Below are 269186 nucleotides of genomic sequence, written 5' to 3'. Positions count from 1 at the left end.
CTGGCAGGCCCTTGGCAGCCAGGGCGTCGGACCAGGCAATTCCTACTGCCCAGCATCACCTCCTCCAGGCAGCCCCTCGGATGCCTCTGTTGGTACAGCTGAGTTCCTCTTCAAAGACTCAACTTCCTGGTCATAAGCTGTAAACAGATTCTACCCCGCTTTTTCTTCTTTTTCGCAAATAGTCTACCCTATTTGGGAAAGTTAAACCTTAGTCAATCGGGATCAGCTCAGATTGTGCGGTCCAACCCCCCAGCCAATGGAGAAAGGACACAGAAACAGGAACTGCGTTAGGGTTAAAAACCACTTCCCTCCTCTGTTCAGGAGGTGGGAGGGGTGCTCTTGAGATTACAACCAGTGCAAGCAGCACCCTTCTGCAGAAGTAAAGATGCCTTGCTGGGAAGTCTTTTGTCTCAGTGCTGGTTCTTATTGACTACACTGAGCGCTTGTTTTCAACAAATTTGGGGGTCTTCCAGGATCCCATTATCCTTTGGGAGGGGTAGCGATTACTTTTCCTCGTGAGATGCGTCCCACTGCCTTGTTGCCGTGGCCCTGGGAGGGGAGGATTGGGTCCACCCGAAGTGACAAATAAATCCGGACTCTCAGCAACATGGGCAGGAAGGATCCTTAAAATTCCCAGGCGAGTGGGTAACTCTACACAGACCAAGATAAGAAAAGTTGCTACTGGGGTGACAAAGTATTTCCTTGGTGGTCGGGGTCACTTGGAGGTTTTAAATGTGTGGTTGAGACACGTCAGTGGACACGAATCGAGTGTGGAGTCCAGACTTGGTTCCATGGTCACCTCATATGGCTTAGGGCGGTCTTCCAGTCAGGGGGATTATACTGACCCACTATTGCTAAGAGGGGCCTAAAATTGCCATGAGGGAAGCGGCCAAAAAGGACGAAGGGAGTATTCACACGAGTGCAAGAAACCTCCAGTGGGAAAAGGGAGAGGTTAAGCCCCTAGGAAACGGGCACCAACCTCCAGAATGGAAATACCCCAAGTAAGACAGGGAGTACAAAAGGCCAAGTGGACGATAAAATTCCCCCAACAGTCCTCTAGGCCTTATGTTAGAGTACTGGAGAGAGAATGAAAACCAAACACAAGGAAAGACAGCGAACGATAAAATATTGCTGTTTTATTTGGACCAAGGAACCTATCCTCAGACTGTCGGTCTTTTGGCCAAAGTTTGGATCAGATGAGGATTGGATATGCCAACTCTTAATCCAGTATGTTAATGAAAAAAGTCCAGTCTCGCAAGAGGAAATAGGTTATGCTCTGTGTTGGAGACAGGAACTTGTCCTTCCCTTTCCCTTAAAGGATGATGTAAAAGAGAAACCAAACTTAATACTCCCCCAGGACAACCCAGTTAAGTCAGATTCTACATCTAAAGATGCCAATGTATAGGATCCCCTAGACCATCTTCCCCCACCTACCCCACCCCAGGCTAATCACTCAGTCCCTCTTCCACATAACCCTGTCCCATGGGCCTTGTGGCCCTACATCCCCATTGAGTAGCCACTGGCACATGTCCTTTCCTCAGGAAAACTTCAGCACAAGATGGAAACTGCCAGAGGGATATTCAAAACTTTCCTTTTCCCTCTTCCTCAAAGGAGTCTGCCCCAACCCCTTTTCCCTTAAGAGAAGTAGCACAGGGAGGAGGGGGTATTGGTTTCGTAAATGCCCCCTTAACTAGTTCAGAGGTTAGAAATCTGAAAAAGGAACTCAAACTGTTATCAGATGATCCCTTTGGAGTCACAGATCAAATTTACCAATTTTTAGGGCCACAATTGTATACTTGGGCTGAATTAACGTCCACCTGAGGTATTCTCTTCGCAGGGGGGGAAAGAACCATGATCCACAGGGCCGCTATGACAGTCTGGGAATGTGAACACCCTGCTGGTCAAAACATCCCGGCAGCAGAGCAGAAACTCCCAGCCCGGGACCCTCAGTGGGATAGGAGCAATGCAGCCCACTGAGAAAACATGAAAGACCTCAGGGATATGATAATTAAAGGGATTCGGGAATTGGTGCCTGGAACCCAAAATATTTCCTGAGCATTTAATGTACACCAAGAGAAAGATGAAGGGCCCATGGAATTTTTAAACAGACCTAAGGAGCAAATAAGAAAATATTCAGGCTTAGACATAGAGGACCCACTTGGACAAGGGATGTTAAAGCTCTATTTTATCACCAACAGCTGGCCGGACATTAGAAAGAAATTACAAAAGATAGGAAATTGGCAAGACTGCTCCATAGAGAAACTTTTAATTAAGAGATGCCTAGGCTGGGCGCGGTGGCTCATGCCTGTAATCCCAGCACTTTGGGAAGCCGAGGGGGGCGGATTACGAGGTCAGGAGATGGAGACCATCCTGGCTAACACAGTGAAACGCCATCTCTACTAAAAATACAAAAAAAATTAGCCGGGCGTGGTGGCGGGCGCCTGTAGTCCCAGCTACTAGGGAGGCTGAGGCAGGAGAATGGCATGAACTTGGGAGGCGGAGCTTGCAATGAGCCAAGATTGCGCCACTGCACTCCAGCCTGGGCAACAGATCGAGACTCCATCTCAAAAAAAAAAAAAAAAAAAAAAAAAAGAGATGCACAAAGGCCGGGCATGGTGGCTCACTCCTGTAATCCCAGCACTTTGGGAGGCTGAGGTGGGCAGATCACGAGGTCAGGAGATCAAGACCATCCTGGCTAACATGGTGAAACCCCGTCTCTACTAAAAAAATACAAAAAAATTAGGCAAACGTGGTGGCGGGCGCCTGTAGTCCCAGGTACTCAGGAGGCTGAGGCAGGAGAATGGCATGCACCCGGCAGGCAGAGCTTGCAGTGAGCCAAGATCGCGCCACTGTACTCCAGCCTGGGAGACAGAGCGAGACTCTGTCTCAAAAAAAAAAAAAAGAAAAAAAAAAAAAAAAAGAAAAAAGAGAGAGAAGCTCCAAAATTATATGTATGAATGGATGAAATGGATAAAAAAAAGCAGAAACAAAAGGCAAAAACTATGCTATCCACTTTACAACAGGGAACTCTACAACAGGAAACCCAGGAAAATAGAACTTATAAACCCTCTAAGCAACGGGCTAGGAGACCCCACATAGGAAGTAAAAGGATGAAACCTGAGAGTCACAGAGCAGGCCAGGGAAGAGGGGAAGACAGATGTTTCAGGTGTGGAAAACCAGGACATTTTAAAAGGGAGTGCCCGAAAGGGAGAGGAAAAAGGAAGGTCTTCCACTCATGGCATTTGAAGAAGAATAGGGGGATCAAGGGCTCTGCATCTTTCATCTCGAGTCCCACCAGGAGCCCTTGATAAATCTGATGGTGGAACCTAAATCAGAGTTCATCACTTTCTTTTTTTTTTTTTTTTTTTTTTTTTGAGACAGAGTCTCGCCCTGTCGCCCAGACTGGAGTGCAGTGGCGCGATCAAGGCTCACTGCAAGCTCCCTCTCCTGGGTTCACGCCATTCTCCTGCCTCAGCCTGGCGAGTAACTGGGACTACAGGCGCCCGCCACCACGCCCAGCTATTTTTTTGTATTTTTAGTAGAGACAAGGTTTCACTGTGTTAGCCAGGATGGTCTCGATCTCCTGATCTTGTGATCCACCTGCTGTGCTGGGATTACAGGCGTGAGCCACTGCGCCCAGCCCAGAGTTCATCATTTTCGTAGTCAATTCGGGAGTGGCTCACTCCTCCCTATGTTTTCTCCCTTCAAGTTTAGCATGTTCAACAGAAGAGCTTACTGTCTCAGGGGTTAAAGGGGAGGGATTCAGGGCAAAAATTTTAGAGGAAACAGGTTAAATATGAGAACAGGCTGGCCACCACAAAGTTCTTGTTAATCCCCAAAGTGGGAACTAATTTGTTAGGAAGAGACTTAATGTTACGATTAGGTATAGGCCTATATGTTAATCGGGGAAAACTCACTTCCTTAAACCTACTTACTGCCCCAGAAGAAAGCCGAATGCATCCTGACATATGGTTAAAGAAAGGAAATTGAGGGAAACTACAGGTCCAATCCATGTCAAAATAAAAATTCCCTTGGGTGGATGTGGTGGCTCACGCCTGTAATCCCAGCACTTTGGGAGGCTGAGGCAGGTGGATCACCTGAGGTCAGGAATTTGAGACCAGCCTGGCCAACATGGTGAAACTCCATCTCTACTAAAAATATTTAAAAACTTAGCCAGGTGTGGTGGCATGTACCTGTAGTCCCAGCTACTCAGGAGGCTGAGGCAGAAGAATTGCTTGAACCCTGGAGGCGGAGGTTGCAGTGAGCTAAGTTCACACCATTGCACTCCAGCCTGGGTGACAGAGTGAGACTCCGTCTCAAAAAAAAGAAAAAAAAAAAAAATTCCCGGGGAAATGGTAAGAAGAAAACAATACCCTATTCCCTTAGAAGCTAGAATGTCTCTAAAACCTATAATTGAGGGCCTCCTCCGTGACGGACTCCTTGAACCCTGTATGTCCCCTTATAACACTCCAATATTGTCTGTAAGAAAGTCACATGGGTCATACCGGCTAGTAGAAGACCTCTGGGTTATTAATCAAACAGCTCAAACTACCCCACCGCCCCACTGCTGTTCCCAACCCTTACACCATTATCAGCAAAATCCCACACGATCACCAATGGTTCACAATGATAGATTTGAAAGATGCTGGCTGGGCGCAGTGGCTCACACCTGTAATCCTAGCACTTGGGGAGACTGAGGCGGGCAGATTGCCTGAGCTCAGGAGTTTGCGAGCAGCCTGGGCAACATGGTGAAACCCCGTAGGAATACCCACCTTCCCTCGGAGCTTTCCTTAGCTCCTATTCTTTTTAACTTTTCTTGGTCTGAGTTGGAGAAGATGGGGATTGCGACTGGAGGGGAAGGCAAGGGGTCAGATGGAAAATGGGCGCCTCTCGGGAAGAGGCAGCTTGCTTGGCTACTTGATCTGCAAGGTTGCCTAGTGTGCAAAAAAACTAATAAACCCGAAGGAAACAGCCTCCACTTTATCAAGGGAACCACCCCTATAATTGCCAATCCAACCAGTGCAACCCAGTACTTACCTCTATTACTACCCCTACCTCCACCGACCCTAACTCCACTCTAGGTTGCTTCTATGGCTTAGGAGCTGATGTTACTGGAAGGGACCCTATAGGCTTCTTTGAAATATGTTTTGTTCACCCTTCTCTACCTCCTACCGTTTCCCCTTCCCCAAGCCCACCAAATCAAACCATTCCTCACCTCTTACCCAATGACAAAACCAAAGTAGCTATAGTAGAAGTCAAGGACTTAAAGCAAACCCTAGCCACTGAGACCGGGTATCAAGATGCAAATGCCTGGCTGGAATGGATTAAATATTCTGTTCACACCCTGAATAAAAGCGACTGTTACGCTTGTGCAGCAGGCAGGCCAGAGACCCAGATTGTCCCCTTTCCACTCAGATGGGCCAACCAACCAGGCATGGACTGTATGGTAGCTCTCTTCCAGCACCACGGCCTGGGGAAACAAGATGTGCACCACTCTTTCACTACATTTCCCAAAGATCAGGAGCCCTGTGGGTCAGCCCCCAAGGACCATTCGACTTTCAGCTCTCAATGCCAATTTTACCTTGTGTCTCTCACGACAGGGGGACAAATTGACACTCCTTGGAAATCTAATGGGAGTCTGAACCTTTTCAAGAGCTAACCAATCAGTCGGCCCTTGTCTATCCCTGAGCAGACGTATGGTGGTTTTGTGGAGGACTATTACCGGGTACACTGCCAGGCAACTGGACTGGCACTTTTGCTCTAATCCAATTGGCCATCCCTTTCACCGTGGCATTTCATCAACCAGACAGGAAGCAAGTAACCCGAAGAAAAAGAGAAACCCCTCACGGGTCCTTTGACCCCCACGTTTACATAGACAGTAGCAGGGTCCCACGGGAGTTACCAAGTGAATTTAAAGCTGGAAACCAAATAGCTGCTGGGTGCGAGTCTGTTTTGTTCTGGTGGTCTGCTATAAATAAAAATGTGGACTGGATATATACTACCATGAGTAGCGATTCATCAATTATACCAGGGGTGTCATCAAGGGAATAGCTGAACAATTAGGCCCCACCAGCCAGATGGCGTGGGAAAATAGGCTAGCCCTTGACACGATATTGGCAGAAAAAGGCAGAGTCTGTGTCATGATCTAAGTCCAATGTTGTACTTTTATCCCTAATAATACAGCTGCCTATGGGACCATCACAAAAGCTTTACGAGGCCTTACCACCCTGGCAAATGAATTAGCCAAAAATTCTGGGATAACCCTTTTATGGGTCTCATGGAAAAGTGGTTTGGAAAATGGAAAGGACTCCTGGCTTCAATCTTTACCTCTCTTGCAGTTGTTACTTGTGGGCTGTCGCATCATACCTTGTATGGTGGGTTAACTCAAAGGTTCATAGAAACAGCCCTCACTAAAGCCCCCCTTGCTTCTCTCCCTTCATACTCAGACAAGCTCTTTCTCCTAGATAATCAAGAACGAGGCCAAATCCTGTTAAAATTTTTTGAAGAGGAAGAAGTATCAAACAGAAGAGAGGAAATTGTTGGGACAGCTAAGCTCTTCAAAGACTCAACTTCCTGGTCATAAGCTGTAAACAGATTCTCCGTGTTTTTCTTCTTTTTCGCCAGTCTACCCTGTTTGGGAAAGTTTAAACCTTAGCCAGGCAGGATGGGCTCAGATTGTGCGGTCCATCCCAAGCCAATGGGGAAAGGACACAGAAAAACAGGAACTGCGTTAGAGTTAAAAACCCCTTCTCTGCTTTGTTTAGGGTGCTCTTGGGATTACAAGTAATGCAGGCGGCACCATTCTGAAGTAAAGATGCCTTGCTGGGAAATCTTCTGTCTCAGTGCTGGTTTTTCTTGACTACACGGAGCACTTGTTTCCGACACCCCTGTGCTCCAGGCTGGGTTAGGTCTGATCTCGGGGCATGTCTGTTTCAACACGTGTCTGCAGTTCTTAAGCTTGTGTTGCTCACTGCAGTGGGCCTGGCCTGGTCTAGAGGAGGCGCTCAGTAAGTATCTGTGAAATGTGAATGTGTGGTTCATTCAGTGAATATGGCCCTGGGGCTGGAAATGGCAGAGGTGTTCTGGGAGCTTCTGGAGAAGGAGACCTGGGAGGAGAAGGTTGGAATGGCAGAGGCAGCAGAGGGGCTGGGTGAACGCACCTGTCCCACCCAGGACCATCCTCTGCAGCCCGAGGAGGAAGCTCACAGGGCAAGGCATGAAAGAGGTAAGTCCCCTGCCCTGTGCCTGGGCTGTTGATGGCCTCAGGAAAATGGAACCATTATCTGTCGCTGTCAAGTGGCTGGGGGCCAGGACACCTGGGTTGGCCGTGAGGGGACATTCCTGAGGAGAGTGGAGGCCAGGCTGGGGCAGGGTGTGGCAGGACAGAGAGGAATGTAGTGGAACCAGTGGGTCAGGCTTCTGAGGGCCCCAGGCTCCAGTCTCAGGGCTGGCCTGTTCCCTCCTAAGCTGCCATCTTCACATCTTCAGGATCCACTCCTCTACTCCCCACCCTCAGCACAACGATGTGATGTGATCAAAAGGCAAATCTTTATTTTTCAGGAAGAGAAACAGGAGAGCGTGAGGCCTCTGGACTTAGGAGGTCTGGGCGGCCAGTCCACGGTTGTCCAGGTAGTGCCGCAGGGCTGTGGGATAATCCGTCATGACACCAGTGGCTCCCACGCCGAAGGCTGCTTCAAAATCCGACTCTTCATTAAGGCACCAAAAGACCACCTGAGCAGGGAGGGATCAACTAAGGTCAGGAGCTTGTAGATTCTGAACAATTTTACATCCAGACAGTGAGGACCCACCTCCTCCTCTATGGAGACTCCCCAGCAGCAGTAGGCTGGAGCTGATTGTTAAATTCTCAGGAATTTTGCAAAGTAGTTATTAAACCCAGCCATTATTAAAAATTAAATCATAGCCTAGATACAGTGGCTCATGTTTCTAATCTCAACACTTTGGGACGCTGAGGCAGGAGTTGAGGCCAGGTGTTTAAGATCAGCAAGTGAGACCTCATCTCTACAAAATACTTTTTAAAAATTAGCCCGGTGTGGTGGTGTGTGCCTGTGCTACCAGCTACTTGGAAGACTGAGGCGAAAGAATTGCTTGAGCCCAGGACTCTGAGGCTACAGTGAGCTATGGTTGCACCACTGTACTCTAGCCTGGGTGACAGAACAAGACCTCGTCTCAAAAACATAAATAAATAAATTATATAAACTGACAATTAAATAGTAGTTTTTTTTTTTTTTTTTTTTTTTTTTTGAGAAGGAGTCTTACTCTGTCACCCAAGCTGGAGTGCAGTGGCTCGAACTTGGCTCACTGCAAGCTCCGCCTCCCGGGTTCATGCCATTCTTCTGTCTCAGCCTCCCAAATAGCTGGGACTACAGACGCCCACCACCACACCCGGCTAATTTTTGTATTTTTAGTAGAGATGGGGTTTCACCGTGTTAGCCAGGATGGTCTCGATCTCCTGACCTCGTCATCCACCTGCCTCAGCCTCTCAAAGTGCTGGGATTACAGGCGTGAGCCACCGTGCCTGGCCCTAAATAAATTATTAAAACAACAGCGGCCAGGCACGGTGGCTCATGCCTGTAATCCTAGCACTTTGGGAGGCTGAGGCAGGCAGATCAACTAAGGTCAGGAGTTCGAGACCAGCCTGGCCAACATGGTGAAACCCCATCTCTACTAAAAATATAAAAATTAGCTGGGCGTGGTGGTGGACGCCTGTAATCTCAGCTACTCAGGAGGCCAGGGTAGGAGAATCGCTTGAACTCAGGAGGTGGAGGTTGGAGTGAGCTGAGATCACGGCATTGCACTCTAGCCTGGGCAACAGAAGATTCTGTCTCAAAACAAACAAACAAACAAAAAAACCAACAACAAAAAAACCCCCCAAACAAACAAAAAACCAGCAATAAATACTCAAAGCATATTTCTTCCTAATCAATTTCCTATTACTGTGTCCTTGAAGTGATTAAGTCTGTTGAGGCTGCGAGATGGAACTACATGATGGGGTGCCAACAGGCATCTCTTCCCATTCTGCATTTGGTGGCTTCACGTCGGCAGCCTGAAACTGGCCAAGGTAGGAGTATTTAAACCAGGAAAATTAATGTTCAAATCAGGGCTTTCATTTGTTCCTCTCTGAGAGCTGGTTGTTGACCACGTACCAGCACCACCCTCTCCCAGCGCCCCCGTTCCACCACCACCTGCCCCAGCTCCTGCAGCTCTGCTGCTTCCCTGCTTGTTCTAGTGGGCACTGAGGTAGGTGGAGATGGGAATTTTTTATTTTATTAAAAATACAGACCAGACGAGGTCTCTCTGTATTGCCAACACTGGAGTGCAGCAGTGTAATCACAGCCCACTGCAGCCTTGACCTCCTGGGCTCAAGCGATCCTCCCACCTCAGCCTCCTAACTAGCTGGGACTATAGGCATGTACCACCATGCCCAGTTAATATTTTATTTATTTATTTATTTTTGAGACAGTTTTGCTCTGTCGCCTAGGCTGGAGTGCAGTGGCATGATCTCGGTTGACTGCAACCTCCAGCTCCTGGGTTCAAGCAATTCTCGTGCTTCAGCCTCTGAAGTAGAGCTGGGATTACAGGTTCCCGCCATCATACCTGGCTAACATTTACGTTTTTAGTAGAGATGAGGTTTCACCATGTTGGCCAGGGTGGTCTCGAACTCCTGACCTTAGTTGATCCGCTGGCCTCGGCCTCCCAAAGTGCTGGGATTGCAGGCATGAGCCACCGCACCCGGCCTCTGCATTTTTCTTTCATTTCCCGTTTCCTTTCCTTTTTCCCTCCCTCTCCTTCTCTCCCTCCCTCTCTCTGGCTCTTTGCACTCTCTCCTCTCTGTCTTTTGAGACAGTCTGGCTATCTCTCCCAGGCTGGAGTGTGGAGTGCAGTGGCATGATTCTGATTATAGCTCACTGCAGCCTCAAAACCCTGTGCTCAGGTGATCCTCCCATCTCAGCCTCCTGAGTGGCTGGGACTACAGGTGCAAACAACTGTGCTTGGCTAATTTTTATTTTTATTTTTATTTTTATTTTTTTTGAGACGGAGTCTTGCTTTGTCGCCCAGGCTGAAGTGCAGTGGCCAGAGCTCAGCTCACTGCAAGCTCCGCCTCCCGGGTTCACGCCATTCTCCTGCCTCAGCCTCCCGAGTAGCTGGGACTACAGGCGCCCGCCACCTCGCCCGGCTAGTTTTTTTGTATTTTTTTAGTAGAGATGGGGTTTCACCGTGTTAGCCAGGATGGTCTCGATCTCCTGACCTCGTGATCCGCCTGTCTCGGCCTCCCAAAGTGCTGGGATTACAGGCTTGAGCCACCGCGCCTGGCCCTTGGCTAATTTTTAAATTTTTTGTAGAGACGAGGGTCTCGGTATGTTGCCGAGGCTGGTCTTAAACTCCTGGACTCAAGTGATCCTCCCACCTTGGCCTCTCAAAGTGATGGGATTACAGGCGGGAGCCACTGTGCCCAGCCTCTGCCTACGGCATTTCTTCCCTGTACCCTTGATGGGAAGCTCCCACCCCTAGTACCACAGTGCCTGGAACATTCTCAAGGATCGTTTACTAATTAAATGATCTGGTTGAAGCCAATGCTCAGGGGAGAGAGGTCAGACTGGGCCTGGTTTCTCCCATCTCTCATCTTTCCCCAGCCCCTCTCATCAGGGATCATGATACATCATTGTTGTCATCATAATGGCTAACATTTATCAAGCCCTTAATAAGTACTAGTTACATATCCATATGTTGGCAATGTCAGGTTAGGAAAATATGTGTGTAGCCAGGAGCGGTGGCTCACACCTCTAATCCCAGCACTTTGGGAGGCTGAGGCAGGCGGCTCACTTGAGGCCAGGAGCTCTAGACCAGCCTGGTCAACATGGTGAAACCCCATCTCTACTAAAAACACAAAAATTAGCCAAGCGTGGTGGCAGGCGCCTGTAGTCCCAGCTACTCGGGAGGCTGAAGCAGGAGTATCGCTTGAACTCGGGAGGCAGAGGTTGCAGTGAGCTGAGATTGCATCACTGCACTCCAGCCTGGGTGACACAGTGAGACTCTTGTCCCAAAAAAAAAAAAAAGGAAGAAGAAAATTGCGTGTGTGTGTGTATCCAGAGAGTTAAATATGCCATTTTCCCATTTTAGGGATGAAGAAACTGAGACTCAGGTGAGGTCACCTGCCAGAACAATGCAGCTAGTTGGCAGCAGAGTGGGACCGGAACCCTGCTGCCAAGTCCGTATACAGTGGGAGTGGTGGTCAAGGCCTCACCTGCACCCCTCGCTTCTCCAAGTGTCGGATCAGACTCTTCCTCATGATCAGCCTGGGGATGGGGTGGGGACATGGGAGGCGATGATGAGAGGGGACCCGGGAGATGGGCAGCAGTAGGTCTCTATGGGGACACTCCACCCAGCTGTCTTGCCCACCTCACCATTTCGAAACCACAGCCGACAGCTGGTTCAGGCAAGAGCAGGAAAATGGGAAATAGGTCCTGCAGAGAGAAGGAAGTGGGGGTTAGCCCCTAGGGTCTCCCCTGTCCCAGAGGTGGGGCAGGGTGATAGTACCCCCCCCAACCAGGGTAGTGCTGCCCTCCAACCCTGCAGAATCCCCCAGAATAACCTTTGTAGTTGCCCCAGTGAACAATTCACTGATTGTTCAGAGAGCCTACTCTGACCACCACGCTTTGAAGGTGTGGCCCTCCAGCCACCATTCAACAGATAAGGAGTCTGGGCCTTAGAGAACTGAAAGGACTTGCCAGGCCCAAAGCAGAGCAGTGGTGGGGCTGGGGCCAGGACCTGGTTTGGTTCCAAAGCTGGACACCCAGGCTGGAGGTCCTCCTGGTTGGGCCTGGCCAGTTTCTTATTTATTTATCTTGTTATTAATGTAAATAAAATTTTTTTGTAGAGACATGTCTCACTATGTTGCCCAGACTGGTCTTGAACTCCTGGACTCAAGCAATCCTCCCGCTTTAGCCTCCCAAAGTGCCAGGATAATAAGCGTGAGCCGGCCAAGTGCAGTGGCTCACACCTGTAATCCAAGCACTTTGAGAGGCTGAGGCGGGAGGAGACCAGCGTGGCCAACATGGCGAAACCCCATCTCTACTAAAAATACAAAAACTAGCCGGGTGTGGTGGCACGCCTGTAATCCCAGCCACTTGGGAGGCTGAGGCAGGAGATTTGCTTGAACCCAGGAGGTGGAGGTTTCAGTGAGCCGAGATCGCGCTACTGCACTCCAGCCTGGGCCACAGAGCGAGACTCCTTCTCAAAAACAAAAACAAAAACCTTGTGAGCCGCTGTGCCCACTGGCCAGCTTCTTGAGACCAGATAGCACTTAGTGGGACGGCCCCTAATTATCCCTCTCCAGGGGTGACTTTAGAGGCCCTTTAATAGTGTCCTAGGGCAGGCTTTGGAGTCAGACCCAGGGAAAACCTAAGCTCTGGACTTCCAGCTGTGTGTCCTTGGGCAAATCACAGAACCTCTCTGGGCCTCAGATTCTCCAGGGTACCATGGAAGTCATGATTCCTATACCTCCTGGGGGTGCTGCAAGGTAAAAGTCAACCCAAAAGATGTGAAAACACTTTATAAATCTTGTATAAGGCCGGGCGTGGTGGCTCATGCCTGTAATCCCAGCACTTTGGGAGCCTGAGGCAGGCAGATCACGAGGTCAGGAGATTGAGACCATCCTGGCTAATATGGTGAAACCCCGTCTCTACTAAAAATACAAACAAATTATCCGGGCGTGGTGGCAGGTGCCTGTATCCCAGCTACTCTGGAGGCTGAGGCAGAAGAATGGCATGAACCCGGGAGGTGGAGCTTGCAGTGAGCCAAGATCGTGCCATTGCACTGCAGCCTCGGTGACAGAACGAGACTCCTTCTCAAAAAAAAAAAAAAAAAAAAAAAAAAAAAAAATTCCTGTATAAAAAGGTGGTACACAAATATCATTGGATGATCTCTTTGTAGCAAGGGATTGTGGGGGCTGAGTGGGACTTCCTTTTGGACAACAGAGGGGAGCAGAGAGCTCTGGGACTACCACAGAGAAGCTGTCAGAAAGCAAAGGGAGACCGGGCCCGGGGGCTCAGGTCTATAATCGCAGCACTTTGGGAGACCAAGGCGGGAGGCTCGCTTGAGCTAAGGAGTTCAAGAGCAGCCTGGGCAACATAGTGAGACCTTGTCTCTACAAATAATTTAACAATTAGCCAGGTGCAGTGATGCAAGCCTATACTCCCAGCTACTCAGGAGGCTGAGGCAGGAGGATCTCCTGAGCCCAGGAGATCGAGGCTGCAGTGAGTCCTGATCTGGCCACTGCATTCCAGCCTGAGCAAGACTGTCTCAAAAAAAAAAAAAAAAAAAAAAAAAAAAAATTAAAGCAAAGGGAGGGACCAGGCTTAAGTGCCAGGGAAGTATCCAAATTCGTGATCCTTTCCCCAGATGTTACTTTGTTAACCCCTGCCTTCCTGCAGAACACTGACTTGCCTTTTCCTGCTGAGGGTCTGAGACAGCCGTGCTTTAATTAATGAACAAATGTCTTCCCAGCCAGACTGTAAGCTCACCGAGGACCTCCCCCCACCCTCATTGGTCTTATTTACACATTATAACTGCATCTGGGACAGAGTAGACGTTCAATAAAATATGCTAGATGGACTGAGATGGATAAATGAGCCCTCCTAAAACTCCACATTTGCACAGAATTTCAGGGTGTTCACAGTTCCCTTAGTATTCATGAATGCTGGGTAAGAACCACTGTCCTTAAAGGACCTTGGGGGGTTATCTCTGAGGGGAGCCGGGGAGCTGGGAAGATCCGGGCTCCTTCTCCACGGGGACCCTAAGCAGTGGAGCGTTTTTCTGAGGTCCGCCCCCCACTGGTACCTGTTGATGATGTTGGGCAGGAAGCAGAAGAAGAACTTCTCAGGGATTGGGATGAAGGGCAGCAGCCCCAGGTAGTAGGAAAGCAGCACCCAGAATCCTCGGCTTATCGTGAAGGACAAGGGCATCTCAGGGTTCTGGGGAGGCAAGGAGAGATGAGAGAAAGAATCTGTCTGCTCTGGGGAAGCAGAGAGGAGGCATGAGCTGCAGGGGAGCTGTGGTGGGCATTCCAGAGGCCCTACTACCTGCAGGATCCAAGTCACATCCTGGGGCTGGGAGTGGTGACTCACGCCTGTAACCTCAGCACTTTGGGAGGTTGAGGCGGGTGGATCACATTAGATCAGGAGTTCAAGACCAGCCTGGCTAACATGGTGAAACCCCATCTCTACTAAAAATACAAAAATTAGCTGGGTGTGGTGGTGAGTGCCTGTAATCCCAGCTACTTGGGAGGCTGAGGCACGAGAATCGCTTGAACCCGGGAGGCAGAGGTTGTAGTGAGCCAAAGTCGCACCACTGCACTCCAGGCTGGGCGACAGAGAGAGACTATGTCTCAAAAAAGAAAAAAACGAATGTCACGTCTTGGCCCTGTGTTTGAGGCCTGAGTTCACACCCTTTTCATTGCCACCACCACACCACTGGAAACTCTCCCAGACCCCTCTAGCTTGGGTCCCCATGCTGGGTGGGCTCCAGCTCCCAGGAGGAGGGGCCCCTGGAGGACGAAGGGGATCGGGTGCGGGGGAACTCACGGCAGCCTTGCATTTCTTCATGACCGAGCGGTTCTCCGAGGCCCAGATGGTGATTTCATTGCGGTCATAGCGTCTCACCAAGTCTGCTATCTGGGAGGAGGAGGAGGAGGTGATAGGAGAACCAGGCCTCTCTCCTGACCCCGGTGGCCGCCCTAGCCCTGCCTGCAGCACCACCTCACGGATGAGCTCTTCATTATTCCCTTTGATCTCCACACTCATGGGTGTCCTTGGAAACCTCTGGAACAGGTCCTCCAGACGAACCATGCGCCGGTCTGACCCATGAGCAAAGTGGCCTGGGGGTGGTGTGGGAAGAGGGGTCAGAGAGGAAAGCCAAAGCGGGGGTCCAGGGAAGGCGGACATGGCCCAGGCAGGGCTTGAAGCCCTTGCTCTCACCTGGAGAGAAGTAAACCTCCAGCTCCTCCTTGTAGAGGGGCAGGTCCTGGGGAGGACAGGAAGGATGTCACTAGAGGCCTGCATTGGGCATGGCGACTCTCAGGGTGGGGGTTGGGGTGTCAGGGCAGGGCCCACCTCGAAGTCCAGGCTGCCCACATCCCTGTTCAGGCCCGACTGGCGGTACAGGTTCTCATCATGTGACACCACCACCACTTTGTCTCGTGTCAGCTGACAGTCGAGCTCCAGGAGGTCTGAGCGCTGGGCCATGGAGCTGTGGGGGCGAAGGTTAGCTGCGGGGCGGTGGGGTGTTGGGGGGCAGGGGACTGGGATGATGGACATGGTGGTGGGGAGGTGGTGGGGAATGTGAGAGCAGAGTTCACAGCGGGATGTGCAGGCCACCTCCAGGGGGCGCCAGTCACCCGGTTAGGAAGTGAATGGTGTCCCTTGCTGTGATGCAGTGCACGACCTGCACACCCTCACATGGCAGCCTGGGCAGGGGCAGATACACTCACTTCTCCATGGCCTCCATGGTGCTTTCCAGCAGCTCTCCAGATCCTGTGGGGGACACTGGAGTGGGCCCCTGGGGCTTGGGGTCTAGGGGCCTGGCCCGACCTCATCACCCACGTTCCTTCTCTGGGCTCCATCCTCCCTCTGGCCCTACCTCCCCAGCCAGCCCAGGCTGCACCAGCCTCTTCTTCCTTGTCCACACCCTGCCCTGCCACCTTGCTCTCCTTCTCTCTTGGTCCCTGCCCTGCCACCTTGCTCTCCTTCTCTCTTGGTCCCTGCCCTGTTTCTAGCACGAGCCCTTGGACCTACCCTTCTCTGCTGTCCACTTTGGCACCTGTTCTCACCCCCACCCGGCTCACCTCCTCGGTGGGCCGCCAGGCGGACGCGGAAGGTGGGAGCCCGGGGCGTGTGCAGCAGGTGAGGCCAGCGCAGGAAGAAGATGGAGAGCATGGCATAGCTGCCCAGGGCGGGAAGGGCATAGTACAGCGAAAGGCTCATGTCTGTACTCCCACAGAAGCTCCTGCAGCCGCACACTCAGCCGTCCGTGGGACTGTGCTGCCTGCCTAGCCGGTGTGGGCCGGCTCTACTACTGGCCACTGCCACGCCCGTGGGACCTGCTGAGCCTGCCGCTGGGCTGGCTTGGAGCCAAGCTGCAGGGTTCGGCTGAAGCCAGGGTAGTATCAGATGAAGCCGGGGTAGTATCAGATGAGGCAAGCAGCCCTGGCCCTCACATCCCCAAGCCCTTCCCAGACCCCAGCAGCCCCCTGTCCTGGGCCACATCGGGGGAGTAAAAACCACCCAGGACTATTAGGACCTCTCCTTCCCACTGGTGCTTGTAGCCAGCGCATCCAACATGCCTACCCCTTGCAGTTTCAGAGGATCCAGGGATGTGCAGGGTGCTCCTGAATTACCCCCAACCAGTTAGACAGGAAGCCATTAGCGAGGGGACAGGACAGTGACTAAGGGGAAATTTGACCCCCTTCTTTCTAGGGGTCTGGAGCTCTCCAGAGCCCCGTCCCCAACCCTGGGCAGCTGGGAGTGAAGGGCACCAGGACCCAGAAAGCCCAAGTCAAGCAGCAGCTGGGCTGCAGGAGTCCGTCCTCAGAGCTGCACGGGGCAGGGCGGAGGCGTCGCAAACACAGACAGAGCCAGGGTCAGCCATAGACACATCTCTATATTTATATATTAGATGGGTCAGGGAGGTGGCAGGGGCGCTGGGCTCTCCACGCCCCCCAGCTCCACTTCCGCTCACCACACACAGAAGCAGCGAGGGCACTCGAAGTGACAGCTTTGACGGGGAGGGGATTCAGCCCAGTCCGGCTCCTCGGGGATGCTAGCCCTTGAGACTAAGGAATGTTCCTTCAGGGAAGATAGGGTGGGGTTTAAATGAGATGAGGGGGGCAGGCCTGGCCCTGAGTCCCTACTCAGCGCCCCCCACCCTCCACCCCTGCCCCTCAGCAGGTCAGGGCAGCCAGAGCCCCTCCATTCTAGAACTGCCAGAGACTGGGACACTGGGGAAGGTAAGGGTGCAGCAGCAGCAGTGGGAGATTGAACTGGGGCCACCTGAGCCCCCGAGGTCCTGTGGGAAGGGCGGCTGGGGAGGAGGCCTTGGCCTGCCTAAAGCTGGAGGCCTCAGCAAAGGAGAGAGGTGGCCAGGCCCATGCTCCACCCTGGTCTGGGCTGCCAAGGTCTGGGCTCGGCACAGTGTCCATTTTCTAACAGTCCGGCGGGAGAGGGGCAGGCAGGAGGCAGGTCCTAAAGAGGGAAGCAGACAGAAAAGGAGTCATTAGCATACCCCAGGCAGACCCGCGGGAGCCCTGACCTGAACGTCTCTCACCCTCACAGCTGGATAGGCTGGGTCTCAGTTTCCTTATCTGTAAATGGAGATAATAATAGTACCTAGCTGGAGGTACTGCTGTAAGATTAAAGGAATTAAGACATGTAAACCTCTTAGAACAATGCTTAGGGTTTTATGCTTTCATTATTAGAACAGTCTCAGCTGGGCACAGTGGCTCATGCCTGTAATCCCAGCACTTTGAGAAGTCGAAGTGGGTGGGTCACTTGAGCCCAGGAGTTTGAGACTGGCCTGGGCAATATAGCAAGACCCCAACTCTACAAAAAAAAAAAAAATTAGCCAGTTGCAATGGCTCGTCCAGCCAGCTGGGAGGATCCCTTGCGCCCCAGGAATTTGAGGCTGCAGTGAGCTATGATTGCACCACTACACTCCAGCCTGGGCGACAGAGTGAGACACTGTCTCAAAAAAACGAAAACAAAAAAAAAGATAAATAGAACTGACTCCAGGAAACTGAGGTGCAGAGAGGTGAGGTGTCTTGCCCAATATCACACAGCACTTACTAAGTGGCACAGCTGGAGTTTGAGCCCAGGTATGCACGCCTTCTTCCTATTAGGCCACACCTGGCTGAAGACAGGAAGAGACCAGAGGAGGCAAGGAGGCAGTGTGGGTGGGGGCAGGCCCAGCAGGGTCCCCACAGCTATGTGAACTGCTGATCTGGCAGCAGGTGTGAGGAGGCCTGGCAATCTGGGTCAGGCTGGGTGCTGCTGGGCCCCTCCCAAAGCAATCATGGCCCCACCTGCTTCTGCCACACCCAGAGCCGAAGCCTGGCTCGGGTCCTCACCCGGGTGACAGGGGCCCTCAGTGACCTCTTGCCTCTTTACCAGTTCTGTTCCCAGAAGGAGATTAGAATGGCTGCTGGGGCTGGAGGATGCAGGGTGTTGACAGGTGGAGACATTTGGGGCTGGAGGACTGGGTGGGCCATGAGTCTGGGCAGCACTTGGGCATTTTTTTTTTTTTTTTTTTTTTGAGATGGAGTCTTGCTCTGTAGTCCAGGCTGGAGTACAGTGGTGCGATCTCAACTCACTGCAACCTCTACCTCCTGGGTTCAAGCAATTCTCCTGCCTCAGCCTCCCAAGTAGCTGAGATTACAGGCACACGCCACCACACCTGGCTAATTTTTGTATTCTTAGTGGAGATGGGGTTTCACCATGTTGGCCAGGCTGGTCTCGAACTCTTGACCTCGTGATCCACCACCTTGGCCTCCCAAAGTGCTGGGCTTACAGATGTGAGCCACTGTGCCTGGCCCCCCCCTTTTTTTTTTTTGAGATACAGTCTCACTGTTGCCCAGGCTGGAGTACAGTGGTGCAACCTCCGCCTCCTGGGTTCAAGCAATCCTCCCACCACAGCCTCCTGAGTAGCTGGGACTAGAAGCGCATGCCTACACAACCGGCTAATTTTAGTATTTTTAGTAGAGACAGGGTTTCACCACGTTGGCCAGGCTGGTCTCGAACCCCTGACTTCAGGTGATCAGCCTCCCAAAATGCTGGGATTACCGGAGTGACCCACTGTGCCCGGCTAATTTTTGTATTTTTAGTATAGATGGGATTTCGCCATGCTGGCCAGGCTGGTCTCAAACTCCTGACCCTCAGGTGATCCACTCATCTCAGTCTCAGTCTCCCAAAGTGCTGGGATTCCAGGCATGAGCCACTGCACCCAGCCCCCAGGCACTTCTGTTGTCACAAGACATACCGAGCATGGGTGCAGGGTAAGCTTGCTGCTATATGGAGGCACATACAGATACAGATATAGATATCGATATAGATACAGATACAGATAGAGATATAGATAGATATAGATACAGGTATTTAGTATCAGCGTATCTGTGTGCCAGCCATGGGGACACTCACCAGGCCCCAGGGTACAGGGATGTCTGTCTGGGTTAGGGGGCCTCTAGCGCCCCAGGCTGGAAGCGTGCTGTCTCCTGGAAGATGAGCTCCTTCAGCCGCTCCTTAGGTAGGTCATCCAGCTCCATGGCGAAGGTGAAAGGCTCCTCGGCCACTGGCTGGGGTGGCAGAGACAGCAAGGCTCAGGCCTGGTATGGGGGATGCCTACTTACCCCCTGCCCCTGGCCCTACTGCTGCTGGGGACTGGCCCACCTCATCCGTCGGGTCATAGTACTGCTCCAGGTAGGGGTGAGCCAGCGCTTCCTCCACTGTGATCCGTTTATTGGGGTTAAAGGTTAACATCCGGTCCAGCAGGTCAAGGGCTATGGAAGGGCAGGAGTCAGGGGTCACAGGGAAGACTGGAGAAGCTCCCAGAAGCATCACTTTGCCTGTCTCCTCCAGCCGCTGCTGGGCTCCCGTACCCTCTATGGCACCCAGGGTTTATCCCACACCCGCCCTCATGTCTCTCAAACCTTTGGAGTCTGACTTGGGGAAAAGCTTGGCCCAAGCCACCTTGGTCTTGGAGGGCAGAGACTGTAGGTAGTTTCGGGCCTTCATGTTGATGATACAATTCAGGTCCTCCTGGGATGGGGAGCCCAGGATGCCTGTGGATAAGGAGGTGACTTGGTAAATGATCACCTCCTTCTTTCTGGGAACAGAACAGGCAACAAGGCAAGAACAAGACCCCCGGCCCAGCAACCCATGCCAATCCCTCAGTTACCTCCTAGTCATTAGCATGGTGGTGCAGAGCAAGGGGGCTGGATTCAGGCAGACCGAGGCTCAAATCCTAGGTCTGATGCCTCGTTAGGTGTGGGACTTAGACTTGCTTTTCCCATCTATCCAATGGGGATAATATCTATACCTCATTGAGATACCATGAGATGCTGGAGGCGCCCCACACGTGGTGGTATCCCTGACTTGGACTCTTGAGAAATCTCACCTTGGAAAAGGTAATCATCCCCCACTCAGCCAGCTGGGCCTCCCTCACCCAGAATGTGGTTGAGCTGATCCAGGTAGTGCTTGCCAGGGAAGATGGGCCGGTTAGAGAGCATCTCAGCCAGAATGCAGCCCACAGACCAGATGTCGATGGACTTGGTATAGCCCTGGGAGAGAGGAGGAAGTGGTGGGCTCCTGGGCCAGCCTCAACAGGGTCCTGTTTCTACACCAAGCCACCATCTCCAAGTTAGATCCAACACCAGGCAGAAGGCAGAGGCCTGGAGGGCTCAGTGCTCAGCTTCCTTGCAGAGCCCAAGGCCCAGAGGGTGGAATTCCTGTGTCATGGGGGTCGGTAGCTGGCTCGGAGGTAGCTCCAGGACTTCCTGGGACCTGGTCCCTTCCCTTCAGGAATGGGCAGCCCCTCCTACCTTGGAGTTCAGCATGATCTCTGGGGCCCGGTACCAGCGTGTAGCCACATACTCCGTCAGGAAGCCGGTGTGGTCATGCTCAGGATCAGCAATCCGGGCCAGGCCGAAATCGCAAATCTGGAATCAGACCAAGCTGCTAAGCTCGGTGCTCAAGGCCTCTGCAGCTTAAGCAGTCACGCCCCCTTGTCTTTGCCTCCACTGTTCCCCTTGCTTGCAATGTTCTCCTGCCCAAGGCTTCTACTGGTCACCTGGAAGCCCCAGACCCTGGGGGAGGAGGGGACAGGTGCCCAACCCTCTGACCTTAAGGTCGCAGGTGGTGTTGATGAGCAGGTTGGAGGGCTTTAGATCCCGGTGGAGCACATTAGCAGAGTGGATGTACTTGAGGCCCCGCAGGATCTGGTAGAGGAAGTAGCAGATGTGGTCATTGCTCAGCTGCTGGCTTTTCAGCAACTTGTACAGGTCAGTCTCCATCAGGTCCTGCACAATGTAGCTGAGGATGGTTCCAGAGACCCCCGGGGAGGGGGCAGCGGGAGGCACTTGGTTAAGGAAAACAGGCTCTGAAGGCGAGGCTACACATCTCCTCCAGCCAGGGCCCTTGGGACTCAATAGATCTGCCAACCTGCACCACCAGCTGGGCAAGCTGATGCCGTTACCCAGCGGCAGGGCTCTGAGCCTCTGTCGCGTCACAGTTGCTGATCCTGAGCAAGGGGCTTCACTTCTGTGGCCTCAGTTTCCCTACCGGGGAAACAGGGATAATAATAAACTGTGGGAGGCCGGAGAACTTCACAGTTAAGAGCAGCAACTTGGGCCAGGAGTGGTGGGTCACGCCTGTAATCCCAGCACTTTGGGAGGCTGAGGTGGGAGGATCGCTTGAGGCCAGGAGTTTGAGACCACCAGCCTGGGCAACATGGCAAAACCCTGTCTCTACTGGTAATACCAAAATTAACTGGGCACAGTGGCATGTGCCTGTAATCCCAGCTACTCAGGAGGCTGCAACACGAGAATCACTTGAACCCAGGAGGCAGATGTAGTGAACCAAGATCATGTCACTGTACTCCAGCCTGGATGACAGAGTGAGACTCTGTTTCAAAAATAAATAAATGAATTAATTAAAAAAAGAAAACTACAAAAAGAGCAGCAACTCTGGACTTAACCCATGGAAGTCTGAAATCTCCTCTCTACTACTTACTGGCTTTAGGATCTCAACCTGTCTGTGCCTCAACTTTCTCATCTGGTATGTAGGGGAAATAATGTGTTTTTTGTTTGTTTGTTTTCTTTTTGTGGAGACGGGCTCTTGCTATGTTGCCCAGGCAGGTCTTGAACTCATGGGTTCAAGTGTTCCTTCCACCTCGCCCTCCCAAAGTGCTGGAAATTACAGGTGTGAGCCATGAAATAATGGTTCTTTTGAGGGTGGTTGTGAAGACTAGATGAGATGGCGCATGTAAAACTGTCAGCCCAGTGCTAGGCAAGTTGTGAGTGCTAGGCAAACATGAACTATTATTACTAATATCAATACCTGAGTCACATGGCTGTTGAGGGAGTTAAATGAGATAATGTATGAACACCATCTGGCATGCAATAAATGTTTGCTTAAAAATAAATGCCTGCCTTATGGGAATGGTTTGTGCAAGAAAAATGAGGAGACACTCCCAATAGCACACTCCCACTCAAAGAAGAGTGCTTGGCCATACCTCAGAAGATGGAGGAGTAAAATGTCTTTTTCTATTTGAAGATAAAACAAAGCTTATGCGTAAATAAATAAATAAATCCACAAATGTTGTTTGGCTTGTCTCTGGAAAAATAAGTTAGGGCTGTCTTTTAGAATCTGCCTTGAGGCCAGGTGCAGTGGCTCACACCTGTAATCCCAGCACTTTGGGAGGCCGAGGTGGGTTGAAGACCTGAGGTCAGGAGTTCGAGGCCAGCCTGGCCAACAGGGCGAAACCCCGTCTCTACTGAAAATGCAAAAATTATCTGGGCGTGGTGGCGGGCGCCTGTAGTCCCAGCTACTTGGAAGGCTGAGGCAGGAGAATAGCTTGAACCTGGGAGGTGGAGGTTGTCGTGAGCTGAGATCCAGCCACTGCACTCCAGCCTGGGTGACAGAGGGAGACTCCATCTCAAAAAAGAAAAAAAAGAAAACAAGAATCTGCCTTGAAAGGGTTTTCCAGAATATGTGGACCAGCCCTGCTGTTTTAGAGCTGGGGAGGCCCAGCAAGACGCAGTGACTTGCTTCAGACCACACAGCGAGATGGGGGTAAGCACAGAGATTTCCTGTCCACAGTTTGTGGTGGGGGCTGCAGACACCGCAATACAAATCCCCGCTCTTGGGTGGAGGGCTGGGACCGAGAGTGGGTGGGTGGGGCAGGGAAGAGGTGACAGGTGTCACAAGTTGCTAAGGAGAGCCAGACAGGAAGTGGACAGCAAACTAGGAAAGCAGTATCAGGGGAGGACAACAAAGGCTAGGCTGTCCCTCCCTGGGCAAGGTGCAAGTCCACAGGTGATTAGGGTGTGGCTCTGAGTGAGAAGTCCTAAGAAGGACAAGTTCCCATCTGGGGGAGGGGAGGAGGAGACAGCAACAGAAACACTTGATTTTAGGTTTTCTGGGCCTCAGCTTCTTCATTTTTTTTTTTTTTTTTTTGAGACAGGGTCGCGTTCTGTCCCCCAGGCTGGAGTGCAGTAGCACAATCATAGCTCATTGCAGCCTTGAACTCCTGTGCTCAAGCCATCCTCCTGCCTCAGCATCCCAAGTAGCTGGGACTACAGTCATGCACCACCAAAGCTGGATAATTTTTAAATTTTTTGTAGAGATGGGGTCTCACTATGCTGCCCAGGCTGGTCTTGAACTCCCAGCCTCTACTGATCCTCTGGTCTTGGCCTCTAAAGTGTTGGAACTACAGACGTAAACCATTGCACCCTGCCCTCATCTTTGAAATGAAGCTGAAAAGCCCATCTCATAGGGTAGTTGGGAGGTGTAATAGGAAAAAAAAAAAAAAAGCATTGGGCATGTATAGTACCTGACACGCAGTAGGACCTCAAGAAAGGCAGTTTTTTGTTTTTGTTTTGTTTTGAGACAGAGTCTCACGCTGTCACCCAGGCTGGAGGGCAGTGGCACGATCTTGGCTCACTGCAACCTCCGCCTCCTGGGTTCAAGCGATTCTTGCCTCTGCCTCCCAAGTAGCTGGGATCACAGGCATGCGCCACCACGCCCTGCTAATTGTTTTGTACTTTTAGTAGAGATAGGGTTTAACCATGTTGGCCAGGCTGGTCTCCAACTCCTGGCCTCAGGTAATCTGCCCACCTCAGCCTCCCAAAGTGCTGGGATTACAGGCATAAGCCACCATGCCCAGCTGACAGTCTGCTTTCTCCCTGTCTCCCTTCCAGTCTGGGGAAGGAGGAAAGAGAGGAAAGAATCATCCATTTGTTAGCAAGAAGTGACTGTGGGCAGAAGCTGGGTCATGTCTCAGAACTGCCGATGTCAGAAGACAACACTCCCATAGAGACCATCCTGCCTAGCCCTCCCCCTTGGGGCACAGAGCAGAGAACTGACTTGCTCAAGGCCATACTGCCCGGCTGCCGCAGGCCTGGGTTCATCAGAGGCCTCCAAGTCCTGTTACACTGTGGCTTCTCCTCTGCAGGAAAGTTTATTTTACTGGGTTTGTTTTGGAGGGTGGTGGGTAAGATGGAAACAGAAAGCAAGCAACGGGTCCCCAGCCCGGCTCCGAGGCTGTGTATGACCAGCCGACTGGGCAAGGTGAAGGATACACATCCCTCATGGCTTCCAGGGTGGACGCACGCAGAATGTCTCGGATGCCGATGACATTCTCATGGCGGAAGCGCAGCAGGATCTGGATCTCCCGGAGCGTGCGCTGGCAGTAGGTCTGATGCTCGAAGGGGCTGATCTTCTTGATGGCCACGCGAGTCTTGCGCACGTGGTCATAGGCCGAGCTGAGGGGACCGGAGAGAGGCTGCTGCTGTGGCCTTACAAAGGGGGAGTCCAGGCCTGGTGGCCCCACCCAGGCCTTGGCAGGGAGGGGAGAGAGTAGGAGCTGGCTCTGGTCAAATCATAAACAATGCTGGTTCCTTCCTGCTGTGTAGGGCTGGGATCTCCAGAGAGAAAGCTGGGGACCAGCCAGGCGGCCCTTCGGTGACTTTACAAACAGAGGAAGAGACTGACCGCTCACTGACTTCCCCTCTCCTCAATCCCCTTCCATTCTACTGGCCCTGAACCCTTCGCCCCCATTCCCAGGAAAGGTTCCTTAACCCGAGACAGGTCCGGGGGTGCAGATGCTGGGGGCACACCATGGAGCAAATACTGGGAAAACGGCAGCCAGGGGAGGGGCAGGAGAGAATGGACAGGGCAGGGGCGGGTCCTAGGGTGAGGGAAGCGGGCAGCAGGGCTGTCCCAGAGCTCACGGTGGGGCCGGGGGCACTCACAGACCCCTCCCAAAACATGCAGGTGGCACTCCTGGCCCCCTCATCTCTCTTTGGGCACCTGGTGGTGGTGGTAGTGGTGGTGGTGGGGGGGGGGGCCAAAGCCCTGCCCCACCCTGATCTCGGCTCGTCTACCCCAGGCTCCCTGGCACTGCCTCACAGGGGGAATCCAAGACACCCTTTCCCCCAAAACGGGCCCTCCACTGCCTCTTCACTAAGGATGTCGCCTCCCCGAGAGTACTCATCCTCTGGGCCTCGCCCCGTGTCACTAGGGTCCCCGCGGGCCCCCACATGCACTCAGATGCCCCTCCCGTCATTACAGAAGGGTGGACTCAAAGCCTCCAAGCCCCCTCCCCTGAGGACGCCGGCAGCGCCCTCTCCCCTAGAAAGCACTCAGGGGTCCCCTCCCTGGGACGCTCCGGATCATCCCGAGTCCCCTGCCTCCTCGGGACGCTCCGCGTCTCCACGTCCCGGAAAGCGCTCGGCGCCTCCCCCTCCTCTCCTGTGAAGCCCCCTCCCCTGAGGGCGCCCCCTCCCCCGGAACGCCCCCTCACCTGACCATGCCGTACGCGCCCTCGCCGATGTACTGCAGCTGCGTGTAGCGCGGGCCCACGTCGAACGGCTGCCCCTTCACCATCTCCACCTCCCCCGGGACCCCCGGGCCGACCCCCTCGGCTCTCCGGGGCTCCCCACCCCCGCCCCCCTGAGCCGCCGCCGCCGCCATCTCCACTCCTCCCCTCCCGCCGCCCTCCTCCCCCCGGCGGCCCCGCCCGAGGCCCCGCCCCTTCCCGCCCGCCTGTCACCCGCAGGGCCGCGCGCTCCAGGCCCCGCCCCTGCCCCGGCCCCGCGCGCCCCCGGCCCCGCGCGCCCCCGGCCCCGCGCGCCCCCGGCCCCGCGCGGGCCTGGAGCCGTCACGTGACCCACCCCGGGCGCGCGCCCGCCCTTCTAGCCCTAGGTGCCGGAGCCCTGGGTCTCTGCTGGCTCCGCGATCACCAAGTCACGGGGAGGCTCGGCAGCGCCGCCTCGGAGACTGTCCTCACCCTCCTCTCGAAGGCGAAGCGGCCAGGGCGTGACCTACCAGAGCCACCCAGCCAATGTGTGCGGCAGCCCACCAGAACCTGGGCCCGAGATCACCCTAGGTTAAAAAAACTGTTCTAATAAAGGAATCAAATTTTACAGATGGGGAATCTGAGAGTTGGGCTAACTAACTTGAGTAAGGTCACTAGTAATGACAGAGCTGAGACTCAAAATGATGTCTTCTGACAGAAGCTCTTTTTAATTCCATGCCTCTCAGAATCCTAGACTGTTTTTATTTTATTTTAGAGACAGGGTCTCACTCTGTCGTCCAGGCTGCAGTGCAGTGGTGCAATATTTACTGACTGCATTCTCAACCTCCTTGGGGTCAAGTGATCCTCCCACCTCAGCCTCCCAAAGAGCTGGGACTATGAGTGCGCGTCACCACGCCCTGCTAATTAAAAAAAAAAAAATTGGGGGACTGGGCACTACGGCTCACGCCTGTAATCCCAGCACTTCTGGAGGCTGAGGAGGGCGGATCACTTGAGGACACGAGTTGGAGACCAGCCTGACCAACATGGTGAAGCCCTGTCACTCCTAAAAATACAAAACTTAGCTGGGCATGGTGGTGGGCGCCTGTAATCCCAGCTCTTCAGGAGGCTGAGGCAGGAGAATTGCTTGGTACCCAGGAGGTGGAGGTTGCAGTGAGCCAAGATTGCACCACTGCATTCCAGCCTGGGTGACAGAGCGAGACTCCATCTCAAAAAAAGAAAATACAATTTTTTTTTGGTAGATACTGGGTCTTGCTATGTTGTCCAGGCTGGTCTGAAACTACCGACTTCACAGGATCCTCCCACCTCAGCCTCCCAAAGCTCTGGGATCACACCTGTCCATCTCAGACTGTTACAACTGAAGAAAGGGCCCTCGGAGATCATCCAGTCCATCCCCCTCATTTCACAGCAAAGATGTGAGCTGGAAGCTTCACAAAAACACACAGCTCCCAACCTTCAGTAAGTAATCATGTAGTGGGTTTTTGTTTTTTTTTTTTTTTCCCTGAGAAGCTGGGAGTAGGTCCTTGGATGCATTACAGATCAAGAGACAAAATGGAACAGTAATTATGATTCTGAAATTGCTCATAATTAGATCCACAGCCAGGCAGTCTCACTCAGATTAATGAGACTGAGTTTCTGATTCCCAGTGGCCCATAGGTCAGTGAAGGTTCAAGAGGTGCTAATTAGATCAATGAGTTTTTTTAGTTATTCATTTGATAAAGCATTGCATGGCACTGTGTGCAAAGCTCTGAGCTAGGTACTGTGGCTGATAAAGGATTACTATATAGTATGAATCTGTATTTAAGAGAAAGAACTCCCCAGAGCCTGATTGCCTGGGATAGAATCTGATATTTGTTCAAGTTTAATGATGAAGAATAAGAAAAAGAAGAAAAAAAGAATTCCATACTTGTCACTTATGTACCCTGTGTTACCTTGGGCAAATTACCTACTGGCTTCTGGGTGGAGGCCTCCAATCTATTGAAGAGATAAAATACACACTCCAAGCTATTGAAGAGACAAAATATATAAATCAATTTAGGCCCCAGTGCAGTGACTCACTCCCAGTGCTTTGTTTGGGAGGCTGAGGCGGGAGGATCACTTGAGCCCAGGAATTTGAGGCTTCAGTGAGCTATGATTGCACCACTGCACTCCAGCCAGGGTGAAGAGTGAGACCCTGTCTCTATTTTTTTTTTCCTCTCTCTCTTTTAATAATATTGATACCCTATCTCTAAAACAATAAATAAACAGGCCGGCCGGGCGCAGTGGCTCAAGCTTGTAATGCCAGCACTTTGGGAGGCCGAGACGGGCGGATCACGAGGTCAGGAGATCGAGACCATCCTGGCTAACACGGTGAAACCCTGTCTCTACTAAAAAATACAAAAAACTAGCTGGGCGAGGTGGCGGGTGCCTGTAGTCACAGCTACTCGAGAGGCTGAGGCAGGAGAATGGCGTAAACCCGGGAGGCGGAGCTTGCAGTGAGCTGAGATCCGGCCACTGCACTCCAGCCTGGGTGACAGAGCGAGACTCCGTCCCAAAAAAAATAAAAGAATAAATAAATAAATAAGCAGGCCAAGTGTGGGGGCTCACACTGGTAATCCTAGCACTTTGAGAGGCCAAGGCAGGAGGATCCCTTGAGACCAAGAGTTTGAGACCACCCTGGGCAACGTAGGAAGACTCCATCTCTACAAAAAGAAAAAACTAGCTGTGCGTGGTGGCGCATGCCTGTGGTCCTGGCTACTCCAGAGGTGGGGGAGTTGCTTGAGCCCCAGGAGGTCAAGGCTGCTGTGAGCTATGATTGTGACACGGCACTCCAGCCTGGGCAACAGAGGGAGACACTGTCTCTACAATAAATTTTCTTTTCTTTTTTTTTTTTTACACAGTTTCACTCTTGTTGCCCAGGCTGGAGTGCAATGGTGCCGACCTCAGCTCACTGCAACCTCTGCCTCCCGGGTTCAAATGATTCTCCTGCCTCAGCCTCCCAAGTAGCTGGGATTACAGGCACCCACCACCACGCCCAGTTACTTTTTGTATTTTTAGTAGAGATGGGGTTTCACCATGGCCAGGCTGGTCTCAAACTCCTGACCTCGTGATCTGCCCGCCTTGACCTCTCAAAGTGTTGAAATTACAGGTGTGAGCCACCACAACCAGCCAAAAAATTTAAAAAAAAAATAAAAAAAAAAAATAAAGCAGGCCGAGCTTGCTGGCTCACACTTGTAATCCTAGCACTTTGAGATGCCAAGGCAGGCAGGTCACCTGAGGTCAAGAGTTCATGACCAGCCTGACCAACATGATGAAACCCCGTCTCTACTAAAAATACAAAAATTAGCTGGATTTGGTGGCACGTGCCTGTAATCCAAGCTACTTGGGAGGCTGAGGCAGGAGAATCACTTGAACCCGAGAGGCAGAGGTTGCAGTGAGCTGAGATTGCACCACTTCACTCCAGCCTGGGCCATAGAGCAAAACTCCATCTCAAAAACAAAAAACAAAAAGAAGAGAAAAAGTAGGGTTGCAGAAGGTCAGGACTGAAGAAAGGCATGAAGGAGAAGGATCAGGGTGAGCTGAGGCATAGAGGCAGAAGCATAGCTTGTCCAGCGTGGCTGCAGTAAAAAAAATGACGGGGTTTCAGCCTGGAGAGGTAGGTTGGGGCCAGATTGAGGAAGGCTCTGGATTCTGGCAAGGAGTTTGGATGTTACTCAGTAAGCAGTAAAAACCCTAGAGGGACTTTTGCCATATCATTTTGCAACTGCAGGAGAAAATAGTGACTCAGAGAAAACACCATAGAGTTCAGCATGGAGCCAGGTTTGCTGAGTGGGAGTGAGTTTCCCGGCATAGGAAAGGCTGGTGTATCAGAGCGGCAAGCTGCCACCTCCTGCTGCTGGAAGCTCAGTTAGAGTGTGACTGAGATTCCCCTCTAGTGACTGAGGTTGGCATTTCCTTGGAGGACTGGACTGGGATTTGTTCTGGTTCATAGATGCATATTCAACTAATGTAGACTTGCCATCTCTTCTGTGCCAGGCACTTTTTTTTTTTTTTTTTTGAGACGGAGTCTTGCTCTGTCGCCCAGGTTGGAGTGCAAGCTCACTGCAACCCCTACCTCCTGGGTTCAAGTGATTCTCCTGCCTCAGCCTCCCAAGTAGCTGGGATTATAGTCACCAACCACCATGCCCGGCTAATTTTTGTATTTTTAGTAGAGACGAGGTTTCACCATGTTGGCCAGGCTGGTCTCAAACTCTTGACCCTAGGTGATCCACCCGCATTGGCCTCCCAAAGTGCTGGAATTACAGGCATGAGCCACCGCACCTGGCTTGCCAGACACTTTTATGTACACTACCTCCTATAATCCTCACAGCAGCCATATGAAGTAGATACTATTAACATTTAACTGGAAAATGATGCTGGCTGGGCGTCGTGGCTCACCTCTGTGATTCCAGCACTTTGGGAGGCTAAGGCAGGCTGATTGCTTGAGCCCAGCAGTTGGAAACCAGCCTGGGCAACATAGTGAGATCCCATCTCTACCAAAAATACAAAAATGAGCTGGGTGTGGTGGCATGTGTCCATAATCCCAGCTACTTGGGAGGCTGAGGCGGGAGGATCAATTGAGCCCAGGAGGTTGAGGCTGCAGTGAGCAATCACTGAGTGCCACTGCACTCAGGCCTGGGTGACAGAGTGAAGGACCCTGCCAAAGAAAAAAAAAAAAAAAGAGGCCGGGCGCGGTGGCTCAAGCCTGTAATCCCAGCACTTTGGGAGGCCGAGACGGGTGGATCACAAGGTCAGGAGATCGAGACCATCCTGGCTAACCCGGTGAAACCCCGTCTCTGCTAAAAAATACAAAAAACTAGCCGGGCGCAGTGGCGAGCGCCTGTAGTCCCAGCTACTCGGGAGGCTGAGGCAGGAGAATGGCGTGAACCTGGGAGGCGGAGCTTGCAGTGAGCTGAGATCCGGCCACTGCACTCCAGCCTGGGCGACAGAGCGAGACTCCGCCTCAAATTAAAAAAAAAAAAAAAAAAAAGGGAGAGAGAGAAAATTATGTGGAAGCTTACTGAACTACAGAGGTGGGAAGGGTCTAGGAATAATTTGCCCCACCAGGTAGCTCATTACCTATCTCACAGCTCACTGCATTCTTAGAATTATTTTTCTTTTTTTTCCCTTTGAAATGGAGTCTCTCTCTGTCACCCAGGCTGGAGTACAGTGGCGCAATCTCGGCTCACTGCAAGCCCCGCCTCCCAGGTTCACGCCATTCTCCTGCCTCAGTCTCCCGAGTAGTTGGGATTACAGGTGCCCACCACCACGCCTGGCAGATTTTTTGTATTTTTAGTAGAGACGGGGTTTCACCGTGTTAGCCAGGATGGTCTCAATCTCCTGACCTCGTGATCCACCTGCCTCAGCCTCCCAAAGTGCTGGGATTACAGGCATGAGCCACCGTGACTGGCAGAATTATTTTTCTAGCACAGGGTCTTGCTCTGTTGCCCAGGCTGGAGTGGAGTGCGGTGGCAAGATCATAGGTCACTGCAGGCTCGAACTATTAGGCTCAACTGATCCTGCCACCACGCCCTAGCACACACCACGCCTAGCTAATCCTTTTTTTTTTTTTGAAACGGAGTCTCGCTCTGTTGCCCAGGCTGGAGTGCAATGGCACAATCTTGGTTCACTGCAACCTCTGCCTCCCGGGTCTCCTGCCTCAGCCTCCCAAGTAGCTGGGACTACATGCGCATGCCACCACGCTTGGCTGATTTTTTGTATTTTTAGTAGGAGGGGGTTTTGCCGTGTTAGCCAGGATGGTCTGTATCTCCTGACCTCATGATCCACCCGCCTCAGTCTCCCAAAGTGCTGAGATTACAGGCATGAGCCACTGCGCCCAGTGTTTTTTGTTTGTTTGTTTGTTTGTTTTTTGAGATGGAGTCTCCTTCTGTCGCCCAGGCTGGAGTGAAGTGGCGCAATCTTGGCTCACCTTGACCTCTACCTCCCAGGTTCAAGCGATTCTCCTGCCTCAGCCTTCCAAGTAGCTGGGATTACTGGCACACGCCACCATGCCTGGCTAATTTTTGTATGTTTAGTAGAGATGGGGTTTCACCATGTTGGCCATGCAGGTTTCGAACTCCTGACCTCAAGTTATGTGCCCGCTTTGGCCTCCCGAAGTGCTGGGATTACAGGTGTGAGCCACGGCGCCCGGCTTGGCTAAGTTTTAGAATGTTTGTAGAGAAGGGGTCTAGCCGATGTTGCCCAGTCTGGTCTCAAATTTCTAGACTCAAGTGAGCCTCTCACCCTGGCCTTTCAGGGTGCTAGGATTACAGGCATGAGCCGTTTCGGCTGGCTCCAGATTAAATCTTAAACCAGTTCTTAGCTTTTTGTGATTTTCAAGGTCTGGCACTTTTTTTTTTTTTTTTTTTTTTTGAAACATTGTCATGCTGTGTTGCCCAGGCTGGAGTGCAGTGGTGCGGTCATGGCTCACTGCAACCTTTGCCTCCCGGGCTCAAATGATCCTCCCACCTCAACCTCCTGAGTAGCTGGGACCACAAGTGTGTGTCACCACGCCCAGCTAATTTTAATATTTTTGGTAGAGATGGGGTTTCACCGTGTTGCCCAGGCTGGTCCCAAGTGATCCACCCACCTTGGCCTCCCAAAGTGCTGGGATTACAAGCATGAGCCACCATGCCTGACCTGAAATAGTTATTTAGTCTTAGTAGTAGTAGTAGTAGTATTTTGGTCTTTCATGGCCTTGGACTTTTGAAGATTACAGGTCAGTTATTTTGTAGAATGTCCCTCAGTTTGAGTTTGTCTGATATTTCCTTGTGATTCTCATGTTACTTTGCCTTTACTATTGTATTGTATCATTACCATTGTATTAACTCGTCTTTCTTTCTCTTTCTCCCTTCCCTCCCTCCCTTCCTCCCTTCCTCTCTTCCTCCTTTCTTTCCTTCCCTCTTTCCCTCTCTCCTGCCTTCCTGCCTTCTTTCTCTTTCTTTCTTTCTTCTTCTTTTTTTTTTTTTTTGTTTTTGAGACAGGGTCTTGCTCTGTCACCAAAGCTGGAGTGCAGTGGCACAGTCACGGCTCACTGCAACCTCTGCCTCCTGGGTTCAAGAAATCCTCCCACCTCAGCCTCCCAAGTAGCTTACACTACAGGTATGTAACACCACACCTGGCTAATTCTTTTTGTATTTTTATTAGAGATGGGTTTCACCATGTTGGCTAGTCTGGTGTCAAACTCCTGACCTCAAGTGATCCCCCTGCCTTGGCCTCCCAAAGTGCTAGGATTACAGGTGTGAGCCACTGCGCCCAGCCTGATTTTTTAAATTTTTTGTAGACACGACAGTCTGGCTATGTTGCCCAGGCTGGTTCTTTTTTTTTTTTTTTTCCTGAGATGGAGTCTTGCCCTGTCGCCCAGGCTTGAGAGCAGTGGCTCGATCTCAACTCACTGCAACCTCCGCCTCCCGGGTTCAAGCAATTCTCTTGCCTCAGCCTCTCAAGTAGCTGGGATTATAGGCGCCCGCCACTACATCCGGCTAATTTTTGTATTTTTAGTAGAGATGGGGTTTCACCGTGTTGGCCAGGCTGGTCTCGAACTCCTGACATCGGGATCCGCCCACCTCGGCCTCCCAAAGTGCTGGGATTACAGGCGTGAGCCACTGCGCCTGGCCCCAGGCTGGTCTTAACTGGGTTCCTTTCTGTCCGTCTCCTTCCTCCTCAGATATGCCTAAAACATAGCCCCGATGAGGTTGTAGTAAGCAGGAATCTTTCAGTAACAAGTCTTCAAAGACCCAACTCAAAAGGACTCAAGCACGAAAGGAGGTGCACTGGCTTACTGACTGTGAAGACACAGTTGGCTCCACGGACTCAAACAGTATCATTAGGACTTTGATCCCTCCCTTAGCTCAACTTTCTTCTGAGTTGGTTCCATTCTCAGCCACCCTCTCCTTTCAGAGTAGCCAGATGGCAGCTAGTACTTGCAGATTCATGTCTGACATTTTCAGTAACTCCAGCAAGAGAAAGCTCTTCTCTCTCTGTCTCTCTTTCTCCCTGTCTCTGTCCTTTGTAATGCAAGGCCCAGATTTGACTCTCATTGGTTACTAGTTTTTTTGAGACAGAGCCTCCCTCTGTCACCCAGGCTGGAGTGCAGGGGTGCGATCTCAGTTCACTGCAACCTCCACCTTCTGGGTTCAAGCGATTCTCCTGCCTCAGCCTCCCGAGTAGCTGGGATTACAGGCGCCTGCCACCATGCTTGGCTAATTTTTGTATTTTTAGTAGAGATGGGGTTTTGCCATGTGGGCCATGCTGGTCTCAAATTCCTAGCCTCAAGCGATCCACTCACCTCAGCCTCCTAAAGTGCTCTGATAACAGGCATGAGCCACCATGCCTGGCCAGTTACTAGATTTGTTTGAAGCCTGTGCAAATCCTTCAACCTGAATCAGTGTGGAATTGGGGGTTTAGTTATCTCTACTGGCATGACATGAAGTAGGCTGGGGAAGGGATGGTTTTCCCGAGGAAAACTGGGGCACCATCCCCACAAAGTGCTAAGCAGATAGTTACAGCAGTGTCTACTACAATATATATATTTTTAATTCCTCCCCCAACGTTTTTTTTTTTTTTTTTTTTTTGAGCAAGATCTCGCTTTGTCCCCCAGGCTGGAGTGCAGTGGCACCATCATGGCTCACTGCAGTGTTGACCACCCAAGCTCAGGCAGTCCTCCAGCTTCAACCTCCCAAGTAGCTAGAACTACAGGCACACAACACCATGTCCAGCTAATTTTTGTATATGTGTGTGTGTGTGTGTGTGTGTGTGTGTGTGTGTGTGTGTATATATATTTTTTTTTTTTTTTGTAGAGATGGGGTTTTGGCATGTTGCCCAGGCTGGTCTCAAGCTCCTGGGCTTGAGACCAGTCCTCCCCTTCAGCCTCCCAAAGTGCTGGGATTACAGGTGTGAGCCACTGCTCCTGGCCTAATTCCTCCCATTAACTACTACATGAAGTCCATCACCCCTGGCTAATTTTAAAAAATTATTTAGGAGATAGGGGTCTCTCTATGTTGCTCAGGCTGGTCTTGAACTCCTGGCCTCAAGCAATCCTCTTGTTTCACCCTCCCAAGTAGCTGGGATTATAGATGCAAGCCACCATGTTCAGTTTAGATTGTACAATTTCTTTTCTTTTCTTTTTGAGACAGAGTTTCGCTCTTGTTGTTCAGGCTGGGGTATAATGGCACGATCTCGGCTCACTGCAACCTCCGGCTCCCGGGTTCAAGTAATTCTCCTGCTTCAGCCTCCCTAGTAGCTGGGATTACAGGTATGCACCACCACGCCCGGCTAATTTTTTGTATTTTGTTTTAGTAGAGACAGGGTTTCTTCATGTTGGTCAGGCTGGTCTTGAACCCCCAACCTCAGGTGATCTGCCTGCCTTGGCTGCCCAAAGTGCTGGGATTACAGGCGTGAGCCACTGCACCTGGCTAGGTTGTACAGTTTCTTGAAGACCTTTATGCTGATGTCTTCCCTTTGAAGCCCTCTTATATTTTGTTGGAGCAAAAGTAATTGTGGAGTGGGCATGGTGGCTCACACCTGTAATCCCAGCACTTTGGGAGGCCAAAGGGAGTGGATTACCTGAAGTCGGGAGTTCAAGACCAGCCTTACCAACATGGTGAAACCCTGTCTCTACTAAAAACACAAAATTAGCTGGCAGACTAGTTTCCTAGATGGGGTTTCACCATATTGGCCAGTCTGATCTCGAACTCCTGACCTCGTGATCCACCCATCTCGGCCTCCCAAAGTGCTGGGATTATAGCCAGCCACTGTGAGCCACTGTGAGCCACTGTGCCTGGCCTTATTTTTTATTTTATCTTTTTTAGAGACAGGATCTTGTTCCGTCACCCAGGCTGGAGTGCAGTGGCCTGATCGTAGCTCACTGCAGCCTCAAACTCTTGGGCTTAAGGGATTCTCCTGCCTCAGCCTCCTGAGTAGCTGGGACCACAGGCACACACCACCACCCCTGGCTGGGAAACTAGTCTGAAAAGATAGATTTGGGGGCCAGGCGCACTGGTGATGCACACCTGTAGTCCCAGCTACTCGGGAGCCTGAGGCAGGAGGATTGCTTGAGCCTAGGAGTTCAAGGCTGCAGTGAGCTCTGATGGTGCCACTGCACTTCAGCCTGTGCAATAGAGCAAGGCCTACAAAAACAAACAAAACTCAAAACAGAATCACATGAACACACAGCTGTGGACTGATTGGTTGACAAAGTGTGGCGATCAGAGGCTGGCAGGAACTTCACCGTGTGTTTCCGCTAGGAACAGTGTTGGGTATTCTCTAATTCATTGTTTGTGGTGACTTTGTGGAATACAACCACCATAGAGACAAGAATCAACTGTACTTTGAATGTGTAATCCCACCACCTGCTTGCTTCTGTTGTTTCTGATGAGAAATCAACTGTCAATCTCACTGGAGTTTCCTTGTACGCGATGAGTTGTTTTTCTCTTGCTGCTTCCAAGAGTCTCTTTTTGTCTTGTTTGTTTATTTATTTAATTAATTTATTTATTTTGAGATGGAATTTCACTTTTGTTGCCCAGGCTGGAGTGCAATGGCACAATCTCAGCTCACTGCAACCTCTGCCTCCCAGGTTCAAGCAGTTCTCCTGCCTCAACCTCCTGAGTAGCCAGGACTACAGGTGTGCACCACCATGTCCAGCTAATATTTGTATTTTTTGTTTGTTTGTTTGTTTTGAGACAGAGTCTCACTGTCACCCAGGCTAGAGCGCAGTGGCACGATCTTGGCTCACTGCAACCTCTGCCTCCCTGGTTCAAGTGATTCTCCTGCCTCAGTAGCTGGGATTACAGCTGCCTGCCACCACACCCAGCTAATTTTTTATTTTTAGTAGAGATGGGGTTTCACCATGTTGACCAGGCTGGTCACAAACTCCTGACCTCAGGTGATCCACCGGCCTTGGCCTCCCAAAGTGCTGGGATTACAGTGTGAGCCACCATGCCTGGCCCTCAGGTCTCTTTTCTTATGAACTGTCTGTCCCACTGGGCAAAGCATCTGAGCCCCTGTTTTGGACACTGGTGGAGCAGTAGCCTCTGGTCTTCATGGCTTGCCCCTCCCGGTGTGGGATCTCTGTTCCATGAGCAAGCTGGGAGGAGTGTGATTATGGTCCCCGTATTCTCAGACTGTCGCCGATGGTAGAGCCTTCATTCTATGGTATGGGCAAGTGCTGGGTGGAGGAGTGCCCTGCTTCTTTACCACATTCACCAGAAACGTAGCCTCTTTAATTTGGAGTTGGAGGGGATGAAAAATGGTGGCAGCATGCTCCTCCTGGTAAGATATGGTAAACCTTGGTTGGCAGCTGAGGGGAGAGGGAGCCTGTCTTCTTGGCCACATCTACTCAGAGAGCAGTTTCCTTCCAGCTGAACTGTGAGGGGAGGGCAGTCAGAAGATAGTTGGTCCGCCTGGCTTAAATGTCACAGATGGCCTGACATAGTGGCTCATAATGTTACAGGTAGTTAAACAGGCATGAGCAGGTCTGGAGAGGGCTCTTCCCCACCCACCAGGAATGTTAAATACTGGTTCAACAATGATCACATTGCCTCTCTAAATGTTATTAATAATTTGGCAGCCAGCGCCAGGGAGAGACAATCTCCTGACGGTCCAGAACCGTTATGTTAGAGTGTTAATTGAATGCAGACACTAGGGAGAAGCAACTTCCTGGACATGTGCATTAAGAGACAAAATGGGCCGGGCGTGGTGGCTCACACCTGTAATCCCAGCAATTTGGGAGGCCGAGGCGGGAGGATCACCTGAGGTCAGGAGTTCAAGACCAGTCTGGCCAACATGGTGAAACCCCCGTCTCTACTAAAAATACAAAATTAGCCAGGCGTGGTGGTGGGCGCCTGTAATCCCAGCACTCAGGAGACTGAAGGAGGAGAATTGCTTGAACCCGGGAGGTGGAGGTTGCAGTGAGCTGAGATCAGGCCACTGCACTCCAGCCTGGGAAATAAGAGTGAAACTCTGTCTCAAAACAAACAAACAAACAACAACAACAAAAGAAAGAGACAAAATGATGGAGCATGACCTTCCGGGGTAAGACCACTGGAAAAGGGCAGAAAACCTCAGATAGGCATGCATGCAACTTCCTACACACACTGTGCATGCTCACCTTCCCAGGGTAAGGGGGGCACTGTGCGTGCAGGCAGCCCATCCTCAGGGAAGAATCATGGGAAAGGGGCCAGCCTATAAAATCCTAGGATCAAGTTTGAACACCACACTTGACCTTGATGCCCACTTGAGTCTCTTCCAAATGTACTTACCTTTCTTTCCCGTTCTAAAGCCATTTAAAATAAACTTCCACTTCTGCTCTGAAACTTGCCTCGTTCTCTTTTTCTGCCTTATGCCCTACAGTTCTTTCTTCTGTGGAGGCAAGAATTGAGGTTGCTGCAGACCCATACAGATTTGTCACCAGTTACTTGGATACCTTTCACCGATAACAATGCTTGTAATCCCAGCACTTGGAGGCCGAGGTGGCAGGATCACTTGAACCCAGGAATTTGAGACCAGCCTGTGCAACATAGTGAGACCCCATCTCTACAAAGTAATAATAATAATAAAAGTAATAAAGGGTCAATGCCACAGATTCTCCCTGTTCTTACTAGGTTTTAGTAGATTTTCTTGAATAAGAAAGTGAGCCAAGATTGTGCCACTGCACTCCAGCCTGGGCGACAGAGGAAGACTCCATCTCAATAAAAAATAAAATTAAATGTTTATTCATCTGTTACATGACATTAGGATAATTCTCAGACACTTTAAGTATTTATTTATTTATGTATTTATTTATTTTTAAATGGTTTTCACCAGCTTTGCTTGTTTTGCTGGGGGAATAGGTCCACAGAGCTCTGGCCCTGTCATCGTAGAACTTTGATGTCCCCCAGTGTATTAATCCATTCTTGTATTGCTATAAATACCTAAGCCTGGATAATTTATAAAGGAAAGCGATTTAATTGGCTGATCATTCTGCAGGTTGTACAGGGAACATGATGCTGGCATCTGCTTGACTTCTGGGGAGGCCTCAGGAAACTTACAATCATGGCGGAAGGTGAAGGGAGAACAGGCATGTCACATGGCAAGAGCAGGAGCAAGGGAGTGAGGGAAGAGGCGCTACACACTTTATTTATTTTATTTTTATTCATTAATTTTGAGATGCGATCTCACTTTGTCATCCAGGCTGGAGTGCAGTGGCACTATCTCGGCTCACTGCAACTTCCATCTCTTGGATTCAAGTGATTGTCTTGCCTCAACCTCCTGAGTAGTTGGGACTACAGGCACGAGCCACCACGACTGGCTTATTTTTTTTTAGACAGAGTTTCGCTCTTGTTGCCCAGGCTGGAGTGCAATGGCACTATCTTGGCTCACCACAACCTCCACCTCCCAGGTTCAAGCGATTCTCCTGCCTCAGCTGCTGAGTAGCTGGGATTACAGGCATGTGCCACCACACCCGGCTAATTTTGTATTTTTAGTAGAGATGGGGTTTCTCCATGTTGGTCAGGCTGGTCTCAAACTCCTGACCTCAGGTGATGCACACACCTCAGCCTCCCAAAGTGCTGGGATTACAGGCATGAGCCACTGTGTTTGGCCAATTTTTTTTTTTTTTTTTTAGATGGAGTTTCGCTCTTGTTGCCCAGGCTGGAGTGCAATGGCACCATCTCAGCTCACTGCAACCTCCACCTCCCGGGTTCAAGCAATTCTCCTGCCTCAACCTCCTGAGTAGCTGGGATTACAGGCGTGCACCACCTCTCCTGGCTAATTTTGTATTTTTAGTAGAGACGGGGTTTCTCCATGTTGGTCAGGCTGGTCTCAAACTCCTGACCTCAGGTGATCCACCCACCTCAGCCTCCCAGAGTGCTGGGATTACAGGCGTGAGCCACCGTGCTTGGCCTAATTTTTGTATTTTTAGTAGAGACGGGGGTTTCACCATGTTGTCCAGGCTGGTCTTGAACTCCTGACCTCAAGTGATTCACCCACTTTGGCCTCCCAAAGTGCTGGGATTACAGGCGTGAGCCACTGTGCCATGCCTTCACACACTTTTTTTTTTTTTTTTTTTTTTTTTTGAGACGGAGTCTCACTCTGTTGCCCAGGCTGGAGTGCAATGGCGTGATCTCAGCTCTCTGCAAGCTCCGCCTCCCGGGTTCACGCCATTCTCCTGCCTCAGCCTCCTGAGTAGCTGGGACTACAGGCGTCCGCCACATCGCCCGGCTAATTTTTTGTATATTTAGTAGAGACGAGGTTTCACTGTGTTAGCCAGGATGGTCTCAATCTCCTGACCTCGTGATCCACCTGCCACGGCCTCCCAAAGTGCTGGGATTACAGGCGTGAGCCACCGTGCCCGGCCCTTCACACACTTTTAAACAACCAGATCTCGTGAGCACTCACTCACTATCACGAGAACAGCACCAAAGAGATGGTGCTAAACCATTCATGAGAAACCCACCCCCATGATCCAATCACCTCCCACCAGGCCCCACCTCCAACACTGGGGATTGCAATGCGACATGAGATTTGGGTGGGGACACAGTTCTAAACCACATCCCTCAGCTTTTCCTTTCAGGCTTTTGGGTTAGTGTGTTGTTTGCTCCAACACCTGTCTACTACTTTAGGCAGCCTCAAAGTTAAAAATCCTACCTGTTATCCAATGATGTCTCCCTGAAAAAAAAAAAATCTTGCCTGTAAATGTTTCTGAAGAATGCCTCCTGGGGAGAAGGTCTTTTGCACTGGGCCAGCTCCAGTGAGGTCAAATACAGATGGACTTGTAAGTAGAGTCTTCTAGGGAACCTCAAGACATCTCCAGTAATGACAGTTCTTTGGAAATACAACTTTGAAAGAACTCCAGCTCCATTTTACTCCCTCAGAGGGCTGCCAGGTTGCACTGAGAATGTGAGCTGTTATTTTTCAAGGTTGCAACAGAGCTGGAGGGTGTGGGCTGGGACTAGGGCAATTTTTATTTATTTATGTTAACTTTATTTTTTGAGACAGGGTCTCGCTCTGTCACCCAGGCTGGAGTGCAGTGGCACGATCTCTTCTCACTGCAACCTCCACCTCCCGGGTTCAAGCGGTTCTTCTGCCTCTGCCTCCCAAGTAGCTGGGATTATAAGTACACGCCACCACGCCTGGCTAACTTTTGTATTTTTTGGTAGAGATGGGGTTTCACCATGTTGGCCAGGCTGCTTTTGAACTCCTGACCTCAAGTGATCCACCTGCTTCGGCCTCCCAGGGTGCTGGGATTACAGGCGTTCGAGCCACCTTTCCCTGCCACTTTTTAAAATTTCTTGAAAGCCACAACAAGACTTGCCTATCCCCGGTATTTTCTCCATTTTCTAAAATTTCTCAAAGGTGGTCTTCAGTGGTTCCAAAACTTTATCTATAGAGACTTTCAGCATTTTGAGGGGTGGACTGCATCCAAATCTGGGGTCTTGAACATTTCAGTTGAGTTAGTGTCCTATTATCATTCTTCACTTCTTTGGGGCTTCAATTTCCCCTTAAGTATGGACCTTAAAGCGTTTTAATCTTGAGTGTCATTCTCTTTATAGAAAACACAGACCAGGTGCCGTGGCTCACGCCTGTAATCCCAGTACTTTGGGAGGCCGAGGCAGGCAGATCACGAAGTCAAGAGATTAAGACCGTCCTGAACAACATGGTGAAACCCTGTCTCTACTAAAAATACAAAAATTAGCTGGGCATGGTGGCATGTGCCTGTAGTCCCAGCTACTCGGGAGGCTAAAGCAGGAGAATTGCTTGAACCCAGGAGGCAGAGAGGCTGCAGTGAGCCGAGATCATGCCACTGCACTCCAGCCTGGCGACAGAGGGAAAATCTATCTTAAAAAAAAAAAAAAGAGAGAGAGAGAGAGAGAAAACACAAACCAGGCTAGGCACAGTGGCTCATTCCTGTAATCCCAGGACTTTGGGAGGCTGAGACAGGTGAATCCTTGAGCCCAGGAGTTTTTTCTTTTTTTTTCTTTTCTTTTTTTTTTTTTGAGATGGAGTCTCACTCTGTCGCCCAGGCTGGAGTGCAGTGGCACGATCTCGGCTCACTGCAACCTCTGCCTCCCAGGTTCAAGCGATTCTCCTTCCTCAGCCTCCCAAGTAGCTGGGACTACAAGTGCATGCCACCATGCCTGGCTAATTTTTTGTATTTTCAGTAGAGATGGGGTTTCACTGTGTTAGCCAGGATGATCTTGATCTCACCTCATGATCCGCCCACCTCTGCCTCCCAAAGTGTTGGGATTACAGGCGTGAGCCACCACACCCAGCCAAGTCTCCTCTCCTCCCCTCCCCTCCCCCCACTCTCCTCCCCTCCCCTCCCCTCCCCTCCCCTCCCCTCTCCTCTCCTCTCCTCTTGACAGTCTCATTCTGTCGCCCAGGCTGGAGTGTAATGGTGGGAACTCAGCTCACTGCGGCCTCTATCTCCTAAGTTCAAGCAATTCTCGTGCTTCAGCCGCCGGAGGAGCTAGGATTATAGGCATGTGCCACCACGCCCAGCTAATTTTTGTATGTTTAGTAGAGACAGGGTTTCACCATGTTGGCCAAGCTGGTTGAACTCCTGACCTCAAGTGATTCGCTCACTTCAGCCTCCGAAAGTGCTGGGATTACAGGCGTTGAGCCACTGTGCCAGGCCAAGCCAAGAGTTCAAAACTAGCCTGGGCAACATAGGGAGACTACAGCTCTATAAATAAATACATAAGCTGAGCATGGCAGTGCGTGCCTGTAGTCCCAACTACTTGGGAGGCTGAAGTGGGAGGATCCCTGGAGACTGGAAGATGGAGGCTGCAAGTGAGCTATGATTGTACCACTGCACTGCAGCCTGGGGAACAGAGCAAGAGAGTCTGTCTCAAAAAAAAAAAAAAAAAAAAAAAAAAGAAGAGAAACCAAATGAAAGTGGAGAGCTTCTGCTTCCTCTTGGTCATCTGTTCATATTACAACATCTACCCTAAGCAATGGGCCTATTTCTTCCTTTTTCTTGCTCCAGATATAGCTATCAAAACCCTTTTTGTTGTCTATAGCATATTTTGTAATCTCAGCTCATTCCGAGTTACAGCCATCCCAACACTGTTCTCATAGGTTTATGCCCAGCTTTTGTGTTTATCCCTAGGTTACGCGGCTCTTCTTACATCTTCTTTTATTACAGAACTTTCTGTGTAGCCGCTTTGGCGCCTATAAATGCTATTCCGATTGCCTCTGCATCAGGACCCGAAAGGGTTGGAGTGGCTGGTTTTTTGGGGAGGCGGGAGGAGGTTGGATATTCTTGAAATGATAAATAATGATACATATTAGTTCAGTATTGGAACACAGATAAATATTTAGCACATGCAGTGAGATAATTGTTCATTAATTTAGCATCCTATGATTAATTTAGCATCCTAATAGTCACAGGCATTGTCTTGTTCACCTCAAGTACATTAATACACCATTACATACTGCTTTTTCCCTTAGCTTTCATTTCAGTTATTTACAACTGTGTGGTAAACGATCCTAAAATTTAGTGGCATGAAACAGCCACCTTTAAATTTTTTTTTCAAATGTTCATTGATTCTGTGGGTGGAGTTTGGGAAGGGCAAAGTGGGAAAAACTATACGCTGCTCTGTGATGTCTGAGCCTCAGCCTCAGATGGGGCGACCCGAACAGCCAACGGTAACTCTAATGGATGGAGAGGGAACAGCCGGGACTGGGGATCGCTTTGCAGATGGCTGCTTTAGTCACATGCCTGTCGTCTACGCTGCAGTGGCAGGAGAGTAGGCTCAGGCCCAGAGGGGACTGAAAACCACACAGCCTGTGTGTAAGGGGGCAACCTGTAGGTGAAAACGCAGTTGGCCTTTTTTTTTTTTTTTTTGAGACAAGAGTCTCACTCTGTCACCCAGGCTGGAGTGCAGTGGTATAATCTTGACTCACTGCAACCTCTGCCTCCTGGGTTCAAGTGATTCTCCTGCCTCAGCCTCCGAGTAGCTGGCATTACAGGTGCCCATCACCACACCTGGCTAATTTCTGTATTTTTAGTAGAGATGGGGTTTCACCATGTTGGCCAGGATGGTCTCAAACTCCTGCCTTCAGGGGATCCGCCTGCCAAAGTGCTGGGATTATAGGTGTGAGCCACCACACCATGCCTTTTCTTTTCTTTTCTTTCTTTCTGAGGCAGGCTCTCAGTCTGTCACCCAGGCTGGAGGGCAGTGGTGCAATCTCAGCTCACTGCAGCCTCTACCTCCTGGGCTCAAGCGATCCTCCCATCTTAGCCTCTCAACTACAGATGTGCGCCACCATGCCTCTCTAACTTTTTTTTTTTTTTTTTTTTTTTGAGGAGGAGTTTCGCTTTCCTTGCCTAGGTTGGAGTGCAATGGTGCAATCTCAGCTCACTGTAACCTCTGCCTCCCAGGTTCAAGCGATTCTCCTGCCTCAGCTTCCGAGTAGCTGGGATTACAAGCATGCACCACCATGCCTGGCTATTTTTGTATTTTTAGTAGGGACGGGGTTTCTCCATACTGGCCAGGCTAGTCTCAAACTCCTGACCTCAGGTGATCCGCCTGCCTCGGCCTCCTGGCTAATTTTTTACAAATTTTTTGTAGAGACTCAGTACATTGCCCAGGCTGGTCTGGAACTTGTGGGCTCAAGTCATCCTCCCACTTATGCCTCCCAAAGTTCTGGGTTACAGATGTCAGCCAGTGCACCTGGCCGGCCTTCCTTCTTCTTTCCTTTTTTCCTTCCTTCCTTTCCTTTCTTTTTTTTTTGAGATGGAGTCTCACTCTGTCTCCCAGGCCAGAGTGTAGTGGTGCAATCTCAGCTCACTCTCTGCCTCCTAGGTTCAAGCGATTTTCCTGCCTCAGCCTCCCAAGTAGCTGGGATTACAGGCGTGCGCCACTACGCCGGCTAATTTTTGTATTTTCAGTAGAGACAGAGTTTCACCATGTTGGCCAGGCTGGTCTTGAACTCCTGACCTCAAGTGATCTGCCTGCCTCGGCCTCCAAGGTGCTGGGATTACAGGTGAGAGCCATGGCAGATGGCCTCCTGGCATTTTTTTTTCTTTGAGACAAGGTCTCACTCTGTCTCCCAGGCTGGAGTGCAGTGGTGTGATCATAGCTCACTGCAGCCTTGAACTCCTGGGTTGAAGCAGTCCTCCCATTTCAGCCCCTTTTCAAGTGGCTAGGAGTACAGGTGCATGCTACCACTTCCAGCTAACTTTTTCAGTTTTTTTGTAGAGATGGAGTCTCATCATGTCACCCAGGCTTGTCTTGAACTCCTGGTCTCAAGCGATCCTCCCGCCTCAGCCTCCCAAAGTGCTGTGATTACAGGCATGAACCACCGAGGCTGGGCTCTATAGGCTTATTATGAAAAACCGGGCTCCTTCATCACCCATTTCCTGTTCCCCAGAGGCAAGAATGTTCTACCGCTTTGGCTGAGCCATTGGTACTGACTTCCATGTCTCTAAACAGCATGTTCATATTGCACTTGCTGATTTCTCTGTTATCGTTTTGAAGGTTGAGGCTTTCCAATTCTTCCACCTCTCCCCAACAGCCCACATCTCTATTCCTACGTATGCACGTGTGCACTTCCTGTTTTCATTCTTCCATGTCACCGTGCCTCGGTTCTGGGTATACAGATATTCAGAGTCTATATCCTGTAGCTATATAAACACTGTTCACAGCTGAACCATGCCCTTACCACAATCACTTCTTCCCTGCACTGTTCTTCCTTCTTTCCTCTCCACCACACTGAGTTCATTATGTTGCATTTTAGCTGCTGTTTGCTTGCTATGTAATACGAGTTCAATCCTGAATGCTACCTTCACATGTCAATCCTTTATCACATTCTAACATATTCCGTTTTCTATTGGTTTTATTTTGTTTTGTTTTGTTTTGTTTTATTTTGAGATAGGGTCTTGCTCTGTACTGGAGGCTGGAGTGCAGTGGTGCAATCATAGCTCACTGCAGCCTCAGCTTCCTGGGCTCCAAGCAGTCCTCCCATCTCAGCCTCCAGAATAGCTGGGACTACACATGCATGCCACTACAGCCGACTAATCTTTAAATTTTTTTGTAGAGACAGTGTCTTGCTATGTTGCCCAGGCTGGTCTTGAACTCTTGAGCTCAAGTGATCCTCCTGCCTCAGCCTCCCAGTGTGCTGGGATTACTGGCATGAGCCACCGTGCCCAACTGCACCATGTATGCATTTCTAAACAGCCTTAGTTCTGCCTGTTTGGGGCTTTATAAGAATGCACTCATGGCCGGGCGCGGTGGCTCATGCCTGTAATCCCAGCACTTTTGGAGGCTAAGGTGCGTGGATCACGAGGTCAGAAGTTCGAGACCAGTCTGGACAACATAGTGAAACCCTGTCTCTACTAAAAATACAAAAATTAGCTGGACATGGTGTTGCATGCCTGTAGTCCCAGCTACTCGGGAGGCTGAAGCAGGAGAATCGCTTGAACCCGGGAGGCAGAGGTTGTGGTGAGCCGAGATTGTGCCACTGCACTCCAGCCTGGGCAACAGAACTATACTCTGTCTCAAAACAACAAAAAAAAGAATGCACTCATTGTATGCTGGGTGCAGTAGCTCGCGCCTGCACGCCTGTAATCCCAGCACTTTGGGAGGTTGAAGTGGGTGGATCACCTGAGATCAGGAGTTGGAGACTAGACTGGCCAACATGGTAAAATCCCATCTCTACTAAAAATACAAAAATTGGCCAGGCGCACATCTGTAATCCCAGCACTTTGGGAGGCCAAGGCAGGCGGATCACCTGAGGTCAGGAGTTCAAAACCAGCCTGACCAACATGGAGAAACACTGTCTCTACTAAAAATACAAAAAATTAGCCAGGTGTGGTGGCACATGGCTGTAATCCCAGCTACTCGGGAGGCTGAGGCAGGAGAATTGCTTGAACTCAGAAGGTGGAGGTTGCGGTGAGCAGAGATTGTGCCATTGCACTCTAGTCTGGGCAACAAGAGCAAAACTCCGTCTCAAAAAAACAAACAAAAAAACAAAAATTAGCTGGGCGTGGTGATGGGCACCTGTAATCCTAGCTACTAGGGAGGCTGAGGGAGGATAATTGCTTGAACCCAGAAGGTGGAGGGAGGCTGAGGTGGGTGGATCACCTGAGGTCAGGAGTTCGAGACCAGACTGGCCAACATAGTGAAACCCTGTCTCTACTAAAAATACAAAAATTAGCCTGGCGTGGTGGTAGGCGCTTGTAAGTAATCACAGCTACTTGGGAGGCTGAGGCAGGAGAATCGCTTGAACCTGGGAGGCAGAGGTTGCAGTGAGCTGAGACCGGCTGCTGCACTCCAGCCTGGGTGACAGAGCGAGACTCCATCTCAAAAAAAAAAAAGTTAATTGTTATTGTGGTAGAATACACACAACATAAATATGCCATCTTTTTTTTTTTTGAGACAGAATCTCGCTCTGTTGGCCAGGCTGGAGTGCAATGGCACGATCACCACTCACTGCAGCCTTCATCTCCCAGGCTTAAGCAGTTCTCCTGCCTCAGCCTCCCGAGGAGCTGGGATTACAGGTGTGTGCCAACACGCCCGGCTAATTTTTGTATTTGTAGTAGAGACGGGGTTTCACTATGTTGGCCAGGCTGGTCTTGAACTCCTGACCTCAGGTGATCCACCCACTTTGGCGTCCCAAAGTACTGGAATTACAGGTGTGAGCCACTGCATCCGCCCAAATGTACCATCTGAACCATTTTTTAGCCTTCAGTTCAGTGGTGTTGAGTACACTCACACTGAGAATGTATTCCAGAACTCTTCATCTTGCAAAACTGAAACTCTGAACTCTTTCAACAACAACTCCCCTCTCTCCCCTCCCCTCAGCCCCTGGCAACCATCACTCTACTTTCTATCTCTGTGACTCTGACTCCAGGTACCTCACATAAGTGGAATCATGCAGTATTTGTCTTTTGGGGACAGGCTCATTTCACATAGTATAATGTCCTCAAAGTTCATCCATGTTGTAGCATGTATCAAAATTTCCTTTAAAAAAAAAAAACCCTGAATAATATTCCACTGTATGTAGGTACCACAATTTGTTTATCCATTCATCCTTTCAGCTTCTGTCATTATTATTATTATTATTATCATTATTATTATTATTATTATTTTGAGACAGACTCTTGCTCTGTTGCCCAGACTGGAGTGTAGTGGCACTATCTTGGCTCACTGCAACCTCTGCCTCCAGGGTTCAAGTGATTCTCCTGCCTTAGCCTCCGGAGTAGCTGGGATTACAGGTGCCTGTCACCACATTCCTGGCTAATTTTTGTATTTTTAGTAGAGACAGGGTTTCACCATGTTGACCAGGCTGGTCTCGAACTCCTGACCTCAAGTGATCTGCCCACCCTGGCCTCCCAAAGTGCTGGGATTACAGGTGTGAGCCACCATGCCCAGCCCTCTGTCTTCTATATTGGATGCCTTCCTCAAACATGCGGTGAATTTTGGGTGTCTGTGCATACTAAAGCTGGAGCTATTAAAAGCCTTTTAAAAGTTCCCCAGGCTGGGGGCACAGTGGCTCATGCCTGCAGTCCCAGCACATTGGGAGGCCAAGACAAGTGGATATCTTGAGTCCAGGAGTTCAAGACCAGCCTGGGTAACATAACAAGACCTCGTCGCTACAAAAAATAAAAAAATAAAGCCGGCTGTGGTGGCTCACGCCTGTAATCCCAGCACTTTGGGAGGCCAAGGCAGGCGGATCATGAGGTCAGGAGTTCAAGACCAGCCTGGTCAACATGGTGAAACCCCGTCTCCATTAAATATACAAAAATTAGCTGGGCATGGTGGTGGATGCCTGTAGTCCCAACTACTCAGGAGGCTGAGTCAGGAGAATCACTTGAACTGGGAGGCAGAGGTTGCAGTGAGCTGAGATCATGCCTCTGCACTTCAGCCTGGGCGACAGAGCAAGACTCCGTCTCAAAAATAAATAAATTAAATAAATAAATAAATCAGGGATATCAGGGATGGTGGTGCACACCTGTAGTCCCAGATACCAGGAAGGCTGAGGTGGGAGGATGACTGAGCCCAGGAGTCTGAGGTTGCAGTAAGCTGTAATTGTGCCACTGCACTGCAGCCTGGGTGACAGAGTGAGACCTAATCTCAAAAAAAAAAAAAAAAACCTCTCTCCACTGTGTGGCACTGTGTGCTAGGGGGTGACCTTGCTGGTGGCTTCCCAGGGAGCTCCCGATGTCACTGTCTTCAGGTCTTACCTCTTGGCTTGATCACAGTCCCTTCAGAAGATTCTTCCAATTCCTGCCTGAAGATGCCAATTTCTATGTCTTTTGTGGCTCCTGCAAAGAAAACCTGGCAATTTCTCATTTTTTCCAATGCCAGCTCGATTCCACTTCCTTGATTCTAGTAAATTGGTTACCATGAGTCCGTCTATTAGTGCCTGGCTTAAACAGTTTTGTTCCTGTTGTCTTCTTTCCCATTCTTACTCTTCCTGTGGGTGGGTGGCATTAGAAAGATTCTCTTACTGCCATTTTATTATGGTTGGGGCAAGAACAGAAGTAAATACACGTGTTTAGTCTACTATCTTTAGCCTGATGCCTTTTAACTTTTTTTTTTTTTTTTTTTTTTGAGGTGGAGTTTTGCTCTTGTCACCCAGGCTGAAGTGCAACGGTGTGATCTTGGCTCACTGCAACCTCCGCCTCCTGGGTTCAAGTGATTCTTCTGCCTCAGCCTCCCGAGTAGCTGGGATTACAGGCACCTGCCACCATGCCTGGCTAATTTTTTTTTTTTTTTTTTTTTAGTAGACACAGGGTTTCACCATGTTGGCCAGGCAGGTCTCGAACTCCTGGCCTCAGGTGATTTACCCACCTTGGCCTCCCAAGGTGCTGGGATTATAAGCGTGAGCCACCATGCCCGGCCCATTCTAACTTTTAAAAAGTAAACCTTGTCTTGGTTAGGCATGGTGACTCATGCCTGTAATCACAAAATTTTGGAGGCTAAGTCAGGAGAATTGCTTGAGGCCAGGAGTTTGAGACCAGCCTAGGCAACAGGGTGAGACTGTCTCTATATAAAATTAAAAAACATAGCCAGGTGTGGTGGTACCTGCCTATAGTCCCAGTGCTTTGGGAGGCCAAGGCAGGAGGATCGCTTGAACCTAGGAATTCAAGGCCACAGTGAGCTGTGATTGCACCACTGCACTCCAGCCTGGGTAACAGAGCAAGACCCTGTCTTGAAGGAAAAAAAGAGCTGTCATGTTCTTATCACATCATCATCCACAAAGCAAAGATATGGAATCAACCTAAGTATCTATCAATAGAGGAGTGGATAAATCAACTATGGTATGTATACAGAATGGAATACTATTTGACTATAAAACAGAATTAGGCTGGGCACAGTGGCCCACACCTGTAATCCCAGCACTTTGGGAGGCCAACACAGGTAGATTGCTTCAGCCCAGGAGTTTGAGACCAGCGTGGCCAACATGGCAAAACCCCATCTATACTGGAAAAAAAAAAAAAAAATTAGCTAGGCACGGTGGCAGGTGCCTGTAATCCCAGCTACTTCAGAGGCTGAGGCAAGAGAATTGCTTGAACCTGGGGAGCAGAGGTTGCAGTGAGCCGAGGTCACTGCACTCCAGCCTGGGCCACAGAGCAACACTCAGTCTCAAAAAAAAAAAAAAAAGTTTTAATATCTGATAGCAGAGTAGGGTGATCATAGTTGGCAGCAATGAATTGTATATTTCAAAGTAACTAGAAGAGAACTTGAATTACTCCCAACCCCAAGGAGAAATACTCAAGGTGATGAGTACCCCAGATAACCCTGGCTTGATCATTACACATTCTATGCACGGAACAAATACTCGCATGGACCCCATAAGTATGGTGTATATATATCATATATGATATATATGATATATGATGTAATATATATGATATATATTATATATATATATTTCTTTTTTAGACAGCGTCTTGTTCTGTTGCCCAGACTGGAGTGCAATTGCACAGTCTTGGCTCACTGCAACCTCCTGGTTTCAAGCGATTCTCCTGCCTCAGCCTCCTGAGTAGCTGGGATTATAGGCACCCGCCACCACACCTGGCTAATTTTAGTATTTTTAGTAGAGATGGGGTTTCACCATATTGGTCAGGCTGGTTTTGAATCCCTGATGTTAGGTGATCCACCCGCCTTGGTCTCTCAAAGTGCTGGGATTACAGGTGTGAGCCACTGTGCCTGGCCTGGAATATATTATGTATCAATTTAAAAAAATAGGAGTTGTGTGGAGAACAATTGGAGCAGCAGATGGCAAAGAAGTCCTGAGGGCTGGGATAAGAAGACTGGAGTTTCTGCTAGAAGGAATGAGAGCATTTTATCCTGTTACTCAGCTTCAGAGCCTTGCAGTAAAAACATTTGCACATTTGAATGTTGATGAAGACATTTACAAATATAGACAGGATGTGATAATTTGTACTGTTCCCTCATCCCCGGTTGGTGTGAGTGATGTCATTGATTGCACCAGTTAACAGGTGAAAAAATAGAAGTTTGGGATGTCAGGATTGTACCTGATGCTTGAGCATCATAGGTGGATGTGAAGGAAAAGGAAAACATGATCAAGGGCTGAGCAATGTGGGCCACAGGAGTATCAAACTCGTTTACCAATGTGTGTAGCCACCCTTAGGCTGCATGACAGATTGAGGACAGAGCTTATCTGGGCACTCATTAATTGAAAGGAGGAGATCAGTGAGAAGAAGTATAGAAAACAAACTACTTGTCAGTTCAAACTTAATTATTATTATTATTATTATTTTGGCATGATGTCGGCTCACTGCAACCTCTGCCTCTGGGGTTCAAGTGATTCTCCTGCCTCAGCCTCCCAAGTAGCTGGGATTATAGGCGCCCGCCATCACGCCCGGCTAATTTTTGTATTTTTAGTAGGGACAGGGTTTCACCATCTTGGCCAGGCCACCTGCCTCAGCCTCCCAAAGTGCTGGGATTACAGGTGTGAGCCACCACGCCCGGCCTTTTTTTTTTTTTTTTTTGAGACGTAGTCTTGCTCTGTCACCCAGGCTGGAGTACAGTGGCTCAATCTAGGTTCACTGCAACCTCCACCTCCTAGGTTCAAGTGATTCTCCTGCCACAACCTCCTGAGTAGCTGGGATTACAGGTGTGCGACACCACGCCCAGCTAATTTTTGTATTTTTAGTAGAGACAGAGTTTTACCATGTTGGCCTGGTCTCAGGTGATCCACCCGGCTCGGGCTCCCAAAAGGCTGGGAATCCAGGTGTGAGCCACTGTGCCCGGCCCGGTTTATATTTTAGAAGGGTAATACAATAAGTTGACTGTAAGAGAGCCCTTATCTCTTTTCTTTTCCTTTTTTGTTCTCCTTTCATCTTGTATCATTGAAAGGTAGGAACATACAGCATAACTTAAAATTAGGAACAGAGCTCACATATAACTTTTATTTTTTGAGATGGCATCTTGCTTTGTCACCAGGCTGGAGTGCAGTGGCACGATCTTGGTTCACTGCAACCTCTGCCTCCCAGGTTCAAGTGATTCTTCTGCCTCAGCCTCCCGCGTAGCTGGGACTATAGGCATGTGCCACCACGCCCAGCTAATTTTTTTTGTATTTTTAGTAGAGATGGGGTTTTACCATATTGGTCAGGCTGGACTCAATCTCCTGACCTTGGGATCCACCCGCCTTGGCCTCCCAAAATTCTGGGATTACAGGCGTGAGCCACCACGCCCAGCCACCTTTTTTTTTTTTTTTTTGGAGATGAAACCTTGCTCTGTTGCCCAGGCTGGAGTGCAGTGGCTTGATCTTGGCTCACTGTAGCCCCCACCTCCTGGGTTCAAGTGATTCTCCTGCCTCAGGCTCCCAAGCAACTGGTATTACAGGCATCCGCCACCACACCCAGCTAATTTTTGTATTTTTAGTAGAGATGAGGTTTCACCATGTTGGCCAGGCTGGTCTCGATCTCCTGACCTCGAGTGATCCACCCGCCAAAGCCTCTCAAAGTGCTAGGATTGCAGGTGTGAGCCACTGCACCTGGCCCATATAATTTAAAAAAACAAAACAAAACAGCTTTATTGGAATATAAAACATATACCATTAAGTTTACCCTTTCAAAGTGTACAGTTTGGTGGGTTTGGTTTTTAGTAGATTCACAAAGTTCATCTGTCACCGCTATGTAATTCCAAAATATTTTCACCCCAAGAAGAAACTCTATATTAATTGGCAGCCACTCCCTGTCCCCTCCCTACTCCCCAAGTCCCTGGCAACCACTAATCTAATTATTGTCTCCATGGATTTGCCTGTCTCTGGACAGACCATAGGTAAAGTTTTTGCTTAATCTTATTAATTTATAGGTTCCATTTTTACAGATAGATAGCTTTTCATGTCAGCAAAAATGAAAGATTTAATATATAGCACTAGGTTGGTCACAGTGGCTCACACCTGTAATCCTAACACTTTGGGAGGCTGAGCTAGGTGGATCACTTGAGCTCAGGTATTCAAGACCAGCTAGAGCAACATGACAAAACCCTGTCTCTACAAAAAAATACAAAAAATTAGCCAGGTGCGGTGGTGCGTGCCTGTGGTCTCAGCTCCAAGCTATTTGGGAGGCTGAGGTGGGAGGATCACTTGACCCTGGGAGGCAGAGCTTGCAGTGAGCGGAGATCACACTACTGCATTCCAGCCAGGGCAACAGAGTAAGACTCCATCTCAAAAAGTATAAATATGTGTGTGTGTGTGTGTGTGTGTGTGTGTGTTTGTGTGTGTATAGTACCTGACCTCCCCTAAAGTGATTTGAGGTTCAAATGATTTATTTCAGCCTCCACTTAACTAAAGCTGATCTCTTATTAGACACCTTGGGGACATTACTATGAGCCTTAAAGAAATAAAAAGTATTATAAAGGAATACAATAAATAGTTGTATGCCGATTAATTAGACAACTTAGAAAATGGACAAAGTCCTAGAAAAACAAAAAAATCTACCAAATTTCAGGAAGAAATGGAAATTCTGAATAGGCATATAACAAGTAAATAGATTGAAGTAGTAATAAAAATCTTCCCACGAGCCAGGCATGGTGGCTCATGCCTGTAATCCCAGCACTTTGGGAGGCTGAGGTGGGTGAACCACAAGATAAGGAGATCAAGACCATCCTGGCTAACATGGTGAAACCCTGTCTCTACTAAAAAAAAAATTAGCTGGGCATCGTGGTGGGTGCCTATAGTCCCAGCTACTCAGGAGGCTGAGGCAGGAGAATGACATGAACCCAGGAGGCAGAGCTTGCAGTGAACCCAGATCACACCACTGCACTCCAGCCTGGGCAACAGAGCGAGACTCCCTCTCAAGAAAAAAACAAAACAAAGCAAAAAAACAAACTTCCCACAAAGAAAGGCTCAGGCCCACATGGGTCCACTGCTGTATTTAACTAAACATTTAGAGAAAAATTAATACCAGTTTTTCATAAACTCTTTCAAAAAATAGAAGAGGCAACATTTCCCAACTCTTTTTATGAGGCCAGCATTACCCTGATGCCAAAGCCAGACAAAGACACCATAAGAAAGAAAACCATAGATCAGTATTTCTTATTAATATAGAGGCAAAAATATTCCAATAGTAGCAAACAGAATCCAGCACCACATCAAAAGGACAGTACACCACGATCAAGTGCGAATGATCCCAGGAATGCAAAGTTGGTTCAATATCTGAAAATACATTAACCTAATACATTGTAATATTAGAATAAATGGAAAAAAGCAATTAATCATCTCAATAAATGCAGAAAAAAACCTTTGACAAAATTCAACATTCTTTCGTAATAAAAAAACCACACAACAAACTAGAAGTAGAAGACAACTTCCTCTACCTGATAAAGAGCAATACAGAAAGATAGGGGAAGGTTCCTACCTTGGAAAGAAAAATAAGCAGATGAAAGGAGGACAGGACAAGGTCAAACAGAGAGAGAGGGAGAGATTCTTTTTTTTTGAGACGGATTCTTGCTTTGTGGCTCAGGCTAGAGTGCAGCGATCTCTGCTCACTGCAAATTCCACCTCCCGGGTTCAAGCGATTCTCCTCCTTCAGCCTCCTGAGTAACTGAGATTACAGGTGCCCGCCATCATGCCTGGCTAATTTTTGTATTTGTAGTAAAGATGGGGTTTCACTATCTTTGGCCAGGCTGGTCTCAAACTCCTGACCTCGTGATTCACCCACCTCAGCTTCCCAAAGTGCTGGAATTACAGGCATGAGCCACCATGCCTGGCCAAGGGATTCTTTTTTTAATGAGGCCTACTTCAGAGGATTGCAGCACTCCAGCATTCTAGCAAGAGCTATGGGAGCTGTGAGCCAGGAACTGTGGACAAAACCTAGATGTGTATATATATCACCAAATCACATTGAGGTGCTGCCTCATACCTGTTAGGATGACCACTATAAAAAACAAAAACAAAAATTCCCAAAACCAGAAAATATGTATGGCAAGAATGTGAGCAAATTGGAAACCCTGTGCACTGTTGGTGGGAATGTAAAATGGCAGAGCTAATGTGGAAAATTGTGTGAAAGTCCCTCAAAATATTAAAAATAGAACTACCATATGATCCAGCAATCCCACTTCTCGGTATTTATTTATTTATTTTTGAGATGTAGCTTTGCTCTTGTCACCCAGAATGGAGTACAATGGTGCAATCTTGGTTCACTGGAACCTCCACCTCCTGGGTTTATGTGATTCTTGTGCCTTGGTCTCTCAAGTAGCTGGGACTACAGGGGTCTGCTATCACATTCAGCTAATTTTTATGTGTGTGTGTGTGTGAATTTTTTTTGAGATGGAGTGTCACTCTATCACCCAGGATGGAGTGCAGTGGCTGGAGTGCAGTGGTGTGATCTTGGCTCACTGCAACCTCCACCTTCCAGGTTCAAGTGATTCTCCTGCCTCAGCCTCCTGAGTAGCTGGGATTACAGGCATCTGCCACCATGCCAGGCTAATTTTTGTATTTTTAGTAGAGACGGGGTTTCACCATGTTGGCCAAACTGGTCTCGAACTCCTGACCTCAGGTGATCCACCCATCTCAGCCTCCCAAAGTGCTGGGATTGCAGGCATGAGCCACTGTGCCTGGCCACTTCTGGGTATTTATCCAAAAGAATTGAAATCAGAATCTCAGAGATATCTGCATTCCCATGTTCATTTCAGTATTATTTACAATAATCAAGAGGTGTACACAACCTAAATGTCCATTAACACATGAATGGATAAAGAAAATGTGAGGCTGAGGCGGGCAGATCACTAGGTCAGGAGGTCAGACCATCCTGGCTAATGCGGTGAAACCCTGTCTCTACTAAAAATACAAAAAATTAGCTGGGCGTGGTGGCAGGCGCCTGTAGTCCCAGCTACTCAGGAGGCTGAGGCAGGAGAATGGTGTGAACCCGGGAGGTGGAGCTTGCAGTGAGCCAAGATTATGCCACTGCACTCCAGCCTGGGTGACAGAGCAAGATTCTGCCTCAAAAAGAAAAAGAAAATGTGGCACAGATGTACAATGGAGTATTATTCAGCTGTAAAAAGGAGGAAATATTGTCATATGCTACAACAGGGATGAACCCTGAAGACTGATACATTTTCGATGTGTGTCCTTGCCTAATTCTCTTGTAGAAATGCAATCCCCAATGTTGGAGGTGGGGCCTGCGGGGAAGTGTTTGGATCACAGTGGCAGATCCCTCATGAATGGCTTGAGCCATCCCCTTAGCAATAAGTGAGCTCTCACTCTGAGTTCACACGAGATCTGACTCTTTAAAAGTTAGTGGCAGGCCGGGCACGGTGGCTCAAGCCTATAATCTCAGCACTTTGGGAGGCCGAGACGGTTGGATCATGAGGTCAGGAGATCGAGATCATCCTGGCTAACACGGTGAAACCCTGTCTCTACTAAAAAATACAAAAAACTAACTGGGCGAGGTGGTGGGCGCCTGTAGTCCCAGCTACTCGGAAGGCTGAGGCAGGAGAATGGCGTAAACCCGGGAGGCGGAGCTTGCAGTGAGCTGAGATCCAGCCACTGCACTCCAGCCTGGGCTACAGAGCCAGACTCTGTCTTCAAAAAAAAAAAAAAACAGTTAGTGGCACCTCCACCCACCCTCTCGCTGTCTTGCTCCTGCTTTCACCATGTGACATGCCTGCTCCCCATTAGCCTTCTGCCATGATTTTAAGTTTCCTGGGGCCTCTCCAGAAGCCAAGCAGATGCCAGCACCATGCTTCCTGTACAGCCTGCAGAACTGTGAGCCAATTAAACCTCTTTTCACTGTAAATTACCCAGTCTCTCGCATTTCTTTATAGCAAAGTAACAACGGCTTAACACAAAGACATTATGCTAAGTGAAATAAACCAGTTATAGACGGACAAAAACTGCATGATTCCACTCATATGAGGTATCTAAAGTAGTCAAACTTACCAAAACAGAAATTAGAAAGGTGGTGTTCAGAGGCTGGGGAAGGGGGAGAGGAGGAGTTGCTGTTTATTAAGTATTGAGTTTCAATTATGCAAAATGAAAAATTTTAGAATCTGCTGCATTACGTTGTGATCATACTTTAAAGTACTGTACACTTAAAAACTTGCTAGTGGCTGGGCGCGGTGGCTCACGCCTGTAATCCCAGCAGTTTGGGAGGCCAAGACAGGCTGATCACGAGGTCAGGAGATCGAGACCATCCTGGCTAACATGGTGAAACCCCATCTCTACTAAAACACAGAAGAAGTTAGCTGGGTGTGGTAGCACCTATAGTCCCAGCTGTTCGGGAGGCTGAGGCATGAGAATGGCATGAACCCAGGAGGCAGAGCTTGCAGTGAGCCGAGATCATGCCACTGCACTCCAGCCTGGGGGACACGGCAAGACTCTGCCTCAAAAAAAAAAAAAAAAAAAAAAAAAAAAATTTGAAACGAAAAAGTGAAACTTCTGTGATTCAAACAACACCATCAAGAAAGTGAAAAAACAGGCCAGGCACGGTGGCTCATGCCTATAATCTCAGCACTTTGGGAGGCTGAGGCGGGCAGATCACGAGGTCAGGAGATGGAGATCATCCTGGCTAACACGGCGAAACCCCGTTTCTACTAAAAATTAGCCAGGCATGGTGGCGGGCTCCTGTAGTCCCAGGTACCCTTGAGGCTGAGGCAGGAGAATGGCGGGAACCCGGGAGGTGGAGCTTGCAGTGAGCCGAGATCACGCCATTGCACTCCAGCCTGGGCATCAGTGCGAGACTCTTGTCTCAAAAAAAAAAAAAAAAAGTGAAAAAACAGCCCACTGAATAAGAAAAAAATATTTGCAAGTCATATATCTGATATAAGTCTTGTATCCAAAATATATAAAGACCTCTTACATTTCAATAATAAAAAGACAACTCAATTAAAAATGGGAAAAGGATCTGAATAGACAGTTCTACAAAAATGTATAAGTGGCTATTAAGCACAAGAAAAGATACTCAACATCTTTAGTCATTAAGTAAACGCAAATAAAAAGTACAAAGAGGCTGGGCGCGGTGGCTCATGCCTGTAATCCCAGCACTTTGGGAGGCTGAGGTGGGCGGATCACAAGGTCAGGAGTTTGAGACCAGCCTGGTCAATATGGTGAAACTCCATCTCTACTAAAAATACAAAAATTAGCTGGGTGTGGCCGCGGGTGCCTGTTGTCCCAGCTTCTCGGGAGGCTGAGGCAGGAGAATCACTTTAACTTGGGAGGCGGAGGTTGCCAAGAGCCGAGATCAGGCCACTGAACTCCAGCCTGGGCGACAAAGCGAGACTCAAAAAAAAAAAAAAAGAAAAAAAAGTACAAAGAGATAGCAATTCACATCCACCAGCACTTTGGAGGCCAAGGTGGACAGATCACCCGAGGTCAGGAGTTCAAGACCAGTCTGGCTAATGTGGTAAACCCTGTCTCTACTAAAAATACAAAAATTAGCCAGGCATGGTGGTGCATGTCTATAATTCCAGCTACTCAGGAGGCTGAGGCAGGAGAATTGCTTGAACCCGGAAGGCAGAGGTTGCAATGAACTGAGATCATACCACTGCATTCCAGCCTGGGTGACAGAGTAAGACTCCATCTTAAAAAAAAAAAAAGAAAAGAAAAAAAGAAATGTAAAATAGTAAACAGAAATATCTCCCAGCTCTTAAAATTAGGCAATTCTGTTGGAAGGGACTTAATTCTGAATAGAGGTTATAAGAAAGAGTTTGGATTTAACAGGAGAGTGCCAGGAAGCTCTTCCAGTTTACAAAGCAGGAGAGTAGCATTAAGGCTATGTTTTAGAAAGATGACTGCATTCTGTGATTCTGAAATAGCTATATATAGGTTGCTTGTGAAATCTGTGCCGCTAGTCTTCTTTTTGCTTTTGAGACAGAGTCTTGCTCTGTCACCCAGGCTAGAGTGCAGTGGCACGATCTCAGCTCACTGCAACCTCCGCCTCCTGGGTTCAAGCAATTCTCCTGTCTCAGCCTCCTGAGTAGCTGGGATTACAAGCGTGTACCACCACACCCAGCTAATTTTTGTATTTTTAGTAGAGAAAGGATTTCCCTATGTTGGCCAGGCTGGTCTGAAACTCCTGACCTCAGGTAATCTGCCTGCCTCGGCCTTCCAAACTGCCGGGATTACAGGTGTGAGCTATTGTGCCCGGCATCGCTAGTCTTCTCTTACTGAAGCGAAACTCCCCTCTATTCTTTTTTTTTCTTTTTCTGATTTTTTTCTTTTTCTTTTTCTCTTTTTTTTGAGACAGAGTCTTGGTCTGTTACCCAGGCTGGAGTGCAGTAGCTCGATCTCAGCTTACTGCAGCCTCCACCTCCTGGGTTCAAGTGATTCTTCTGCCTCAGCCTCCCAAGTAGCTGGGATTATAGGAGTGCACCACCATGCCCAGATAATTTTCTTTGTATTTTTAGTAGAGATGGAGTTTCACCATGTTGGCCAGGCTGGTTTTGAACTTCTGACCTCAAGTGATCCACCCGCTTTAGCCTCCCAAAGTGCTGGGATTACAGGCGTGAGCCATAGATAAAGCCAGAAATAAATTTGATTGATGTAAATGAAAATTCCTGTATATAACTGGCTTCAGGAAAGCCCGAATGGGTGTTCAAATAATGTCATCAGGAACTTGTCTCACCAATCCCTTACCTGTGTTAGCTTCAATTAAAAAAACATATTTCTGGGCCAGGTGCAGTGCCTCACACCTGTAATCCCAGCACTTTAGGAGGCCAAGGTGAGTGGATCACCTGAGGTCAGGAGTTCGAACCAGCCTGGCCAACATGGTGAAACCCCGTCTCTACTAAAAATATAAAAATTATCCGGGCATAGTGGTGCATGCCTGTAATCCCAGCTACTTGGGAAGCCGAGGGAGGAGAATTGCTTGAATCTGGGAGGCAGAGGTTGCAGTGAGCCAAGATCACACCATTGCACTCCAGCCTGGGCAGCAAGAGTGAGATTCCATCTCAAAAAAAAAAACAAAAAACCAAAACAAAAAACATTTTTTTGAGACAGAATTTCACTCTGTTGCCCAGAGCTGGGTGCAACACAGTTCACTCTAACCTCAAAGTCCTGGACTCAGGCATTCCTCCTGCCCCAGCCTCCCAAGTCACTGACACTGCAGGCAAGCACCACCACGCCTGGTGAATTTTTTTTTTTTTGAAACAGGGTCTCCTTCTGTTGCCTACGGTGGTATGCAGTGGTGCAGTCATGGTTCATTACAGCCTCAATCTCCCAGGCTCAAGCAATTTTCCTGTGTCAGCCTCCAAAGTAGTTGGGACTACAGGTGCATGCCACAATGTCTAGCTAATTTTTTTTTTTTTTTTTTGAGACAGAGTCTCGCTCTGTTGCCCAGGCTGGAGTGCAGTGGCGCGATCTTGGCTGCAACCTCTGCCTCCCAGGTTCAAGCGATTCTCCTGCCTCAGCCTCCAGAGTAGCTGGGACTACATGCGCGTGCCACCATGCCCAGCTCATTTTTTGTATTTTTTTTTTTTTTTTTTTGAGACAGAGTCTCACTCTGTCACCCAGGCTGGAGTGCAGCGGCTGGATCTCGGCTCACTGCAAGCTCCGCTTCCCGGGTTTACACCATTCTCCTGCCTCAGCTTCCCGAGTAACTGGGACTACAGGCGCCCGCCACCTCACCCAGCTAGTTTTTTGTATTTTTTTTTTAGTAGAGACGGGGTTTCACCGTGTTAGCCAGGATGGTCTCGATCTCTTGACCTCGTGATCCGCCCATCTAAGCCACCCAAAGTGCTGGGATTACAGGCTTGAGCCACCGCACCAGGCCAATTTTTTGTATTTTTATTAGAGACAAGGTTTCACTGTGTTAGCCAGGTTGGTCTCGATCTCCTGACCTCATGATCCACCTGCCTCGGACCCCCAAAGTGCTGGGATTACAGGCATGAGCCACCGTGCCCAGCCTGTCCAGCTAATTTTTAAATTTTTTTTAAGGATGGGGTCTTGCTATGTTGCCCAGGCTGGTCTTGAAATCCTGGCCTCAAGTGATTCTCCATTGGCCTTCCAAAGTGCTGCGATTACAGATGTGAACCATCACGCCCAGCTGTTAGCTTCATTTTCAGGTAGCCTCTTCCTTCTGCCATTTTGTCGACCAGAGTCAAAAGAAATCTCATCCCCAAAAGTTCCTGCAATAGCGCTTGGGAAGAATTTCACTGGTCTACGGTGGGTCATAAATTCTTCTGTAAACCAATCACCATGGGGAAGAGGAGGTAAGGTATGCTCTGCTTGGCCAGGGTAGTGGGCAGTGGGGACAGAGGATGGACTGGCCAGGAAATAACATAGTGGAGGCAGAGTATGCAAGAGCTGGTTGCTTAGCAGTGTTGCAAAAGAAAGAGGATTTTATCTATTGAATGCCAGCCGTGTGTTGGCCCCTGTGCTGGGCAAATACAACTCATTTTGAGGGCCAGACACGGTGGCTCATGCCTGTAACCCCAGCATTCTGGGAGGCTGAGGCAGGAGGCTCACTTGAGGTCAGGAGTTTAAGACCATCCTGGGCGACACAGTGAGATCTCATCTACAAAAAAATGAAAAATTAGCCAGCTCCGGTGGCACGTGCCTGTGGGCCCACCTCCTGGGGAGACTGAGGCAGGAGGAGGATTGCTTGAGCATGGGATGTCAAGGCTGCAATGAACCATAATCACACCACTGCACCCCAGCCAAGGTGATAGAGCAAAATCCTGTCTCAGAGAAACAGACAACAACTCAGTCTGTGGAAGAGGTGGACATATAAACAATGACTGTCCAATGTACGAGTTACAATGATTGAGGGATACAGCAAGGGCCACTAACACAAAACAGAAGGGAAAGCATTGGGCAGTGGTAGTGGGTCAGGGGAGAGGCAGTTCCCAGAGAAGGAAATCTTGACTTGAGTTTTATTTATTTATTTTAATTTTTATATTTTTGAGATGGAGTCTCACTCTGTCACCCAGGCTGGAGTACAGTGGTGTGATCACGGCTCACCGAGCCACCACACCTCTTCAAGTTTTAAGGGATAAGTAGGGTACATGAAAATTTGGTAGCAAACAAACAGTAAGAGATTTCAGGTCCAGGCTGGGCACGGTGGCTCACACCTGTAATCCCAGCTCTTTGGGAGGCTGAGGCAGATAGCTTGAGCTCAGGAGCTCGAGACAAGCCTGGGCAACATGGCGAGACCCTGTCTCTAAAATATATATAAATTAAAAATAAATTTAGGCTAGGCGCAGTGACTCACGTCTGTAATCCCAGCAATTAGGGAGGCCTAGGTGGATGGATCATTTGAGGTCAGGAGGTTGAGACGAGCCTGGCCAACATGATGAAATTCCATCTCTACCAAAAAATACAAAAATTAACCAGGCATGGTGGTGCACATCTGTAGTCCCAGGTACTCGGATGGGTGAGGCAGGAGAATCACTTGAACTAGGGAGATGGAGGTTGCAGTGAGCTGAGATGGTGCCACTGCACTCCAGCCTGGGTGACAGAGCAAGACTCTGTCTCAAAAATAAATAAATTAATTTTAAAAAAGAGATTTCAGGCCCATGTCAAGGGCAAAAATCAGAGTCAAAAAAGAAAAATTGCTGGCCAGGGCAGGGCCCGGTGGCTCATGCCTATAATCTTAGCACTTTGGTAGGCTGAGGTGGGAGCATCACTTGAGATCAGGAGTTTCAAACCAACCTGGGCAACATAGCAAATCCCTGTCTCTAGTTCTTTAAAAAAAAAAAAAAAAAAAAAAAAAAAAAAAAAAAACTCTGGCCAGAAAAACCACATCCAAACCAAAGACATATTTAGTTTTGCTCACACAACATTTTTAGAAATTTTTGAATTAGTTGCCAACATTGAAAGATCTAGAGCTTTCACATAAAAATCCATATTTCCACTTTATCTTGAAAAGCAAGTTTGGCTACACAGGGCCAGCATTTCTCCATGGTGACAAGTGGCTGGCACCACCATGGCCCCTCCACTCCCTGTTCTGGTTCACCCGCCCTGCCTCAGATGCTCACGTTACCTGCACAGTCCTCTCTAGTGGATGAAAAACGGTTGCCAATCCTTTGCAAATTTCCACATCAAAAGGAGTTGGCTGGGTGTGGTGGCTCACACTTGTAATCTCAGCACTTTGGGAGGCAAAGGCGGATGGATCACGTGAGCTCAGGGGTTTGAGACCAGCCTGGCCAACATGGCGAAACCCCATCTGTCGCCAAAAAGAGTGGTTTGTTTGTTTGTTTGTTTGTTTATCTGTGTATAGACAGGGTCTCACTCTATCGCCCAGCCTGGAGTGCAGTAGTGTGATCATAGCTCACTGCAGACTTGACCTCTTGGGCTCAAGTGATCCTCCCACCTCAGCCTCCCAAGCAGCTGGAACTACAGGCACATGCCACCTATAGTCTGGCTAATTTTTAATTTCTTTTTAGAGACAAGGGTCTTACTTTGTGGCCCAGGCTGGTCTTGAACTCCTGGCCCTAAGTGAGCCACCACACTCAGCTTCCATGACTGCTTAACTGATAGAATGTAGTAGAAGTTATTCCGTGACAATTACAGGCCTATCCTTTCAGTAGACTAAATGCTTTTGCTTCCTTTCTCGGGATGCTTCCTCTTAAAATCCTAGAATAATGAGAAATAACAAAACGGTTGTCAATTTGGCCAGGTGCAGTGGGTCACACCTATAATCATAGCACTTTGGGAGGCCAAGGCGGGTGGATCACTTGAGTTCAGGAGTGCAAGAACTGCCTGGGCAATATGGTGCAACCTTGTGTCTACAAAAAATATAAAAAATTAGCTGGCCATGCGCCTGTGGTCCCAGCTACTCAAGAGGTTGAGCTGGGAGGATTGCTTGAACTGGAGAGGCAGAGCTTGCAGTGAGCCGATATCACACTGTTGCACTCCAACCTGGGCAACCAAGTGTGACCCTGTTTCAAAACAAACAAACAAAATAATAATAAATAATGGCCCCAGTGTGGCGGCTCATGCCTGTAATCCTAGCACTTTGGGGGGCCAAGGCAGGAGGATTTCTTGAGCCCAGGAGTTCAAGACCAGCCTGGGCAACACAGGGAGATCCTAAGTCAACAAATAATATAAAAAATTAGTGGGCCGGGTGCAGTGGCTCATGCCTGTAATCCCAGTACTTTGGGAGGCCAAGGCGGGTGGATCATGAGGTCAAGAGATCGAGGCCATCCTGGCCAACATGGTGAAACCCTGTCTTTACTAAAAATACAAAAATTAGCTGGGCATGGTGGTGCACGTCTGTAGTCCCAGCTACCTGGGAAGCTGAGGCAGGAGAATTGCTTGTACCTGGGAGGCGGAGGTTGCAATGAGCCGAGATCATGCCATTGCACTCCAGTCTGGGCAACAAGAGCAAAATTCTGTCTCAAAAAAACCAAAAAGGGGCCGGGCTCGGTGGCTCAAGCCTGTAATCCCAGCACTTTGGGAGGCTGAGACGGGCAGATCACGAGGTCAGGAGATCGAGACCATCCTGGCTAACACAGTGAACCCCGTCTCTACTAAAAAATACATAAAACTAGCCGGGCGTGGTGGTGGGTGCCTGTAGTTCCAGCTACTCGGGAGGCTGAGGCAGGAGAATGGCGTAAACCCGGGAGGTGGAGCTTGCAGTGAGCCGAGATCTGGCCACTGCACTCCAGCCTGGGCGACAGAGCGAGACTCTGCCTCAAAAAAAAAAAAAAAAAGGAAAAAAAGAAAATTAGCCAGGCATGGTAGTGCACGCCTGTAGTCCCAGCAACTCTGAAGACTGAGGCGGGAGGATTGCTCGAGGCCAGGAGTTAGAGGCTGCAGTGAGCTATGATTGCACCACTGCACTCTAGCTTGGGCGACAGAGCAAGACCTCATCTCAAAAAAAAAAAAAAAAAAAAAAAGCTGGGCGCGGTGGCTCATGCCTGTAATCCCAGCACTTTGGGAGGCCGAGGTGGGTGGATCATGAGGTCAGGAGATCAAGACCATCCTTGGCTAACACAGTGAAACCCCATCTCTACTAAAAATACAAAAAATTAACCGGGCATGGTGATAGGTGCCTGTAGTCCCAGCTACTCGGGCGACTGAGGCAGGAGAATGGCGTGAACCTGGGAGGTGGAGCTTTCAGTGAGCTGAGATCGCACCATCGCACTCCAGCCTGGGTGACAAAGTGAGACTCCATCTCAAAAAAAAAAAAAAAAAATTAAGTCATACAGTTTTGAGATAATTTGTTACTCTACAACAAGTACTCAGAGCAGAACACCCACCTCCACCCCTTCCCTTGTGGACATTTGAGGGCTCAGCCTCTGCACCAGAGGAATGAGGATGAGCTTGGGTAGTGACGAGCAGGCGGGGCAGGTGTGTGGGGAGGATGGTGAAAGGCTTTGTATGCCATGCTGGGGAGTTATGGCTTTTTCTAGAGGTGCAGAGTTGCCAGTGGGTGTTTTCAGGTAGGCATATTATGATGATGTTTGCTTTTTAGGCAAGTGATGCTAGCAAGGTAATAAAAGATGGATAAGGCCGGGCACAGTGGTTCATGCCTGTAATCCCAGCACGTTGGGAAGCTGAGGTGGGCAGATCGCCTGAGGTCAGGAGTTTCAGACCAGCATGGCCAACATGGTGAAAACCCGTCTCCACTAAAAATACAAAAATTAGTCAGGCGTGGTGGCACGTGCCTGTAACCCCAGCTACTCGGGAGGCTGAGGCACGAGAATCGCTTGAACCCAGGAGGTGGAGGTTGCAGTGACCTGAGATTGTGCCACTGCACTCCAGCCTGAGTGACAGAACGAGACTCTGTCTCAAATAAGTAAGTAAGTAAGTAAATAAATAAATAAAAGATGGATCAGAGGAAGGTGAGATGGCCTGCAGATTACTTAGGGGGTTCCTGCAATGGTAGAAGCAACTCAACTCAGGTAGTGTCGGTGGTGATGGAGAGAAAGAGGGAGATTCAAGGTCAAGACTCCTCACTCCAGGAGGCCCTCCGTGGGGTTCTAATGGGACATGCAGGTCGGAACCAGGAAACACAGAGTTAGGTTTGTACCTCAGAGACAGGCTGGGAGTCATCAGAGTTTGCAATCGAAGCTGCCTATGTGGATAAGATAGTGTGGGGAGTTTGAGTGGAATAAGAAGAGATGGAGGCAGGGACTCACGCCTGTAATCCCAGCACTTTGGGAGGCTGAGATGGGTGGATTGCTTAGGGCCAGGAGTTTAAGACCAGCCTGGGCAACATTGTGGGACCCCCCCGCCCCGCCTCTCCAAAAACCACAAATATTAGCCAGGCATGGTGTTGCATGCCTTTAGTCCCAGCACTTTGGGAGGCTGAGGCAGGAGGATCACCTGAGCCCAGGACTTTGAGGCTGCAGTGAGCTGTACTTACGTCCCTGCACTCCAGCCTGGGTGACAGAACAAGACCCTGAATCTAAATAAGTAACTAAGAGGTGGAGTCCTGGGAGGACTCTGGGTATAATGAGTAAAGCAGAGGAACAGACACCCCACAGGGGATTGACAGAGAAAGCTACAGAGGAAAGGTGAGAACAAGGGGAGGGTGCATCGCAGATGTGAAAGGAACATGTTCATGAGGGAGGCGTAGTCAGTAACATCGGACGATCACCAAAAAGTGTTTGTCTGATTTGATGACCAGGAGGTTACTAGTGACCCTGGTGAGGGCAAATCTTTTTTTTTTTTTTTTTGATGGAGTCTTGCTCTGTCACCCAGGCTGGAGTGCAATGGCATAATCTCAGCTCACTGCAACCTCTGTCTCCCGGGTTCAAGTGATTTTCCTGCCTCAACCTCCCCAGTAGCTGGGATTACAGGTGTGCACCACCATCCCTAGCTAATTTTTGTATTTTTAGTAGAGACGAGGTTTCACCATGTTGGCCAGAGTGATGTTGAACTCCTGACCTCAGGTGATCTGCTCCACCTCAGCCTCCCAAAGTGTTGGGATAACAGGCATGAGCCACCGGACCTGGCTGGCGAGGGCAAATCTACATGGAATGGCGGGGGCAGAAGCCAGACTCAAGTAGGTGGAAAAGTAGGAAATGAGGAAGTGGAGACAGTGAGTGTCCACCGCTCTCTCAAGAAACTCATGTGTGTGTGGCCGGGCGTGGTGGCTCAAGCCTGTAATCCCAGCACTTTGGGAGGCCGAGATGGGCGGATCACGAGGTCAGGAGATCAAGACCATCCTGGCTAACACGGTGAAAACCCGTCTCTACTAAAAATACAAAAAACTAGCCGGGCGAGGTGGCGGGCCCCTGTAGTCCCAGCTACTCGGGGAGGCTGAGGCAGGAGAATGGTGTGAACCCGGGAGGCGGAGCTTGCAGTGAGCTGAGATCCGGCCACTGCACTCCAGCCCGGGCGACAGAGCCAGACTCCGTCTCAAAAAAAAAAAAAAAAAGAAAAAGAAACTCATGTGTGAACCATAGGAGTGAAATAAGGAAGTGGTTTGAGGTTGCCGAGTTGAGAGAGGTTCCCCCTGACACAGGAACCTGGGTGTGTTTTATATCCTGAAAAGAGAGGGTCTGCAGAGAGAGGCCTGGCAGTAGAGGAGAAAAGGGTGAAACGATGGGGTGAGGTCACTGAAGAAATGGGAGGAATGTGTCCCAAGAGGGATCGGTCTTGGGCCCAGTGAGAACCATTACTTTAAAAACATTTTTTTAGAGACAGGGTCTCCCTCTGTCATCCAGGCTGGAATGCAGTGGCGTGATCATAGCTCACTGAAGCCTCCAATTCCTGGGCTCAAGGGATCCTCCTGTTTCAGCCTCCCGAGTAGTTAGGATTACAGGCACATGCCATCACACCTGGCTAATATTTAATTTTATTTATTTATTTATTTGAGATAGAGTTTTACTCTTGTTGCCCAGGCTGGAGTGCAATGGTACAATCTCGGCTCACTGCAACTTCTGCATCCCAGGTTCAAGCGATTCTCCTGCCTCAGTCTCCCAAGTAGCTGGGATTACAGGCGTATGCCACCACGCCTGGCTAATTTTTTGTATTTAGTAGAGACAGAGTTTCACCATGTTGGTCAGGCTGATTTCAAACTCCTGACCTCAGGTGATTCGCCTGCCTCGGCCTCCCAAAGTGCTGGGATTACAGGCGTGAACCACTGCGCCTGGCCCATATTTTATATTTTGTAGAAATGGAGTGTCACTATGTTGTTCAGGCTTTTCTCAATCTCCTGGCCTTAAATGATCCTCCTGCCTTGGCCTCCTGAAGTGCTGGGATTCCAGGCATGAGCCACTGTGCCTGGGCAGGAGCGCTTTCGGAATGTGAGTCAGTGCTGACCCTGCAGGTAGATGGAAGATCAGGGCCACATGAGGAGGTGCCGCTACGAGAGCAACCACTTGCCAATGAGACTCTGTTACTTCTTTACTTGGAGACTGGTGGGGGCTCCTTGCTACCCAGCAAAGAAAACGCCTTGAGAAGGCCCTGTTTGAGGTCCCCTATGCTCTGCCCCTATGGACCTTCCCAGCGTTCTGACCTTTCCTATCACCCCAAGCACCTGAGGCCCCAGCCTTGGGGGACAGCTCTCCATTCCCTAAAACGTCATGATCTTTTCTTACCTTCCTCTGAATGGCTATTCTCCATCTTGCCTCTCTTTTTTTTTTTTTTTTTTTTTTTTTTGAGACGGAGTCTCGCTCTGTGCCCCAGGCTGGAGTGCAGTGGCGCGATCTCGGCTCACTGCAAGCTCCGCCCCCCCGGGTTCACGCCATTCTCCTGCCTCAGCCTCCCGAGTAACTGGGACTACAGGCGCCCGCCACCTCGCCCGGCTAATTTTCTTGTATTTTTAGTAGAGACGGGGTTTCACCGTGTTAGCCAGGATGGTCTCGATCTCCTGACCTTGTGATCCGCCCGTCTCGGCCTCCCAAAGTGCTGGGATTACAGGCTTGAGCCACCGCGCCCGGCCTTGCCTCTCTTCTTTGCTTGGCAAACTCCTGTTCAAGACCTAGTTCAGGCCGGGCGCAGTGGCTCACGCCTGTAATCCCAGCAATCTGGGAGGCAAGGCAGGCGGATCACCTGAGGTCAGGAGTTTGAGACCAGCCTGGGCAGTATAGCAAGACCCTATCTCTAAAAAAATAGAAAAATTAGACAGGTGTGGTGGCTCATGCCTGGAATCCCAGCACTTTGGGGGACCAAGGCAAGTGAATCACCTGAGGTACAGAGTTCAAGACCAGCTTGGCCAACGTGGTGAAACCCCATCTCTACTAAAAACACAAAAATTAGCTGGGCATGGTGGCAGGCACCTATAATCCCAGCTACTCCAGAGGTGGAGGCAGGAGAATTGCTGGAACCTGGGGGGCGGAGGTTGCAGTAAGCTGAGATCGTTCCACTGCACTCCAGCCTGGACGAAACAGCAAAACCCCATCTCAAAAAAAAAAGAAATAATGTCTGCTATGGCAGGCCCACAGTCGGCTGCAGCTCTGAGCCAAGTGCAGGATGAAGAACGGTTGCCTAATTGGAAAGTGTCAGCATCCGAGAATTCAAAAAAGAAATCTGATGAGCCTTCTCCTGCTTTATATATTATGTGGAGAATTTAGATCTTATGTTGGTTTGCACAAGTTCCCTGCAGAAAAAAAAAAATTGCTCTGCGTATATCTCTTGGAAAATAAGACAATAGTATTTTTCCTTTGCAAAGGCAGCTATAACAGATGTGAAAATAAGTACATTCAACTCTAATATGATTATACAGAAGAGCATGGATGCATTTCAAATGTTAGATGTTGCTAGTATTATCAAATGATTTCTTTTTCTTTTTTTTTTTTTGAGACAGAGTCTCACTCTCTTGCCCAGGCTGGAGTACAGTAGCACAATCTCGACTCACTGCAGCCTCCACCTCCCAAGTTCAAGTGATTCTCTTGCCTCAGCCTCCTGAGTAGCTGGGACTACAGGTGCGTGCCACCATGTCTGGCTAATTTTTGTATTTTTAGTAGTGATGGGGTTTCGCCATGTTGGCCAGGCTCATCTCGAACTCCTGACCTCAGGCGATCTGCCCACCTTGGCTTCCCAAAGTGCTAGGATTACAGGCATGAGCCACTGCGCCTGGCCTATTATCAAATGATTTCTTTCCTTCTTTCTTTCATTCTCTCTCTTTTTTTTTTTTTTTTCTTTTCCTTTTTCTTTTTTTTTTTTTTTGAGACAAGGTCTCTCTGTCACTGAGGCTGGGGTGCAGTGACACAATCATGGCCTACTGCAACCTCGACCTGCTGGGCTTAAGCAGTCCTGCCACCTCAGCTGCCCCCCGAGTAGCTGGGACTGCAGGCATGTGTTATTTATTTTTTCCATGCCCAGTTATTTATTTTTTCCTTTTAAATTTTTTGTAGAGACAAGGTCCTACTATGTTGCCCAGGCTGGTCTCGAACTCCTGGACTCAAGCAATTCTCCCACCTTGGCCTTCCGAAGTGCTAGGATTACAGGCATGAGTCACCACCCTCAGCCTCAAATGATTTCATATTGACCTTTTAATCATGACTCCTCTCTGCCAAGCACTGAAAAGTTGAATCATTATACTCTATATCTGCAATTATATAGATTATGAAACTTCCTTTCAAATTCATTGCAGCGGATAACTTTTTTGAGTCATTGACTTCATTTTATATTTTAAAAAATTATGAAATATCGTCTGTCATTGCATTCTAATTAAAATCTGTGCAAAATGCTTTGGGAAAATGGATCTTTTATAGAAAAAAACTGGGACAAATTTCTTTTTTTCTTTCTTTCTTTTTTTTTTTTTTTGAGATAGAGTCTCGTTCTGCCATCCAGGCTGGAGTGCAATGGCATGATCTCGGCTCACTGCAACCTCCGACTCCCGGGTTCAAGCAATTCTCTGCTTCAACCTCCAGAGTAGCTAGGACTACAGGCGCCCACCACCAGGCCCGGCTAATTTTTGTATTTTTAGTAGAGATGGGGTTTCACCATATTGGCCAAGCTGGCCTTGAACTCCTGACCTTGTGATCTGCCCACCTCAGTCTCCCAGAGTGCTGGGATTACAGGCCTGAGGCACTGTGCTCGGCCTGGGACAAATTATTTCTATGGCTTTCAAAGATAAAATATATAATATACTAAACCAGGGTGTCCCATCTTTTGGCTTCCCTGGACCACATTGGAAGAAGAAGAATTGTCTTGGGCCACACATAAAATACACTAACGATAGCTGATGGGCAAAAAAAAAAAAAAAAAAAAAAAAAAAAAAAAAATCACAAAAAAATCTCATAATGTTTTAAGTTTACAAATTTGTGTTGGTCTGCATTCAAAGCCATCCTGGGCCATCCTGGGGTTGCACAAGCTTGCACTAAACCAACTCTAACATAACTTATTCTGTTTTACTGTTAAATTATATCTCTCGGCTGGGTGCGGTGGCTCATGCCTGTAATTCCAGAACTTTGGGGGGCCGAGGCAGGTAGACCACTTGAGGCCAGGAGTTCAAGACCAGCCTGGCCAACATGGTGAAACCACATCTCTACTAAAAATACAAAAATCGGCTGGGCACAGTCGCCTATGCCTGTAATCCCAGCACTTTGGGAGGCTGAGGCAGGCGGATCACGAGGTCAGGAGTTCAAGACCAGCCTGGCCAACATGGTGAAACCCCGTCTCTACTAAAAATACAAAAAATTAGCTGGGTGTGATGGCACATGCCTGTAATCCCAGCTACTCAGGAGGCTGAAGCAGGAGAATTGTTTGAACCCAGAAGGCGGAGGTTGCAGTTAGCCAAGATCATGTCATTGTACTCCAGACTGGGCGATAGAACAAGACTCCACCTCGGAAAAAAAAAAAAAAAAAGCCAGGAGGGGTGGAGCACTCCTATAGTCCCTGCTACTTGGGAGGCTGAGGAATGAGAATTGCTTGAACCCAGGAAGTGGAGGCTGTAGTGAACTGAGATTGTGCCACTGCACTCCAGCCTGGGCAACAGAGTGAGAGCCCATCTGGGAAAAAAAAAAGAAAGCTTTTACGGATAATTAAATTTTAGTACATTTCCAAAAAAAATTATTGCTAGTTTTTTTAGGTGTAATTACGTATTACGTAATGGTACTGTGGTTAGGTAAAATAATCTTTATCTGACATACAATAATATGATGAATCTCAAAACATGAAAAGTGAAAAAAAGCAGATCCATACTGCATATTTCATTTGTGTGGAACATTCTAGAACAGGCAAAATTAATCTATAATGACAGCAAACAGATCAGTGATTGTCTGGGGCTGAGGTTGGGGATGGATTGTGGAAGGAACTGTTTTTTTGCTGTTTTTTTTTTGAGATGGAGTCTCATTCTGTTGCCTAGGCTGGAATGCAGTGGCGCAATCTCGGCTCATTGCAACCTCGGCCTCCTGGGTTCAAGCAATTCTCCCGCCTCAGCCTCCTGAGTAGCTGGAACCACAGGCACGTGCCACCATGCCTGGCTAATTTTTTGTATTTTTAGTAGAGACAGGGTTTCACCATGTTAGCCAGGATGGTCTGCATCTCCTGACCTCGTGATCCACCCCCCTCTGCCTCCCGAAGTGCTGGGATTACAGGCGTGAGCCACTGCGCCTGACCAATGGAAGGAACTTTTACAGGTGATGGGAGTATTTCATGTTTTGATTATGGTAGTAATTACATGGGTATGTATATTTGTCAAAACTAACTGAATGATGCACTTAAAATGAATGTGCTTTATTGTATGAAAATTAAAGTGGGCTGGGCATAGTGGCTCACGCCTGTAATCCTAGCCCTTTGGGAGCCTGAGGTGGGTGGATCACGAGATCAGGAGTTCGAGACCAGACTGGCCAACATAGTGAAACCCTGTCTCAACTAAAAATACAAAAAATTAGCCAGGTGTGGTGGTGTGCACCTGTAATCCTAGCTACCTGGGAGACTGAGGCAGGAGAATTGCGTGAACCTGGGAGGTGGAGGTTTCAGTGAACTGAGATTGCGCCACTGCACTCCAACCTGGGTGACAGTGTGAGACTCCATCTCAAAAAAAAAAGATAAAAAAAGAAAATTAAAGTGTGTTTTGTTGTATGTAATTAAAGTTGGTTTTAAAAAGAAGGAAAATAACGTTACAACTAGAATAAAAAGAATCCACCAGGCATGGTGGTGCACACCTGTAATCCTAGCACTTTGGGAGGCTGAGGTGGGAAGATTGCTTGAGCCCAGGAATTCAAGACCAGCCTCGGCAAAATGGTGAAACCCTGTCTCTACAGAAAATGCAAAAATTAGCCAGGCGTGGTGGTGTGTACCTGTCCCAGCTACTCGGGAGGCTGAGGCAGGAGACTCGCTTGAACCCAGGAGGCAGAGGTTGCAGTGAGCTGAGATCTCGCCACCACACTGGAATTACAGGCACACACCACGATGCCAGGCTAATTTTTGTATTTTTGTAGAGGCGGGTTTTTGTGATGTTGGCCAGGCTGGTCTCGAACTTCTGACCTCAGGTGATCTGCTCACCTTGACCTCCCAAAGTGCTGGGATTACAGCTTTGAGTCATTGCATCTTTGAGATGGAGTCTCACTGTGTTGCCAGGCTGGAGTGCAGTGGCGTGATCTCAGCTCACTGCAACCTCCACCTCCTGGGTTCAGGCGATTCTCCTGCCTCAGCCTCCTGAGTAGCTGGGACTACAGGATCACACCACCATGCCCAGGTAATTTTTGTATTTTTAGTAGAGACGGGATTTCACCATGTTGGCCAGGATGGTCTCAGTCTCTTGACCTAGTGATCCACCCACCTCAGCCTCCCAAAGTGCTGGGATTACAGGCGTGAGCCACCGTGCCTGGCTAATACTGAAGTATTTCAGTTGAAATGCTATGATGTCTGAGATTTGTGGAATATATTCTTTTTTTTTTTTTTAGATGAAGTCTCACTCTGCTGCCCAGGCTGGAGTGCAGTGGCACAATCTCAGCTCACTGCAAGCTCCGCCTCCCGGGTTCACGCCATTCTCCTGCCTCAGCCTCCTGAGTAGCTGGGACTACAGGCGCCCGCCACCACGCCCAGCTAATTTTTATATTTTTAGTAGAGACGGGGTTTCACCGTGTTAGCCAGGATGGTCTTGATCTCCTGACCTTGTGATCCGTACGCCTTGGCCTCCCAAAGTGCTGGGATTACAGGCGTGAGCCACCGCACCCAGCCTGTTTTAATATATTCTAAGAAAATAGTGTGAAAGAAGAAATGAGTCAATGTTTGCTAATATTACCATGTTTGAATCAAATATTGACAATATATGTTGACCATTGTTAAAGCTGGATGATGGGTACAAAGAGTTTATTATATAATTATTCCCCTTTTCTGTATTTGAAAATGTCTACAGGCCAGGCGTGATGGCACATGCCTGTAATCCCAGCACTTTGGGAGCCTGAGGCGAGAGGATCACTTGAGGTCAGCAGTTGGAGACCAGCCTGGCCAACATGGTGAAACCCTGTCACTACTACAAATGCAGAATTAGCTGGGCATGGTGGTGCATGCCTGTAATTCCAGCTACTCAGGAGGCTGAGGCAGGAGAATTGCTTGAACCCAGGAGGTGAAGGTTGCAGTAAGCTGAGATTGCAGCACTGCACTCCAGCTTGGGCAACAGAATGAAACTCTGTGTCAAAAAAAATCAGCTGCATGAGGTGACTCATGCCAGTAGTCCCAGCACTTTAGGAGGCCAAGGTAGAGGTTTGCTTGAGCCTAGGAGGCTGAGTCCACAGTGAGCACTAATCGAGCCACTGCACTCCAGCCTGGGTGATAGAGTGAGACCTTCATTTAAAAAAAAAAAAAAAAAAATTAACAAATTCTTTTTTTTTGAGATGGAGTTTCACTCTTGTTGCCCAGTCTGGAGTGCAATGGCACGATCTCAGCTCACTGCAACCTCTGCCTCCCAGTTTCAAGTGATTCTCCTGCCTCAGCCTCCCTAGTAGCTGGGATTACAGGCATGTGCCACAATGCCCGGCTAATTTTGTATTTTTAGTAGAGACAGGATTTCTCCATGTTGGTCAGGCTGGTCTCGAACTCTCAACCTCAGGTGATCCGCCTGCCTCAGCCTCCCAAAGTGCTGGGATTACAGGTATGAGCCACTGTGCCCGGTCACAAATTCTTAAAAAGAGATAAAATAGGCTGGGCACAGTGTCTCATGCCTGTAATTCTAGCATTTTGGGAGGCCAAGGCAGGCAGATCACCTGAGGTCAGGAGTTTGAGACCAGCCTGGCCAACATGGTGAAACCCCATCTCTACTAAAAATACACACAAATTAGCTGGGCATGGTGGTGAACATCTGTAATCCCAGCTACTCAGGAGGCTGAGGCAGAAGAATTGCCTCAACCTGGGAGGCAGAGGTTGGAGTGAACCAAGATTGTACCATTGCACTCCTGCCTGAACAACAGAGTGAAACTCCATCTCAAAATAATAATAATAATAATAATAATGAGATAAAATGAAACTTTATTACCATCAAAAGTTAAAAAAGAAGAAAGAAGGGCCAGGCACGGTGGTTCACGCCTGCCTGTAATCCCAGCATTTTGGGAGGCCAAGGCGGGCAGATCACAAGGTCAGGAGATCAAGACCATCCTGGCTAACATGGTGAAACCCTGTCTCTACTAAAAATACAAAAAAATTGGCTGGGTGTGGTGGTGGGCGCCTGTAGTCAGTCCCAGCTACTTGGGAGGTTGAGGCAGGAGAATAGCGTGAACCTGGGAGGTGGAGCTTGCAGTGAGCTGAGATTGTGCCACTGCACTCCAGCCTGGGCGATAGAGTGAGACTCCGTCTCAAAAAAAAAAAGAAGAAAGAAACCTAGTTCAAATTTGATTAAAAAAAAAAAAAAAAGAGAGAGAGAGAATGTGTTGCTTTACATAATGGAAAGATCTAGCTTCAAGTGCGGCTGGACCCAGGGCTCTGGGAAAGAAAGGGCTCTCTCCCTTTCTTGACCCTACTGTCCTCTAGGTTGGTTCTGTTCTCAGGCAGTTTTGCTTCAGATGAAGGTGAGATGACTACTAGCATTTCTTAGACTTCTATCCTATAATGTGAGTCATCCAACAGAAAGTTCCAATTAAAGGCCTGGAATTAGCACTTTGGGAGGCCAAGGTGGGCAGATCACCTGAGGGCAGGAGTTCCAAACCAGCCTGACCATCATGGTGAAACCCTGTCTCTACTAAAAAAATACAGAAGTAGCCGGACGTGGTGGCGCATGCCTGTAATCCCAGCTCCTCAGGAGGGTGAGGCAAGGAGAATCGCTTGAACCTGGGAGGCAGAAGTTGCAGTGAGCCAAGATTGCACCATTGCACTCCAGCCTGGGCAAGAAGAGCGAAACTCTGTCTCAAAAAAAGAAAAGAAAGAAAGAAAGGAAAGAAAGGAAAGAAAGGAAAGAAAGAAAGAAAGAAAGGAAGAAAGGAAGAAAGGAAGAAAGGAAGAAAGGAAGAAAGGAAGAAAGGAAGAAAGGAAGAAAGGAAGAAAGGAAGAAAGGAAGAAAGGAAGAAAGAAAAAAGGCCTGGAATTAGTTCATAGGGCACTGTTGGCCTGGCCTGAGTTGCCAGCGCAAAGCACCCTGCCTGGGACACAAGTAGGTGGTGGGTGGATGGATGGACAGGTAGGTGAGGAAAAGCATGGAAAATAAGCAACACAGTGAGACCATGTCTCTGAAAAAATTAAAAGAGGGCTGGGTGAGGTGGCTCACACGTATAATTCCAGCACTTTGGGAAAAGCTGAAGCGGGAGGATTGCTTGCATTCAGGAGTTCAAGACCAGCCTGGGCAATATAGCAAAACCCCCATCTCTACAAAAAATTTAAAAATTAGCTAGGTATTATGGCACGTGCCTGTAGTCTTGAGAGTGACTTGAGAGGCTGAGGCGGGAGGAGAAGTCTCAGTGACTTGAGAGGCTGAGGCAGGAGGATCGCTCACTTGAGCCTGGGAGGTGAAGGCTGCAGTGAGCTGTGATTGTACCACTGCACTCCAACCTGGGTGACAGAGTAAGACACTGTCTCAAAAATAAATTAATTAAATTAAATAAAAAATAAGAAAAAGGGCTGGGCACGGTGGCTCACGCCCGTAATTTCAGCACTTTAGGAGGCCAAGATGGGCAGATCGCCTGAGGTCAAGAATTTGAGATCAGCCTGGACAACACAGTGAAATCCCATGTCTACTAAAAATTCAAAAAATTAGCTGGGCATGGTGGTGGGCACCTGTAATCCCTGCTACTTGGGAGGCTGAGGCAGGAAAATCGCTTGAACCTGGGAGGTGGAGGTTGTAGTGAGCCAAGATCAGGTTACTGCACTCCAGCCTGGGCGACAGAGTAAGACTCTGTCTCAAAAAAAAAAAAAAAAAAAGAAAGAAAAGAAAAGAAGGAAAAAGAAAAATGAGAAAAAGAGTCCCTTTCATATGTTTACAAAGCATGCTACCATGCAAAGGGCAGAAACTCCAAGTGGAAGTGACTTCCCAAAGACAGCATGTTACTTGTGTCTTTCTAGAGCCACACTTTCTCCATGGAGAAGGCAGGGGGGGTGGGGAAATTTGCCAGCACACTCCAGTCTGGTTCCTGGCACTGTGCCCAGCATTTATAGACAGTTTCCATTAGTCCTCATCCTCTATAAAGTGAGGGCCACCATGCAGCTGTCCTATATGAGGAAACCGCACCTGGCCAGGGACAGCAAGGAGATGCTGAAACCAGGGTTCTCCGGGGTGCCTGACCCCATCATGCTCCACAGCCTCCTTTGGGCAAGACAGACCAGGGAAGCTCTGTGAACCTTGCTAAAGACTTGGGACTTTGGCCGGGTACAGTGGTTTACGCCTGTAATCCCAGCACTTTGGGAGGCCGAGGTGGGTGGATCACCTGAGTTCAGGAGTTCAAGACCAGCCTGACCAACATGGTGAAACCCCCTCTCTACTAAAAATACAAAAATTTGCCAGGCAAGGTGGCATGCACCGTAATCCTAGCTAGTCGGGAGGCTGAGTCAGGAGAATCGCTTGAACCTGGGAGGCGCAGGTCACAGTGAGCAGAGATCGTACTACTGTACTCAAGCCTGAGTAACAGAGTGAGACTCTGTCTCAAAAAAAAAAATAAATAAATAAATAATAAAAATAAAAAGAGGAGGATGGACTTGATCCCAACACTTCAGTCCACCTCTAATGTAGGTATCTGGCTCCTAGGAAGGGCCTCTGGTCCTGTCTACCTGCAGGGTAGGTGTAATCAGAATTTTTTCAGCTGCAAGTGCCAAAAATCCAAGTCATACTTATTGGCTTATGTGAAAAAGAAGTGCATTGCCTTATATAACAGAAAAGTTAAGGATTTCAGGCACAGCTTGATCCAGGTACTAAAATGATCTCAAGAATATGTCTCTTCGTATCTCGCCTCTGCAGGCCTCTGTATAGATGACTCATCCTAGCCAGCTTTTTTGTTCTTTTTTTTTTTTTTTTCAGACGAAGTCTTGCTCTGTTGTCCAGGCTGGAGTGCAGTGGCGTGATCTTGGGTTACCAAAACTTCTACCCCCCGGGTTTGAGCGATTCTCCTGCCTCAGCTTCCCAAGCAACTGGGACTACAGGTACATGCCACCATGCCTGGCTAATTTTCATATTTTTAGTGGAGACAGGTTTTGCCATGTTGGCCAGGCTGTTCTCAAACTCCTGGCCTCAGGTGATCTGCTCCCCTCGGCCTCCCAAAGTGCTGGGATTACAGGCGTGAGCCACCGAGCCTTGCTCTGACCAGCTTTTCCTGCATGCCAATAAGATGTCACCAGCAGTGCTGGGCATACATCCTATCAGCTTCCTAACCCCCAGTGGAAAGAGGACATCTTTTTCACAGCAGCTCCAAGATGAGTCTTGGGCACAAGTTGAATCAAGTGAACCAATGAATACAGTTGCTTTGGCTGGGAAGCACAGGTCATGTGACTATGCCAGGTCCCTTCCTGAACCTCATGGACTGCCTGTAAGGAAGGGTTGGTTCCCCAAAAGAAAATCCAATAAAGAGGCAACGGGGCCAGTCACGGTGGCTCATGCCTGTAATTGCAGCACTTTGAGAGGCTGAGGCAGGAGGACTGCTTGAGCCCAGGAGGTCAAGACCCACCTAGGCCACATAGCGAGATCCCATCTCTACCAAAAATTTAAAAAATTAGCTAGGTGTGGTGGGCATGTGTCTCTGGTCCCGGGTACTCGGGAGGCTCTGAGGATGGATGGGAGGATCGCTTGAGCCTGGGAGTCTGAGGCTGCAGTGAGCTGTGATCGTGCCATTGCACCCCAGCCTGAGCAACAGAGCGAGACCCTGTCTCAAAAAAAAAAAAAAAAAAAAGAGGCAATGGTAAGAGGCTAGACCAGCAGGAACAACAGAGGCAAAGGTCCCCCTTTTTCTTTTAATTGAAACTGGGTCTGCCTCTCACCCAGGCTGGAGTGCAGTGGTACAATCACAGCTCACTGTTTAGTCTGGAATTCCTGGGCTCAAGCAATCCTCCCACTTCAGCCTCCTAAGCAGCTGAGAACACAGGCGCATGCCACCACAGCTGGCTAATTTCAATTTTTTTTTTTTTTAGAGATGGGGTCTTGCTATGTTGCCCACACTGGTCTCAAACTCCTAGGCTCAAGTTAACTTTCACTGCTCCTGGGCAAATGCCCTCTGACACCCCTTATAAGGAAACCCTTTGAGAAGGCTGGCCCCCTCTCAAACATGGAGAGCCTTGCCAGGGCCTTCCCCACTCACTGCTGTAACTAATTCTTATGCTGCATGGACATCTGCTTCCCAGAACCTCCACCCACCGGCCTTGCCCCTGTCCTTTGTGGCAGCCCCAAGCCTGCTCACCCCTTCCCATGCTGCGGCCTGCTTGGCCTCTGGAAGCAGCACTGTCTGCCTGCACCTTGCCCTCTCCAGGGCCGTCAGGCTCACCACCTTCAGGGGCCTGGTTTTCAGGTCCTTCACCAATGCACTTGTCCTGTGTGTGGACATGAGGCCCTCCCGAGCTGAAGTCAGCGTGTGCTTCAGTTTCTGCATCTGTAAAATTGAGATAGTATTTGCTACCCAGGGGTGCTATGAGGATTACGTGAACATAGTATAGTCTCTAGAACAGTGCACAGCACACAGTAGGCACTCAATAAATGCCAGTTATTATTCCTGTCACTTCTGTTGGAGACTGCACATCAGAGTACCCACCTCACCTTGGTCTAGTCCCGTCCAGTTGCAGGCCTTTGAGTACAGTACAACCCTAAGGTTTTTACAATTGCATAATCTATAGAACATTTACAGATTTATTGTCTCGTTTGAGTTTAGTAACTTTTTTGTTGTTGTTGAGATGGAGTCTTACTCTGTTGCCCAGGCTGGAGTGCAGTGGTGCAATCTTAGCTCACTGCAACCTCTGCCTCCTGGGTTAAGGCGATTCTTCTGCTTCAGCCTCCTGAGTAGCTGGAACTACAGGCGCCCACCACCACGCCCAGCTAATTTTTTTTTTTTTTTTTTTTTGAAATGGAGTCTTGCTCTGTCACCCAGGCTGGAGTGCAGTGCTGCGATCTCGGCTCACTGCAAGCTCCGCCTTCCGGGTTCACGCCATTTTCCAGCCTCAGCCTCCAGAGTAGCTGGGACTACAGGCTCCCGCCACCACACTCAGCTCATTTTTTGTATTTTTAGTAGAGACAGGGTTTCACCATGTTAGCCAGGATGGTCTCGATCTCCTGACCTCGTGATCTGCGCACCTTGGCCTCCCAAAATGCCGGGATTATAGGCGTGAGCCACCGCGCCCGGCCAGAGCCTCATAACTTTGTGAGGTGGGCAGGACAAATCTTATTAATTCCCCATTTACCAATGAGAAAACGAGGTTCAGAGAGATCAGCCCTCTTGCCCAAGATCGCACAGCCAGTCAGTGGCAGAGGTGGCACTTGAACCCATCCCTTGCTGTTCCTTGAACCTCTCCACATGACAGGGCTGTCCCTCAGCCTACAGGTCACCCCTCTAGCCTTGCCTGTTGGCTCTTCCTCATCCTTTTGGGCCCAGCCCAGATACTTTGTAAACAAGAATGACAAGAGCTAACTTTTTTTTTTTTTTAATGAGACAGAGTCTTGCTCTTTCACCCAGGGAAGACTGGGTGATGCAGTGGCTCAGTCTTGGCTCACTGCAGCCTCTGCCTCCCGGGTTCAACCTATTCTCATGCCTTAGCTTCCTGAGTAGCTGGGATTACAGGTATGCATCACTACACCACGCTAAGTTTTGTATTTTTAGTGGAGATGCGGTTTTACTATGTTGGCCAGGCTGGTCTCAAACTCCTGACCTCAGGTGATCCGCCAGCCTTGGCCTCCCAAAGTGCTAGGATTACAGGCGTGAGTCACCGCGCATGGCCGAGAGCTAACGTTTATTGAGCACCCGCCATTTTCTAGATGAGGTCCTTACTGACTTTCTTGGGTTATTTTAGGTAATCATACCCATACCTCTTACGTGGCAGGTATGACTGTTACAGAGGGAGAAACCGAGGCTGAGAAAGGCTAAGTAGCGGCCACACGTCACTCAGCAGGTGACAGGCTGCGGTCGCACTCATGACATAGTCTGACTCTAGAGCAGGCCTTTCCTGCCCGCTGTTGCTGTCTCCAGAAGCCTCTCTGAATCTAAGGGTGGGAACTACTCCTCCTTGCCTTCCAGCCTTCCAGCCTTCGCCCCCCAGGCTGGGCTCTTCACGGGCGGGAGCCTGTCTGGCTCGCCTGCCTCGCTCGACCCTGTAGCCTCTGGCACGAAGTAGGTGCCCGTGATGCCGAATTATTTCAGCAGGAGGGCAGGGGTGTTCCCGATGAAGACACGAGACCAGGGAGGAGAAGCGACTCCCGGGGCCACCCATGTGTAGATCTCGGAGCCAGGCAAGAGCCAGGTCCCTTGGGTCCGGGAGCGCGCTCGGGGCTCCTCCTCGTCCGTGCCCCCCGCGCCCCCCGCGCTCGCGTCTGCGGGGTCGGGAGGAGGGGGCGGCGCCGCCGGGCCGGGGCGGGCACCAAGGCCTGGCGGGCGGGCCTGGAGCGCTTTCGTGCCTGCCAGGGAAAGGCTGGAGAGGAGGCTAGGGGCGGACGCAGGGAGAAAAGAAGCAACGGGGTGTTTTTGCCTTTTGACATTTTAAAAAGAAGTGCAGATTCGCTTCCCGGAGCCGGGCTGGCAGCCTGCGCTATGGTTAGGAACCAACGTGGGGCGCGGGCTGGGGCAGGGGAGGGAGGCGGCCGTAGCGGGGACCCGGGAGCGCAGGGCGGGCCTGGAAGAGCTCCGCCCCAAGGGGCGCGGCCACCCCGGAGGCGGGCGCACCGCTGCTTCTCATTCATTGTCTTGACAAGAGCATCCTCAGCGGGCGAGTCCCCGGCTCCTCCAGCGCCTTCCTCCTCTTCCTCCTCCTCCTCCACCTCCGGCTTTTGGGGGGTCACTGTCCTCTCTCTGCAGCAGGTGAGGCTGGGCCCAGGAGGCGCGGGTGGACCGGGGCGAGGGCCACCTGTGGGGCGGCGCGCGTGTGGGAGCCGCGGGTTGCGGGGGCGCGCGGCTGTCACCGCGACCCAGCCGGGGCCAGGGAGCGGGCGCAGCAGCCCGTGGGGGGACGCTGCCTGGAGTGGGGGCCGCCGGGGCCCCAGAGCGCTCTGCGGAGGCGAGGGCGAGGGACCACCGCGGCCAAGATGGAGGTGGGCGGCCGGGGGTCAGCACAGTGTCAAGGGCCCGACTCCCCCCGGAATTAAGTCTCTGGGAGGGTGGGGACGGGGGCAGGGTGGGGTGAGTGGGGCAGCTGCCCTGGGCTTGGAGACAGGAAGGGGTTGAGAGCAAAACAAGAAAAGACCAAGTTCCCCTTTCCGTGGTTTCCGGGCCTGGTACCTGCGGCGGGGGAGGAGGCAGGGTGGGGCGATGGCTTCCTGTCCCCCACCTCTGGTCTGGGGCTCCTCTCTCTCCAGACCCTGGCTGCTCCTCAAGACTGGGGCTCTTCACGTACGCTCCTCACCGCTCTTTGGGCAGGCCGACCTAGCAGCCTCTTTGGGAGTCCTGGGGTGGCCGGGGGTGCTGGAGCCCCCAGTGAGTAGGCGAGGCTGAGGCTAGGGGCAGAGGCTCTGGGCACGGTACCCTCTGAGCGGCAGCACAGGCCCCTTCCCTGAGCAGGAGGGTGATGCGGTGGCACAAGGTCGTCCCTGGAGTTCCTTGCTCCCCACCAGACACTGGGGGAAACCATCCTAGCTGGACATCAGAGCAGTTGGAGTGGCTTCTCCCTTCCTGTGTGCAGTTCACATGGGGGTGGAGATGGCTCTTAAGGGCACCTGCTTTTCTGAGCGAAGGCGAGAGGCAGAGGTATGGGGAGGAGAAGATACTGGGACCTGAGCCAGAGACCTGCTGGGGAAGCCATCCTGCCGCCTCACTCCCCTCGGGCAGCCCCCACACCACTTCCTCCTGTGTCCAGCCCCGCACCGGCAGGGGAAGGAGGCCAGCCCCTGTCCCTGCCTTTAGGAAGCGCTGTGTGGGTGTGAGGGAGGTGGGCTCTGGACACTGTAACTAAGAGAGAACCCACCCTCAGAGCCATCTGGGCTGATGACGCCTGAGTCTGAACCATTAGGAAGGACGGGCTCTGCATCCATCAGCCAGTCAGTCAACAAACATGCAGTGGGGGCAACACCACACCAGGCTCTGTTGCAGAGGCTGAGGGTACAGATTGAGAGTGTGACTCAGAGTGGCCTGGGGCCAGGGAGAAGGGGGCTTGCAGGTTAGATGGAAGGAGAGGCTGGGGAAGGCGAGCAGGCATAAGCCACAGAGGAAAGGATAGGGAGCCCCTGGAGATGATGCTGGGACCTCAAAAGCCAGACTGAGGGGTATCCTGGGGGAGGTGGGGACCACTGGAAGATCAGAGTTGACCCGAAGGGAGAAATGCTCTTATCCTGTGTGCCCCTAGAATGAGCCGGCAGGTGGTCCGCTCCAGCAAGTTCCGCCACGTGTTTGGACAGCCGGCCAAGGCCGACCAGTGCTATGAAGATGTGCGCGTCTCACAGACCACCTGGGACAGTGGCTTCTGTGCTGTCAACCCTAAGTTTGTGGCCCTGATCTGTGAGGCCAGTGGGGGAGGGGCCTTCCTGGTGCTGCCCCTGGGCAAGGTGAGCCCCTGGGGCCCTGGGGGTAGCAGCTTCTCCACCCGACCCATGGCTCTGTGGAGGTCCTGATTAGGTGACTGTCACCAGGCCTTCCAGGGCCTGTGTTGCCATCTGGAAAACTGAGCTAGGCCCCATGAGCCTTACACTTCCTCTAGCTCCTCTGTGCTGTGGCTGTGTGGAAACTGATGCTCAGAAGGAGCCAACACAAGATGGGTCACACCAGTGACCAGGACTACAGACAGTCCTGCAGGCCCATGACCAGCCCTTCTGAGCCTCAGCCTGGGGCTGGAAACAGAGAGGGCTGTGATGGGGTCTGGGGGCCCCCGACTGCAGACAGTCCTGCAGACCCATGACCAGCCCTCCCCAGCCTCAGCCTGGGGCTTTCTCCCCATGGAAACACAGAGAGGGTTGGGATGGGGTCTGGGGGCCCTGGCAGCATTCTCAGGGTTGGGAGGGACTCTGGCTCTGGGCCTGTCTTAGGACCTAGCAACTCTGGCCCCCAGCTCACAGGCAGGGATGATGCAAGAGGCGCTGTCCCCGACCCCAGCCCTGCCCTCCCCGGGAGCCTGCTGCCCTCTCCGCTGGCTATCTGCTGCCCCACACCCCCAGCACACTCCTGTGCTCTTTGAGGGGTAAGACAGGAAGGGGAGATGGGCCCCAAGTTGTTACCTTAAAAGGGCCGATGGAAGCAAAGAGAAGAGGAAGTGGTTGTCAGGCTGAGAGATGGGCCCGCACCCCGCACGGCTGTCACACAGGAAGCCCTGCTGAAGCAGCTGTCCCCGGAAGAAGCCATTTCCAAACCTCTGCTCCTGCCTGGGGCCAGTTACGACAGGCTCCCCGGCCCCTCTCCTTTTGGGAGGACCCACGTCTGCAGCCCCACCTCTCACACTCACTCTCTGGGGAGCCGCCCCTACCCCCCCAGCCCTCATACACCTGTCCTGACTCCAGGGCCAGTTGTGCCCATGGAAGCCTCACTCGGGAAAGCTGGGGTGGGGGTGCCAACCCTAAGGGCAGAGACAGACTGAGACAGAGACGGGCGGGAACTCCGCCAGGGTTTCGCACGGGCCCCATCCTCTGCTATGCGTGGCCAGCCCTCCTGGGGTTTGCCCACGCCATTTGGGGACTGGAACAAGAGAAGAAGAACCCCCCCCCCCACCCCAGGCCCTGGTCCAGCCCCCAGGGACCCCACAGCTTTCTTTCCTCTCTGGGCCTCTCTGAAGGAGGTGTGGGGAGGTTGGATTGGGTTTGGGGGGCAAAAGCACCTCCATCCAAGGCCCTGCTGTGCCTTTAGACTGGACGTGTGGACAAGAATGCGCCCACGGTCTGTGGCCACACAGCCCCTGTGCTAGACATCGCCTGGTGCCCGCACAATGACAACGTCATTGCCAGTGGCTCCGAGGACTGCACAGTCATGGTGAGTGGTGGTGGGGACCCATGGGCTGGGAGAGGGGCTCTAGGATGGGATCTGACATTTGGAGTCCTGAAGACTCACTGGCCCCTTCTCTGCAGGTGTGGGAGATCCCGGATGGGGGCCTGGTGCTGCCCCTGCGGGAGCCTGTCGTCACCCTGGAGGGCCACACCAAGCGTGTGGGCATTGTGGCCTGGCACCCCACAGCCCAGAATGTGCTGCTCAGTGCAGGTGCTGCGGGAGGAGGGGCCTGGGGGTGGCTGGTGGCCTGCAGTGGATGAGGGCAGGAGGCTCATGGCTACTGACACTGTGGGGAATGTACAGGTTGTGACAACGTGATCATGGTGTGGGACGTGGGCACTGGGGCAGCCGTGCTGACGCTGGGCCCAGAGGTGCACCCAGACACGATCTACAGTGTGGACTGGAGCCGAGACGGAGGCCTCATTTGTACCTCCTGCCGCGACAAGCGCGTGCGCATCATTGAACCCCGCAAATGCACCGTCGTAGCTGTGAGTCACCATCCACCCTGACCCTTGACCCTACAGACTTTGTCCTTCTTATCCACCATCAACCAGGCTCTTGGATGCTGCCCTCCCTTGCCTCCACGTGGGACTGGCCCCGTAGGGTGTGTATGGGTGCCTGACTTACCACCTCCCTTTCCTTGCAGGAGAAGGACCGTCCCCATGAGGGGACCCGGCCGGTGCGTGCAGTGTTTGTGTCAGAGGGGAAGATCCTAACCACGGGCTTCAGCCGCATGAGTGAGCGGCAGGTGGCGCTGTGGGACACAGTGAGTGCCGGGGGCAGGAAGCCGAGGGTCCCCGGGCTGGGAACCAGACTGGAAGTTTTGTCCCTGCTCTGCCACTTGCCTGGCAGGATGGCCATGGGCCTCAGTTTACCCAGGCATGAGATGGGTGTTCCCACTGGTTGGTCAGGAGAGCCCTCACAGGTCACTGCCCAGGGAAGACCACCATCCCAGGGCTGGGATGTTACCTCTCACCTGTGTCTACAGAAACACCTGGAGGAGCCGCTGTCCCTGCAGGAGCTGGACACCAGCAGCGGTGTCCTGCTGCCCTTCTTTGACCCTGACACCAACATTGTCTACCTCTGTGGCAAGGTGACCTCATCAGACGGGGTGGGGGTGGGAGATGGGCAGGATGGGTCTGGAGAGGGCCAGAGCAGTGGGCATCCGCTGGTATTGACCCTCCCTCCGCACCCGCCACCTACAGGGTGACAGCTCGATCCGGTACTTTGAGATCACTTCTGAGGCCCCGTTCCTGCACTATCTCTCCATGTTCAGTTCCAAGGAGTCCCAGCGGGGCATGGGCTACATGCCCAAACGTGGCCTGGAGGTGAACAAGTGTGAGATTGCAAGGTGACTGACTCCCGACCCTGACCGCAGCATGCTCCTTGGGCAGTCCCAAGCCCGCCCAACCAGGCTGTGGGCCCCGCTTACCTTCCCCTTCCCACAGGTTCTACAAGCTGCATGAGCGGAGGTGTGAGCCCATTGCCATGACAGTGCCTCGAAAGGTGATGCTCCCCTGCCCCACCCTGGGCTTTGGACTGTGCACCGACTTCGCGGTCTTGCAGGGGGGTGTCCTGGCATAAGCGCTTTCCTCACTAGCCCTGGCCTTGCCCACAGTCGGACCTGTTCCAGGAGGACCTGTATCCACCCACCGCAGGGCCCGACCCTGCCCTCACGGCTGAGGAGTGGCTGGGGGGTCGGGATGCTGGGCCCCTCCTCATCTCCCTCAAGGATGGCTACGTACCCCCAAAGAGCCGGGAGCTGAGGGTCAACCGGGGCCTGGACACCGGGCGCAGGAGGGCAGCACCAGAGGCCAGTGGTACTCCCAGCTCGGTGAGAGGGCCAGAGAGCCAGGGAATAAAACTGGGAGGGTGAGGTGGGGCTGGCGTTTGGGGCAGCTCCAACTCACAACATTGGGAATCTTTGCGGGGCTGGGAGTGGGTAATCCTGAGGCCTCAGAACATAGGTTTCAGATAGATAGGCCTGCAGGTCTCTAGGCAGCAACCAGCTGAGTGACTAAAGGGCCCAAGGCCAGGGCTCTAGGGATGGGGCTCAGCAGATGCTGGGGTAAGGGGAGCCAGGGAAGAGCTGGGCCTAATGCAGCACCGGGTCCCCAGGATGCCGTGTCCCGGCTGGAGGAGGAGATGCGGAAGCTCCAGGCCACGGTGCAGGAGCTCCAGAAGCGCTTGGACAGGCTGGAGGAGACAGTCCAGGCCAAGTAGAGCCCCGCAGGGCCTTCAGCAGGGTCAGCCATTCACACGCATCCACTCACTCCCCATTCCCAGTCACACGGCAGATAAAAAAAATCATAATAAAATGGCTTTATTTTCTGGTACCTCTCAGACTCTTGATGACTGGTTCCCTAGACGAGGGGTTTGCTGAACGGACCAGCCATAGAGCTTCCCCTCTACCGCGCTGAGGGGACTGACCCATGGCAGGGGATGTGGGATGCCCCCTGACTTACTACATCACGGGAACAGGGCCTTCGTGGGTAGAAACCAGCCATGCTGATGCGGGCCAGGAGGCTGCTCTCCGTTTCCAAGCTCCTTCTCGGAGCTGACGCAGCTGAGCTATTTAAGGGCCTAGCTTAGGACCTCAATAATTCCCAAATTTACCGAAAATCTGCTTTTCCTAATCAACCAAAACATCAGGTTGCACGTGACTCTGCTGGCACTGTTGCTTGTGAGGAAAGGAACCAACCATCACTTACAGGGTGGGCATCTTTTAAACTGCAGGTCCAAAGATAAAAATAACGAGGGAGGCCGGGCATGGGGACTCACGTCTATAATCCCAGCACTCTGGGAGGCTGAGGCGGGAGGATCACTTGAGCTTAGGAGTTTGAGACCTGCCTGAGCAACATGGCGAGATACCATCTCTACAAAAAATAAAATAAAAAATTAGCTAGGCATAGTGGTACGCACCTATAGTTCCAGCTACTCAGGAGGCTGAGGTGGGAGGATCCCTTGAGCCCAGGAGGTCGAGGCTGCAATGAGCCATCGCACCACTGCACTGCAGCCTGGGTGACAGAGCAAAACACTGTCTCTAAAAAATATAAATAGGCCAGATGTGGCAGCTCATGCCTGTAATCCCAGCACTTTAGGAGGCCAAGGCAGGTGAGGTCAGAAGTTCGAGACCAGCCTGGACAACTTGGTGAAACCCTGTCTGTACTAAAGATACAAAAATTAGCTGGGCATGATGGCAGGCACCTGTAATCTCAGCTACTCGGGAGGTTGAGGCAAGAGAATTGCTTGAACCTGAGGCGAAGGTTGCAGTGGGCCAAGATCATGCCATTGCACTCCAGCCTGGGGGACAAGAGTGAGACTTCATCTCCAAAAAAAAAAAAAAAATATATATATATATATATATATATATATGTCTTTATATGTAAAATAAGGGAACTTTATGTGAGGAAAAGACAGAACTAAAGCAACAGGCTGACCCTAGTTTACCAGAGAAGAAACTGAGGCTGAGAGTAGGAACCCAGCTCACTAAAGGGCGGAGCCCAAGTCAGAGTCTAAGTCTCCCCACTTTTTTATTTAATTGTTTCTGAGATGGAGTTTCATTCTTGTAGCCCAAATGGAGTACAATGGCACAATCTCAGCTCACTGCAACCTCTGCCTTCTGGGTTCAAGCCATTCTCGTGCCTCAGTCTCCCAAGTGGCTGGGATTATAGGCGTAAGCCACCATGTCCGGCTAACTTTTGTGTTTTCAGTAGAGGTGGGGCCTCACCATGTTGGCCAGACTGGTCTCAAACTCCTGGCCTCAAGTGATCTGCCTGCCTCAGCCTCCCAAAGTGCTGGGATTACAGGCGTGAGCCGTAATTAGAGCCGTGCCTGGCCCTATGTCTCCCCTTTTGAGTTCAGAGTCTTCCCCTGTGTAGTGAGCGCTTCTGCCTCTCTAGCCCTTCCTGTGGGTTCTGCCTAGGCCTGGCCTCCGTGAGGGACCTGGCAGGAACAGGTCTGTCATGCCTTGTGGGGAGTGGGTGTGGGAATAGGTTTTGATGCCCAACTTAGTGGGTGATCCTGAGATGGGAGGACACAGGGCTGTCTGGGTTGGGCGTCTTAGCCATAGTGGGGTTTGTTTCATATCAAGCAGGGACCACCCATGGCCTCATTTCCAGGCCCCACCTCTTCAGTATGCCATAGAAAACTACCTGGGCAGTAGAGGTGTGGGAAGAAAACAAAAGAAAGCCGGGCGTGGTGGTTCATGCCTGTAATTCCAACACTTTGGGAGGCCGAGGCAGGCGGATCACCTGAGGTTGGGAGTTCAAGACCAACCTGACCAACATGGAGAAACCCCATCTCTATTTAAAACACAAAATTAGGCCGGGCGCGGTGGCTCAAGCCTGTAATCCCAGCACTTTGGGAGGCCGAGATGGGCGGATCACGAGGTCAGGAGATCGAGACCATCCTGGCTAACACGGTGAAACCCCGTCTCTACTAAAAAAACACAAAAAACTAGCCGGGCGAAGTGGCGGGCGCCTGTAGTCCCCGCTACTCGGGAGGCTGAGGCAGGAGAATGGCGTAAACCCGGGAGGCAGAGCTTGCAGTGAGCTGAGATCCGGCCACTGCACTCCAGCCCGGGCGACAGAGCAAGACTCCGTCTCAAAAAAAAAAAAAAAAAAAAAAAAAAACACAAAATTAGATGGGCGTGGTGGCGCATACCTGTAATCCCAGCTACTCGGGAGGCTGAGGCAGGAGAATCGCTTGAACCCAGGAGGCGGAGGTTGCGGTGAGCCGAGATCATGCCATTGCACTCCAGCCTGGGCAACAAGAGCAAAACTCCGTCTCAAAAACAAACAAACAAACAAAAACAAAAATTAGCTGGGCGTGGTGGCGTGCGCCTGTAATCCCAGCTACTAGGGAGGCTGAGGTAGGAGAACCGCTTGAACCCGGGAGGCGGAAGTTGTAGTGAGCCAAGATTGCGCCACTGCACTCCAGCCTGGGCAACAGAGCAAGACTCCGTCTAAAAAAAAAACCAAAAACAAACAAAACACAGAACAGAGTGTGTGATGGCTGAAATTTGCAATTTCTCACTCTCAACAAGCCCTGGCCCCAACTGGGGCTCCCTCCCTAGGTCTCAGGGACCTCTGTTCAAAGTCCTAGCAACCTGGGCCAGGCACAGTGGCTCCCACCTATAATCCCAGCACTTTGGGAGACCAAGGCAGGCAGATCACTTGAGGCCAGGAGTTTGAGACCGGCCTGGCCAACATGGTGAAACCTTGTCTCTACTAAAAGTACAAAAATTAGCCAGGCATGGTGGCGCGTGCTTGTAATCCCAGCTACTCAGGAGGCTGAAGCACAAGAATCTTTCGAAGCTAGGAGGCAGAGGTTGCAATTAGCTGAGATGGTGCCACTGCACTCCAGCCTGGGTGACAGAGCAAGACCCTGTCTCAAACAAACAAAAAACAATGAAAGAAAACAAGTCCTAGCAACCCTACTAACCTGTGGTGAAGACTGATACCGGGGCATCACCTGCCCCAATTTTCTGACTCAGTTCAGCCTTATATTCCTGCTCTCATCTCACCCCTATCCCGGTCCCACACCCACTATTCCGAAAACTTCCATGGTCCTCCAGGGGGCAGCTGTAGACACACCAAGCCCAGGGCTATGGAGCCACTGAAACCTTCTCCAGCGGGTCTGAAAACATCAGCATTCCAGGTGTTGATGAGCCCCTACTTGGGCACACTCCCTCTTGGGCCTGAGAAGGTCGGGGGAACCTGCAGGGAATATGTGGAATTCTATATGGTGCCTCTGATACTGCAGTGATGTCGGGGAGAGGGAGAGGTTTGTTCAACTGGTCAGGGCCCTGAAACCCGGATCACTTTCTCATCTCTGCATCTTGAAGGCTGGCAGAGAGCAGGAACCCTGAGCTCTCTGGGAGTTGGGTGGCTGGTGGCAGTACAGACTTCCAGACGTCTACACAGAGTTACAGAGAGAAGGCTTTCTCGGTAGACCCTGGAAGGGACTTTTACAGTAGAACTTTCATTTTACAAGCAGGGATAGAGGCCTAGATGGGGAGCCGGACGTGTCCAAGGTAAAACAATGGACGGAGGCGGGGCAGGGAGAGGCCAGGTCCTAGACTCGGCCTCAGCACCCCTCCCACACACACACCGACACAGAAGCTGGTCCAGATTTATAATTTAATGGCTGTGTAGATCCCAGTCTCTCATTTCTGTCGCTCACGTGCCCACTGCTCTGGGGTCAGGGTTTTCTGTTCAAAGGCATGGATGTGCGGGAGCTCTTCTGCTAGGCACGCGTTTACCAGCCTGGGGCGAGAGATGGGGTTAGGAAAAGGCAGGCGAGGATCGCACACCCCGAGACTAGGGTGACCCAAGAGACTGTGGGTGTCTCCAAGGTTGTAGTCCCCGGGCCGTGGGAACACGTACGTGGGGAGAGGGTCTACATCGAAATACTCGAAGCAGGGGTCACGAAGGCGGGATCCTCAAGGGCCCTGAGCCACGCCGCGGGGGAGTGCGGGAGTTAGGTTGCAGGGGTAGGGGGAGTGGCTGGGGTTGTGGTGCAGGAGCTGAGACCGCGCTGGGCAAGGTGCTCCCAGGGCCTCACCTGTGTCTCTGAAGCAGCGGTTTCCCCTCGAACTTGGCCGACACCACCAGGACTCGGAAGCTACAGGCGCAACGGTTGAGGGTCGTGTCCTCCACCTCCTACCGAGCGGAAGAATATGAATGGTGCCGAACCCGCCTCCCGAACTCTTTTCTCCCGTCCGGCGGCTCAACTCACCACATGCTCCGCCTCCAGGTCCCGCTGCAGCTTCTCCCGGAGGTATTCGGCGCTGAGTTCCATGGCGGTAGTCCAGCTGGGACGGCAGCCCAGCGGGGACACAACCCCTGCTCCGACGCCGGCCACGCTGCCTTGCAGCCTTACAGGAGCCACTTCCGCTGGGAAACTCACTTCCGCCCTTAGTAAGGCGTACGTCAACGCAGTACTTCCGCCCTCAAGCAGCCGGGCTTTCCAACGGTCCGGGCTTTTCGCGCTTGCCATCTGTCAGCCAATCAGAGTCTGAGGAAGGTGGGACTCGGGCGGAGCCAATGCTGAATGGTAGGCGCTCGCTGACTGGACAGCAGTCTGGCTTCCGCGGTCGGACTTCTACACCCGCCTCCAGACCGGAGAGGGGCACGTACCCGCGCTACGGCGGCCTCCAGGCTGCCTCCGGATAGTCCCCGAGAGCTTGTTCCGAAGCAAGCACCCTGCAGCACTAGCGATCCACCCCTCCCCTGGACCCTAGGTCACGGCAATCAACCCCCTGCTGCGGTTCCCGAACCACAAGGCCCGATGGGTCCCGCGGGGGTCACGGCGAGGCCAGGGCGCTTCTTCGGCGTCTACCTGCTCTACTGCCTGAACCCCCGGTACCGGGGCCGCGTCTACGTGGGGTTCACTGTCAACCCTGCTCGTCGGGTCCAGCAGCACAATGGGGGCCGCAAAAAAGGCGGGGCCTGGCGGACCAGCGGGCGAGGGCCTTGGTGAGACAGGGAGGGCTTCTGTGCCGGGAGGAAGGCTTCCCGGACGAGGGGGACCCCGCGGGGCACAGACCTGATGAGAAATATCGGCCGGGACTGTGACCTGGGCGGGGCGTCCGGGGCGGGGACTGGGCCTATCGCAGGGGAGGAGCGTGACGGGGAGGCGGTGCCCGGGGCATCTCCGCGGCGGAACTCAGGGAAGGAGCTAGCTGGGGCGGGGGCGGTGATCCAGGCTGGGTTCCAGCTTAGGGGTCTTGGTGGGCACGCTGGGGTCGGGTGGAGCGCAGGAGGGAGAGGAGGGGGGGGACAGGTGAGTACTTGGGCTGGAGGCAGGGCCTGAGGTGGTCAGGTGCAGGGGGCGTGCCTTCAGGCCGGGGCGGGGCTTGGAGCTCGGCTGAAGCCGGGAATGAGGACCCTGCTCTTGGGTGGGATTGGAGGGGACCCGCTGCCAAGGCTCTGGGCTGCGACAGGGACACCCCCTTTCTCCTCCCCAGGGAGATGGTGCTCGTCGTGCACGGCTTCCCGTCCGCCGTGGCTGCCCTTCGGGTAAGGAAGGAGACCGGGCGGCAGCGGCCGGGTGAGGGCTTGGGGTCCGCCCCTTGCTCCGAGCCGCCCTGACGCCCCTGTACCCCGCCCGCAGTTTGAGTGGGCCTGGCAACATCCTCACGCCTCGCGCCGCCTGGCGCACGTGGGGCCTCGCCTGCGCGGAGAGACCGCCTTCGCGTTCCACCTGCGCGTGCTGGCGCACATGCTGCGCGCACCGCCCTGGGCGCGTCTCCCGCTCACGTTGCGCTGGCTGCGCCCCGACCTCCGCCAGGACCTCTGCCTGCCGCCGCCGCCGCACGTGCCCCTAGCCTTCGGGCCTCCACCGCCCCAGGCCCCGGCCCCACGGCGCCGCGCAGGTCCCTTTGATGACGCTGAGCCTGAGCCAGACCAGGGGGATCCAGGGGTTTGCTGCTCCCTGTGCGCCCAGACCATCCAGGTGAGGTCCCCGCCAGGCATGGGCGGCTCTAGGGTCCAGACGACTTCAGATCCAGCTCTTTCTTGAGGGAAACCCACTGACACGCTTTGGCCACCCTATCCCCATCTCTAAGATGCAGATGTTATAGTACTTACGGCCATTCCTGAGCAAAGCAGGACCTGCTCAGGGCCTTCACCATTTCCCCTTTGATGAAAAGATTCTTCGCTAGGCCATCTGTCTTGATAACCTACCACCTTCTCAGTGAGGTCTTCTCTGGTTCCCGATTTATAATCGCAGCTCTGAGTAGTCGGGCATGGTGGCAAGCAGGAGACTGTAATCCCAGCTACTGGGAAGGCTGTGGTGGGAGGATTGCTTAAGCCCAGGAGTTCAAGGCTGCAGTAAGCTACGATCGCTTCGCTGCACTCCAGTGTGGTCAACAGGGCGTGACCCTGTCTATCTCTATCTTTTTTTAGAGGGAGTCTTGCTCTGTTGCCCAGGCTGGAGTGCAGTGATCTCAGCTCACTGGAACCTCCGCCTCCCAGGTTCAAGCGATTCTCCTGTCTCAACCTCCCAAGTGTGCCACCACACCTGCCCAATTTTTGTGTTTTTAGTAGAGATGGGGTTTCACCATGTTGGCCAGGCTGGTCTCAAACTCCTGATCTCAAGTGATCTGCCTGCCTCAGCCTCCCAGACTGCTGGGATTATAGGCGTGAGCCATCATGCCTGGACATGACTGTGTCTCTAAAACAATGTAATGAATTGCAGCTCATTCTTGTGCACTTTTCTGCTACCCCCTTTCCCTTAACACTTAATATTGTCTGGCATGCTACGTGTTTTCTTGATCTCATTAGTCACTCCCACCCCAACTGCCATACTGCACTCTTGGAGGGCAGCACTTACCACTGCTGTGGAACAAAGTTCTGCACAGAGCCAATGGCCCAGAAATTTTCTTTTTCTTTTTCTTTTTTTTTGGGACGGAATCTCACTCTGTTTCTCAGGCTGGAATGTAATGGTGTGATCTTGGCTCACCGCAACCTCTGCCTCCCGGTTTCAAGCAATTCTCCTGCCTCAGCCTCTGGAGTAGCTGGGATTACAGGCACCTGCCACCGCGCCTGGCTAATTTTTGTATTTTTAGTAGAGACGGGGTTTCAACCATGTTGGCCAGGCTGGTCTCAAACTCCTGACCTCAGGTGATCCTGCCCACCTAAGCCTCCCAAAATGCTGGTATTACAGGCATGAGCCACTGTGCCCGGCCTAAATATTTAATAAAATAATGGATGATGGGTGCCTTCTACTGAGCTCCTGGTAATTGCCAGTGAGTGGAGGACTTGCCCTGTGGAGATTCAGTGACCTGCCGGGGGTTGTTGAGCTGTGAGGAAGTTCAGTCCTGGCTGCAGTGGTGAGGCTGTGACTTAATCAGTCACTGCTGATGTTCACAGGGCATTCACCAGCTTAGTCCCAGGGGCAAGGATTTTAGCTCTGCACCTCAGTTTCTTCATTCGTAAGATGCAAATAAGAGTCACTGCTGCCTCACGGAATGCAGCTGTGTGATGCCCGGAACAGTGCCTGCTGCACAGGGGGCTTGCTGCCACTCCCTCTCCCTGCTTGTCTCTTACCTGCCTGCTGCCTGGGACAGGATGAAGAGGGGCCTTTGTGTTGCCCTAACCCTGGCTGCTGGCTAAGGGCCCACGTGATCTGCCTGGCAGAGGAGTTTCTTCGGGAAGAACCAGGGCAGCTTCTGCCCCTAGAGGGCCAATGCCCTAGGTGAGTGCAGCCCCCCAGCCCCAGCCTGGTCCAGCTCTGGGAAGAGGGTGCCCAGTTGTGCAATCCAGGCCCAGGCAGCTGAGTCCTGATCTCAGCATCCAGGGCCGATACTGGAGGGGGCTTGTGGCATCTGACTCTGTGTCTCCTACCTGCCCCTCTCCTTGGTAGCTGTGAGAAGTCACTGCTTTGGGGAGACCTGATCTGGCTGTGCCAGATGGACACTGAGAAAGAAGTAGAAGACTCAGAATTAGAAGAGGTGAGTGGGCTTTGGTGGCGGGCGCCCTACCCTGCTGTCTGCCCTGGTCTGCCTGTGACCAACTTTCTTGCCTCTGCAGGCACACTGGACAGACCTGCTGGAGACCTGATCCTCAGTGTCCCTACCCACCTCCTACCTCTTTTCTGTGCCACCTGCCACGGGTCCGGCGGGTTTTTACTTGAGTACAATAAAGTCTGAGTCAAGGGTGCCTTATGGTGGATGCCGAGGGCGGGGGTGGAGCTAGCAGCCCAAGGTCCTGCCAGTCACGGGGCTTCCTCAGGGGCACAGAGGAGGCAGGAGGGGCCCCTGGCACTAGCATGTGAACAGCTTCTACTCTGTTGCTGTTCTCTGCCTGGAAATCCCGTGCCTCAGCTTTCCCCCACTTGCCTCTGAGCTCATGCAATTCTTGAAAGCCTGGGAGACTTACCTTGGAATTGAATGCAAATAGGACAAAGACCACGGAGGATGGGGGGATGCCCTCCCTCCACGGGGCCCTGTGGCTTCCAGTCTCGTCTGTGGAGCCTCTGATCTCTTGTCTGTGGAGCCTCCTTCAAACCCAGGGAAAGAAAAGCACTTGCCAGGGTTGTTGTTCTTCTAGGATCTTCTACTGATGCTCTGTGAGGTTGCCCGGGAGCCATGAAGCTGGGGTTGGCTCCCAGGGCGATGGGACTCCAGTGTCCTTGTCCTTTCCTGTTCTTTTTTTTTTTTGTCACCCAGGCTGGAGCACAATGGCGCAGTCTTGGCTCACTGCAACCTCCGCCTCCCGGGTTCAAGCAATTCTCCTGCCTCAGGCTCCCAAGTAGCTGGGACTACAGTAATGTGCCACCACGCCTGGCTAATTTTTGTATTTTTAGTAGAGACAGGGATTCACTATGTTGGCCAGGCTGGTCTGGAACTCCTGACCTCATAATCTGCCCGCCTCGTCCTCCCAGAGTGCTGGGATTACAGGCATGAATCACTACACCTGGTCTTTTTTTTTTTTTTCTTTTCTTTTCTTTTTTTTTTTTTTTTTTGAGACAGGGTCTCACTCTGTTGCCCAGGCTGGAGTGCAGTGGCATGATCTTGGCTCACCGAAAGCTCCGCCTCCTGGGTTCAAGCGATTCTCTTGCCTCAGCCTCCCAAGTAGCTAGGATTACAGGTGCCCGCCATCATGCCCAGCTAATTTTTGTATTTTTAGTAGAGACAGGGTTTTACCATGTTGGCCAGCCTGGTCTTGAACTGCTGACCTCATGTGATCCTGCCACATCAGCCTCCCAAAGTACTGGGATTACAGGTGTGAGCCACCATGCTCAGCCACTTTCTTGTTCTGTACGTCCATGCTCTGCTCCACTTCTGTCCCTTCACTCTGCCCATACACATCACTCCAGACTGGCCTTGTGGTCAGAGCCTAGAATGCCTGGGCTGCTGGGGGCCTATGGACTGCACTGGGCCAGAACCCCTGCCGCCTTCAAGACTGGCCTGTAGCCAGCAGGTAGGTGACTTTTCCCGGGCCTGCCTATCCCACCTTTCCCTTCCATCCACTCACCTCTCTTGCCTAGGTCAATTAGAGAAAGCTTGTCAGCCAGGCCTGTAATCTCAGCACTTTGGGAGGCCGAGGCAGGTGGATCATCTGAGCTCAGGAGTTTGAGACCAGCCTGGCCAACATGGTGAAACCCCGTCTCTACTGAAAAAGGAAAAATTAGCCGGGTGTGGTGGCGCACACCTGTAATCCCAGCTACTTGGGAGGCTGAGACAGAAGAATCACTTGAACCCAGGAGGTGGAGGTTACAGTGAACCGAGATCGTGCCACTGCACTGCAGCCTGGGTGAGACAGTGAGACTCTGTCTCACAAAAAAAAAAAAGAAAAAGAAAGCTTGTCTGTTGGTCTGCCCTGCAGGGTGGAGTTCAGAGGGAGGGTCAGGAGCCTGGTGACAGCTCAAAAACAAAACAAAACAAAACAAAAAACCCCAAATACCAATGTTGGCCCCTTTTGCCTTTCATTCTTATGTTTTCTACACACTAAACTCACATCTTGGGTTTGTACATCACTCCAAGCTTGGCTGGAGCTGTGGTGCTAAGGAGGGTAATAGAGAAGCTTCCCCACCCTCAACCCCACCCCTTCCTTCCTGGAATTGAGTCAAGTCCCAGCCCTGACTCTAGATCCCTCCCACATTGGACCTTCAAAACCCTCAGGGCAGAGAGCAGCCCTGCACTCCCTACACTGCATCCACACTCAGCCCCTGCAGGCAAGGAGAGCACGGGCCAGGTTCCCGAGAGCTCAGGTGAGTGACACAGTGGAATGGCTCAGGGTGCCCTCACCCTGCTCAGCTTGTGGCTCCAACATTCCAGAAGCTGAGGCCTCTGTCATCCCTGCCCTTTCCCATGGATATCCCATTTCAATTAGACAACCCAGTCTGGCCAGAATCCCCCTCCATTCCTTCTTTTCCTTTGTATATTTTTGAGACAAGGTGTTGCTCTGTCACCCAGTGTGAAGTGTAGTGGGATCCTGGCCCACTGCAGCCTCAAATTCCTAGGCTAAGGCAATCCTGCCGCCTCAGCCTCCTGAGTAGCTGGGGTTACAAGAGCAAGCCACCACACCCGGCTAATTTTGAAAAATATTTTTTGTAGAAGAGAGGTGTTGCTTTGTTGTCCGGGTTGGTCTCAAACTCCAGGGCTCAAGGGATCCTTTCCTGTTGGCCTCCCAAGGCTCTGGGATTACAGGCGGAAGTCACCCTGCCTGCGCCCCTCCTTTTGCTGAGTCATCAGAGTTTTCATTCCCACACCAGGCTCTGGCTCCCAATACCAGCTTAGTTGCTCAATGGGCCGTGTTTGTTCTGGAGCCCAGATGGACTGTGGCCGGGCAAGTGGATCACAGGCCTGGCCGGCCTGGGAGGTTTCCACATGTGAGGGGCCTGAGGGGCTCAAGGAGGGGAGCATCGGGGAGAGGAGCCCATTGGATGGAGGCTGGGGGTCACAGCAGGAAATGATGAGACAAAGGGCACTAGCTGGCGGGAAGACGCACAGGCAGGCCCTGGAGCTTCCTCAGTGCAGCTGGACTCTCCTGGAGACCTTCACACACCTGCGCCGCGAGGGTGCTTTCACTGGTCTGCACCATGGCCCAGGCCCTGGGATTTTGAACAGCTCTGCAGGTGAATGAAAGGTGTGGCCACGCTGGGGAACCACCGCACTAGAGGCTGACCTGGTTTCAGTCCCAGACCCGCCACTGACTGGCTTTGTGAGCACGGGCAAGTTGCTCAGCCTCCCTAGGCCTCAGTGACATCCCTGAAAGCAAAATCTCTGCCAAGGGGCAGCCGGGTGCTGGCTCACACCTGTAATCCCAGCACTTTGGGAGGCTGAGGCAGATGAATCACTTGAGGCCAGGAGTTCGAGACCAGCCTGGCCAACATGGTGAAACCCTGTCTCTACTTAAAAAAAAAAAAAAATTAGCTGAGCGTGGTTGTACATGCTTGTAATCCTAGCTACTTGCGAGGCCAAGGCGGGAGGATTGCTTGAACCCAAGAGGCAGAGTTTACAGTGAGCTGAGATTGTGCCACTGCACCCCAGCTTGGGTGACAGAGTGAGACTCTATCTGAGGAAAAAAAAAAAAAAAAAAAGAATTCCGCACATGGTGCTGTTGTGATGGTGTTAAGGGAATGGGCCTGGCTCTGGCCCCTGACGCAGGAACATGGAGCTGATCCAGGATGCTTCCCGCCTGCCACTGGAGTACGTGAAGGGGGTCCCGCTCATCAAGTGCTTTGCAGAGGCACTGGGACCCCTGCAGAGCTTCCAAGCCCAGCCCGATGATCTGCTCATCAGCACCTACCCCAAGTCCGGTAGGTGAGGAGGGCCACCCACCCTCTCCCAGGTGGCAGTCCCCACCTTGGCCAGCAAGGTTGTGCCCTTGGCCTGCTCACTTCCCATCTCCCTCCCTCTCCAGGCACCACCTGGGTGAGCCAAATACTGGACATGATTTACCAGGGCGGCGACCTGGAGAAGTGTAACCGGGCTCCCATCTACATACGGGTGCCCTTCCTTGAGGCCAATGATCCAGGGGATCCCTCAGGTGCATGGCTGGGTCCTGGGTGCAAGTGGAGGGGAGGAAGACAGGGCTGGGGCTTCAGCTCACCAGACCTTCCCTGACCCACTGCTCAGGGATGGAGATTCTGAAAGACACACCGGCCCCACGGCTCATCAAGTCACACCTGCCCCTGGCCCTGCTCCCCCAGACTCTGTTGGATCAGAAGGTCAAGGTGAGACCTGGCACAATGGTTCACACCTGTCATCCCAGTTTGAGGCTGAGGTGGGAGGATCCCTTGAAGGGGAGAGATGGAGACCAGCCTGGGCAACATTGCTGTAGAGATGACATCCCGTCTCTACAAAAAAATTAAAACCCTGGTGTGGTGGCACAGACTGTTCCCACTTAGGAGGCTCAGCGGGGAGGATTGTTTATGCGAATTGGAGGCTGCAATGAGCTCTGATCCTGCTGCTGCCCTCCAGCCTGGGCAACACAGCAAAACTATCTCTACAAAAAAAAAAAAAAGTTCTTGCTGAGTGGCAAAGAAAGCCAGGAAGGGGAGCTCAGGCGCCCCCCAGCCATGTTCCTGTTCTTCTGGAAGGGCCTCCTCACTTCTACGAGGCTCATCACCACATCTTTTTTTTTTTGAGACAGAGTCTTGCTCTATCACCTTGGCTGCAGTGCAGTGGCGTGATCTCGGCTCACTGCAACCTCAGCCTCCTGAGTAGCTGGGATTACAGGCATGCCACCATGCCCGGCTAATTTTTGTATTTTTTTTAGTAGAGATGGAATTTCACCATGTTGGTCAAGCGGATCTCGAACTCTTGACCTTGTGATCCTCCTGCCTCGACCTCACAAAGTGCTGGGATTACAGGTGTGAGCCACTGTGCCTGGCCCTTTTTTCTTTCTCTCTCTCTCTCTTTTTTTTTTTTTTTTTTTTTTCCGAGACAGAGTTTCACTCTTGTTGCCCAGGCTGGAGTACAATGATGCTATCTTGGCTCACTGCAACCACCGCCTCCTGGGTTCAAGCGATTCTCCTGCTTTAGCCTCCCAAGGAGCTAGGATTACAGGCACCTGCCACCACGCCCAGCTAATTTTGTATTTTTGGTAGAGATGGGGTTTTGCCATGTTGGTCAGGCTGGTCTTGAACTCCTGACCTCAGGTGATCGGGCCACCTTGGCCTCCCAAAGTTCTGGGATTACAGGCGTGAGCCACCGTGCCCAGCCTTCATCACATCTTGAGAGAGGACACTGTGTATCTCTTGCTCTGATGAAGGTCCGATGCCAAGATAGTGAGTCTCTACAGTGCACACTTAAGAAAGGCAGTGTGTGGGTACTCACAGGTCAGCAGAGGAGGGGGCTGGTGGGGACTGGGCATGCCTTGCTCCAGATCGGAGTGTGACAGCATTGATGCAGATTTTATTAGTATAGAATATGGTCTCAGGGACCAGGCAGGACTTTGGCTTCTGAGCAGGGTTAGATCCCAGCTTGGCCCTACCTGTGCCGTGAGATCTCAAGCAAGTCAGCCTCTAAGCCTCAGGTTCCTCCTTTGCCAATCCAAGAGGTGAGCTGGCCTGGGGCGAGCTGTGTGGTCATGGCGCTGGGGCTGGGTCCTCTGCCCCTGCAGGTGGTCTATGTTGCCCGAAACCCAAAGGATGTGGCAGTCTCCTACTACCACTTCCACCGTATGGAAAAGACGCACCCTGAGCCTGGGACCTGGGACAGCTTCCTGGAGAAGTTCATGGCCGGAGAAGGTGGGTTTGACGGGAGGAAGGAGGGTGTGGAGCCGAGAGGTGCTGGCTACAACGCACAGTAACCCTGTGTCGCTGCCCCCTGCCCGCTTCTCCAGTGTCCTACGGGTCCTGGTACCAGCACGTGCAGGAGTGGTGGGAGCTGAGCCACACCCACCCTGTTCTCTACCTCTTCTATGAAGACATGAAGGAGGTGAGACCACCTGTGATGCTTCCCCTCATGTGACACCTGGGGGCAGGCACCTCACAGGGACCCGCCAAGGCCACCCAGCCCTGTTTCTGGGCGGCCCCCACAACAGGCCCAGATTCCCCATCCTGCCTCCCTGGCCCAGGCCTCCCCGCTACAGCCTCACCTGACAGCGGACCCCACACAGCTCTCATCTCCCGCAGCTGAGTCAGCTGCATGGGGGGCCACAGATTAGATACTTAGTCCTATTGATTATCCCCACCAAAGGGTGTGCCACCCAGGGCCCCAGTCACGGAAAAAGACCATCCCGGTCCTCACCCATAGGAGCCAAGCCCAGCTCATGATGGGATCACAGGGCAGAGAGCAATTCATTTTACCCCAGGACAGGGGCCCCAGGGATCAAGGCTCTTCGGGGTTTCTCGGGGAAGTGGCCAGATCCCCTCTGAGGTTAGAGAGGGGACTTGTTTTGTTTTGCTCCACTGAGGAGCCTCTGCTGCTCAGAACCCCAAAAGGGAGATTCAAAAGATCCTGGAGTTTGTGGGGCGCTCCCTGCCAGAGGAGACCGTGGACCTCATGGTTCAACACACGTCATTCAGGGAGATGAAGAAGAACCCTATGGCCAACTACACCACCGTCCCCCAGGAGTACATGGACCACAGCATCTCCCCCTTCATGAGGAAAGGTGGGCGCTGGCCAGCACGGGGGTTTGGGGCCGGTGGGAGCAGCAGCTGGAGCCTCCCCATTGGCACTCAGAGCCTCCCTTTGGGCGGGACTCCAGCTTTACTCCCTCCCTCCCTTCCTCCCCCAGGCATGACTGGGGACTGGAAAACCACCTTCACCGTGGCGCAGAATGAGCGCTTCGATGCGGACTATGCGGAGAAGATGGCAGGCTGCAGCCTCAGCTTCCGCTCTGAGCTGTGAGAGGGGCTCCTGGAGTCACTGCAGAGGGAGTGTGCGAATCAAGCCTGACCAATGGGCTCAAGAATAAAGTATGATTTTTGAGTCAGGCACAGTGGCTCACGTCTGCAATCCAAGCGATTTGGGAGGCTGAGCTGGGAGGATCGCAATAGGCCACACATTTGAGACCAGCCTGGTAAAATAGTGAGACCTCATCTCTACAAAGATGTAACGTAATTAGCCACATGTGCTGGCACTTACCTGTAGTCCCAGCTACTTGGGAAGCAGAGGCTGGAGGATCATTTCAGCCCAGGAGGTTGTGGATACCATGAGTTACGATTATGCCCATACACTACAGCCTGGATGACAAGCAAGACCCTCCCTCCAAAGAAAATAAAGTTCAATTAAAATAAAATACGATTTGTGTTCATGTAGAGCCTGTATTGGAAAGGAAGAGAAACTCTGAGCTGAAAGAGTGAATGCCCAGTGGGGCCAGATATGGTCACCTCTCCCCCAGCCTCCAGCTCCCTAGGTCACCATGTCTGGGGAGGGGAGAGGGGTTTGGAGAAGTAAAACCCAGGAGATGTGTGGAGAGGGGATGTCTGTTTAATCCCAGCATATCCCCTGCTGTCCTGCCCCAGGATGGTGGAGGATGTCGAGTCTACCGGGCAGCGTCACTTTTTCTTGGGCTCCTGGAAGCCACCAGCTACCTCTGGGCCACACTGAGGTGAGGGGAGTAGCCTTCTGCATAGGAGGTGTCTTCAAACAGGATTGAGTAGTCATCCTGGGGCTGTGGGGCAGGGGGACAGGAGGGGCTGAGAGCAGCCCTCGGGCTGCTGTCACTCACTTGTTGGTGGCATGGCTGTAACTGACCACCTCGGCCAGGATCCACTGCTCGTCTCCATCCACGGCCTTTACCAGGGCAGCCACCTTGTCTCCAGGTCTGGCCACGTAGTCCCCTGAGGCGGGGATGGCCCCACAGAGGGGTGGGGGCCTGTGAGCAGAACAAAGGGTCAGTCCCAGCCCCTGGGCACCAGCCCCTCCCTCGCAGCTGCTGCCCTCACTTGTCACTGGGCTTCCCGATCCACAGGGGCAGGGTCATGGCCGACTGCTGCAGCAGGGTCATCAGCACCCCCCTGCGCATGGTCTTCCGGGGTGGCTCTGAGTCATTGTAGAGACCTGCGATCTTGGCCGCTGTGGGAAGGAAGGGAGACCTGAGGCCCTAGGGACAGGTGCTGGCCCTGACCCCCCAGCATGCTGCACTGAGCTGTTGAAGGACCCCCTGGGAGCCCCCAGCCCCTGAGTGAACCTGAGGGTCCAGCAGGACTGTGACCCGATCGGCCAGGTGGCCTACAGGGGCTGCTGCGCTGAACTACAGATGGGTGAGACAGCAGCACAGCAGGCACCCAAGGGAAGAAACCAGGCGGGGGACAAAGCGGGTTCTGAGGTACTGGTGAGGTTCTCTTCTTGATGTCGGTGCTGACACAGGAATATGTTTCGTTAGTGAAAAGTTCCTAAAATTCGAAGGGTCCAGCGGGAATCGGGGTGAGACCGGGCACTTCTTCAGCGTCCAGCTGCTCTACTGCCTGAATCCCTGGTACCCGGGCCCTGTCTATGTGGGGTTCACTGTCAACCCTGTTTGTCAGGTCCAGCAGCACAATGGGGGCCGCAAGAAAGATGGAGCTTGGCGGACCAGTGGGCGAGGTCCCTGATAAGAGGGGAAGGGTCTCTCTGTACGGAGGAAGGCTTCCTGGAGGAAGTGGAACCGGGGGCACAAGCCTGATGAGAGGGACCCGCCAGGCCTGTGACATGGGCGGGGCGTCTAGGGCGAGGACTGAGCTAGTCGCAGGGGAGGAGCCTAACGGGGAGGCTGTGCCCTGGGAATCTCGGCGGTGGAAATCCGGGGAGAAGCTGTCTGAGGCAAGGGTGATGATCCAGGCTGGGGTCCAGCGCAGGGGTCTTGATGGGCACGCTGGGGTCGGGTGGAGCACAGGAGGGAGAGGAGCGGGAAGAGGTAGGTACCCGGGCTGGAGGCAGGGCCTGAGGTGGACAGGTGCAGGGGGCCTGCCTTCAGGAGTTGCAGGGCCTGGGGCTCAGCTGAAGCCGGGAGTGAGGACCCCGTTCTCAGGTGGGATAGGAGGGAACCCGCGGCGAGGGCGCTGGGCTACGCCCGCAGTGGGGCGCGGCGGGGCTCACAGGACATCGCTGTTCTTCTCCCCAGGGAGATTGTGCTCGTTGTGCACGGCTTCCCGTCTGCCTTGGCCGCCCTTCGGGTAAGGAAGGAGACCGGGCGGCGGCATGTGGCCCGGATTTGGGGTCCGACCCCTGCCTGGAGCCGCCCTGACCGCCCCGTACCCCGCCACGGTTGGAGTGGGCCTGGCACCCCCGCCCTGGGCGCGCCTCCCGGTCCCGCTGCTCCTCGACCTCCGCCCGCCGCCCCGCACTGACCACTGGCCTTCGGGCCTCCTCCGCCCCAGGGCGCCACGCAGGTCCCTTTGCTGACGCCAAGCCTGAGCCTGAGCCGGTCCCGGGCCCCAAGAGGCCTGTGCGCCCTGCGCTACCGCGCGCTCCAGGGGAGGTCGGCCCCAGGCAGGGCGGCTTATCCTCCAGAGGACTTTGGATCCAGCTGTTGAGGAGCCAGGAAACGCCCTGACAATTTTGCGACCCTGTCCCCCTCTCTAAGATGGGGATGATAGTATTTATGGCCATTCCTGAGAACAGCAGGACCTGCCTTTTTCCTTTGACTGGAAGGTTCTTCTCTACACCTTCTGCCTTCCACAGGGAGGTCTTCCCTATCGCCCGATTTAAAATTGCAGCCCTGAGAAGCCGGGCATGGTGGCACATGGTTGTAGTCCCAGCTACCGGGGAGGCTGAGGTGGGAGGATGACTTGAGCCCAGGAGTTGGAGGCGGAAGTGAGCTATGATCACTCCATTGCACTCCAGCCTGGGGGGAAAGACCAAGACCCTGTCTCTAAGAAAATAAAATACAATAAAATTGCGGCTCTTTCTTGTGCACTTCCCTGCCCGCCCACCTTTCCTGAACACTTTTATTGTCTGCCATACTACAAATGTTATGCATCTCATTAAACCCCATCCGAACCTGTGTACTAAACTGCCTGAGGGCAGCTCTTGTCACTGCTGTAGAACAGTCCCACATAGAGCCGATGGCCAACAAATAGTTAATAAAATAACAGACGATGGTCCTGGCTTCTACTGAGCTCTCGGTAAATTTGAGTGAGTAGAGGGCTTGTCCTGCAGAGGTTCAGTGACCTGGCAGCTCTGGCCGCAGTGGTGAGGCTGTGACTCAATCAGTAACTGCTCATGCTCACAGGACACTGGCCAGCTTAGTCCCTGGGGTCAAGGATTTTAACTCCCCCACCTCCATTTCCTCATCTCTAAGATGTGAATAATAGTCACCCCTGCCTCATAGGATTGATCTGTGTAACCCCCCTCCCACCTTTTTTCTGTGCCACCCACTGCGGGTCTGGGGCTTTTTTCTGGAATGCAATACAAAGTCTGAGTCAAGGGTGCCTTCTGTTGGTTGCTGAGGGCGGGGGCAGAGCTAGTAGCCCACGGTCCTGCCAGTCAAGGGGCTTCCAGAGGAGGGAGGACGGGCCTGTGGCCCTAGCATGTGAGCAGGCTCTTCTCTGCCTGGAAGCCCCGTGCCTCAGCTTCCCCCACACTCCCACCTGCCCGCTTGCCTCTGAACTCAGGCAATTCTTGGAAAGCTTGGGAGACTCACCTTTACTCAGATGGTTACCTGTCTCATGCCCAGCTTGACCTTGAACTTTAAATAGTGAGGACAAAGAACGAGGAGGATGGGGGGATGCCCTCCTTCCACAGGGCCCTGTGGCTTCCAAGCCTCAGCCTCCTCTGGTCTCTTGAAGCCTCCTTCAAACCCAGGGAAACAAAAGCATGTGCCACAAGCTGCTGTTTTTCTAGGATCTTCTAGCGATACTCCGAAAGCCATGAAACTGGGGCTGGCTCCCAGGGTGATGGGACTCCAGTGTCTTTGTTCTTTCTTGTTCTGTGCATCCATGCTCTGCTCCACCACTGCCCCTTCAACTCTGCCCACACATATTACTCCAGACTGGCCTTGTGGTCAGAGCCTGGAGTGCCTGGGCTGCTGGGGGCTTGCATGCAGGCTGCACTGGACTAGAAGCATCGGTGCCTTCAAGACGGCCCTGGGAAACATGACCTGCCCCGTTTCTGTCTAGTGAGTACCCATTTTTCCCCACTCACCAGCTCACTTCCCTTGGCTGGGTCAATTAGAAAAACTCCTCTGTCGGCCTGCCCTGTAGGGTGGAATTCAGAGGGCAGCTCAGGAACCTCGTGAGAGTTCAAAAAATAAAAAAAAGGGCCAGGTGCGGTGGCTCATGCCTGTAATCCCAGTACTTTGGGAGGCCAAGGCGGGCAGATCACCTGAGGTTAGGAGCTCAAGACCAGCCTGACCAACATGGTGAAACCCCGTCTCTACTAAAAATACAAAAATTAGCTGGGTGTGGCGGTGGGTGCCTGTCATCCCAGCTACTCAGGAGGCTGAGGCAGGAGAATCGCTTGAACCCGTGAGGCGGAGGTTGCAGTGAGCCAAGATCATGCCACTGCACTCCAGCCTGGGCGACAGATCAAGACCCCTTCTCAAAATAAATAAATTAATTAATTAAACTAAATTTTAAAAAGATGCATACATTGGGCTCTTTTGCCTTTTATTCTTGTGTTTTCTAATCACAACTAAACACTAAACTCACATCTTGGCTTTGTAGATTACTCTAAGCTTGGCTGCAGCTCAGGTGCTAAGGAGGGTAATGGAGAAGTTCCCTCCCTCTCAATCACACCCCTTCCTTCCCGGAGCAAACCCAAGTCTGGCCCTGACTCTGGATCCCTCCCACACTGGACCTACCACACCCTCAGGGCAGACCATAGCTCTACACTCCCCACACTCAGCCACCAGGGCAACAGAGCCAGATTCCAGAGAGCTCAGGTGAGTACCAGAGTGGAATGGCCCAGGACGCCCTCACACTGCTCAGTTTCTGCAGCCAACATCCCAGCAGTCGAGGCCTCTGTCATACTGGCTGCTTCCCCGTGGATATCCAGTTTCACTAGGGGACCCCCAGCCTGACTTCTCTTCCTTCTTTTTTGTTTTTGTTTCTTTGGGACAGAGCTTGGCTCTGACACCCAGTCTGGAGTGCAGTGGCCAAACTGTAGCTCACTGCAGCCTCAAAATCATGGGCTCGCATGATCATCACGCCTCAGCCTCCTGGGTAGCTGGGTGTACAGGAGAGAGCCACCATGCCCAGCTAGTTTTTCAAACTTATTTTTAATTTAGTTTTTTTTTGTTTTGTTTTGTTTTTTTGATGGAGTTTTACTCTTGTTGCCCAGGCTGGAGTGCAATGGCGTGATATAGCTCACCGCAACCTCTGCCTCCCAGGTTCAAGTGACTCTCCTGCCTCAGCCTCCCGAGTAGCTGGGATTATAGGCATGCGGTATCACGCCTGGCTAATTTTGTATTTTTCGTAAAGAAGGGGTTTCTCCATGTTGGTCAGGCTGATCTCGAACTCCCAATCTCAGGTGATCTGTCCACCTCGACCTCCCAAAATGCTGGGATTACAGGTGTGAGCCACCGCACCTGGCTGCCCAGCTCATTTTTAAACATATTTTTTCTAGAGATGGGGTCTTGCTATATTGCCCAGGTTGGTCTCAAAGTCTAAGGCTCAAGTGATTCTTCCCCATTGGGCTTCCAAAGCTCTGGGATTCCAGGCATGAGCCACCGTGTCCCCTCCTCATTCTGCTGAATCATCAGAGTTTTGTTCATTCCCACACCAGGCTCTGGCCCCCAATACCAGCTCAGTTGCTCAATGGGCCATGTTTGTCCTGGAGCCCAGATGGACTGTGGCCGGGCAAGTGGATCACAGGTCTGGCTGGCCTGGGAGGTTTCCACATGTGAGGGGCCTGAGGGGCTCAAGGAGGGGAGCATCAGGGAGAGGAGGACCCTTGGGTGGAGGCTGGGGGTTCACAGTAGGAAATGGTAAGACAAAGGGCACTGGCTGGTAGGGAGACAGCACAGCCAGGCCCTAGAGCTTCCTCAGTGCAGCTGGACTCTCCTGGAGACCGTCACACACCCTGCTATCTGGGCCCCGCGCCACGAGGGTGCTTTCACTGGTGTGCACCACGGCCCAGGCCCTGGGATTCTGAACAGCTCTGCAGGTGAATGAAAGGTGTGGCCAGGCTGGGGAACCACCGCATTAGAAGCTGACCTGGTTTCAGCCCCAGCCCTGCCACTAACTGGCTTTGTGAGCGTGGGCAAGTCACTCAGCCTCCCTAGGCCTCAGTGACATCCCTGAAAGCAAGAATGCCGCTTTCTTGCTGTTGTGATGGTGTTAAGGGAACAGGCCTGGCTCTGGCCCCTGACGCAGGAACATGGAGCTGATCCAGGACACCTCTCGCCCGCCACTGGAGTACGTGAAGGGGGTTCCGCTCATCAAGTACTTTGCAGAGGCACTGGGACCCCTGCAGAGCTTCCGGGCCTGGCCCGATGACCTGCTCATCAGCACCTACCCCAAGTCCGGTAGGTGAGGAGGGCCACCCACCCTCTCCCAGGTGCCAGTCCCCACCTTGGCCAGCGAGGTTGTGCCCTCGGCCTGCTCACCTCCCATCTCCCTCCCTCTCCAGGGACTACCTGGGTGAGCCAGATTCTGGACATGATCTACCAAGGCGGCGACCTGGAGAAGTGTCGCCGAGCTCCCATCTTCATGCGGGTGCCCTTCCTTGAGTTCAAAGCCCCAGGGATTCCCTCAGGTGTGTGACCGTGTCCTGGGTGCAAGGGGAGGGGAGGAAGACAGGGCTGGGGCTTCAGCTCACCAGACCTTCCCTGACCCACTGCTCAGGGATGGAGACTCTGAAAGACACACCGGCCCCACGGCTCCTGAAGACACACCTGCCCCTGGCCCTGCTGCCCCAGACTCTGTTGGATCAGAAAGTCAAGGTGAGGCCGGGCACAGTGGTTTACGCCTATCAGCTCAGCACTTTGGGAGTCCAAGGCAGGAGGCTGACTTGAGGCCAGGAGTTGGAAACCAGCATGGGCAACATAGGGATGCAGTCTCTTTCCAGAAAGAAAAAAAAAAAAAAGCCAGGTGTGTTAGCATGTGCCCGTGGTATCAGCTTCTTGGGAGACTGATCTGGGAGGATCACCCAGCCCAGAAGTTTGAGGCTACAGTGGAGCCATGATCACACCACTGCATTCCAGTCTGTGTGACAGAGAGAGACCCCGACTCAAAGAAAGAAAAAAACCAAAAAGAACAAAAAACGTCCAGATGGGGGGCATGGGAATCCAGGGAAGGAGGCTCCGGCGCAACCCAGCTTCGGTCCTGTTCTTCTGGGAAGGTCGCTCCACTTCTTTCAACCTGGTCTCATCTTCTGCAGGGACACCATCTGCTTCTTGCTCTGGCAAGGGTCTGATGACCAGAAACACAAGACTCTTCAGTGTCTGCCTCAGAAAGGCAGCGTGTGGGTGCTCACGGGCCCACTGAGGAGGGAGCTGGAGGGGACCGGGCATGCCTTGCTCCAAATTGGGGTGTGAGGGCATTTATGCAGATTACATTAGTGTAGAATATGGATCCAGGGACCAGGCCAGACTTTGACATCTGAGCAGGGTTCAAATCCCAGCTTGGCCCTACCCGTGCGATGAGATCTCAAGCAGGTCAGCCGCTAAGCCTCAGGTTCCTCCTTTGCTAAACCAAGAGATGAGCTGGCCTGGGGCGGGCTGTGTGGTGATGGCACTGAGGTTGGGTCTTCTGCCCCCGCAGGTTGTCTATGTTGCCTGAAACCCAAAGGACGTGGCGGTCTCCTACTACCACTTCTACCACATGGCCAAGGTGCACCCCGAGCCTGGGACCTGGGACAGCTTCCTGGAGAAGTTCATGGCCGGAGAAGGTGGGTTTGACGGGAGGAAGGAGGGTGTGGAGCCGAGAGGTGGTGGCTACAACGCACAGTAACCCTGTGTCGCTGCCCCCTGCCCACTTCTCCAGTGTCCTACGGGTCCTGGTACCAGCACGTGCAGGAGTGGTGGGAGCTGAGCCACACCCACCCTGTTCTCTACCTCTTCTATGAAGACATGAAGGAGGTGAGACCACCTGTGATGCTTCCCCTCATGTGACATCTGGGGGCAGGCACCTCACAGGGACCCACAAGGCCGCCCAGCCCCGTTCCTGGGCGGCCCCCACTGCGGGTCCAGATTCCCCATCCTGCCTCCCTGGCCCAGGCCTCCCCGCTACAGCCCCACTTGGCAGCGGACCCCACACAGCTCTCATCTCCCGCAGCTGAGTCAGCTGCATGGGGGGCCATGGATTAGATACTTAGTCCTATTGATTATCCCCACCAAAGGGTGTGCCACCCAGGGCCACAGTCACGGAAGATCATCCCGGTCCTCACCCATAGGAGCCAAGCCCAGCTCATGATGGGATCACAGGGCAGAGAGCAATTCATTTTATCCCAGGGACCGGGGCCCCGGGGGTTGCGGAGCTGGCTCTGTGGGTTTTCTAGTGGAAGTGGCCAGTTCCCCTCTGAGGTTAGAGAAGGGGACCCCTTTTATTTTCCTGAATCAGCAAACCTAGCCTCCACTGAGGAACCTCTGCTGCTCAGAACCCCAAAAGGGAGATTCGGAAGATCCTGGAGTTTGTGGGGCGCTCCCTGCCAGAGGAGACCGTGGACCTCATGGTTCAACACACGTCATTCAAGGAGATGAAGAAGAACCCTATGACCAACTACACCACCGTCCCCCAGGAGTTCATGGACCACAGCATCTCCCCTTTCATGAGGAAAGGTGGGTGCCGGCCAGCACGGGGGTTTGGGGCAGGTGGGAGCAGCGGCTGGAGCCTCCCCATAGGCACTCGGGGCCTCCTCTGGGATGAGACTCCAGCTTTGCTCCCTGCCTTCCTCCCCGAGGCATGACTGGGGACTGGAAAACCACCTTCACCGTGGCGCAGAATGAGCGCTTCGATGCGGACTATGCGGAGAAGATGGCAGGCTGCAGCCTCAGCTTCCGCTCTGAGCTGTGAGAGGGGCTCCCAGGGTCACTGCAGAGGGAGTGTGCGAATCAAGCCTGACTAAGTGGCTCAAGAATCAAATATGAATTGAGGGCCAGGGACAGTATGTCATATCTGTAATCCCAGCAATTTGGGAGGTTGAGGTGGGAGGATCATTTGAACCCAAGAGAGTTCAAGACCAACCTGGGCAACATAGTGAGATTCTGTTGAAAAAAATAATAATAATAACAAAATAAAATCAATTTTAACAAAAAGAATAAAATATGATTTGTGGGCCAGGCAGAGTGGCTCATGCCTACGATCCCAGCAATTTACGAAGTTGAGGCCAGAGGATCACCGGAAGAGAGGAGTTTGGGACCAGCTTGGTCAGCATTACAAGACGTCATCCCTACAAAAATTTGAGAAAATGATCTGCACGTGGTGGTGGGCACCTGTAGTCCCAGCTACTTGGCAAGAGAAGGCAGGAGGATCACCTGAGCCAGGAAGGTTGTGGCTGCAGTTGGCTGTGACTAGGCTACTCAAGCCTGAGGGACAGAGTGAACCTTGCCTTGAGAAATAAATAAATTTAATTTAATTAAAATAAATTATGATTCAGGACCAGTCTGGCCAGCACAGTGAAACCCCATCTCTACTAAAACAAACAAACAAACAAAACAAAAACAAACAAGCAAACAAAACAAAACAAAAAACACAAAAATGAGCCAAGCAAGGTGGCAGGCACCTGTAATTTCAGCTACTCCGGAGGCTGAGGCAGGAGAATCGCTTGAACCCAGGGACAGATGTTGCAGTGAGCCAAGATCGTGCCACTTCACTCCAGCCTGGGCATAAGAGCAAAACTCTGTCTTGAAAATAAATAAATAATTAAATTAAATTAAATTAAATTAAATTAAATACTATCTTTATTTGAGCTGGGCTCAGTGGCTTATGCCTGTAATCTCAGCACTTCAGCCTGGCGATCACTTGAGGTCAGGAGTTCAAGACCAGCCCGGCCAACATGGCGAAACCCCATCTGTACTAAAAATACAAAAATTAGCTAGGCATGGTGGTGTGCACCTGTAATCCCACCTACTCTGGAGGCTGAGGTGGGAGAATCGATTGAACCGAGGAGGTGGAGGTTTCATTGAGCCAGGATCATGCCACTGTGCTCCAGGCTGGGCGATAGAGCAAGACTCAGTCTTAACAACAACAACAAAACTATGACTTGTGTTCAATGCAGAGTCTCTATTTCAAGCCAAGAGAAACCCTGAGCTGAAAGAGTGATCGCCCACTGGGGCCAAATACGGCCACCTCCCCACTCCAGCTCCCCAACTTGCCCTGTTTGGAGAGGGGAGAGGGTCTGGAGAAGTAAAACCCAGGAGACGAGAGGAGGAGGAATGTCTGTTTAATCCCAGCACATCCTCTGCTGTCCTGCCCTGTGTCGTTGGGGGATGGCGAGTCTGCCGGGCAGTGTCACTTTTTCTTGGGCTCCTTACAAGCCACCACGTACCTCTGAGCCACATTGAGGGGAGGGGAATAGCCGTCTGCATAGGAGGTGTCTTCAAATAGGACCGAGTAGTCATCCTGGGGCTGTGTGGCAGGCAGACAGGAAGGGCTGCTCAGAGACCCCCAGGCCAGGACAGGCACCCCCTTCCCCCAGCCTAGACCACAGGAGCCTCTGGGCCGTGGACTCTCAGCCACCCTCATCATCCTTCACTCTGGGGTCAAGAAGTCTTGGCCCAGTCCCTGCTGCTACACAGCTCTTTTCTCAGTGGCTGGAGACCCAGGACAGTGAAAAGGTTGGGGAGAGGAAGGGGCGCTGACTCCCTCCCAGTGGGGCCATAGCTGGAGGGTCTGTTGCCTTTCAGGGATGCTGTGTTCAGAGGACCGAGGGCAGCCCAGAGGGTGGCAGACAGGGATCCTGGCCTCAGGTGGCTTGCGTCCCATGTCACCAGGAGCACGAGGAGGCAAGAGCCTGGGGCTCAGGGCAGGAGATTCCCATCCCGAGCTGGTTCTCCTGGGGCTGCAGAAGGGATGCCACTGACTTGGGGCTTGCCAAGGCTGCCAGGGTTGGCAAGGGACCAGTGGCCTTTGGGGCTGGAGTGGAAGAGGGAGGGCTACTGGCAGGTCCCATTAGCTCGGGAGATGAGGACAAAGGGGACAAGGAAGGGGACGCTAGCCTCTCTAATCAGCCTGTTCCTGGTGTCACCAATGACCTCTCCCCTGGAGGCTGCTTTACCTGCTGTGGGGGCGTGTGGATCAGGGCGTGGTGGTAGCAGGTGGTTTGGGGATACAGGGCCATGATGAGCTATTCCCTCTGGAACAAGGCCTTGGGGTCCATCTGGGGGTTGGCCTTCCACTGAGGCCGTGACTGCCAGCTCAGGGTGTGTCTCCTCGGGGTTGTGTCAATCTGTGGCTGGGGGCACTCCTTCCCAGCTTGATGGCTGTTATGATACCTGGGTTCTCCTCTTCTTGGTTTAAAATAAATTAAGCAGGCGGGGCACGGTGGCTGACACCTGTAATCCCAGCACTTTGGGAAGTTGAGGTGGGTGAATCACCTGAAGTAAGGACTTCGAGACCAGCCTGGCCAACATGACAAAACCCCGTCTCTACTAAAAATACAAAATTAGCCAGGTGTTGTGGTGAACCCTGTAATCCTGGCTACTCGGGAGGCTGAGGAAGGAGAATCGCTTGAACCCAGGAGGAGGAGGTTGCCGCGAGTCGAGATTGCACCACTGCACTCTGGCCTAGGCCACAGAGCGAGACTCCATCTAAAATAATAATAAATAAATAAATAAATAAATAAATAAATAAAATAATTTAAACAAGAGACGTACAGCAAAAGAAGTGCAGCACAGAGTAAAGTATTGCAAAAGAAAAACTGTATTTTGCAAGTTAAGTGCATAATAGACAATACACCTTGAGCGAGTTCAGAACGGGCTTCTTGTCAGGGTGGAACAGTGTTGATTACTACAGGAAAAACTCCCCTGATGGGAATCTTACACAATTTTTCATAATGGGTGGGAAGCGGCGTCACTAGTAAGCATGATCTGGGTGGTCCTCCGGGTGCACATGGGCATTTGCTATACATGCCTGTTCCTAGGACACATGTCTCATTAGCATTTTAAATCTCCACCCAGGGGTGTGGTTTTTACTATTAAAATGAGCAACGGGTCAGTTTGAGGACAGGTAAAATCAAAATGCACATGTTCTCAAAAGGGAAAGGCCCTACTGGGGATAGCTTTGCTTGAATGAACTCAGTGACCAGGCGAATGCTGAGGCTTACTGTGTTGGCCGTGAGGTCACCAAGGTCGCAGCATCCTGAGAAGGTAGTTGTCTCCTTGACTACCTCTCCTGCCTTGCCCAAGTTCCATGACCCGCCCTCGCCCAAATAAGGCCTCCAGGTCCGTCTCGGGGTTGTCCTTCCACTGGGGCAGCGGGATGATCCAGCGTCAGCTCAGGGTATGTCTCCTGACTATAGAGGGACTTGTGTCAACCTGTGGCTGGGTGGGGATGCTCCTTCCCAGCTGTTAGGCTGCCCCCAGGCTCCGTGCCCAGCCCTGGCCTGGACACTCCCTCTTTGCCTTCTTCATCGATGTCATCTACCTCATACCTGTGGACAAAAGGAGGAAAACGCTGGGTGTAGCCAGGGGCACAGTCCCTGTCAAGGAGTGTGGAGGACCGGGGCAGGGCGAGGACCTGGTGCTTCAGGGCGAGGACCTGGTGCTCCCTGCACAGCTGGCCCCACCCACATCACCCTCTGTGGAGCTTGTCTCCAGCTGAGCAGATGGGAAGCAGAGCGACAGCCCAGGCAGGTGCAGCGACCAGAGAGTAGCCCCGGGGCTGGTGTCACTCACTTGTTGGTGGCATGGCTGTAACTGACCACCTCGGCCAGGATCCACTCTCGTCCCCATCCACGGCCTTCACCCGGGCAGCCACCTTGTCTCCAGGTCTGGCCACGTAGTCCCCTGGGGCGGGGACGGCCCCACACAGGGGTGGGGGCCTGTGAGTAGAACAAAAGGTCAGTCCCAGCCCCTGGGCACCAGCCCCTCCCTCGCAGCTGCTACCCTCACTTGTCACCGGGCTTCCCGATCCACAGGGGCAGGGTCATGGCCGACTGATGCAGCAGGGTCATCAGCACCCCTCTGCGCATGGTCTTCCGGGGTGGCTCCAAGTCATTGTAGAGACCTGCGATCTTGGCCGCTGTGGGAAGGAAGGGAGGCCTGAGGCCCCAGGGACAGGTGCTGGCCCTGACCCCCCAGCATGCTGCACTGAGCTGTTGGACGATCCCCTGGGAGCGCCCAGTCCCAAGTGAGCCTGAGGGCCCAGCAGGACTGTGACCCAATCTGCCAGGTGTCCTACAGGGGCTGCTGCACTGAATTACACATGGGTGAGACGGCAGCACAGCGGGCACCCAGGGGAAGGAACACAGAGCGGGGTCCTTACTTGGGGCTTCAACCTAGCCCCAGGCCTTGCTGCTGCCTGAAGTCATGCCCCTGCACCTGCCCACTTCAGGCCCCGCCTCCAGACCAGGTACCCACCTGTCCTCCCTTCTCTCCCTCCCAGCGTGCCCACCAAGACCCCTATGCTGGCCTGCATCCTGGATCATCACCTCCGCCCCAGCCAACTCCTCCCCGGAGTTCCACCTCCGAGATTCCCAGGGCACCGGCTCCCCTTCGTGTCCCTCCTCTGCGACAGGCCCCATCCCAGCCCTGGACGCCCCACCTATGTCACAGGCCTGCCCACTCCCTCTCATCAGGCCTGTGCCTCGCAGGGTCCGCCTCTTCCAGGAAGCCTTCCTCCTGGCACAGAGACCCTCCCCATCTCACTAGGAGTGCAATGGCCTGATTTGGCTCACTGGAACCTCCGCCACCGCCCCCTGCCCCACCTTTCAAGCGATTCTCCTGCCTCAGGCTTTCCAGTAGCTGGAATTACAGGCACGTGCCACCATGCCTGGCTAATTTTTGTATTTTTAGTACAGATGGGGTTTCACCATGTTGGCCAGGTTGTTCTCGAACTCCTGACCTCAAGTGATCCGACCGCTTCAGCCTCCCCATGTGTTGGGATTACAGGAATGAGCCACTATGCCAGGCCTGGGCCCTGCCTGTTGTGCTCTATGTGGGGTGGGATTGGAGGGGACCCGCGGTTGGGCGCGGCAGGGCTCACAGGGACACCCCCGTTCTCCTCCCCAGGGAGATGATGTTCGTTGTGCACGCCTTCCTGTCCGCGGTGGCCGCCCTTCGGGTAAGGAAGGAGACAGCGCAGCGGCAGGCAGGCGAGGGCTTGGGGTCCGCCCCGTGGCCGGAGCCGCCCTGACGCCCCCGTACCCTGCCGCGGTTGGAGTGGGCCTGGCACCCCAGTCCTAGGCGCGCCTCCTGCTCCCGCTGCACCCCGACCTCCGCCGGGACCTCTGCCCGCCGCGCTGCACTGGCGCTGGCCTCCCCGGCCCCAGGGCGCCGCGCAGGTCCCTTTGCTGACGCCAAGCCTGAGCCTGAGCCGGACACGGGGTCCAAGAGGCCTGTGCGCCCTGCGCGCCCGCGCGCTCCAGGAGAGGTCCACACCAGGCAGGGCAGCTTATCCTCCAGAGGACTTTGGATCCAGCTGTTGAGGAGCCAGGAAACGCCCTGACAATTTTGCGACCCTGTCCCCGTCTCTAAGATGGGGATGATAGTATTTATGGCCATTCCTGAGAACAGCAGGACCTGCCCTTTTCCTTTGACTGGAAGGTTCTTCTCTACACCTTCTGCCTTGATAACCTGCCACCTGCACAGGGAGGTCTTCCCTATCTCCCGATTTAAAATTGCAGCTCTGAGAACCCGGGTACGGTGACATGTGCCTGTAGTCCCAGCTACGAGGGAGACTGAGGTGGGAGGATTGCTTGAGCCCAGGAGTTGGAGGCTGCAGTGAGCTATGATCACTCCACTGCACTACAGCCTGGGCAAAAGAGCAAGAAACTATCTCTAAAAACATAAAATAAAATTGCACCTCTTGTGTACTTCCCCGTCCGCTCCTTTTCCTGAATACTTATTATCTGACTTGCTAGGTGTTTTATTGCTCTCATTACTCTCTCCCACCCTAACCTTTGCACTAAACTGCCCGAGGACAGCTCTTGTCACTGCTGTAGAACAAAGTTCAGCACAGAGACCATGGCCAAGAAATAGTCAATAAAATAATGGACGATGGGCGCCTTCTACTGAGCTCCCGCTACTTGTGAGTCAGTAGAGGACTTGACCTGGGGAAATTCAGTGACCTGCTGGGTGTTGCTGAGCTGTGAGAAAGTTCAGGTCTGGCTGCAGTGGTGAGGCTATGACTCAATCAATCATTGCTGATGCTCACAGGACGTTCACTAGCTTAGTCCCAGGGGGCAAGGATTTTAAACCCCCACGTCCATTTCCTCATCCATAAAATACAAATAACAGTCACCCCTTCCTCACCGGATGGAGCTGTGTGATGCCCGGAACAGTGCCTGCTGCACGGAGGGGCTTGCCGCCAGCTCCCTCTCCCTCCTTGTCTCTTACCTGCCTGCTGCCTGGGATGGGATGAAGAGGGGCCCTTGTGTTGCCACAACCCTGGCTGCTGGCTAAGAGCCCATGTGATCTGCCTGTCAGAGGAGTTCCTTCAGGAAGAACCAGGGCAGCTTCTGCCCCTAGAGGGCCAATGCCCTGGGTGAGTGCAGTCCCCCAGCCCCAGCCTGGTCCAGCTCTGGGAAGAGGGTGCCCAGTTGTGCAATCCAGGCCAGGGCAGCCGAGTCCTGATCTTGGTATTCAGGGCTGAGCCTGGAGGGGGCTTGTGATGCCTGACTCTGTATCTCTCTCGGCCCCATGCCTTTTTAGCTGTGAGATGTCACTGCTTTGGGTGACCGAATCTGGCTGTGCTGGACGAGCATGGAGGAAATAGCAGAAGACTTGGAATTAGAAGACATGAGTGGGCTTTGGCCGCAGCCTCCTTACCCCACTCCCTGCCCTGGGCTGCCTGTGAACAACCTTCTTGCCTCTGCAGGCACACTGGACAGCACTGCTGGAGACCTGATCCTCAGTGTCCCTAACCCCCTCCAGATACTGGTGGCCTAGGGGAGGTCCTCAAAGACCAGTGGGACATCGACCTCGGCCAGTGTCCAGGCTTTTTTTTTTTTTTTTTTTTTTGAGACAGAGTTTCACCCTTGTTGCACAGGCTGGAATGCAATGGCGCGATCTCGGCTCACCGCAACCTCCACCTCCCGGGTTCAAGCCATTCTCCTGCCTCAGCCTGCTGAGTAGCTGAGATTACATGCATGTGCCACTACGCTTGGCTAATATTCTATTTTTAGTTCAGACAGGGTTTCTCCATATTGGCCAGGCTGGTCTCGAACTCCCAACTTCAGGTGATCTGCCTGCCTCAGCCTCCCAAATTGCTGGGATTATAGGAGTGAGCCACTGTGCCTGGCCTTCTCCAGGCTCTTGACACCTTTGCCAGAAGGAATTTAAGGGCAAATCAGAAAGTCATGAATGTAGGGAGATTTCTTGCAGAGCAAAAGGACTCACTCAAGAAGGGGAATGTGGGGGTCCTCAAGAGAGTGTCTCATGCCCTACGAGGTTTGGGACTGACTTTTATGGGCTTCTTTAACTAAAGAGGGGTATATTCATGGATTCCAGGAAAAGGGAAAGATTTCTCAAGACCGTGGTGCCACAATTTACACCCAAATCCAGGTGTTCCTGGAGCCGTCTTGGCACTGGCGGGCGTATGGTTTCGTATGTTACTGATCGTACAGTGAGATCCTAGGTGAAACCTACATCAAATACGGCGCCATGTTGTGTCTGGTTGGTCGTAGCCAGCTTGGTCCTCAACCTATTTTTCAGGGACTTATTGGCCCTTAGCATATGCAACTATTTCAAGTTTCCTTCTTCTGGTCATGTGAAACTGCTGCCTGGGATTTTCTATTCACTTGCTACCACTCTATTAATCTCACATTCTTGCCTCTTTTCTGTGCCACCCCGTGTGAGTCTGACCCGTTGTTACTGGAGTGCAATGCAAAGTCTGAGTCAAGGGGGCCTCCTGAAGGTTGCTAGGGCAGGGGCGGAGCTAGTAGCCCGAGGGCCTGCCAGTCACGGGGATTCCTCAGGGGCACAGAGGAGGGAAGAGGGGCCTGTGGCCCTAGCAGGGGAGCAGCCTCTCCTCTGCCTGGAAGCCCCATGCCTCAGCTTCCCCCACACTCCCACCTGCCCGCTTGCTTCTGACCTCACACATTTCTTGTAAAGCTTGGGAGACTCACCTTTACTCAGAGGGTTGGTTAGCTATCTCGTGCCCAGCTTGACCTTGGACTTTAAATAGTGAGGACAAAGAACGAGGAGGATGGGGGGATGCCCTCCTTCCACGGGGCCCTGTGGCTTCCAAGCCTCAGCTTCCTCTGATATCTTGTCTGTGGAGCCTCCTTCAAACCCAAGGAAACAAAAGCACTTGCCATGGGCTGCTGTTCTTCTAGGATCTTCTATCGATGTTCTGTGAGCTCCCCACCGGGAGCCTTGAAGCTGGGGCTGGCTCCTAGGGCAGTGGGAATGCAGTGTCCTTGTTCTTTCTTGGTTTATGCATCCATGCCCTGTTCCCCGCTGCCCCTTCATTCTGCCCACACACATCACTCCAGACTGGCCTTGTGGTCAGAGCCTGGAATGCATGGGCTGCTGGGGCCTGTGGGCTGCACTGGGCCAGAACCCCTGGTGCTTTAAAGACTGGCCTGGAGCAGGCACGTAGGTGACCTTTCCCGGGCCTGCCTATCCCATCTTTCTCCTCCAATCCCTCCCCTCTCTTGCCTGGTTCAATCAGAGAAAGCTTGTCTGTTGGCCTGCCTGGCAGGGGCAGGTCAGGAGCCCTGTGACATCTCAAAAAAACCAAAAAACAAAAAACAAAAAAACAACCTTTCACTCTTCTGTTTTCTACACATCAAACCCAGTCGTGGCTTTGGAGATCACTCTAAGCTTGTCTCCAGCTGGCATACTAAGGAGGGTAATGGAGAAGTTCCTCCACCCCCAATCCTACCCCTTCCTTCCGGAAGCAAATCTAAGTCCGTCCCTAGCTCCAGATCCCTCCCACACTGGACCTACAAAACCCTCAGCACAGACAACACCCCTGCATTCCCCACATTGCACCCACACTCAGCCACTGCGGACGGGGAGGGCACCGGCCAGGTTCCCGAGAGCTCAGGTGAGTGACACACTGGAAGGGCCCAGGGCGCCCTCACCCTGCTCAGCTTCTGGCTCCGACATTCCAGAAGCCGAGGCCTCTCCCATCCCTGCCCTTTCCCCATGGATATCCCATTTCAGACAACCTTGGCCGGCGTGAATCCCCTTCCCTTGCTTTTTTTTTTGTTTTTTTCTGGGGAGGCCAGGCCTTGCTGTCACCCAGGCTGGAGTGCTGTGGGATCCTGGCCACTGCAGCCTTTAATTCCTGGGCTCAAGTGATTCTCCTGCCTCAGCCTCTGGAGTAGCTAGGACTACAGGCCCTCACCATCCTGCCTGGTTAATTTTTTAAAACATTTTTTAAAGATTTTTAGAGATGGTGTCTTGCAATGCTGCCCAGATTGGTCTCCAACTCCTAGCCTCGGCCTCCCTAGGGTCTGGGATTACAGGCGGGAGCCACCCTGCCTGGGCTTGTCCTTTTGTTGAGTCATCAGTTTTGTTCATTCCCACAGCAGGCTCTGGCCCCTAGTACCAGCTCAGTTGCTCAATGGGTTGTGTTTGTCCTGGAGACTGGATGGACTGTGGCCGGGCAAGTGGATCACAGGCCTGGTCAGCCTGGGAGGTTTCCACATGTGAGGGGCACAGGGAACTCAAGGAGGGGAGTATCAGGGACAGGAGCCCACTGGGTGGAGGCTGGGGGTTCACAGTAGGAAATGGTAAGACAAAGGGCACTGGCTGGTAGGGAGACAGCACAGCCAGGCCCTAGAGCTTCCTCAGTGCAGCTGGACTCTCCTGGAGACCGTCACACACTCTGCTATCTGGGCCCCGCGCCACGAGGGTGCTTTCACTGGTCTGCACCGTGGCCCAGGCCCTGGGATTCTGAACAGCTCTGCAGGTGAATGAAAGGTGTGGCCAGGCTGGGGAACCACCGCATTAGAGGCTGACCTGGTTTCAGCCCCAGCCCTGCCACTGACTGGCTTTGTGAGCGTGGGCAAGTCACTCAGCCTCCCTAGGCCCCAGTGACTTCCCTGAAAGCAAGAATGCCGCTTTCTTGCTGCTGTGATGGTGTTAAAGGAAGTAGGCCTGGCTCTGGCTCCTGACACAGGAACATGGAGCTGATCCAGGACACCTCTCGCCCGCCACTGGAGTACGTGAAGGGGGTTCCGCTCATCAAGTACTTTGCAGAGGCACTGGGACCCCTGCAGAGCTTCCGGGCCCGGCCCGATGACCTGCTCATCAGCACCTACCCCAAGTCCGGTAGGTGAGGAGGGCCACCCACCCTCTCCCTGGCGCCAGTCCCCACCTTGGCCAGCGAGGTTGTGCCCTCCGCCTGCTCACCTCCCATCTCCCTCCCTCTCCAGGGACTACCTGGGTGAGCCAGATTCTGGACGTGATCTACCAAGGTGGCGACCTGGAGAAGTGTCGCCGAGCTCCCATCTTCATGCGGGTGCCCTTCCTTGAGTTCAAAGTCCCAGGGATTCCCTCAGGTGTGTGACCGTGTCCTGGGTGCAAGGGGAGGGGAGGAAGACAGGGCTGGGGCTTCAGCTCACCCGACTTTCCCTGACCCACTGCTCAGGGATGGAGACTCTGAAAGACACACCGGCCCCACGGCTCCTGAAGACACACCTGCCCCTGGCCCTGCTGCCCCAGACTCTGTTGGATCAGAAGGTCAAGGTGAGGCCTGGCACAGTGTTTCACATCCGTAATCCCAGCACTTTGGGGGGCTGAGGTGGGAAGATCCCTTGAAGCCAGAAGTTACAGACCAGTCTCGTCCAAAAAAAAAAAATCAAGTATGCATAATAGTGTGTGCCTGTAGTACCAGCTACTGAGGAGGCTGAGGTGGGAGGATCACCTGAGCCTGGGAGTTCAAGAGTGAAGTGAGCTATGATCACACCACTGCACTCCAGACTGGGTGACAGAGAAACCTTGTCTCAAAAAGATGAGGAATAAAAAGAGGGGCCGGCAGGCGCAGTGGCTCATGCCTGTAATCCCAGCACTTTAACAGGCTGAGGCCAGCAGATCACCTGAGGTCTAGAGTTGGAGACCACCCTGGTTAACATGGCAAAATCCCATCTCTACTAAAAATCCGAAAAAATTCTCCAGGCGTGGTGGTGGGCACCTGTAATCCCAACTACTTGGGAAGCTGAGGCAGAAGAATTGCTTGAACTCGGGAGACAGAGGTTGCAGTGAGCCGAAAACGAGCTATTGCACTCCAGCCTGGGCAACAAGAGCGAAACTCTGTCTCAAAAAAACAAAAACAAAAACAAATTCCACAACAAAAAGGAAAAATCAAAGGTCCAGGTGTGGGGCATGTGAATCCAGGGAAGGAGGCCCCGGCTCAGCCCAGCTTTGGTCCTGTTCTTCTGGGAAAGTCGCCTCACTTCCTCCAGCCTTGTCTCATCTTCCACAGGAGGGACTGACTGTCTCTTGCTCTGATGACCAAGAACATGAGACCTCAGTGTAGATCTAAGAAAGGTAGAGGGTGGGTCCTCACAGGCCCACAACATTTGGTAGTGGTGGGAACATGCCTGGTGGAGCATGCCTTGCTCCAGATCGGGGTGTGACGCACTGATGCAGATTATATTACTTTAGAATATGATGGTCTCAGGGACCAGGCAGAGTTTTGGCTTAAAAGCAGGGTTCAGATCCCAGCTTGGCCCTACCGGTGCGATGAGATCTCAAGCAAGTCAGCCTCTAAGCCTCAGGTTCTTCCTTTGCCAAACCAAGAGATGAGCTGGCCTGTGGCGGGCTGTGTGGTGATGGTGCTGGGGTCGAGTCTTCTGCCCCCGCAGGTGGTCTATGTTGCCCGCAACGCAAAGGACGTGGCGGTCTCCTACTACCACTTCTACCACATGGCCAAGGTGCACCCTGAGCCTGGGACCTGGGACAGCTTCCTGGAGAAGTTCATGGCCGGAGAAGGTGGGTTTGACGGGAGGAAGGAGGGTGTGGAGCCAAGGTGTGTTGGCTGCAATGCACAGTAACCCTGTGTCGCTGCCCCCTGCCCGCTTCTCCAGTGTCCTACGGGTCCTGGTACCAGCACGTGCAGGAGTGGTGGGAGCTGAGCCACACCCACCCTGTTCTCTACCTCTTCTATGAAGACATGAAGGAGGTGAGACCACCTGTGATGCTTCCCCTCATGTGACACCTAGGGGCAGGCACCTCACAGGTACCCGTCAAGGCCGCCCAGCCCCGTTCCTTGGTGGCCCCCACTGCAGGTCCGGATTCCCCATCCTCCTCCCTGGCCCAGGCCTCCCCGATACAGCCCCACCTGGCAGCGGACCCCACACAGCTCTCATCTCCCGCAGCTGAGTCAGCTGCATGGGGGGCCACGGATTAGATACTTAGTCCTATTGATTATCCCCACCAAAGGGTGTGCCACCCAGGGCCACAGTCACGGAAGATCATCCCGGTCCTCACCCATAGGAGCCAAGCCCAGCTCATGATGGGATCACAGGGCAGAGAGCAATTCATTTTATCCCAGGGACCGGGGCCCCGGGGGTTGCGGAGCTGGCTCTGTGGGTTTTCTAGTGGAAGTGGCCAGTTCCCCTCTGAGGTTAGAGAAGGGGACCCCTTTTATTTTCCTGAATCAGCAAACCTAGCCTCCACTGAGGAGCCTCTGCTGCTCAGAACCCCAAAAGGGAGATTCGGAAGATCCTGGAGTTTGTGGGGCGCTCCCTGACAGAGGAGACCGTAGACCTCATGGTTCAACACACGTCATTCAAGGAGATGAAGAAGAACCCTATGGCCAACTACACCACCATCCCCCAGGAGCTCATGGACCACAGCATCTCCCCCTTCATGAGGAAAGGTGGGTGCCGGCCAGCACGGGGGTTTGGGGCAGGTGGGAGCAGCGGCTGGAGCCTCCCCATAGGCACTCAGGGCCTCCCCTGGGATGAGACTCCAGCTTTGCTCCCTGCCTTCCTCCCCGAGGCATGACTGGGGACTGGAAAACCACCTTCACCGTGGCGCAGAATGAGCGCTTCGATGCGGACTATGCGGAGAAGATGGCAGGCTGCAGCCTCAGCTTCCGCTCTGAGCTGTGAGAGGGGCTCCCGGGGTCACTGCAGAGGGAGTGTGCGAATCAAGCCTGACCAAGGGGCTCAAGAATCAAATATGAATTGAGGGCCAGGGACAGTAGGTCATATCTGTAACCCCAGCAATTTGGGAGGCTGAGGTGGGTGGGTCATTTTAATCCAGGAGTTCAAGACCAACCTGGGCAACATAGTGAGATTCTGTTGAAAAATATATATATATAACAAAATACAATCAATTTTTTTATAAAAGAATAAAATATGATTTGTGGGCCAGGCAGGGTGGCTCATGACTGTAATCCTAGCAATTTCAGAAGTTGAGGCCAGAGGATCGCTGAAGGAGAGGAGTTTGGGACCAGCCTGGTCAATGTTACAAGACGCCATCCCTATAAAAATTTGAGAAAATGATCTGCACGTGGTGGTGGGCACCTGTAGTCCCAGCTACTTGGCAAGTGAAGGCAGGAGGATCACCTGAGCTAGGGAGGTTGTGGCTGCAGTTGGCTGTGACTGGGCTAATCCATTCAAACCTGAGGGACAGAGCGAACCTTGCTTGAGAAATAAAATACAATTTAATTAAAATAAGTTATGATTCAGGACCAGTGTGGCCAACATGGTGAAACCCCGTCTCTACTAAAGAAAAGAAAACAATACAGAAATGAGCCAGGCATATTGGCAGACACCTGTAATCTCAGCTACTCCGGAGGCTGAGGCAGGAGAATCGCTTGAACCCAGAGATAGATGTTGCAGTGAGTCAAGATCGCACCAGTTCACTCCAGCCTGGGCATAAGAGCAAAACTCTGTTTAGAAAATAAATAAATGATAATTAAATTAAATTAAATTATTATTTGAGCTGGGCTCAGTGGCTTATGCCTATAATTTCAGCAGTTTAGCCTGGCAGATCACTTGAGGTTAAGAGTTCAAGACCAGCCTGGCAAACATGGCGAAACCCTGTCTCTACTAAAAATACAAAAATTAGCTGGGCATGGTGGTGTGCGCCTGTAATCCCACCTATTCTGGAGGCTGAGGTGGGAGAATCGATTGAACCCGGGAGGTGGCGGTTTCATTGAGCTGGGATCACGCCACTGTGCTCCAGCCTAGGCAATAGAGTAAGACTCAGTCTTAAAACAACAACAACAACAACAAAACTATGATTTGTGTTCAATGCAGAGTCTTTATTCCAAGTCAAGAGAAACCCTGAGCTGAAAGAGTGATCGCCCACTGGGGCCAAATACGGCCACCTCCCCACTCCAGCTCCCCAACTTGCCCTGTTTGGAGAGGGGAGAGGGTCTGGAGAAGTAAAACCCAGGAGACGAGTGGAGAAGGAATGTCTGTTTAATCCCAGCACATCCTCTGCTGTCCTGCCCTGTGTCGTTGGGGGATGGCGAGTCTACCAGGCAGCGTCACTTTTTCTTGGGCTCCTTACAAGCCACCACGTACCTCTGAGCCACATTGAGGGGAGGGGAATAGCCGTCTGCATAGGAGGTGTCTTCAAACAGGACCGAGTAGTCATCCTGGGGCTGTGTGGCAGGCAGACAGGAAAGGCTGCTCAGAGAGCCCCAGGCCAGGACAGGCACCCCCTTCCCCCAGCCTAGACCACCGGAGCCTCTGGGCCGTGGACTCTCAGCCACCCTCATCATCCTTCACTCTGGGGTCAAGAAGTCTTGGCCCAGTCCCTGCTGCTACACAGCTCTTTTCTCAGTGGCTGGAGACCCAGGACAGTGAAAAGGTTGGGGAGAGGAAGGGGCGCTGACTCCCTCCCAGTGGGGCCATAGCTGGAGGGTCTGTTGCCTTTCAGGGACTCTATGTTCAGAGGACCGAGGGCAGCCCAGAGGGTGGCAGGCAGGGATCCTGGCCTCAGGTGGCTTGTGTCCCATGTCACCAGAAGCATGAGGGGGCAAGAGCCCGAGGCTCAGGGCAGGAGCTTCCCATCTCAGAGCTGGTTCTCCTGGGGATCCAGAAAGGAAGCTGCTGAAGCTAGCTGGCTCCCAGGACAAAGGGACTGCATTGTCCTTGTTCTTTCTTGTTCTATGCATCCATGCTGTGCTCCTCTCCTGCCCCTTCACTCTGCCCACACACATTACTCCAGACTGGCCTTGTGGTCAGAGCCTGGAGTGCATGGGCTGCTGGGGCCTGTGGGCTGCACTGGGCCAGAACCCCTGGTGCTTTAAAGACTGGCCTGGAGCAGGCACGTAGGTGACCTTTCCCGGGCCTGCCTATCCCATCTTTCTCCTCCAATCCCTCCCCTCTCTTGCCTGGTTCAATCAGAGAAAGCTTGTCTGTTGGCCTGCCTGGCAGGGGCAGGTCAGGAGCCCTGTGACATCTCAAAAAAAAAAACAAAAACAAAAAACAAAAAAACAACCCACAAAAACAAACCCACCATTGGGCCCTTTCCCCTTTCACTCTTCTGTTTTCTACACATCAAACCCAGTCGTGGCTTTGGAGATCACTCTAAGCTTGTCTCCAGCTGGCATACTAAGGAGGGTAATGGAGAAGTTCCTCCACCCCCAATCCTACCCCTTCCTTCCGGAAGCAAATCTAAGTCCGTCCCTAGCTCCAGATCCCTCCCACACTGGACCTACAAAACCCTCAGCACAGACAACACCCCTGCATTCCCCACATTGCACCCACACTCAGCCACTGCGGACGGGGAGGGCACCGGCCAGGTTCCCGAGAGCTCAGGTGAGTGACACACTGGAAGGGCCCAGGGTGTCCTCACCCTGCTCAGCTTCTGGCTCCGACATTCCAGAAATCAAGGCCTCTCCCATCCCTGCCCTTTCCCCATGGATATCCCATTTCAGATAACCCTGGCCGGCGTGAATCCCCGTCCCTTGGATATCCCATTTCAGACAACCCCGGCCGGCGTGAATCCCCCTCCCTTCCTTTTTTTTTTTTTTTCCCCAGAGAGGCTAGGTCTTGCTGTCACCCAGGCTGGAGTGCTGTGGGATCCTGGCCACTGTAGCCTTAAATTCCTGGGCCCAAGTAATTCTCCTGCCTCAGCCTCTGGAGTAGCTAGGACTACAGGCCCTCACCATCTTGCCTGGTTAATTTTTTAAAATATATTTTAAAGATTTTTAGAGATGGAGTCTTGCAATGCTGCCCACATTGGTCTCCAACTCCTGGCCTCGGCCTCCCTAGGGTCTGGGATTACAGGCGGGAACCACCCTGCCTGGGCCTGTCCTCTTGCTGAGTCATCAGAGTTCTGTTCATTCCCACAGCAGGCTCTGGCCCCTAGTACCAGCTCAGTTGCTCAATGGGTTGTGTTTGTCCTGGAGACCGGATGGACTGTGGCCGGGCAAGTGGATCACAGGCCTGGTCAGCCTGGGAGGTTTCCACATGTGAGGGGCACAGGGAACTCAAGGAGGGGAGTATCAGGGACAGGAGCCCACTGGGTGGAGGCTGGGGGTTCATAGCAGGAAATGGTGAGACAGAGGGCACTGGCTGGTAGGGAGACAGCACAGCCAGGCCCTAGAGCTTCCTCAGTGCAGCTGGATTCTCCTGAGACCGTCACACACCCTGCTATCTGGGCCCCGCGCCACGAGGGTGCTTTCACTGGTCTGCACCGTGGCCCAGGCCCTGGGATTCTGAACAGCTCTGCAGGTGAATGAAAGGTGTGGCCAGGCTGGGGAACCACCGCATTAGAGGTTGACCTGGTTTCAGCCCCAGCCCTGTCACTGACTGGCTTTGTGAGTGCGGGCAAGTCACTCGGCCTCCCTAGGCCCCAGTGACTTCCCTGAAAGCAAGAATGCCGCTTTCTTGCTGTTGTGATGGTGTTAAAGGAAGTAGGCCTGGCTCTGGCTCCTGACACAGGAACATGGAGCTGATCCAGGACACCTCTCGCCCGCCACTGGAGTACGTGAAGGGGGTTCCGCTCATCAAGTACTTTGCAGAGGCACTGGGACCCCTGCAGAGCTTCCGGGCCTGGCCCGATGACCTGCTCATCAGCACCTACCCCAAGTCCGGTAGGTGAGGAGGGCCACCCACCCTCTCCCTGGCGCCAGTCCCCACCTTGGCCAGCGAGGTTGTGCCCTCCGCCTGCTCACCTCCCATCTCCCTCCCTCTCCAGGGACTACCTGGGTGAGCCAGATTCTGGACATGATCTACCAAGGTGGTGACCTGGAGAAGTGTCGCCGAGCTCCCATCTTCACGCGGGTGCCCTTCCTTGAGTTCAAAGTCCCAGGGATTCCCTCAGGTGTGTGACCGTGTCCTGGGTGCAAGGGGAGGGGAGGAAGACAGGGCTGGGGCTTCAGCTCACCAGACCTTCCCTGACCCACTGCTCAGGGATGGAGACTCTGAAAGACACACCGGCCCCACGGCTCCTGAAGACACACCTGCCCCTGGCCCTGCTGCCCCAGACTCTGTTGGATCAGAAGGTCAAGGTGAGGCCTGGCACAGTGTTTCACATCCGTAATCCCAGCACTTTGGGGGGCTGAGGTGGGAAGATCCCTTGAAGCCAGAAGTTCCAGACCAGTCTCTTCCGAAAAAAAACAAAAAAGAAAATCAGGTATGCATAGTGGTGTGTGCCTGTAGTACCAGCTACTGAGGAGGCTGAGGTGGGAGGATCACCTGAGCCTGGGAGTTCAGGAGTGAAGTGAGCTATGATCACACCACTGCACTCCAGACTGGGTGACAGAGAAACCTTGTCTCAAAAAGATGAGGAATAAAAAGAGGGGCCGGCAGGCGCGGTGGCTCATGCCTGTAATCCCAGCACTTTAACAGGCTGAGGCCAGCAGATCACCTGAGGTCTGGAGTTGGAGACCACCCTGGACAATATGGCAAAATCCCATCATGACTAAAAATCCGAAAAAATTAGCCAGGCATGGTGCTGGGCACCTGTAATCCCACTACTTACTAGGCTGAGGCAGAAGAATTGCTTGAACCTGGGAGGCAGAGGCTGCAGTGAGCCGAGATCTAGCCTGGGCAAAAAGAGTGAAACTCTGTCTCAAAAAAAAAAAAAAAAAAAAAAAAAAAAAGTTGGTCGGGGGCAGGCAGGTGGTGGCTCACTCCTGTAATCTCAGCACTTTGGGAGGTCGAGGCGGGCAGATCACCTGACGTCAGGAGTTGGAGACCACCACCCTGGCCAACATCAGGAAGCCCCGTTTGTACTAAAAATTGAAAAATAGCCGGGCGTTGGGGCAGGTGCCGATAATCTCAGCTATTCAGGAGGCTGAGGCAGGAGAACCACTTGAACCTGGCAGGCCGGTGGTTGCAGTGAGCCGAGATCGAGCCACTGCACTCCAGCCTAGGAGACAGAAAGTGACTTCGTTTCAAACAACGTAAATAAATAAGTAAAGATTTTAAAAAGGTTCCGAGCGCAGTGGCTCACGTCTGTAATCCCAGCACTTTGGGAGGCTGAGCAGGGCAGATCACCTGAGGTTGGGACTTTGAGACCACCCTGAGCAACATAGAAAAACCCCATCTCTACTAAAAATACAAAATTGGCTGGGTGTGGTGGCGCATGCCTGTAATCCCAGCTGCTCAGGAGTCTGAGGCAAGAGAATCACTTGAACCCAGGAGAAGAGGTTGCGGTGAGCTGAGATCATGCCATTACACTCCAGCCTGGGCAACAACAGCGAAACTCCCTCTCAAAAAAAAAAAAAAAAAAAACGGTTTGCCACCTGTGATGGCTCAGTGCTGTAATGCCAGCACTTTGGGAGGCCAAGGTGGGTGGAACGCTTGAGCTCCGGAGTTCCAGACGAGCCCGGGAAACACGAGGAGACTCCATTTCTATGAAAATGCAAAATATCAGCAGGGCATGGTGGCATGGCGCTCTAGTGCTAGCTACTTGACAGTCTGAGGTTGGAGAGTTGCTTGAGCCTGGGAGGTCAAGGTTGCAGTGAGCTATTATCACTCCAGTGCACTCCAACCTGGGCGACAGGAAAAAAGAAAGACCAAGATCTTTTTTTCTTTTCTTTCTTTTTTTTTTTTTCTGAGACTCTCTGTCTCAATAAATAAATAAATAAATAATAAAATAAAATAAAATAAAGTAAAATGTTGTCACAACAAAAACAAAAAGCAAAGGTCCAGGTGTGGGGCATGTGAATCCAGGGAAGGAGGCCCCAGCTCAGCCCAGCTTTGGTCCTGTTCTTCTGAGAAAGTCGCCTCACTTCCTCCAGCCTTGTCTCATCTTCCGCGGCGGGCGGACTGTCTGCCTCTTGCTCTGATGACCAAGAACATGAGACTTCAGTGTAGATCTAAGAAAGGTAGAGGGTGGGTCCTCACAGGCCCACAAAATTTGGTGGTGGTGGGAACATGCCTGGTGGAGCATGCCTTGCTCCAGATCGGGGTGTGACGCATTGATGCAGATTATATTACTTTAGAATATGATGGTCTCAGGGACCAGGCAGGGTTTTGGCTTCCAAGCAGGGTTCAGACCCCGGCTTGATCCTACCTGTGCTGTGAGATGTCAAGCAAGTCAGCCTCTAAGCCTCAGGTTCTTCCTTTGCCAAACCAAGAGATGAGCTGGCCTGTGGCGGGCTGTGTGGTGATGGTGCTGGGGTCGAGTCTTCTGCCCCCGCAGGTGGTCTATGTTGCCCGCAACGCAAAGGACGTGGCGGTCTCCTACTACCACTTCTACCACATGGCCAAGGTGTACCCTGAGCCTGGGACCTGGGACAGCTTCCTGGAGAAGTTCATGGCCGGAGAAGGTGGGTTTGACGGGAGGAAGGAGGGTGTGGAGCCGAGAGGTGGTGGCTACAACGCACAGTAACCCTGTGTCGCTGCCCCCTGCCCGCTTCTCCAGTGTCCTACGGGTCCTGGTACCAGCACGTGCAGGAGTGGTGGGAGCTGAGCCACACCCACCCTGTTCTCTACCTCTTCTATGAAGACATGAAGGAGGTGAGACCACCTGTGATGCTTCCCCTCATGTGACACCTGGGGGCAGGCACCTCACAGGGTCCCGTCAAGGCTGCCCAGCCCCGTTCCTGGGTGGCCCCCATAGTAGGCCCAGATTCTGCATCCTGCCTCCCTGGCCCAGGCCTCCCCGATACAGCCCCACCTGGCAGCGGGTCCCACACAGCTCTCATCTCCCGCAGCTGAGTCAGCTGCAGGGGGCCACGGATTAGTTACTTAGTCCTATTGATTATCCCCACCAAAGGGTGTGCCACCCAGGGCCACAGTCACGGAAGAAGACCATCCCGGTCCTCACCCATAGGAGCCAAGCCCAGCTCATGATGGGATCACAGGGCAGAGAGCAATTCATTTTATCCCAGGGACCGGGGTCCCGGGGGTTGCGGAGCTGGCTCTGTGGGTTTTCTAGTGCAAGTGGCCAGTTCCCCTCTGAGGTTAGAGAAGGGGACCCCTTTTATTTTCCTGAATCAGCAAACCTAGCCTCCACTGAGGAACCTCTGCTGCTCAGAACCCCAAAAGGGAGATTCGGAAGATCCTGGAGTTTGTGGGGCGCTCCCTGCCAGAGGAGACCGTGGACCTCATGGTTCAACACACGTCATTCAAGGAGATGAAGAAGAACCCTATGACCAACTACACCACCGTCCCCCAGGAGTTCATGGACCACAGCATCTCCCCTTTCATGAGGAAAGGTGGGTGCCGGCCAGCATGGGGGTTTGGGGCGGGTGGGAGCAGCGGCTGGAGCCTCCCCATAGGCACTCGGGGCCTCCCCTGGGATGAGACTCCAGCTTTGCTCCCTGCCTTCCTCCTCCAGGCATGACTGGGGACTGGAAAACCACCTTCACCGTGGCGCAGAATGAGCGCTTCGATGCGGACTATGCGGAGAAGATGGCAGGCTGCAGCCTCAGCTTCCGCTCTGAGCTGTGAGAGGGGCTCCCGGGGTCACTGCAGAGGGAGTGTGCGAATCAAGCCTGACCAAGGGGCTCAAGAATCAAATATGAATTGAGGGCCAGGGACAGTAGGTTACGTCTGTAATCCCAGCAATTTGGGAGGTTGAGGTGGGAGGATCATTTGAACCCAGGAGTTCAAGACCAACCTGGGCAACATAGTGAGATTCTGTTGAAAATAATAATAATAATAACAAAATAAAATCAATTCTTTTTTTTTTTTTTGAGGTGGAGTCTTGCTCTGTCGCCCAGGCTGGAGTGCAGTGGCACTATCTCGGCTCACTGCAAGCTCCGCCTCCTGGGTTCACGCCATTCTCCTGCCTCAGCCTCCCGAGTAGCTGGGACTACAGGCGCCTGCCACCACGCCCGGCTAATTTTTTTGTATTTTTAGTAGAGATGGGGTTTCACCGTGTTAGCCAGGATGGTCTCGATCTCCTGACCCACCCATCTCGGCCTCCCAAAGTGCTGGGATTACAGGCTTGAGCCACCGCGCCCGGCCTCTTTTTTTTTTTTTGAGATGGAGTCTCGCTCTGTCGCCCAGGCTGGAGTGCAGTGGCATGATCTCAGCTCACTGCAAGCTCTGCCTCCGGGGCCCACGCCATTCTCCTGCCTCAGCCTCCCGAGTAGCTGGGACCACAGGCGCCCGCCACCACGCCTGGCTAATTTTTTGTATTTTTAGTAGAGACGGGGTTTCACCGTGTTAGCCAGGATGGTCTCGATCTCCTGACCTTGTGATCTGCCCACCTCGGCCTCCCAAAGTGCTGGGATTGCAGGCGTGAGCCACCGCGCCCAGCCAATAAAATCAGCTTTTAAAAAGAGAATAAAATATGATTTGTGGGCCAGGCAAGGTGGCTCATGGCTGTAATCCCAGTCATTTGCGAAGTTGAGACCAGAGGATCACTGGAGGACAGGAGTTTGGGACCAGCCTGATCGATGTTACAAGATGCCATCCCTACAAAAATTTGAGAAAATGATCTGCACATGGTGGTGGGCACCTGTAGTCCCAGCTACTTGGCAAGTGAAGGCAGGAGGATCACCTGAGCCAGGAAGGTTATGGCTGCAGTTGGCTGTGACTGTGGTAATCCACTCAAGCCTGAGGGACAGAGTGAACCCTGCCTGAGAAATAAACAATTTAATGAAAATAAATTTGATTTGTTACTAGCCTGGCCAACATGGTGAAACTCCAACTCTACTGAAAGAAAACAAACAAATATCGCAAAAACAGAAACCCAAATACCGCATGTTCTCACTCATAGGTGGGAATTGAACAATGAGATCACTTGGACACAGGAAGGGGATCATCACACACCGGGTCCTATTGTGGGGAGGGGCTGGGGGGAGGGATTGCATTAGGAGATATACCTAATGTAAATGATGAGTTAATGGGTGCAGCACACCAACAGGGCACATGTATACATATGTAACTAACCTGCACGTTGTGCACATGTACCCTAGAACCTAAAGTATAATTTTAAAAAAAAATGGAAAAAAAAAAGAAAACAAACAAACAAAAACACATAAATTAGTGGGGCGTGGTGGTGGGCGCCTGTAATCCCAGCTACTCCGGAGGCTGAGGCAGGAGAATCGCTTGAACCAGTGTGGGAGAGGGCAGAGGTTGCAGTGAGCCAAGATCGCCCCCCTTCACTCCAGCCTGGCCATAAGAGTGAAACTCCATCTCAAAAAAATAATATTAATGAATAAAATAAAATCAATTATGATTTGGGCTGGGCTCAGTGGCTTATGCCTCTAATCCCAGCACTTCAGCCTGGTGGATCATTTGAGGTCAGGAGTTGGAGACCAGCCTGGCCAACATGGCGAAACCCCATCTCTACTAAAAATACAAAATTAACTGGGAGTGTTGGCGCGCACTTGTAATCCCAGTTACTCGGGAGGCTGAGGCAAGAGAATTGTGGTGAACCGAGATCGTGCCACTGCCCACCAGCCTGGGTGACAGAGCAAGACTCTGTCTTGAAAAATAAATAAATAAAATAAAATAATTTAAACAGGAGACACACAGCAAAAGAAGTGCAGCATAAAGTAACTTATTGCAAAAGAAAAACTGTATTTTGAAAGTTAAGTGCGTAGTAGACAATACACCTTGAGCGAGTTCAGAACGGGCTGCTTATCAGGGTGGGTCAGTGTTAATTACTGCAGGAAAACTCCCCTGATGGGAGTCTTACACAATTTTTCATAATGGGTGGGAAGAGGCATCACTAGTAAGCATGATCTGGGTGGTCCTCCGGGTGCATATGGGCATTTGCTATACATGCCTGTTCCTAGGACACATGTCTCATTAGCATTTTAAATCTCCACCCAGGGGTGTGGTTTTTACTATTAAAATGAGCAACGGGTCAGTTTGAGGACAGGTAAAATCAAAATGCACACGTTCTCAAAAGGGAAAGGCCCTACTGGAGATAACTTTGCTTGAGCTCAGTAACTAGGCGAATGCTGAGGCTTACTGTGTTGGCCAGGCGGTCACCAAGGTCACAGCATCCTGAGAAGGTGGTTGTCTTCCTGACTACCTCTCCTGCCTCACCTGGGCTCCATGCCCTGCCTTGGTCCAAACAAGGACTTCCCGCATGTCTGATCAGCCTGTTCCTGACATCATCCATGGCCTCTCCCATGGTGGCTGCTTTACTCGCTGTGGGGGCACGTGGGTCAGGGCGTGGTAGAAGCAGGTGGTCTGGGGATACAGGGCTAGCGTGAGCTGTCCTTCTGGAACAAGGCCTCAGGGTCTGTCTTGGGGTTGTCCTTCCACTGGGGCAGCGGGATGATCCAGCGTCAGCTCAGGGTATGTCTCCTGGCTGTAGAGGGACTTTTGTCAACCTGTGACTGGGTGGGGATGTTCCTTCCCAGCTGTTAGGCTGCCCCCAGTCTCCATGTCCAGCCCTGGCCTGGACACTCCCTCTTTGCCTTCTTCATCGATGTCATCTACCTCATACCTGTGGACAAAAGGAGGAAAACACTGGGTGTAGCCAGGGGCGCAGTCCCTGTCAAGGAGTGTGGAGGACCAGGGCAGGGCGAGGACCTGGTGCTCCCTGCACAGCTGGCCCCGCCCACATCACCGTCTGTGGAGCTTTTCTCTAGCTGTGCAGACAGGGAGTAGAGCAGCAGCCCAGGCAGGTGCAGCGACCAGAGAGTAGCCCCGGGGCTGGTGTCACTCACTTGTTGGTGGCATGGCTGTAACTGACCACCTCGGCCAGGATCCACTGCTCGTCCCCATCCACGGCCTTCACCCGGGCAGCCACCTTTACGTAGTCCCCTGGGGCGGGGATGGCCCCACAGAGGGGTGGGGGCCTGTGAGCAGAACAAAGGGTCAGTCCCAGCCCCTGGGCACCAGCCCCTCCCTCGCAGCTGCTGCCCTCACTTGTCACCGGGCTTCCCGATCCACAGGGGCAGGGTCATGGCCGACTGCTGCAGCAGGGTCATCAGCACCCCTCTGCGCATGGTCTTCCGGGGTGGCTCCGAGTCATTGTAGAGACCTGAGATCTTGGCCGCTGTGGGAAGGAAGGGAGGCCTGAGGCCCCAGGGACAGGTGCTGGCCCTGACTCCCCAGCATGCTGCACTGAGTTGTGGGAAGGAGCCCCTGGGAGCCCCTAGTTCCCGAGTGAGCCTGAGGGCCCAGCAGGACTGTGACCCAATCGGCCAGGTGTCCTACAGGGCTGCTGTGCTGAACTACAGATGGGTGAGACGGCAGCACAGTGGGCACCCAGAGGGAGGAACCAGGGAGGGACAAAGCAGGTTCCGAGGTGCTGGTCAGGTTCTCTTCCTCATGTCAGTGCTGACCCAGAAGTGTATTTAATGAGAATTTCCTGAAATTGGAAGAATCCCGCGGGGTCGCGGAGAGGTGGAGGCGCTTCTTAGGGGTCTACTTGCTCTACTGCCTGAACCCCCGTCACCAGGGCCGCGTCTACATGGGGTTCGCTGTCAGCCCTGCTTCTCGGGTCCAGCAGCACAATGGGGGCTGCACAAAAGACAAGGCCCAGGCCGGGGGCAGTCACTCACGTCTGTAATCTTAGCACTTTGGGAAGCCCAAGCTGTCAGATGACTTGAGGTCAGCTGTGCTTCGAGAACAGCCTGGCCAACATGGTGAAACCCCGTTTCTGATAAAAATACAAACATTAGCCGGGCATGGTGGCATGAACCTGTAATTCCAGCTACTTGGGAGACTGAGACAGGAGAATCGCTAGAGCCCGGGGGGTCGGGACGTTGATTGCAGCAAGCTGAATCGCGCCATTGCACGCCTGGTGAGACCGGGAGGGTCTCCGAGGCCGGAAGAAGGCTTCCTGGAGAAGGCGGACCCCGCGAGGCACAGGCCTGATGAGAGGGACCCTCCAGGCCTGTGACAAGGGTGGGGCGTCTGGGGAGGGGACGAGGCCTGTTGCAGAGGAGTAGTGTGACAGGGAGCCCTGGGAATCTCGGCGGTGGAACTCCAGGAAGGAGCGGGCTGGGGCGGGGTGATGATCCAGGCTGCAGTCCAGCATAGGGGTCTTGGTGGGCACGCTGGGGTCCGATGGTGCGCAGGAGGGAGAGGAGTGGGGACAGGTGGGTACGTGGGTTGGAGGAGGGGCCTGAGGTGGGCAAGTGCAAGGGGCGTGACTTCAGGCAGGGGCGGGGCCTGGGGCTCTGCTGAGGCGGGGAATGAGGACCTCACTTTCGGGTGGGATTGGAGGGGACCCGCGGTGGAGAGCGGCGGGACTCCCAGGGACATTCCCGTTCTCCTCCCCAGGGAGATAGCGCTCATAGTGCACAGCTTCCTGTCCGCCGTGGCAGCCCTTCGGCGGGTAAGGAAGGAGAGCCGGCGGCCGCTAATGGTCGGGGTTTGGGGTGCGACCCCTGCCAGGAGCTGCCCTGATGCCCCCGTACCCTGCCGCGGTTGGAGTGGGCCTGGCACCCCCGCCCTGGGCGCGCCTCCCGCTCCTGCTGCACCCCTACCTCCGCCCGACGCACCGTACTGGCCACTGGCCTTCGGACCTCCTCCGCCCCAGGAAGCCGCGCAGGTCACTTTGCTGACGCCCAGCCTGAGCCTAAGCCGGACCCTGGAACCTAGAGGCCTGTGCGCCCTGAGCTCCCGCGTGCTCCGGGGGAGGTCCGCCCCAGGCACGGAGGCTCCATCGATGATCGACCATCCAGACAACTTCGGATCCAGCTGTTTGTTGAGGAACCAGGAAACGCCCTGACAATTTTGCGACCCTGTCCCCGTCTCTCTAAGATGGGGATGATAGTACTTCTGGCCATTCCTGAGAACAGCAGGACCTGCCTTTTCCTTTTGACTGGAAGGTTCTTCTCTACACCTTCTATCTTGATAACCTGCCACCTGAACAGGGAGGTCTTCCCTAGCTCCCAATTTAAAATTGCAGCTCTGATAAGCCGGGCATGGTGGCATATGCCTGTAGTCCCAGCTACGGGGGAGACTGAGGTGGGAGGATCGCTTGAGCCCAGGAGTTGGAGGCTGCAGTGAGCTATGATCGCTCCACTGCACTACAGCCCAGGCAAAAGAGCAACACCATCTCTAAAAATATAAAATAAAATTGCACCTCTTGAGTACTTCCCCGTCTGCTCCTTTTCCTGAATACTTATTATCTGACTTGCTAGGTGTTTTATTGCTCTCATTAGTCATTATCTGACCTGCTAGGTGTTTTATTGCTCTCGTTAGTCTCTCCCACCCCAACCTTTGCACTAAACTGCCCGAGGACAGCTCTTGTCACTGCTGTAGAACAAAGTTCAGCACAGAGACCATGGCCAAGAAATAGTCAATAAAATAATGGACGATGGGCGCCTTCTACTGAGCTCCCGCTACTTGTGAGTAGAGGACTTGACCTGGGGAAATTCAGTGACCTGCTGGGTGTTGCTGAGCTGTGAGAAAGTTCAGGTCTGGCTGCAATGGTGAGGCTATGACTCAATCAATCATTGCTGATGCTCACAGGACGTTCACTTGCTTAGTCCCGGGGGCAAGGATTTTAAACCCCCACGTCCATTTCCTCATCCATAAGATGCAAATAACAGTCACCCCTTCCTCACGGGATGGAGCTGTGTGATGCCCGGAACAGTGCCTGCTGCACGGAGGGGCTTGCCGCCAGCTCCCTCTCCCTCCTTGTCTCTTACCTGCCTGCTGCCTGGGATGGGATGAAGAGGGGCCCTTGTGTTGCCACAACCCTGGCTGCTGGCTAAGAGCCCATGTGATCTGCCTGTCAGAGGAGTTCCTTCAGGAAGAACCAGGGCAGCTTCTGCCCCTAGAGGGCCAATGCCCTGGGTGAGTGCAGTCCCCCAGCCCCAGCCTGGTCCAGCTCTGGGAAGAGGGTGCCCAGTTGTGCAATCCAGGCCAGGGCAGCCGAGTCCTGATCTTGGTATTCAGGGCTGAGCCTGGAGGGGGCTTGTGATGCCTGACTCTGTATCTCTCTCGGCCCCATGCCTTTTTAGCTGTGAGATGTCACTGCTTTGGGTGACCTGATCTGGCTGTGCCAGATGGGCACGAAGAAATAGAAGACTCAGAATTAGAAGACGTGAGTGGGCTTTGGCCCCGGCCTCCTATCCGACTCCCTGCCCTGGGCTGCCTGTGACCAACCTTTTTGCCTCTGCAGGCACACTGGACAGCCCTCCAGGAGACCTGATCCTCAGTGTCCCTAACCCCCTCCAGATACTGGTGGCCTAGGGGAGGTCCTCAAAGACCGGTGGGATATCCATCTAGATCAGTCTCCAGGCTGTGGACACCTTAGCCAGAAGGAATTTAAGGACAAATCAGAAAGTCATGAATGTAGGGAGATTTCTTGCAGAGCAAAAGGACTCACTCAAGAAGGGGAATGTGGGGGTCCTCAAGAGAGTGTCTCATGCCCTACGAGGTTTGGGACTGACTTTTATGGGCTTCTTTAACTAAAGAGGGGTATATTCATGGATTCCAGGAAAAGGGAAAGATTTCTCAAGACCGTGGTGCCACAATTTACACCCAAATCCAGGTGTTCCTGGAGCCATCTTGGCACTGGCGGGTGTATGGTTTCCTATGTTACTGATCGTACAGTGAGATCCTAGGTGAAACCTACATCAAATACGGCGCCATGTTGTGTCTGGTTGGTCGTAGCCAGCTTGGTCCTCATCTTATTTTTCAGGGACTTATTGGCCCTTAGCATATGCAGCTATTTCAAGTTTCCTTCTTCTGGTCATGTGAAACTGCTGCCTGGGATTTTCTATTCACTTGCTACCACTCTATTAATCTCATATTCTTGCCTCTTTTCTGTGCCACCCCGTGTGGGTCCGACCCGTTGTTACTGGAGTGCAATGCAAAGTCTGAGTCAAGGGGGCCTCCTGAAGGTTGCTAGGGCAGGGGCGGAGCTAGTAGCCCGAGGGCCTGCCAGTCATGGGGATTCCTCAGGGGCACAGAGGAGGGAAGAGGGGCCTGTGGCCCTAGCAAGGGAGCAGCCTCTCCTCTGCCTGGAAGCCCCATGCCTCAGCTTTCCCCGCTTGCCTCTGAGCTCACGCAGCTCTTGGAAGGCTTGGGAGACTCACCTTTACTCAGATGGTTGGTTACCTGTCTCGCACCCAGCTTGACCACGGACTTTAAATAGTGAGGACAAAGAACAAGGAGGATGGGGGGATGCCCTCTTTCCACAGGGCCCTGTGGCTTCCAAGCCTCAACTTCCTCTGGCCTCTGTCTGTGGAGCCTCCTTCAAACCCAGGGAAAGAAAGGTACCTGCCAGGGGCTGTGGTTCATCTAGGATCCTCTACTGATGCTCTGTGAGGTCCCCTGGGAGCCATGAAGCTAGCTGGCTCCCAGGGCAAGGGGACTGCATTATCCTTGTTCTTTCTTGTTCTATGCATCCATGCTCTGCTCCTCTCCTGCCCCTTCACTCTGCCCACACACATCACTCCAGACTGGCCTTGTGGTCAGAGCCTGGAGTGCATGGGCTGCTGGGGCCTGTGGGCTGCACTGGGCCAGAACCCCTGGCGCCTTCAAGATTGGCCTGGAGCTGGCAGGTAGGTGACCTTTCCTGGTCCTACCTATCCCATCTTTCTCCTCCAATCCCTCCCCTCTCTTGCCTGGGTCAATTAGAAAAAGCTTGTCTGTTGGCCTGCTTCGCAGGGGCAGGTCAGGTGCCCCGTGACAGCTAAAAAAAACAAAAACAAACCATTGGGCCCTTTCTCCTTTCATTCTTCTGTTTTCTACACACCAAACCCAGTCGTGGCTTTGGAGATCACTCTAAGCTTGTCTCCAGCTGGCATACTAAGGAGGGTAATGGAGAAGTTCCTCCACCCCCAACCCCACCCCTTCCTTCCGGAAGCATATCTAAGTCCGACCCTAGCTCCAGATCCCTCCCACACTGGACCTACGAAACCCTCAGCACAGACAACACCCCTGCATTCCCCACATTGCACCCACACTCAGCCACTGCGGGCGAGGAGGGCACAAGGCCAGGTTCCTGAGAGCTCAGGTGAGTGACACACTGCCCAGGGCGCCCTCACCCTGCTCAGCTTCTGGCTCCGACATTCCAGAAGCCGAGGCCTCTCCCATCCCTGCCCTTTCCCCATGGGTATCCCATTTCAGACAACCCCGGCCGCCGTGAATCCCCCTCCCTTGCTTTTTTTTTGTTTTTTTCTGGGGAGGCCAGGTCCTGCTGTCACCCAGGCTGGAGTGCTGTGGGATCCTGGCCACTGCAGCCTTTAATTCCTGGGCTCAAGTGATTCTCCTGCCTCAGCCTCTGGAGTAGCTAGGACTACAGGCCCTCACCATCCTGCCTGGTTAATTTTTTTAAACATTTTTTAAAGATTTTTAGAGATGGTGTCTTGCAATGCTGCCCAGATTGGTCTCCAACTCCTAGCCTCGGCCTCCCTAGGGTCTGGGATTACAGGCGGGAACCACCCTGCCTGGGCTCGTCCTTTTGCTGAGTCATCAGTTTTGTTCATTCCCACAGCAGGCTCGGGCCCCTACTACCAGCTCAGTTGCTCAGTGGGCCATGTTTGTCCTGGAGCCCGGATGGACTGTGGCTGGGCAAGTGGATCACAGGCCTGGTCAGCCTGGGAGGTTTCCACATGTGAGGGGCACAGGGAACTCAAGGAGGGGAGTATCAGGGACAGGCGCCCACTGGGTGGAGGCTGGGGGTTCACAGTAGGAAATGGTGAGACAAAGGGCACTGGCTGGTAGGGAGACAGCACAGCCAGGCCCTAGAGCTTCCTCAGTGCAGCTGGACTCTCCTGGAGACCGTCACACACCCTGCTATCTGGACCCTGCGCCGCCAGGGTGCTTTCAGTGGTCTGCACCACGGCCCAGGCCCTGGGATTCTGAACAGCTCTGCAGGTGAATGAAAGGTGTGGCCAGGCTGGAGAACCACCGCATTAGAGGTTGACCTGGTTTCAGCCCCAGCCCTGTCACTGACTGGCTTTGTGAGTGTGGGTAAGTCACTCAGCCTCCCTAGGCCCCAGTGACTTCCCTGAAATCAAGAATGCCGCTTTCTTGCTGTTATGATGGTGTTAAAGGAAGTGGGCCTGGCTCTGGCTCCTGACACAGGAACATGGAGCTGATCCAGGACACCTCTCGCCCGCCACTGGAGTACGTGAAGGGGGTTCCGCTCATCAAGTACTTTGCAGAGGCACTGGGACCCCTGCAGAGCTTCCGGGCCCGGCCCGATGACCTGCTCATCAGCACCTACCCCAAGTCCGGTAGGTGACGAGGGCCACCCACCCTCTTCCTGGCGCCAGTCCCCACTTTGGCCAGCGAGGTTGTGCCCTCGGCCTGCTCACCTCCCATCTCCCTCCCTCTCCAGGGACTACGTGGGTGAGCCAGATTCTGGACATGATCTACCAAGGCGGCGACCTGGAGAAGTGTCACCGAGCTCCCATCTTCATGCGGGTGCCCTTCCTTGAGTTCAAAGCCCCAGGGATTCCCTCAGGTGTGTGACCGTGTCCTGGGTGCAAGGGGAGGGGAGGAAGACAGGGCTGGGGCTTCAGCTCACCAGACCTTCCCTGACCCACTGCTCAGGGATGGAGACTCTGAAAGACACACCGGCCCCACGGCTCCTGAAGACACACCTGCCCCTGGCCCTGCTGCCCCAGACTCTGTTGGATCAGAAGGTCAAGGTGAGGCCTGGCACAGTGTTTCACATCCGTAATCCCAGCACTTTGGGGGGCTGAGGTGGGAAGATCCCTTGAAGCCAGAAGTTCCAGACCAGTCTCGTCCAAAAAAAAAAATCAAGTATGCATAATAGTGTGTGCCTGTAGTACCAGCTACTGAGGAGGCTGAGGTGGGAGGATCACCTGAGCCTGGGAGTTCAGGAGTGAAGTGAGCTATGATCACACCACTGCACTCCAGACTGGGTGACAGAGAAACCTTGTCTCAAAAAGATGAGGAATAAAAAGAGGGGCCGGCAGGCGCGGTGGCTCATGCCTGTAATCCCAGCACTTTAAGAGACTGAGGCAGGCAAATCACTTTAGACTAGGAGTTCGAGACCAGCCTGGCCTACATGGCAAAACCCCATCTCTACTAAAAATACAAAAAAATTAGCCAGGTGTGGTGGCGGACATCTGTAATCCCAGCCACTTGGGAGGCCGAGGCAGGAGAATTGCTTGAACCCGGGAGGCAGAGGTTGCAGTCAACCGAGACCTCACCATTGCACTGCAGCCTGGGAAACATGAGTAAAACTGTCTCAAGGAAAAAAAAAACGGGGGGGGGGGGGCTGTGCCTGTTGTGGCTCACACCTGTAATACCAGCAGTTTGGGAGGCTGAGGTGGACAGATCACCCGAGGTCAGGAGTTCGAGATCATCCTGGCCAACATGAAGAAACCTCATCTCTACTAAAAATACAAAAATTAGCCAGGCGTTGAGGCAGGCGTCTATAATCCCAGCTAGCCAGGATGCTGACGTGTGAGAATCGCTTGACCTGAGAGTCAGTGGTTGCAGTGAGCTGAGATCATGCCACTGCACTTCAGCCTGGGAGACAGAACGAGACTTCGTTTCAAACAAATAAATATTAAAAAAGGTTTGCCGCCTGTGATGGCTCACTGCTGTAATGTCAGCACTTTGGGAGGCTAACGTGGGTGGAACGCTTGAGCTCAGGAGTTCTAGACCAGCCCAGGAAACATGGGGAGACTCCATCTCTATAAAAAATGCAAAATATCAGCAGGGCATGGTGGTATGGCGCTGCAGTGCCAGGTACTCAAAAGTCCGAGGCTGGAGGATTGCTTGAGCCTGGGAGGTCAAGGTTGCAGTGAGCTATTATCACTCCAGTGCACTCCAACCTGGGCGACAGGAAAAAAGAAAGACCAAGGTCTTTTTTTTTTTTTTTGAGACAGAATCTCAGAGCTCAGGAGCTCCTGAGATAGAGTCTCAAAAAAAAAAAAAAAAAAAAAAAAAAAAAAAGAAATCCCACAACACACACAACAAACAGAAAAATCAAAGGTCCAGGTAAGGTGTGAGGCATGTGAATCCAGGGAAGGAGGCCCCGCCTCAGCCCAGCTTTGGTCCTGTTCTTCTGAGAAAGTCGCCTCACTTCCTCCAGCCTTGTCTCATCTTCCGCGGCGGGGGGACTGTCTGCCTCTTGCTCTGATGACCAAGAACATGAGACTTCAGTGTAGATCTAAGAAAGGTAGAGGGTGGGTCCTCACAGGCCCACAACATTTGGTGGTGGTGGGAACATGCCTGGTGGAGCATGCCTTGCTCCAGATCGGGGTGTGACGCATTGATGCAGATTATATTACTTTAGAATATGATGGTCTCAGGGACCAGGCAGGGTTTTGGCTTCCAAGCAGGGATCAGATCCCAGCTTGGCCCTACCGGTGCGATGAGATCTCAAGCAAGTCAGCCTCTAAGCCTCAGGTTCTTCCTTTGCCAAACCAAGAGATGAGCTGGCCTGGGGTGGGCTGTGTGGTGATGGTGCTGGGGTCGAGTCTTCTGCCCCCGCAGGTGGTCTATGTTGCCCGCAACGCAAAGGACGTGGCGGTCTCCTACTACCACTTCTACCACATGGCCAAGGTGCACCCTGAGCCTGGGACCTGGGACAGCTTCCTGGAGAAGTTCATGGCCGGAGAAGGTGGGTTTGACGGGAGGAAGGAGGGTGTGGAGCCAAGGTGTGTTGGCTGCAATGCACAGTAACCCTGTGTCGCTGCCCCCTGCCCGCTTCTCCAGTGTCCTACGGGTCCTGGTACCAGCACGTGCAGGAGTGGTGGGAGCTGAGCCACACCCACCCTGTTCTCTACCTCTTCTATGAAGACATGAAGGAGGTGAGACCACCTGTGATGCTTCCCCTCATGTGACACCTGGGGGCAGGCACCTCACAGGGACCCGCCAAGGCCACCCAGCCACCTCCCTGGGCGGCCCCCACAACAGGCCCGGATTCCCCATCCTGCTTCCCTGGCCCAGGCCTCCCCGATACAGCCCCACCTGGCAGCGGGTCCCACACAGCTCTCATCTGCTGTGCCTGAGTCAGCTGCATCGGTGACCACGGATCAGCTGCTTTTTTTTTGAGACCAAGTCTTGCTCTGTTGTCCAGGATGGTGTGCAGTGGTGTGATCTCAGCTCAGCATAACCTCCCCCTCCCAGGTTCAAGTGATTCTCCTGCCTCAGCCTCCTGAGTAGCTGGGATTACAGGTGCACACTGCCACGCCTGGCTAATTTTTGTGTTTTGCCATGTTGGCCAGGTGGGTCTCCATCTCCTGAGCTCAGGTGATCCGCCTGCCTCAGCCTCCCAAAGTGTTGGTATTACAGGCCTGGACCATGGTCACCCTCCATGGATTAGCTCTCTATTCTGATTCCTTCTCCCTGCCAATGGTTATGCCACCCAGGGCCAGTCACGGAAGAAGTCCATCCCAGTCCTCACCCATAGGAGCCAAGCCCAGCTCATGATGGGATCACAGGGCAGAGAGCCATTCATTTTATCCCAGGGACCGGGGCCCCGGGGGTTGCGGAGCTGGCTCTGTGGGTTTTCTAGTGGAAGTGGCCAGTTTCCCTCTGAGGTTAGAGAAGGGGACCCCTTTTATTTTCCTGAATCAGCAAACCTACCTCCACTGAGGAGCCTCTGCTCCTCAGAACCCCAAAAGGGAGATTCGGAAGATCCTGGAGTTTGTGGGGCGCTCCCTGCCAGAGGAGACCGTGGACCTCATGGTTCAACACACGTCATTCAAGGAGATGAAGAAGAACCCTATGACCAACTACACCACCGTCCCCCAGGAGTTCATGGACCACAGCATCTCCCCCTTCATGAGGAAAGGTGGGTGCCGGCCAGCACGGGGGTTTGGGGTGGGTGGGAGCAGCGGCTGGAGCCTCCCCATAGGCACTCAGGGCCTCCCCTGGGATGAGACTCCAGCTTTGCTCCCTGCCTTCCTCCCCCAGGCATGGCTGGGGACTGGAAAACCACCTTCACCGTGGCGCAGAATGAGCGCTTCGATGCAGACTATGCAGAGAAGATGGCAGGCTGCAGCCTCAGCTTCCGCTCTGAGCTGTGAGAGGGGTTCCCGGGGTCACTGCAGAGGGAGTGTGCGAATCAAGCCTGACCAAGTGGCTCAAGAATAAAGTATGATTTGTGTTCAATGCAGAGTCTCCATTTCAAGCCAAGAGAAACCCTGAGCTGAAAGAGTGATCACCCACTGGGGCCAAATACGGCCACCTTCCCACTCCAGCTCCCCAATTTGCCCTGTTTGGAGAGAGGAGAGGGTCTGGAGAAGTAAAACCCAGGAGACGAGTGGAGGAGAAATGTCTGTTTAATCCCAGCACATCCTCTGCTGTCCTGCCCTGTGTCGTTGGGGGATGGTGAGTCCACCAGGCAGCGTCACTTTTTCTTGGGCTCCTTACAAGCCACCACGTACCTCTGAGCCACATTGAGGGGAGGGGAATAGCCGTCTGCATAGGAAGTGTCTTCAAACAGGACCGAGTAGTCATCCTGGGGCTGTGTGGCAGGCAGACAGGAAGGGCTGCTCAGAGAGCCCCAGGCCAGGACAGGCACCCCCTTCCCCCAGCCTAGACCACCGGAGCCTCTGGGCCATGGACTCTCAGCCACCCTCGTCATCCTTCACTCTGGTGTCAAGATGTCTTGGCCCAGTCACTGCTGCTACACAGCTCTTTTCTCAGTGGCTGGAGACCCAGGGCAGTGAAAAGGGTGGGGAGAGAAAGGGGCGCTGACTCCCTTCCTAATGGGGCCATAGCTGGAGGGTCTGCTGCCTTTCAGGGACCCAGGGCAACCCAGATAGTGTCAGGTAGGGATCCTAGCCTCAGGTGGCTTGTGTCCCATGTCACCAGGAGCACAAGGGGGTAGGAGCCCGGGGCTCAGGGCAGGAGCCTCCCATCTTCAGAGCTAGTTCTCTAGGAATGCAGAAAGGGAGTTGCTGACTCAGGGCTTGCCAAGACTGCCAGGGCTTGCAAGGGGATGGTGACCTCTGGGGCTGGAGTGGAAGAGGGAGGGCAGCTGGTGGGTGCTGTCAGCTTGGAGCCTGTGAGATGAGGACAAGGGGAGGGAGCGGGGAGAGGACCCCTCGTCTGTCTGATCAGCCTGTTCCTGACATCACCCATGGCCTCTCCCATGGAGGCTGGTTTACCCGCTGTGGGGGTGCGTGGATCAGGGCACGGTAGAAGCAGGTGGTCTGGGGATATAAGGCCAGCACGAGCTGCTCCTTCTGAAACAAGGCCTCGGGGTCCGTCTCTGGGTTGGCCTTCCACTGGGGCAGCGGGATGACACGGCGCCGGCTCAGGGTGTGTCTCCTGGGAGAAGAGGGGCTTATATCAACATGTGGCCAGGTGGGGATGCTCCTTCCCAGCCGTTAGGCTGCCCCCAGGCTCTGTGCCCTGCCCTGGCCTAGACACTCACTCTTTGCCTTCTTCATCGATGTCGTCTACCTCATACCTGTGGACAAAAGGAAAATGCTGGATGCAGCCAGGGGTGCAGTCCCTGTCGGGGAGTGAGGATGGGGGAGGACCTAGTGCTCCTTGCACAGTTGGCCTCTGGGGAGCACCCTCTGGGGAGCTTTTCTCCTGCTGTGCAGACGGGAAGCAGAGCGGCAGCCCAGGCAAGTTCGGTGACCAGAAAGCAGCCCCGGGGTTGGTGTCACTCACTTGTTGGTGGCATGGCTGTAACTGACCACCTCGGCCAGGATCCACTGCTCGTCCCCATCCACGGCCTTCACCCGGGCAGCCACCTTGTCTCCAGGTCTGGCCACGTAGTCCCCTGAGGCGGGGATGGCCCCACAGAGGGGTGGGGGCCTGTGAGCAGAACAAAGGGTCAGTCCCAGCCCCTGGGCACCAGCCCCTCCCTCGCAGCTGCTGCCCTCACTTGTCACCGGGCTTCCCGATCCACAGGGGCAGGGTCATGGCTGACTGCTGCAGCAGGGTCATCAGCACCCCCCTGCGCATGGTCTTCCGGGGTGGCTCCGAGTCATTGTAGAGACCTGCGATCTTGGCCGCTGTGGGAAGGAAGGGAGGCCTGAGGCCCCAGGGACAGGTGCTAGCCCTGACCCCCCAGCATGCTGCACTGAGCTGTTGGACGATCCCCTGGGAGCGCCCAGTTCCTGAGTGAGCCCGAGGGCCCAGCAGGACTGTGACCCGATCGGCCACGTGTCAACACCTATAGGGGCTGCTGCGCTGAACCACAGTTGAGTGAGAGGGCAGCACAGCGCGCACCCATGGGGAGGAAGCAGAAGAAAGAAAGCGGTTTCCGAGGTGCTGTTCAGGCTGTGTTTGCTGATCTGAATGCTGGTTACAGAAGTATGTTCAGTTAGTGAATATTTCATTGAACTCTGCACTTACATGTACTTTTCTCCTATTAATATACGTTGTAATTCAATAGAAAGTTAAAAAGAACACAACAGGCCGGGCGCGGTGGCTCAAGTCTGTAATCCCAGCACTTTGGGAGGCCGAGATGGGCGGATCACAAGGTCAGGAGATCAAGACCATCCTGGTTAACATGGTAAAACCCCATCTCTACTAAAAAATACAAAAAAACTAGCCGGGCGTGGTGGCGGGTGCCTGTAGTCCCAGCTACTCGGGAGGCGGAGGCAGGAGAATGGCGTGAACCCGGGAGGCGGAGCTTGCAGTGAGTTGAGATCCAGCCACTGCATTCCAGCCTGGGCGACAGAGCGAGACTCTGTCTCAAAAAAAAAAAAAAAAAAAAAAAGCCACAACAATTAAATGTGCACCTTCAACCTCCTCAGGCACGGCTGGACACCCCACTTGACTTCACACAGAACCAGCATGGCTGTGTGGGGACGTTGACGTGCCAAGATTCTGCCCACCGTGAGACTGTTGGGAGGGCAGAAGGGTAGGAGAGCCTAATGCAGGCTGAAGGGGTCTGGAAGGCTGGCTTTATGACACACAGTGTGTGGCTCTGCAGAAACCAGCCAGGACAAGAGATGGGCGTGGGCCATGGCAGGAAGGAGAGGGTGACTCGCCCAGGCCCCAGAAGGGGCAGGTGATGAGGGGCTGCGGTGGGATGATCTCTGGCTGCTGAGGGAGAACTGGGAAACCCTTGCCTCTGGGCGCTGGGAATGATCTCCTGTCCCTTCTCAGTGGCAGAGCCTCCGTGGGAGGATCCCAGCAGGCAGTGGCTGCAGGTCCCCACGGGAGGGTGACTGCTGCCCGAAGGGCCTCCCTTGTCCTAGCAAAGGACCTCCCAGCACGTCGTCTCCCACTCACCAATCCGCCTCTCCTCCAACAGAGACTTGATTTCCGCGATCTTGTCCAGAGCTTTCCGAAGGATGCTGAGGGCGGGGAGAAGGGAGAAAGAGGGTTTGGTTGACACACATAGCATAGACTTCATTTCCATTTTTTCTGTTTTGGGTCTCCCTACATTGCCCAGGCTGGTCCCAGGCTCCAGCAGTCCCTCCTGCGCAGGTGGAATGACAGGTGTGTGCAGTTTCCTGTTCTGGTCAAGGCAGGCTGGGTTATTCAGACCAACCTCACTGGTGAAAACTAGAAATCTGCCTGGGTGTGGTGGCTCACGCCTGTAATCCTAGCACTTTGGGAGGCCGAGGAGGGTGGATCACCTGAGGTCAGGAGTTCAAGACCAGCCTGACCAACATGGCAAAAATCCATCTGTACTAAAAATACAAAAATTAGCCAGGCGTGGTGGCGAGCATCTGTAACTGTATTCCCACCTACTTGGGAGGCTGAGGCAGGAGAATCGCTTGAACCTGGGAGGCAGAGGTTACAGTGAGCCGAGATCATGTCATTGCACTCCAACCTGGGCAAAAAAGAACGAAACTCCATCTCAGGAAAAAAAAAAAAAAAGAACACTAGAAATCTTCAGTATGTGTTTTTTAGTCTTAAGAACATAAAAAATAAGGTAGTAGAAAGCAGCAGGCCAAAAACTAAGAGAATACAGGATCCCAGAGAGGAAAGGAGACAGGCAAGCGGCCTTCGGCAAACCCTGCAGAAAGGCTGCCAGAACCTCCTGAAATGAGGCGGGGGGCCTCAGGTCTGCCCCAGGTCACGCAAAAGGAGGGGAGACTCTGGGGAGAGGTGCTGGCTCAGAGCAGTACTGGGTGGAAGGAACTCATCCTTTCTGAAAGGTTGCACCCAAAGACAGACCCCTGCGTGGCCTTGCATCCCCAGGAAGCCTCTGTGAAGTTTATGGGGATTCCAGGGTGGCAGGAACCCAAGGAACCCAGCAGAAGCAAACACAGAGCTTTGCTGAAGTCAGGCTTCTTCATCCTAAATCTCAGGGAATCTTCCCAAAGAGTATTTCCACAGCAGGGCTGGGTGCGGTGGCTCATGCCTGTAATCCCAGCACTTTAGGAGGCTGAGGCAGGGGGATCACTTGAGGTCAGGAGCTCGAGACCAGCCTGGCCAACATAGCAAAACTCGTTCTCTACTAAAAATACAAAAATTAGCCCGGCATGGTGGCAGGCATCTGTAATCCCAGCTACTTGGGAGGCTGAGGCAAGAGAATCGCTTGAACCTTGGGGGCAGAGCTTGCAGTGAGCCGAGATCGTGCCACTGCACTCTAGCCTGGGTGACACAGCAAAACTCCATTAAAAAAATAAGAATATTTCCACAGCAGTCAGCAGCACAAACTCCACTTTGGGTCATTTTATTCACAAACTCAACTTTGGGTCATTTTATTCTCCCCGGATACCATGGCAAACCCTGGTCCATTCCTCTGGCAAGCACTTCTGAAATGACCCAGAGTTCTAAAGACCTTTGTGCGGCAGGAGGGAGATGCATAGGAACTGGGCATGATGCAGCATCTCAGGAGGTGTCCGGGGGTGCCCCAGGGCATGGGACTCATGGACGTCACCAGGCCAGGGCCAAAAGATGGAGGTAGGCCAAGGGCAGCCAAAAAAACGCAGGGACAGGAAACAGCTTGCCTGCTGCGTACGATGCAGGGATGGCCCAGCCAGTGTCACCTCAGGCTGTGAGCACTGGGACCCCAGAAAGCAGAGAAGGAGCAAGAGCCATGGGACCAAAGGGAACTCTGAGAGTTCACTGCTCATCACTGCTGCCAGGCCTGTTTGGAGGACATAGTTTTATGCAGCCTGTCCTAAATTGTCTTCTGTGACGTGTTACTGAAGTGGCTTTCAAACCTTGGTGGGCATCAGAATCTCCTGGGGGAACTTTAAAAAATCTCAATTGTTTCATGCACAAATCACAAATGGATGCTAAAACTAGTGTGTTTGATATAAACGGGATAGTTACAGTCTCCAAGTATCTCCCTACATGACACTTACTAATTATGCAATGGAGGCCAGGTGCAGAGGCTCACACCTGTAATCCCAGCACTTTGGGAGGCCGAGGTGGGTGGAATGCTTGAACTGAGGAGTTCAAGACCAGCCTGGGCAACATGGCGAAACCCCATCTCTACAAAAAATACAAAAATTAGGTGGCGTCGTGGCATGCGCCTATAGTCCAAGCTACTCAGGAGGCTGAGGCAGGAGGATCACTTGAGCCCAGCAGTTTGAGGCTGCAGTGAGCCATGATCATGCCACTCCACTCCAGCCTGGACGACAGAGTGAGACCCTGTCTTAATCAATCAATCAATCAATCAATCAATCAATCACACAATGGAAAACGGCAGTAATCTGATATAAGAGAAACGTGGAAGATACCACTTTAACTAATGGGACAGACAGTATCCTATGCCGCCTAATATGATCCACCAGAGATATCTCTTCTGTGCCAAAAGTGTAAAAAGCCTGAATCCTCCTAGTGAGGAAATGTCAGATAGTTAATACCAATGTTGGAGTTCCCCCCCAAATAAACAGCGCCTCTGGGCACAGTCAAACTTGAGAACCAGTGTGTTCTCAAAGGAGAGGAATGTAATGTTCAAGTTCCTAAAGTTACTACAGTTTCACTGTAGAGATTCAAGGAAAACAATGTTTTTAGATCATTTTATTTTTTATTTTAGTTTTTTTTTTGAGGCAGAGCCTCCCTCTGTTGCCCAGGCTGGAGTACAGTGGCACGATCTTAGCTCACCGCAACCTCCACCTCTTGGATTCAAGGGATTCTCCTGCCTCAGCCTCCCAAGTAGCGTGCGCCACCACACCTGCTAATTTTTGTATTTTTAGTAAAGATGGGGTTTTGCTATGCTGGCCAGGCTCATCTCAAACCCCCAACCTCAGGTGATCCGCCCACCTCAAGATTGTAGGCATGAGCCACCGTGCCCACTCGGCCTTAAGATCATTTTAAAAGCAGCAGTTTTCTGGAAGTGAAACTTCTCCGTCTCAGAACCATAAAACCTTTAGGTCATCTGAGCATGACTTCCCAGCCAAGCTTACAGACACATGCCACCACGCTCAGCTAATTAAAACATTTTTTTGTAGAGACGAAGTCTCACTTTGTTGCCCAGGCTGGTCTCAAACACCAAGTGTTCCTCTAACCTCGGCCTCCCAATCACCTCTGTAATGCTTTGATTACAGATCTGAGCTACCCAGCCCCTGATATCCCTATTTTAATGACTCTGCCAAGGTCACAGAACCAGTAAATGGCAGTGTTGACTCACGCCTTGCCGCCTTCTGCAAAGGCGTTAGCAGCAGAGGTAACTGGAAGAGTGGGCCTAGCAGTGGGACAGGAAATGCGGGACCCAAGGGAGAGGCTGGGAGTAGCAATCAGCTTATCCATGGGAGCAAGGCAGGCTGGGGACTTGGTCCAAATGTGCCTGCAGCCTAGCCCTGAGGCAAGGAGGGAGCGGCGGGGGAGCGGGAGCACGGTACTCACTTGCACTCAGCCTCTGCATCGGCCTTGGCGGTTGTGTAGAGGCCACGCAGCTTTGTCCGGTAATAGGGAGAAACTGCAGAGGAAACATAGGGATTAGGATGCGGGGCCAGGGCAGGCACAGTAGCATGGCACTGCTTCCATGCACCAGAATCACACTCGCGGAGGCACAGAGAGGCCGTAGCTTCAGTCAGAGCTCTGCTGGCTCAGGAGTGCTCCCTAGACGGATGCCTCCAGGCTCCACGAATCCACATTTCCATATGCTACAAATGCCATCCCTACATCTGCGAGAGGACTGTCTTACCTTTTCCCCATCATGACACGCACAGAAAATGATTTGTCAGGACCCAGGAAAACACAATTCTCAGAGTTACCCAGAGTAAGAAAGCCCCAGCCCCAGAATCTGATCACCTGAGGGCCTCAGGGCATATGCAGGGGCCGCCTGGGAACAAAGCTCCTTTCTAGAAATCACCAGCTAACTGGGGTGCTTGTGCGTTCTAAGGGCAAGGTTCCCTAGATACAGCCTCATTTCAGTGCCTTTTGAATCCTCAGGGTGGAGGGATTTTAGCTCTTCAGGTCACCCAGATTAACGGAAAGCTGTCCCCCCTGCTGCATTTTGGAATATGCAGATACATGCACATCTATTTTGAATACAATGACCACCTTGGTCCCAGTCTTGGCCATACCCACCCCAGCCCCATCTCATCCCCTTTCTCTCCTGAGCCCAGCTACTCACTCTTGTTCTCTGTCTGCATCCGCTCATGGGTCTTCTGGATGTTCACTAAGTTGTGTTCGCTCCGCGAACGCTCTTCCTGTAAGGAAAAGAGCAGCAGGACATGACAGTGGCCCTTTGTGCTGCTGTGGCACCCTGCGAGCCAGGCCAGAGTCCCCATCCCCAAAACATGGCCTTCATTTTCTTTTTTTTTTTTGAGATGGAGTCTTGCTCTGTTGCCTAGGCTGGAGTGCAGTGGCGTGATCTCGGCTCACTGCAACCTCTGCCTCAGCCTCCTGAGTAGCTGGGATTACAGGCACGCAGTACCACACCTGGCTAATTTTTTTTTTTTTTTTTTTTTTTTTTTTTTTTTTTTTTTGAGACGGAGTCTCGCTCTGTCGCCCAGGTTGAAGTGCAGTGGCACAATCTCGGCTCACTGCAAGCTCCGCCTCCCGGGTTCACGCCATTCTCCTACCTCAGCCTCCCGAGTAGCTGGGACTACAGGCGCCCGCCACAACGCCTGGCTAATTTTTTGTATTTTTAGTAGAGAGGTGTTTCACCATGTTAGCCAGGATGGTCTCCATCTCCTGACCTCGTGATCTGCCCACCTTGCCTCCCAAAGTGCTAGGATTACAGGCGTGAGACACCGCACCCCGCCTAATTTTTTGTATTTTTAGTAGAGACAGGGTTTCACCACCTTGGCCAGGCTGGTCTTGAACTCCTGACCTCGTGATCTACCTGCCTCGGTTTCCCAAAGTGCTGGGATTACAGGCAAGGGTGCCCGGCCATGGACCTGATTTTCTAAATCCAAATTCAGGAGTTCAAGATGATTTTCTCCTTTGACTAATGCAAAAGCATCACAAAAGACATTAAAGGGCCTGGTGCAGTGGCTCAAGCCTGTAATCCCAGCACTTTGGGAGGCCAAGGTGGGCAAATCACTTGAAGTCAGGAGTTCAAGACCAGCCTGGCCAACATGGTGAAACCCCGCGTCTACTAAAAATACAAAAATTAGCTGGGCATTGTAGCATGTGTGTATAGTCCCAGCTATTCGGGAGGTTGAGGTGGGAGAATTGCTTGAATGTGGGAGGTGGAGGTGGGAGAATTGCTTGAATCTGGGAGGTGGAGGTTGCAGTGAGCTGTGATTGTGTCACTGCACTCCAGCCTGGGTGACAGAGTGAGACTCTGTTTAAAAAAAAAAAAAAGAGGGCATTAAAGTTAAATCATAAGTGATATCTTTAACAATACACCTTTATCAAAGAGACAAAATCAATCTATACAGTCAATTCAATCCCCATCAAAATTCTAGCTGACTTCTTTGCAGAAATTGACAAGTTCATCCAAACATTCATATGGAAATTCATGGGACCCAGATTATCCCCAATCTTGGGGGGGGAAAAAAAAAAAGTTGGAGAACTCACATTTCCCAATTTCAAAATTTACTATGAAGCAATGGTAATCACGATGGTGTGGTACTGGCATATAGATCAACAGAACAGAATCCGGAGTCCAGAAATTGACACATACAGGTAGGATCAACTGATGTGGGGAAGAAGGAGTGGGGAAGAACACTGGTGCAATTCCTCCCATATCAGTGGTCCTGGGAGCAGAGCTGTGACTGAAGATGCTGGAAACTGATATAGTTCCTAAGCAAGAAATTATGACTATGCTTTTTAGCCTTCGTGTGAGAATTTTTAAGTGCCTGACGGGTGGGTGGTGCCTTTACCACAACCTGCAAAATGAGGTTAACAGTGAACATAGCTGCCTAGTGCTCCAGACAGTCGATAGTCTATACCTGTGTGGCCCCACCCTATACAAATGGGAATGGATTGGGGTCAGCGGGGACACGTGCTAGACTAGTACTGCTGCCACTGCAATCTGGACCAGGTACAGTGGCCAAAGCTAACATCCCTTCCAAAGGTGGAAAAGTTTGGGTGAAAACCAATCACAAATGGAGAGGAGAAATAGTAGCCGAGTTAACAGAACAAATTAAATGGGTTATGCGATGAGGGAAATACCTTAAGAGAGGCTCAGAGAGAGGTCAGTTACACCGGGTGCCTGAAAGGGCGAAGCCCTGTGTCTGTCAGGACCACGCCTGCTTTTGGAAGCTGATGGGTGAGATGGGAGTCTGGGAACTCGGCAGCGGCTGTCTGAGGTACACCCTGGTTGTACGGGATGATGATAAACTGGTCTAACTGTGGATGACTGAATGGAATGTGCAATCTGCCAGTATCTCTTTTTTTCCTTTATTTATTTATTTTTTTTAGATGGAGTTCCACTCTTGTTGCCCAGACTGGAGTGCAGTGGTGCGATCTTGGCTCACTGCAACCTCCGCCTCCCAGGTTCAAGTGATTCTCCTGCCTCAGCCTCCCTAGTAGCTGGGATTACAAGCATATACCACCACATCCGGCTAATTTTTAGTAGAGATGGAGTTTTGCCATGTTCACCAGGCTGGTCTTGAACTCCTGACCTCAGGTGATCCACCCGCCTCAGCTTCCCAACATGCTGGGATTACAGGCATGAGCTACCACGCCTGGCCCTTTTTTCCTTTATTTTACAATTCATTTTATTAATAAACTCTTCCTTAGAGCAGTTTTGGTTTACAGAAAAGCTGAGCTGATAGCACAGAGCTCCCGTATGTATACCTGCTCTGCCTTGTACAGTCTCCCCTATTGTTAACATCTTGCACTAGTGTGGAGCGTTTGCTACAACTTATGAGCCGATACTGTTAGATAATTAACTACATCCATCCCCATGATGGTTAACTCCATGTGTTCTGTAGTTCTATGGGTTTGGACAACGCATCATGTTGTGTGCCCACCATCACGGTACCATGCAGAAGAGTTCCACCCCCTAAAATCCTCTGTGCTCCACCTATCCAGCCCTTTCATCCTGTCTCTCCCAAGGCCCTGGCTGTCGCTCATCCTTTCACTCTCTCTAGTTTTGCTTTTTGTTTACAGTTGGAATAGACAGCACGTAACCTTTCAGACTGGCATCTTTCACTTAGCAATGAGTGCCGGCATCTTCTGACTTTTACTCTCTAGGTTACGCCTAAAAAGGGTATCTTTTGGGAAGGAATTTCTGGGATCTACTCCTTCCTGGCTGTGTGGTGCACAACTGCCAGCAAGCTGATCCCTGTGTAGCTATAAACCCTGATTATCGTGGGCAAAATATGGTGGGGCATGCCGATAGCCCAAGTGAGCTATAGGCACCAATACGCATCTCCCTTGTATCTGTGAAAGAAAAGATATCAAATAGGGGAAAAATGGCTTTTTTTTGTTTTTGAGACAGAGTCTTGCTTTGTCGACCAGGCTGGAGTGCAGTGGTGCTATTGCAACTTCCACCTCCCAGGTTCAAGTGATTCTCGTGCCTCAGCCTTCTGAGTAGCTGGGATTATAGGCATCCGCCACCATGTCCACATAATTTTTGTATTTTTAGTAGAGACAGCCAACATGGCAAAACCCCATCTCTACTGAAAATACAAAAACAATGAGCCAGACATGGTGGTGTGTGCCTATAATCCCAGCTACTAGGGAGACTGAGGCAGGAGAATCGCTTGAACCCAGGAGGCGGAGCTTGCAGTGAGCCGAGCTCACACCACTGCACTCCAACCTAGATGACACAGTGAGACTCCGTTTCAAAAAAGAAAAAGAGTGTTTTTGTTTGCCTGAATTAATAGGGTATAAGGAAAGATATGGGGCATTTTTGTTGGGTGCCAAAAATGTTCTGAAATTGATTGTGGTAATGGTTGCACAACTTTGTGAGTTGCGAAAAACCACTGGATTATACACTTTCAATGGGTGCATTGTATGGCATGTGAATTCTATCTCAGGATAGCTGTCAAACAAAATGAATCATGAAATCCTGTACATGTAGAAAATCCAACAGGAATGGTAGCCATACCCCAAATTCCCTTCCTCTCACCTTTGTTACATCATTTTGGTTCCTGCGTGTCCAATCTCTCTGAACACAAACGCTACCCCCACTTCACAGCTCAGCATCAAAGCCTGTGTTCCCATCTGGAAATGGAGAATGGCGACTTTTTACCTGGGTTTGCTTGATCAGCTGATGGAGCTCCGTGAGAAGTTCTGCAATGCGGGAATCGGCAGACACGAGGGCCATTGTCTACAGGGGCGCCTGGTGGGGGAGTGAGGACAGAAGAAAACTCTGTTAGTGGCTGCTGTGGGCTGAACTGTACCTCCTCTAATGATACATTAGGCCTGGAGGCTAACATTGTAATCCCAGCACTTTGGGAGGCCAAGGTGGGAGGATTGCTTGAGGCCAGGAGTTTGAGACCAGCCTGGGCAACATAGTAGATCCCGTTTTTTAAAAAAAAAATTAAAAACTTGCCCCAGTATAGTGGCATGTATCTGCAGTCCCAGCTATTCGAGAAGCTGAGGTGAGTGGATTGCTAGGGCCTAGGGGGTCGAGGCTGCAGTGAGCTATGATTGTGCCACTGCGCTCCAGCCTACACAACGTGACACCCTATCTCTTTAAAAGATAATAATAAAAAAAAGATACCTTGTAGTCCTAACTGTGGTACCTGTAATGTAACCTTGTTTGGAATTAGGATCTTTGCAGAAGTATTTAAGATATCACTAAGATGAGGTCATAGTGGAATAGGGTATGCCCTTAATCCAGACACACAGCCAGGTGCAGATAGAAGCAGAGACTGAACTTGGACAGCTGCAAGCCAAGGGATGCCAAGGACGGCCAGCAGCCACCCAACCAGCCGGGAGAGATTCAGGGAGTAACAGCCCTTTCTAAGCCTCCAAGAAGCAACCAATCCCTTGTCTTTGCAACCAAGCTGACATCTTGATTTTGGAATTATGGCCCCTAGAACTGTGATGGAATAAATTTCTCTTGTCTTAAGCCACCCAGTTTGCAGTAACTTGTTATGGCAGCCATAAGAAATGAATACAGTGGCAAGCTATCCTCAGATTCTCCTCCACCCTAATGATATGTTTGAATGCCATATGTTTGACCAAGTCAAGGAGTCAAGGCGTCAATATTAAATGCCTTAAAAAGACAGCATACTCTTAGCCCCTGCTCTGCTGCCAATATCCTGACAAATGATTCAAACATTTCTGGTATCCATATTTTAATCCGTAAAATGGGAATCATCTCTGCTATATTTTGGGAGATTCAAATAAGATTTTATATGAAGACACTTTCCAAGTCATAAAACACTTTCTTATAGTGGGAAGAGAATTTTTTTTTTTTTTTTTTTTTTTTTTGGAGATGGAGTCTTGCCCTGTCACCCAGGCTGGAGTGCAGTGGTGCGATCTTGGCTCACTGCAATCTCTGCCTCCCCGGTTCAAGCGATTCTCCTGCCTCAGCCTCCTGAGTAGCTGAGACTACAGGCGTGTGTCACTACATCTGGCTAATTTTTGTATTTTTAGTAGAGATGGGGTTTCACCATGTTGGCCAGACTGGTATCAAACTCCTGACCTCAGGTGATCCGCCTGCCTCGGTCTCCCAAAGTGCTGGGATTACAAGCATGAGCCATCACGCCCAGCAAGCATGGGAAGAGAAATTAACTACTATAAAATATCTCAATCAAGATTAATGTACTCTGATGAAAATAAAATGCTTCTGTACAATAAAAGATAATTAGGGCCGGGTGTGGTGGCTCATGCCTGTAATACCAGCACTTTGGGAGGCCGAGGCAGGCAGATCACGAGGTCAAGAGATCGAGACCATCCTGGCCAACATGGTGAAACCCTGTCTCTACTGAAAATACAAAAATTAGCTGGGCGTGGTGGTGGTCGCCTGTAGTCCCAGTTACTCAGGAGGCTGAGGCAGGAGAATCACTTGAACCTGGGAGGTGGAGGTTGCAGTGGGCCGAGATCACACCACTGCACTCCAGCCTGGAGACAGAGCAAGACTCCGTCTCAAAAAAAAAAAAAAAAAAAAAAAAGAAGATAATTAGAACAAGAGTAAAAAGACAACCAAAAATAATCAAAAGTGTAAGTTATAACTAGGTGAAAATAGACATATGCCTAAAGATACAAGTATATTTGATAAAATAAGGGGAGGTATTTTTAGGGTGCTAAAATTTTGTACAATAGCTTGCATCTTACAAAGTTTGTTCAGGCTGGGTGCAGTGACTCACACCTGTAATCCCAGCACTTTAGGAGGTGAAGGTAGGAGGATGGTTTGAGTCCAGGAGCTCGAGATAAGCCTGGACAATATAGCAAGACCCTGTCTCTATTTTTATTTTTTATTTATTTATTTTTTGAGATGGAGTCTTGCTCTGTCACCCAGGCTAGAGTGCAGTGGCACAATCTCTGCTCACTGCAAGCTCTGCCTCCTGGGTTCAAGCAATCCTCCTGCCTCAGTCTCCAGAGTAGCTGGGATTACAGGTACCTGCCACCTCACCTGGCTAATATTTTGTATTTTTAGTAAAGATGGGGTTTCACCATCTTGGCCAGGCTGGTCTCGAACTCCTGACCTCGTAATCCACCCGCCTCAACCTCTATTTTTTTTTTTTTTTTAAATAGTTGTTCAACTAACACATCCTCCTACTCAGAGATCAGATTCACACTGAATGGAGCAAACTCTTCCCTGCACTTAATGAACTGCGAACCTTTCTCCATGTATTTATTCATATCTTCTTACAGGCTCTGTTGCTGTTATTTAAAAGTATAATAACATACAAACTAGGAATAGAGGGGAACCTCCTCAACCTGATGAAGGGCATCTATGAAAAACCCACAACGAACATCAGACTTAAAGGTGAAAGACTAAAAGCTTTCCCCTCAATCAGGAACAAGATGGGGATGGGCCCTTGTCATTTCTAGTCAACATTGTTCTGGAGGCTCTTGCCAGGGCAATGAGGCAATAAGATGAAATAAAAGGCATCCAGATTGGAAAGGAAGAAGGACAACTATTTCTATTTGCAGATGACATGACCTTGTATATAGAAAACCCTAGGAAATCCACTAAACAACTATTAGGACTAAGAACAAGGTTAGAACTCACAGCAAAGTTGCAGATACAAGATCAATAAACAAAAATCAATTGTGGCCAGGCCCCAGAGGCTCACGCCTGTAATCCCAGCACTTTGGGAGGCTGAGGTGGGAGGATCACTTGTAGCCAGGGGTCCAGACGAGCCTAAGCCCCCCTCCACTTTATACATTTTTTAACTTAAAAAAAAAGAAAGCTACAGTAATCAAGATGGTGTGGTACCGGCATAAGCAAAGACATCCAGTTCAATGGAATAGAACTGAGAGACCAGAAATGGCTGACTAATTTTCAACAAGGGCATCAAGACAAATTAGTGGGGAAAGAATAATCTTTTCAACAAATGGTACTGGGACAACTGAATATCCACATGTAAAAGAATGAATCTGGTTCCCTACCTCAGCCCACATACAAAAATGATCTGAATAGATACTTCTCCAAGGAAGACATATAAATGACCACCAAGCACATGACAAGATGCTCCGTATCATTAGCCATTGGGAAATGCAAGTCAAAACCACTGAAGACACCACTTCACACCTATAATAAAAAAGAGACAAGAGTTGGGAAGGAGGTAGAGAAACTGTATGAATGCATATAGTGTGATATTATCCATACAGTGGAATGTTACTTGACAGTAGAAAGAAATGAAGTACTGAGACACGCTATGACATGGATGAACCTTGAAAACATTATGCTAAGTGAAAGAAGCCGCAGTCATGGAAGACCACATATTGTGTTTCCATTTACATGAAATATGCAGAATAGCCAAATCCATAGAAAGCTGGGTGGGGAAGGGTTGGAAGAGAAAGGACGGTGACTATTAATGAATATGGGTTTTTGTCTTGTTTTGTTTTTTTTGCCAGGTGATGAAAATGTTCTAAAATTGTGCTGATGGTTGCACAACTCTGAATATACTAAAAACCAATGAGTTGCACATTTTAAATACATGGTACATGGCCACCCTACTCCCAGGCAAATATTAATTTACTTTCTCTTTAGATTTATGTAGTCTATACTTTTTTTTTTTTTTTTTTTAAATGAGACGGAGTCTCACTCTGTCGCTGAGGCTGGAGTGCAATGGCACGATGTTGGCTCACAGCAACCTCCGCCTCCCGGGTTCAAGTGTTTCTCCTGCTTCCCAAGTAGCTGGGACTATAAGCGCCCGCCACCACGCCTGGCTAATTTCTGTATTTTTAGTAGAGACGGGGTTTCGTCATGTTAGCCAGGCTGGTCTCGAACAACTGACCTTAGGTGATACGCCTGACCTTGAGTGATCCATCTGCCTCGGCCTCCCAAAGTGCTGGGATTACTGGCGTGAGCCACCATGCCAGGCCTGCACTTTCTTTTTATTGCTAAATAACATTCCATTGTTTTGCTATATCACATTTTACATGTCAATTCATGAGCTGATGGACATTGGGTTACATCTATTTTTTTGGCTATCATGAATGATGCTGCTATGAGCGTTGTGTACAAGTTTTTGTGTGGGCATGTTTTCTTTTTGTTTTTCTTTCTTGAGACAGAGTCTCGCTCTGTTGCCCAGCCTGGAGGGCAGTGGCGTGATCTCTGCTCACTGAAATCTATGCTTCTCTCGTTCAAGCAATTCTCCTGCCTCAGCCTCCCAAGGAGCTGGGATTACAGGCACCCACCACCAAATCCCGTTTGTAATTTTAGTAGAGATGGGGTTTCACCATGTTGGCCAGGCTGGTCTCAAACTCCTGACCTTAGGTGATCCACCTGCCTCAGCCTCCCAAAGTGCTGGGATTACATGCGTGAGCCACTGCGCCTGGCCTTTCCTTTTTAACTTTAATTTTAGGTTTTAGGCCGGGCACGGCGGCTCACACCTATAATCCCAGCACTTTGGGAGGCCGAGGCAGGCAGATCACAAGGTCGGGAGATCGAGACCATCCTGGTTAACACGGTGAAACCCCGTCTCTACTAAAAACACACACAAAAAAATTAGCCAGGTGTGGTGTTGGGCACCTGTAGTCCCAGCTACTCGGGAGGCTGAGGCAGGAGAATGGCGTGAACCCGGGAGGCGGAGCTTGCAGTGAACCGAGATTGCGCCACTGCTCTCCAGCCTGGGTGACAGGGTGAGACTCCGTCTCAAAAACAAAAACAAAAAAACAAAAAATTTTTTAGGTTTTGGGGATACATGTGAAATTTGTTGCACAGGTAAATACGTGTCATGGGGGTCTGTTGTACAGATGATTTCATCACCCAGGTATTAAGCCCAGCACCCAACAGTTATCTTTCCTGCTCTTCCCTCCTCCTGCCCTCCCCAGCCCAGTGTCTATTGTTTCCTTCTTTGTATTCATGACACATTTTCATTTCTGGGTACATATCTATGAGTAGAATTACTAATGTGTGTGTGTGTTTTTTTAACGTACTACACTATGTTTATCTTAATAAGCACATTAAACATAAACTGTGTTTAGCCTTCTGAGGAGCTGCATGCTGTTTCCAACGGGGTGACCATCTTACATTCCCACTTGCAATATGCGTTCCCACTCTGCATCTGCACCAACACGTGCTATTGTCTCTCTCTCTTTTTTATTCTTGGCAGAGGCAGGGTCACACTATGTTGCCCAGGCTGGTGTCGAATTCCTGGGCTCAAGCAATCCTCCTACCTTGGCCTCCCAAAGTGTTGGGATTACACATGTGAGCCACCATGCCTGGCCTCTCTCTTTTTGATTACAGCCATTCTAGTGAGTCTGAAGTAGAGTCTCATTGTGGTTTTGATTTGTGTGCCCCTAACGGTTAATGGTATTGAGCATCTTTTCATATGCTGTTGGCCATCTGTGTATCTTACCATTTTAAAGTTTGGTTATTTGTCTTTGTTTGTTTGTTAGTTTGTTTTGAGACAGTCTCACTCTGTCGCCCAAGCTGGAGTGCAGTAACTTAATCTCAGCTCACTGAAACCTCTGCCTCCCGGCTTCAAGCAATTTTCCTGCCTCAGCCTCCCGAGTAGCTGGGATTACAGGCATGCACCATGACGCCCAGCTAATTTTTGTATTTCTTTTAGTAGAGATGGGGTTTCACCATGTTGGCCAGGCTGGTCTCAAACTCCCAACCTCAAGTGATCCACCTGCCTTGGCCTCCCAAAGTGCTGGGCTTATAGGTGTGAGCCACCGCATCCAGCCAGTTGTCTTGAGTTATGTCCTTGGAAGCACATGTTTTTAATTTTTATGAAGACCAATTTCTTTTTCATTAGTTGCTTGTGATATTGATCTATGTTTTCCCACATGTATGACACTGTTTTTGCCACCACAGCTTTGCACAATGCATTGTCATATAGAGAACACATCCCCTTAGAAACATTTAGAGACCTAGGAATAGAAGCTACCTCTGTGTCTCGGGTGGCGGTGAGGCCAGATGGTGGATCCTGGTGCCAGTACCCCCAGGGCTTGTATACCATAGGGAAGGGGTGGTTCAGACAACTGGACAACTGAAGTATGATAGCATCAAGGTTGTGTGACCCCAGGGCAGGATTTCTGGTCAGTATGTACTCTTACACAAGGAACAACAGACAAACTGGAAATCTTGGAGTCCTTCCCAGAACTGGAATTAATCAGAAGTGAACACGGTGAATTAGCATCCAGGACGAAGTTGCTTTAGCCTCCCTAGTTGCATTAGCTAAAACCACACAAAAGAATAAAACTGGAGTTTAGATCACAGATTGGAAGTGGATAAATCTGAGCATGATCAGCATGCAGGCTGTTGCTAAAGTCTTGGGAACTGATGAGGCTAGAGATTATCTGCTAAGTGAGGAAAAAGGAAAGAACCCCAGTGAGCCATAACAAAGAAAGTGAAGGTGTGGACAGAAGATGCAAGCTCAGTGGCGAGATCAGGGAAGGTGTGGATTGGCACAGAAAGGGTTATTCTCTCCTGCTAAAGCAGGAATCCTGGCTGAAACTGTTATAGGGAGTTAGACAGGCACAAGCGGGGCAGGAGAGGGCTCTCCCCCACCCACTAGTAATGAACTTCTACTCCTGCTCTGAAACTTGCCTCGGTCTCTTTTCCTACCTTGTGCCCGAGATGAATTCTTAACAGGCAGGAAGTGAGGTTGCTGCAAACCTGTACAGATGTGCTGCTGGTAACTCAGATACCTTCCGCCTGGAATAAACCACTGGCCCACCTTGCACATGCCCGCACCTGAGCAAACCCGTGCAGATGTGCTGCTGGTAACTCAGATACCTTCCACCCGGAACAAAACCACTGGCCCGCCTTGCACATGCCCGCACCTGAGCAAACCCGTGCAGATGTGCTGCTGGTAACTCAGATACCTTCCGCCCGGAACAAACCACTGGCCCTCCTTGTACATGCCCGCACCTGAGCCCTATTAACAGCCCCACCACTGGACAGGGTTTACTTTACATGGCACCGTCACAAACAGCAAGATGTGCTGCAACCACGCAGCCAGGTTGTCTGGTTAGCTTTCCCTTAGCACACTTCAAACCTTCTCTCTCCTCAATATCCTTGCTGCTGTCCTCAGATCCAGGCCTGGGTCCTATTAGCTGATATCTGAGGTTCCTACTTCACTCAGAAGGGAAGCCAGAGCCTTTATTCCCACTATCAAAACTACAAGCTCTGTAGAGCAACGCCTGTCACCTCTGCCTTCATCCTAAAGAGGGAAAAACAGTCCCTCATTTGTGTTCTGAACTCCATCTCCCCTCCGACTGTCAGATGATCCTTTCTCCTCTACCAGTGAACAAGCATACTTGAGGAGAACTCATCTTGAAAAAACACAAAAGAGCTTCCAAACCCCTCTAGAGGCCCCCCACCTGTGTTCCTCTTCACAGCAAAACTTCTTCCCTAAACTGTGCAGGGATCCACAGCTGCTTCCTTGTCCCCACTTCACTTTCCAACCCACTTCCCTAGCTCTGTCCTCACCAGCCTCTCATCAAGAGAGTCAACAGCCCCTGCAGGGGAAGCGTGAGTGCCCTCTCTGCTTCTTCCAACGTGGCTTCTGATCTTGACATGGTGCTACCCGCTTCTCCTCTGGCTTCAGGGCCTCCCTCCTGGCAGTTCGCCGGCCACCCACCTCCAGTTCCTCCTCTGGGCTGGAGCCTGGCCATCTCTCACACCCCCCCCAGGTCCTCACCCCCACTTCCTGGCTGTGTAGTGCCATCTCCCAATCTGTACGTCCGTCAAAGGAAAGTCACAGAAGGGATGATTAACAGCACCAAATGCTACAGAAGAGGACTCAGAGGGGTCTCCCAAAGCTGAGGAAGTCACTGAGGACCTTGGGGAAAACACTTTCGGTGGAAGAGACAGAAGCCAACACACAGGAGGAGGAGGCGAATGCAGGAAGCAAATGTAGGTTACTGTGTCTGGAAGCAGGGCCGGGGGACCAGCGAGCAGGAAGGGGTATGGGAGGTGCTGAATGGAGGAAAGTGACACAGAGGAACGTGACCATGTGGCTGGGGGGAGTTTCATGCTGAGAAGCCAGGGACAGAAGAGGGGGCTGTGTGAGAGGAGGCAGGCTTAGCGAGAGACAGGCTCTAGCACTGGATCATACCCAGCGACACCTCCTCGGCTCAGCTGACATTCCTTCTGGCCTGTCCCCTCTACACTGTCTCAGACACACGATCTTGCTGCCTCCCCACTCCTACCTGTAAAGCCCCTTCCCTTCTGGCTCAAGACTGTGCTTGCCTGACTAGTCCTAAATAAACCACACTTTTCTCTTGCTTGATTCTTCCTAGAACTGACATGGACTCTGCAACACACCTTTAGAAACTGGCCTTCTACCAGGCGCAGTGGCTCATGCCTGCAATCCCAGCACTTTGGGAAGCCGAGGCAGGCAGATCACCTGAGGTCAGGAGCTCGAGACCAGCCTGGCCAACATGGTGAAATCCTGTATCTACTAAAAATACAGAAGTTAGCCAGGTGTAGTGGCAGGTGCCTGTAATCCCAGCTACTCGGGAGGCTGAGGCAGGAGAGTTGCGTGAACCCAGCAGGTGGAAGTTGCAGTGAGCCGAGATTGGGCCACTGCACTCCAGCCTGGGCAACAAGAGCTCCGTCTCAAAAAAAAATACAAAAGGGCCAGGTGCGGTGGCTCATACCTGTAATCCCAGCACTTAGGGAGGCTGAGGCGGGCAGATCACGAGGTCGGGAGATCGAGACCATCCTGGCTAACACAGTGAAATCCCGTCTCCACTAAAAATACAAAAAATTAGCCAGGCATGGTGGTGGGTGCCTGTGGTCCCAGCTACCAGGGAAGCTAAGGCAGGAGAATGGCATGAACCCGGGAGGTGGAGCCTGCAGTGAGCCAAGATCGCGCCACTGCACTCCAGCCTGGGCAACAGTGCAAGACTCCGTCTCAAAATAAAATAAAATAAAAATAAAAAAAAGAAGAAACTGGCCTTCTAGCCAGCTGCTGTTGGTGTATCTTTTCTTCCCCAACAGACTAGAAGCTCTCAGGCAAGAATGGAAATCTCTGCTTTCATCAATCACCACTCATTAGTAGCGTCAGGGATGTAGCAGGAACTTTTCTAATTTTCACTACTTCACACCCCAACTCTCTCCTTCCCTGACCCCCCTTCTCCACAGTTAGGTCCATTTTGAATTTTCTTACATTGACTCTTCCAAACTTTTTTTAGAAAGCATAGGCTTGGCCGGGCGCAGTGGCTCAGGCCTGTAGTCCCAGCACTTCGGGAGGCCGAGGCGGGTGGATCACTAGAGCAGGAGATCGAGACCATCCTGGCTAACACAGTGAAACCCCATCTCTACTAAAAACACAAAAAATTAGCTGGGCATGGTGGTGGGCGCCTGTAGTCCCAGCTACTCAGGAGGCTGAGGCAGAAGAATAGCGTGAACCTGGGAGGCAGAGCTTGCAGTGAGCCGAGATCGAGCCACTGTACTCCAGCCTGGGTGACAGAGCTAGACTCCGTCTCAAAAAAAAAAAAAAAAAAAAGGTGTAGGCTTTCCTTGGCTTCTGCAAGCTACCGCATCAACTATGAACTACATGGTACTGACTCCCAAATCGATCGCCAGCCCAGAGGACTTCCCAAAGATTCAGAAATTTTTTTTTTTTCTTTTGAGACAGAGTCTAGTTCTGTCGCCAGGCTGGAGTGCAGTGGCGTGATCTTGGCTCACTGAAACCTCTACCTCCCTGGTTCAAGCGATTCTCCTGCCTCAGCCTCCCAGGTAGTGGAATTACAGGTGTCTGCCACCATGCCCGGTTAATTTTGTATTTTTAGTAGAGACGGGGTTTTGCTTTGTTGGCCAGGCTGGTCTCGAACTCCTGACCTCAGGTGATCTGCCTGCCTCGGCCTCCCAATGTGTTGAGATTACAGGCGTGAGCCACCACACCTGGCCAACAACAGAAATTTATTGCTCACAGTTCTGGAGACTGGAAAGTACAAGATCCAGGCCCCAGTAGATCTGGCACTGCTCTCCACTTCAAAGATGGCGCCTTCTCACTGCATTCTCAACATGGCAGAAAGGGCAACACAAGTCCCTCAGGCCTCTTTCATAAGGGCGCTAACCCCATTCTTGAGAGCGGAGCCCTCACAGCCTAATCACTTCCCAAAGGCCCCACCATGTTGGGGATCAAGTTTCAACATACAAATTTTAGGGGAACACAAGCACTCAGACCACAGCATTCGGCTCCTGAACCTCCAAAAGTCATGTCCTTTTTACATGCAAAATACATTCAGTCCACCCCAATGGCCCCAAATAGAAACTCATTCTAGCATCAACTCAAAAGTCTAAAGTCCAGAGTCTCATCTATCATCTAAATCAGATATGGGTGGTTGGGTGTGGTGTATCACGCCTGTAAACCCAGCACTCTGGGAAGCCAAGGTGTGTGAATCACTTGAGGTCAGGAGTTCAAGACCAGCCTGGCCAACATGGTGAAACCCTGTCTCTACTAAAAATACAAAAATTAGTTGGGCATGATGGCAGGCACCCGAAATTCACCTACTCAGGAGGCTGAGGCAGGAGAATCACTTGAACCTGGGAGGCGGAGGTTGCAGTGAGCCGAGATCCCGCCAATGTACTCCAGCCTGGGCAACAGAGTGAGACTCTCTCTCTGCCCCTCCCAAAAAAAAAATTTTTTTTAAACCAATCAATCAGGTATGGGTGAGACTCAAAGTACAATTCATCCTGGGGCAAATTCCCCAGCAGCTGTGAGCCTGTGAAATCAAATGTGTTATGTCCTTATAAAATACAATGGTGGGATGGGCATAGGACAGACATTCTAAAAGGGAGAAGTAAGAAAGAAGAAAGGGGTAATAGGTCCCAGGTAAGTCCAAAACCCAACAGAGCAAACCCCATTCAATCTCAAGGTTTCTGCACAGCCCATGCAACAGCCCTCACTTGTTGGAGTTGCATGCCTGTGGCTCTCCCTGGTTGGAGTTGCACACTGGTGACTCTACCAGTCTGGGGTCTCAGAGGCAACCCTACCCCGATGGCTCTGCTAGGCAATGCCCTAATGGGGACTCTCTGCAGAGGCCTTACCCCGTGGCAGTTCTCTGCCTGGGCCCTTCAGGGCATCCTGTATAATCTAGGTGGGAGTAGCCATGCCCCAACAGCTTGTGTATTCTGTGCACCAGCAGAGACGGCACCATGTGGATGCTGCCAAACTACCTGGGGCTGCCAAAGAGCACTACCCCAGAAAGCTAGGAACAGAGCCTTGAAATGGTTCTGCCCCCAACACCGTGGCCTTCTGGGCCTGTGATGGGGGTGACAGCCCCCACATGCCTTCAGGGTCATCCTTCCATTGTCTTGATTAGTATCTGGCTTCCACATCTATACTAGTCTCCTTATCAAAGGATGGCTTGGCCACATCCTTCATATTCTCTCCAAATACATTTATCCTTTTTTTTTTTCTTGAGGCAGGCTCTCACTCTGTCACCCAAGCTGGAGTGCACTGGTGCAATTTCAGCTCACTGCAGCCTCAATCTCCCAGGTTCAAGAGATCCTCCCACCTCACCCTCTTGAGCAGCTGGGACCAGGCACATGCCACAATGCCCAGCTAATTTTTTGTAGAGACAGGGTTGCACCATGTTGCCCAGGCTGGTCTTAAACTCCTGAGCTCAAGTGATCCACCTGCCTCAACCTCCCAAAGTGCTAGGATTACAGGCGTAAGCCATTGTGCCCAGCCTACTTTTTCATTCTTTACAACATGGCCATGCTGAGAATCTTCCAAATGCTTAAGTTCTGTTTCCCTTTTGGTTTTAAATTCTGTATTTAATTTGTTTCTCTCTTCTCACATTTTACTATAAGCCATCAAGAGAAGCCATGACACCACTTTGCTTAGTGACTTCATCCACCAAATATCCTATTTCATCACTCTTAAATTATCCCAGAAAACACTAGGACATAAGAAAGAAAAGCAGCTTTTATTTTTATTTATTTGTTTTAGTTTATTTATTTATTTATTTTGAGACAGTTTTGCTCTTGTCGCCCAGGCTGGAGTGTAATGGCGCAATCTCGGCTCACTGCAACCTTCCCCTCCCAGGTTCAAGAGATTCTCCTGCCTCAGCCTCCCAAGTAGCTGGGATTACAGGCACACGCCACCACGCCTGGCTAATTTTTTTTTTTTTTTTTTTTTTTTGAGATGGAGTCTCACTCAGTCACCAGGCTGGAGTGCAGTGGCACGATCTCAGCTCACTGCAACCTCCGCCTCCCGGGTTCAAGCAATTCTCCTGCCTCAGCCTCCCAAGTAGCTGAGATTGCAGGCATGTGCCACCATGCCCCGCTAATTTTTGTATTTTAATAGAGACAGGATTTCACCATGTTGGCCAGGATGGTCTTGATCTCTTGACCTCATGATCCTTCCGCCTTGGCCTCCCAAAGTACTGGGATTACAGGCGTGAGCCACTGCTCCTGGCCAAGAAATTTTTAATCTGAAGAATGTGACCCCGCCCCACCCCTTAATTATCAAGCCCAGAGAAGCAATGAGATCCAACAGCAGTCATGTCTCATTCCATACTTAAGCTGAATAATCACCTCATGAAGCCACTTGCTATGTGAGCTCTAGACTAACTCATGCAAAGTAGCCATAAAATGCATTACACTGGCATTTTCTGTAATTTCTCATATCCTATAGTTCAACAATGTATAGCCAGTCACTAATTCATGTTATCTCTGTAAACCAATGAGAATTCCTGTCAAACAACTTTTTTTTTTTTTTTTGAGATGGAGTTTTGCTCTTGTTGCCCAGGCTAGAGTGCAATGGCGTGATCTCGGCTCACTGCAACCTCCACCTCCCAGATTCAAGCAATTCTCCTGCCTCAGCCTCCTGAGTAGCTGGGATTATAGGCACACACCACCACCAAAGCTAATTTTTGTATTTTTAGTAGAGATGGGGTTTCACCATGTTGGTCAGCCTGGTCTCGAACTCCTGATCTCAGGTGATCCACCTGCCTCAGCCTCCCTCCCAAAGTGCTGAGGTTACAGGTGTAAGCCACCACGCCTGGCCCCTGTCAAACAACTTTGTGTGAGCCTACTCCTCATTCCCTTTTGCCTTTAAAAATCTGCTTCTAACAAAGGCCAAACAGAGCACTCCCCAAGGCAACTTACAAGTGTGTCCCAGGCTGCAGTCTGCAACCTTGGCCCAAATAAACTCTACATTAATTTTGCCTAGGCTTGTTCTTTTAGGTCAACAGGCACAAACCCAAATCAGTCAAGTTCTTTGCCACTTTATAACAAAGATTACCTTTCCTCCAGTTTCCATTAACATGTTCCTCATTTCCATCTAAGATCTCATCAGAATGGCCTTTACCATCCACATTTCTACCAACATTCTGTTCACACCCTCTTAGGGCATCTCTCAGAAGGTTGAAGCTTTCTCTACAGCTCTCCCCCTGTGCCCTCACCACACCTGTGCTTAATGACCTGTTCATGACAATGTAGACTTTTTCTAGCACAAACGTCAAAATTCTTTCAGCCTCTACCCACTACCCAGTTCCAAAGCTGCTTCCATATCTTCAGGTATTTGTTATAGCAAATTGGTACTTCTGGTACCAATTTGTCTTCATCCATTTGGCTGTTGTAACAAAATACTTCAGACTAGGTCATGTATAAACAACAGAAACGCATTGCTCTAGAGGCTAGGAAGTCCATGATCACTGTGCCAGCAGATCTGGCATCTGGTGAGGGCTTGCTCTGTGCTTCAGAGATGGCACCTTCAAAACTATGGGCAATATGTTTCTGTTGTTTATAAATATCCAGCCTAAGGTATTTTGTTACAGCAACCCAAATGAACTAAGATACTCCCTCACTGGTTGAACATCTCTATCCAGAGAAGACCCCAAATTACTATGCTCAACATGGATATTCCTTATACAGTTCTACTTCTCTATGGCTAGAAATTTTCCATAATAAAAATAATATTTAAAAAATCATATTGCAGTTAAAGCTTTAAAAAATAAATAATATTTTTAAAAGTCAAGAAAATGAAAAGAAAACCCGCGTGTCCAGAAAATATTCTAAAATTGGATTATGGTAGTATTGTTATAATTGAATATACTTTAAAAGCCAGTGAACTGGTGTGGTGCGGTGGCTCACCCCTGCAATTCCAGCAGTTTGGGAGGCCAAGGCGGGTGGATCACTTGAGGTCAGGAGTTTGAGACCAGCCTGGCCAACATGGTGAAACCTCGTCTCTACTAAAAATACAAAAAAATTATCCGGGCGTGGTGGTGTACACCTGTAGTCCCAGCTACTCAGGAGGCTGAGCCTGGAGAGAGAATTGCTTGAGGCCGGGTAGCAGAGGTTGCAGTGAGCCAAGATCGCACCAGGCTGGCCTTGAACTCCTGAGCCCAAAGTGATTCGCTGCCTCAGCTCTGAAAAGTGTTGGGATTACAGATGTGAGCCGCCACGCCCAGCCCCACATAATTTCTTATCTCCATGCTTGCCCTATGTTTACACTGTTCACACTATCTGGGACATCCAGATTACTCCTAATCCTCCCCGTTAACTATTTAATCTTTAAGATCTAGCTTAGCACCAAGTCACCTCCTCCACTGATCACAAACTGAAACTCCCAGTCTCCTAGGCGGGGTTAAGTTGCCTTTCTGTTCCCCTAAGACCCTCATTTTTTTTTTTTTTGAGTCTTGCTTTGTCGCCCAGGCTGGAGTACAATGGCATGATCTTGGCTCACTGCAAGCTCTGCCTCCCGGGTTCATGCCATTCTCCTGCCTCAGCCGCCCGACTAGCTGGGACTACAGGCACCCACCACCACGCCTGGCTAATTTTTTTGTATTTTTAGTATAGACAGGGCTTCACTGTGTTAGCCAGGATGGTCTCAATCTCCTAACTTCGTGATCCGCCCGCCTCAGCCTCCCAAAGTGCTAGGATTACAGGCATGAGCCACTTCACCCGGCCCCCTAAGACCCTCTTTCTAGCACTGTACCTACCAAATCACATTCAAATCCTCTTTGTATATACTTGTCTCCTCCCCTAGTTTGTCCAGTCTTTGAGGACAGGGATCACTTTATTCTGCATTAAAAAAAAAAAAAAAAAAAACCTACCATACCTACCATTGTCACTTCTCCCACTCACACCTCAGCCCACCCTCAAGCTCCCAGGGAGCTCCTGGACCTTTCTGCTGCACTGCATACCTGCTTACGTGCTGCACCTCAAAACTCCACTCTAGATTTCCAGGTGTGATGGTTAATCCTAGGTAACAACTTGTCTGCATTGAGGGATGCCTAGACGGCTGGTGAAGCACTGTTCCTGGGTGTGCCTGTGAGGGTGTTGCCAGAGGAGGCTGACATTTGTCAGTGCACTAGGAGAGGAAGACCCACCCTCCATATGGATGGGCACCATCCAGCTGGCTGCCAGCGTGGCTAGCACAAAGCAGGCGGAACAAGGGGGACCAGCAGCTTGCTGAGTCCGCGTGCTGGCTCTGTTCTGTGCCATGCCGGACACTTGGCCTCCTCTCCCCCTGCCCTTGGACATCAGACTCCAGGTTCTTTGGCCTTTAGACTCTGAGACTTGCACCTCTCAGGGGCTCTCTCAGGCCTTTGGCCTCAGACTGAGAGCTGCACTGTTGGCTTCCCTGGTTTCAAGGCTGGTGGACTTGGACTGAATTATGCTACCAGCTTCTTTCTTTCCTCAGCTTGCCAATGGCCTATCATGGGATTTCACCTTGTAATCGTGTGAGGCAGTTCTCCCTAATAAACTCGTGTGTGTCTATATATATACTATCAGTTCTGTCCCTCTGCAGAACGCTAACACACCAGGCCTCCATGCTCCCCACTGTCTCTAACCACCATTCTGGTTTTTTGCTGCCTCCTTCTCTACCCCAGTGGAAGATCGTTCTGGGATCCTCTTCTTATTCTCTAAGCACTCCCTAAGCATTCTCATCAGCTTCAGGCTAAACTCCCAAATCAGTGTCATCAACCCTGACCTTTTTCCAAGGCTCCCAATTCAGACTTCCAACTCTCTCCTAAATAATCCCACCGAGATGCACCGCAGATGCTCACACTTCCAGTCCCGCACTGCTCTGCCTTCTAGATGCTGGTTAACAGTATCGCTGCACAGCTGGCTTCCCAAGCTGGGAATCCAGTCCCCTCTCTCCCACCACGCTTGTCATTGTTTTAGTTTAGGCCCTCATCACCTGTCTCACTGTCTCATGTGGTTGTTCACAAAGTCTGTTTCTCTTGGCCAGGCATGGTGGCTTAAGCCTGTAATCCCAGCACTTTGGGAGGCCGAGGCGGGTGATCACCTGAGGTCAGGAGTTCAAGACCAGCTCTGGCCAACATGGCAAAACCCCATCTCTACTAAAAATACAAAAATTAGCCAGGTGTGGTGGCGGGTGCCTGTAGTCCCAGCTACTCAGGAGGCTGAGGCAGGAGAATCGCTTGAACCCAGGAGGCGGAGGTTGCAGTGAGCCGAGATTACACAACTGCACTCCAGCCTGGGTGACACAGTGAGACTCCGTCTCAAAAAAAAAAAAAAAAAAAAATCTGTTTCCCTCTGGAAAAACACACACACACATACCACAAACACAAAACTTTGAGTAAACAATATATGCACGTAGTAAAAAAATTCAGATTATTTTTGAAATACAACAAAATCTCCTATCCCTACAGGCAACTAGTTGTTCCTTGGGTATTCCTTTAAAGATATCCCAAATACATATAACAAGAAAAAATGGTGTGTATCTCATAAAAGCTTTTGCTGACAAAGACAGATACAGACACACACACACACACACACACACACACACACACACACAAACTGAGGTTGAAACTTTCAGGGAGAGAGCTGACCACGTGGTCTGGAGGATCACTTTGCCTACTGGGTAGTGCCCTGCCTGGCAGAACCACATCATTTTATAAGCTATTGCTATCCCTGGATCCCATCAGCCATGAACTCTCAAAGCGGACCATCTAACTGTGCCCACTGCCTTGATGCCCCTTGCCTCTGGCACGTATCTGGTGAATGGCAACACACTCTTACCACGCAAACACCCTCTCTTCTTTGCGGCCTCCTTGGTTACCAACAGTTATTACAGTATCTCTGCCTCCCCAGAGCACTCTGGTCACCCCTGTTTCCAATTATCTCCCTTTTTCCCCTAATTAAGGTGAAAAAAAAATGCAACATAAAGGATTTTTTTTTTTAAAGCAAATCCCAGCAACCTCAAGTGATTTTTCATTCTGTATCCACCTTCTGTAAATGTTATATAACTACAAACAGAGCACACACACACCCTTTTAAGATCGCTTTCTATGTGTGGAAGAGTCTACTTCTCAGACTTCCAGCCCCTTAAAAGTAGAAGAACTAAGTCTTTTTTTTTTTTTTTTTTTTTTTTTTTTTGAGACAGGGTCCCACTCTGTCACCCAAGCTGGAGTGCAGTGGCCCAATCTTGGCTCACTGTAGCCTGCACCTCCCAGGCTCAAGTCATCCTCCCACCTCAGCCTCCCAAGTAGCTGAGACTATGGGCATGTACCATCACACCCAGCTAATTTTTAAATTTTTTTTGTAGAGATGAGGTCTTGCCTTGTTGCCCAGGATGATCTCAAACTCCTGGGCACAGGCAATCCTCCCGCCTCAGCCTCCTAAAGTGCTGGGATGACAGGCATGAGCCACCGTGAGCGGCCAAGAACTAAGTCTTAATGGATTGTCTTTGCATCTTGGTACCCAAAATAAAGCCTGAAATACAGGAGGGCTTGGATCCCCGTTTGTCAGACCCTACTTGTGAAAACACTGAAGAGGTGAGCAGCATGCCCAGCACCAATACAAGTACAATGTCCTGCAAAGAAATGAAGCACGACCTGCCATACAGCCATCAGGGAAAGGAATTGACCTTCATGTTTCAGGAATAGTCCAAGGAGGGGGAAGGGACAGAACAACTGTAAAGTTCTCATAAAGCCTCACACTCACCTTGGATGAATTACTTAACCTTTCTGGTCTCAATAAAATTAAAACAAGAGCACCTACTTGATGATCAAATATCTAAGAAAGGTCCTAGGCAGTGGCTGGCCCAGAGCATGCACTTAGTGAACGCTAGTGGCCCTTCTCATCTGGAGGCCAGGGGTCTGCTGTTACATTGAGTGAAAGAGCCAATTGCATAAGCAAAAGAAACGCTGACGCTTGCCAAATCTGGGCATAACCCCGCGATGACGGCCTGGCCAAAGACCACACCGTTCAAGGGCTCTCTTGTTTGAGCTTTGCCTACTGGGTAGTGGCTTGTCTGACAGAACAAGCTCTTCCTATGATTTTACATCAAAGTGCTGCTATCTCTGGATCTGGTCAGTCATAAATCTAAACTTCCCCAGGAAACGTGTCCTAAGTAGAAGCGAAGGTTTCTGTGACATTCTGAGAACAAATGCCAAGCCTGCTGGTGCAAAGCAAGTGGGAATGAGGCCCTGGGGTTGGAACTATAATGAATTGGAAGGCCAGACACTGCACTCCAGGCCAAGCTGCTGGTTTTATGAGTCCAACAGTACCAGCTAATCTTATCACAATTCCTTCGTATAAACAAAAAGTCCCAAACTGTGAGAGGCTCAGGAATTCCAGCAAGGTTTCAAGCATTCTTAGGAATGCTGAGGCAATGCCCAGTACCCTAAACTTTTTGGCTCCTAGCTTGCTCGTCTTCCCACTGACTTAGAAGGCCACATCTTTTCTTTCTTTCTTCCCCCTCCCCCACCATTTTTTTTTTTTTTTTTTTTTTTTTTTTTAGAGACACGGAGTCTTGCTCTGTCGCCGAGGCTGGAGTGCAGTGGTGTGATCTCGGCTCACTGCAACCTCTGCCTCCTGGGTTCTAGCAATTCTCCCTCAGCCTCCCGAGTAGCTGGGATTACAGGCGCACGCGGCCACGCCTGGTTAATTTTTTGTACTTCAGTAGAGACAGGGTTTCACCATGTTGCCCAGGCTGGTCTCGAACTCCTGAGCTCAGGCAATCCACCCACCTCGGACTCCCAAAGTGCTAGGATTATAGGTGTGAGCCACCACGCCTTTTATCTCTACACATAGATACACACGCTGTTCTGACATTTTACACTATAGTTTACTTATGCCTGTTCAGGAACTTCATATAAACATAATCACGCAGTATATATTCTTTGGGGCCTGGATTTTTCCACTGAACATGTTTTTGAAATTCATCCATCTTGTATCAGTAGTTTGTTCCTTTACATTGCTAAGTAGCATGCTATCATATGAACACACTAGTTTAGCCAGTTCTCTTTTGATGGCACTTTGGTGATAGTTTGGGATCATTATTATTTTATTATTATTATTATTTTTTTTTTTTTTTGAGACGGAGTCTCACTCTGTCGCCCAGGCTGGAGTGCAGTGGCCGGATCTCAGCTCACTGCAAGCTCCGCCTCCCGGGTTCACGCCATTCTCCTGCCTCATCCTCCCTAGTAGCTGGGACTACAGGCGCCTGCCACCTCGCCCGGCTAGTTTTTTGTACTTTTTAGTAGAGATGGGGTTTCACCATGTTAGCCAGGATGGTCTCAATCTCCTGACCTTGTGATCCGCCCATCTCAGCCTCCCAAAGTGCTGGGATTACAGGCTTGAGCCACTGCGCCCAGCCTATTTTATTATTTTTTAGAGGCAGTCTCGTTTCTGGTCTCCTGGGCTGGAGAACAGTGGTGCAATCATGGCTCATTCTAGCCTCGACCTCCCAGGCTCAAGTAATTCTTTCAGTTTAGCCTCCCGAGTAGTTGGGACTACAGGTACATGGCACCAGGCCCAGCTAATTTTTATTTTTAATTTTAATTTTTTTGAGACGGAGTCTGGCTCTATCGCCCAGACTGGAGAGCAGTGGCACGATCTCGGCTCACTGCAATCTCCACCTCCTAGGTTCAAGCAATTCTCCTGCCTCAGCCTCCCAAGTAGCTGGGATTACAGGGGCCGGCTACCGCACCTAGCTAATTTTTGTATTTTTAGTAGAGACAGGGTTTAACCATGTTGGTCAGGCTGGTCTCCAACTCCTGACCTCAGGTGATCTGCCGGCCTAAGCCTCCCAAAAAGTGCTGGGATTATAGGCGTGAGCCACTGTGTCTGTCCTCCAGTTAATTTTTAAACTTTTTGTAGAGATGGGGTCTCACTATCGTGCCCAGGCTGGTCTTTAACTCCTGGGCTCAGGCGATCCTCACAACTCAGCCTCCCAAATTGTTGGAATTATAGGTGTGAGCCACCACACCTGGCCTGACAAACTTTTAATAACTACTTTAAATTAAAAAAAGAATTTTTTTTATTTTAACTAATTATTTTGATTCTCCTTTAGAATTCTTGTCAGTTGATACCAACATCTGCGTCCTCTTGGGGTTGATCTTCATTGATTGCCTTCTTTTGTGAACACAGATCATATTTTCCTGTTTTGTGAAAATATATTTAAAAACTTTTTCTTCCTTTCCTTTCCTTCCTCCCCTCCTCTCCCCTCCTCTCCCCTCCTCTCCTCTCCTTTCTTTTCTTTTCAGACAGAGTCAGTCTCTGTTGCCCAGGCAGAAGTGCAATGGCACAATCTCGGCTCACTGCAACCTCTGCCTCACGGGTTCAAGCAATTCTCCTGCCTCAGCTTCCTGAGCAACTGGGATTACAGGTGTGCGCCACCACGTCCGGCTAATTTTTGTATTTTTAGTAGAGACGCAGTTTCACCATGTTGCTCAGGCAGGTCTCCAACTCCTGACCTCGTGATCCACCCACCTCGGCCTCCCAAAGTGCTGGGATTACAGGTGTGAGCCACTGCACCCGGCCTTTTTTTTTTTTTTTTTTTTTTTTGAGTCAGAGTCTTGCTCTGTTGCCCAGGCTGGAGTGGTGGCACGATCTCAACTCACTACAACCTCCGCTTCCTGGGTTCAAACAACTCTTGTGCCTCAGCCTCCTGAGTTTCCTGTGTATCACCACACCTAGGTAATTTTTTTGTATTTTTAGTAGAGAAGGAGTTTTGCTATGTTGGCCAGGCTGGTCTCAAACTCCTGCCCTCAAGTGATCTCTCTACCTCAGCCTCCCAAAGTGCTGTGCTGGGATTACAGGCATAAGCCACCACGCCCAGCCCATTTCTTGTGTCTAAGAATTTCGGATTATATCCTGGACATTGTAGATGATGTGTTGTAGACTCTGGATTCTGTAATGTTCTTGAGAGTTAGTTTGGTGTTTTGCTTCTGTTAGCAAGCAGTTAATCACAGCTGAACTCAAACTCCAAATCCAGCTTCCCTGAGGCACGCATCAGCTGAAATCTGTACTCACCTTTTAAACTTGGAATGTGCCCCATGTTCGTCTAGTTCAGAGGTTTAGGCAGACTTTTTAAAATAACAGCTTAATGGACTGGGTGCAGTGGCTCATGCCTGTAATTCCAGCAGTTTTAGATGCCAAGGTGGGCGGATCACTTGAGGCCTGAAGTTTGAGACCAGCCTGGTCAACAGGGTGAAACACTGTCTCTACTAAAAAAGTACAAAAATTAGCTGAGTGTGGTGGCGCATACTTGTAATCATAGCTACTTGAGAGGCTGAGTCACGATAATCGCTTGAACCCAGGAGGCGGAGGTTAAAGTGAGCTGAAATCACACCACTGCACTCCAGTCTGGGTGACAGAGTGAGACTCCATCTCAAAACAACAATAACAACAACAAAAACAGCTTAATGGAGATAATTCGCATGCCATACAATTATCTATCTATCTATCTATCTATCTATCTATCTATCTATCTATCTATCTATCTGAGACAGCCATCTTCCTGCTTCAGCCTCCCAAAATGTGCTGGGATTACAAATGTGAGCCACCGCACCCACCCCAATTCACTTTTTTAAAGCGTGCAATTCAGTGTTACGTTAGTCACAAGGTTGTGCAAGTATCACCACTATCTAATTTTAGAACATTTTCACCAACTCTCCTTAAAACCTTATACTCATTAGCAGTCACTCCCCACTTCCTTCTCCTCTCAGTCACTGGCAACCATTATTCTACTTTCATATTTGTAAATTTGCCTATTCTAGACATTTCATATAAATAGGATCGTACACTCTGTGGCCTTATGTGACTGGCTTATTTCACTTAGCATGTTTCCAAGGGTCATCAATGTCACAGCATATATCGGTAACTTCATTCCTTTTTATGGTTAAATAACATTCCATAGTATGGATAGATCTGGTTTTTAATCCATTCATTTGTTGATGGACATTTGAGAAGTTGGGGAAGACTTTTATATGAAGAATTTGGAACCCCTTCTGTAGGGCTATTTTGTTTCCATGATGGACTTTCTAACGCCTCATGACAAGGCATTTAACAAAACCAATAAGGCCAGGAATGGTGGCTCACGCCTGTAATCCCAGCACTTGGGGAGGCCGAGGCGGGTGGATCATGAGGTCAGGAGATCGAGACCATCCTGGCTAACACGATGAAACCCTGTCTCTACTAAAAATACAAAAAAATTAGCCGGGTGTGGTGGCGGGTACCTACAGTTCCCAGCTACTCGGTAGGCTGAGGCAGGAGAATGGTGTGAACCCAGGAGACGGAGCTTGCAGTGAGCCGAGATCGCACCACTGCACTCCAGCCTGGGCGACAGAGTGAGACTCCATCTCAAAAAAAACAAAAAACAAACCAAAAAAAACAATAAACAGGCGGATCGCAGTGGCTCATGCCTGTAATCCCAACACCTTGGAAGGCCAAGTACACAGGATTGCTTGAGCCCAGGAGTTTAAGACCAAACTGGTCAACATAGCCAGGCTCTATCTCCATCAAAAATAAAAAGTACCCAGGTGTACAGCCAGGTGTGGTGGCTCACGCCTGTAATCCCAGCGCTTTGGGGGACTGAGGCGGGCGGATCACAAGGTCAAGAGGTCGAGACCAGCCTGGCCAACACGGGGAAACCCCATTTCTACTAAAAATACAAAAACAAAAATTAGCTGGGCGTGGTGGTGCATGCCTGTAGTCCCAGCTACATGGGAGGCTGAGGCAGGAGAATCACTTGAACCTGGGAGGCGGAGGTCGCAGTGAGTAGAGATTGCACCACTGCACCACTCCAGCCTGGCGACAAAGCAAGACTCCGTCTCAAAAAAAAAAAAAAAAAAAAAAATCCAGGTGTGGTGGTGGACTCTTGTAGTCCCAGCTTTCAGGAGGCTGAGGCAGGAGGATCTCTTGAGGCCTGGAGTTCAAGACCAGCCTGGGAAACACAGCAAGACCCCATCTCTTAAAAAAAAAAAAAGAGAGAGAAAAACACAAAACACTGGTGACATAACTTAGGCTTCTGGATAGAGTCCTACCTGAAGCTGATTTACTCCAAGACTCTTCAGCTCGAGTCTGAGGAAAAAAAAACAAATTTTCTCCTCTGCTGTCCCAATGTGAAATAATCAACACGGAAGATTTCTGTGGCCAAATGCATGGGGATTTCTCCCCAGCAACGATCAATCCACCGAGTCTACAGTGGATACATGCTGGGTGTCCTCTAATTCAGTTTATTTCCAACACTATCCACCCGGACAAAGTGTCAAACCCCACAGGTTGAGGACTCAGTCCCACGAGCATGTCCCCCCAACTTTCAATGCCAGTCACAAGCCCCTAGTTGCTTTATTAGTGCTTCTGACCAACTGACTATAAATCAGGGTTTCCATGACTCCCTCCTTGGGTTCCATTAATTTGCAGGAGCAGCTCTCGGCACTCAGGGAAACACTTAGGTTTACTAGTTTATTATAAAGGATGTCACAATGGATACAGCTGAAGGAAGAGGTGCACAGGGCAAAGCACATGTGAAGGAGTGAGGAGCTTCTGTGCCCTGCCTGAGCACACCACCCTCCAGGAAGCTCCAAACTGGGATACAGACCAGACATATATTTTACAATATCACAGAGTCAACAAACACCCCTTTCACGCTTAGGCTAGTCAGAGTAGCTTTTTGTTATCTGCAACTGAGTAGCTTGACTAATAAGAAGAACTTTCATTAAGCACAGTCTGAAGAGACAGCCAACTTTGAGGGACAAAGGCTGCAGGATTGAAGCGTGTGTTAACCACTAATACCTAGCCTAAAATTGCTGGCCCTTTTACTATAATAGCATCTAAGGCCCCAAATAAACAAATCCAAACATCCTACACTTAAGCCACTCTAAGATTAATTCCACAGGGTTTAAAACAGTAAGAGCTTTCTTCTGGGTCAAAGGGAAAGAGGAACCTAATACCCCACACTCAGATCCCACACTCTCAATCCAGTCACTAGCAATGAGAATCTGCAAACTGGGTGCAGTGGCTCACGACCATAATCCCAGCATTTTGGGAGGCCGAAATGAGAGGATCACTTGAGGTCAGGAGTTCAGGACCAGCCTAGGCAACACACGGAGGCCCTGTCTCTACAAGATAAAATAATTAGCTGGGCATGGTGGTGCACATGTGTAGTCCTAGCTACTGAGGAGGCTATGTCAGGAGGATCCCTTGAGCCTAGGAGTTTGGGAATAGTAAGCTACAATGGCACCACTGTGCTCCAGCCTGGGTGACACAGTAAGACCTTGTTTCTAAAAAAAACATAAATAGGTAGGGCGCAGTGGCTCACACCTGTAATCCCAGCACTTTGGGAGGCCAAGGCCGGCAGATCAACTAAGGTCAGGAGTTCAAGATCAGCCTGGCCAACATGGTGAAACCCTGTCTCTACTAAAATTACAAAATTAATCGGGTGTGGTGGCACATGCCTGTAATCACAGCTACTCAGAAGGCTGAGGCAGGAGAATTGCTTGAAACCAGAAGGCGGAGGTTGTGGTGAGCCGAGATTGCGCCACTGCACTCCAGCCTGGACAACAAAGAGCGAAACTCTGTCTCAAAAAAAAAAAAAAAAAAAAATTAGCCAGGCATGGTGGTGCACGCTTGTAATCCCAGCTACTCAGGAGGCTGAGGCAGGAGAATCGCTTGAACCCGGGAAGCAGAGGTTTCAGTGAGCCAACATTGCACCACTACACTCTGGCCTGGGTGACAGAGCGAGACTCCATCTCATAAATAAATATATAAATACAATCTATATTCATCAATTGGTTAAAGAGACATTAAGAAGACAATTTTTTCCTTCATGCCTCTGTATTGCAACTTATGCCAGTGTTTCTCATTTAAACCTTACAGCAATCCTATAAAATAGATAACAGAATGGTACGTATAGTAAGGAAACTGAAGTTCAGATAGGTTATGCTAGGTAACTCAGGAAAAATAGGTAGTCGAGCTGGGGCTGCAAGGCTGCAAGTTCTAAAACCTATGCTCTTCCTCTCAATTCCAAGTTTTGTCAGGACTCCAGCATATTCAATAGTAAAAGAGATCATGGAAGTGGAAGCTGCCAAACCAGCATTAGGCTATTATGACAACACTCAAAGTATCACCAGTAAAATGATGACTGAGGCAACTGAAAAACAAAGCTAGGGAAATGTGATGGTTAACTTCATGTGTCAACCTGATTGGGCTAGGGAATGCCCAGATAGCTGGTGAAACACTTTTGAGTGTGTTTGTGAGTTTCCGGAGGGTTTGCTTTCCTGGGCTTCCAGCTTGCAGAAGGCAAATCTCGGGACTTCTCAGCCTCTATAACTGTGTGACCCAATGCATCACAATAAATTTCTTTCAATATAGCTATACAGTTGACCCTTGAACAATACAGGTTTTAATTGTGCAGGTCCACTTATATGTGGATTTTCTTCCACCTTTAGGACTTTTTTGAAACAGGGTCTTGCTCTGTCACCCAGGCTAGAGTGCAGTGGCACAATCTTGGCTCACTGCAGCCTCCACCTCCTGGGTTTAAGCAATTATTGTACCTCAGCCTCTCAAGTAGCTGGGATTACAGGCACGCACCACCAAGCCCGGCTAATTTTTTTTTTTTTTTTTTTTAGAAGAGACTGGATTTCACCACGTTGCCCAGGCTGGTCTCAAACCCCTGAGCCCAGGCAATCTGCCTGCCTCAGCCTCCCAAAGTGCTAGGATTACAGGTGTGAGCCACCACACCTGGCTGGTATTTACATTTAAAATGTGAAACTGGGATTGTGGTGGCTCATGCCTGTAATTCCAGCATTTGGGGAGGCTTTGGTTAGGAAGACTGCTTAAGCCCAGGAGTTCAAGGCTGCAAGAGGCTGCAGTGAGCTGTGATAGCACCACTGTTCTCCAGTCTGAGCAACAGAGAACCTGTCTCTAAGAAAAAAAAACAAGTGAGATGCCTAGGTTAAAATTAGCAGAGGAGAAGCCAGAGTGAGGAGAGGCAAAGGAAGAGAACGTTCAGCAAGCCAAATGAAAACAGCGTTTCAAGAAAGTGCAGCGATCAACAGCACCAGATGCTGCTACAGGACTGAGACCTAACTTAACAATGAATTTGGCCATCTAGAGATCACTTGTGGCTTTGACAAGAAGCCGGTTTAGTGGAGTGGTGGAGACCAAAGCCTGACTAGAGGCTCAAGGTTCAAGACTTGAAGGAGAAAAGGCACTAGTGAGGGTAGACTGAGGCCTCTGGTTGCAAACCGGAGGCGAGGAGGAGGTAACTGGAGGACAGGGAGGGTGAAGGGGGCTGCTTTGTTGTTCTTAAGATGGGCATTTTTTGGCCAGGCACGGGGGCTTACGTCTATACTCCCCACACTTTGGAAGGCCAAAGCGAGAGGTTGAGCCCACGAGTTCGAGACCAGCCTGGGCAAATTACGAGCTGTTAGTGTATCTTCAAAAAAAAAAAAAAAGATAATTTTTGTGCAAATAATAAAATAAATGCTGGAGTTCGGGGCCCATCTTCTGTCCGCATCTTCGTGATCCGGGCCGCGTACCCGACCTGGGAGCTGCATCCCTGCCGAGCCCGGCGTGCTGCTGTCTCCCACCCTAGCTCGGGATGGAAGCACGCACGCGCAGACCTCGAGCGGCTGGGCGCAGGGCCTGCCCCACCGTTGAGTCCCGCCCCTCCCGCCCCTCAGCCCCGCCCCTCCCGCCCCCCTCCCGCTCCTCAGCCCCGCCCCTCCCGCCCCCCTCCCGCTCAGAGCGCGTACGCACCGTCCCTAGAGCGCCGCCTCAAGGAGGACGGGAGCCTGGACGCTGAGGGAGGGTTTAGCCCTTCGCTCCCGCGCTTCGCCGGAGGTCTCAGGCCACGGCCCGTCCCCACCTACCGAGTCTCGCAGAAAACAAGGTCTTCGGGCTGGAAACTGCGACGGGGGAAGCTGGCGCGTTCCTTGAACGCTTTTTTGGAGTCTGCGGATGATCACGAACCTGCGTTCGAAGATTGGCGGCACGTCGAGAACCGCACACGTTTTTTTTTTTCCTTTTATGAGCGTAGTCGCGCGCGGAGGACCTTGAACGCATGCGCAGTCGTTCCTCTGTGACGTGACCCGCTGCCGGGTGGGAAATGTAGTTTTTACTTGGCACACCGCTCCGGCTCTTGTCGGAACCCTAATTTAACCAACCAAAGTGCTTGTGCGTTTTCAGCGTTTTCTCCCATTCCCCCAGACTATTTAAAACAAAATGGGAAAAAAAAAAAAACCCCAAATTGAAAACGAAGAGATTGCTGTTTGCTGGAGAGGAGTGGGTGCAGGTAATACAAAAACCGTACTTTCTGCGCAATTTTGTTGTGAACCTAAAAATGCCCTAAAAACTAAAGTCAATAAAGTCTATTGTTAAAAAATTAATTAAAAACAGGCTGGGCGCGGTGGCTCACGCCTGTAATCCCAACACTTTGGGAGGCTGAGGCGGGCGGATCACCTGAGTTAAGGACTTCGAGACCAGCCTGACCCACATGGTGAAACCCTGTCTCTACTAAAAAATACAGAAATTAGCCGGGCATGGTGGTGGGTGCCTGCAATCCCAGCTACTTGGGAGGCTGAGGCTGGAGAATCGCTTGAATCCAGGAGGCGGAGGTTGTAGTGACCGGAGATTGCACTATTGCACTCCAGCCTGTGTATCAAGAGGGAAACTCCATCTCAAAAAAAAAAAACAAAAAAACAAGCAGACCTTTAGACCCAGAAATAGCACTTTTAGGGGGTCTTCTCAGGAAAGTATTAAGGATATGGACGTGCAATGGACGCATAGCCTCAATGGTATTTATCGAAATCCATCTTGGTATCTTATAATTTGTTATATAACCCTACAAATGTCTGTAATTATTTGTAGATTATTTGATAAAGTTGCAAGTCCTATGAGATTAGGATCATCTTGTGTTCAGCTGTGTATTCCTAGTACCTAGCACAGTGCCTAGCCATCACGTTTCTTTTTCTTTTTTTTCTCTTTAAGACAGGGTCTCGCTCTGTTGTCCAGGTCTCGCTCTGTTGTCCAGGTTGGAGTACAGTGGTGCCATCAGGGCTTCTGAGTAGCTAGGACTACAAGCACACACCAGCACATTCTGCTGATTTTTAAATTTTTTAGATAGAGATGGGGGTCTTGCTATGTTGCCTAGGCTGGTCTTGAGTTCCTGGGCTCAAGCAATCCTCCTGCCTCAGCCTCCCAAAGTTGTGGGATTACAGGCATGAACCACCATGCTCAGCCCCGTCAGTATTTTTCTGTTTATTAGAGAATCTCAGGCGTCAGCACTGAAACTATTTTAATCCAAAAATTAATGCGTCATTTTTTTCCATCACACTTGCATTTCTTTCTGTGGGCTCCAGGTCAGTGAATGACATGCCCACCCACCCAGCTGCAGTTTGACTTACTACTTTTTATGAAGGTTATGCTTTGAGGGATTTTGTAAAATTTGCATTTGTAAAGGTCTTATGGGCTCTTTCTCCTGATTGTTAAATATCAGCCCAAGGCCAGGCGCGGTGACTCACCCCTGTAATCCAACCACTTTGGGAGGCCAAGGCAGGGGGATCACGAGGTCAGGAGTTTGAGACCAGCCTGGCCAATTTGGTGAAACCGTGTCTCTACTAAAAATACAGAAATTAGCCAGGTGTGGTGGCACGCCCCTGTAGTCCCAGCTACTCTGGAGGCTGAAGCAGGAGAGAATCACTTGAACTCAGGAGGCAGGGGTTGCAATGAGCCAAGATTGTGCCCCTGCACTCCAGTCTGGGCGACAGAGTAAGACTCTGTCTCAAAAAATAAAAATAAAATAAATTTTAAAAATCAACCCTAGTCACTGATCAGGAGAGATTTGGAGCTCACGGTTGTTTTTTAAATTATTTTGGTTTCTGCCCTGTTTTAAAATTTTATTAGTTTCTGATTTTTCTACAATAAACATATATTGATTAACTTTTTAAAAAGTGTTTTAGAGTGTTGTCCACATGTAAGGAATTGCTCTGTCTTCTCCACATCTGCATTTCTCAAAAGAATGATCTATACTCAGTTTTCATGTCCCGCCTCCTACTCAGTACAACGTCCTGAGCCAGCACCTGGGGGTTATCCCTGACATCACCTTTTCCCTCCCCTTCCTCATTTAATCCACCACATGTCTGCAATATAAAAATGCATTCGTTGGGCACTTGCTATGCACTGGGTTCAAAATCCTTTACACTTACTCATTCATGTAACACAATCCACCTACTTTTCATCTCCACCACATCCACCCTAGGCCAAGGTAGGGACACCTTCCCTAAACAACTGCAAAGGCTTTCTGGTTTTGTTTTGTTTTGTTTTTTTGAGATGGAGTCTCACTCTGTTGCCCAGGCTGGACTGCAGTGGTGCAATCTGGGCTCACTACAAGCTCCGCCTCCTGGGTTCTCGCCATTCTCCTGCCTCAGCCTCCCAAGTAGCTGGGACTACAGGTGCCTGCCACCATGCCGGCTAATTTTTTGTATTTTTAGTAGAGATGGGGTTTCACCGTGTTAGCCAGGATGGTCTCGATCTCCTGACCTTGTGATCCACCCGCCTCGGCCTCCCAAAGTGCGGGATTACAGATGTGAGCCACCGCGCCTGGCCAAAGGCTTTCTGTTTTTTAATCGCTGGTGCTGTTGAGTTACTTATTTCTACTTAATGACATGCTTCGTCATTGGGCTCTGCATGGCCTCTCTATTTATTTGTTATATTTAAATTTTTTTTGAGACAGAGTCTCTCTCTGTCACTCAGGCTGGAGTGCAGTGGCGTGATCTCAGCTTACTGCTACCTCTGTCTCCCAGGTTCAAGCGATTCTTGTGCCTCAGCCTCCCAAGTAGCTGGAATTACAGGTGCCCACTGCCATGCCCAGCTAATTTTTGTATTTTTAGTAGATATGGGGGTTTCACCATATTGGCCAGGGTGGTCTTGAACTCCTGACCTCAAGTGATCCTCCCACCTTGGCCTCCCAAGGTGCTGGGATTACAGGTGTGAGCCACTGTGCCAGGCATTGTTTTATATATTTATGTCGTTTTAACCCTTTCCTCCTCTCCTCACCCCTTTGCCAAGTGTGTGGGAATGTCCTTGTAAAACATGTGTTGTTTAGTGTGTGTGTGTATTTTCAATTTACCTAAATGGTATTGTGCTATAAACCTCATTGATTTCTTTTTCTACTCAGCCTTGTGCTTTCTTTCCCTTTTTTTTTTTTTCTGAGATGGAGTCTCAATCTTGTCGCCCAGGCTGGAGTGCAATGACATGATCTCAGCTCACTGCAACCTCTGTTTCCCGGGTTCAAGTGATTCTCCTGCCTCAGCCTCCGGAGTAGCTGGGATTATAGACGTCCACCACACCCAGCTAATTTTTTTTATTTTTAGTAGAGACAGGGTTTCACCATGTTGGCCAAGCTGGACTCAAACTCCTGACCTCAGGTGATGCACTCACCTCAGCCTCCCAAAGTTGCTGGGATTACAGGCGTGAGCCACCGTGCCAGGCCTCAACCCTCTGCTTTCAACACCTGTTACTGTGTGCACACTTTACCTATGACTTATAGCAACTATGCAGTATTTCAAAGTGGGCACTCACATTTTAGTTATGATGGACCTGTAAGTTGCCTCCAGCTACTACTGGCTACCACAAACAATGCCACAGTGAACAACCTCACGCTCATTCCCTGTGGTCTATGTGAAGATTTCTCTGAGATGTATGCCCACTAGTGAGACTGAGCAATGCCGTCTTAAATGATCTCCCCTCATCTATTCTAGCCAGAGTGGCACATGCCTACAATCCCACTGCTTTGGGAGGCTGAGGCTAGAGGATCACTGAGGCCAAGAGTTCAAGGCAACAGTGAGCTATGACTGTGCCACTGCACTCCAGCCTGGAAAACATAGCAAGATCCTGTCTCTACAAAAAAATTCTTTTTAATTAGCCAGGCATGGTGCCATGCACCTGTAGTCCCAGCTACTACTTAAATTGAGGCAGGAGGATCGCTTGAGCCCAGGAATTCAAGACTAGCCTGGGTAACAGAGTGAGATCTCATCTCTACAAAAAATTTAAAAATCGGGCCAGGCAGGGTGGCTCATACCTGTAATCCCAACACTTTGGGAGGCCAAGGCGGGTGGATCACCTGAGGTCAGGAGTTGGAGATCAGCCTGGCCAACATGGTGAAACCCTGTCTGTACTAAAAATACAAAAATTAGCTGGGTGTGCTGGCACATGCCTGTAATCCCAGCTACTTGGTGAGGCTGAAGCAGGAGAATCGCTTGAACCCAAGAGGCGGAGGTTGCAGTGAGCTGAGATGGTGCCACTGCACTCCAGCCTTATTAAAAAAAAAAAAAATTAGCTGGGCACGGTGATGCTCGCCGGTAGTCCCAGTTACTTGGGAGGCTGAGGCAGGAGGATCGCTTGAACCCGAGAGGTGGAGGTTGCAGTGAGCTGAGATTGCACCACTGCACTTCAGCCTGGGTGACAGAGCAAGACTCTGTCTCAAGGAAAAAAAAAAATCAGTCAAGTATGGTTGGGAGCAGGGAGGTGGGGCGGAAGGATCACTTGAGCCCAAGAGGTTGAGGCTGCAGTGAGCTGTGAATATGCCACTGCACTGCACTCCAACCTGGACAACAGAGTGAGACCATTTCTCAGAACACAAACACATACAGACACACATACACACACACACACAGCTGTCTCAGGATCTGACCTCCCACGGCAAAGAGGAAATGGTAACTATTCACAATTTAATGGTTTTTGTCCCTGCTGCAGGCACATGTAGCCGTATCATGACCAGAAGGTGGCATAGTATGCCTGCAATCCAAAGGGAAAAAGAAGATGAAATACATTAACTCTTAAATGTCGCCTTTTTTTCTGATCATAAAATAGATACACATTCTGCAAAAATCCAACACTGCAGAGATCTAGAGTCTATAATGGAGAAAGTAAAAATTATCCAGAACCCCAGTCTAGGATATAACCACTTAGGAGAGATTGGTTAACATCTCATTGTCCCCCCCCCCAACTTTTATTTTCAATAATGAAAATAATTTTTCTGGCCAGGTGCGGTGGCTCATGCCTATAATCCCAGCACTTTGGGAGGCCGAGGCGGGGGGATCACCTGAGATCGGGAGTTTGAGACCAGCCTGGCCAACATGGTGAAACCCGTCTCTACTAAAAATACAAAAAATAACCAGGCGTGGTGGCCCGCACCTGTAATCTCAGCTACGCAGTACTTGGGAGGCTGATGCAGGAGAATTGCTTGAACCCAGGAGGCGGAGGCAGTGAGCCGAGATCGCACCACTGCACTCCAGCCTGGGAGACAGAGTGAGACTCCGTCTCAAAAAAAAAAAAAGAAAAAGAAAAAGAAAATAATTTTTTTACAAAAATAGGAGCATAGATGTGCCGTTGCCAGGGGCAACAATGATGTCTGGGTTCGCTTCATTCTACATGGGATGGGGCATGGGGTAGGGGAGCACGGCCCCTTGGCCTGAAGTGGGAGAGTAGGGGACGGTGTCTGTGGCCCAGGGGTGGGTGGGGTGGGACAACGAATTGTTTGTAGGGCACCCTGTCTACACCCACACCGCTTCCCAGTGGATCCGGCCCAGGTCCACCCATCGTGTTAGGGACAGGACACCAGGAAGACGCACTTGACCTGCAAGAAATGGAATACATCTTCCCTAAGAGGATGGACTGATGCTGCAGGCTAGACAAACCGCCAAGCAGAGCTCCAAGGTCCCCCCCAACCAAGCCCTGGGATCCTCTTGACCTTCAGCAGAACTCCACCTTTGAAGTCCAGTACCCACCAAGCGGCATGACGAGCGTGCCTCCATCCGGGTGCGCTCAGGCAGAAAGTCAGCCAGAGCAGATGAAACCTGAATTGCTATCCCAATCAAAAAGCCTTCACCAAAAATTACAGTGCAGTGTTGCCCTCCCTGTTTTTTTGACATACACCTGGGCGTTAAAGACCCCTCCATGTTGACCCTGTGGGGCATGGGCCAGACAACCCAGTGGAGAAGATGACCAGGAACCTGAAAACCCAGAAGTTACGGCATTGTACATCAGATGTCAGTGGCCCCAGCTGGAAACACATTTGAGACTTGAGGATTTTCACTGGAGCTTAAATATCATAAGTTTAGAACGGTAGACATTTTTATGGGTTTTTTTGTAAGTATGATCTTGACTAATCAAACTGTCTATAAAAGAAATTGGTCCGGGCGCGGTGGCTCACACCTGTAATCCTAGCACTTTGGGAGGCCGAGGTGGACGGATCACAAGGTCAGGAGATCGAGACCACCTGGCTAACACGGTGAAACCCTGTCTCTACTGAAAATACAAAAAATTAGCCAGGTGTGGTGGCAGGCACCTGTAGTCCCAGCTACTCGGGAGGCTGAGGCAGGAGAATTGCTTGAACCCAGGAGGCGAAGCTTGCAGTGAGCCGAGTTCGCGCCACTGCACTGCAGTCTGGGTGACAGAGCGAGACTCTGTCTCAAAAAAAAAGAAAGAAAGAAAGTGAATGGGCTGAATCAGTGGCTAATATGGGTACCTCAGGGTTTTCTTTTTTTTTTTTTTTTAAGACAGGGTCTTGCTTTATCATTCAGGCTGGAGTGCAATAATAGCACAATCTCAGCTCGCTGCAACCTCTGCCTCCCCAGCTCAAGCGATCCTCCCTCCTCAGCCTCCCAAGTGGCTGGGACTACGGGTACATACTACCATGCCTAGCTAATTTTTGCTTTTTGTGTGTGGTGGGTTTTTTCTTTTTCTTTCTTTTTTTTTTTTTTTAGACAGAGCCTTGCTCTGTCCCCCAGGATGGAGTGCAATGGCACAATCTCGGCTCACTGCAACCTCTGCCTCCTGGGGTTCAAGTGATTCTCCTTCCTCAGCCTCTTGAGTAGCTGAGATTACAGGCACCTCCCACCATGCTGGGCTAGTTTTTGTATTTTTAGTAGAGACAGGGGTTTCACTATGTTGCCCAGACTGGTCTGGAACTCCTGACCTCAAGTGATCTGCCTGCCTCAGCCTCCCAAAGTGTGGGGATTACAGGTATGAGCCACCACTCCCGGTCTTAATTTTTGTATTTTTTGTGTAGACGAGGTCTTGCCATGTGGCCCAGGCTGGTCTCAAACTCCTAGGCTCAACCAATCTGCCCTCCTCAGCCTCCCAAAGTGCTGGGATTACAGCATGAGCCACCATGCTGAAAACCCAGAAGTTTTTTTTAAACAGTACTAAGAGGTAAGGAGGAGTCCCTAGGAGCAGTTCACAGTGGCAGGGAGGCATATTTTATTACTGACATTGTTGGGAATTGATAGTGATAATAAAAGGCAGAATGATTTGGATGAGTTTAATGATTAAGTTCTTTACAGACAGCCTGGACCAGGGTGGGGGACTGCTCCCACTGCCCTGTCCCAAAATGCTCCCTTAAAATTCTTTCCAGATATTTAAGAGCTTTATGGCATGACCTAATTGCTATAAACATTTTAGCTTGAAGGAAAATCTATACTATGAGGTAACTGTTTCTTTAAAGATACATTTTAAGCAAGAGGGTTTGGAAAAATCTTTATGTCTACACCTGGTAAGCACAAGCCATGCATATTCCCCTTTTCTTTCCTTCTTTTAAAAACAAAATTTTTTTTAAATTTTGTTTTGAGACAGGATCTCACTCTGTTGCTCAGGCTGGAGCGCAGGGGCATAATCACCGTTCACTGCAGCCGTGACCTCCCCAGGCTCAGGTGATCCTCTGGTGTCAGCCACCTGAGTAGCTGGGACCACAGGCATGAGCCATCACACCTGGCTAACTTTTGTGTTTTCTGTAGAGATGGGAATTTCGCCATGTTGCCCAGGCTGGTCTCGGACTCCTGGGGTCAAGCCATTCGCCTGTCTTGGCCTCACATATTGCAGGGATTACAGCGCTAGATCCAGCTATTTCCTTTTTTTCTGTGCAAGAGTATTGATCTATGTGCTGAATCATCACATACTTGTCAATAGACCTAGAGAGACAGGAAGTTTTTTTGTTGTTGTTGTGTTTTTGTTTATTTTTGAGACAGAGTCTTGCTCTGTCGCTCGGGCTTGAGTGCAATGGCTCATTGCAACCTCCACCTCTTGGGCTCAGACCATTCTCCTGCCTCAGCCTCCCTAGTAGCTGGGATTACAGGCATGCACCACCACGTCTGGCTAATTTTTGTAATTTTAGTAGAGACAGGGTTTCACCATATTGGCCAGGCTGGTCTTGAACTCCTGACCTCAGGTGATCCGCCCACCACAGCCTCCCAAAGTGCTGGGATTACAGTCGTGAGCCACCACGCCTGGCTGACAGGAAGTATTTTGAAAACAGTACTGAACTGGGAGTCAGGAAGCTATTGTCCCCTAAATTCAGGACTAAAATTCCCTTGTACTCCAAATCCTTTGGTTAACTAAATGCACTGTGTCCTCTCTCACCTTGGCCTTCCTGGGACACTGTTCCCTGACCTCCTGATATGACTTCTGTTTATTCTTTCCAGGTCTGAAAGCTCACACATGACCTTCTCTGGGAGTTGTTCCCAAGCCTAGATTAGGTACGCATTGCAACTTGAACATGTTTTTCTCATTACTCATTAAGCTGTATGATAATGTCCTGCTCGTGGCGCACTGTCATCCACTCTGCTGTGAACTCCTTGACAATAGGTACTGTGTTTTGTTTACTTTATTTTTATTTTTTGGAGATAGGGTCTCACTCTGATGCCCATGCTAGAGTGCAGTGGTGCGATCATGGCTCAAACTCCTGGCCTCAAGTCATCTTCCCAACTTAGCCTCCCGAGTAGCTGGGACTACCAGCTACTAGGAGCTGGTAGGAGCTCCTAGTAGAGCTCCTACCAGTAGCTGGTAGGAGCGTACCACTGCACCCAGCTATTAACAATTTATTTTTTGGCCGGGCACAGTGGCTCACAGCTGTAATCCCAGCACTTTGGGAGGCTGAGGCAGGTGGATCACCTGAGGTCAGGAGTTCGAGACCAGCCTGACCAATATGGTGAAACCTCGTCTCTACTAAAAATACAGAAATTAGCTGGGCACCATGGCGGGCACCTGTAATCCCAGCTACTTGGGAGGCTGAGGTCAGCGAACTGCTTGAACCCAGGAGGCAGAGGTTGCAGTGAGCTGAGATCCTGCCACTGCTCTCCAGCCTGGGTGAGAGTGAGACTCCATCTCAAAAAAAAAAAAAAATTATTTTTCATTTTTTGTTGAGACAGGGTCTTGCTTTGTTGCCTAGGCTGATCTGAAACTCCTGGCCTCAAGAGGTCCTCCCACCTCGACCTCCCAAATGCTGGGATTACAGGAAAGAGCCACTGCGCCTGGCCCAAGTTTATATTTATTATTTTTATTTTTTGAGATGGAGTTTCACTCTTGTTGCCCAGGCTGGAGTGTGATGGCGCCATCTCGGCTTACTGCAACCTCCACCTCCCGAGTTCAAGTGATTCTTCTGCCTCAGCCTCCTAAGTAGCTGGGATTACAGGTGCCTGCTACCACGCTGGCTAATTTTTTGTATTTTTAGTAGAGACCGGGTTTCACCATGTTGGCCACCCTGGTCTCGAACTCCTGACCTCAGGTGATCCACCTGCCTTGGCCTCTCAGAGTGCTGGGATTACAGGCATGAGCCACCGTGCCCGGCCCTATGTTTAGTTTTATAGCCTCAGCACCAAGCAAGTGCCTGGCACATCGTTAGTACCCTAAACATTTGTAGACTAGAGAATACATGCCTCTCTGGTCTTTACTTTCCTCTTCTGTTAAATGGGGTCAGGTTTGCTGATCTCTCAGAAGACATCAGTAATATAATTTATTATTCTAGATTTTTCCATTCTCTCTCTTTCTTCCTTTCCTTCCTTTCTCCTTCCTTCCTTCCTTTCTTTCTCTTTCTTTCTTTCCTTCTCTCTCCTTCCTTCCTTCCTTTTCCTTTTTTCCTTTCTCCCTTTCCTCCTTTCCTCTTTTCCTCCTTTCCTCTCCTTTCCTCTCCTTTCCTCTCCTTTCCTTTCCTCCTCCTCCTTTTTTTTTTTTTCAGACGGAGTTTCACTCTTGTTGCCCAGGCTGGAGTGCAATGGTGCAATTTCAGCTCACTGTAACCTCCACCTCCAGGACTCGAGCAATTCTCCAGCCTCAGCCTCCCAAGTAGCTGGGATTACAGCCATATGCCACCAAGCCTGGCTAATTTTGTATTTTTAGTAGAGATGGGGTTTCACCATGTTAGTCGAGCTGATCTCGAACTGTTGACCTCAGGTGATCCACACGCCTTGGCCTCCCAAAGTGCTGGCATTACAGGCATGAGCCACCGCATCTGGCCTTATTCTAGATTTTTCTACTACTGTGTTTTATCTGCCTGTCTATTTTAGTTGTCAGGAGAAAAGTGTCACACCCCTGTTATGGTGAAAACTGTGTATTACTCATAGTTATCTATATATTTAATGCAAAAATATGATTTGTAGTGTACATGATGTTCTGCAACCTGTGTTTTTCATTAACAATGCATTATGGGCCGGGCGCGGTGGCTCAAGCCTGTAATCCCAGCACTTTGGGAGGCCGAGACGGGTGGATCACGAGGTCAGGAGATCGAGACCATCCTGGCTAACACGGTGAAACCCCGTCTCTACTAAGAAATACAAAAAACTAGCCGGGCGAGGTGGCGGGCGCCTGTAGTCCCAGCTACTCGGGAGGCTGAGGCGGGAGAATGGCGTGAACCCAGGAGGCGGAGCTTGCAGTGAGCTGAGATCCGGCCATTGCACTCCAGCCTGGGCGACAGAGCGAGACTCCGTCTCAAAAAAAAAAAAAAAAAAAAACAATGCATTATGGACACCTTCCTCATCAGAGATAGAGACACAGACTCTCTCTAAAGAGTATTGAATGGCTAGTGTTTCACAGAAGGAAACTGATCAGTCACCTACTGATGGACATTTAGGTTGTTTCCCATTTTTTGTTTTTTTAGAGACAGCGTCTTGCTCTGTCGTCAAGGCTGGAGTGCAATGGCACCATCGTGGCTCAAGCGATCCTCCTGCCTCATCCTCCTGAGTAGCTGGGATTACAGGTACACACCACCACGCCAGGCCTTTTTTTTTTTTTTTTTTTTTTTTTTTTTGAGATAGTGTCTCGCTATGTTGCCCAGGCTGGGTTTCCTGTTTTTCACTACTATAAAGAAGTGAACTTCCTTGTACCTGCCTCTTTACTCACCGCTAGGAGGATTTTTGTAGGAGAGACTCCTGAAAGTGGAACTGCAATATCAGGGGGATATGAGCATTTCAAAATCTTATCAATATTGCCAAACCACCCATTCAAGACAGCATCCAGCCAGGTGTAGTGGCTCATGCCCATAATCCCAGCACTTTGGGAGGCTGAGGTAGGTGGATCACCTGAAGTTAGGAGTTCGAAACCAGCCTGACCAACATGGTGAAACCCCGTGTTTACTAAAAATACAAAAATTAGCTAGGCATCATGGCATCTGCCTATAATCGCAGCTACTAGGGAGACTGAGGCAAGAGAATCACTTGAACCCAGGAAGTGGAGGTTGCAGCGAGCTGAGATTGCACCATTGCACTCCAGCCTGGGCAACAAGAGCGAAACTCTGTCTCAAAAAATAAAATAAAATAAAATAAATAAGACAGCATCCATTGACATTTAAAACGATGATATCACACAGCCAAGAAAACTTCCAAATGCAGCTGTGAGATTTGACATTTTTATCTGGAATGGGGTTGTGAGATCATATGGCTATATTTTGTTTAACCTCATTTAGATTTCTTGTGTCCTCTTGGAACACAGCAATGTCCAATCCGCCTTAATTACATATCCTGCCTTTAGCCTGGGAAGCTTCTGTTTCTTTGAGCTAGTGACTTCGTACATCCCTCAGGCTATCCAACAGAGAGGAAGTCTCGCTCTGTTGCCCAGGCTGGAGTGTGGTGGTGCGATCACGGCTCACTATAGCTTCAACCTCCTGGGCTCAAGTCATCCTTCTGCCTCAGCCTCCTGAGTACTTGGAGCTACAGGCATGCACCACCCTGCCTGGCTAATTTTTGGATTTTTTTTTTTTTTTTTTGTAAAGATGAGATCTTGCTATGTTGCCCAGGCTGCTCTTGAATTCCTGGGCTCAAGCAATCCTCCTGCCTCAGGCTCCCAAAGTGCTGAGCCTTTGCATCTGGCCCACAAACAGCCATTCTTGTTCAAACTTTGCCTCCAGGCCTGGCGTGGTGGCTCATGCCTGTAATCCCAGCAATTTGGGAGCCCGAAGTAAGAGGATCACTTTAGCCCAGGAGTTCAAGACCAGTCTCGGCAACACAGGGAGACCTCATCTCTACAAAAAATAAAATTAGTTGGGCATGGCGGTGCATGCCTAAAGTCCCAGCTACTTGGGAGGCTGAGGTGGGAGGATCCCTTGAGCCCTAGGGGTTGAGGCTGCAGTGAGCGAGATTGCTTCACTGTATTCAGCCTGGACGACAGAGTGAGAACCTGTCTCAAAAATAAACAAACAGGCCGGGCGCGATGGTTCACACCTATAATCCTAGCACTTTGGGAAGCCAAGGTGGGTGGATGACTTGAGGTCAGGAGTTCAAAATCAGTCTGGCCAACATGATGAAACCCTGTCTCTACTAAAAATACAAAAATTAGCTGGGTATAGTGGTGCATGCCTATGATCCCAGCTACTCAGGAGGCTGAGACAGGAGAATCACTTGAACCCGGTTACAGAGGTTGCAGTGAGCCCAGATCGTGCCACTGCACTCCAGCCTGGGTGACAGAGCAAGACTCCATCTCAAAAAAAAAAAAGAAAAAAAAAAAAGAAAATTAAAATTAAAAGAATAAATAAATAAATAATTTAAAAATAAAGGAATTAGAAAACAAGCTTCACCTCCTCCAGGAAGTGTGCCTTCATCTCCCTATCACCAGAGAGGCTAGGCGCCCTCCTGGGAGCTCCGCGTTTACTCCAGGATGATGGCGCTGCGTTGTCATGGGTGTGCCTAGCAGTGTCACGAAGGTATCACCCTAAGCAGGAAGAAAATCAACTTCCTCGTGGCAGATTTTACATGTACCTGGAGGCTTGAGGATGGGAAAATGAGACCGTCCCTGTAAACCTCATGAAATTAATCAGAGAACAGAGAGGAGAAATGGAAACAAGCCAGGCTTGCAGCACACCCAGCGCTGACCATGAAGTCAGCTGCCCCTGATCTGCTTCCTCTTAGTTGTCTGGTGCCTGCTGTTCTAGAATCATGTAGACCTGGTTACAAGATCATAGTTCCCCTTAACTGCACTATAGATAGCAACTTGAACATTATGAAACATTAAATGTTCCTTTTGAGAAATTCCTTTAGGTCCTGTGTGCCAGTGAAGCGACTGATATCACCAACCTGAAGGACCCCACCAGGAGCTGACTCCCCAAAAATGTCTTTTTCACATCGTGATGATTTCATCTCCCTTGCTATTACCAGTGACTCCAATTTTCAAGCCCCTCACCCTCCATAATCCCCTTAAAAGCCCCATCCCGGCCGGGTGTGGTGGCTCAAGCCTGTAATCCCAGCACTTTGGGAGGCCGAGACGGGTGGATCACGAGGTCAGGAGATCGAGACCAGCCTGGCCAACATGGTGAAACCCCGTCTCTACTGAAAATATAAAAATTAGCCAGGCGAGGTGGCAGGCGCCTGTAGTCCCAGCTACTCGGGAGGCTGAGGCAGGAGAATGGCATGAACCCGGGAGGCGGAGCTTGCAGTGAGCTGAGATCCGGCCACTGCACTCCAGCCTGGGCGACAGAGCGAGACTCTGTCTCAAAAAAAATAAATAAAGCCCCATCCCAGAATTCCCTGGGGAGATGCATTTGCGGGTCTCCTCCCATCCCCTCGCACAGTGCCCTGTGATCATGAAACTCTCTCTACGGCATCCCTGCTGTCCAGTGTAACAGGTCTGTGACAGGGCAGCGGGCATACAAATCTATTGGTCCTGTAACAAAACGCACACCTCTATTTTTCCCATGGAGCCATGTCTAGAGCCCTGCAGGTCCATGCCAGATGGGTTCCAGCAGTCCCTTCTCTCTCTGTCTCTCTCTCTCTCTCTCTCTCTCTCTCTCTCTGAGACGGAGTCTCACTGTCGCCTAGGCTGGAGTGCAGTGGTGCGATCTCGACTCACTGCAAGCTCCACCTCCCAGGTTCACACCATTCTCCGGCCTCAGCCTCCCCAGCAGCTGGGACTACAGGCGCCCACCACCATGCCTGGCTAATTTTTGTATTTTTAGTAGAGATGGGATTTCACCATGTTGGCCAGGCTGGTCTCGAACTCCTGACCTCAGGTGGCCCACCCAAACTCGTCAGCCTCCCAAAGTGTTGGGATTACAGGCATGAGCCACCATGCCCCGCCTCCTTCTCTCTTGTAGGCTTCCTTCTTCCAGCACCTGCAAGATCAAGGCCAGGGAGACCTCCTTCCCTGGCTCCATCTGGGACAATCACAGTGTTTCTGTGGTCCCCTCTGAGGCTAGAATTGGTCTCTCAGTTCCTGCATTGCAGAGCAGGTGCAAGCTGAACAAGCAACACTGATCTTAGCAGAGCCTTGTGTATTCAACTAGACATTTACTGAGCTGAGACTGAGTGCCAGGCATTGAGAATACAATATGTCAGGCAAGATTCCTGCCCCAAGAATAATGATAATTAAAATAGCAAGCATTTATTGCACACTGATTATCTTCTAGGCACTGCATTAAGCGTTTTTTTTTTTTTTTTTTTTTTGAGACCAAGTCTCACTCTGTCATCCAGGCTGGAGTGCAGTGGCGCGATGTCGGCTCACCGCTACCTCTGCCTCCTGGGTTCAAGTGATTCTCCTGCCTCAGCCTCCTAAGTAGCTGGGATTACAGGCGCCCGCCACCACGCCTAGCTAATTTTTGTACTTTTAGTAGAGACAGAGTTTCACCATCTTGGCTAGGCTGCTCTCAAACTCCTGATCTCGTGATCCACCCACCTCGGCCTCCCAAAGTGCTGGGATTACAGGTGTGAGCCACCGTGCCCGACCCTGGCCTTCTTTTCTTTTTCTTTTTGGAGTGCAGTGGCACAATCATAGCTCACTGCAGCCTCGAACTCCTGGCCTCAAGTGATCCTTCCACCTCACCCTCTCAAACAGTGGGATTGCAAGTGTGCCTCACCTTACCCAGCCTAGGTACCATTAACTCCATTGTCTAGATGAGTAAACAAACGTGGAGGCTAGGCTTGTCTAAGGGCACACAGCTAACTAGAGGGTAGAACCAAGCTTTAGACCCGGGAAGCCCTGTTCCAGAGCTTACTCCTTTAACCATTAACTAAACTAAACCAACGGTTGCATGCCAGTGGGGACAAATAATGGAGAAGTAAACAATAAAAAAGATACTGGCTGGGTGGCTCACGCCTGTAATTCCAGCACTTTGGGAGGCCAAGGTGGGCGGATCACCTGAGGTCAGGAGTTCAAGACCAGCCTGGCCAACATGGTGAAACCCTGTCTCTACTGAAAATATAAAAATTAGCCAGGCGTGGTGGCACATGCCTGTAATTCCAGCTACTTGGGAGGTTGAGGCAGGAGAATCACTTGAACCCCTGGAGGTGGAGGTTGCAGTGAGCCGAGATCACACCACTGCACTCCAGCCTGGCGACAGAGTGAGACTCCATCTCAAAAGAAAAAAAACCAACCAACCAAACAAAAAAAGACAGAGTCTTGCTCTATTGCCCAAGCTGGCCTTGAACTCCCAGTTTCAAGCAATCTTCCCAGCTTACCCTCCCAGAGCCCCAGAATTACAGGCATGAGCTACTGCACCAGGCCGATCTTTGCCTAATTTAATATTATTTTCCTCTTTCTCTGATCACCTGGTCTGTTATTATTGCCCCAACCTTGTTTTCATTAAAGTATCCTGTGTTCACTTTCATTTCCTGGGTGTTAAGCAACTCATACATCATCTAAATCTGGGAAAAGAAAGGCTACATTCAATTCCAGCTCAGGCAAGGGAGAAACACAAGCAGAAGTTCAGCTTTTTGTGTTTTTGTTTTTGTTTTCAGACACAGTCTCTTTCTGTCACTGAGGCTGGAGTGTAGTGGCTCGATCTTGGCTCACTGCAACCTCTGCCTCCCAGATTCAAGCGATTCTCCTGCCTCAGCCTCCTGAGTAGCTGGGACTACCGGCACTTGCCACCACGCCCGGCTAATTTTTTTATCTTTAGTAGAGATGGGATTTTGCCATGTTGGCCAGGCTGGTCTTGAACCCCTAACTTCAGGTGATCCACCCGCCCTTTGGATCTCCCAAAGTGCTGGGACTACAGGCGTGAGCCACTGCGCTTGACCTCATGTCTTCTGTCTCAGTATAATCCATATTTTGAAATACATATTATTTTATAATAATTTGTTTTTGAGACAGGGTCTCCCTCTGTCACCAGGCACTGTGGCAAGTGTCTTTCAAACATTATCTCATTGATCCTCTCCCCAACTCTAGGAAGAAGATACAATTATTATCATCCTTGTTTTACAGAATTGGAAACCAAGGCACAGAGAGGTGAAGGGACTCGCCCAAGGTCACACGGAAAGTAGTGGGTCAGGGGATTGAACCGAGGGCATCTAGCTCCAGACCCTGAACTCTCCAACCCTCTGCCACCCTCCTCCTAGGTGAGGGAGATTACATTACTGGAGACCCTGTTTCAGGATATGAAGGTGTTTTCCAAGATGTTTCTCAAAGGAAAAAAAAAAAGGGGATGTGGCTAATGCCCATAATCCCAGCACTTTGGGAGGCTGAGGCAGGCAGATCACCTGAGGTCAGGAGTTCGAGACCAGCCTGGCCAACATGGTGAAACCCCATCTCTACTAAAAATACAAAAATTAGCCAGGCGTGGTGGCAGGTGCCTATAATCCCAGCTACTCGGGAGGCTGAGCCAGGAGAATTGCTTAAATCCAGGAGGAGGAGGTTGCAGTGAGCCGAGATCATACCACTGCACTCCAGACAGGCGACAGAGATTCCATCTCAAAAAAAAAAAAAAAAAAAAGGAAAAAAACAAGATGTTGAGTGTGACTGGGTGGAAGCCGCTGACTTGTCCCTGGCACAGGTGTGCTGATATCCCTTCCCCCTCCTTCCTCACGTCCTGCATCTCAGCGAGAATTGGCGTGCTGGGGTTAGCTGTGTGGCCATCATCCCAGGCCCAGGTGAAGCCCTCGATCAGGTGAGGCCATGATCCCAAGGAGTGTTTAAGCCCAGATCCTGCCTCTTCCCTGCTTTCTGCCGAGAAGCGGGACCTCCTCTACGGAAAATATCCAGCTGGGCGAGCCTGGGAGGCAGGAGGTGCGTGGGGCCGGACTCAGGGACCAACTCTTCCCGTCTCATGACTGTGTTTACTGGGCTGGATTTTGAGAAGGGGCCAGATTGCATCAGACAGGGCCTGATGGGCTGGAGCCGGATGATGGGCTGGAGCCAGACTGTGGTCTGAGGAGGAGACACAGCCTTATAAGCTGAGGGAGTGGACTGGGAGTGGAGAGGCACGGGGCCAGGAAAGCAGAGAAACACAAAGCGTTAGGAGAAGAAGACAGGCAGGGAGGACAAGCCAGGCACGATGGCCACCTTCCCACCAGCAACCAGCGCCCCCCAGCAGCCCCCAGGCCTGGAGGACGAGGACCCCAGCCTGGATGAATCTGACCTCTACAGCCTGGCCCATTCCTACCTGGGTAAGGCCCACTCGGCCATCTCCACAGTCCTTCCTCCTCTCCCGAAATCAGGGCCCCTCCATGGACTTCCCACCCTCTCCTTTCCTCTCTTCTCCTTTCCTTTCCTCTTCGTTTCTTTCTTTCTTTCTTTCTTTCTTTCTTTTTTTTTTGAGAGAGTCACTCTGTCACCCAGGCTGGAGTGCAGTGGTATGATCACAACTCACCGCAGCCCCAAACTCCTGGGCTCGAGTGATCCTCCTACTTCAGTCTCCTGAGTAGCTGGAACTTCAGGTGTGCACCACCTGTAGTGGTGAGGTGGGGTCTCACTATGTTGCCCAGGCTGATCTCGAATTCCTGGGCTTAAGCAGTTCTCCTGTCTTGGCCTCCCAAAGCACTGAGATTACAGGAGTGAGCCACCCTGCCCAGCCCACTCACCGTTTTCTAGCCAACCTGTTCCTTGGACCCTCACGTCACCCCTGTTTAGTCCCTTATCCCAAGAGTGCTGTGTTACTCAGCCTGGGACCTCACACACATCTGGGGTCCCACATTCCACAGAGGGGAAGCAGCAGGCTTCCCCCTGCTTTTCCCATCCCTGCAACTCCAACCCCCTGCCTCTCCTCTGACAGGGCGTCTCATTGTGCCTTTGCCCACTTCACCTCTGACTCCTGCCTTGGTTACAGGAGGTGGAGGCCGGAAAGGTCGCACCAAGAGAGAAGCTGCTGCCAACACCAACCGCCCCAGCCCTGGCGGGCATGAGAGGAAACTGGTGACCAAGCTGCAGAATTCAGAGAGGAAGAAGCGAGGGGCACGACGCTGAGACAGAGCTGGAGGTAAGGAGTCGGGGGGACCCAGAGAGCTCAAGGTGGCACCTCTGCCATGAAGGACAGCTGGAAGGTGCACGGTTGGGTGGGGAGGAGGGATCAGACAACTGTTATCTCAATGCATAATGAAATGAGACACACGTTTGGCTGTTTTCTAGCGGCCAGAGCAAAGGGGAACACAGAACCTTTCCAATTGGAGGGAAATTTGACTTACAGAGACAGAAACTGAGGCTGGAGAGGGTGGGTCCTTCCCTGTAGTCACAAATCAAGTAAGTGGGAGAGGCAGAATTAGAACACAGATCTCTGTCCCTTTCATCACCTACTTTTCCTCACCCTCCAGATGAGGCCGGACCATGGACACTACACCCAGCAGTGGAGACAGGACTTCGGAGGAAGGAAGAACCAAGACAGGATCCAGGCCAGCTTGCCACGCCCCCCACCCCTAGGACTTATCCCCGCTGACTGAGTCTCTGAGGGGCTACCAGGAAAGCACCTCCAACCCCAGCAAAAGTGCAAGATGGGGAGTGAGAGGAAGGGAATGGAGGGGCAGAGCCAGGAAGATACCCCCAGAAAAGAAAGCTACAGAAGAAACTGGGGCTCCTTTAGGGCGGCAGCAACAATAAATAGACGCGCACGGCAGCCACAGCTTGGGTGTGTTTTCATCCTTGCTCTTTCTGTGTTTTTGTTCGGGCACGTGTGTGCCTGCCTGTGCCTGCACATGCATGAGCCCGGGAGAGCATCTTTGATGTGTATTAGTGTTTGGATATGTATCTGGGGCAGGGAGTATTCCTGCTCTTACAGGGGTCTACGCTGTGAATGTGGCTTTTGGTTCATTTGTTTTTGCTTGCATATATTTTAGTGCATACATTTCTGTGGGCTCCTACGTAGTGGAAAACAATTTCTTCTGCTTTTTTGCGATACTGCCCATGAAACACGGCCCTCCCCAGCGCCTGTTTTTGTTATGTCCTGTTCATAGATGGGAATGCTACTTATGGATGCCATCTAAAAGATGGAGAAAACTGAGATTTAAAATATTAAAGGCCAGGGCCAGGCGCAGTGGCTCATCCCTGTAATCCCAACACTTTGGGAGGCTGAGGCAGGCGGATCACAAGGTCAAGAGTTTGAGACTAGCCTGACCACCATGGTGAAACCCCGTCTCACTAAAAATACCAAAAATTAGCCAGGCATGGTGGTGCACGCCTGTAATCCCAGTTACTCAGGAGGCTGAGGCAGTAGAATCACTTGAACCCGGGAGGTGGAAGTTGCAGTGAGCCGAGATCGTGCCATTGCACCCCAGCCTGGGTGACAGAAGGATATTCTGTCTCAAAAAAAAAAAAAAAAACTAAAGTCCAGGAGCAGTGGCTCATGCCTGAAATCACAGCACTTTAGGAGGCTGAGGTGGGAGGATCACCTGAGCCTAGGAGTTCGAGACCAGCCTAAGCATCATAGTAAGACCTCATCTCTACACATTTTTTTGTTTTTTGGTTTTTTTTTTTTGATACAGAGTCTCACTCTGTCGCTCAGGCTGGAGTGTAGTGGCATGATCTCGGCTCGCTGCAACCTCCGCCTCCTGGGTTCAAGCCACTCTCCTGCCTCAGCCTCCTGAGTAGCTGGGACTACAGGCACCTGCCATCACGCCTGGCTAATTTTTGTATTTTCAGTAGAAACGGGGTTTCACCATGTTGGCCAGGATAGTCTCAATCTCCTGATCTCGTGATCTACCCGCCTCGGCCTCCCAAGGTGCTGGGATTACAGGTGTGAGCCACCACGCCCAGCCAATTTTTGTATTTTTAGTAGAGATGGGGTTTCACCATGTTGGCCAGGCTGGTCTCGAACTCCTGACCTCCAATGATCTGCCCACCTCAGCCTCCCAGCCTTTGGGAGGCTAAGGAGGGAGGACTGCTTGAGGCCAGGAGTTCGAGACCAGTCTGGACAACATACCAAGACTCTGTCTGTACAAAAATTTAAAAATTAGCAAAGCATGGTGGCTCATGCCTATAGTCCTAGCTGCCCAGAGGCTGATCTTGAACCCAGGAGTTGGAGGCGGCAGTGAGCCATGATGGTGCCACTGCACTCCAGTCTGAGCAACAGAGTGAAACCATGTATTGAAAAAGAGTGAGAGAGAGAGAGAGAGAGAGAGAAAGACAGAAAGACGAAAGAAAGAAAGAAAGAAAGAAAGAAAGAAAGAAAGAAAGAAAGAAAGAAAGAGAAGGAGAGAGAGAGAGAAAGAGAAAGAAAGAAAAAGAAAGAAAGAAAGAAAGAGAGAAAGAAAGAAAGAAAGAAAGAAAGAAAGAAAGAAAGAAAGAAAGAAAGAAAGAAAGAAAGAAAGAAAGAAAGAAAGAAAGAAAGAGGAAGGAAGGAAGGAAGGAAGGGAGGGAGGGAGGGAGGGAGGGAGGGAGGGAGGGAGGGAGGGAGGGAGGGAATGCACACGGTGGCTCACACCTGTAATCCCAGCACTTTGGGAGGCCGAGGCAGGCAGATCACCTGAGGTCAGTAGTTTGAGATCAGCCTGACCAATATGGAGAAACCCTGTCTCTACTAAAAATACAAAAGTAGCTGAACGTGGTGGTACATACCTGTAATCCCAGCTACTTGGGAGGCTGAGGCAGGAGAATCGCTTGAACCTGGGAGGCAGAAGTTGCAGTGAGCCGAGATCGTGCATTGCACTCCAGCCTGGGCAACGAGAGCAAAACTCCATCTCAAAAAAAAAAAAAAGAGAGAGAGAGAGAAGCAGGGAAAGAAAGAGGAAGGAAGGGAGGGAGGGAAGGAAATATTGAGGGATTTGCCCTTGCTCACTCAGGGCTCATATTCAGGGATCTTATTGTTTTCGGATGTGAAGTGGGTCCCCAGGCCAAGGGGGCTGTGGGACAGGGTTCTGGGAAGTGAGATGGGGGAGGGAGATTCTTATCCAGTGCTATGTCTCAGGACCAGAGTTGCAGAAAAATATGGGGCAAACAAGAAGTGTGGTTGGAGCTGAGATGATTCATTGATTGAGATACAGGTAGGTTGCTGTTATGAAGAATCAAAACAGGATAGAAAGTTATTCCTCTCTTACTTAGCCCCAAGTCCTCCTGGGTTCAAATGGAAGCTCCGTTGTGTTGAGGATTCCAGCTTTTTTTACTCATTGTTCTGCCACATCCAAAACATGGCTTCCACTTTGAGGCCCAAAATAGCTACTCCAGGACCTGCCATCACATTTGCATATCAGCCTGTGGAAACAGAGTGTGGAAGAGACAGAGGAGGCCACACCTCTTCAATTTTAGGGCATAACTTAAAAGTAGAACACATCACATCTGCTGGGAATGTGGTTACACGGCGACACCCAACTACAAGAGAGGTTGGGAAATGTAGCATTTAGCTACTTGAGTCACGTGGTAGCCAAAACTTGGGCAACGGCAGGGTTTTATGATGAAAGGAAACCAGAGAGAGTGAACGCAGGAAGAAGCTAGCAAGAAACATTGCCCACATGCAGACTCAACAGATGTTGGGGGAGAGAAAACTCTGACTGGGCCCCGGGCAGAGCCTGTTTCCTTTTCGCCTGTCCCTTTCACGTAAGTCCCACACTGCAGAACTTGGAGTCAGTGGTTCTTGGGGACCCAAGGACATTCACAGAGGACCGAGGTACCTGATAGAGCAGGAACAGATGCACGTCAGACTACGACCAGCTTGAACCCTTGGGGACCTGTGTCCATCTGCTTCCCTTGAGTCCAGCCTAATCACAGTCTTAGGATGAATCCATGACTGGAAAGGACTTTTTTTTTTTTTTTTTTTTTTGAGATGGAGTCTCACTCTGTCGCCCAGGCTGGAGTACAGTGGCCGGATTTCAGCTCACTGCAAGCTCCGCCTCCCGGGTTCCCGCCATTCTCCTGCCTCAGCCTCCCGAGTAGCTGGGACTACAGGCGCCCGCCACCGTGCCTGGCTAGTTTTTTGTATTTTTTTAGTAGAGACGGGGTTTCACCGTGTTAGCCAGGATGGTCTCGATCTCCTGAGCTCGTGATCCGCCCGTCTCTGAAAGGACATTTAAAGACCTCTGGCCCAACTCTCCCCACTCAACAGTGGAATTGCCTCTGCTTGTCTGAATGCCACTTATGGACGGGAAACTTGCTGTGTTTGAAAGTTGCCGAATGTTTTTGTTTTGTTTTGTTTTGTTTTGTTTTTGGAGACAGAGTCTCGCTCTGTCGCCCAGGCTGGAGTGCAGTGGTGTAATCTCGACTCACTGCAACCTCCGCCTCCCAGGTTCAAGCGATTTTCATGCCTTAGCCTTCCTGGTAGCTGGGGCTACAGGTGTGTGTCACCATGCCCGGCTAATTTTTGTATTTTTAGTAGAGACAGAGTTTCATCATGTTGGCCAGACTGGTCTTGAACTCCTGACCGCAGATGATCTGCCCGCCTCGGCCTCCCAAAGTGTTGAGATTACAGGCTTGAGCCACACCACCCGGCAAAGGTTGCCTAATTCTATCTCAGGGCAAATCATTCATGTGGGCTGAAATCTGTCTCTCGTACCTGCCCTTAAATAAGCTTATGTTTTTCTGGTACTTTCTGTCTGAGATGACTTTAATTCCTCCCCCCACCCCACCTCATGAGTCTCAGCTTAGGTGTTTCCGTCTCTTCAAAGTCCTCCCTGATGGCTGGGTGCAGAAGCTCATACCTGCAATCCCAGCACTTTGGGAGGCCGGGTGGGAGGATTGCTTGGGCCCAGGAGTTCTAGGCCAGCCTAGCAACATAGCAAGACCCTCTCTCTACAAAAAATTAAAGATTAGCCAGGTGTGGTGGCTTGTGCCTGTGGGTCCACCTACTCAGGAGGCTGAGGTGAGAGGATTTCTTGAGCCTGGGAGGTGGAAGCTGCAGTGAGCCATGATCACACTCCAGCCTGGGTGTTACAGTGAAACCCTGTCTCAAAAAAACCCACAAAAACCAAAGACCAAAGTTTTCCTTGACTTGCGATCCTCCACCCATCTCCTGACCTCCACCCCGAGCCAACCCCTCCTCTGGGATCACCCAGAAGCCTGGGCCCAGAATCTTATAGTCTGTCTTGGAAATCCTTCAGATTTTGCCTCCAACTCCTCTCTCCATACCAATTATGTATTAACTCAATCAATGCTTATTGGATGCCTACTGAGTTACCAGGACCCTGCTGGAGGCCTGTGCTGCTGAGAGGGACAAATAGAATCCTGATATGACTGGAACCAGGTCTAGGGCCACCATCAGCTCTAGAACCCAGGGAGCAAATGGCAGGAACAACACCAGGCAGTCGGCCATCAGCCCAGCACAGACCTGGTGTATTGGCTTCAGAAAATCCTAGAAACGTCTCTCCTGTGTTTGGAGAGGCGCAGTGGTGGGTACCTGTAATCCCGCTACTCGGGAGGCTGAGGCAGGAAAATTGCTTAAACCAGGGGGGCAGAGGTTGCAGTGAGCCAAGATCGCTCCCTTGCACTCCAGCCGGGGCAGCAGAGCAAGACTCTGTTTCAAACAAAACAAAACAAAACAAAACAAAACTACCTCCTTATTCTTTTCACTCAAATATACTTAAAAAGGAAGCTACAGCATATAACCACTACCAATAGAAACCCACAGTCATATGTCATAATTAGAAATTAATTGTAGGCCAGACACGGTGGTTCACGCCTGTAATTCCAGCACTTTGGGAGACTGAGGAGGGTGGATTACCTGAGGTCAGGAGTTTGAGACCAACCTGACCAATATGGTGAAACACCATCACTATCAAAAACACAAAAAAATTTAGCTAGACATGGTGGCAGGCACCTGTAATCCCAGCTACTCGGGAGGCTGAGACAGGAGAATCACTTGAACCCAGGAGGCAGAGGTTGCAGTGAGCTGAGATCGCACTACTGCACTCCAGCCTGGACAACACAGCGAGACTCTATCTCAAAAAATAAATAAATAAAATAAAATAAAGAAATTAACTGTAAATATGGTGAAACCCCGTCTCTACTAAAAATACAAAAATTAGCCAGGTATGGTGGCTCATGCCTGTAATCCCAGCTACTAGGGACGCTGATGCACGAGAACTGCTTGAACCCAGAAGGCAAATGTCACACTGAGCCGAGATCACGCCACTGCACTCCAGCCTGGGAGTGAGACTCCGTCAAAAAAAAAAAAAAAATTCCAGCCACAGCAATTATTATCACACTGGATATTTACCGAAGCCTGCAGGAGGGAAAAACACCTGGGTCATGGGTTCACTGCTGGTTGGAGGCTGAGCCAAGAGCGAACCAAGTGTGCTGATACCCATGCCTCTGATTTCTAGAGAGTTCTGTGGCCTTCAGGGAGTCCCAGGGGAGCAAGATTAGAGCACCCAGTCCTTAAGTACCCTGCTATCAGCGGCCTTGACAGAGGACATCTCTCGTTGGCAGCTGGAATCAGCACCCAGGGCTTTGTCAACTATTATAGAAACATTTTCTTCTTTTTGTAAAACGAAAGTTTTCTTTTCTGATTACAAAAGAAGTTATTGCTGTGGAATCGCAAGATAATCCCCATCCTCTGGTCTGTCTGTCCTTTGTCCCCATGACTGAACTCCAACTTTTACAAAACACTTACTTTCATTTTATGTTTTATTCTAGAGACAGGCTCTTGCTCTGTTGCCCAGGCTGGAGTGCAGTGGTGCAATCTCGGCTCACTGAAGCTTTGACCTCCCAGGTCTCAAGTGTTCCTCCCACCTCAGCCTCCTGAGTAGCTGGGACTACAGGCACATGCCACCACACCCTGCTAATTTTTGTATGTGTATATATATATTTCTCTGTGTGTGTGTGTGTGTGTGTGTGTGTGTGTGTGTGTGTGTGTAGAGATGGGTAGGGGGTGGGTCTCACTATGTTGCCCAGGCTGGTCTCGAACTCCTGTGCTCAAGTGATCCTCCTGCCCTGGCCTCCCAAAGTGCTGGGATTACAGGCATGAGCCACCATGATAGACCTGCAAAAACATTTAAATTATAAAATTAATGTTTCCCTCTCAGCACTTCATGGAACCAGTACTTCATGGAATTCTTATATCAGCTCTGTGCAACCATATCCTGTTCTCTTTTCTGGAAACTAGTTTGGAAAGTTGCATTTCTTTTTTTTTAGGTGGAGTCTTGCTCTGTCGCCCAGGCTGGAGTGCAGTGGCATGATCTCAGCTCACTGCAATCTCCATCTCCCAGGTTCAAGCGATTCTCCTGCCTCAGCCTCCCAAGTATCTGGGATTACAGGTGTGAGCCACCACACCCAGCTAATTTTTGTATTTTTAGTAGAGATGGGGTTTCACAATATTGGCCAGGCTGGTCTTGAACCCCTGACCTCAGGTGATCTGCCTGCCTCAGCCTCCCAAAGTAGTGGAATTACAGGCGTGAACCACTGCACCTGACTGGAAAGTTTCATTTCTTTAACTGTTCGGGGAAATATCATTTATTCCCTCAACAAATACTTTCTGAGTACTTATCATACGCCAGGGAATAGTCTAAAACTGCAGACACCATGGTAACTACATACACTGTCCTTTCCTTGTGGAACTTACCTTCCAGTGGGGACAGACAAACAATTGTAAGTGAACAAATAAATAAGAATTTCAGCAACGCTTCACTGAGGAGGCACTTCAGCAAAGGTCAGAAGGAAGTTTCAGTCATGCTGAAATTCCTGTTTGTTTCCTTAAGAGCAGGTTGTTACCATCTGGCATGCTATGTATTTTACTTATTTATTTATTGGCTGATTTTTCCTACCATTGTCTCCTCAGTGCCTGAACATAGTAGGTGCTTAATAAATATTGATGGACTAATAATGCTTTGAAGAAAATAAGCAGGGCCAGGCATGGTGGCTCACGCTTGTAGTCCCAGCACTTTGGGAGGCTGAGGTGGGAGGATTGCTTGAGGCCAGGAGTTTGAGACCAGCCTGGGCCATATGGTGAAACCCCGCCTCTACAAAAAAAAAAAATTATCCACATATGGTGTCATGTACCTGTAGTCTCAGCTACTCAGGAGGCTAAGTTGGGAGGATCACTTGAGCCCAGGAGGTTGAGGCTGCAGTGAGCTATGACTGCACCACTGCACTCCAGCCTGGGTGACAGAGCGAGACCCTATCTGTAAAAGAAAAACACCAAAAACCAAAGAAGAGGGCAAGAGAGAGGGAAACAAAGCCAGACAGCAGTTAAAGTCACAAGGACAGATCTTAATCTGTAATATACTGTTGTAATAGGGAACAGAGTCCAGCGTGAACTGAATTCAACTTCTATTTGTACAGAGAATGAGGGAACAGGAGTGGGGGTGAGGAGCAGGGGCTCAGTAAAGTTAAGACAGTGAAAAATTACAAAACACATGAAGAGGGGAGGCGTTGGCCCAGATGAAACCCATCTGGGCTTGCTAACTGGTGCTTATCAGCAGTGACGTTGGGCTCGTACTCTCCCACAGGGGCTGGGAGACGGGCCCTATCCTCAGGTGTTGACTGGAACAAACAGTGAGTTCTTTTGGCAGCCTTGAGTTTTCTCCTGCAGGTAACTTTTAGGGGATCATTCCAGGGATGAGACCTTGAGCTATCAGAAACTATGTCAGTGTTTGGCTGGGTACAGTGGCTCACGCCTGTAATCCCAGCACTTAGGGAGGCCAAGGTGGGCAAATCACTTGAGCCCAGGAGTTCGAGACCAGGCTGGGCAACATGGTGAAACCCCATCTCTACAAAAACATGCAAAAATTAGCCAGTCTCATTGTAGCAGGATGAGCCACAAACAAAACTCCTCAGATGCCAGATTAAAGAAGGAAGAGGTTTATTCGACTGGGAGCATCAGCAGACTTGTGTCTTAAGAGCCAAGCTCCCTGAAAAAGAAATTTGTGGCCTTTTGAAAGTCTTACAACTCTAAGGGGTCCATGTGAAAGGGTCGTGATAAATCGAGCAAGCATGGGGAATGTGACTGGGGGCTACATGCATCAGCTAACAGAACAGAAAATTTTGCAATGCTTTTTCATACAATGTCTGGAATTTGTAGATAACACAAAAAGGTCAGGGGTTGATGTTATTATTATTACTTTTTTAATAAGGGCAGGATAAGGAAGGAGACCACTACTACTCCTGCTGTCCTCCTTCCCCCACCTTGCCTAGTTTACAAGACAGGAGGAAAGAAAAAAAGCAAAAAGTTAAAAAGAAACAAAAGTAAGATAAATAGCCAGACAACCTTGGCACCACCACCTAGCCCTAGGAGTTAAAAAAGTAATAATAATAACATCAACCCCTGACCTAAACTACTTGTGTTATCTGTGAATTCCAGACATTGTATGAAAAAGCATTGCAAAACATTCTGTTCTCTTAGCTGATGCGTGTAGCCCCCAGTCACATTCTCCACGCTTGCTCGCTTGCTCGATTTATCACCTTTTCATGTGGACCTCTTAAAGCTGGAATCTTTCAAAAGGCCAATAATTTCTTTTTCAGGGAGCTCGGCTCTTAAGACACAAGTCTGCTGACGATCCCAGCTGAATAAACCTCTTCCTTCTTTAACCCAGCATCTGAGGAGTTTTGTCTGCGTCTGGTCCTGCTACATCATAACCTGGTCTCAAAATAAAAATACAGAAAAAACTATGTTGGTGTCTGGCTAGCTTGGCCAAGGAGGGAATCTTTGTCAGATGACCAGGAAAGGCCTCCTGGAGGATCAGCCATTGGTGAGGATGCAAGAGAACCCCAAAATTAGGGCTCAGCTCAGGAGGGTTCTGGGCTTCACGGAGGAAAGAACTCAAGAGTGAGCAGACAGTGAAAGCAAGCAAGTTTATTTGTGCAACAGTGTACAACAAGATGGCTGCTCCACAGACAGAGCAGGGCTATTCCACAGGCAGAGGGCACTCCCTGATTGCTTGCTGGCTCCACTGATACCTCCTTCTAATCACATGCTAATTAAGGGGTGGGCTATTCACAAACTTTCTGGAAAGGGGGCAGGGTGTTCCTGGAACCAGATAAGGTACCTTTTGGGTTTATTGCCATGGGACTTGTAAATTGTCATGGTGCTGGTGGAAGTGTCTTATGCAAATGTATTATAATTCCTAGTCCTAGCTGGTTTGAGCTGGCTTCTCTGCAACATCCTGTTTTTGTTTTTGTTTTTGAGATGGAGTCTCTGTTACTTATGCTAGAGTGTAGTGGCACAATCTTGGCTCACTGCAACCTCTGCTTCCTGGGTTCAAGCAAGTCTCCTGCCTCAGCTTCCCGAGTAGCTGGGATTACAGGCATGCACCACCACGCCCAGCTAATTTTTGTATTTCTAGTAGAGACAGGGTTTCGCCGTGTTGGCCAGGCTGGTCTCGAACTCCTGATCTCAGGTGATCCACCTGCCTCAGCCTTCCAAAGTGCTGGGATTACAGGCGTGAGCCACCGTGCCCAGCCTCATACCTTCTATTAAGTAAGTCCCAGGCCAGGCATGGTGGGTCACGCCTGTAATCCCAGCACTTTGGGAGACTGAGGCTGGCAGATCACTTGAAGTCAGGAGTGACCTACTTGCAAACAATATTTGCAAGTCATGCCAACATAAGTCAAAGGACATGGTCGACTTAACAACTCCTCTATAAACCTCCCTGGATCCTCCAAAACCCGGCCAAATTTCTCCTGGCAGAAAGCTAAATCAGACATTAAAAAAAGGCACGTGTGCTCTGATTGTCCTTCCAGCTCTGTCAGCTATCTTCCTCAATGAACATAGGTTCGACTTCAGGGGCTGATATGGGGTCCACTCCTGGTGGTACTGGTTAAACTTACTTCCTCCAGAAGCAGGGGTTATAGGCTGGGGCTCGTTGGATAAGGAAGGGTGTCTGATGACCTGGTGTAGAATCCTGCACCAGAAGACTGGAAGAACCCTCTTGAGAATCAGGGAACTGAGGAGGCAGGGAGTCAAGGCAGAGGGGCAGGCATGGGTGTCCTAGGGGAAGCAGATAGGAAGGGTTCATGAAGGAATCTGCTCCAATAGCCTAAAAGGCATTCTGGTGGCAAGTCATTCATTCTTGTCCCCCTGTCTAACAAGGATCTCTACTACTAGGCTGGGCGCAGTGGCTCACACCTGTAATCCCAACACTTTGGGAGGCCGAAGTGGGAGGATCACTTGAGGCCAGGAGTTTGAGACCTGCCTGGGCAACATAGCGAGACCATATCTAATAAAAATAGAAGAAAACACCAAGGAGCTCTACTAGACACTGGGAGTTTTCTAAGTCTAGCTAGAGTGCAGTTATTTTTTCATTCAAATTCCCACCTCTCTTTTTCCTCAAGAAAGCTCAGCAGGGCAATCACCACCAATTCCTGCAAAGAGGGAGTGAGTATAGTCAGCAGGGTGCAACCAAAGTGACTTATGAGACACGAGTAGCAAACGGAATGCAACCAAAGAGGTGTTTTAATAAGCAAAGTACAGATGGAGCAGTGAAAATAGGAAGGAGAGGTGAAAATAGGGGACAGGACTCATAGTCTGAGTTCCACAAAAAGCAAAGATAGTGTTATGGTGTTGGGCAAAAGAGGGATGACAAAGATGACCAAAAAAGACGCTAACAGAGCATAGAGAGACGCCAAAGAATTCAGAGCATTCAGGTTTCAGCCACTGAGGGCCTGGAAACCAACCCACCGCCAGCAGTAAGGTGGGGGGAAGGGTGCAGCCAACAGTCACAGTAGGACTCCAGCCCACAATATCCCCCTACAGTGGGACTCCAGCCCACAGTCCTAGCAGGAAACACATGACTCAGGTGTCCAAGAGTCACCCCAGTGTGGGACTCTCAAAATAACAAAAGCTTCAAAACAGGGCCGGGCACAGTGGGTCCCACCTGTAGTCCTAGCAGTTTGGGTGGATCACCCGAGGTCAGGAGTTCGAGACCAGCCTGGCCAACATGGTGAAACTCTGTCTCTATAAAAAATACAAAAATTAGCCAGGTGTAGTGGCAGGCGCCTGTAATCCCAGCTACTCGGGAGGCTGAGGCAAGAGAATCGCTTGAATTGGGAGGCGAAGGTTGCAGTGAGCTGAGATCCCACCATTGCACTCTAGCCTGGGCAACAAGAGGGAAACTCTATCTCAAAAAAAAAAAAAACAAAAAACAATTCAACATATCCTGCCTAACATAAAATAGAAACAATTGCCCACATAGCCAAAGCAGACTACAAAGGCACAAAATATGTATAAGCATGCATTTCTGCACTAAGAACAGGAAAAGTGCAATCGCCAATCGCTCGGTTATTGGAAACTAAAGAGAAAAACATCTGAGGGAAGGGGTGACAGAGCTGGCGCAGAGGTTCAGGCCTGTAATCTCAGTACTGTGGGAGGCAGAGATGGGAGGATCACTTAAGCCCAGGAGTTCAAGGCCAGCCTGGGCAACACAGTGAGACCCCCATCTCTAAAAAAATAAAAAATAGATGGGCATGGTGGCACGAACCTGTAGTCCCAGCTACTCAGGAGGCTGAGGTGGGAGGATCACTTGAGCCTGGGACATCGAGGCTGCAGTGAGCCGAGATCACACTGCTGCACTCCAACCTGGGCCACAGAGCAAGATCCTGTCTCTTAAAAAAAAAAAAGAGAGAGAGAGAGAGAGAGAATGAGAGAGAGAAAAGGGAGGGAGAACGAGGACGTAGCCAGCGAGGTGTGCTCCCATCCTGGGCATGGGGACAATGAACTGGCCACCATGCCAGGGGCCCTGTTCTCATGTCCTGGTTCACCAGGTCTCGAGGGGAGGCAAAGAGGACACTCACCTGTCCATGGACGCCAAATGGTGCCAATAGCTTTTAATTTGGGGTCCTGGTAAATGTTTTCCCAGGGTGCCCATGGCTTGTTAGTCTCCAGGAAAGATAACCACTCTGGAAAGAGCCCTTAGGTCCAGCACAGCTCTCCAGTGATAACAGCCCTAGAGTTACAGCTCCCCAGCTCCCATCTGCAATGAGCAAAGACCCCTGTATCTTGTTCATCCCTTTGTAGTCGCCAGGATGATGCAGGCAAAGCCCTCAGCTCAGGAGGGTTCTTAGCTTCCCTTGAGTGGACAGTGAAAGACAGCAAGTGTGTATGAGCGACATCGCGCATGGCTTGCCCACAGGTGGACGAGGCTCACCGGCCACATCTCTTCCTAAGAATGACTCTCTCCTTACCCAGAGCTTATACTCTTTGCACCTCTTGCTACAGTCCCACCTACTTTAGGGTAGTTTGTGTCTATATCTGCCTCCCCTTGTTTTATTTTGTTTTGTTTTGTTTCAGACAGGGTCTCACTCTGTCGCCCAGGCTGGAGTACAGTGGTGCGATCTCACCTCACTGCAGCCTCCACCTCCCCGGTTCAAGCAATTCTCCTGCCGCAGCCTCCCGAGTAGCTGTCACTACAGGCATGCACCACCACATCCAGCTAATTTTTTGTATTTTTAGTAGAAACAGGGTTTTGCTCTGTTGGCCAGGCTGATCTTGAACTCTGGCCTCAAGGGATTTGCTCACCTTGGCTTCCCAGAGTGCTGGGATTACATGCATGAGGCACCACACGGGCCTGCTTCCCCTTTAAATGAGAACAGAGTGACGGGGCTGGTCGGTATAACTTTGCTGCTGCTATTTGAGTTAGGTGGGCCTGCTCTACTCTCCTTCAGTACCAAGTGGGACTGTAGTCTTCTGAGGCTCAGAGCAGCAACAATGGTGGTGAAGACATTGATGTCTTGACCAACTAGCTCTGCATGGGAGACACGTGGTAAGCAGGAACAGTTTACCTACAAGCTGCATCACCTGCAGAGGTGGGTATGAGCCAGGATGGGGGTCAAAGAAATGCACTGGGGAAGCCTAATGTGGCTGTGACCTCTGACCCCTGCCCCAGCTCCCTTTCTGACTGCTAGGTTCTTAAGAATTTCCTGGCATTTACTGAGAAAGCTTGGAATGCATATTCATACCCCAGAATTACCAGAGCAATAGGAGAATTAGGGGAATGGCTATGAGATTTCTGGTGGGGAATGTGTGGAGTCCCAGGTGGTTGGGAGACTTCCTGACTCCCACACCTTCTTCTCTTTTACCTTCTCATTTATGTTTTTTTATTTATTATTTTTGTTTTGTTTCGTTTTTTGTATTTTTTCGAGACGGAGTCTTGCTGTGTCACCCAGGTTGGAGTGCAGTGGCATGATCTTGGCTCACTGCAACCTCCACCTCCCGTGTTCAAGTGATTCTCCTGTCTCAGCCTCCCGAGTCACTGTAGCTGGGACCACAGGTCTGTGCCACCACGCCCAACTCTTCCCTTTTACCCTCTCGTTGTCTCTCTGTTCCTTGCCTGCCTTTTTAATTTTTTTTTTTTTTTTTTTAATTTGAGACAGGGTCTCAAAGAGTTGGCCAGGCTGGTCTCGAACTCCTGACCTCATGATCCACTCTTCTTGGCCTCCCAAAGCGCTGGGATTACAGGCATGAGCCACCACCCCCAGTCCCTTGCCTGCTTTTGACCTCCATTACGCACTGTTGTCATCACAGCAAGACTCCATGCTGGGAACACGGACAGGTCCAGCCATTGGGTCAAGATGTGGGAGGTGGGGCGAGTAGGCTCCATCGCGCTCTCAGAATGAATATGTGTAGGATCATTTCTTTTCTTTTTTTTTTTTTTTAGTAGAGACGGGGTTTCATCGTGTTAGCCAGGATGGTCTTGATCTCCTGACCTCGTGATCCGCCCGTCTCGGCCTCCCATTCTTTTCTTTTCTTTTGGAGACAGAGTTTCAATCTATGACCCAGGCTGGAGTGCAGTGGCGCAGTCTCGGCTCACTGCAACCTCCGCCTCCCAGGTTCAAGTGTTCCTGCATCAGCCTCCAGAGTAGCTGGGATTACAGGCATCTGCTAACACACTCTGCTAATTTTTGTATTTTCAGTAGAGACGGGGTTTCACTATGTTGGCCAGGTTGGTCTCGAACTCCTGACCTCAAGTGATCTGCCTGCTGTGGCCTCCCAAAGTGCTAGGATTACAGGTATAAACCACTGGGCCCAGCCCTGCCCTCTCTTCATTCTCTTGTTCATCCATTACAGGCAGTATGGACTAGTGGTTAAGCATGTGGACACTTAAGCCAGGCTGCTTTGGTTCAAATTTCAGTTCTGGGCTGGGCGCAGTGGCTCACACCTGTAGTCCCAGCACTTTGGGTGGCCAAGGCAGGCAGATCACCTGAAGTCAGGAGTTCAAGACCAGCCTGGCCAACATGGTGAAACCCCATTTCTACTAAAAAAAAAAATGCAAAAATTAGCTGGGCATAGTTACAGGTGCCTGTAATCCCGGCTACTCAAGAGGCTGAGGCAGAGAGAATTGCTTGAACCCAGGAGGTGGAGGTTTCAATGAGCCGAGACTACACCACTGAACTCCAGTCTGGGCAACAGAGTGAGACTGTGTCTCAAAAACAACAAAAAAAAAGTTGGCTGGGCATGGTGGCTCATGCCTGTAATCCCAGCACTTTGGGAAGCCAAGGAGGGTGGATCACGAGGTCAGGAGTTCGAGACCAGCCTGGCAAACATGGTGAAACCTCATCTCTACTAAAAATACAAAAATTAGCAGGGCATGGTGGCACATGCCTGTAATCCCAGCTACTCGGGAGGCTGAGGTGGGAGAATTGCTTGAACCCGGGAGGCAGAAGTTGCAGTGAGCCGAGATCACGCCACTGTGCTCCAGTCTGGGTGACAGAACAAGACTGTGTCAGAAAAAAAGTAAAAAATAAAAAAAAAAAATTTTAAAGTTCAGTTCTGGGCCAGGTGCAGTGGCTCACGCTGGTGAGCCTTTGGGAGGCCAAGGAGGGTGGATCACTTGATCCCAGGGGTTCAAGACCAGCCTGGGTAAGAGTGAGACCCCATCTCTGTAAAAAAAAAAAAATGTCAGTTCTGTCACTGTTATTTAATCTCAGTTTCTTCATCTGTAAAATGGATTGTCTGAGTAGCTTCCTGTTATCCATGGGGCACATGTTCTAAGACTCCCCCACTCCCCAAGTGGATGCCTGAAACCACGGATAGTCCCAAACCCTATATATACTGTTTTCTCCCATACATGTATACCCATGGGAATTTTTCTTTTTTCTTTTTTTTTTTTTTTTTTGAGACGGAGCCTTGCTCTGTCGCCCATGCTGGAGTGCAGTGGTGAGATCTCGGCTCACTACAGCCTCCACCTCCTGGGTTCAAGTGATTCTCCTGTCTCAGCCTCCCGAGTAGTTGTGATTACAGGTGTCTGCCACCATGCCAGGCTAATTTTTGTATTTTTAGTAAAGACGAGGTTTCACCATATTGGCCAGGCTGGTCTCGAGCTCTTGACCTCAGGTGATCCACCCACCTCGGCCTCCCAAAGTGCTGGGATTACAGGTGAGAGCCACTGCACCCGACCCCTATGGGAAAATTTAATGTATAAATTATGTACAGTTAAGAGATTAACAATAATAAGTAATAATAAAATAGAACAATTTTAACAATACACTGTAATAAAAGTTATGTAAATGTAGTTTCTCTTTCTCCCTCTCTCTCTCAAAATATCTTATTGTAATATATTCATCTATCTTTAACTTAGCCTTGACTTAAAACTCACGGACTCACCTATTTTGGGACCACAGCTGACCCGGCATAACTCGAGCAGGAGAATGAAACCTCAGATGAGGGGGCTACTGTACATGAGTTTTGCATGTAAAGCTGCTAGAAGAGTGTCTGGCATACAGGGGAGACTCAGTAAATGCTGGCCGCCACACCAGGCAGCATCCTACAGTAGTTAAGAAAGCTGGCCAGGCGCGGTGGCTCACGCCGGTAATCCCAGCACTCTGGGAGGTCGAGGCAGGTGGATCACGAGGTCAGGAGTTTGAGACCAGCCTGACGAACATGGTGAAACCCTGTCTCTACTAAAAATACAAAAATTAACTGGGTGTGGTGGCATGCACCTGTAATCCCAGTTACTGAGGAGGCTGAGGCAGGAGAATCGCTTGAACCCAGGAGGCAGAGGTTGTAGTGAGCCGAGATTGCGCCACTGCACTCCAGCCTGGGTGACAGAGTGAGACTCGGTCTTAAAAATAGAAAAAAAAGAAAGAAAGAAAGCCAGACTACCTAGAGTTGAAGTCTAGCTCTGTGACCATAGGCAGGTCACTTAACCTCTCTGGGCCTGTTTCATCTTTTGTATAAAATGAACATAACCAGCCCCAACCCTGGTTCCAGCCCCAGCTTCAGCCTCAGGAAACAATAAAATAATGAAATAAAACATAAAATAATACAATACAATAATATTAATAAAATAAAATATTTAAAAAACGTGAACAAATGGCCAGGCGCGGTGGCTCAAGCCTGTAATCCCAGCACTTTGGGAGGCCGAGACGGGCGGATCACGAGGTCAGGAGATCGAGACCATCCTGGCTAACACGGTGAAACCCCGTCTCTACTAAAAAATACAAAAAAACTAGCCGGGCGAGGTGGCAGGCGCCTGTAGTCCCAGCTACTCGGGAGGCTGAGGCAGGAGAATGGCGTAAACCCGGGAGGCGGAGCTTTCAGTGAGCTGAGATCCGGCCACTGCACTCCAGCCTGGGCGACAGAGCAAAACTCCGTCTCAAAAAAAAAAAAAAAAAAAAAAATGAACAATAATATTACTTGTAGGTAAAACATGCAATAACCTAGATAATAGATAACCTATTGTGAGGATTTTATTTATGTATTATTTATTTACTTATTTGCTATTATTTTTTGAGGCAGAGTCTCACTCTGTCGCCCAGGCTGGAGTGCGTTGGCACAATCTCGGCTCACTGCAACCTCTGCCTCCTGGGTTCAAGCGATTGCGCTGCCTCAGCCTTCCAAGTAGCTGGGATTACAGGCACCTGCCACCACGCCCGGCTACTTTTTCTGTATTTTTAGTAGAGACAGTGTTTCGCCATGTTGGCCAGGCTGGTCTCAAACTCCTGACCTCAAGTGATTCTCCCATCTCAGCCTCCCAAAGTGCTGGGATTACAGGCATGAGCCACTGTGCCTGTCCTTTTGTGAGGATCAAATAAGCCAATAGTTGAGGAGTGCCTGGCACATATAAGCATTTGATTCTATTTTAGTGGTTATTTTATTCCATATAAACACACAGACAGAGCTTTGTATCATCTTCATTCACCTCTGTATCTCCAATGCCTAGAACAATGACTGGGGCATGCTGACTTGGTGTTCAGTAAATATTGACTGAAATATTGACACTTTTTTTATCTAAATTGCCCTTACTGCTGGCTTCTGACATGATGCTCTTTCCACTGTAATATACTGTTTGACTTTGTCATTTTTTTTTTTTTTTTTTTTTAAGATGAAGTCTTGCTATGTTGCCCAGGCTGGAATGCAATGGCATGATCTTGGCTTACTGCAACCTCCACCTCCCGGGTTCAAGCGATTCTCTTGCCTCAGCCTCCCGAGTAGCTGGGACTATAGGCTCATGCCACCACACCTGGCTAATTTTGTGTATTTAGGTTTCTTTTTCTCTGAAGAAACAGGGTTTCACCATGTTGGCCAGGCTGGTCTTAAACTCCTGACCTCAAGTGATCCACCGGCCTCAGTCTCTCAAATTGCTGGGATTACAGGCATGAGCCACTGTGCCCGGCCATGATTTCTTTATCTAGTCTGATTTTTTTTTTTTTTTGAGACAGAGTCTTGCTCAGTCGCCCAGCCTGGAGTGTAGTGGTACGATCTCGGCTTACTGCAACCTCCACCTCCTAGTTCAAGCTATTCTCATGCCTCAGCCTCCTGAGTAGCTGGAATTACAGGTTCCCACCAGACCCAGCTAATTATTTTTGTATTTTTAGTAGAGACAGGGCTTCACTATGTTGGCCAGGCTGGTCTTGAACTCCTGGCCTCAAGCAATCTGCCTGCCCCGGCCTCCCAAAGTGCTGGGATTACAGGCATGAGCACTGCGTTCAGCCTATCTAGTCTGATTTTTAACATTAGAAAATTAATTTAGAAGAGTAGATCAAAATGAAGGGGAACATGTGGTGCAAGTGGCAGAAACAGATCGAACTGGCTCAACAAAAACTCAGGACTGACTCATGAAACTGAACATTTCAGAAGTAATTACTTCAGAAATGGTTGGATCTAGGAGCTCAGAGTAAATAATAATCAAGATTCTTACCACTTAAGCCCAGGAGGTCGAGGCTGCAGTGAGAACTATGATTGTGCCACTGCACTCCAGCCTGGGTGACAGAGGGACACACTATCTCAAAAAAAAAAAAAAAAAAATTCTTGCGAGGCACAGTGGCTTAGACCTGTAATCCCAGCACTTTGGGAGGGCAAGGTAGGAGGATTGAGCCCGAGAGTTTAACCTGCCTGGGCAGCATAGTAAGACCCACATCTCTACAAAAAATAAAACATTTAGCCTGGCATGGTGGTGCATGCTTGTGGTCCTAGTTACTGGGGAGGCTAAGGCGGAAGGATCGTTTGAGCATAGCAGGTTGAGGTTGTGCCACTGCACTCCAGCCTGGGTGACAGAGCAAAACCCTTTCTCAAAAAAGAGAAAAGGAACGTGGAGCCATGGGAATTAGGGAGCGAATCCTGCAGGCAGCCTGTTGGGACCCCAAACCAGAACTGAGGCAGAGGAAGCAAGGTGGGGGGGCAGCAGAAACATACATGGTTCATAGATTTTTTTTTTTTTTTTCAGACGGAGTCTCACTCTGTTGCCCAGGCTGGAGTGCAATGGTGGGATCTCAACTCAATGCAACCTCCGACTCCTGGGTTCAAGTGATTCTCCTGCCTCAGTCTCTTGAGTAGCTGGGATTACAGGCGTGAGACACCATGCCTGGTTAATTTTTCTATTTTTGGTAGAGTCAGGGTTTTGCCATGTTGGCCAGGCTGGCCTCGAACTCCTGACCTCAAGTGAGCCACCTGCCTCGACCTCCCAAAGTGCTGGGATTGCAGGTGTGAGCCACTGCACCTGGCCCGTAGATTCTTTTGTACAAATCAACCAATACATAAAAATATGAGCAGCGAGTGGACACATGTTTCAGGTGTGTCCTCAAGGAGTAAACGGTGCACTCACCTGGGGGTTCCACGGCAGTGGACAGGACATGACAGTCAGGAGTGACTGAGCCCCCATGGAGGCAGCCAGCTGAGGGCACTGGGACAGGCATGGGGCCCCGTATTAGCCTGGGAGCCAGGGGCCACTGGAGGACCAGGCGTGTCGGCCCAGGGCCTGCTGCCCCTCTCAGACCCTGGGCAGGGCCTGTCCTGGGGGCTCAGCCTGTCTGTGTCCTCATCCCAGGGAGGCCGATGAACCGGCCAGAGGTGCCTGCCGCCGTGCAAGGAGAGGGCTTTGAATACAAGTGGCACTTGGGGTAGAGCCCACCCCACCCAGCTGGTCTGGGAGCTGAGTCCCACCCAGTGGTCCTTGCATCTGAGGCTGCACACACGCTGTCCCAGGGCCTGACTGGCCGAGCCCCTGAGATTTCTGCCTCTGGCCTGAACTCTGCTCTGACTTACGACTCCATCCACTTCTCCCTGTGTGGCTCTCCTTTGCCTTTTTTTGCAGGGGGAGGTGGGAGACAGAGTCTCATTCTGTCACCAAGTCTGGAGTGCAGTGGTGTAATCATAGCTCACTGCAGCCTCGAACTCACAGGCTCAAGCAATCCTCTCACTTCAGCCTCCCGAGTAGCTAGGACCACAGGTATGTGCCACCAGCCCAGCTAATTCTTTTTTCCCTTGCATTTATTTATGACAACTGATGTGTCTGGAGAATTTCCTGTGGGTCAGGCCTTGTGCTGCTAATAACAGCTAAAACCTGTGAGTCTTACCACAGGCCAGGCCCTGTTCTAAGTGCTTTACACACAGTAAACTCACTGAATCCTTTAAGCAGTTGTATGCATTTGTATTATTTCCCTCACATTCTAGATGATGAAACTGAGGCACAGAGAGGTTGAGTAACCTGTCTGAGATCACAGAGTTCTTCAGTGGCAGAGCCGTTTTAGATGCATAATGGTCACAGCAGGTCCTTTCCAACTGCCATAAGCATGGTACTCAACTGGCAGTTGAGCCAACAAACACAGAGCAGCTTCAGGCCTTGATCAAGGTCACACACTGGGAAGTGCTGCAGTTCTGAGGGAAGGGGTGGAGGTCTGTTTGGCTCCCGACTCAGCCAGAGGGTCTTGGATCCATGACCACTTTCAAGTTTGTCTTTTTTTTTTTTTTTTTGAGACAGAGTCTTGCTCTGTCACCCAGGCTGGAATGCAGTGGTGCAATCTCGGCTCACTGCAAGCTCCGCCTCCCAGGCTCACGCCATTCTCCTGCCTCAGACTCCCGAGTAGCTGGGACTACAGGCGCCCGCCACCACGCCCAGCTAATTTTTTGTATTTTTAGTAGAGACGGGGTTTCACCGCGTTAGCCAGGATGGTCTCGATCTCCTGACCTCGTGATCCACCTGCCTCGGCCTCCCAAAGTGCTGGGATTACAGATGTGAACCACCACGCCCAGCCTCGTCTTTTTTTTTTTTTTTTTTTTTTAAGACTGAGTGTTCCTCTGTCACCCAGGCTGGAATGCAATGGCACGATCTCAGCTCACTGCAACCTCTGCCTCTCGGGTTCAAGTGATTTTCCTGCCTCAGCCTCCCTAGTAGCTGGGATTACAGATGCCTGCCACCACACCTGGCTAATTTTTTTTTTTTTTTTTAAGTATAGACAGGGCCATGTTGGCCAGGCTGGTCTCGAACCCCTGACCTCAGGTGATCTACCCACCTCGGCCTCCCAAAGTGCTGGGATTACAGGCGTGAGCCACCGCATCCAGCTCCAAGTTCATTTTGGGACAGATGGTGGGCAAGGCTGGGAGCATAGGCCTCATTTGACAGAGGGGGAAACTGAAGCCTAGAGTGTGTGGCCATCTTGCCCAAGCGGGCACACACAGGAAGTGGCAGAGCCCAGCCAGAAATTGAACTGGGACTTTTCATGCACAGGCTGGTGATCTTCCTCTGCAGCCCCTGCCTTCTGCAAGCTCTTCCTTCTCTGAACTCAACAGCCCTGGCCTCTCACCTTCCCACACCCTCAGATCTCAGTCTTCCCAGGCCTGTGTTCACATGTCATTTATATCCGGGAAGAGTGGCCCCTCAATCTCTTCCTCTCAGGCCTCCCCAGGTGCCTGCCATGGCTGCAAGAGTATGGGGGTAGCTGGCATCCCCCTTACAAGGAAAAAAGAGATGAGACCAAGGGAGAGAACTCTTTCCCCCCTCTCCAGGCTCTCCTTCCCAGGGCCGTTGGTCCCATGACAGATATAACACTTAAGGGCAGGTTGGGCGCGGTGGCTCACACCTGTAATCCCAGCACTTTGGGAGGCTGACGCAGGCAGATCACCTGAGGTCAGGGGATCGAGACCAGCCTGGCCAAATGGTGAAACCCCGTCTCTCCTAAAAATATAAAAATTAGCCGGGTGTGGTGGCACACACCTGTAATCCCAGTCACTTGGGAGGCTGAGGCCGAAGAATCTCTTGAACCCAGGAGGCAGAGGTTGCAGCGAGCTGAGATTGTGCCACTGCACTCCAGCCTGGGAGACAGAGTGAGACTCCGTCTCAAAAAAAACAAACAATCCAAACCAAAACAAAACAAAAAAACACGTAGGGACAGTCCCAACAGTGGGCTGGAGGGGGCTGGACACACAAGCCTCTTGCTGCTGTCTGAGTGCACACTGCTGGAGAAGTCTGGGCAGAGTCCACGCCTAGTGTGGTGTGAGGTTTGTGTGCATGAAGGGAGGGAGGTCCAGGTATCAGAGGTCCAGGGACTGTGGGTCTTAGCCACAGCACCTTTCCTGGGGGACAGGAGCTGTCGTAGCCTCGGGATCTCACCATCTGTGCTCGGGAGCCTCTGAGGCGAGAGCTCCGCTCCAGCCTGGCTTTACCTTCCCCCAGCCTTCCTGTCTTCACAAAACCATGTTGGTTTCACCGAGGGATTAGTTCCAGGCCTTGCAGCTGACATCATGGAGTGCAGGGATTCCCCGCGCTGGCCCACGCTGAAAATAGGGGACTTGAGTTCCAGTCTTCCTTCTGCTACCAACCGGCTTTGTGACTTTGAACAAGACTTCCCCTCCCTGATTCCATCCTCATGTCACATCTGAAGCCTCCAACTTCTGTACTGAGCTCAGGATTCCCAGGCAAGCCCACGGAGTGCCCCACAGGGTCAGAGCCGTAACAGGACTTGGAAAATAACCCGAAAATTGGTGCGTGGTTCTTTTCTTTTCTTCTCTCTCTCTCTCTTTTTTTTTTTTTTTTTTTTTGTTGTTGTTGTTGTTGTCCACGTTTTAATTTCCCTATGTAATAATAATGGTTTGCTGCCACTTTTCTTTTTTATTTATTTCTTATTTTATTTAGAGACAGGGTCTCGCTCTGTCACCCAGGCTGGAGTGCAGTGGTGTGATTATGGCTCACTGCAGCCTTGACCTCCTCGGTTTAAGCAATCCTCCTGCCTCAGCCTCCAGAGTAGCTGGGACTGCAGGTGTGCACCACCACGCCCAGCTAATTTTTTTTGGTTTTTAGTAGAGATGAGGTCTTGCTATATTGCCCAGCCCGGTCTTGAGCTCTTGAGCTCAAGTGATCCTCCCACCTCGGCTTCCCAGAGTGCTAAGATTACAGGCATGAGCCACCGTGCCCAGCCTGTTCTCACTTTTCAATGAGGAAAATGAAGTCCAGAGCAGGCTAGTGACTTCCTTGGGGTGACCAGAAGGGGTGGCTACACACAGGTGTCTACATCCCAGGCTTCCCGATTTCCCTTCTCTCTGTCCTTACCCCTCACTACCTTCCTTCCATTTCCTGCTGGCACTAACCCAAGCCTCAGTCCATCAGCCAAGACCCACCCAGCTTGTGGAACCTGTATTCTAATGAATGGAGACAGACAAAAAAGTAAATGGGGCCAGGCGTGTTGGCTGAAGCCTAGAATCCTGGCACTTTGGGAAGCCCAAAGTAGGAGGATTGCTTGAGGCCAGGAGTTCGAGCCCATTCTGGGCAACATAGCAAGACCCTATCTCTACAAAAAATTTTAAAAATAGCCAGTGTGATGGCACGCACCCGTAGTCCCAGCTACTCAGGAGGCTGAGGTGGGAGGACTGCTTGAGCCCTCAGTGAGTCGTGATTGCGCCACTGCCTCTAGCCTGGGCACAGAGCAAGACTCAGTCTCTACAAAAATACATACATAATTTTTTAAATTAATAAAACGTAAAAGTGAAAAAACTTTTAAAGATGTAAAAAAAAAAAATGTAAAAGTGAAATGTTCATTCGAGACAAGAATTATGGCAGGAAAGGATAGCCATTCAGTGGGGGAGCCAGAGACGAGGGATATGGTATAGGGATTGGGGAGAGGGAACTCCAGGCAGAGAGAAGAGCTTGCACAAGGGCCAGCAAGTACCAGATGGCTCATCACCTTCACACAAGCAGCAAGTTGCTGGAGCTGGCATAGGTTGAAAATGAGGCATGAGGCTGGAGGCATTGGCTGAAGCCAAGTTAAGAAGAGGAGAGGAGGCCAGGCGTAGTGGCTCATGCCTGTAATCCCAGCACTTTGGGAGGCTAAGGTGGGCGGATTGCTTGAGGTTAGGAGTTCCAGACCAGCCTGGCCAACATGGTGAAACCTCGTCTCTACTAAAACTACAGACCAAAGCTCAGTGGCTCATACCTGTAATCCCAGCACTTTGGGAGGTTGAGTCGGGTGGATCACTTGGAGCCAAGAGTTCAAGACCAGCCTGGCCAACATGGTAAAATCCTGTCTCTACTAAAAACACAAAAATCAGCCAGGCGCGGTGGTGCATGCCTGTAGTCCCAGCTACTGGGGAGGTTGAGGCACAAGAATCACTTGAACCCAGGAGACGGAGGTTGTAGTGAGCCAAGATCATGCCACTGAACTCCAGTCTGGATGACACAGCAAGACTCTGTCTCAAAAAATAATATAAAATAAAAATAAAAGTAAAATAATTAGCCAGGCATGGTGGCACACTCCTATAATCCCAGCTACTCAGGAGGCTGAGGCGGGAGGATCGCTTAAACCGGGGAGTCAAAGATTGCAGTGAGCTGGGATCGTACCACTGCACTCCAGCCTGGGTGATAGAGACTCCATCTCAAAAAAAAACCAGAAGCACAAAGGAGCAGCAAGGGATTGGGGTGTGTCAGGGAGCCCTAAGAGAAGACGGGGTTCAAGATTTTCTTTTTTTTTTTTTTTTTTTTTTGAGACGGAGTCTTGCTCTGTCACTCAGACTGGAGTGCAATGGCGTGACTGGCTCACTGCAACCTCCACCTGCCAGGTTCAAGCAATTCTCCTGCCTCAGCCTCCCAAGTAGCTGGGACTACAGGTGTGCAACACCATGCCTGGCTAATTTTTTTATATTTTTAGTAGAGGCGGGGTTTCACCATGCTGGCCAGGCTGGTCTCGAACTCCTGACCTTGTTATCCACCCGCCTCGGCCTCCCAAAGTGTTGGGATTACAGGCGTGAGCCACTGCACCCAGCCTAAGAATTTTTTTTTTTTTTTTTTTTTTTGAGACGGAGTCTCGCTCTGTCACCCAGGCTGGAGTGCAGTGGCCGGATCTCAGCTCATTGCAAGCTCCGCCTCCCAGGTTCATGCCATTCTCCTGCCTCAGCCTCCCAAGTAGCTGGGACTACAGGAGCCCGCCACCACGCCTGACTAATTTTTTTTTTTGTACTTTAGTAGTGACGGGGTTTCACCGTGTTAGCCAGAATGGTCTCGATCTCCTGACCTTGTGATCCGCCCGTCTCGGCCTCCCAAAGTGCTGGGATTACAGGCTTGAGCCACCGCGCCCGGCAGAATTTTTTTTTTTTTAATTAGAGAAGGGGGGGTCTCACCATGTTGTCCAGGCTGACTTTGAACTCCTGGGCTTAAGTGATCCTCCTGCCTCAGGTTCCCATAGTGATAGGATTACCAGCATGAGCCACAGCACCCAGCCAACCGCCCCCTACCCTTTCTTTTTCTTTTTCTTTTTTTTTTTTTTTTTTTTTTGAGGCGGAGTCTTGCTCTGTTGCCCAGGATGGAGGGCAGTGGCACAATCTTGGCTCACTGCAACCTCTGTCTCCCAGATTCAAGCAATTCTCCTGCCTCAGCCTCCCAAGTAGCTGGGACTACAGGCGCCCACCACCATGCCTGGTTAGTTTTTGTATTTTTAGTAGAGACAGGGTTTCACCATGTTGGCCAGGCTGGTCTCAGACTCCTGACCTCACGTGATCAGCCCACCTTGGCCTCCCAAAGTGCTGGGATTACAGGCGTGAGCCACCTTTCCTGGCCTTATTTTATTTTGTTTTGTTTTGTTTTGTTTTGTTTTGTTTTTTTGAGATGGAGTCTTGCTCTGTCACCCAGGCTGGAGTGCAGTGGCGCGATCTCGGCTCACTGCAAGCTCCGCCTCCCGGGTTTACGCCATTCTCCTGCCTCAGCCTCCAGAGTAGCTGGGACTACAGGCGCCCGCCACCTCGCCCGGCTAGTTTTTCGTATTTTTTAGTAGAGACGGGGTTTCACCGTGTTAGCCAGGATGGTCCTGATCTCCTGACCTCGTGATCCGCCCATCTCGGCCTCCCAAAGTGCTGGGATTACAGGCTTGAGCCACCGCGCCCGGCCTATTTTGTTTTTAATAGAGATGGGGTCTTGCTATTTTGGCCAGGCTGGTCTGGAACTCTTGGCCTCAAGGGATCCTCTCACCTCAGTTTCCCAAAGTGCTGAGATTACAGGTGAGAGCCAAGTTGCCCAGCCAGGGTTCAAGATTTGAGAGGTAAGGAAGTTCTGCGTGACAGTAGAGGTTGGGAGGGACCATGGAGAGAGCCAAAGGGAGGCCCCATGTGGTCAAGGGGGTGAGCAGGTGGCATGCCTCTAGGACCCGCTGTGGGGAGCCCCAGCTGCATGGGCTGCCGGGGAGTGAGCTGCCACCACTGGGGGGTGCTGCAGGGGAAACCTGTCTGGACTACAGCCCCAGTTCCCTGTCCGTCTCCAGTGGCCTGTGGGGCTGCTCCCTCAGCAGATGTTGGTATTTCCCTGGCGCACTTGTTCCCACGTGGCCTGGTGGGCAGTGCCCAGGCAGGCCAAGGAGGCAGAGAGCAGGAAGGGGAAGCCCCCCCTGGTTTCTATCTCACACCAGGGACCCGGCAGGGAAACCCCACAGGTCCTAAAAAGAAAGTGGCAGCAGTTGTTCTCGGGGAAGACCAAGAAACCCCATCCTCTCCCTGAAGATGGGAAATCCAGGGCGGGGCTGAGGGTGGGGCTGTGCTGGAAGGGAGATCTGTGGTCCATGCGGCCCAGCCCTGACCATGGCCTCTACAGAGCAGAAACACCAAGATTATTCTTGGGCCTGGCTGAGCGCTGATCCTGACCTCACTCAACCTGAGCCTGGCCACAAGCTGAGCCCCGATCCTGGTCATTGACTGAGCTCTCATCCCAACCCAGGCCTGGACCCCCTACTGAGTCCCAGTCCCAGTCAGCACCTTGGCCAAAGACCAAGCTCTAGACCCAACCCTACAGGCCACAAGCAAAGCCCCAGGTCACCAATAGCTGTGACCCTAAACACAGACACAGCCAGGATATTGGCCGGGGACTAGGCCGTGAGTTCAGCTGTACACTGAGTCCCTGATCCTGATTATAGACTGAACTCAAATCCTATATCTGACTCTGGTTAAAGATGGAGACAGAGCCCTTGACCCTGGAAAAAGCCCTAACCCTGGTCCCAGATATGGCCTCGGACCTAATTTTATCCAGCCCTGATCCTAGTTACAAACTGAGCTCCAATCCCACCATCACACTGAGCCTCTGCCTGGCCTCAAGCAAGGGTGCATCCCAGCCACCCATTAAGCACTGACTCTCTTTGCGCCACCTTCCTCAGCCATCTGGTAAACCATAAGGGAGTCAGATGACTCAAAACCCCGAGTCCCCTCGGGTGGGCAATCCCCTTACCTGGCCATCCATCTTTGGAAGGACAGTAGACCCTAGGATGGTGGTGGCAGAGCCGAGAATCAGGAGGGGATTTGGGACTCTGGGATCAACCAGTGAATAGGGCTGGATGGCTCACCCAAGCATGGGGCACTGAGGGCAGAGAGCTGGCCGTGGGAGCTTAGCAGTGAGTCTGGAGCTTGGGTGTCCTGAAACCCCAGCTTCCCGTCACCCCCCATCATACCTCCCACCCCCTCCGGGAAGGGAAATTACATTTCCCCATTTTAGCAAGGGGTGGCGAGAGGGAAGAGTGAGTGAACACAAAGCTGAAAGTACAAGCAGGACGGAAAGTGAAACCGGGCACAGCCCCCAGTATAAGACCCCCCCTACCCAGGAGATGGCTGACCAAAGAGGCCGGGCCCCGCCATGGGCCAGACGGCAGGCAACCTTGGCTGGCGTGAGTTTGAAGCCAGGGATGGGGGGCTTGGTTGAGTTTGGGCAGAGGATGGACGAGCTTGGCTGGTGCATGGGGTCGAGAGCTGAGAGCAGCAACTTGGCCAAGACTGAGGATTTGGCTGGCTGCTGGATGGGAGGGGAGGCTGGAGTGACTGGCTGGGGGCCTGGGGCAGTGGGGTGGTGTTTTGACCCAGGGCTGGGCAGAGGATGGGAAGGAAGCCTTGGCTAGCAGGAATGGGGAGGGTTGGACCAGCGATTTGACAAAGACCAGGTCTAGACAGATAAATGAAGAGTTTGGAGTGAATAAGCAGAAGCCAAACAGCTTGGCTAAGACTGAGAATGGGGCCGGCTGAAGGAAGAACAGAACAAGTGCTGGCACAAGTGGGGCGCTGGGACCAAGATGTCAGCAGCCTCACTGGGTCAAAGGTCTTTAGTCTGATGTTAGAAGGAGGTCCAATCTGTGGCTGGTGGCTGCAGAACTCAGGGGCTAGAACCAGAGCAGTAGGCAGAGGAGAAGGTAACATGCTACATAGGGCAGGTAGGGACCAAAGGCTGGAGGATGGAGACAGAACCTTCAAAGGCCAGAGCCAATGAACCAGGATCGGCTGCAGAGGGTAAGGAGGGGGTCTGGGGGCTCCAGAGCTCAGGTCGGAGATGGCACAGCTCACTTATGGTTGGGCTTGATCCACCAGGGCCTGGGGGCACCACCCTGTCCCCAACATTGAGCTAGGAAGAAGCCCACTCTGCCTTAAGTCTCCAGGATGTCAGAGGGTCCGAGTGGCCCCCAAGCCAGGGAGTCTGAATACCAGAGATCTTAGGTTAGGCAATGCCCACTACATCTAGAAGTCCATGAGGGAGGTAGACGTCCCTAAAAGCTCCCCTTCACCTTTATCGGGACATTTCGAAGAGCAGAGCTCAGGGATTAGAGATTGAGAGAGGACAGGGAAGAGGCAGGGAGAGTAGGGAGAGTAGGATGGACTTCGGGCCAGTTTTGGTTTGTGTTTCGAGGAGAATTGTGTAACTCTTGTGCTTGCTAGATTTCCTCTCCCTGAGGGGGAAATTGATGAATGCTGCCCTCTTCCTAGAGCGCCCATCCGCTGCCCCTCTTTCCAGGAAAACACAGGTCAGGAAGCACACTCGGAATTCAGCCATTCTGGGCTGGGCGCAGTGGCTGATGTCTATAATCCCAGCACTTTGGGAGGCCAAGGCAGGTGGATCACCTGAGGTCAGAAGTTGGAGACCAGCCTGGCCAACATGGCAAAACCCCTCTCTACTAAAAATAATAAAAATTAGCCCGGCATGGTGGTGCATGGCTGTAATTCCAGCTACTCAGGAGGCTGAGGCAGGAGAATTGCTTTAACCCAGGAGATGAAGGTTGCAGTGAGCAAAGATCGCGCCACTGCACTCCAGCCTGGGTAACAGAGTGAAACTCTGTCTTAAAAAAAAAAAAAAAAAAAAAAGCTCCCACACTGTGGATTCGCCCCAGGCAGGTTACCCTGCCAGGATCCACCTGCCGTGATGGAAACTGGGCCAACCTGTCCTTTTGATTCCCTGGGATAGAGCCTCTGGCATTGCTAACCCATCCCTGGGGACCTCATGGCCAGTTCAAGCCATCAGAGCTGCTTGACTGAGCCCAAAGAATCCTTGGCAGAACATGGTGTGCCCACTCCTGGGGCAGGTGGCTGCCTCCCTCTGCATTCTCTGGGGAAAACCCATGGGCCCTGCATTTGGAAAAATCTGGAATCCAGTCCTGGTTTCCCACCTTCTGGCTATTTGACCTTGGGCAAGTCAACCTCACTGAACCTCATCTGCAAAATAGGGAGAACAATAGCACTGAGGCTGCCACATGTGGTTGTGCAGGTTGCTCACTGAAAAAGGCATTTGGCCAAGGGAGTTTATGGGGGTCAAAAATCCAGCCTCTGTCCCGGCACAGTGACTCATGCCTGTGATCCCAGCAGTTTGGGAGGCTGAGGCGGGAGGATCTCTTGAGGCCAGGAGTTCAAGACCAGCCTGGGCAATGTAGTGAGACCCTGTCTCTACAAAAAAAATAGAAACAGTTAGGCACAGTGGTGTGTCCCTTTGGTCCCAGTTGCTCGGGAAGCTGAGGCGAAAAGATCACTTGAGCCCAGGAGTTCAAGGCTACAGTGAGCTGTGATCAAATCACTATACTCCAGCCTGGGTGATAGAACAGAACTCTGTTTCAAAAGAAAAAAAAAAAAAAAACAGGATCAGGTTTCTGGCCTTTTTGCAAAAGTGGGCACTCCATACAGAGATGCCATATGGGTACCATGCTGGCTGCATCGTGGGGTTTTGTTTTGTTTTGTTTTGTTTTTTTGAGACGGAGTCTGGCTCTGTCGCCCAGGCTGGAGTGTAGTGGTGTTATATCAGCTCACTGTAGCCTCTGCTTCCCGGGTTCAAGCGATTCTCCTGCCTCAACCTCCTGAGTAGCTGGGATTACAGGCATGCACCACCATGCCTGACTAATTTTTGTATATTTAGTAGAGACAGGGTTTTGCCATGTTGGCCAGGCTGGTCTTGAACTCCTGGCCTCAGGTGATCCGCCCGCCTCGGTCTCCCAAATTGTTGGGATTACAGGTGTGAGTCACCGCACCTGGCCTCCACTGTGGTTTTGAGGAGGCAGAGGAATGATGATGGTGAAAGTGGCTGCATTATGCTCACAGCTAGCACAGGCTCAGATAAGGCATGTTCCTTTCCTTCTCCCGAGTTCTCAAGCTCTCTCCCTGTCTCGCCCACCCTCTCCCCACCTCTCCAGGGCTCAGCCTGTTGCTGCTTCCCTTGCTCCTGGTTCAAGCTGGTGTCTGGGGATTCCCAAGGCCCCCAGGGAGGCCCCAGCTGAGCGTGCAGAAGCTGCAGAGGGAGTTCACGGTCAGCCTGCATCTCGCCAGGAAGCTGCTCTCCGAGGTTCGGGGCCAGGCCCACCGCTTTGTAAGTCCCCAAAATGCAGCTGGTGCTGGGGAAGGGCAGATCCCCAATCCCTTCTGGCCCCCACTAACAGACCTTGTCCCCCAGGCGGAATCTCACCTGCCAGGAGTGAACCTGGACCTTCTGCCCCTGGGAGAGCAGCTCCCCGATGTTTCCCTGACCTTCCAGGCCTGGCGCCGCCTCTCTGTGAGTGAGGGCTGGTGGAATGGGGCGGGAAGCTTGTGATAGACTGGGGCCAGGGTGCAAGATGAGGCTGGAGATTGAGCTGGAGATGCATTGGGGATAGAACCTGGATGATGTTGAATATGTCATTGGACATAAAGATGAAAGACAGGCACGGTGACTTACACCTCTAAACCCAGCACTTTGGGAGGCCAAGGTGGAAGGACTGCATGAGGCCAGGAGTTCAAGACTAGCCTGGGCAACATAGCGAGACTTTGTCTCTACAAAAGAATTTAAGAGGGGCCGGGCGCGGTGGCTCAAGCCTGTAATCCCAGCACTTTGGGAGGCCGAGACGGGCGGATCACGAGGTCAGGAGATCAAGACCATCCTGGCTAACACGGTGAAACCCCGTCTCTACTAAAAATACAAAAAAAACTAGCCGGGCGAGGTGGCGGGCGCCTGTAGTCCCAGCTGCTCGGGAGGCTGAGGCAGGAGAATGGCGTAAACCCGGGAGGCGGAGCTTGCAGTGAGCTGAGATCCGGCCACTGCAGTCCAGCCCGGGATACAGAGCAAGACTCCGTCTCAAAAAAAAAAAAAAAAAGAATTTAAGAGTTAGCCAGGCATGGTGGTATACACCTTTGGTCCCAGCTACTCAGGAGGCTGACATGGGAGGATTGCTTGGGCTCAGGAGTTGGAGGCTGCAGTGAGTTATAATCCTGGACTCCAGGATGGAGGACAGAGGGAGACCCTGTCTCAGAAAAATAAATAAACTGCCAGGCGTGGCGCTTCATGCCTGTAATCCCAGCACTCTGGGAGGCCAAGGAGGGTGGATCACCTGAGATAAGGAGTTCAAGACCAGCCTGACCAACATGGAGAAACCCCGTCTCTACTAAAAATACCAAATTAGCCGGGTATGGTGATGTGTGCCTGAAATCCCAGCTACTCAGGAGGCTGAAGCAGGAGAATTGCTTGAACCCAGGAGGCAGAGGTTGCAGTGAGATGAGATCGCGCCACTGCACTCCAGCCTGGGCAACAGAGCAAGACTCCATCTCAAAACAAACAAAAAACCAAACAAACAATAAAGATGAAGCCGGAATAAGGAAGTGGGGTTGGGAAGAGGTCAGAGTGGAGCTGGACGTGGAACGTGGCAGGCATGGGACCGGGATGAGACTGGAGAGAGATCACAGCAGCATGGAGGGTGGGTGGAGGTGGCACTGGGGGTGAGAATGCGGATAGCTAGAGATGAGAAGGTTGGAGATGAGGGTGAACATTAAGCAGGGGATGGAGAAGGGATGGGAGTTGCTGGTGGGGAAGGGAATGGATGGGGTTGGGAATGAGGTTGGAGATGGGATGGAAAAATTGAAAGAGTGAGTCTGGGCACATGGAGGAAGGACAGAGTTGGGATTAGGAAGGGGAATGGGGCTGAAGATGGGATGGAAACGCGTGGGCAGGAGGTATGATGGGGTGGTGAAGGAGAGAAGGGAACAGGGCTGCAGAACGAGAGTGCTTCAGGGACTGAGAGGGGTGGGTTAGAGAAGATCATGGGCATGGGAGGGAAAGGGAGGCTGGAAAAGGAGATGGGGCAAATATCCCAGACAGTGGAGATGGAAGGAATGGGGTGAGCTGGGCTGAGGTGGGGAAGTGCTATGGGGATAGACTGGAGGCTGGAGTGTGGAATGGGAAGGAGACCTGGATAGGGAGGGGGTGGGTGTGACATGGCCATCCTTGGTCTGTGGGCCTTTCCTGACCATCTGCCTTCCCTTCAGGACCTGGAGCGTCTCTGCTTCCTCTCCACCACGCTTCAGCCCTTCCGTGCCCTGCTGGGAGGGCTGGGGACCCAGGGCCGCTGGACCAACACGGAGAGGATGCAGCTGTGGGCCATGAGGCTGGACCTCCGTGATCTGCAGCGGCACCTGCGCTTCCAGGTAAAGCCCGGCCACCCCAGACCACGTGGGAAAGGAGACTCACTGGCTCATCCAGTGATCCCATGCTCTGAGTGTGTGTGTGAGAGTGTGAGCATAACTGTGACTGTGTGGGTCCAACAGTGTGAGAGTGTGACTGTAAGAGTGTGAGTGTGTGGGTCTGTGAGTGTGAGAGTGTGTGTGTGACTGTGAGAGTGTAGGTGTGACAGTGAGTGTGTGTGGGTCTGTATGAGTGTGAGCATGACTGTGTGTGTGTGTGGGTCCGTGAGTGTGTGACTGTGAGAGTGTGTGAGTGTGTGAGTCTGTGAGTGTGAGAATGTGTGGGTGTGACTGTGTGTGTGGGTCTGTATGAGTGTGAGCGTGACTGTGTGTGGGTCCGTGAGTGTGTGTGTGTGACTGTGAGTGTGTGTGGGTCTGTGAGTGTAAGAGTGTGTGGGTGTGACTGTGGGGGGGTCTGTATGAGTGTGAGCGTGACTGTGTGTGTGTGGGTCCATGAGTGTGAGTATGTGAGTGTGTAGGTCTCTGTGACTGTGAGAGTATATGGGTGTGAGTGTGTGTGGGGGTCTGTATGAATGTGACTATGTGGGTCCATTAGTGTGTGTGTGACTGTGTGTGGGTCTGTGAGTGTGAGAGTGTGTGGGCGTGACTGTGTGTGTGTCTGTATGAGTGTGAGTGTGACTGTGTGTGAGTGTGTGGATCCATGAGTGTGAGCGTGTGTGAGTGTGTGGGTCTGTGAGTGTGAGCATGGGTGTGACTGTGTGTGGGTCTGTATGAGTGTGAGCATGACTGTGTGTGTGTGGGTCTGTATGAGTGTGAGTGTGACTGTGTGTATGTGGGTCTGTGAGTATATGAGTGTGTGACTATGAGCCTGTGTGTGGGTCTGTGAGTGTGAGAGTGTGTGGGTGTGACTGTGAGTGTGGGGGGGGTCTGTATGAGTGTGAGCGTCGGACTGTGTGTGAGTGTGTGGGTCCATGAGTGTGAGAGTGTGTGAGTGTGTGAGTCTGTGAGTGTAAGAGTGTGTGAGTGTGTGGGTCTGTGAGCGTGAGAGTGTGTGTGTGGGTCTGTGAGTGTAAGAGTGTGTGAGTGTGTGGGTGGGTGTGTGAATGTGAGTGTTGTGTCAAAGTGAGGTGTGTGGGTGAGAGTTTGGGTGTAGGTGTGTCAGTGTGTGAGGATGAGTGTGAGTGTGACTGTGTGGGTACGTGAACGAATTTTTTTTTTTTTCTGAGACTGAGTCTCACTCTGTCGCTCAGGCTGGAGTGCAGTGGCACGCTCAGCTCACTGTAACTTCTGCCTCCCTGGTTCAAGCAATTCTCCTGCCTCAGCCTCCTAAGTAGCTAGGATTACAGGCCTGCACCACCACGCCTGGCTAATTTTTTTGTATTTTTAGTTTCACCATGTTGGCCAGGCTGGTCTTGAACTCCTGACCTCGTGCTCTGCCCGCCTCGGCCTCCCAAAGTGCTGGGATTACAGGCGTGAGCCACTGTGCTCAGCCATGAATGTGTTTTGTGTGAATGTGACTGTATGGGAATGAGTGTGACTGCGTTGTGAGAATGAGTATGTGTGTGAGTGTGTGCGTGTGTGTGCGCGGGCGCGTGCAGCCACACCAGGCCCTGGTGCCACCCTTCAATCTTGGCATTCTCCTGGGGCTCCAGGAGGCCATTGGGCTGTGAGGTCACTCGGGGTTTGTCCTGAGCGCCCAGCACAGCGTCTGCCTCCTGTTTCCCTTCTCCCTGTGATTCTCTGATGTCACCCAGATCTTCCAGAACCTTTCAAAGGGAAATCAGAATTTTACACTTAATGAAATGAGAATAGAAAATGCAAGTAGCAGAGCCAGGCGTGGTGGCTCACGCCTGGAATCCCAGCACTTTGGGAGGCCAAGGCAGGTAGATTATTTGAGGTCAGGAGCTCAAGACCAGCCTGGCCAACAGGGTAAAACCCCATCTCTACTAAAAATACAAAAATTAGCCAGGCGTGGTGGTGGGCACCTGTAATCCCAATGACTCGGGAGGCTGAGGTAGGAGAGAATTGCTTAAACTGAGGAGACAGAGGTTGCAGTGAGCCATGATCGCCTCACTGCATTCCAGCCTGGGTGGCAGAGCGGGACTTCAAGAAAGGAAGACAGAGAGAGAGAGAGAAAGGATGGGCAAGCAGCAGGGAATCTGAGCTATGTCACCCTCTGCCTGTTGCTGACCCAACCCAAGAGCAACCTTAACAGCAGAAACTTCCTGAACCCACCCCTCGGGGCAGTCCTTGGGGTGATCTAGCTCTGTGAGCATCCTCTTGCTCCTTGACTTCCATTTTCTCGAACTGAAAGATGAGGTGAGACGCGTTAGTGGATGACATCATGGAAGATCAAGTAGGGAATGTCCGGGGAAATCATGACCTTGTGGTCACTGATGTCATTAGAAGCCGCTGGGCACAAATAGGGAATGAGGATTCGCTCAGGTTCTCGGCCTGGCCCCTCCCTAACCCATGGCCTCTCCTCACAGGTGCTGGCTTCGGGATTCCACCTCCCGGAGGAGGAGGAGGAAGAGGAGGAGGAGGAGGAAGAGAGGAAGGGGCTGCTCCCAGGGGCACTGGGTAATGCCTCACAGGGGCCGGCCCAGGTGTCCTGGCCCCAACTCCTCTCCACCTACCGCCTGCTGCACTCCTTGGAGCTCGTCTTATCTCGGGCCGTGCGGGACTTGCTGCTGCTGTCCAAGGCCGGGCACTCAGTCTGGCCCTTGGGGTTCCCAACATTGGGCCCCCAGCCCTGATTGGGTGGCTTCTTAGCCCCCTGCCCCTCACCCTTTAGTACTTTAGGACTGGAGTCTTGGCATCAGGGCAGCCTCCGCATCATCAGCGTTGGACAAGGGAGGGCTCTTCCAGCCCCCTGCCCCCGGCCCTACCCAGTAACTGAAAGCCCCTCTGGTCCTTGCCAGCTATTTATTTCTTGAATATTTATTTATTGTTAGAGAGATGATGGTTTATTTATTGTCTCAGAACCTGCTGGTCCTCCTTGGGCCGAGCCCCCATGCTGGGTGCCCAATAAAGCACTCTCATCCACCCCTGGCCTCCGCTTATCTTCTGGGAAGGGCTGCTGACACCCAGAGGGCAGGGCAGCCTGGAATGGGGTCAGCAACCTCTAGCCATCCTGAACCCCTCTCTGCTCCTACATTTTTGGGGTCCCTGGCCCATCTTCCCCTACGATGTCCTGCTCCGCCAGGCAGTTGCCATAGTAACCAGTGGCATCCTGAGGCCGAGCTACCATTTTGGAAGCTCAAGGCAGCTCATCTTTGATTCTGAGCAGTGCTCCTTAAGCCCCCTAACCACCTTCCTTTGGCCTGGATGTGACTCCAGAGGTTTGTGTTACCCCTGCTCAGTTCTGAGGGTCTTGGTGCAGGGAGTTGGGTTGGGAAGCGGAAGTCAGAGAGGGAGGCCTGTAAGGAGAATGGTCGCTGTTCCCTCTCAGTCTTCCTTGCAGTCTTTATTTTTTTATTTTGCTTTTAAAAGATGGGGGTCTTGCTATGTTGCCCAGGCTGATCTCGAACTCCTGGTCTCAAGCACTCCTCCCACCTTGGCCTCCCAAAGCTCTGGGGTGACAGGCATAAGCCCCCGTGCCCAGCCTCCATGCAGTCCAGATAGCTGACTCAGGCTGGAGAGGAACCAGGGCAGGCACCCTGAGACGTGGTCTCAGTGGAGTAGGTGGTCCACCAGCCTGTGTTGGAGAATCAGACTCCTTAAGTCAAGGTCTTCCCAGACGTCTGGTTTTGCCTGCTCCATGAATGATACATCAAGACGCTGAGGCCCAGAGGGTGGAGAGGATGTGTCCACGGTGGCAGAGGGAGCAGGGCTCAGCGGTGTCGGAGCGAGACTTCTGGCCCCCACTCAGGGCCTGGCTCCCAGAGCGCCGGGTTTCAGTCACTGGGGCTTAGGCCGGCCCAGACGGGCTTGCAGCTCCTGCATCATGCCGGGGTGCATGAGGTCAAACCTGAAGGCGGAAGTCAGGCCCATAAGAACGGGTTCCCAGGTGCCCACGGTCTCTTCCCCACCCCAGCCGAGTTGCCCTGTGCCTACCCATGTCCCAGGGGCCTTCTCCTGGCTGGCACCGGGGTCCCATCATGCCTCAGAGGGCTTGGCTCTGGGGGTTCCTCTGGCTGGAGGGGTCTCTGCTCAGGGGCCGACAGTTCCTCCTCAGGAGGATTGGGGGCTGGGGGCTCTTCCTGCTGCTCCAGGGCTGGAGTCCGACGAAAAGAGGGCCGGGAGCGACGCTGTGAGGAGCTTCTCGAGAGGTGCACGCGGCTCCTTGGGACAGAGACGTCTAGGAGGGACCCAGGGAGCGGGGCCTGCAGGAAAGGGAGCACAGAGGACCATGGGACCGGCTTCGGGATTCCACTCATTCCCCCCCAGACCCCACTAAGAGCCCTCACCTCACTCCAGCTGCTGGCAGCACCTCCTCTGGCACTGCCTGTGGCCTCAGCCGTCTCGGCTTCCCCGACTGACCCTGGCGCAGCTTCTGCAGGGGCCTGGTGTGTTGGCCACTCCTCCTGGCCCCTGACGTCTTCCAGGCTTTCTGGCTCAGTCTCCTTGGCCTCTGCCCTCCAGCCCCCGGTCACCATGAGACCCTCTGCAACAAGGAGCCTTGGTGCCTCTCCCTCAGGGTGGTGGTCCCCACGCCGCCCCTCACTGTCTTCCCTCTGTTCTCTTTCCTGCCATCCGACAGCCTTTTCTTCCAACAGCGCCTCCACCATGGCTCCCATCCCATCTGCCCTCGATGTCTGGGAGCCCACGTGATCCAGCCCACAGCTGTCCCCTGTACCTGCAGATTCCTCTGCCTCTACCCGCCCTCCCCCAGGTCCTCCCTCCCTGGCCTCAAAAGCCTCTGCTTGGCCACCTCTGCCTGCCACCTCTTCCTCTGCTGAGCCCTCCAGGCCAAATTCCTGCCCACCTGCATGCTCTCCTGCTGCTGTCTCTTCCCTTTCTTTCAAGTCCCAGCCTTGCCCAAGTGCCCCTTCCAAAGCTTCACCAGCACCAGCAGCGCTGACGTCTGGGTCCACCTCACCCCCCATAACCTCAGCAGCCACAGTGCCAGTCTGTGCGTCCTCACGGTCCTGGAGGCCCACAGCCACCACCTGCAGCCTCCAGTCTCTCCTGGGTGTTCTGTCAGCCTCCGCCTCCCCATCCTTGGTTTCTCTGGCATAGGCCTCTCCCAGTGACAGGCCAGGCCCTGCGTCTGCTCCTGTGCTTCCATCCAGATCCTGGTTCTCTGAGACAGATGCCTCTCCCTCCTCAATTCCACATCCCGTGTCCTGGGTTGTTGGCCCCTCCCCGCCTGCCTCTGGGACTTCTGATAGTTCAGACTCTTGGTCTCCTTCGGCCTCAGCCACCGGGGTCTGGCCTCCCGCAGCCTCCTCCTCCCACTGCTCGCCATCGGCCGCATCCTCCTGGGTATTTCCTCTCTCCATGTCCCTTCTCGTGCGGTTTTCCCAGGCTCCTGGGAAAGCCTCAGAGGCCTCGGGCTTTACAGACTCCGCGTGCCTGGGACCTGCCTCCAGGCTCCTCTCCTGCTCCTCTTTGCTCCGGGCCAGAACTCCCTGGAGTTCCTCCTCACCTGCCTCTCTTTCCTCGGGTTGCTTACTTGGGGTCTGGGTGCCTCCCATCAGCTCAGGTCCCTGGCCTTTGGTGACCCTGTGTGTGAGGCCACCCCATTCCACCCCCAGTGGGCCGCAGCTAGTCTGGGCCACCTCGCTCTCCTCCCCTGTGAGCTCCTCCTCAGGCCTGGCCTCTGGAGTTACCTCCAAGTCAGCAGCGCCTTCAGCCTCTCCATCTGAGGGCAGCTCAGCCGCTAGATCCCTGCCACTCCCTCTCTCCTCCTGGGCCTCCTCTGCCTGTACCAGCTCCTCCAGCCTGGCCCAGTCAGCCCTGATCTCCAAGTCCCATCTCATCTCAGCCTCCTTCCCACACAGGTCCGCCTGACCCTCAAAGCTCTCCCCTGCTTCCTGGCCTCCCACAGCCTCCCTCCCTGCTGTCTGGCTCTCAGCAGCCTCTTCTGTTCTCTCAGTGCCCAGGACCTGGGCCTGTTTGGGAAAAGGGCTCACCTCAGCCTCTCTCTCCTCATCTCCCTCCTCCTCTAGGACCCAGACTTTTCCAGTAGCCTCTAGGAGCCTTTCTCCTGGGACTGTTCCATATTCTGTCTGTCTGACTCCCGGGAGGTCAGCCTCCTCTTTGCCTGAGGTTGTCCAGGCCTCCTCCCCTCCTGAGGCTGTCCTGGCCTCCTCCTCCCTGGCCGGGGCTGTCCCGGCCTCCTCCCCGCCTGAGGCTGTCCTGGCCTCCTCCTCCCTGGCCGGGGCTGTCCCAGCCTCCTCCCTGCCTGAGGCTGTCTCGGCCTCCTCCTCACCTGAGATCGTCCTGGCTTCCTCCCCATCTAAAATTGTCCTCGCCCCTTCCCTGCCTGGGGTTGTTCTGGCCTCCTCTCTGCCTAAGATTCCCCAGTCCTCAGGCTCTGCCCCTGGGCCCCACGCCCCCCATGCCCTAGTGCTTTCACAGGCCTTCTCCACCACCACCACCTCTTCTCCTTTCCCAGCCCCTTTGGCCCCAGGCTCCTCAGTTTCCCCTGCATCTGCCTTCCTGACCCCCTGCTCCGTCTCCCGGTTGTCCCCCGCCGCCTTTAGCCCGCCAGCACCAGCCTTCCCCTCTGGCTCCCCGTGCCAGGTCCACTCTGACTCCGCCCCTCTGGCCATTCCTGGCTCTCTTGCCCTGACCTCTTCCTCCTCCTCCTCCTGTTCCCAGATTCTCAGCCTCTCCTCTCTGTTCACTTCCTGCTCATCGGGCTCCTGCCTCTCCTGGGCTTGGCCGCTCCTCTCTTGGCAAGCCCCAGACCCTGCCTTGGATTTCTTTCTGGCCTCCAAGGGGGCACTTGGCTCCTGGCACCTGGCAGCCTTGGCTGTCTCACCAGCCCCACTGTCCTGCCTCTCTGCTTGGGACCCATGGGAGCTGCCATCTCCCCAGCCCCAGGTCTGTTCCACAGCTGAGCTCCCCGCTTCACGTCTTCTGTCCTCTCCAGGCCCTTTCAGCCCTCCAGCCCCCTCGTTTTGGCTGCCTCTAAGGCCCTCCAGGGCCTCCTGGGCTTCCTCCTCTACAATCTTCCCTGTCCTTCCCATGGCCACTGCCCCCAGTTCCTCAGCCGCCTGTGCCTCCCGCTCTACAGTGGGGACTGCATCGCCCAAGAGGTAGGAGACAAAGGTGCCGAGGGAATCCTAGGAAAAAAGAGGGAGGGGAGAGGCATTAAGGGGAGTCCCAGTCCTTTCCCTGGGGGTCCTGGCTGGAGGAGCCCAGGTTAAGGAACAGGGTACTGAGATCTGAGAAGAGAAGAGGACTTGCAGAAGGAGCCAGAAAAGGCATCGATTAGGGGTACGAGGACGCATGGGTGGAGGTGGGGCCTAAAATTCAGAAAAGATTAGGCCAGGAGTCTGCCTGATCCTGAGAAAGCAATCTCCAGTCTGAGGAGATCAGAAGGAGGAAGGGAAAGGTGAGGCCCCAGGGGAGGTGCCCGGAGGTGAGGCCCCAGGGAATGGGGTGCAAGTCTCTGGCAGCTGTCTGCCCCTCTCACCAGTGCCCCCCTCAAGGCCTGGTGCAGCCCAGGGAGGTGTAGCCGGAGGAAGTCCATCCTGTCTGTCTGTGTCTGTGTGTCCAGAAAGCTGATAATGACCGTCCCCACCCACCAAGACAAGCCAATCTTCCCGAGGACCGAAGGCACTTCCTCTTCCCCTGTGTCTCCCTGATGTGTCCCCACCCCAGGCCCTGCCCACGGCCCTTGATGCCCACAGCAGCCCCCACTGCAGCCCGGGAAATGGGTGTACATCACACAGGGGACTCAGGTGCACATTTGGAAATAAAGGGTAAGGGAGAGGCCAGAAAAGTCAAAGTGAGAGCAGGAGACCTTAGAACTGGGGCGGGGGAGAGGGAGGAGACATGCGGCAATAGCAGCTCAAGTGACTCAGGTCTTGTATGCGCACCTCAGCCATTTCCGTCTCCCCTACAAGCCACAGCCTTCCACTCTGCAAGAGGAAGCTGGGGTTTGTGGTTCCTGTTTTGCCTGGGAGGAAAGAGTAGCAGTGAAGAGGGGGCTGGTGGGAGCTCTGACACATTTCAGTGTCATTAATGCTTCCGCCAGGGGCGGAAGGGGCCGGATTGGTGGCTCTAGGGTGCATCCCCTCATCTATGATTAGCCTTGCAAAAGAGAACTTGGCTAAACTTTATATTGTGGCTATCTTTGTCTTCCTCCCACCTTCCTGTGACTTCCTTGATGGCAGATGCCATGTATGAAACGCTGCTGAATTTCTAGAGCCCTGCACGGTAGTAGGATTCCATTTTCCATCAGTTGAGTGACCTGGGAGGCACGCTAGAGGGGGCACATTCTTTTTCTTTTCTTTTTTTTTTTTTTTTGAGACAGTCTCACTCTGTCGCCCAAGCTGGGGTGTAGTGTCGAGATCTTGGCTCGCTGCAAACTCTGCCTCCCTGGTTCAAGTGATTCTCCTGCCTCAGCCTCCCATGCCCGGCTAATTTTTGTATCTTTAGTACAGACAGGGTTTTGCCATTTGGCCAGGCTGGTCTCAAACTCCTGACCTCAGGTGATCTGTCCACCTTGGCCTCCCAAAGTGTTGGGATGATGGATGTGAGCCACCACGCCCAGACCAGTGGGCACATTTCAAACAGCATTCTGAAGGCCTGGTGGTGAGAAAGAGCGGATAGAGCTGGCACAGCCCATAGCAGAGATGAGGCCAAGGACAAGAAGAGAATGCAGGATGCCACTTTCCACCTAGAGGAAGGTAAGAATATGATTCCTTATTTGGAACTACATAAAGTGACCTTGCTCTACTTCTCTTCCCCACACCCTCCTTCTCCCCTCTCCAGCCCCACTTTCCTATTCCAATTAGGGCAATTGGATGAAATCACAGCATTGGAATCTTAGGCCTTAAAAACATTTAGTCTGGCCAGGTGCGGTGGCTCACGCCTGTAGTCCCAGCACTTTGGGAAGCCAAGGCGGATGGATTGCTTGAGCTCAGGAGTTTGAGGCCAGCCTGGGCAACGTGGCAAAATCCCATCTCTACAAAAAATACAAAAATCAGCTGGGCATGGTGGTGCGCACCTGCTGTCCCAGCTACTCAGGAGGCTGAGGTGGGAGGATCGCCTGAGCCTGGGAGGTCAATGTTGCAGCAAACCAAGATCCTGCTGCTGCACTCCAGCCTGGGCAACAGAGCAAAACCCTGTCAAAAAAAAAAAAAAAAAAAATCTGGTCTAAGCACCTTTGATGGAGGAAGGAATCCTGCAGCAGCCTGGAGAGCCAACCCAGTGGCCCTCTCGTGCTCTATTTCTTATCACTACACAGGTCTCTAAAGTCACCTTTATGTGTAACATTGTATGATTGTCAGCAATTTTCCAATTTTTTTCACACGTATATATGTGTCTCTTCTTTTCTTTTTCACTTTTTCTTTGAGAGACGACCTCACTCTGTCGCCCAGGCTGGAGTGCAAGTGGCATGATCATAGCTTGTCCCGTCCCGCGGGATCGTCAATGTAGACCCTAGAAGAGGGAGTGGGAACTCGGGGGGACAAGAGACATGAGAAATGGAGACAAGACAGTATCCTGATCAAGTCTCGTTTATTGGTGGCAGCGTAATGCCTTATATAGACCAGCAGGGGCGGAGGTTGGGACAGGGCAATGATGGTGGCCCTGCGGTGGGCGTGGCCAGGTAGGTTTCGGTTTCTTCGGTCGGATGTCATGTTGCGCCTGCGCCTTCGGGGCTGGTAACTTTCCCGGGCGCGGGATGGCGCCTGCACTGTAAGTTGATCATCTTCCCGGGCGCGGGAAGATGGGTGGTGAAGAACCCGGAAGACCGCCATTTTGTACTGGCGTATGGGACAGCAGAACAGGGAAGAAAGTAAATCTAGGGAGGAGGCATAGAGTGGAAACGTATAGAGCTCAGGCATCAGTCGTCAGTTATTATCGCTATGGCCGGGCCACGCGGCTGCAGACAGGTCCCCCTTTTTTATTATTTCATGATGAGAGATAGCCCCTCGGGAACTGCGCCTGTCTTAGGTTGGGTCAACTCATCCCCACCTTTTAAGCCCGTCATGGGATTAGGCAGCAGCAGGGGCGGCCCTCCTGTCTTAGGCTCAATTGGGGGTGGTGTCCTCTTACCCGTCATTGACTGTCCAGTTCAGCCCACAGGGGAGGTGGTCTTATAAGGGCAGGTAAGACTCACCATGTTCAGACATCTCAAGGCGATGATAATGGACCTGTATAGGCTTGGCCTGGAAGGCCTCGATTTGTCGTCTGACGAATGCCATAAGCTTATTAAAGATTATAGGCCCAAGAGTGAGGAAGAGTAGAAGGGTAAGTAAAGGACCCAAAAATGGTAGGAGATAAAGGAGAAGTCCGTGGAGTCCAGTCCAAAGCGGATTGGTGGCCAGGTCTTTTCTGCGTTTTTCTAGCTCTTCTTGTAAGGTCTTTATCTCTGACGATCCCAGATTTGTTTTTTTTTTTTTTTTTTTTTTTTTGAGGCAGAGTCTGGCTCTCTTGCCCAGGCTGGAGTGCAGTGGCCAGATCTCAGCTCACTGAAAGCTCCGCCTGCCGGGTTTACGCCATTCTCCTGCCTCAGCCTCCCGAGTAGCTGGGACTACAGGCGCCCGCCATCTCGCCTGGCTAGTCTTTTGTATTTTTTAGTAGAGACGGGGTTTCACTGTGTTAGCCAGGATGGTCTCGATCTCCTGACCTCGTGATCCGCCCGTCTCGGCCTCCCAAAGTGCTGGGATTACAGGCTTGAGCCACCGCGCCCGGCCCCCAGATTTGTTAGCATAAAAACAGCATCTTTCCTGTAAAGCCAAACAGATCCCTCCCTGTTCTGCTGTTATTAAGTCTCGACCTCTTCTGTTTTGGAGAACTACTTCAGCTAATGAGTCTACCTGATCTTGTAGATCTTGTATAGTACTGGATAAGGTTTGTACATCTGAAATTAATTGACTGGATAATTTAGTATATTGGGTTAGTGAGACTCCTAGGCCTGTAGCTCCTGTTGTAAATGCAGTGGTGATTCCCAGTCCAGTCGACAAGGGAATAAATTGTATGGCCCGTTTTGGTCTATATATAAAATGCTCAACAGCGGGGATGGGGATAGGTTCATCTCCAGGGATGATATCAATGTCGGGGAGAAGAGTGGCTAGAACACAAAGCCCTGTCCAATTTGTGGGTAGATAAGTATATGCCATGTTGTTTCCACAGAGGAAAACCGAGCCATTTATAGCACACAAGGGGCTGGTGACATTGATTATGGAGGTACAGTTGTTGAATACAACGTAGCCTAGATCGATTTCTTCAGTGCTATTGTAAGAGGGTGAAAAGAGGCAAGAGGAATTATAAAACTTCATTGGTTGAACTAAGAGGGGAGAAATAATTGGACAGGAGTTATTGACCAAGGACTCACCCGAGTAATTGACATAGGATAATGAAAAATTAGATATAGCGAGAGGAGTAGGGGGACCCATTCTTAAACAAAGCCAACAATCGTGGGCAAGGCTTGTATTGGACATTTGGAGTAAGTTGTAAGTAGCATTAAGGATATCAAAAGTTTGAGCATCGATCATAAGGTTATCTCTAACCTTAGGCAGGGCCAAAGGGTGATATTGAATTTCAGGATATAGGGCTTTATGAATTTCTTCTAGCTTTTTCTAACAGTTTTAATTCTTGTGGTGTCTAATGGGCCTCCCCCGTCAGAGATGTGGATCGGGGCTGTAGTGCTCCAGCAAACAGGTTGTCCTTTTTGGCCGTTACAATGAGATTGTACAAGTTTATTGGTGGATCCTAATACTTGTATGTCACTGGTACCTCCAGTTTGTGTTTGTAATAATGTAGCCGTATAGTATGTTTTATTGCCGGATTTGCATTGTTGATATGAGGTGTAGCAAGAACTGTGTACAGAGGACTGGAAAGAACTACAGGGGCATTCTTGGAGTGGCCCGCTAGGGGAGGTGTCTCTTGGGGTTGACTTACATTTCCATTGTTGGTTTGGCATTAAATAAGCTGTCTTGCCCGAGCAGGTCACTTGGGAGATCCTGTCTGATGGAGGTTCAGATACTTGTCCCCCGCTGCAGTCACAAGGCTGGCCGTGTTGCTTTTGTATTAGTTCTATTGCTCTACGAGGGTCATCAAAACCTGCCCAGACTGTCACTATGTTATATAAAAAGATTATTTTCCAAAGGAATCTCATGTTGGGCTTCATTTTCTGAAAAACAAAAGGGAAGAAACTTCTCAGGGAGGATTGTTTTCCTGGACTGACAATGGTTATGGTTTATTTGTCTTACCAATCTTTCGGGCAGCCATCTGGCTGCATCATTTTTTTGTGAGAAAATACATACTGAGCCTTTTCCCCAAACTAAAACTGGGTCAGGGCCATGCCATGAATTATCGAGTGGATCTTTCCATTTAACCATTGCAAACTGTTTTTGAGATTCAGGATGCCAGAAACGGTCGGCAGCAGATTTTCCGTGACTGTCCAAATTTTAAAAATTAAGGATAAAGAGGGCATGATTAAGTATGTTTCTGGGGGTACCCTTCACGGGGTACCAGCTCCCCCCTTTCATTTTTTCAATAGTAGTTTTTAATGACAGATGGGCCCTTTCTACTATTCCTTGTCCTTGGGGATTGTAGGGAATGCCTGCGATATGTTTAATTTGTAGGGTGTTGCAGAATTGTAGGAAAGTTTTGGCTATGTAACCAGGGCCGTTGTCTGTCTTAATTTGTTTGGGTATACCTAAGATGGAAAAGCAATGTAATAAGTGAGCTATGACATGTTTGGTGGTTTCTCCTGTCTGGAGAGTCGCAATAATGAACCCACTATAGGTGTCTATGCATACATGAATATATTTTAGTTGGCCAAATTCTGAGTGATGTGTAACGTCCATTTGCCAAATTTCGTTGGGCATGAGCCCTCGAGGGTTAACTCCTAGATGAGGAACGGGTAAATAAGTTATGCAGTTAGCACATTGTTTAACTATTTGTCGGGCCTGTTCTCTAGTAATTTTAAACATAAGTCTTAAGGTCTGGGCGTTTAAATGATGTAAGGCATGTGCTTTTTGTGCTTGTTGTAAATTGTCTGTAGTGACTGTGGCTATGGTTTTTGTTGCCATGTCAGCTGTTCAATTACCTTGTACTAAAGGTCCCAGTAATCCTGAATGTGCTCTAATATGTCCAAGGAAAAAGGGAGTAGTCCTTTTTTGAATAAGTTGTTGACATTGTAGAAATAGGTTAGCTGTGTCTGAAATATGTTTAATTTGCGGCACGGTCTCTAAGAGGGGTATTGAATGAGCCAGGTAGGCGCTGTCTGTGTAAATATTAAGTGGCTGACAAGGGAAAGCTGATAATGCTGCAATTATAGCTTGTAATTCGACTAGCTGAGCTGATGTGTAAGTGGTTTGGAATTTTTGTTTCTGGATTTTTATTTTGATTTTCGCGGCAATCTTTTGCAAAGTGTCCTTTTTTACCGCATTTAAAGCACTCCCCTTTATCTTTGCCTTTGTTATTGAGGAAGTCTTTTACTGTTTGACCGCTAAAGGCGGCGGCCATTGCTAGACCCTGTTGATATGAGGGCCCAATATCTGAACAAAGGCGAATATATCCTGTTAAATCTGTTTTCTTTCGATAAGGTCTGATTGCCGCTTGACAGGCAGGGTTGGCGTTTTCATATGCCAACTGTTTAACATAATCTATACCCATTTCTGCATTTCCGAAAATTCTACCTGCCGTGGTCATGAGTCTATGTACAAAATCTGAGAACAGCTCATCTGGTCCTTGTTTGACTGCCGTGAGTGAGGCCCCTGGGTCTCCTTTAACAGGGAGTTTCCTCCAGGCTTTTGTAGCAGCTGCCTGGATTTGTGAAAACAAGCCAGGATCATATTGCATTTCGGCCTCAGTGTCTGCATAGTTACCTGAACCAGTTAACATATCAAAATCCCAGCCATTTCCTGCCTGTTGGTTTCTTTTAGCTGTGTCCCTACAATTTTCAAAAAACTCTGACTTCCAAATTAAATGATCTCCCCCAGAGAGAACTGCCCTAACTAAGGTATTCCAATCTGTAGGGGTGAGCCAGTTATCGGCTACAAATTCCACTATTGCGAGAGTATATGGAGCAATAGCCCCATATTGAGAAGCAGCAGTTTTTAACTCTTTTATGATAGTGAAATCAAACCCAGTATGATGTCTCCAAGCCTGTCCTTGCCCTTCTGTGGTTTCAGTAACTGGGACGATGTCTTTGGGGGAGGAGTCTTCTCCATGTCGGCTAGCAACTAACCCCCCTCTTGGGACATGCTGTCCGGGCCGCTGAGGTGGGCGCAGGGAACCCCCCATAACATCCGGGTTAGGTACCTTTTCATTTCCTGTTTTTAATTTTTGGAGCCTAATTATCAATGATTGATGCAACTCCTCAAGTTTAATTTGTTCTTCTAGTTGAGCAATTTTTTGTTTTAATTCTTCTTTGGGATCTACTACTGCCATAACAGTGGGCGCAGAAGCCCCATTACGTGTCCCATTATATGGGGGCGGGCGTGAAGTAAAGGGAGGCCAGTCGAGGTTATGATATTTAGCCACCTCTTCCTCTAAGTCATCCCAATTTATGTCTGATTGATCAGGCTTATTAGTTTCTTCCTCTTTTTGAGGTTTTTGTAAAACCGGATATTTTTTCTGTTTGTTTTTGTGTAACATTTCTTTATCTGTTACAGAAGGAGACTTGACTCCCTCATCATCGCTCTCAAGGGAAATGAGATCCTCCTCGGTATCTTGCGGAGGTTTTGTGAGGTCAGAGCGGCAACCAACCTTTAGAATGTGTTCTGTTTGGGTGACCGCGGCCATGACTTGTGGATCGGCCTCCTTTTTATCTATCAAATCTTTAATAAGATTCCAATAAGAGAAGGCGGTCACAGGAATTTTTTCTGACCCAAAAGTATTATAGTAATCTTGAAAACAATCTCCTACTCTACGCCATCTTTTAATATCAATAGTTCCTTCCTGTGGGAACCAAGGGCAGGTGTCTTTTACAAAGTCAAAAAATTTAAACAAATCATTACCTTTAACCGTTACTCCTCGTGTCTTTAAAGCCTCTTTTAATTGTCCTACATAGATTTTATGTTGACTTAATTCTTGTCCCATTTCGGGCACGTCACTTACCTTCGATCCTGACGCGGCAGGTTCCCACGGTGATCGGAGGAGTTTAGTTTCACGTTGACGGTCCACCGTTCTTTCGAGTCCTCTTCCTCACGGAATCCCTCGTTTCCAGGCCCCACGTTGAGGTGCCACGTGTCCCGTCCTGCGGGATCGTCAATGTAGACCCTAGAAGAGGGAGTGGGAACTCGGGGGGACAAGAGACACGAGAAATGGAGACAAGACAGTATCCTGATCAAGTCTCGTTTATTGGTGGCAGCGTAATGCCTTAAATAGACCAGCAGGGGCAGAGGTTGGGCCAGGGTGATGATGGTGGCCCTGCGGTGGGCGTGGCCAGGTAGGTTTCGGTTTCTTCGTGGGAGGTCATGTTGCGCCTGCGCGTTAGGCTGGTAACTTTCCCAGGCACGGGATGGCGCCTGCGCTGTAAGTTGATCATCTTCCCCGGCGCGGGAAGATGGGTGGTGAAGAACCTGGAAGAGCGCCATTTTGTACTGGCCTATGAGAAAGCAGAACAGGGAAGAAAGTAAATCTAGGGAGGAGGCATAGAGTGGAAACCTATAGAGCTCAGGCATCAGTCATCAGTTATTATCGCTATGGCCGGGCCACGCGGCTCCGGACAATAGCTCACTGTAGCTTCACCTCCTAGGCACAAGTGATCCTCCCACCTCAGCCTCCAAAGTACCTGTGACTACAGGCACGCGCCACCACGCACGGCTAATTTTTGTTTTATATGTATATATATTATACATATATATAGTTATATATATATTTGTACCTTGGTTTTCTCATCTGTAACACCAGGGGTTGAACTGCTGTGATATTTTTTGGTTCTAGGATAATTTGGAAATAGGGATCTCTTAACATCTTGGATACTGCCAATAGATAATTCATGAAATCCCCTTAGATGGGTATTATGTTTATTTAGGTCTCTAAAACAATTTGTAAAGTCAACAGATGGGGATAAGAATGACCTGAAGCTAGTCGTCTTTGTTCGAAACCAGAAACACTCCTGCCTCAAAAAACAAACAAAAACAAAAACAAAAAAACCAAAAAGGGAGGAGTAGGCAGGTCCATATTTGTTTCTGGCAAGTGAGTGCTGAAGGAAAGGAACTGAAGCCTCCCACAGCCATAACTGGTCCTGGCAGGATACCGTCTGGGTCTTGAGCGCCGCTGATCTAAGGTCATGGCTCTGCTTGCTGCTCCCACCCGCTCCAGTTTAAAACCTGCCCTTCCAGGGTTCTCCGGCCCCTCCCTTTCTCACGCTCCGAAGCCGAGAAGGCCTAAAGCGAAGATAGAGAGGACCCGGAAGTAGGGAAAACCTCTGAGCATGTGATGGGGGAACCCGCTTGTGCTGTCACGTGATCCGACAGCCGGCCTCTGCAAAGTGCAGAACGTTCTGCTGCTCTTAAAGGTACAGGCCGCAGGGTCCCTGCTGTAGACGGGGCGGGGGCAGAGTGCGATGGGTGGGGCGTGATGGGTCGTAGGGCGCTCGAGATGGAGCCCCCAGCTTCCTTGATGGATCGCGGGGCGCGAGTGCCCCAGACAAGCCGGAGCTGGGACCGGCAATCGGGCGTTGATCCTTGTCGCCTGTCGCAGACCCTCATCCCTCCCGTGGGAGCCCCTTTTGGACACTCTGTGACCCTGGACCCTTGGGGGACCTGAACTTGATGCGATGGGAGGCTGTGCGGGCTCGCGGCGGCGCCTTTCGGATTCCGAGGGTGAGTAATCCGGCCCACCCTCTTGGAGCGACCACCTCTGGCTCGCAGCCCACCTGAGGGGAGTGAGAGCTGACTCGGCCCCAGGAGGACACGCATGGGGCCGTCGTGCGCCAGAGAGTGGGTGGGGGTCATGCCCTCTTCTCGCTCTCCCAGGTGAGGAGACCGTCCTGGAGCCACGGCTCCCTCTATTGGACCATCAGGGCGCGCATTGGAAGAACGCGGTGGGCTTCTGGTGAGTGGCCTGAGAGTTCAGCAAGTGACAATGGGGTGGGAAGAAGGAAGTGACAGGAGGAAAGGGGGAAGAAGGAGTTAAGCTGCGCAAAGGAGCTGAACCCACAAATATTTACTGAATCCACTGGTTTGCCCGGGGGCAGCATGTAAAATTTGCAAACTTCACTCCTTATCACCTTCGGGATTTAGCCAGATCCTCATACCATCTGTAGGATTATTTACTTTTTTCCTCCAACCAATTCAGCCTTAAAGTTTTTTAATGCACATGTTTTTTAAAAGAAAACTTTAAATCACAACTCCACATGGAAAACCAGCATTTTCCTAATGAACGTTTAAATAAATACATCACTACTAAAACTTTTATTTTTTAAATTTATTTTATCTTACTCGTTTTCTTTCTGAGACAGGGTCTTGCTCTGTTGCCCAGGTTGGAATGCAGTGAAGCAATCACAGCTCACTGCAGCCTAGAACTCCTGGGCTCAAGTGATCCTCCCACCTCAGCCTCCAGGTAGCTGTGACTACAGGCGTGCACCACCTCACCTGGCTAATTTTTTAATTTTTTTATAGAGATGGGGTCTCACTATGGGACCTGGGCTGGTCTCAAACTCGTGGCCTCAAGTGATCCTCCTACCTCAACCTTCCAAAGTACTGAGATTGCAAGCATGAGCCACCATGCCGGGCCTGAACCTTTTTTTCATTTAATTTTATTTTTGAGACAGAGTCTCACTCTGTCACCCAGGCTAGAGAGCAGGGGCATGATCTCGGCTCACCAAAACCTCCGCCTCCCAGGTTCAAGCGATTCTCCTGTCTCAGCCCCCTGAATAGCTGGGATTACAGGCACGCGTCACCAGACACAGCTAATTTTTTGTATTTTTAGTAGAGATGGGATTTCACCATGCTGGTCAGGCTGGTCCGGAACTCCTGACCTTAGGTGATCCGCTTGCCTCCACCTCCCACAGTGCTGGGATTATAGGTGTGAGCCACCGTGCCCCGCCCTGAAACTTTTTAAAAGGTCATCCATATACCTTCTAAAATCATACAAATACCAAGCCTCCGGAAATACTTCTAGCATTAACCTAAACATTGAGGACTTGGATCCTCCACCCACTTCCGGACTGGGTTAGAAGTGGCTTCCCATGTACTGTTTGGAAGAGTCACTTAACCTTTCTGACCCTGGTTCCTCTACAGTCAAATGGGAAGAGTAGTATTGTAGTTCTACTTCAAAGTCTTGTGAAAAGGCCCCTAATGAAATCTCTGGCACCAGACCCAGATTCCCTCCCATCACTGAGTGCAACTCTGGGAGATGAGAGTAAACAAACAGAACCCTTCCTGAATCCTAAAGGCCTTTGGTCTTATCTTAATTTGATCCGTATAGCATTCTGTTGGGGGGATAGTCAGGAGATAAATTTGTATCCCTATTTTGCACATGAGTAGACTGAGACTACTAAAGAGCAGACTTGGGGCTTGAACACAGTCCTTTCGGTTTCGAGCCCCAGGTTTTTGTTTCTGTTTTTTTTTTTTTTTGAGACAGAGTCTCAAAAAAGCAGAATCTTGGCTTACTGCAACCTCCGCCTCCCAATTCAGGCGATTCTTGTGCCTCACCCTCCGAAGTAGCTGGGATTACAGGCGTGAGCCACCACGCCCAACTGATTTTTGTATTTCCAGTAGAGACAGGATTTTGTCATGTTGGCCAGGATGATCTCGAACTCCTGGCCTCAAGTGATCTACTCGCCTCAGCCTCCCAAAGTGCTGGGATTACAGGTGTGAGCCACCGCGCCTGGCTTCCCCAGGATATATTTTATATATATATATATATATATATATATATATATATAAATTTTTTTTTTTTTTTTTTTTTTTTAACTGTACTGCAGTGCATCAGAGGATGAGAAATGCCCCAGGAACTGAGTCACAGTGGGAGCTCAGAGGAGAGAGTGGTCATGGAGAGCTTCTGGGAGAGGCCTGGGAGGCTGGAAGTGAATCCAGCTCTGTGATCCCAAAGCCCCTGTTTTCTTCCTTTTTTTTTTTTTGAGATGGAGTCTCACTCTTGTAACCCAGACTGGAGTGCAATGGCGCAATCTCGGCTCACTGCAAACTCTGCCTTTTGGGTTCAAGTGGTTCTCCTGCTGCAGCCTCCCGAGTAGCTAGGATTACAGGCATGTGCCACTTCTCCCGGCTAATTTCGTATTTTTTAGTAGAGACAGGGTTTCTCCATGATGGTCAGGCTGGTCTCGAACTCCCGACCTCAGGTGATCCGCCTACCTTGGCCCCTCAAAGTGCTGGGATTATAGATGTGAGCCACCGCACCTGGCCTCTTCCTTTTTATTTTTTATTTTTGTAACAGGGTCTTGCTCTGTCACCCAGGCTGGAGTGCAGTGGCATGATCACAGTTCACTGCAGCCTCTAACTCCTGGACTCAAGCAATCCTCCCACCTCAGCCACCCAAGTAGCTGGGACTACAGTTCGAGCCACCACACCTGGCTAATTTTTTAATTTTTTGTAGAGATGGGGGTCTCACTGTCTTGCCCAAGCACCAAAGCCTGTATTTCTGACCCCAACACTGAATGAAGATGGGATCTGGTGATAGAGGAAAAAAAAAAAGGGAGCTGATTGAAGGGCACAGGTAAGGGGAGGTTTGGCACAAAGGCTACAGATGGCTGCAGGATCAGGAGGGAGCTGAGACCTGTCCTGCTCCTTCCAGGCTGCTGGGCCTTTGCAACAACTTCTCTTATGTGGTGATGCTGAGTGCCGCCCATGACATCCTTAGCCATGAGAGGACATCGGGAAACCAGAGCCATGTAAGTGACTCTCTACCACCACTACTATGGTTAGTCCCTGTGGGAAGATGAGGGCATGGGACAGAGGCCTCCTTGAAAAACTCATGGAATGGGGTGGCCAAGGGATGGCACAAGGGGGGGTAAAGTTTCCAGTCTCTGGCTGGGCACAGTGGCTGACACCCATAATCCCAACAGTTTGGGAGGCTGAGGCAGGCGGATCACTTGAAGTCGGGAGTTCGAGACCAACCTGGCCAACATGGTGAAACTCCAACTCTACTAAAAATACAAAAACTAGCTGGGTGTGGTGGCACACACCTGTAGTCTGAGCTACTCAAGAGGCTGAGGCAGAAGAATTGCTTGAAGCCAGGAGGCAGAGGTTGCAATGAGCCAAGATCACACCACTGCACTCTAACTTGGGCAACAGAGTGAGACTCCATCTCAAAAAAAAAAAGCTCTTGAATGTGTTATCTAAACAAAGTCCATTTACGGGGCTATCTGTGGCCTGTGGTCTAGTAGGGTGAGACTCATATGGAAACCCCCTCTTCATTGTGCATGCAGAGACACTGAGGTCCTGAGAGGTCAGTCACTGCTGACCCAAAGCCATCCTTCAATTGAAGGCAGAGCTGGGATGGGAGCTGGCTCTGTGTGTCTATCCCTCTGCTTCCAGGGTGAAAGACACTGTTTTCTTCCATCAGGTGGACCCAGGCCCAGCGCCCATCCCCCACAACAGCTCATCACGATTTGACTGCAACTCTGTCTCTACAGCTGTGCGTACTAATCTCACCTGGTCCTCTCCTGACCCAGGCCCCTGGGTCTATAGACCCCACTCCCAGCCCTTCACTACCCAACTGGGACTGTCATGATTAAAACAGTTGAGACCTGGGCTGGGCGCATTGGCTCACACCTGTAATCCCGGCACTTTGGGAGACCAAGGTGGGAGGATCACTTGAGCCTAGGAGTTTGAGACCAGCCTGGGCAGTATAGTGAGACCCCATCTTAAGGAAAAAGAGAAAAAAAAGGGTATATGTAATAATCGAGACCTTAATATAATTTCTGAGGCTGAGGCGGGCAGATCACTTGAGGCCAGGAGTTCAAGACCAGCCTGGCCAACATGGTGAAACCCCATCTGTACTAAAAATACAAAAATTAGCCAGGTGTGGTGGTGCATGCCTGTAATCCCAGCTACTTGGGAGGCTAAGGCGGGAGAGTCACTTGAACCCAGGAGGTGGAGGTTGTAGTGAGCTAAGATCGAGTCACTACACTCCAGCCTGGGTGGCAGAGTGAGACTCAATCTCACAAAACAAAACAAAAAAAAAAAAAAAATATATATATATATATATATATATAAAGTTTCTGAGCCCTTTCTGTATGTAGCATATATTAGCTCGTTTAATCCACACAGCAGTCCTGTGAGCTAGGCGCTATGATATCCCCATTTTCCAGATGAGGAAACTGAAGCTGATATAATATAAACTCTTGACACACAGCTAAGGAGTGGCAGAGCTGAGACTTGAACCCAGGTGTGCCTGACCCCAGAGCCTGTGTTTGTAGCAGGCCAGCTCCTACCTCTCCTTGGCCACGTGGTTGGGAGGGTTGTCCCCTGGAACCTCTGGGGTCTCACTCCTTTCTCCTGTCCCAGGCCGTGCTGCTGGCAGACATCCTCCCCACGCTCGTCATCAAATTGTTGGCTCCTCTTGGCCTTCACCTGCTGCCCTACAGGTCTGGGTGGGAGTAGCAGGAGGCAGGGCAGGCAGGACCTGAGAATGGGGAGGCTGGGAGGGCTGAGATGCTGAGAGTAGAAACTGACCTTCCTTCTCTCTTCCGTTCTGGCCCCCTCAGCCCCCGGGTTCTTGTCAGTGGGATTTGTGCTGCTGGAAGCTTCGTCCTGGTTGCCTTTTCTCATTCTGTGGGGACCAGCCTGTGTGGTGAGTGTGCGGTTCTGTGTCAGATGGGGGTCCCTGAGGAACCGCATCAGAGCATTTGTGGGAAGAGTCTCCCCAGCCTCCCAGAGGAAAGAGATTCATTCTGTCACCGTCAGTAGGAGATGGGATACTGCGACAATTTGAAGGGGTAGGCAGTGGAGGAGATGGGAAAAAATGGATGAATTAGACGGAGATTGAGGTGAACAAAGTCAAGACTCTGTGATGGGCCGGGCACGTTGACTCATACCTATAATCCCAGCATTTTGGAAAGCCGAGGCGGGCGGATAACCTGAGGTCAGGAGTTCGAAACCAGCGCCTGGCCAACATGGAGAAACCCTGTCTCTACCAAAAATACAAAAATTAGCTGGGTATGGTGGCACAAGCTTGTAATCCCAGCTACTCAGGAGGCTGAGACAGGAGAATCTCTTGAACCTGGGAGGCAGAGGTTGCAGTGAGCCAAGATCATGCCACTGTACTCCAGCCTGGGTGACAGGGCGAGACTCCATCTCCAAAAAGAAAAGAAAATTTAAAAAAAGGACTGATGGAGGGGCAGAGCCATCAAGGTTGCATGTCTGCTCCTGGTCTGATAGCTGGGTGGATGGAGGTGCCACTCTCCATGAAGGGACACACAGGGGCAGGGGGCTCTGCTTCAGACCTGGAACCTGGCCTGTACGTGAGATCTGTTGGAGCCTCTATGAGGTGATATGGAGGAGGCCATGGCCAGACACCTTAGGGGCCTGGGCGATGTGGCAAGGCGAGGTGTTACCACCCCGTTGCTTGTCCTCCCCCCAGGTGTGGTCTTGGCTAGCATCTCATCAGGCCTCGGGGAGGTCACCTTCCTCTCCCTCACTGCCTTCTACCCCAGGTAAGCAGATGGAGCAGGGAATGTGGGGAACGGCTGTCACATGGTCGGCCTTGGTCCTCCTGAATGTTCCTTTGTTCTCCTTCCCAGGGCTGTGATCTCCTGGTGGTCCTCAGGGACTGGAGGAGCTGGGCTGCTGGGGGCCCTGTCCTACCTGGGCCTCACCCAGGCTGGCCTCTCCCCCCAGCAGACCCTGCTCTCCATGCTGGGTATCCCTGCCCTGCTGCTGGCCAGGTGAGTTGCCCTGAACTGGGAGGGAGAGGGGTCCAAGGAGAGAAAACTTGGCCATGGCCAAGTGTGGTGGCTCATGCCTGTAATCCCAGCACTTTGGGAGGCCGAGGAGGGCGGATCGCCTAAGGTCAGGAAACCAGCCTGGCCAACATGGTGAAACCCCGGCTCTACTAAAAATATAAAAATTAGCCAGGTGTGTTGGCAGGTGCCTGTAGTCCCAACTACTCAGGAGGCTGAGGCAGGAGGATCACTTGAACCCTGGAGGCAGTGGTGGCAGTGAGCCGAGATCTCACCATTGCACTCCAGCCCGGGCGACAGAGTAAGACTCTGTCTCAGGAAAAAAAAAAAAAGAAAGAAAACTTGATTATGATTGCAACCTTCAAGTCCCTGCCTTGCTCTGAAGGGAGGTGGAATCTGGACTCTGATACCCCAGGTGTGAGTCCTGGAGCTGCCACTTTTTAGCTGTGCGGTGTTGAACAAGTTACTCCACCTCTCTGCACCCTCAGTTTCCCCATATCTCAAATGGCAGTCATTCTTGCTTTCCTGGGAGGTGATGAGGGTAATGCATTCAGCACAGTGTGGTTCCCAAGGTGATTAGAAGTAGGATGAGGGTGGACTTTGATTAGATCTTTTTTTTTTTGAGACGAAGTCTTGTTCTGTCACTCAGGCTGGAGTACAGTGGCTGGTGTGATCTCAGCTCACTGCAACCTCGGTCTCCCGGGCTCTGGTGATTCTCCTGCCTCAACCTCCCAAGTAGCTGGGACTACAGGCCCATGCCACTATGCCTGGCTAATTTTTTATATTTTTAGTAGACACAGGTTTCACTGTGTTGGCCAGGCTGGTCTTGAACTCCTGACCTCAAGTGATCCGCCTGCCTTGGCCTCTCGTAATGCTGGGAATATAGGCATGAGCCACCGTGCCTGGCCTGATATAGTTCTTGTATTTTTATGCATATTAGGAAGCACTTTGGCCAGGCATGGTGGCGGGGTGAAGCCCGTCTCTACTAAAAATACAAAAATTAGCCAGGCTTAGTGGCGCTTACCTGTAGTCCCAGCTACTCGGGAGACTGAGGCAGAAGAATCGCCAGGAGGCAGAGGTTGCAGTGAGCCGAGATCATGCCACTGCACTCCAGGCTGGGCAGCAGAGCAAGACTCATCTCAAAAAAAAACAAAAAAAAAAAGGAAACACTTTGAACTAGCCAATCACACCTGACCCTTCACAAGATTAGTGCTTAGGACAAGTCCAGGTAGAAAAAGTGAGTCCATTTAAAGGAAAATATTAAGTAAATATATATATATATATATATATACAGGAGGAATGTGGATATGGCAAATAACATGAAGCCAGAACCTAAGTGATTGAAATCGAGGAAGTTCTGGCCTAGCACAGAGTGAACGTATAATTAATGGGAACTAGAGCAACCATTAGAGTAATAATGGCCAGAAAACAGAACTGACTCGCTTGGTATGAGCCAGCAGTCCAAACGAGGGCCTGCTGAGCATAGTGGCTCATGGCTGTAATCCCAGTGCTTTAGTAGACTGAACCTGGAGGACCACTAGAGGTGAGAAATTTGAGACCAGCCTGGGCAACAAAGCGAGATTCTATTTATACAAAAAATGGAAAATATGAGGCGGGCTTGGTGGCACATGCCTGTAGTCCCAGCTACTTGGGAGGCTGAGGCACGAGGATTGCTTGAGCCTGGGAGGTCGAGGCTGCAGTGAGCTATGATTGCACCACTGCATTCCAGCCTGGGTGATGGAGAAAGACCCTGTCTCTGAAAAAAAATCACAACAAAATAAAGGCCCATGAATAGGAACAACAAGGAGATAAATTCAGCTCCAAAGAAGGAAGCCTTTGTCTACAATTGGGGCTCTCCAGGACAGTGTAGGTGCCTTAGAGGCAGTGAGCTACCGGTCTTTGGAAGTGTTCAAAGGCAGAGGTGTTCCTGGGAAAAGAGTGGCCTAGACAGTCCCTGGGGACCTTCCCAGCCAGTAGGGTTCTCTGACCCTGCCTTCATCCTACTCCTAGCTATTTCTTGTTGCTCACATCTCCTGAGGCCCAGGACCCTGGAGGGGAAGAAGAGGCAGAGAACTCAGCCCGGCAGCCCCTCATAAGAACCGAGACTCCGGGGTCGAAGCCAGGTAGGAGACACAGACCCTTAGAGAGGTCACTTTCTCTCTGGGTTTGGCCTTTTCCTCTCTGCAATGGACACAGTTATGAGGGGAAAGAGAGTGAGTGTACTGATTATGGGAAAAACCTTTGTCTATTTGAGAAATACTTGTTGAGGCCCAGCACAGAGGCTCACGCCTGTAATATCCCAGCACTTTGGGAGGCTGAGGCAGGAGGATCTCTTGAGCTCAGGAGTTTGAGTCCAGCCTGGGCAACAGAGCAAGACCCTGTCATAAAAAAGAAAAGAAAGAAAGAAAAGAAAGGGAGGGAGGAAGAGGTATTAATTGAGTACTTACCATGTGCCAGGCATTCCAATCACAAGTGCTGAGGTCCTGCAGTGGGGATAAGCTGGGATGTTCTAGCTCAAGTGATCCTTTGGAAGTGTTCAAAGGGATAAGCTTGAACCCAGGAGGCGGAGGTTGCAGTGAGTTGAGATCACACCACTGCACTCCTGCCTGGGCAACTGAGTGAGACTCTGTCTCAAAAAATAAAAACAATTTAAAAAGAGACATGAAGAGGTCTCACCTGGTTAGCTTTATTTTTTTCATCATGGTAAAAAGTATGTATATTACTCGAAGTTTACCATTTTATTATTTTTTTTTATCTTATTTTATTTTTTTGAGATGGAGTTTCACTCTTGTTGCCCAGGCTGGAGTGCGATGGCGCAATCTCAGCTCACTGCAACCTCTGCCTTCCGGGTTCAAGTGATTCTCCCACCTCAGCCACCTGAGTAGCTGGGATTACAGGCACCCGCCACCACACACGGCTAATTTTTGTATTTTTAGTAGAGATGGGGTTTCTCCATGTTGGCCAGGGTGATCTTGAACTCCTGACCTCAGGTGATCCGCCCGCCTCAGCCTCCCAAATTGCTGGGATTACAAGCGTGAGCCACTGCGCCCAGCCATTTTAACAAATTTTAACATTTTAACAATTCTTAAAATTTGTTACATCCAATCCAGTGGCATGTAAGTCACTTCCCACTGTTGCGTGGTCTAGTTAATTCTGTCACACCGGCGCCTCTTTGCCGAGTCTTCAGTGTGAAAACTTCATCTGCCCTTCTCTCTCTGTTCCCCTGCAGGCTCCAGCTCCAGCCTCTCCCTTCGGGAAAGGTGGACAGTGTTCAAGGTTCGGATGATGGCTGGGGTGTGTCCCCGTGGGAGTTGCTCACCTCCGGGCCCCCCACTTATATCTTCTGCCTTTTCCAGGGTCTGCTGTGGTACATTGTCCCCTTGGTCGTGGTTTACTTTGCCGAATATTTCATCAACCAGGGACTTGTGAGTGAGGGGTGCTGGGAGGGGTGTGGAGGTGGTGACTGGGGCTGGGACCCACACAGCCCCGTCCATCTCCCCTGTCTGGTCTTTGCTGCAGTTTGAACTCCTCTTTTTCCGGAACACTTCCCTGAGTCACGCTCAGCAATACCGCTGGTAAGAGGAGCGAGGGCGGTGGGCTGGGAGGGCGCCGTAGTGATGGGGCTGCCCTGCTCAGTAGGGACCCGGGGGAGTGGGATGGTCCCTGGAGGAGCCTCCTCTCCTACTCCCTACCCTAACCTCAGGTACCAGATGTTGTACCAGGCAGGCGTCTTTGCCTCCCGCTCTTCTCTCCGCTGCTGTCACATCCGTTTCACCTGGGCCCTGGCCCTGCTGCAGGTACCAAACCCCTGCCCCTCACTCCGTTCCCACCTTGGCTCCCAGCTTCCCCAAACTCCCCTGCTTCCCACTATCAGTAGGAAGTGTAGTTTTTTTTGTTTGTTTGTTTGTTTTTTGAGACAGAGTCTCACTCTGTCGTCCAGGCTGGAGTGCAGTGGTGCAATCTTGGCTCACTGCAACCTCTGCCTCCCGGATTCAAGTGATTCTCCTGCCTCAGTCTCCCGAGTAGCTGGGATTACAGGCGCCTACCTCCATACCTGCTAATTTTTATATTTTTAGTAGAGGTGGGGTTTTGCCATATTTGCTGGTCTTGAACTCCTGACCTCAGGTGATGTGCTGGCCTCAGCCTCCTCAAATGCTGGGATTACAGGGAAGTGGAAATTGTACACTATCATTTCTTAGCACAGGGAACCGAAGTCCAGCAGGGCTCCATGTAAAATGTATAGCCTCAGGAGCCAAGCAAAACCGAGCTTCAGTCCTCAGCCACTGAGTGACTTAGGGCAGGTCTCAGAACCACCCTGAGCCACAATTTCCTCATGTATAAATTGGGTGTGGCCAATACCTATTTTTCAGAGTAATTGTAAGAAATAGAGATGAAAGAAAGAATGGAAGAACAAGGTTTTGTATTGTGTATGTGTGCGTGCGTGTGTGTGTGTGTGTGTGTGTGTGTTTGTTTTAAGCCGTGTGGTGATTGGGGTGGGCCAGGTGGCTCATACCTGTAATCCCAGCACTTTGGGAGGCTGAAGCAGGTGGATCATTTGAGCCTGGTAGTTCAAGTCCAGTCTGGGCAACATGGCAAAATCACATCTCTACAAAAATTAGCCAGGCGTGGTGGTGCACACCTGTAGTCTAGGAAGCTGAGGTGGGAGGATCACTTGAGCCTATGAGGTCAATGCTGTGGTGAACCAAGGTCATGCCTCTGCACTCCAGCCTAGGCAACAGAGCAAGACCCTGTCTCCCAAAAACAGAAAAAAGAAAGAAAGAAAAAGTCAGGACCTTCCTCTGTCGCCCAGGCTGGAGTACAGTGGCATGATCATAGGTCACTTACCTCATGCAAAGAGACAAGCTTTCAAATAATGTTTCTAACTATAAGAAAATGTACAGTTCCTTTATTCTAGATAGTTAATTATAATAGAATTGGTGACTTTGTAGTCAATGGGTTATTTATCTTAAGGGTGGTGAGCAAATTCCACTGCCCTTGGTAAACAGTAGTTTACAGCTTTAAGGGCACAAACACCCTTCCTTACAACAGTCTAATAAAAGGAGTTTCATATAACCAGTATTCATTGTTTCAAGGTTACAAATCCACAGTCCCTGGAGGTAACTGTTACAATAAACTGTCAACTGTGACAGGAAAGTCCTCTGCCCTTGAAATTTAGGAACTCCGCCAGTGGTGGTTCACACCTGTAATCCCAGCACTTTGGGAGCCAGAGGTAGACGAATCACCTGAGGTCAGGAGTTCGAGACCAGTCTGGCCAACACAGTGAAACCCCGTCTCTACTAAAAATACAAAAATTAGTCGGGCGTGGTAGCACCTGTCTGTCATCCCGGCTACTTGCTAGGCTGAGGCAGAAGAATTGCTTGAACCTGGGAGATGGAGGTTGCAGTGAGCTGAGATCGCACCACTGCACTCCAGCCTGGGCCACACAGAGCAAGACTCCATCTCCAAAAGAAAAGAAAGAAAACCTTAGGAATTCAATTCTGTGATAGCAAAATACAGAAATAGAGATTATATTTTAGGCCAGGTGTTGTGACTCACACCTGTAATCCCAATGCTTTTGGAGGCTAGGGTGGGGGAATGACTTGAAGCCAGGAGCTTGAGACCAGACTGGGCAACATAGTGAGACCCCCATCTCTTAAAAAAAACAAAAAACAAAAACCGGCGGGAGAATTGCTAGAGCCCAGGAGTTTGAGAGAGCAGCCTGGGTAACGTCATGAGACCCCATCTCTACAAAAAACAACAGGGTGTGGTGACATTCACCTGTAATCCCAGCTACTTGGGAGGCTGAGGCAGGAGGATCGCTTTAGCCCAGGAGTTCCAGGCTGCAGTGAGCTGTAATCATGCTACTGTATCCCAGCCTGGGTGAGACCCTATCTCAAAAAAAAAAAAAGAAAAAAAATTACACTTTAATATTATGGCAAAAGCATGTAAATATCCTCCAACCTTCTGCCTTATTTATCTGAGCAGTGCTGCAAGCCCAGGGTTTGTACCCACAAAACCCCAGATTTATAACTTGGGGTGCTTCTAGATACCACTGAAATATGTAGCTTATGGTTTTAAGCTACATGTTTTTAGCTATAATTTTTTTTCTTTTTTGAGATAAAGTCTCGCTCCATTGCCCAGGCTAGAATGCAGTGGTGCAATCTTGGCTCACTGCAACCTCTGCCTCCCACATTCAAGCAATTCTCAAGCCTCAGCCTTGCGAGTAGCTGGGATTACAGGTGCACGCCACCACGCCCGGATAATTTTTTGTTTTGTTTTGTTTTGTTTTTTAGAGACAGAGTTTCGCTCTTGTTGCTCACGCTGGAGTGCAATGGCGTGATCTCAGCTCACTGCAACCTCCGCCTCTGGGATTCAAGCGATTCTCCTGCCTCAGCCTCCTGAGTAGCTGGGATTACAGGCATGTGCCACCACACCTGGCTAATTTTTGTATTTTTTAGTAGAGATGGGATTTCGCCATGTTGGCTAGGCTGGTCTTGAACTCCTGACCTCAGGTGATCTACCCACCTTGGCCTCCCAAAGTGCTGGGATTACCGGCGTGAGCCACCACACCTGGCTAGGGGTGTGTCCTTTTTAATGCTCAGCTTTAAGTCCACCTCAGATTTAATGAATTAGGACCTCTAGGGTAAGCCCTGCTTGGGGCATTTGTACCTAGATCCCCAGGCGATGTTTACGTGTACGAAAAGTATGAAGCGCCAGGAGGTGGCCTACACACTGCCCAAGAGGCAACGTGGCATGGTCAGGGCTAGGAGAATGGCACCTCCCTGAGAGACTGGGATACAGAGGTGGGACCTACACCCTGGGGTGGGGATCAAGGAGGCTTCCTCGCCAAGTGCGGTGGCTCCTGCCTATAATCCCAGCACTTTGGGAGGCTGAGGCAGAGGGGCAGCAACTGCTTGAGGCCAGGAGTTCAAGCCCAGCTGAATAGGATGCCTGCCTACTCCCACCTTGTTTTACCATGGTGAACCAGCGGTTTTTCAAACGGGCAATTTTGTTGCCCAGGGGATGTTTGGCAATGTCTGCAGGCATTCTTTGGTTGTTACAACTAAGGGATGCTATGGGCATCTAGCGGGCAGAGGCCAGGGATGCTGCTAAATGCACTGCTGTACGCAGGACAGCCCTCACCACACAGAGCGACCAGCACCAAATGCCAAGAGTGCTGCAATTGAGAAATCCTGGTTTCGATGGTCCCACTTCCTTTAGGAAGCCTCTGGGTTTTTTTTGTTTTGTTTTGTTTTGTTTTTGTTTTTGTTTTTGTTTTGAGACGGAGTCTGGCTCTGTCGCCCAGGCTGGAGTGCAGTGGCCGGATCTCAGCTCACTGCAAGCTCCGCCTCCCGGGTTTACGCCATTCTCCTGCCTCAGCCTCCCGAGTAGCTGGGACTACAGGCGCCGCCACCACGCCCGGCTAGTTTTTTGTATTTTTTAGTAGAGACGGGGTTTCACAGTGTTAGCCAGGATGGTCTCGATCTCCTGACCTCGTGATCCGCCCGTCTCGGCCTCCCAAAGTGCTGGGATTACAGGCTTGAGCCACCGCGCCCGGCCAGGAAGCCTCTGGTTTTGTTTGTTTGTTTGTTTGTTTGTTGAGACAAGATCTTGCTCTGTCACCCAGGCTGGAGTACAGTGACACAGTCATAGCTTACTGCAGCCTCCACCTCCTGGGTTCAAGCAATTCTGCTCAGACTCCCGAGTAGCTGGGACTACAGGTGCATGCCACCACGCTCAACTAATTTTTAAATTTTTTATAGAGACAGAGTTTTGTTATGTTGCCCAGGCTGGTCTCAAACTCCTGGCCTCAAGTGATCGTCCCACCTCGGTCTCCCAATGTGCTGGTATTACCTGCATGAGCCACCGCACCAGGCTGAGGTTGGGATTTTGGTTTTTTTTTTTTTTTGAGATGGAGTCTCTCTCTGTTGCCCAGGCTGGAGTGCAGTGGTGCAATCTTGGCTCACTGCAGCCTCTGCCTCCCAGGTTCAAGCGATTCTCCTGCCTCAGCCTCCCAAGTAGCTGGGACTACAGGACCACTACACCCAGCTAATTTTTGTATTTTTAGTTGAGATGAGGTTTTACCATGTTTAGCAGAGACCAGGCCAGGCTGGTCTCGAAATCCTGACCTCAGGTGATCCGCCTGCCTCAGCCTTCCAAAGTGCTGGGGATTACAGGTGTGAGCCACCACCCTGGGCTGGTGTTAAGATTTTATCTAGGCCTGGCAGCCCTCTCCTTCACCAGTATCTCCTAGAACCAAGGGCCCCTGGAGGAGAGGTCCCCTCTCCCTCCCTGCCCCACCCTGGGCCCAGGCTCAACCTCTCCCTCTGCTCACAGTGCCTCAACCTGGCATTCCTGCTGGCGGACGTGTGGTTCGGCTTTCTGCCAAGCATCTACTTCGTCTTCCTGATCATTCTGTATGAGGGGCTCCTGGGAGGCGCAGCCTATGTGAACACCTTCCACAACATCGCCCTGGAGGTCAGCACCCGCCGGGCAAGGGCTGTGGGTGGCCTGTCCAGGGACACCCAGGGCAGGGATGTCTGGGACTGAAGCCTCACCCCTGCTCTCTGCCCTCCCAGACCAGTGATGAGCACCGGGAGTTTGCAATGGCGGCCACCTGCATCTCTGACACGCTGGGGATCTCCCTGTCGGGGCTCCTGGCTTTGCCTCTGCACGACTTCCTGTGCCAGCTCTCCTGATACTCGGGATCCTTGGGACGCAGGTCACACTCACCTGTGGGCAGAGGGGCAGGTCACATACCCAGGCCCACCCTAGAGCCCCTCCACAAACTGTGCTCCTGGCCTTTCCAGCAGGGCTGGGAGTAGGGAAGGGCTGAGACCTTGTTCCCCTTGCAGGGGGGCTAGCCATTGTCTCCCGCTCAGGGAGCTTCTTCCTGGCATCATGCCCTCTGAATAAATGCTGATTTTATCCATGGACTTCTTGTGCTGTTTTTGTCTCTAAAAAGAAAATATTTTTATTATGAAAGTAATACATGACCACTTTCCTATATATAGACAGCATCAAGAAAGTATGTCAGCAGATTCCTCTCTTTTTGTTTGTTTGTTTTGTTTTTTTTTTTGTTTTGTTTGACAAGAGTCTCGCTCTGTTACCCAGGCTGGAGTGCAATGGTGCGATCTTGGCTCATTGCAGCCTCCACTTCCCGGTTCAAGCAATTCTCCTGCCTCAGCCTCCCGAGTAGCTGGGACTATAGCTGTGCACCACCACGTCCGGCCAGTTTTTATATTTTTAGTACAGATGGTGTTTTGCCATGTTGGCCAGGCTGGTCTCAAACTCAAACTCATGACCTCAGGTGATCCATCCGCCTTGGCCTCCCAAAGAGCTGGGATTACAGGTGTGAGCCACTGTGCCTGGCCTCTGCCATTTTTAGGCCTTATGTATTCATTCATTCATGCATTCATTGTATGGTACAATCTATAAACAATCATGTTGGACATTCTTTCCAGCATGAAAGTTTCCAGAGAAGTGGAAAGAATTGTGCA

General features: G+C 51.1%; 17 protein-coding genes, 1 long non-coding RNA gene and 1 pseudogene across 43 annotated transcripts; 11 read left to right on the top strand and 8 right to left on the bottom strand.

The window, feature by feature from the left end:
- Positions 1 to 7526: 7526 nt before the first annotated feature.
- On the bottom strand, positions 7527 to 16553 carry GDPD3 (glycerophosphodiester phosphodiesterase domain containing 3). 2 transcript variants are annotated; one of them, XM_007989358.3, is made up of 10 exons: positions 15860 to 16553; positions 15506 to 15548; positions 15129 to 15264; positions 14994 to 15039; positions 14775 to 14893; positions 14601 to 14690; positions 13858 to 13991; positions 11424 to 11483; positions 11264 to 11315; positions 7527 to 7731 (listed from the first exon to the last, which is right to left on the bottom strand). In XM_007989358.3, the coding sequence occupies exons 1-10, from the start codon at positions 15996 to 15998 to the stop codon at positions 7594 to 7596; spliced, it is 957 nt and encodes a 318-aa protein (XP_007987549.2). In that variant the 5' UTR covers positions 15999 to 16553; the 3' UTR covers positions 7527 to 7593. The 2 variants fall into 2 exon arrangements, with proteins under 2 accessions (XP_007987549.2, XP_072871394.1); XM_073015293.1 differs by having other exon boundaries at positions 14601 to 14893.
- A 101-nt stretch (positions 16554 to 16654) lies between these two features.
- On the bottom strand, positions 16655 to 25765 carry MAPK3 (mitogen-activated protein kinase 3). 2 transcript variants are annotated; one of them, XM_007989370.3, is made up of 9 exons: positions 25585 to 25765; positions 24362 to 24544; positions 20903 to 21092; positions 20603 to 20719; positions 20227 to 20341; positions 19712 to 19843; positions 19452 to 19561; positions 19203 to 19357; positions 16655 to 17255 (listed from the first exon to the last, which is right to left on the bottom strand). In XM_007989370.3, the coding sequence occupies exons 1-8, from the start codon at positions 25752 to 25754 to the stop codon at positions 19235 to 19237; spliced, it is 1140 nt and encodes a 379-aa protein (XP_007987561.1). In that variant the 5' UTR covers positions 25755 to 25765; the 3' UTR covers positions 16655 to 17255; positions 19203 to 19234. The 2 variants fall into 2 exon arrangements, with proteins under 2 accessions (XP_007987561.1, XP_072871393.1); XM_073015292.1 differs by lacking the exon at positions 19712 to 19843.
- A 55709-nt stretch (positions 25766 to 81474) lies between these two features.
- Positions 81475 to 87700, top strand: CORO1A (coronin 1A). Of its 2 annotated transcripts, none has more exons than XM_007989342.2 (11): positions 81475 to 81578; positions 83740 to 83938; positions 85227 to 85349; positions 85445 to 85574; positions 85668 to 85852; positions 86011 to 86130; positions 86353 to 86457; positions 86570 to 86715; positions 86813 to 86870; positions 86983 to 87198; positions 87483 to 87700. In XM_007989342.2, exons 2-11 carry the CDS (start codon positions 83741 to 83743, stop codon positions 87585 to 87587), a joined length of 1386 nt encoding a protein of 461 aa, XP_007987533.1. In that variant the 5' UTR covers positions 81475 to 81578; position 83740; the 3' UTR covers positions 87588 to 87700. The 2 variants fall into 2 exon arrangements, with proteins under 2 accessions (XP_007987533.1, XP_007987524.1); XM_007989333.3 differs by lacking the exon at positions 81475 to 81578 and adding an exon at positions 82134 to 82262.
- A 3790-nt stretch (positions 87701 to 91490) lies between these two features.
- BOLA2B (bolA family member 2B) lies at positions 91491 to 92437 on the bottom strand. Of its 2 annotated transcripts, none has more exons than XM_007989224.3 (3): positions 92106 to 92437; positions 91932 to 92029; positions 91491 to 91633 (listed from the first exon to the last, which is right to left on the bottom strand). In XM_007989224.3, exons 1-3 carry the CDS (start codon positions 92364 to 92366, stop codon positions 91534 to 91536), a joined length of 459 nt encoding a protein of 152 aa, XP_007987415.1. In that variant the 5' UTR covers positions 92367 to 92437; the 3' UTR covers positions 91491 to 91533. The 2 variants fall into 2 exon arrangements, with proteins under 2 accessions (XP_007987415.1, XP_037845595.1); XM_037989667.2 differs by having other exon boundaries at positions 91932 to 91991.
- Positions 92438 to 92657: 220 nt separating this feature from the next.
- SLX1A (SLX1 homolog A, structure-specific endonuclease subunit) lies at positions 92658 to 96031 on the top strand. The gene is made up of 6 exons (XM_007989239.3): positions 92658 to 92845; positions 93337 to 93388; positions 93483 to 93824; positions 95440 to 95567; positions 95736 to 95823; positions 95903 to 96031. Exons 1-6 carry the CDS (start codon positions 92658 to 92660, stop codon positions 95930 to 95932), a joined length of 828 nt encoding a protein of 275 aa, XP_007987430.1. The 3' UTR covers positions 95933 to 96031.
- Positions 96032 to 96156: 125 nt separating this feature from the next.
- Positions 96157 to 103068, top strand: LOC103230462 (sulfotransferase 1A3). 7 transcript variants are annotated; one of them, XM_073015285.1, is made up of 8 exons: positions 96157 to 97627; positions 99484 to 99635; positions 99740 to 99865; positions 99955 to 100052; positions 101444 to 101570; positions 101666 to 101760; positions 102256 to 102436; positions 102563 to 103068. In XM_073015285.1, exons 2-8 carry the CDS (start codon positions 99488 to 99490, stop codon positions 102673 to 102675), a joined length of 888 nt encoding a protein of 295 aa, XP_072871386.1. In that variant the 5' UTR covers positions 96157 to 97627; positions 99484 to 99487; the 3' UTR covers positions 102676 to 103068. The 7 variants fall into 7 exon arrangements, 5 of the variants coding, with proteins under 5 accessions (XP_072871386.1, XP_072871390.1, XP_072871391.1 ...); XM_073015289.1 differs by having other exon boundaries at positions 99453 to 99635; XM_073015286.1 differs by lacking the exon at positions 96157 to 97627 and adding an exon at positions 97638 to 98084.
- Positions 103069 to 103173: 105 nt separating this feature from the next.
- On the bottom strand, positions 103174 to 105647 carry LOC140711669 (SAGA-associated factor 29-like). The gene is made up of 2 exons (XM_073015291.1): positions 103716 to 105647; positions 103174 to 103645 (listed from the first exon to the last, which is right to left on the bottom strand). Exons 1-2 carry the CDS (start codon positions 103793 to 103795, stop codon positions 103495 to 103497), a joined length of 231 nt encoding a protein of 76 aa, XP_072871392.1. The 5' UTR covers positions 103796 to 105647; the 3' UTR covers positions 103174 to 103494.
- A 3330-nt stretch (positions 105648 to 108977) lies between these two features.
- LOC103231890 (sulfotransferase 1A1-like) lies at positions 108978 to 111741 on the top strand (annotated as a pseudogene).
- A 2911-nt stretch (positions 111742 to 114652) lies between these two features.
- LOC140711615 (uncharacterized) lies at positions 114653 to 117352 on the bottom strand. The gene is given in 6 exon segments (XM_073014932.1): positions 114653 to 115281; positions 115526 to 115571; positions 115574 to 115671; positions 115742 to 115959; positions 116835 to 116906; positions 116996 to 117352. Coding segments are annotated over 6 exon segments (912 nt in total). The 3' UTR covers positions 114653 to 115160.
- Positions 117353 to 120342: 2990 nt separating this feature from the next.
- Positions 120343 to 125682, top strand: LOC119621165 (sulfotransferase 1A1). Of its 2 annotated transcripts, none has more exons than XM_073015276.1 (8): positions 120343 to 120842; positions 121923 to 122074; positions 122179 to 122304; positions 122394 to 122491; positions 123610 to 123736; positions 123832 to 123926; positions 124445 to 124625; positions 124748 to 125682. In XM_073015276.1, the coding sequence occupies exons 2-8, from the start codon at positions 121927 to 121929 to the stop codon at positions 124858 to 124860; spliced, it is 888 nt and encodes a 295-aa protein (XP_072871377.1). In that variant the 5' UTR covers positions 120343 to 120842; positions 121923 to 121926; the 3' UTR covers positions 124861 to 125682. The 2 variants fall into 2 exon arrangements, with proteins under 2 accessions (XP_072871377.1, XP_072871376.1); XM_073015275.1 differs by having other exon boundaries at positions 121899 to 122074.
- Positions 125683 to 127428: 1746 nt separating this feature from the next.
- Positions 127429 to 134661, top strand: LOC140711666 (sulfotransferase 1A1-like). Of its 2 annotated transcripts, none has more exons than XM_073015278.1 (8): positions 127429 to 127527; positions 128656 to 128807; positions 128912 to 129037; positions 129127 to 129224; positions 131366 to 131492; positions 131588 to 131682; positions 132203 to 132383; positions 132506 to 134661. In XM_073015278.1, the coding sequence occupies exons 2-8, from the start codon at positions 128660 to 128662 to the stop codon at positions 132616 to 132618; spliced, it is 888 nt and encodes a 295-aa protein (XP_072871379.1). In that variant the 5' UTR covers positions 127429 to 127527; positions 128656 to 128659; the 3' UTR covers positions 132619 to 134661. The 2 variants fall into 2 exon arrangements, with proteins under 2 accessions (XP_072871379.1, XP_072871378.1); XM_073015277.1 differs by having other exon boundaries at positions 127446 to 127527; positions 128632 to 128807.
- Positions 134662 to 134724: 63 nt separating this feature from the next.
- On the bottom strand, positions 134725 to 136214 carry LOC140711667 (SAGA-associated factor 29-like). The gene is made up of 3 exons (XM_073015284.1): positions 136006 to 136214; positions 135804 to 135935; positions 134725 to 135580 (listed from the first exon to the last, which is right to left on the bottom strand). The coding sequence occupies exons 1-3, from the start codon at positions 136083 to 136085 to the stop codon at positions 135460 to 135462; spliced, it is 333 nt and encodes a 110-aa protein (XP_072871385.1). The 5' UTR covers positions 136086 to 136214; the 3' UTR covers positions 134725 to 135459.
- A 994-nt stretch (positions 136215 to 137208) lies between these two features.
- Positions 137209 to 146299, top strand: SULT1A1 (sulfotransferase family 1A member 1). 4 transcript variants are annotated; one of them, XM_073015272.1, is made up of 10 exons: positions 140907 to 141061; positions 141867 to 142020; positions 142135 to 142286; positions 142391 to 142516; positions 142606 to 142703; positions 144526 to 144652; positions 144748 to 144842; positions 145648 to 145828; positions 145951 to 146059; positions 146154 to 146299. In XM_073015272.1, the coding sequence occupies exons 3-10, from the start codon at positions 142139 to 142141 to the stop codon at positions 146182 to 146184; spliced, it is 915 nt and encodes a 304-aa protein (XP_072871373.1). In that variant the 5' UTR covers positions 140907 to 141061; positions 141867 to 142020; positions 142135 to 142138; the 3' UTR covers positions 146185 to 146299. The 4 variants fall into 4 exon arrangements, with proteins under 4 accessions (XP_072871375.1, XP_072871373.1, XP_072871372.1 ...); XM_073015271.1 differs by lacking the exon at positions 141867 to 142020; XM_073015273.1 differs by lacking the exons at positions 141867 to 142020; positions 146154 to 146299 and having other exon boundaries at positions 140909 to 141061; positions 145951 to 146148.
- A 1-nt stretch (position 146300) lies between these two features.
- Positions 146301 to 185110, bottom strand: SGF29 (SAGA complex associated factor 29). Of its 5 annotated transcripts, XM_073015281.1 has the most exons (12): positions 184930 to 185081; positions 163779 to 163993; positions 160828 to 160969; positions 157511 to 157600; positions 153491 to 153566; positions 152758 to 152830; positions 149239 to 149303; positions 147881 to 148010; positions 147664 to 147810; positions 147419 to 147454; positions 147150 to 147312; positions 146301 to 146503 (listed from the first exon to the last, which is right to left on the bottom strand). In XM_073015281.1, the coding sequence occupies exons 4-12, from the start codon at positions 157583 to 157585 to the stop codon at positions 146387 to 146389; spliced, it is 882 nt and encodes a 293-aa protein (XP_072871382.1). In that variant the 5' UTR covers positions 157586 to 157600; positions 160828 to 160969; positions 163779 to 163993; positions 184930 to 185081; the 3' UTR covers positions 146301 to 146386. The 5 variants fall into 5 exon arrangements, with proteins under 5 accessions (XP_072871382.1, XP_072871383.1, XP_072871381.1 ...); XM_073015282.1 differs by lacking the exon at positions 160828 to 160969; XM_073015280.1 differs by lacking the exon at positions 163779 to 163993.
- Positions 185111 to 185187: 77 nt separating this feature from the next.
- LOC140711668 (uncharacterized) lies at positions 185188 to 197041 on the top strand. The gene is made up of 3 exons (XR_012092940.1): positions 185188 to 185351; positions 193537 to 193590; positions 195987 to 197041. It is a non-coding gene; the product is annotated as an uncharacterized lncRNA (long non-coding RNA).
- A 5453-nt stretch (positions 197042 to 202494) lies between these two features.
- NUPR1 (nuclear protein 1, transcriptional regulator) lies at positions 202495 to 204140 on the top strand. Its single transcript, XM_007989215.3, has 3 exons — positions 202495 to 202695; positions 203355 to 203504; positions 203836 to 204140. Exons 1-2 carry the CDS (start codon positions 202584 to 202586, stop codon positions 203489 to 203491), a joined length of 249 nt encoding a protein of 82 aa, XP_007987406.2. The 5' UTR covers positions 202495 to 202583; the 3' UTR covers positions 203492 to 203504; positions 203836 to 204140.
- A 30165-nt stretch (positions 204141 to 234305) lies between these two features.
- On the top strand, positions 234306 to 239540 carry IL27 (interleukin 27). Its single transcript, XM_073015270.1, has 4 exons — positions 234306 to 234657; positions 234742 to 234840; positions 236583 to 236741; positions 239228 to 239540. Exons 1-4 carry the CDS (start codon positions 234415 to 234417, stop codon positions 239492 to 239494), a joined length of 768 nt encoding a protein of 255 aa, XP_072871371.1. The 5' UTR covers positions 234306 to 234414; the 3' UTR covers positions 239495 to 239540.
- Positions 239541 to 239691: 151 nt separating this feature from the next.
- On the bottom strand, positions 239692 to 253214 carry APOBR (apolipoprotein B receptor). Of its 3 annotated transcripts, XM_037989668.2 has the most exons (7): positions 252899 to 253175; positions 251934 to 252423; positions 248766 to 248997; positions 246120 to 246299; positions 241148 to 243973; positions 240795 to 241063; positions 239692 to 240708 (listed from the first exon to the last, which is right to left on the bottom strand). In XM_037989668.2, exons 4-7 carry the CDS (start codon positions 246261 to 246263, stop codon positions 240639 to 240641), a joined length of 3309 nt encoding a protein of 1102 aa, XP_037845596.2. In that variant the 5' UTR covers positions 246264 to 246299; positions 248766 to 248997; positions 251934 to 252423; positions 252899 to 253175; the 3' UTR covers positions 239692 to 240638. The 3 variants fall into 3 exon arrangements, 2 of the variants coding, with proteins under 2 accessions (XP_037845596.2, XP_007987317.3); XM_007989126.3 differs by lacking the exons at positions 246120 to 246299; positions 248766 to 248997; positions 251934 to 252423; positions 252899 to 253175 and adding an exon at positions 244327 to 245132; XR_005237691.2 differs by lacking the exons at positions 239692 to 240708; positions 240795 to 241063; positions 241148 to 243973; positions 246120 to 246299 and adding an exon at positions 246359 to 246663 and having other exon boundaries at positions 252899 to 253214.
- A 14-nt stretch (positions 253215 to 253228) lies between these two features.
- Positions 253229 to 268622, top strand: CLN3 (CLN3 lysosomal/endosomal transmembrane protein, battenin). Of its 5 annotated transcripts, XM_007989145.3 has the most exons (16): positions 253229 to 253338; positions 253524 to 253645; positions 253799 to 253877; positions 256578 to 256674; positions 257349 to 257420; positions 258293 to 258372; positions 258493 to 258578; positions 259368 to 259440; positions 259528 to 259671; positions 261697 to 261809; positions 262916 to 262962; positions 263043 to 263111; positions 263206 to 263261; positions 263390 to 263483; positions 268024 to 268164; positions 268266 to 268622. In XM_007989145.3, exons 2-16 carry the CDS (start codon positions 253600 to 253602, stop codon positions 268383 to 268385), a joined length of 1317 nt encoding a protein of 438 aa, XP_007987336.2. In that variant the 5' UTR covers positions 253229 to 253338; positions 253524 to 253599; the 3' UTR covers positions 268386 to 268622. The 5 variants fall into 5 exon arrangements, with proteins under 5 accessions (XP_007987336.2, XP_072871370.1, XP_007987377.2 ...); XM_073015269.1 differs by lacking the exons at positions 256578 to 256674; positions 258293 to 258372; XM_007989186.3 differs by lacking the exons at positions 253229 to 253338; positions 258293 to 258372 and having other exon boundaries at positions 253356 to 253645.
- Positions 268623 to 269186: the final 564 nt, after the last annotated feature.

This window comes from Chlorocebus sabaeus, chromosome 5 (genome assembly GCF_047675955.1).
Source record: "Chlorocebus sabaeus isolate Y175 chromosome 5, mChlSab1.0.hap1, whole genome shotgun sequence".
Classification (NCBI taxonomy): Eukaryota; Metazoa; Chordata; class Mammalia; order Primates; family Cercopithecidae; genus Chlorocebus; species Chlorocebus sabaeus.
The sequence above is the reverse complement of the archived record's forward strand: the minus strand, read 5'-3'. Positions and strand labels throughout refer to the sequence as shown.

Excerpts from the sequence above, each read along its gene's own strand:
- LOC119621165 (XM_073015276.1), top strand. The coding sequence starts at position 121,927 with ATGGAGCTGATCCAGGACACCTCTCGCCCGCCACTGGAGTACGTGAAG. Across the intron at positions 122,492-123,609 it reads TGTTGGATCAGAAGGTCAAG|GTGGTCTATGTTGCCCGCAA; the intron begins GTGAGGCCTGGC and ends CTGCCCCCGCAG. Across the intron at positions 123,927-124,444 it reads TCTATGAAGACATGAAGGAG|AACCCCAAAAGGGAGATTCG; the intron begins GTGAGACCACCT and ends TCTGCTGCTCAG.
- CLN3 (XM_007989145.3), top strand. The coding sequence starts at position 253,600 with ATGGGAGGCTGTGCGGGCTCGCGGCGGCGCCTTTCGGATTCCGAGG. Across the intron at positions 259,441-259,527 it reads CTCACTGCCTTCTACCCCAG|GGCTGTGATCTCCTGGTGGT; the intron begins GTAAGCAGATGG and ends TCTCCTTCCCAG. Across the intron at positions 268,165-268,265 it reads TCCACAACATCGCCCTGGAG|ACCAGTGATGAGCACCGGGA; the intron begins GTCAGCACCCGC and ends CTGCCCTCCCAG.
- MAPK3 (XM_007989370.3), bottom strand. The coding sequence starts at position 25,754 with ATGGCGGCGGCGGCGGCTCAGGGGGGCGGGGGTGGGGAGCCCCGGAGA. Across the intron at positions 21,093-24,361 it reads CTGGAAGCCATGAGGGATGT|CTACATTGTGCAGGACCTGA; the intron begins GTATCCTTCACC and ends AACCATCCTCAG. Across the intron at positions 19,844-20,226 it reads TCAGCTCAACCACATTCTGG|GCATCCTGGGCTCCCCATCC; the intron begins GTGAGGGAGGCC and ends CCTTATCCACAG.
- BOLA2B (XM_007989224.3), bottom strand. The coding sequence starts at position 92,366 with ATGGCAAGCGCGAAAAGCCCGGACCGTTGGAAAGCCCGGCTGCTTGAG. Across the intron at positions 92,030-92,105 it reads ACCTGGAGGCGGAGCATGTG|GAGGTGGAGGACACGACCCT; the intron begins GTGAGTTGAGCC and ends TCCGCTCGGTAG. Across the intron at positions 91,634-91,931 it reads CCGCTGCTTCAGAGACACAG|GCTGGTAAACGCGTGCCTAG; the intron begins GTGAGGCCCTGG and ends CTCTCGCCCCAG.
- SULT1A1 (XM_073015271.1), top strand. The coding sequence starts at position 142,139 with ATGGAGCTGATCCAGGACACCTCTCGCCCGCCACTGGAGTACGTGAAG. Across the intron at positions 142,704-144,525 it reads TGTTGGATCAGAAGGTCAAG|GTGGTCTATGTTGCCCGCAA; the intron begins GTGAGGCCTGGC and ends CTGCCCCCGCAG. Across the intron at positions 145,829-145,950 it reads CTCCCCCTTCATGAGGAAAG|GCATGGCTGGGGACTGGAAA; the intron begins GTGGGTGCCGGC and ends TTCCTCCCCCAG.
- NUPR1 (XM_007989215.3), top strand. The coding sequence starts at position 202,584 with ATGGCCACCTTCCCACCAGCAACCAGCGCCCCCCAGCAGCCCCCAGGC. Across the intron at positions 202,696-203,354 it reads CCTGGCCCATTCCTACCTGG|GAGGTGGAGGCCGGAAAGGT; the intron begins GTAAGGCCCACT and ends CCTTGGTTACAG.
- IL27 (XM_073015270.1), top strand. The coding sequence starts at position 234,415 with ATGTTCCTTTCCTTCTCCCGAGTTCTCAAGCTCTCTCCCTGTCTCGCC. Across the intron at positions 234,658-234,741 it reads GGGGCCAGGCCCACCGCTTT|GCGGAATCTCACCTGCCAGG; the intron begins GTAAGTCCCCAA and ends CTTGTCCCCCAG. Across the intron at positions 236,742-239,227 it reads AGCGGCACCTGCGCTTCCAG|GTGCTGGCTTCGGGATTCCA; the intron begins GTAAAGCCCGGC and ends CTCTCCTCACAG.
- LOC103230462 (XM_073015285.1), top strand. The coding sequence starts at position 99,488 with ATGGAGCTGATCCAGGATGCTTCCCGCCTGCCACTGGAGTACGTGAAG. Across the intron at positions 99,636-99,739 it reads CAGCACCTACCCCAAGTCCG|GCACCACCTGGGTGAGCCAA; the intron begins GTAGGTGAGGAG and ends CTCCCTCTCCAG. Across the intron at positions 101,571-101,665 it reads GAAGTTCATGGCCGGAGAAG|TGTCCTACGGGTCCTGGTAC; the intron begins GTGGGTTTGACG and ends CCGCTTCTCCAG.
- LOC140711667 (XM_073015284.1), bottom strand. The coding sequence starts at position 136,085 with ATGCGCAGAGGGGTGCTGATGACCCTGCTGCAGCAGTCGGCCATGACC. Across the intron at positions 135,936-136,005 it reads ATCGGGAAGCCCGGTGACAA|GCCCCCACCCCTCTGTGGGG; the intron begins GTGAGGGCAGCA and ends TTCTGCTCACAG. Across the intron at positions 135,581-135,803 it reads TACAGCCATGCCACCAACAA|GTATGAGGTAGATGACATCG; the intron begins GTGAGTGACACC and ends TTTTGTCCACAG.
- CORO1A (XM_007989342.2), top strand. The coding sequence starts at position 83,741 with ATGAGCCGGCAGGTGGTCCGCTCCAGCAAGTTCCGCCACGTGTTTGGA. Across the intron at positions 86,716-86,812 it reads AACAAGTGTGAGATTGCAAG|GTTCTACAAGCTGCATGAGC; the intron begins GTGACTGACTCC and ends CCCTTCCCACAG. Across the intron at positions 87,199-87,482 it reads CCAGTGGTACTCCCAGCTCG|GATGCCGTGTCCCGGCTGGA; the intron begins GTGAGAGGGCCA and ends CCGGGTCCCCAG.
- SLX1A (XM_007989239.3), top strand. The coding sequence starts at position 92,658 with ATGGGTCCCGCGGGGGTCACGGCGAGGCCAGGGCGCTTCTTCGGCGTC. Across the intron at positions 93,389-93,482 it reads CCGCCGTGGCTGCCCTTCGG|TTTGAGTGGGCCTGGCAACA; the intron begins GTAAGGAAGGAG and ends CCCCGCCCGCAG. Across the intron at positions 93,825-95,439 it reads TGTGCGCCCAGACCATCCAG|GATGAAGAGGGGCCTTTGTG; the intron begins GTGAGGTCCCCG and ends TGCCTGGGACAG.
- GDPD3 (XM_073015293.1), bottom strand. The coding sequence starts at position 15,998 with ATGAGCCTTTCGCTGTACTATGCCCTTCCCGCCCTGGGCAGCTATGCC. Across the intron at positions 15,549-15,859 it reads CCTGGCGGCCCACCGAGGAG|GATCTGGAGAGCTGCTGGAA; the intron begins GTGAGCCGGGTG and ends TGTCCCCCACAG. Across the intron at positions 15,265-15,505 it reads ACCATGGAGGCCATGGAGAA|CTCCATGGCCCAGCGCTCAG; the intron begins GTGAGTGTATCT and ends TCGCCCCCACAG.
- APOBR (XM_007989126.3), bottom strand. The coding sequence starts at position 244,578 with ATGTACACCCATTTCCCGGGCTGCAGTGGGGGCTGCTGTGGGCATCAA. Across the intron at positions 243,974-244,326 it reads AGGCCTTGAGGGGGGCACTG|GATTCCCTCGGCACCTTTGT; the intron begins GTGAGAGGGGCA and ends CTTTTTTCCTAG. Across the intron at positions 241,064-241,147 it reads CTGCCAGCAGCTGGAGTGAG|GCCCCGCTCCCTGGGTCCCT; the intron begins GTGAGGGCTCTT and ends CCTTTCCTGCAG.
- SGF29 (XM_073015279.1), bottom strand. The coding sequence starts at position 157,585 with ATGGCCCTCGTGTCTGCCGATTCCCGCATTGCAGAACTTCTCACGGAG. Across the intron at positions 149,304-152,757 it reads GATGCAGAGGCTGAGTGCAA|CATCCTTCGGAAAGCTCTGG; the intron begins GTGAGTACCGTG and ends CCCCGCCCTCAG. Across the intron at positions 147,455-147,663 it reads TACAGCCATGCCACCAACAA|GTATGAGGTAGACGACATCG; the intron begins GTGAGTGACACC and ends TTTTGTCCACAG.
- LOC140711669 (XM_073015291.1), bottom strand. The coding sequence starts at position 103,795 with ATGCGCAGGGGGGTGCTGATGACCCTGCTGCAGCAGTCGGCCATGACC. Across the intron at positions 103,646-103,715 it reads ATCGGGAAGCCCAGTGACAA|GCCCCCACCCCTCTGTGGGG; the intron begins GTGAGGGCAGCA and ends TTCTGCTCACAG.
- LOC140711666 (XM_073015278.1), top strand. The coding sequence starts at position 128,660 with ATGGAGCTGATCCAGGACACCTCTCGCCCGCCACTGGAGTACGTGAAG. Across the intron at positions 129,225-131,365 it reads TGTTGGATCAGAAGGTCAAG|GTGGTCTATGTTGCCCGCAA; the intron begins GTGAGGCCTGGC and ends CTGCCCCCGCAG. Across the intron at positions 131,493-131,587 it reads GAAGTTCATGGCCGGAGAAG|TGTCCTACGGGTCCTGGTAC; the intron begins GTGGGTTTGACG and ends CCGCTTCTCCAG.